This window comes from Ursus americanus, chromosome 3 (genome assembly GCF_024610735.1).
Source record: "Ursus americanus isolate L20-20 chromosome 3, mUrsAme1.1.p, whole genome shotgun sequence".
Lineage (NCBI taxonomy): Eukaryota > Metazoa > Chordata > Mammalia > Carnivora > Ursidae > Ursus > Ursus americanus.
Genome location: NC_142129.1, coordinates 14,318,800 through 14,568,234, shown reverse-complemented (window position 1 = coordinate 14,568,234; position 249,435 = coordinate 14,318,800). Strand labels below are relative to the sequence as shown.

Genomic DNA, 249,435 nt, shown 5'->3' with positions numbered 1-249,435 from the left:
TAGAATTCAAGAGCTGGAGGCTTAATTGACTGAGCCACCCAAGTGCCCCTGCCACCTATATATTCTTTTAAAGATTTTCTCTGAGAGACAGAGAGCAAGCACATGAACGGGGGAGGGCAAAGGGAGAGGGAGAAGCAAACTCCCCACTGAGCAGGGGGTGCGAGGAGGGGCTCGATCCCAAGACCCTGGGATCATGACCTGAGCTGAAGGCAGCTGCTTAACTGACTGAGCCACCTATATTTTTATTTACTAAATCTGGCAACCACACCCCAGGGACTTCTATTGGATTAGTTTTAGGAGAATTTGTTAAAAACCAGGCGCTTGTTATTCCTAGGGGAGAGGGAAGGAAGGAGGGTGTGGAGGAGGAATGCTAGGAAGGGATGGCCCCCGAAGACAAGTAATTGAGAGAAAAAGTCCAGTGGAAAGAAAGCACTATATGAAAATATGTTGTTTAATCCCTTCAAAAATCTGGACTATATATTGAATGTGGGGACATACCCATGCATGAAAGTCCATTTTAAAAAGGTGTGAAATGAGGGGCACCTGGGTGGCTCAGTCGTTAAGCATCTGCCTTCGGCTCAGGTCATGATCCCAGGGTCGTGGGATCGAGCCCTGCACTGGGCTCCCTGTGCAGCGGAAGCCTGCTTCTCCCTCTCCCACTCCCCCTGCTGGTGTTCCCTCTCTCGCTGTGTCTCTCTCTGTCCAATAAATAAATAAAATCTTTAAAAAAATTTTTAAGGGGCGCCTGGGTGGCACAGCGGTTAAGCGTCTGCCTTCGGCTCAGGGCGTGATCCTGGCGTTGTGGGATCAAGCCCCACATCAGGCTCCTCTGCTGTGAGCCTGCTTCTTCCTCTCCCACTCCCCCTGCTTGTGTTCCCTCTCTCGCTGGCTGTCTCTATCTCTGTCGAATAAATAAACAAAATCTTTAAAAAAAAAATTTTTTTTAAGAAGTGTGAACTGATATGCACCAAAGTGATAATAATAGTGGATTCTGCTGTAGATTGTTTGGGGGGTGGGCAGGGGAGACAGTCTAGGAGACTTTAATCTTATCCATAATGTTTCCACTCTCTAGAAAGAGAATGTATTTATATATATTCTTAGATAAAAATCAATTTTTAAAAAGATGGCGTATTGTAAGATTTTTTTAGACCTGATAGAGATTACTATAAAAATTAAAATAACTCACAAGTATATAAAGTATATAATATAAAGGAAAGGTCTCTACCCTCCCTTTGACCTCTCAGAGGTAGCCACGGTCCCTGCTGAGAGTGGTTGCTTGTCTATTTCCTGTGTGACCTGGAGCTAAGAGAGGAGCACCCTGACTTGCTTTCCTGCTTACATATCTTCTCCTGGGATATGAGTATCAAACAGTTTATAACATCAAGGATCTCTAACCTTCCAGATGTTTGGGCCCAGAGAGGGTCAGTGAGGAAAACACAATGGGCTTAACATTTAGACTTGCTCCCATGACCTTGTGGGGGATACCCCAAGGCCTGGCTCCCCTGGCCGCAGCCCACCGAACTGGGCTGGGCTCCTGACTCAGGGGTGCCCAAGGACATCTAAATTCCATCTTGAATTTGAACGTGGTTGGCACTGGCATCAACCAGGCCCAGAAGTGGAGCCAACACCGGCAGCAAGAGGCTGGAGCAGAGCCACAGTGGCTCGAAATGGGGCCCTGGCCAGTCCCTCCAACCTGCTTTTTGGATTCTGTCCCCTCTTGTGTGCAGTCACACTTTGATTTCACAGACACTGAGCAGGGTCCCTGGCCTGTGGTACACAGCTCTGGCACATTCTGGGGTGCTGGCACCGTGATGACCTCCTCCCCATTAATCTCTCCCTTTCTACTGGTACTTTCCCATCATCAGTAAACACGAGCAGGTTGTAAAAGCCTCCTTGGCATCTCCTCCTCCAGCTAACATTGATTTCTTCCTTGCACGACCAACCTACTCGAACACTCACTTTCTCCCTTCCGTCATATCCTAAGCTGTCCTTGTATCACTGCAGTGTTTCTCGCCCCGGCTAGTCTGCCAACATTTTCCCTGTCAAGGACAGCACACGTCACCAAATCCGGCAGATTTCTGCAGTGCTTGCTTTATCTCGAAGAAGCAACGCATCTCTGGCTCTCCTCACACTGCACTCGGCTGGTTTTCCATCTGCTCCCAAAGGCTTCTCACTCTCCACCAGGTCACTGACTCTTCGGCTGTCCCTCTAGCCCAGATCTTTCTCTGGACCTGGACCATAGCAGTTATGCTATGGGTTGAATTTTGTCTCTCCACCCTGCCCTGCCCCAAATTCATATGTTCAAGTCTTAATCCCCCAAGCCTCAGAAAGCGACCTTGTTTGGGATTAGGGCGGTGACTGATGAGGTCATCCCGGAGTAGGCTGGTTCCATAATCCAACATGACTGGTGTCCTTATAAAAAGGGGATATTTGGACACAAACACACATACAAGGAGAACACTGTGTGGACATGAAGGCGGAGATCAGGGGGATGTATCTACCAGCCAGGCAAGGCCAAAGATTGCTGGCAAACCACCAAAGATAGCAGACAGGCCCAGGGCAGATTCTCTTCCCACAGACCTCAGAGGGAATCATCCCCGCGGACACCTTGACCTTGGACTTCCTGTCTCCAGAGCTGGGAGATAATACATTTCTGTTGTTTAAGTGGCTCAGTGTGTGCTACCTTGTCACCGCAGGCGGCCACAGCAAACAAGTCACCTGTCCAAATGGCTTCCTGCCCTGGCAACAGCTCTCTGGATGGATGCAGGTGGTCTCTGTGCTGCCCCCCCCGCCCCCACCCTTCACTGTGGCTGACACAGCTGGGCCAATCAGATTCTCCCTCGCAGGGATTCTGGCACCTGATCTGAGACTTCCAGGGCGGGGAGGTACCCCAACTCCAACAGGGCAGCTCCCTGGAGAGAAGACCCACAAACCCCTCTTCGGGTCCCTGGCGTTTCCCTGGTTTCAGCCCTTCCTGAAGCTTGCTTGTCCATGTGTGTGGATTTCATGAGACCCCGCAGTATCTCTCCCCTACCTCCCTTTTTTTACCTCAAGTTAGGATATGATTTACCACTCTGACTGCAAGTGGCGGAAAACCCAAGTTCCACCACCGGCTGCCCTGGGCTCAGTGGAGCTCCCTTCAGGTCAGGGCCAGGCTCTGGAGCCACCTCCATTGTGCCTTCCATGGCAGAGCCACGGGGGCTCTGTGGTCAGAAGGCCACTGACAACTCGTGTGGTAGGAGCCCCTAAGGCAGGTGAATGCTCCAGCTGTTTCAAGGGGGTTCAGATCCTGGCTGCCCCCAGAGAAGAACCACTATCTACTTCCATCCTTCCATCCTTCTCACTTTAAAAATCCTTATTTTTTTTCTGCTTACAATAGCCATATACGCTTGCGACACAAAATTTAAATATTATAGAAATGCATGCTATAGAAAGTGATTTCATGCCCCAGACATCCCGTTATTAACATTTCAGTGTAGATTCTCGACTTTCTTCTGTGCCTATCTTACCTGTGTTGTTATTATGTGTTCCATATTTTATTTCTAAAACTTTACTGATATTAAATCCATACCCTACATCGTTTATTTAAGCAGTCTCCTGCTGGCAGACATTCGGACAGGCAGTCCTGTTTCCGCAAAATCGCTGCAAAAGCCGCAGTTATAATTCAGTGCCATCCTTGTGCCTTGCTTTTAAAAATCCAGCTGATGACATCTTCAGAATAGCTTCATCGAAATGGAACTGCTGAGCCAAAGCGTGGTCACAATTTCACATTTGATGGGCAGTGTCAAAATCCCCAAATTCTCCGGGAGAAGCTGAAGGAACCACAGATGAGGGGCTGTTCCCCACAGCACCCTGGCAATGGATGTTATCGATTTTCTTAGTCTTTACCAATCCGATGGGTGAAAATACACAATTTCGTCTTGCGTTTCTTTAGTTATGAATGAAGTTGAACACATCTCCATTTGTGAATTGTGTTACCAGGAAGTGTCTTTACCAGTCTCAAGGGCTGTGTAAAGTGCCACTGAGACTGCCTCTGGGGCGAGTTCCAGATCCTGTGTGGCTTCCAGGGAGTGGCTCAGCAGGCACCCTTGTCCCTACGTCCTGCCCCCACACCATGGAGTTCACTGGTCCAGGGAGAGTGATGGTATCAGACTGGTCTGAACAGACCCAGGAGTCAAAAGCATGAACAAGAGCATGGCTGGTTTCTCCTAGGGAGGAAGCAACCCCCCTCCCCGCCCCCCAGGCTCTAGGCTGATGTCCCCTCTGGCACCCTGAGCCCTTCTAGGGCTCCTGGACACACAGATGAGAGGAGGAGGGGTAGTTTCTGCATGGTCGGCTCCCTGGCATGGCCCATCCTCGCCTCACATTCCACCTGCTCAGAGGCTCTCCCACATCCCCCCTCCCCCCGGGGTCCCCTGTCCCTCACCTGGGGATTGTCTTCATAGCACTCCAGCCCTCTCTTTGGTTAACAAGTTCACCTACTGGTTTGGTTGTTTAATGTTTGTCTCTGGCCTTCATTGCTTCAAATCATTGCTGTGTTCCCAGAACAGTATCTGGCATGTTGGTCTCTGGGTCTTGGCTGAAGTCGCCCCCAGTGGCTTAGTGAATATTTATGCTGAATGGGCATTGTGTAGGGGGCTTGGCGTATCTTGCTCATTTATTCTTTTTCTCCCCCATTTGTGACACACTTTAAACATTAAGAAAAAATGGAAAGGATAAACAGTGAGCACTTGAACACTTTCCTCCTCACTTCAGCAGTCAGCATTTCACCAGGTTTGCTCTGTCTTTGTCTCCACGCAGACACACTTTTGGTTGCTGAGCCATCTCGGTGCGCTGCAGACCTCAGGAAACTTTGCCCTCAAATACTTCAGCACCCGTTTCCGAAGAACTCGTGTTGTCCTAAATAAGGCCAATACCATTCTCAAACCAGCAATGACTCCATACCAGACGGTACTAAAGAGGTCCTATTTGAATTTCCCCAACTTTTTTCAAACCAGCATGCACTCAAGTTTGTACGTGTCATTCAGCTGTTGCGTCTGTTTACTTTGTCATAACTGTGAGGAAGGCGCTAGAATTCCTATTGTAGGGGTGAGGAAACAGAGTCAGAGAGCTTGAGGAGCCTGCCCAGGATGCCATCACGCATCTCTAACTCCCACACTCATCTTTTCTCCCCCTTTCCTGCCTCTGGCTCCCCTAGTCCCTCCCTCTTCAGTCCCAGCCTCTAGCTGATCTGGTCCATGCAAGTCCTGAGCGGGGCTGAGGTCGAGGTGCTGACCCAGCTACTCAGCAGGCTAGGCCTAGCTTTCAAGTTCCTCCAGCCACACGCCCGCTCTGCACCCCTGGCCTTGTCTCTGTTGTTCTCTGAGACCTCAGCCAACAATTGGGAGTGACAGGCAGTCCTGCTCCTGACTCATTCGGCGGACGATCCACCTGCAGAAGCCTGGACAGAGGAGAGACTAACACGGCCCCAGTGCAGGACCAAGAGGTGGCTTCCAGTCAGGTACGGGGCCACAGCCGCCACAGGGATTGAGAAAACCTCCCACCTGGAGGCACGCAAGCTCACCCAAGGAGACTTCAAGAAGGCAGGCAAACATCTCCCTGAGTCATCAGCGGCTTGCCTTCTGCAAGTCGAAACAGAGATCTTCTCTTGCTGGGAGCCCCACGCCTCAAACTGTTCCTGTGGAGAGCAGTGCATGCATGCTGGATCACGCGCAACGTGTGTGTGTGTGTGTGTGTTGTGTGAACAGACAGCCCCAGCTTAGTGACATCTGCGGCAGAACTAGCTCTCCTGTGGATAGCTGATCTCTGTGCATTTGGGGCTCAGCACTTGAAACAACCTGGATGGGGGCAGGTGTAAGCACCAGGAGACCAGGAGACAGTGGACAGGGGAGGCAGGGGACAGGAGACTCAGAGAAGCACAACCATCACCTCACACCACAAGTGTGTAAGAGAGTCCATCAGGCTGAAGGGAGACCCCCATCACCGGAGTCTGAGAGCAGTAAATGCCCAGGAGCTCCTTGGTGAGGAGGCCCCCAAATTTGGCCTAGTGGGTCTCCAGCCTGCTGACTACAGACCTCCGGATTTTTTAGCCTCTATCACTGGGTGAGCTACTTCCTTATAAGATTATGTAATATATATCATTCCTTTTAATATATACAAGGGATTGACTCACCCAGTTAGAGAGGCTGAGAAATTCCAAGATATCTCTTATTGATTCTATTTCTCTGAAGAACCCCGACTACCACAACCTTAGTGTGTGAGGGACACAGGCTCCCCCTCCTGGCTGTCCTTCCCACACGCAGCACGCAGAGCCAATCTCCACACACACCTGTTGGTGCCCTCCCCAGTGGGAGGCCCCGCCACCTCCCTGCCCTTCGGGAGCAGGTCTCTGGCACTGTGGGAACACCGGTCCCCACCCAGCATCTTCCATCCTTGGGCTGTTCTTTGGATTCAATCCAGAGTCCTCCTCTATCCCAAATCTCCTGTGTTATGATTATTTTATAAGCCTAGGCTTTTAAAAATAAAACACTCAACTCTCCCTTGGGGCTAGGAACCCTATCATTTTCAGGACAAAAAGTCCAACTGTCCCGCGAAGAGGAAGAAGCAGAAAATCCCTCTTTTTTGGTAATGAGTCAGGAGGAGAGTAAGATGGCTCACTGGGAATCAGACTGTTCCTACCCACCGACTTTGTTCCCTTACCGGGCTCAGGAGCAGGCGTGACGAGGTGCTCCGCTCCAGGGGGTTCAATCCTCACGCACGTTAGAGTCTAGGTGAGTGGCTCCCCTGGGCTAAGCAGTTCACAGTCCGCGCTGTTGGTGCGCACCCCGGCCAAGGGCCCTCTGCGGGACCCTGTGCCCCGGGCCCCAGCGGGTGACTCACTGCAGAGAGGATGAGGGGCGTCTTTCTGCAGGACCCCGACTACCCACTCCAGGCTGGACTGTGCAGAGCTCAGTGAGGCCAAAGAACCTGACTTGATTAACCCCACCTGATTCTGGTTCCATCTGGATCTAAAAGGTGGGTCCTCCCAGGGAAGCCAGGCCGCTCCTTGTCAGGCTAAGGAGCAGCGCTGGAGCCAAAGGGCGGCTCTGGGCTGCTCGGGATGAAAGACCAGACACAAGGCCTCAGCAGCCCCATCGCCAACTGGGGGTCAGTCTCCCCTGACTGTCTTGGGCCCTGAAATTGGCTCGATCCGAACTGAACTGAGCTGGCTGCTCTGCCTGTTCAAGGCATGGGGTCACCTGTCTGAGGCGTGGGGCTGCCTCTCTGAAGCGTGGAGTTCCCTGCCCTCCTAGGCCTGGTCCTTCTCAATCCTGTTCTGCTTCTATGATGACTCCCTCTCACCTGCCTCTAACTGTCCCCCCAAACCCCTCTGCTCACCTCAGATAGGTGGGCCTGCTTCCTGAGACCTGTCTCAGCATTCAGAAGGGCCTTGAACACTTGAGGGCTTGTCCCTGTGAGAGAAAGGAGCGTCCTGCATGAACACTGTGACTTCCCAGGGACACTCTCTCCCCTCTCAAGGGAACAGCCCCAGAGTTCAGGGATTCTCCACAAGCTGCCCCCCCCTCGCCCGTCATGGCCACTCCTCCCTGCCAGTCCTGATGCCAGCACACCTCATGGCCAGATTGTCCCTCAGGCCTTAATCAAAACCATGCGTCCCTTTTCTCTACGGCCTCAGGAGTCGGACCCCACCTCTCACCCACAGACCCAGCCATGCCTCAGGGTCCCCAATGACCCAAGACTGGCAGGAGCAGAGAAGCCCACAGCTGGGACATTGCTTGACCATGGACGTTTGTGCCAACCTCTCCTGGACCTGTTGGGACGACGCTCAAGGTGTAGACTCTTCCCATCTGACCAGAGATGGCCCAGAAAGAGCCTGAAATCCTCTCACTGCCCCAAAAGTGGGAGTTTTTAGGACCTTCGGTGGCCCAGATTAACAACACAGGTAATGACTGTGGCATTTAATGGAGACCAGGAGCACCGGACAGGAAGACGCACTAATGCTAACACGGCTGCCTAAGGCCTGGCAGGGGAGGGGGTGTTGTTAGGCCGCCCTCTTGGTGCTATTGTGCAAATGCTTTCCAAGCAGCAAGAATATTTGGGCAGACGCTGTACAGTCCTGCATGGTGACAAGCACGATGGCCAGGCTGTCAAGTACAAGGAGAGGAAGGCCAGATAGAGGTGGTCAGAGCACACGGTAAGGTGGAGGTCTTTCCGGGGCCTGTACATATGCATCAAAATGACCCAAGCTTTCTAGAAGACATTAAAGAGAAAATGCAAGCAAGTCGAGAGAAAGAAGCTTCTCTCCCCAAAGTAAAAGCCAGATCCCTCGGTTAGTGAAGAAGTGACATCTGATGGGGAGGCTACTGATCTCTGGCTGTGAAGGAAATCAACTAAAGAAAACAGTTTAAACAGTTTGCTGAAATTTCCTATTTCTGTAAAAGTTGATACCCGGTTGTCCTTTTTGTAATCCAGACAGAACTTTATATAATATCTATATATATATAGATAATATCTATATAATATCTATATATATATAATAGGGTAGAGTGGTGGAGGAGGGTGAGACAAATGGGAGCATGACTGAGAGAGAGAGAGTGTGTATACTGCGTGAGTGTTCTGTCCTAATTATAAACATGTGAATCCTTTGGTCAAGTAAAAGTCATCTGCCACTCAAATCTAGCTGACACGAACAAAAACCCTCCACAGAGTCAAACTTCTGGGGGGAAGGGCCTTACATCCCTAACAATTTTGGGACCAAGTCCATGGGCTCCATCAAGGTCCCTGCTTCTCCATAAAGGAACAGACACTTCTACTAGTGGGGACCCATCAGAGGCCCCAAGACACAAGGGACCACATCATATGCTAATTCGTGGCCCTAAGAACCTAGCCCACACATTCCAAATTATAAGTCCATATAGATAACCTTGACAGGAAATCAAGGTCCAAACCAGGAGATGGACCATGGTCAAGTTTAAAGGTCTTGCTCTCCTTGCTAACAATTCTAAATTTCATGATGAACTTCAACACGTTAGAAGAAAACTGAATTTACTGTTTTACAGTAAAGATGTGCGAGGGGATGAGAGTTCCTTAGGCCAGTAGTTCTTCACTGGTTTGTAAATAGCTTCCTTTGAGAGTGCGACAAAGGCTGGGAATCTTCTCCCCTCTGCAGTAAAATACGCATATCTTGCCATTTTCAGTTTAGGGGGTCGCAGATTCCTAGGCCACCCACGAACAGCAACGCAAGGACGTCTGGTCTACGGGATGAAGCTCTCACCAGTCTTATTGAGCCCACCGCATCTGTGCCCACGAAGCGCCCACAGGCCATTGGTGGCGGGCTCTTCCCCACCTGCCTCATCAGAGCCCCAAACTGGGATTACGGGTGACTTTGTATGTGACAGATTTAAATAACTCAAATGCCATGCCTCAGCATGACAGCCCCTCTGGCCACAGTGCTGGAGAATCAAACACGGATGGGCAGCCAGAATTAGGACATTTCTGCAAGCAAAACCCATCCACTAAAACATTTAAGTTATCGTTAACCTTAAGGAGACCTTCACAACGATGATTAAGAAAACTTAACGATTTAGGGGCGCCTGGGTAGCGCAGTCGTTAAGCGTCTGCCTTCGGCTCAGGGCGTGATCCCGGCGTTATGGGATCGAGCCCCACATCGGGCTCCTCCGCCGGGAGCCTGCTTCTTCCTCTCCCACTCCCCCTGCTTGTGTTCCCTCTCTCGCTGGCTGTCTCTCTGTCACATAAATAAAAAAAAAATAAAATCTTAAAAAAAAAAAAAAGAAAAAGAAAACTTAACGATTTGAAAAGCCAAAGGCCCAACATGCTGCGAGGCCCATGACGGCTCAGGCAGGCCAGGTCCGCTAGGCCTCCTAGAGACGTACATTTCTCTGGCTACTGAGGCAGCCCATGGCCTATTCTGGTTACTGAAATCTCTCTCTCCCTCATGGTCTGGCCTGTCTGGCTTGGAGATTTTACTGTTTACCTGGGGATAAGAACACAATCCTGATACAAACCTGATGCAGAAAGAAAAGCTTTCTTGCAGCTTTTACGAGGTGAATGTCCCCTCCCTCCCACATCCCTTTTCCTGTCACCATGGCAGTGGGTAGAAGATGAGGGCTTTCCTGCCATCTTGTTCGGGGATCTTAATGGTATCAGTTGAATTGCATCCTCCCAAATTCATATGTTAAAATCCCAACCCCCAGCACCTCAGAATGTGACCTTCTTTGGAGATGTCATTAGTCAAGGTGAGGCTCTTAGGGGGCCCCTAATCCAGTATATCTGAGTAATTACGAAAAGGGGAGAACTGGACACGCATCCTGGGAGAATGCCATGTGAACATAAAGGCAGATGGGTGTAATATATCTTACAAGCCTAAACCCACCAGAGATCTCCAGCAAAGCCCTGGAAGCTGGGAGAGAGGCCAGGAGCAGGCTCTCCCTGAGAGCCCTCAGAAGGGGCCAGTCCTGGTGACTGGTTGATCTTGGACTTCTTGTCTCCAGACCTGTGAGACAGTGCATTTCTGCGGTCCAGGCCACCGAGGTGGTAGTACTTTCTTACAGCAGCCTGAGGAAATGCGTATGTTTCCCTGGTCCTCTGGTAGGCCAGGAGGAAACACCTCACCCATTTCCAGCATCAAAAAGTGCTTAACCACTCAGATTTTAGAGACCAGGTGGAAGAAACATAAACCCACCTTCGGGCCCTCCTTAATCTTTGTCCACTGGGACGATACTGACCTTTCAGTCTAGCAGTGTGTCTTTGCACCTAAAGGATTCTGGGAACAAGAGAAACGAGGGTAGGCTGTTCACAGCTTGGCTTAAGGAACCAGGCCAGAGTCAACAGAACAGTGCAAACACATGTTTTCTGGCTGAAAAACCTTATAATCAAACACCAGGCTTCGACACGAGCACTGACATTGCTCCCCAGCAGTGCCCCTGATGGAGACCACAAACACCAGAAAAGGTCGGACCCTCTGGCTAACACGCTGTGTACCTCCAAGGGAGTTTCTACTTGTGGGAGAAGCGAGGTGACTGTAGCCCACAGAAACCAAAGAATCCTGGGCTGGGGCTCCATACAGCAGCCTTTTCTCCAAAGGCAATCACCTAACTCCCCAAGGGCAGCAGCCTGCCCTTCTCTGTGCCTGAGAAGGAAAAGGGGGTCGCTGTGGGCAGACTCTTGGAGAGCAGGTGAATCTGAAGAAGGCTCCCCTCCTCTTGGCAGACACAGCCCTTGCCAGGCTTATGACTTTGTGATCAGGTAAGGGCTGAGTTCCAGATCCCAGTGCCCAGTGGCCACCCCTCCACTCCCACCAGGTGCCCTCGTGCAGTGAGCAACTTGCACGAACATACATGGCAGCTCTGATTGCTCTCTCTGTCCTCAGGGCTTCTATAAAGGCACTTATCTCATACAGGTGGGGGATTTGTCCTGTTGCTCAAGAATGGCAATGAAGGTCTAAAGCTGTGGATAAGAGGTGCTAAATACCCCATATTCTAATCCAAGGAACCCTAGCAGCCCAACCAAGCTTATGTACAGGGCTCAGTGAGTGGTGCCTATTGAGAACTTTCTTTCCCTCCCAATATAAGATCATGCAGGGAAGGAGGACGTCAGCCTTTGGGAGTATAACGCTTGTAGAGAGAAGCTACTCCCTTAAAGGGGGTGGGTGCTTTTGTGACAGCCTGCCAACCGGTCTTAAGGGTTACCTTCCTTCAAGCTTATGCACTCCTTGCTTGCTGACCTAAGTCCCTTGGTCTGTAGCAGAACTAACTTTCTTGGAGATTTGCAGACCACTGGCCTTGAGGGGTGAAGGGGCAGACTTTGCTAGAAGATCAGATCAGCTGTTCAGGATCATGCCGACAACAGGACTAAGCACCAGGACACCTACTTCTCCAGCATGCAGACCCTTCTCTCCCCTCCCCCTTTCCCTTCCCCTCTAAAACCCTCTGGCTTCGCCTGGACGGAGAAAATGGTCTTTGCGACGTGAGTCCACCCGCTTCCCAGTTGCCGGCTTACTGAACAAAGCAACCTTTCCTTTCCCACCATCACTTGTCTCGCGAGTACTGCTCTTCCAGCAGCAAGCAGCCCAACCTGAGTTCGGACCCGGTGCTGTGTCCGGTAACACTTTCCCTCCACGAAGCCAACCTGGCAGATGCAAGGAAACTCCTAGTAAAGTTTCGGGGGTGTCTGCAAATAGGCGCCTGGAGTCTGGTCCCCACATGGATGCGTGCTGCAGTGTGCTTGTTCCTGGGCTCTGTGCTGCAGCAGGTGGGGGGGGGGGGGCGGTAGGTGGCTCTCCCAGAGGCCGGTTCAGGAACCTAGGAGTTCCGTCCTCCCCTGCCCTGTCTTCTGGAGGTGGCGCTTCGGGAGGCCAGGCCTGTTCTGAGCTGGTGGAGCTCCCTCCGGTACCCTCTCTCCCTGAACGCCTTTCCCCGCTCCCGACAGAGTGGGCTTTCCTAAGCCAGCCCTCCTTGCAGACAGGTCTTCCGCCCAGTGGCGGCTCTCAGAGCTAGGCTCACGGGCGCCGCGCACACGAGGCCTCCCTCAGAGATGGCCCAGGCCCGCCTTCCTCTGCGGAGGGGGCCCCGGGCTGCGGGGTGCAGGCGAGCTAAGGGCCACCCATCAGCCTCCCCCCCACAGGGCCTGGGAGTTAGATCCAGTCCCCACCCCAAAGCGTTCCCGCACTAACCAGAACGTTCCAAACTTGTAACGGCGGCGGCTTTACGTCTGAACGCAGCAGTATATCCTGCTGTCACTAGATGGCGACCCTGCGTAAAGGTAACGCGGAACGTCGCTACTCGGCGGTGCCGCCAGGATACCTGAGGCGGAAAGGCAACGCCGGGCGCCTTCCCGGAGGCGGGGTCCGCGGCGGAACCGAGCAGGCGCCTGGCGCTAGGCGGCGGGGGAGGACGCCGGCGTGGTCGGGGACCCAGCGCTCGGAGGCGTGGCTCTGGAGCGCAGCCCCGCCCCCGCCCTACTATGTGCTCCGCCCTCTACCCCTGCGCGCGCTACCCCGGTGGGAGCCGGGTTTTAGGTGAAGCACTAAGTCCCGGCATGATGTGAGCCTGGAGAGGAGGAGAGAGCACGCCCCGGCCGAGCAGGGGCCCCTGAGGCACAGACCCCGGGCTCAAGGCCACCCCCCAGGTGGGAGCTGTGCGTGAACCACAAGATCCGACCTGCGGAACAGTCTCCTCGAAACACCAGAGTGGCTCCCCACTTTGATAGCTGTCTATCCCCACTGCCGCCTGTCTATCGCCCCCACGCACACTGTACCTTACACCCCAGGAGCAGATGCTCAATAAATACTTGGGCAGGGGCACCTGGGTGGCTCAGTCGGTTAAGCGTCTGCCTTCTGCTCAGGTCATGATCCCAGGGTCCTGCTCAGCGGCGAGCCTGCTTCTCTCTCTCCTTCTGCCCCCCACTTGTGCTTGCTCTCTCTAGTGCTCTGTCAAATAAATAAATAAAATCTTTAAAACAAAAATACTTGGGCAGCACATGAAGTTGCCTGTAATTCTCCAAACTGGCCCCCTCACCCTGGGTTTCTTCCTCAATCTCGCCCTGGGCAGGACCGCCCTAGAGTTTCCAGTTTTCTGGAAGGGTTCCTGCAATCCCATGCTCCTGCTCCAGAAACCAAGTTATGGGGCTCTTGTTTGTGGGACTTCTGGTCCTCCCAGGCCGGTCCCCTTCCACAGTGGCTACTCACTCTGCCCCGTGGTAGCTGAATTTAGGCTTCTGGTCAAGATGAGGGAAAACACCAAATAAGAACTACCAAAGTCGAAGTAGTTCCAGTGGTTGGGGGCAGAGTTCACAGGGGCTGCGTGGTCTTCCAGAGGGGAACTTCCCAAGAGCTTCTTGAATCTCCAAATGTTCAAAAATGACAATAGTTCTAGAGACATTAATGATGGTCACAACTGAGTGTCTGGGGTTGCTTGTGACATCTAGTCGATACACAGTGCACAGGACCGCCCCCCACGACAAAGAATCTTCCAGACCAAAAAGTCAACACTGTGGAAGCTGAGAAACCCTGGAATATGGGAATGTTTATTTGGTTTCTGTGTTGCTCCTTAAAAAAAGGAAAAAAAAAATCTCAGTCCAGAGTTGTTCCTGTGCTTGTTCTCATTCTATAAAACACCTTTTCCTTGTCTGCTGTTTTATTTCTTACCTCATGACCCTCTTCCAAACAGTCGTGCTACTTCTATCACTTCTGGAGCATTGCTGACTATTCAGCGATGTTGGGACAACAGCAAAACTGCAGTGAGAGCTGGCTAGCTGGCGCCGCCCGCTCACTAGGTTCAGTGAATGTTCTAGACCACTGTCTGAAAAACCACGCATGCCTGCTTATCGTGGACCTTGGTTACTCACAAGATGAAAACACTAAGACTTACTCAGACTCGCTAAGACTTACCCAGAGTCTTATTGTGATATATTGTATTAATTTTACTTAAGAAGAGGTTTAGACAGCAAATATTTCTGGGTGAATTTAAGAATGAGTGAGAAACTGACCTCCAGCTTACTGTCTGTCTAAACAGGCAGAGGAACAGTCCCGGCTGCTTGAGCACAGGTGCTGACATCCAAACGCCTCTAGGAGGCGCTGTTCTCTCTTCAGAACAGCACTTCCTTGTCTTGAGGGCTGAGGCTTCCTAGTTTCTCTCGCAAGTGTTCAGTTCATGACTGCTCCTGATGCTGACATCAAAACTTTTCTCACGTTCATGTCAGTGGGATCAGGGAGACACCGACTCAGGAATCCTGCTCTGATTTCCTGCCCTAATGAGGAAACTGATTGGGACATTTCTGACCAGGCCAGCCCAGCATCACAAAGCATACCCTTGGGCAAACTTTACAGGTTACTCTGAATTATTAATCTTGTCTTTTATTTTATAACTCTCTGATATGCAGACTGTTCACTTATACAGTATTCTTCACCTCAAAATCAAGTTGAACCATCTCAGAGAAGTTTTGACCCACTGTTTCCGCTTCTAGAAATTTCTTGCACAGAAACACTCTACAAGGGGACAGAATTAAATGTGCTAGAATGTTCATTGCAGTGTTGTTTGTACTGTTAAAAAGTTAGAAACAATTTCAATGTCCACCAATAGGCAAATAATGAAGTAATAATAATTCTGATACCTCCATACTAAGGAATTCTATGTTGGTGTTAAAAAGGAATGCAATAGAGCTATATGAAATGACAGAAGAAGCAAGTTGCCGAATGTATTAGCTCTAATTTGTAAAAAAAAAAAAAAAAATATATATATATATATATATGTATGTATGTATGTATTTTACATATATTAAGAAGTGCTTTGGAGCACATACTGTATGCCAAAGTCTAAAGAAAAGTTATTTTTAAAATGTATACGTTGTTGGGGCGCCTGGGTGGCACAGCGGTTAAGCGTCTCGTCCTGGCGTTATGGGATCGATCCCCGCATCAGGCTCCTCCGCTAGGAGCCTGCTTCTTCCTCTCCCACTCCCCCTGCTTGTGTTCCCTCTCTCACTGGCTGTCTCTATCTCTGTCGAATAAATAAATAAATAAAATCTTTAAAAAAAATGTATACGTTGTTTGCATGAAAACATCCTATGTGTTCATTTTGTAATAAAATAAGTGTTTATTTTTGTCCTTGTAGGAAAAAAAATTACATAATCAGATTTGTTTTTTTCCCCAAGCCTGTACAAGTTGAGTTTTCTGTCACTTGCTGGTTCCTATTACCCTCTAGGGAGAGGGCTAATGCATGAGGCAGTGGTTTTTGGCAGGATTATTAGTGAAGACATCATTCTCATCCCAAAGTCCATCTTTTGGCCAGGACCAGCTTTTCTTGACTGCAGATCCTGATTCTATCAGGAAATGCTAAACATAGTTGCGTTGTCACTCTCAGAGCTGGTACCCAGGGCACTCACACTTGTGGTGGATGAGGCCTGGCGGTCTCTCACTCAGGAACTTCTAAAGAGAAAGAGAGACCACCAAGAGGCTCAGCTTCCACCTGCTTGTGGGGACTTCATCAGAAAGCTCCGAGGGCCAGGATTGTGCACACTGTCGACCTCTGTATTCCCGGCACCCAACACAGCACCCAGCAGGTCGCTCAGGATCAATAATTGGTTTTTATTTTTTTTTCAACCCCGCTGAGCAGGGAGCCCGATGAAGGGCTCAATCCCAGGACCCCAGGATTATGATCTGAGCCAAAGGCAGACACTTAACTGACTGAGCCACCCAGGCACCTCAATGCTCAATAATTATTGAATGGATTTGTTTAAGGAGGAATTTTTGGTTCCTGTCAACTTGATTTTCATGTATCATGGGGGCAAGGGGTGTTTGTGAATATGGCTGGCAGTTCCTGGATGGCGAGTCAGGGTTTTCTCTTAGGTTCCCCATTTTGTAAAGTTGTGAGCAGGTGGACTCGCCACCCTAGTGGCTCAGAAATGATACCACGGAGTTGATCTGACCTGTCTTGGTGGTTTGCAGAATGTTTCTGCTTCATGTTAACTAGATATAAATAGCCATCACCCTATACTGGTAAGTGGTGTTAATGGCCAAAGCAAAATCAAACACTTCTGGGCCATCTTTGGGGCCAGGTTGCCAATAAAAGGGCCCCAGTGGGCTTGCAATTGCCCTGAGATCCCTTCAAAGACCCTTTGGACCCCAAATTCAGGCCCCTCTGTTTCCAAAAAGGGGTTCAGTCCCCCGACTTGAGCTCTCTGAGCCAAGCCCTCTGCATCCCTCTTTCTCTGAAGGTCTTTCCAGCCTCTGCCCCCGACCAAGGCACACGACAGTTTGCTCTGCTTTGCCCAGCTCCTGGTCTGTGGCCGCCAGGCCTTGCTAGCCCAGGCCAATTGCCTCTCAATCAAAATCTCAGCCAGGTGACAGATGACACGCACCCAGTGATCTTCCCTAGTACCTATGAGGCAAACATTCTAACATAGATGCTCTGAATGGGACTTAAAGGTGGGACCTGGTAGGTGGATGTTTAATGAAAACGTGCGGGTACTCAGCTAAACATTCAGAAGGATAGAAAACAAACAAACAAACAGAGTCTTCCTTCCACCGTCCACCACCTAGTGCCACTGTACAGAGATGAACACCCATTCACTGTTTCTTGTGTATTTTTGCAAAAATGTTTACACAAGCACACACACACACATTCTGGCGGACACAAATGAGTAAACACTATACACACTCTTCTGCACACTGCTTTCTTCTAACTTAATTTATCTTGGGAGATCATTCCAAATCAGCATATGCTGATTTACCTTATTCTTTTTAAACAGCTGCATACTACTCCAAATATATGGCATACAATTTTTTGTTTTTCTTGCCAGCGGGCTTTCCTCTCCCTTCCAGGAATATTAGCTTGCATTTCCTTTGGGGAATCATCTCTCCCTCCCTGTCAATGTTGCGATTTTGGGTCGGGATGACCCTGACCCCATCTCCAGGCTTGGCCGTATGGCCGGGACCTTACCGCAATGATTGAGTCGTGGTGGACACGTGACCCTGGCCGGGGCATCGGCAGTCATGGCCTGGACTTTATTCAAACTGTTAAGGAAAGAGAAGTCAGTAAGAGACAGAGATAGGACTGTGACTTAGGCAGTAGATGGCTTTGTGACTTTCACTGCATTAGAAGCCCCCTGAAAACCCAAGGAAATTGTGTTATCAGAGACACTGGCATGCAGCTCGTCAAGGCTGGTGTTGGCTAACCCCCACGGCCATCTCCAGGCCCATTGAGCCAATGAGAAGCAGGCTGTGCCTCGGCCCCTGGTGCAGAAAAGGTGATTTGGGGATTTACCAGCTACCGCCTTGCCCCTCCTTATCGGCACGGTCCATCTTTTAACTCTCATGGACTCTCTTCCTTCCCGAGGACAATCTTTGGAGCAGCTTAGGAAACCCCTGGCTTTGCCAAATTCTCTGCTGCCTCAAAGATTTATTCAGCAGGATCATCTTTCGATGTGCACAGTCCGGGGAACTAACCAAGCCCATGCTCAATTCCTGGGCCACAGTATAATTGGCAACATTTCTCACATTTGGCTCTGGGATTGGAAAATCTCTTGGCCAAAGTCTTTTGATGATCCCCACTATTTCTGCTTTGAACATTCTATTTGTGGGCTCTATTTGGGGTTGCAAATATGCACTGCATATTAGGGCAAGGCTGAGGATGAAAAAGATTCTAAGTCATCACCTGGCCTGACAAGGGGCTGATGGAAGGGGATGAATCACAGGCATCACTGGGTACCTGTTGGTAAAACAAACAAACAAACAAAATGGGGGGGGCACGACAGAGGAGTGGTCCTTTCCTTCTGGGAAGACTTGTTCCAGCAAGATGAGCCACAGGCCAGAGAGAAACACCTGACAGAAGGAAGGCTCTGCCCCAGCAGAGAAGCATTTCTTCAATAGAAAGCTGCCTGCCCCCTCTGGTCCCCTTGTCTTCCTGAACCCAAGGAGGAAGGGCCTTGAATACCCTGTGGCTGAAGCAGAGTAGTAGTGAATCGTACAGCAATACTCACATGGACTTGGCAATGAGAATTTGATTGTTGACAGCCAAGAATAGACTCTGTGAAGGAGACTATGTGAAAATACAACCATGGAATAAAATATGTTCTACTACCAGTACTTAGTTTTTCTTCTTTTTGTGTGGTTTTACAATTTTTCCGTTTATTCACTTATGTAAAGTGAAATGATTACAAATGATCTGTTCCTAGCCCTCTTTCTGCCAAGACCTAAGACCTCCCTGGTGTCCCACGGTCCTGTGCATCCTGGTTGCAGATCTTAGGGGATTCTGTGGACTTCTGGGCATACACCAGTATGGTGGGAAGGCAATCTGACTTCTCAAGCCCAATCCAAAGGAATAAGCCGAGAAACCACAACTTGTATATAGGTTAAGCTCTCATCCGTATGGAAATACAGGACCAGTTGAGGATGAGGAACTGTAGCTGAGGAAACCGGTGTGGGATTGGGATGAGAGAGGGAAAATTCAGGGGGAGAGCCTCAGGTGACTGTGGGTTGGCCAGGGAGGGAGTACAAGCCCAGGCGAAGGCCATTGAGGAAGCCCTGCCCTGGGACTGAGAAAACCCACCAGCCACACATCCGCACCGCGCAGCCTTCAGAGATGCCCTTGACTTCCAGTTTTCCGTCTAAACTGGGGATGTCGTCAGCTCCTGTCTATAAGAGTCCCTGGCGCTTAGTGGATGCTCACCAGTGTGAACTGAATCTGAAATGTTGCCCCACTTGTCCCCTCAGACCTTTGCTCTCTTCTTTCTCTCCTGGGTCAAGAATCTGGGCCAAGTGACAGCCCCACCCCTCTGCTCCGGCTCCAGGACGCCAGAGGAAAGCCCCTCATTTTCCTTAAGTCTCACTGCACCATCCCTGTAAACTTTATTCCCATTTTACAGAAGACAGGCGGGAGGCTGGGAGGGACAGCTGGGTTAGAGGACAGGTCTCCCGGCTCCAGGATCCGCGCTCCTCTCCCTGCAGCATCTGGCATCCTGCCGAGGGAGCGGGTGGCCGGCGGGGCCGTGGCTGTGGGGCTGTCCCTGCTCCTCGGCGCCTCCTCCCTCCCCGTCCCCGCCCCGCACCCCTCCCTCCCTCCCCGCGCCACCCCGCCACTCGCGCTACCGCGCGCCTCCACCCGCTCCTCGCGGTGCCCCGGCTCTGCGCGGAGGCTGCGGCTCGACCAGGGCAGGCGCGGCGCGCACAGCGGGCGGAGGCGACGGCGACCGGGCACAGGGGGTCCGGCGCGGGGAACCGGGCTCAGCCCCGGCCTGCGCGAGCCGCGGCACTCGTCCACCCGAGGTCGGCCTGGGGGGACCGCAGGGCGCGCGGAGCGCCGAGTGCGCGTCGGGCTGGGCCCCGCACCCGGGCGCAGGAGCGCGGGCGCGGCGCGGCGGAGCGCCGGGCATGGAGCCGGCCCGGGAGCCCCCAGCGCGGACCCGGCCGCCGCCGCCCCCCGCCGCCCGTCCCGCGCCAGCCCCCGCCGCGCCCAGGCCGCGCTCGCCTGCCGAGGCGGAGGGCCGCGGCCCCGAGGGGCTGCTGCGGCGATCGGGGTCGGGGTATGAGGGCAGCACCAGCTGGAAGGCGGCCTTGGAGGGTAAGCTCCGAGCGGCCCTCCATCCCCGGGCCCCGGGGACCCGGGGAGCCGGGAGGCGGGTCGGAGTCACCTTGGCCAGGCTCCCAGGGGGGAGGGCAGGAGCGCCGGGAGGATTGATTTCAGGGCACTCAGATGCCACATGGTGGTGTTGTTGTTGGTGGTGGGGGGATGTAGCTAGGGACCACAGATAGTTACAGCCTTGACCCACCTAGGCAGCTAACTCACTCTTTGACCTTGGGAGCAGGTTTCATGCTCTGAGCCCCAATCTCCTCCAGAAAGAAAGGGGATAGTTCCTGACCGGACCTCATCTGATGGGCATGTTGAGAGGGTGGCCGAAATCTGTAGTAGTGGAAATGTTTTGGGCAAAGCGACAAAAGCTGTAGAGCCCAGAGATGGTACCCCTGCCCCGTGGGAAGTTGGGGTGGGGCGCTGGAGGTGACGGGGACACACAGGCAGGGGAGATGTGGAGACTATGCCTCAGGCTCTTCCTTGCAAGGTCATGAGTGCCTCCTACCCCTTCCAGTCAGATGGGCTCAAGGAGTGACCCCTGGCTAGCCAAGGGGGCAGTAACCAAGTGGAAAATAGATTTCAAGTTCATGAGTTCTTCTGGAAAACTTTGTGGCCCCTGATGGTGTGTGGTGTTGGGAGATGCTAGAATTGGCAGGGGAGAGGGCTGACCCTCTGGGCTTCTGGGTACCCCTGACATCCCCAGTCCAAAGGTTGAGAATCTGGTCAGTATTAACTAGGGGAGCCCAGAGTCTGGGTCACCCAACCTGTAGGGACAGAGTATTAGAAAAGGAAGGCTTCCTGGAGTAGGTGACCTTTTAGGTGTGGAGAGAAGGCAGGGTGCACCGGGCTCAAGGAGTGCTGTGTTCAGGGGCCAGGTGGCCAGAACTAGTCTGTCCCTTGTGGCAAACTGAACTCTGGAGTACTGGAATGGGGGGGAGGGATGGGAAGAGATGAATCTGGAGGGCCCGGACTGTGAATGGCCACCGAGGCCTTGCCAAAGACTTTGGACTTTGTTCGGCAGGAGCTGTTGAGAGGTTTTAAGCATAGAGTGAGAGCGTGGATTTGCACTTGGAAGAGTGGCCAAGTCAGTGAGGAAGGTGGGGTGTGGTCAGGGGCGAGACCTAGCCAGCACTTGCCAGGGCAGGTGCCTTGCCGTGGAGGGAAATGTGGGGGCAGTAATGTCAGCGTTTGACCCAGAGGCTAGTGGGCCAGAGGTGTGGACTAACTCTTTGCTAACTCTGGAGGGAAGGGCAGTCTGACACCTGGATGGTGATTTGGGACAAAGGAAGCAAAGATATTGGATCATGGAGTCGAAGAGCCATCGTGGGCTGGGAAGAGTTGAGTCGAATAAAGGTGGACAAACCCCTCTCTCTGCTGGGCATTGTTGAATTTGCCTGTGATCCCCGCTTCCCTCCCGCCCAAGTTATTTCTCGAAGTTGCTCACTCCTTTTGCCTGTTTGTCTTCATTCATTCCTAAGCGTTCCTGCAGGGTCTGCCCTAACCTAACTCTAGCCCCCTGATGGTTAGGGTCACTTCAGGGGTGATGTGGTCTCTTTCAGTGCCTCTCTGGCTTGCTGGTTCCTATTTTACCTCCTGCCCCGACTTTGACCCATTCTGCTTCCTGCTCTCCACCGGGGCTGGGTGACCACCTGCAGTTAGGCTGAAGAAGGCAGGAAAATGGCCCAATGGGACACTGGCTCTTCCACCCCTGCAGAAGCTAGCTGATCTGTACTTCGTGCCTACTTGTAGCCCAGCCTTCCAGCCTTGTCTTGCCTGTCCTGGTGTGGCTCCTTACCAGGCCTGGGTCTGGGTCTCACGCCACCTCTGGTTCTCCCCAGGGTCTACCCAGAAGCAGCCCAGCCTTGATGCCTGTGGTCCTCAGAGGCTCAGCAGCTGAGGCCTATGGACTTTTCTTTTTTTTTTTTTTAAGTAGGTTCCACACCCAGTGCAGAGCCCAACATGGAGCTTGAACTCACCACCCCGAGATCAAGACCTGAGCTGAGATCAAGAGTTGGTCACTCAACTGACTAAGCCACCCAGGCACCCCTCCCCCACCTCCATGGATTTTTTTTTCTACAGTAGTTTTAGTGACTGGGGTCCGAGTTCAGGGTGTTCTCCTCCACCAGTGCTCTGAGGGTCTGCTGCGTGTTCCCTTGGCACCCCATCTCCTGTCCAAAGAGGGGAGCTTGGGGACCAGGACTGGTCTCTCCAGGGTGTCACCGTGTGGGCAGAAAACACAGGACAGGGGCTGAGGCAGCTTGGGGAGGTACAAAGAACGGGAAGTCTAGAGTCAGGTAGACTCAAGCCAGATCCTTACACCATGGGCTAGCAGGTTTTCAAACTCATTTGAGCCTCAGTTTCCTTATCTACTAAGCTAGATAATGATTTCTGCCTCTCAGGGCCACACAGTGGGGTAGGCTGTGCAGGCGACTCCTCTCTCCAGCTCTTTGGACTTGACATCCTGCGTCTGTGATGGGGAAGCTCAGTTGAAACCCTTGGACTGCTGGTCTACCTACCTTGAGTCGGCTCCCCACTCCAAGCTGAAGTCCATGTAATGAACCCAGTCGGCTGACACTGAGAAACGCCGGTGATGGGATGACGGGCTGGCAGGTCTGGGGACCAAGGGCTGTGCAGCCCTTGCTTAGCCAAGTACCTGTCTTGAGACAAGTGGGAGACTTTTGAATTTGGCCAAGCTAAACACTCAGGGGGGCCTGTGCTCCTTTATTACGATGCAGTGGACATTTCCGAAGCACCCGCTGTGTGCTGGACCCCGTGCTGGGGGCTTTCACGATACTGTCCCATTTATTCCTCACACATACCCTTCAGGGGCTGGTGAGTGTTATATCTATTCTACAGATGAGGAAACAGAGTTGGAGGGTCTAAGTGTCTTGCCCAAGGACACATGTTGGTTGCTAACGCATGTTTGCCACAAGGGCCATCTGCCCTGAGAGTTCTTGTGTCCTCCCGCTTGGACCCAGGATGTCAGGCTTCGTGAGGCTCATTGGACAGAACTGAATTGTGTTTGGGATATGTGTAGCTCTCCTGCTTGTGCTCCTCAGACAACGCTGTCACCTCCAGTTGGACATTTTTTTCCCTCCTCATGGGTTAAGTGAAATGGAGAACTTCTTAAATTTAAACTGGGATTAGAGCTCAGGACTTCATGACTTTCCTTAGATGAACAACTAGCTTTATAAATAGAAAGCCAAACAGAAGTTCTCCTGATCAAGCCTTCTCTCCCGGTGGCCATTAACTTTTCCTTCCACCACCCTCCCCCAGCCTCGGGGAGGGGTTGGAAAAGATGACCCGGCACTTTGGCCTGGGTTCTAGAAAGACTAGGGGTGACTGGAGATGGGGATATTTCTGGCATCGGGGGTGGGGATGGGGAAGGGTGGCCTGGGGGTATGGCAGGGGACAGAGTGATTCTGCATATCGCCAGGCTATAGATTTTTCAGAGCTCACCAATTCTGAATTTTTAATGTTGAAAGTTTCTTGATTAGGCACCAACCCACAACTTCCTGATCAAAACCACACACATGGATTAGCAAAGCCTTTTAAAATTCAAAAATTACCAAACTCTACATTTGATAGTTTCAAAGAGTCAAGACTAAGCTCACCGGACTGTGGCTCTGACAACTCCGAGAGGTCAGCCGTGAGTCTCTTCTGGGCTCTGGGTGTGAGGGTGAGGGGACATCTGTTTGGGTTGGGAGCCAGATTTTCAGCCATCCCTTCTAACATGAGGCTAAATCATATACATTTATAAACACAAGTAGCTGCATCGTCCAAGTCTATTTATTGTGGACCACTGCAGAGAGGGAACGATTGTTGAGTTAGACACTTATGGCTTGAATTGTATCTCCCCCTGCTCTCCCAAAGAGCTATGTTGAAGCATTGGAACCACCAGCACCTCAGAACGGGACCTTAGTTGCAAATATTGTCATTGCAGGTGGTTAGTTAAGAGAGGTGAGTACTGGAGTAGGTGGGCTCCTAATCCAATAGGACTGGTGTCCTTACAAGACAACAGTCACATAAAGACAGAGACACCCAGGGAGAAGGTCGTGTGATGAAGAAGGCAGAGGCTGGAATGAGGAGACTGCAAGCCAGGGATGAGGAAGGTCACCAGCAAACCCTTGGAAGCCAGGAAGAAGCAAGCAAGGACTCCCCTTGCTTTCAGAGGGACTGCGGCCCTGCTGGTGCCTTGACTGGGGACTTCTGGTCTCCAGTAGCGTGAGATAATAAATTTCCGGTGTTGTAAGCTGTCTGGTTTGTGGCGTTTGCTACCGCAACCCTAGGAAACGAATACAACGTTGTTTTGGATCGTCCAGCCCCACAGCCATCCTCTGTGAGGGCAGCAGTGAGCAACAAATCGGGACTCCCTAGAGTGTCCTTTTTCTGTCCACAGTGCTGCATCCAGGGCAGTTGTCCCCAGGAAAGAACGAAGAGGCTCCTTGGTTCTGGTGACGTTGGAGAAGCATGCACAGATTCCCTGCCCCCAGACAGCAGCTGTGTATCCGTGCGGCCTTTCCTACAAACTCAGCTGAGTTTAAGGCTGACTAAGGACACTGTCGTTCAGTGTAGGTCAATCCCTCTCAGGTTTTTTAGTAGCAGGCGGTGCTCTGTAACATGCAAGGCAATGGCTGAGCCCTACTGTAGGGAATCCAACGGTGAGTAAAGCACAGCCCTTTCCCTAAAGGAGCCTGTGGGCTTGCCACTGCCACCACCACCACGACCACCACCACCACGACCACCACCATCATCACCACCATCATCATCATCATCATGGCAATTGCAGACATTGAACCAGAACTTGCCATTCCAGACACTGTGCTAAGCCCTGAACATTGGCTTCTCATAAAACTTCTTAAGAGGCAGTTACTGCTATTCCTTCGTTTTAAAGATGAAGAAAATGAAGTAAAATAGAAGCGAAGTAACTTTGACATGAAAAGTTACTAAATCATCTAGAAGAGTGGCTGAGCTGGGATTTGAACCTAGCGAATTGGCTTAAGATGCGATACTCTTACCTTCAATGCACAAAGCGCTATGGTGCCGATGTGTATAGGCCTAGAGGGGTGCGTAGAGAAGGAGAGGAAGGATCCAGGCAGTGCACTTGCCACGGGTGCTCATCAGGCAGCTCAGGGGGGCCCTATGACAGGCTGCCATTGAGGACAACAGAGCAGACACAGAAAGAGCCCAGCCCGCGAGGACAGGCATGAGGCTCTGCTCTTACTATGCCTGCAGCCACCTGCCTTTGGACTCCCGCTGACTTGCCAGCACAGACCCTGCTCATGGGAAGGATTTCAAAATGATGGCTGCACTTGCAGGTAAAGATGGCAGACTGAACGTACACATTTTTCCTCTTTCCTTCCAGAAGCCCACTGATACGACAGTAAAGGGATTTTTAAAAAGCCACAAGGACAACAAGAACGGGAGAGAAGACAATAACAATAGAGTTGGGAGCTAGGGATCAACGATGAGAGGCAACTGCTTCCACTGGCCTGAGAAGGCTCAGAAAGCAGAGGAGCAACCTGAGTTACATGCAGGACCCCCAAAGTATGGAGATGGGGGGCACCAGTCATCACGGCAGTGAGTGAAGATAGAGCTGAAACAGGAGGGCTGGTTGAACATTTTAGAAAGGATTTAGTTGCCCAGATCCTCCTCCCAGCCCTGGCAGGAGCCAAAGGCTAAAAGGGCAGTACATTTGGGAGCAAGCAATTAAGAGGACATTTAGGTAATGAATGCATAGGATGGCCTCCCAGCCTCTCCTCCTGGTCAGGCATTCAGGAGGGAAACAGAAGAGCCTTCTCCAGGAACTCTGGCCCACCCAAGAGAAAAAACCCCAGGAGATTAGCACTGAGAGCCCCTCGAGGACCAGCCCAGCCTGGTCACTCTGCTGGGACCCCACAGTTGATAAGCCCCTCCCTGGTCTTGGAGCCTCCAGTGGACTCTTTCTTCTGGCCTTAATCAGGAACAAATAACCAGGGATCTCCAGACATCTGAGGAAACTCGATGACATGAAAACCAGAGACCAAAACAAATGAACAGAAAAAAAAGCAATTTGGAGGAAAAAGAGACTATATAGGGAGAAACAAGCTTTCTGCCCACCTCTCCTCTCCTCCTCCAAAAAACTATCAGTAATATCCTTGAAGAGATAATATATATTATATATATATTTATTTATTTTATATTTATTTATTTATTTATTTATTTATTTATTTAGGGGGTGGGGCAGAGAGAGTCCCAAGCAGACTCTGTGTCCAGCACAAGTGCAGAGCCCAAGGCGGGCTGTATCCTATCACACCAAGATCAGGACCCGAGGCAAAACCAAGAGTCAGATGCTCAACCGACTGCCACCTAGGAGCTCCAATATGGTATCATTAAAACAGGATGCTTTGAGAGGGGGTCTACTGAGAACAGTAGCAAACCACAACAAAACAAAAAACAACCCTGGAAATTAAAAATAATCGCAGCAATGGAAAATTCAGGAGAGAGTAGGAAGATAAAGCTGAGAAAAACCTTCCAGGAAATAGAGCAAAAAGACAAAAAGATAGCGGGTAAGGGAGAAAAAAGGAAAGAAACTCAGAGGACCAATTCGAGTGGTCCAACATCTGAAAAATATGACCTCCAGAAAGTGGACAGAGATAGTGGGTGAGAAGAAACCATTGATGATATAATTAAAGAAAATCTCCTGGAACCAAAGGACGTGAGCTTCCAGATTGAACGGGCCCATTGATTGCCTACTCTAGTGGATGAAAATGGACCCAAATGAAGGCATGGCATGCATGATGAAATTTTAGAAGACTGTGTGATAAAGAAAAGATCCTAAAAGCTTCTAGGGGGTGGGGAGGGAGGGCAGAAAGCAAATGATATTAAAAAGATTGGATGAGAATGGCTCTGGAGCCATTTTTCAAGAGCAACACTGGAGCTAGAAGACAATTAAGTAATGCCTTCAGCTTCTGAAGAATTCTTTCCAACCTGTAGTAGTCAGGCCTCTGGGTTCACAACTCCAGGGCCAACATTCACCGCAGGACACAGTGTGAAGGTTTGCTGCCGGGGCTGTGCAGTGCGGTGGTCCTGCTCTGCCCTTTCTCAGGCCGCTCCACCAAAACAAGGGAGTAAACCAAGGAAAAGGTGACGTAGGATAGAAGGTGCAGGAGAGGCTATACATGAGGGAGGCAGAGAGATCCTGAGGCTGCTGACAGAGGGAGATTCCAGGGCGGTGGTGACTTAGAGAGCAAAACCACATTACAGCAGCCTGGAAGGTTCTGGGGGATGCTGCTTCAGGAACATTGTTATGGACTGGATGGATATTCATGTCCCCCCAAGTGTCAATCAACAGGTGAATAGATAAACAACAACAACAAATATATATACACACACACACACACACGTATGTATATACATATAGTCATACAATGGAATATTATTCAGCCACAAAAAGGAATGACATTCTGACACATGGTACAACATGGATGAACCTTGAAAACATTAAGTGAAATAAGTCAGACACAAAAGGACAGGTATTGTATGATTCCACTTACATGAAATCTCTAGAATAGGCAAGTTCATAGAGACAGAAAGTAGATTAGAGGTTGCCAGGGGCTGGGGGAGGTGGGAACTGGGAGTGAATGCTTAATCAGTACCGAGTTTCTGTCTGGGTGGTGAGAAAGTTTTGCAAATAGACAGTGGGAATAGTTGTGCAACATCCTGATTGGAATTAATGCCACTAATTGTGCACTTAAAAATGGTTAAAATGGCAAGTTTAATGTTATGTCTATTTTATGATGGTAAGAAAAACATAAATAGAGTCTACGTCTAAGGTCTAAAAGGGTTCTTGCATTAAAAATAAAATAAACATTTTCGGTGATCACAAAAAATAAATAACAATTAAAAGGGGGAAGGCAGAGGCTCGGGGGGGAGGGGTTGTGAAGAGGGTGGAAGGTGCAGGGTGGGCAGGATTCCAGGGGTAGCAGCGGAGGAGAAGAGCTGTGGGGGCAAAGACCCAGCCCCGGGGGCTGTGAGGACGGGCTGGGTTATTTCAAGGAGTCCACGTGGCTGAAACCGGGAGCAGGTAGAGAAGCAGCAGGAGGTAAGAACTGGAAAGCTCTGGCTCCCAGAAGGCGGCCAGTGCAGAGCCCTGGAAGGGGGGTCGGTTTAGGCAGCGGGGTCATAGATTCACAGCTGGGCTCCAGAAGAGTGGTTCTGAGACTTAACTAGAGTCATTTAGGACTTGTTAAAACTCCGATGGCTGGGCCCAGGTCAGAGTTCCACGGTATCAGGCCCTGGGCCTTGGTGGTGGGGCTTGGTGGTGGGGTGGGTGGCCGGGTATTGAACCGCTTTCTTCTCTCCTCAGACACCACCACACGTCTCCTGCTGGGGGCCATCGCTGTCCTTCTGTTCGCCATCCTGGTGGTTATGAGCATCTTGGGTGAGCATGGGTGTCCGAGCAGTGTATACACACCTTGTCAAAATCATGTCTAATTTGGTAAAGAAAGGTTCCGGATATACCACGTATTCCGTAGGGCCCAAAGCATAGAAAACAGAGTGCTGTTTCTAGGTGAGAGTTTAGCCTAAAAGAATATATTCAGACAATGACTCTCCATATCCCCTTTACTAAGCCACGCGGGGGAGTGGCCTGGTGACTTCGAGATTGTTCTACACGAGCCAACTCGAGGTGAGTTAGATAGGCACTGCTTCTTGGAGGAGACAGTTTTGGGGACAAGGGCCTTTAAAGATCACATTCATTCATTTAACAAACATTTATGGAGCCCTGCTGTGTGTTAGGCCCCCTAAATGCTGAGGATTAAAAAAAAAAAAAGAAAGGATGAATATGACATCATCTCCCCTGCCCAGTGATGGAGGCATCACTGCGAGGGGGCTTCCCATGTGGGACCGAAAGGGAGAAAGGAATAAAAGGGAGGTAATCCTCTAAAGACAGGCAAAGCTCTATGACCAGGAGATTGGGCTGCTTTTAATGGATTCAAGTCAAAGTGTGTGGTGGGTTCCGAAGGGTTTGCGAACTGATTTCAGGGCCTGTCTCTAATCTTTGAGAAGCACCGTAAGACCAGAGGTGGGGAGCTTGAAAGGGGAGAGAAGTCCAATGATAGTATTAGCCCCCACCAAACCCTCCCCTTTGGGCATGCATGACAATCAGGGGATTTGTGAGTGTTTACAAAAGAATATGGTGATTGCTACTGCCAGCTTGGATTCATCTAGAATAATTACTACAAATTAAATTGGTTTCCTTTTGTCCTCGTGCTAGGTTGGGGAGGTCAGAGCAATGAGAAGACATAGCGTGTTGTGATTTTCGTAAAGCACAACAGAATCTCTTTGGAGGTCCTTGTGGAAAAGCAGTTGAAATGTGCCCACGCCATGGTCAATACTCCCGGTGGTCCTACTTCTCACTGAGCAGATAGGCCAGAGTGTCAGTGACTCACTTGGTGTCAGTGTGGCTGTATATCCCTCGCGGCTGGGGCACCACGAGCCTTTTCTTGGCTCTGTCCCCGTCTACATTTTAATCAATCGCTTGTATGAAAACAAACAAAAAGATGCTTATGGAATTTGTAGGTGATACAAGGATGTGCGCTCAGGATGACAGATGACAGGTGCTTAATATGACAGGTGGGGAAAAAATCAAGATTAAAATATATCTCTCAAAACTCAAGTGAGCCAATGCGAATGAGATACAGGTGGAAGAAATAAAAATAAGATCTTCAGTTGGATTTAAAAGGTGATTGCTACATGTTCTGGACACAGGGGAGACCTGGCTTGGAAACAGAGCACACGCAAACAGTTGAGGAGTATGTCTTGCATGCCCAGGAAAGCCCACGTATGCACATACCCACTGATTCTTTTCCTGGAAGCAGTCTGTAGACTGGAAAGCCCGTAGCCACTGGAAGGAGTATCGCAATCACTGCTGCAGGGGGTGGGGCCACATCTCGTGTGTTCCAGTCTGTTCTGGGGGCAGCATTCTGGTGCCAGTGTGGACACACCGCAGGCAGGACGGAGAAGGGTGTGGACAGCATCCTCTGCAAGGAACTGTGGAAGAGGTGGTGTCTATTTAAACCTGGATGAGGGGAGGCTGGCTGGCGTCCTTCTTCAAGTAGGTGGGAGAAGTAGGGCTGGGCTTCCTCTGGGTCACGCAGAGGCAGATCCGAAATCCACAGGGCTAGGTCCCAGGAAGGCAGGCTAGGACTGTTAGCTGAACTGTTAGCTAATGAGGGCATGGCCAAGGAGATCAGGCCCACCAAACCTGCTGATGGTTCCCACCCTGGCTGGAGAGCTGGACACGTGGCTTCCAGGTCCTTTCTAAATCTGTGTTTCTGGGCTTTCATGCCTCGGGGACTCTGGGAAGAGAGAGGAGCTCTTAACCCAGGGGCTAATCTGCTGTCACTTCTGCTGGTGGTCACGCCCCTGCCAGCCTCCCCAGTTTTCCTTCCCTGTTTATTGGGTCACCAACCTTTTCCCTGCCGGGCACTGTGAGAGGGGCTCATGTGGGGAGACAGCCACCTGAGGCATCACCGGAGGGCACCAAAGTCAGGCAGGTGGAGGGAGCGCTGGGTCGCTGAGTGGGATTCTTCAGGCCTGAGCTGGGGCCCAGCCTGTTGTCAGGTGCTGAGTCCTCTCTGTCTCCCCTGCAGCTTCCAAGGGCTGTATCAAGTGTGAGGCGCCCTGTCCGGAGGACTGGCTGCTCTACGGAAGGAAATGCTACTTCTTTTCTGAGGAGCCAAGGGACTGGAACACAGGCCGACAGTACTGCCGTACTCACGAGGCTGCGCTGGCGGTGATTCAGAGCCAGAAGGAGCTGGTGAGTGCCGGGCGGGGGGCGACCTGTGGGGAGAATCCCACTCCTGGGGTGTGGCATCCCCCCGTGACCTGGCATGTTTCCAGAGCATGTGCGGCCTGGGGTGGGCTGGTGGGCCCTGTGGGGTCTGAGCCCATTTCCGAGGGGCTCCTGTGTCCACTGCCGTGGTGAAGGCCAACAATTTCAATCCAAGGCTGGTTTGCTGAGCTCAACTCTGTATCACAGAGTGTGAGAACCACAAATTGTGAAAAAAGAACACATTGATACCTGCTCGTCCAAATCAGGACATGAGCTCTCGCTGAACACCCACAACAGCGTTCTCAGTAGAAAAGTGAAGGAAACACAATGAATGAGTCTGTTGTCCGTTTTGGATTTTGAGGGTAACAGTGGTGTGGCAATCCAAAATAGCAGGTAATCAAAAAATCACTTCTGTTTGTCTCTGATACACAGTAGAGTATCTCCCTGCTGCAGAGAGAGGCCCAGAAGTACGTGGGTAGGACAATCATACTGAACATTATGATTTGTCCCAGATCATCCATCGAGTGGGCAATCCCAGGCTTCCTGCAAATCAGGGATGCTGACTGATGGGCTGGACCACTGAGCTAGGAGGATAAACCTTGTTCTAGGCTTCCTGGTCCAGCAGGCACGCTCCCAACTGCTGGGAGGGAGGTCAGCATGAGTGCGGGGCACTCTGTGACCCCAGCTCCTTACGGGGGTGCGGGATGCTGTGAGGGACTCCCCCTTTCAGTGTCTATATATCCCAGGAGCCAGTCTTCTCAGCTGAGGTTAGTTTTGGGATGTATGAACAGTCAGGAAACTGCAGATGACTCGGGTTTCCCTCTTTCCTTGATACAGGAGTTTATGTTCAAGTTCACACGGAGGGAGCCCTGGATTGGCCTGCGCAGAGTCGGGGACGAATTCCACTGGGTTAACGGCGACCCGTTTGACCCAGACACGTAAGCTGAGGCTTCATTTTCTGGCCACTGAACTTAGGCCTAGCTCCCCGGACACAACCTCCGGAGGGAGAACCACTGGGTTCTGTGCTAGCTAGAGCTCCTAACATCCAGGTGCAGCAGCATGTGACTGAGATAATGACAATGTAGATGGCTTGACCCCTCTCTCCCTTAATGTCCAGCCTGGTTTGGTGGCTCTACTGTATGTAGTCATTAGAGCTTCCGGCCTCGGGGCCCAGGCTCTTTCCATCTTGTGGCTCCCTGCCCGAGAGCGACTCATCTGTGTGGCTCAGAGGAAGGGGAAGACATGCCCTGGATGTCCCTCTGCATTGGCCAGAACTTAGCCACACGACCACAGCTGCCTGCAGGGGAGGGTGGGGATGGGGCCTCCATTCTGGGCAGCCATGTGTTGCCTAAACATTATTTCTATGGAAGAAAGGGGCTCTGACCCTGGGTACCGTGAACACTCCCTTAGAGAAAATAGAGCCTGAGGGTGCTGGTGGTGTGTGCAATGGTGGGATTGCTTGTGTGGCCCAAGTGGGGTGGACGTGAGAGTGTGCTGCTGTGGCAGGTGTGCGATACCAGGGCCTGGTTTGTGGGGTGCTAGTGGCAGGGGTCATGGGTCGTGGGGGTGGGAGTGTCTGGCTGTGACAGTGGGGGTGGTGATAGTGAGTGTGTGTGGGGGTGCAGTCCAGGCTTAGGGGAGCACAGGGGAGGGCATACAGGGGAGTAAGAACCTCAGTTTCTAGTCCAGTCCCTAAGGCTCAAGGTTCAAATAGGCCCTGAGGACCCAGCTGGGGGCACAGCTACTCACCTGATGATGATGATGATGGAGGAGGGTCTCCAAGGCAGGAGAGGTGGGAGGCATCCAAGACCCCCAGCCCTCTGCCATGGCTGGAAGCTGGCAATCAGCCACCTTACCCTTAGGGGTGGGCTTAATTACGGCTTAGCCTCCAGGGGGTGAGCATCCTGTCGGCTCGTTCCCTCCTATGTCCTGGCTCCTGTGCCCTTCATTTTGCACCCCCTCTTTGTCCTCATTGTCCCTTCCTTTTTTTCTCTTTTTCCTGCCTTCATCCCAGATCTATCCTTAGGGCTGCTGAGAAGTCTTGCACTTTCTGTTCCTCTCTCTCCTCTTCTGGAAGCCTCCGGCTCCCAGAACCTGGGAGAGCCCTGGAGGCTGGGGATCACCAGCGTGCCGACCAACTGCCAACCAAAGGGCCATTAGGCCATGTTTCTCTGGCACTGAGGTGGTCCTGCCCAGCACTCCCTCGTGAGATCATTCTGGTGCCCTCTCTTATGAGACCCCAGCTCCAGCCTTGGCAGGGGACTCAGATCGGGGTGACCAAATGAGGTTAAGAAGAAATCTTGAAATTCAAAAGGAATGATTTTAGGTAGAAAGAACCCCTTCCCCCACATCTAGCGATGATATCAGTGAATTCGTGGGGAACTCAGCCTGGGCAGCAAACGCCGGGGTTCATCAGGTCCAGCCCCGTGAGGTAGTTTCATTCAGCTCTTCTCTGCTGGGCTCTTCCTGGGCTAGACGCTGAGTGCTGTAGGGGAGCCAAGATGAGAGAGGCCCAGAGCGCACTGTGCAGGTGCTGACCACCTAGGGGACTGGCGGGGACAGAGACACAGGCCTCCATGTCCCACGGTGCAGGCAGGCACAGGGAGGCTGGGCAGAGGGTGGTCCTGAACTGGATTCTGGCTCCTGGGACAAGTGAGCTGCCTCTGGAAGGAAGCGGAAGCAGGATGGGAAAGTGCAGGGTGTGTTCGGGAGATGTCTGTGGGCATCCTCAGGGTGGCTGGAGCCGTGTTGCACACAGTAGTAAGCACCTGTCTCTCTTGTCTTCTGGCCATAGATTCCCCATCTCAGGTCTGGGAGAGTGTGTCTTCGTGGAGCCCACCAGGCTGGTGTCAACGGAGTGTCTGATGACCCGGCCCTGGGTGTGCAGCAAGATGGCCTACACGTGAGGTGGGTCAGGCCAGAGGCGGCCCTCCAGCCAGGCCCCGAGACCGGCCTGCCCCAGGCTCCTCTCCAAGGCGAAGCAGTGAGGAGGGTGCCCTCTGCCCCCAGCCTCTGTTCCAGGTCCCACAGCCTTGGTTCCTGGTCTCATTGGCCCCAGGCAGGTCCTGTGGCTCAGCAGTCAAATCCCACATACTCAGTAGTGTAGGCATCCCCGAAACACACACACATGCACACACACACACACGTGCACATACACACGCATGCCCAGGCATGCACACAGTCCCTTCTCAAGTTCAGAGCCCACTCTTAGTCACCCCAAGTCCCGCCCTGGCCCCGCGCTGCAACATGTCTCCCCCATGCGGCCCTGGTGCTCGGAGGCAGGGTGGCCGCTGCCGCAGATGGCATTACTGTCAGCACAATCGTTTCTCTCCTGGCTGCTGGGGAGGCAGGAGGGCGGGCTTCCCCACACGGGGCCCCCTACGTCCACCCTCCCTGCCTTGCCCGGGGCTCTCAGGCAGGCCCCTGCTGTAGCTGTGGTGCTGTTGTGCAGGTCACTGGTGGAATAAAGAGATGACTGGCGTCCAGAGAAATTGGCTGCCATTTGTTCCAGGGTCATGGCTTGGGGGGGAGCAGAGGGACACATCTCTGGGTGCCTGTCTGTGGGGAGCCACCACCCAGGTGCCCTTGATTAGTGTGGCAGGTGGCAGCGTGTAGGAACTGAGGACAAAAACACATTCTGTGGCCTCAGGGCACCACTGAATTTGGCTGGGCTATCGAGTTATTCTTAGATATCTGAAGGGTGTGTTCCATTTGGTTCCTTCATTACTATTCAACTCGATATGACAAACGTTTATTCACATCACACCTACCACGTGCCAGACACCATGCCAGGCGTGGGGATCAACAGCTTTATCCCCCGAGGAGCTCACAGGGAGCAGAGGCAACAGCTTGGGAAGCACCAGAATGTTCTGGAACACAGCTGAGGGATGGTTTATTCTGCCTTAGGGGAGAAGGGGTGAAGTGAGCGGGAGGATTAGCCCTGCAGAAAAGATGATGTTCATGGTGGGTGGGATAAGAGTGTGTGGAGGTCCTAAGGCCTCTTGTTTTCCTCAGTTGGCCTGGGGAGGAGGTGGGGGTCTGGCAGTCCCCCTGGGCCTCTAAAGGCTCCAAGTGCCACCACCCCAACACACACACACTGCTGGAGCCCCAGAGCTCGCCGCCGTGGGGCCTGGGCCGCCACAGCCTCCTCTCAGTGCCCCGGGGTTGGCTGAGACGTGGGCAGCCTGCCTGCGAGCCTTGTGTAGGTGAATTTGGGTCCTGGCCCATTTTCAGAAAATAGCTCAGTGGGAAACCAGGTCCTGCTTTGCTCTGTTCAGTCCTTTTACTGTTGGTTTTCACACAAACCTGTCGGCTTGGTTTTGTTGAACTTTCTGCCTGCTTTCCAGATACCTCGTAAAATACGGGCATTTTTGTGACTTCCTATTTTGTCTTTAGTGGGAAGCCAGTGAGGAACCTGAGTGTAGGATAAAGAGGTGACAGCAATTCAGTGTGGTGGTGGTGCCCCGTGGGGATGGCAGGAAGCCCACCACCTTCCTTGCACCTGTGGAAGTGTGTCGGGGGACTGAGGGCTGAGGAAGTGGTCAGCCGCAGCGGCGGCTACTGTGGGGGAGGCATGGGGATAGTCTCCCTCCCACTGATTCTCAGTCATGCACAGGCCCATGGTCCTCATCAGGGTCTTCCCCTCAAAGATGGTGAGGCTCAAAAGCCTTGCAGGTAGTACCCACAGAAATGTCTGAGGCAGGAAATGCTGCCACAGGTGGTGAAACCGTACCTGGCAGGGTCCCAAGGCCCCGAGGAGTGGTCACGGATAGCCCGGGCTTCCGAGGTCTCCTCCTGTCCGGTGGGTTCAGGTGGGGAGAACCGGGCCATGAGGGGGCTGGGAAGGGGTAGTCGGACAAGACAGGGGACGATGAACCCGTGCCATTCGGATCTTACCTCTTCTTCAGTTATCCAAAGCCTGCCACCTGCGGCTTCCAAGTACACACCGGCAAATCAGCTCTCCTGACCTTGGCTTTGTCCTGGGAACACACCACAATTCGAAATCAGTTTAGTAGCTAAAGGAACCCTGACTCAGGGTCGCCAAGGTTTTCAGAGTTTTCCCATCTGGTGCCTACCGAGGAAGGAAACACAAGACAGAAACCAAACACTGGCACACCAAACTCCGGAAATGTAGGCCACCCTTCCCAAGATTAGACGGCGGCTAAGCTCCTCGGGCTCCCACAAGGGCTGAGGCCACCCCGTTTGTGGGGACGCAGTGCCCGGTGCTGTGCTCTTGGTGGCCACACGGGGCAGCACCGTGGGCAGGCACCCTGCTGGTTTCCGACACCCCCCTTCCCCCCACCCCTGCTGGAGCCGGCCTCTCCCGCCGCCTCAAGGGCCCCAGGGCCCACCCTTCCCCAGGCCCCACTCCTGAGCCCGTTTGCAAGAGTCTTCCTCGCCGAGGCTTCCCCCTGGCGTCGAGAGTGTGCTTACCTTGGAGCCTGGGCTGCTGCTCCCTGGGTGGATGTGAGCCCAAAGCCCAGTCCGTCCTCAGTGAACCCCTGCAACAGGCAGGGCCCCCGTAGAAGGCTGAGCGCATACAGCAGGCGCTCCTCAGACGGCCTCTGTGGAGATGGAAGACAGGGAGGACCACGTGAGCGTGAGGTGCTGTACGGCCAGGTCAGCTCATGTCTGCTTAGTCCGGCTCCTCCCGCCTGTGCTTACAGATGAGGAGAAGGCTCAGAGAGGTTAAGGGACCGGCTCCGCACCACACAGCTGCGGGGTGGTGGAGGCGGGATTCGAACCCACCCTCACCTCACTGGGCCCTTGGGAAGCCACTTGTGTGGCAGGCATGGCCCTTGCCTAGCCGGCTCTGAGGCCAGCTCTGGGGAGGGAGGGTTGGGGGGGGAATGTGGGGGGGGGCACCCTGGGAAAACAAGATGGATGCCCGCAGGCGATTCTTTTTCTGGACACTTCTATCTCCTTCATATGATTTTCATTTCAATTACCCACAGAGTGGGGGTAATGCAAATGACTTCTGTCCTTTTCCTCCTTCAAGGTCGGGCTGGAGCCTCCCTCAGACGCCTCCCTGGACAGCAGCAGCTCTCAGTGGCCACTCCCTTCCCCCAAACCTTCAGCATTTAAGACCGAGCCTCTCACATGGCCCGAGTCTCCTGGCCTTGTCGTCTGTGACTCCTCTCTTCACTCCATCTGACTGCGCCGTCATCTGATTATAAACCCCTGGACAGCAGGGATTGTGTTGTTGGCCTCTTCGCAGCACACATAGCACCAGCTCAAAAGATGGTTCCCGTGACAGTCGGGAACCGTGTGCCATGGGGGAGACAGCAGAGGCTGCTACGGTCAGACTTGTCTTTTAAGCTTTGGTGGCCATGGCGTGGTTTTAGAGGCGCAGCAAAGATAAATCTTTAATGTGCTTTGCTTCAATTACATGAGCTCACTAGCATTCCCTAAGCGTGCACATACTGGGTGGGCTAAGTGGGGGGTGGCCCAGAGCTACCGTGAGGCACTCCAGAATGTCCTTTGCAACATGCATAGAGCCTGCGATGGGGACATGGCTGTGAATGGAAACCAGGCATCGCTGAGTGGGCTTGGCTGCTGAAGGCTCCGGGGCTCACCAGGATAACTGTGCGAATGTCACTGTGTCGCTCTGTAAAAGATGACCTGGTTTTCAGAAAGTCCCACTGCCTGCTGAGTGCTTACACCAGGAGGGGGTGGAGGTGGGCGAGGTACCTGCCTCGTTTCTCTTCTTGGTCTGTAGTGTATGGGACTCAAACTGGGGGCGTCAGGAAAGCCTCCTGCCACCTTCATCAGAGATCCCCGCTGTCTGTCGGGGCAGCCTGGAGTGACACATACTGGGTCTGGCTCCGAAGACCTGCCTGAGACTAGTGTGGGGCTGGCTCCCCCGACCAGCGGTGCTGGGGCTCAGGCCGCTGTGCTAACCCTCTCCGACCCCAGGCTTCCCCTCTCTAAAGCAGAAATCGTGCCTGCCCTGCCTGCTTCACAGGGTTTTGAGAATTGTAGGGATTAGAATTTCAGGATTCAGAAATTACCTACCCTGTTCTCACGATCCATGAGGCCCAGAGAGGTTAAGTACCATGTCCGGGGTCACACAGCTGGCAGCAGAGCTAGAACTCAGGAACCTCCTGTTCCCTGCTTATATTCTTATTTTGCCACGTGTCCTGGTTTATTTGTTTACTTTTCACCATCCTTGCAGGAGTGTAAGCTCCTAGAGGGCAGGGGTCCACTCTCACGCTCCTTTGTTTCTCTAGCATCTGGTACATACAGTAGGTGCTCAATAAATATGTGTTGAGGGGCGCCTGGGTGGCACAGCGGTTAAGCGTCTGCCTTCGGTTCAGGGCGTGATCCCGGCGTTATGGGATCGAGCCCCACATCAGGCTCCTCCGCAATGAGCCTGCTTCTTCCTCTCCCACTCCCCCTGCTTGTGTTCCCTCTCTCGCTGGCTGTATCTCTGTCGAATAAATAAATAAAATCTTTAAAAAAAAAAATAAATAAATATGTGTTGAACTAAACTAACCTTGACTGCTAGTTCCGATGCTCTTTCCTCTACACCATGCTGTCTCTGATCCTGGGAACCTGTACTTCCAGCTCAGCCTCCCACAGAGTATGAAAACTTGCAGATGCGTTAGAGAAAACGATAAGCAAGGTGCTGAACCGCCTTGCAGTTCCCGTTAGGGTCCTGTAGTTTATAGCACAGAGTCCGTCTGAGCAAATACATACGCCGATAAGACAAGATTGGAATAAGGATAACAACTAACATGAACTAAGAGCTGATTAGGGCCAGGCGCTGTGCTAAGCATTTCATACATGAAGTGTCAGGCCCATGGTAAGTGCTTAAAAAAGGGTACTATTTGGGCACCTGGGTGGCTCGCTCAGTTAAGCCTTTGACTCCTGATCTCACCTCAGGTCTTGATCTCAGGGTCGTGAGTTCGGGTCCTGCACTGGGCTCCACACTGGGCATGGAGGCTACTTAAAAGAAAAAAAAGGTATTACTATCTTCTTTAACGATAATGTAAGTTGAGTAGAATATTAGAGTATGCTAGCTTCCGCAATAATGCCCGGATTTCAGAGGCTAACAAAGTAGTTTTTTTTCTGGCTCACACCATAGATTAAGGAGGTCAGTGATGGGGACCAGCTTTGCTCCATTCAGGGCCTTTGGATGTAGCAGTTCACGCAGGACATGTTTCAGAGGATGTGATAGATAGGACTTCCATGCAAGCCTTTTCACTTTCCTTCAGGGTGCATGGAAAGATCCTAGTTCCCAGTCCCTTTGAAGTTGGGCACCCAGTGACTTGCTTTAACCAAGAAAAAGTGATGCAAATCATTCCAGGTGGAAGCATTTTTTAAAAATTTATTTAAAATTCAATTAATTAACATACAATGTATTATTTTTGTCAGGGGTACAGGTCTGTGATTCATCAGTCTTATATAATACCCAGTGCTCATTATATCACATGCCCCCCTCAATGTCCATCACCCGGTTACCCCATCCCCTGCCCTTCCCCTACAGCAACCCTCAGTGTGTTTCCTAAGATTAAGAGTCTCTTATGGTTTATCTCCCTCTCTGGTCTCTTCGTCTTGTTCCATTTTTTCCTCTCTTCCCCTATGATCCTCTGCCTTGTTTCTTAAATTCCACATATCAGTGAGATCATATGATAATTGTCTTTCTCTGATTGATTTATTTCACTTAGCATAATACCCTCTAGTTCCATCCACATTGTTGCAAATGGCAAGATTTCATTTTTTGATGGCTGCATAAGATTCCTTTGTAGATATACACCACATCTTCTTTATCCATTCGTCTGTCAGTGGACATCTGGGCTCTTTCCATAGTTTAGCTATTGTGGACATTGCTATACGAACATTGGGGTGCAGGTGCCCCTTTGGATCACTGCATTTGTATCTTTGGGGTAAATACCCAGTAGTGCAGTTGCTAGGTCATAGGGTAGCTCTATTTGCAACTTTCTGAGGAAAGTTTTCCAGAGTGGCTGCACCAGCTTGCATTCCCATCCAGGTGGAAGCATGTAAGAACCAATGCACTCTTCTTCATATGTTCCCTCCCCTCCCCCACTGTGACTTGTTTATTTGGAGGTTTCATAAGGCTGAGACATCCTGGAATGCTAAGTCGCTATGTAGGGGACAGGTCTCCTGGGCAGTTGTCTGGACCTGCAGCAAACTGTGAGTGCGAAATCAAGACTCTGAGATTTGTACTGGTCCTAGCATATCCCCCCCTCGACTAGACAGGGGCCAGCTGGGAGGTGGCATGCACTCTGCCCACAGACCACTGGCCAGGACAGTCGTGGGAGGCTGAGGAGTGCAGTCGAGCTGTACGCGTGTCTGCACGGAGATTCTCGATTCTGCATGTTGGTGTCGTTGATCAATTTTGGACAATTCTTCACCTTTACCTCTCTAAATATTTCTCCTGCCTTGCCCTTCTCTTCTTCCCTCCTCCTAGGACTCCACTTAAGGCTATGTGATATTATCACATGGTTCTCTAATGCTTTATTTATTGTTTGTTTGTTTGTTTGTCAATTGCACAAGAAAAGCCAGCTGGGATTTTGACTGGGATTGCACTGGATCTGTAAATCAAAGTGAAGACCTATGCCATTTTAATAATTTGACTATTCCATTCAACAGCGTAGATCTTCCATTTTTTAAAAGTTTTTAAAAATGTCAGCAACTTGTTACAAGTTTTAAGAGTAGAATTTTTGCACATACATTTTTAAAACTTATCCTCAAGCTGCTTCAGGCGGCGGGCAAGATGGCAGATGTGCAGACTGAGCGTGCCTACGGAGAGCAACCAACCATCTTTCACAATAAGAAGAGGGTCCTGCTTGGAGAAACTGGCAAGGAGAAGCTCCGCAATACTACAAAAACATTGGTTTGGGCTTCCAGATGTCCAGAAGGCCATTGAGGGCACCTATATTGACAAGAGACGCCCCTTTACTGGTAATGTCTCCATCCGAGGGCGGATTCTGTTGGTGTGGTGACCAAGATGAAGACGCAGAGGACCATTGTCATCCGCCGAAACTACCTCCACTACCCCCAAAGGTACAACCTCTTTGAGAACATCCACAAGCACATATCCGTGCACCTGTCCCCCTGCTGCAGGGATGTCCAGATCGGTGACAATGTCACAGTGGGCGAGTGCCAGCCCTTGAGCAAGACTGTGCATTTCAACGTGCCCAAAGTCACAAAGGCTGCTGGCACCAAGAAGCAATTCCAGAAGTTCTGAGACTAGACATCTGCCCATACCGCCCCCTCCCCCCGCAAATAATTTCCCAATTAAAAAAAAACCAACCTATCCTCAAATATTTTTTTTTCAGGCTCCTACAATTTTTTAAAAAAACTTCATAGTCCAACTGTTTGTTGCTAGTATAAAGAAGTAGAATCAATTTTTGTGTATTGACCTTTTATCCTACAATCTTGCCAGATTGACTTGTTAGCTTGAGTAGATTTTTTTTGCCACCTGCTTAGGGTTTTTAACGGCATGATTATGGCATGTTTTATTAAAGCATAACATGGGCCATCACTTTTCCAGCTCCTGAAATCAATTTCCACATTTCTCTGTCCAGCTGTTAAGCCAATGCTCTGTACTCTCTTTTAGGTGTTTGTTACAATAGCACTTCACTTTCAGGAACCAATGTCCATATTAGTTGGGATAGCTTAGCTGCTAGAATAAGCAACCCTAAAATTTCAGAGTCTCGCATATAATAAAAATACTCTTAACGCTAGGGAACAAAATGAGGGTTGCTGGAGGGGAGGGGGGTGGGGGGATGGGTAACTGGGGGATGGGCATTAAGGAGGGCACGTGATGGAATGAGCACTGGGTGTTCCATGTAACTGACGAATCACTAAATTCTACCCCTGAAGTAATAATACACTGTATGTTAACTAACTTGAATTGAAATAGAACAAAAAAAAAATAACTCTATAAGACCATAAAAATATATAATAAAAATACTTATTTCTTGCTCTTTTGTGGTTTTGTCCCGTGTGGGTTTATTAGGAGGCCACCAAGTCATTCTGTCCTGGGCTGCTTCTGTCTGGTGGCCCGACCATGCTCCAGGCCCTCAGAGTCCTTCAGGATCTTCCACATCTGGCCAGAAATTGAGGGAAGAGAGGGTGGATATACGTGTGACCGTTTTTTAGGGCCCCGTTCTGGTCATATTTATCTGCCAAGCAAGCTAGGACATATAATCTAGCTGTGGGTCCAGCAAGAGGAGGACATGGCTTTGGGGAATATGCAGCCAGTCTTTACCACATGTAGTATTATCCCCATTTTACAGATACGAAAACTGAGGCTCGAGAGATGAAGGGATTTCCCAGCTTTTAGGGTCGTGAACAACAGTGCCTGGAACTGAGTCCAAGTATGGCGGACTCCCAAGCTCCCGAAACACTGTCAATACTGCCTTCTCTCCTACTGCCTCCCTCCCTGGCACCTGTGTTGGCTTTCTTTTCTTTTTTCATTTTTTAAAAAAATGTTATTTTTATTTTTTTATTCTTTCTCAAGTCTTTATTTAAACTCCAGTTAGTTAACTTACAGTGTAATACTAGTTTCAGCTGTAGAATTCGGTGACGCGTCCCTTCCAGGCACCACCCGGAGCTCCAGGCCTGTGCTATCTTAAGACGGTGATGTTTCCTTTCCCGCCCAGCACGGCTTCCTCCAAACATCCGTGTTTCCCTTCTGGTTCTGGCACAGTGGGTACTCTGTGCTCTCCCGAGCAGCCCAGTCCACAGGCTTAGTCTGCAATGGGTAAGGATCCTGAGAGCCACTGCAATAAAACGCAAGACATTGAAACAGAACATAAAAAGACACAAAAGCAGATGTCAAGTGGTTTCTTTCCAAGAGTTCCTATACTCCAGTGTTGTTTTAGACGCCCTGTCAAACCCAGGTGTCTCAGGAGAAAGGACTGCAGGGATCCTATACGTTGGCACGTGTAAAACGACAGTTAAAACCTGGACTTAGACGGTCTCACAATACAGGCTGTCCAGCTCCTCGCTGTTTCTTCCCTATGGAGTGGGGATTAGGGTTGTTGCTGGGCAGTGGGTTTTTTCCATCTTCAAGTGGTGCCAGACCACTTGAATAACGGAATTAGATCTTCTAAGGGAGATCTGCTGGAGGAAACAGATCTCCCAAGAGGAGCTTTGTGTGGCCCAAGTGGGACAGTGTGCGAGGTGTGGTGGGGGGGGGGGTCCCAAGGCGTCTGCTTTAAAGCTCAGTACGGGGGCGCCTGGGTGGCTCAGTCGGTTAAGCGTCTGCCTTCAGCTCAGGTCCCAGGGTCCTGGGATCGAGCCCAGCATCGGGGTCCTTGCTCAGTGGCAAGTCTGCTCCTCCCTCTCCCTCCGTGATCTCTCTCGCTCACAGTGTCTGTCTCAAATAAATAAAATCTTAAGAAAAAAAAAAAATAAAGCTCAGTACTGACAGAAAGGAGGGACTGAACAGGAAGCTCAGAGGTCATGAGGTCATGAGGTCACCATCCCATCAGTGTTACATTTATACTTTGAATTTAGTATATTCTCTGCTTTTCCACGTATTTAATATTTGCATAGGCTTAAATATTCTAGGGACTAGTTAGAAAATAGGTAAGTCAGACTCACAACATACATACACCTGGTTCTTGGACCAGGCTCCTGGGCGTGACCTCCATGGGCTGTGATCCCTGGTGGCGCATTTACAATTTAAAAACTACATATGCTGGAAGAGTTCTGAAGTTCTGTCCTAATCTTCTTCGTGGATTTTTATGTAATTTGAATCTTGGCTGAGTTGAACTGAACCAAGTTCACGTATTGGCAGCATTTAGGGTTTTGTTGGTATTATCTGAATTCTGGGAGACCCGGAATTCAAAGGAAAGGTAGGTTGAAGGGGCAAGAAAATGGGTTGAGTAATTTCCTGATTTAGCCAAGTATTTGACTGCTTGTGCCTGGCATTGTAATAGAAGCTCCAGAAAGAGAGAGGAAAGGCAGCCTTACCTGCAAGGGTTTTGTGGAGAGGGGACATCAGGAAAGAAATGCAGACAGTACAGCACAGTGAGAACTATGCACAAGGGGTTGGGAATGGGGACGAGGGACACCGACCTTGTCAGGAGGGTGAGGACAGGAGAGAGAGAGAGGGGCACAGGCTGCTTCTCACGGGGCATCGCGTGAGAAAAGCATGAAGGTCCAAAGCAGGGATGCTTGGCAGGAAAGAGCTCTCTCTGCACAGGAAGAAAGCCTGAAGATGGAGGCAGATGGGCTTGTGGGAGGGAGTGGGGGTTGAGGGGCTCTGCAGACCTGGATTTCTCTGGGTTACTCTGCCCAGGAGGGGGGCCCCAGTCAAGGGCACAGGGAGCGTGGGAGGTTTCTGATTAGCCAGAGGGAGCTGATGAGCACAGACGGCCAGCTGAGGTCCAACAGCTTTCCGGGGGTCTTCTCCAGCAGCTCGGGAGCTTGGGTGTAGGAGCAGAGACGTGGATGGTAGGACGGGTCCAGCAAGCAGGTGTGGCAGAAGCAAGGTGGCAGGAAGCTGAGGGTACAGGTGAGAAGGTGGGTGCAGTTTAGGCTGCTTGTGAGCTTGTGACACCAGGAGGCGCAGATAACGGGGCCGGGAGCCGGGTGGTCCTGAGGCCCCGGAATCCTGGCAATGGAAGGCAGGCTAAGAGCGCTGGGCGAGGACCCTGGCTCCCTGTGCGTTGCTGGTGGGAATGCAGAATGGTGCAGTCACTGGGATACGTTTGGTGGTTCCTCAAAAAGTTAGAAATTTCCAGATAATCCAGCAATTCCACTCCTAGGTATGTATCCAAAAGAACTGAAAGCAGGGATTCGTATTTCCGTACCAATGCCCACGGCAGCATTATTCACAAAATCCAAATACACACACACACACACAAAACCTCAACACAAAACAAGAGATGGATGGATAAACAAAATGTGGTACTTACATCTAATGGGATGTTATTCAGTCTTAAAAAGGAAGGAGATTCTGATACACGCTACAAAATCGATGACCTTTGAGAACACTGGTACGTGCAAGAAGCCAGGGTAAACAAGCAAAGGACAAATGCTGTAGGATCCCACTTCCACGAGGTACACAGAGACGGAAAATAGAAGGCTGGGTGTCAGGGCCTTGCGGGGGGTGGCGCGGAGGGGAACGGGAGTTATTGTACAGAGCTTCTGTTTGGGATGATGAAAGTTCTAGAAACAGCCGGTGGTGAGGACCGCCCAACAGACGAGGTGGGCCCTCCGTGTGAGGCTCTCTCTACAGCCATCCACAGTCATCTGGGCGGACCGTAGGTGCGGTGGGGGGTTATGAACGCGTTCAGGGGTATTAAACGATTTCTGAAGGGTGAGGTAACTCCCCGAGGGTGTTACTTGTAACAGTATCCTCTGTAGTCTTATAGAACTAGTCTGGTTCCAGAAGAAATAAGCATGCCAGGCCAAGTGTACAGTGATTCCAAACAGTTTAATGTAATTCCAAGACAAAGTGTGATTACATTTCTACACATATACAATATGCATATGTGAGTTTACAAATTTTAATTAATAACTCGTTTCACCTCAGAGACCGAAAAAATGATCAAAAAGAAACTGTGAGTAACAAGCTATAACATAGTTCACCACAACGGGACCCCCCTTTCTCACCCTACAGTTAGTAATATTACAATTAAAATAACTATATTCTTCTATAATTTTTTTCTGTTAAAATCATCTCATAAATTTACAATGCTATTATTAGTTTCCAAGACTAATATAAATTCACTCCATTTTTCTACAACGAAAATGATTATTAATTTAGAAGCACACGACATCATGATGAAAAACACAAGCATTTTAGTAGCAAGGACTTGATCAGTTAGGAATTATTTTTCTTGTAAAACATTCTAAAGCCAAGTAAAATATCCATTCTTATAACATACCTATAATATGAGACTAAGGAATAGGTTACATATAGGTCTACAACACATTGGTTTGCTTTTTAAAAAAAGTAGACATTTATAAATAAAAAAGAAAAGAGGGACAATTCACGTAGGAAAAAGAGGTACACGAGAAAATACTGTTGCACGCAATAATTTTCACAAAGATTAACATGGATTAACACTTTTCATTACAGAAACCGTACAGTGAAGGAACACAACAGACCGGGGCTTTCATAGGGCTATTGAGCTGAGATGACCTGGTGGAGGAAGATGTAGGCAAGGTGACCTTGGGGAGGGAGCCATGTTCCTTGGACTGGTGACCAATCATCACCGGGTCTCCTCTTCCCGGCTCTCATTCTGGGGAGTGAGTCTTTCTATCCAGTGTCCGGAATTCATGGGCAGTTGAAAGGTAAACATTTCTACAGATCTGTTCTCATTCCATCCTAATGGATCCCGCTTTTGGAAACGCGATATAGTATCAGAGGCTGCAGCTCAATACATGTGGTCAACGCAAAATGGGATGGAAAATTCCAGTCGTTCTGATTTGCTGCCCCCCTCACTCATCGCGCCCTGGAGGCTGGGGACCCAGAGAGCGCGGCGGCCCCCCTCAGGGCCACCTGCCTCCACTGTGGTGAGGTGGGTGACGAGAAACCGGCGCCGTGCCTCAGGCCCACACAGGGAAGGCGCAGCCTGGGGCCGGCCCGGGCTCGTCTACGCCGCCAACGCTGCCTGACTTCTGAAAGCTCCTCTTTCTCCTCATCCGTAAAGCTATACTTCTCCTATCAGAAATTTGGTTTGATATATATATACACTAACATATATATCAACATCTCTATCTATACAGTGATTCTACTAAACTAGAAAGTCTGCTGCCCCAAAGTAGGACTTCCTGGTCTACTTCATTTGGTTAAAAAATGCACACAGAAGATGAGGAGATGCTTTGGGGGCCAGTAATGATTGTGCCCTGGAAAAGCCACGGAAGACAGCTTTAAATGAGCAGTAACACAAATGTGGGAGGGAGCATGAAAGGGTGGGGGGAAACCCCGAGGCGGAGGCAGCGCCCACGGGGGGTGTCTGCTTGGAAGTGAGGAGCGGCGAGTGGGGTGGGGGACGCTTCATGTTCCATTCAGGAGTCACAGAAAGCTACAAAGGATGGGCATGGTCAAGTCACTTTCCACTTCCCAAGTTCTTCCTTATAACCTGAGCCGAAAACTATTAAAATAATAATAATAATAATAATAATTAATAATAATAATAATAATGAAAATACTAATGATAAATCCGTTGCCCCTTCCACCGAGCAGGTGAGTATCTAACAGGGAGGCAAGATCACTGCTCACAAGGCCAAGTGGGTCCTTCTTCCTGGCTCCTGAGAGCGTCCTGGGAGTCCTAGGCGCCTGCGTGTGGGGCTGTGGTGGCAGTGGGGTGGAGGCGGGGGTGGCCCCGAGACACTGACCTGGACAAGGAGTGGGGAGGACGCACCAGGAGAGACCTGTGTGGAGCGTTAAAAGGACACTAGAGGGAGCAAGTTTCAGATTCAGCGTTATTTACTTTTTTTTTTTTGAAGCTAATTTCTATGCTTCTAGTTTTTAAACATATGGTTAAGCCCCAAAGACAATGACATAAAACTAATTTGGTGAGTTTCAAACAAAGGAAAAGACCAAACAGAGGGAAAGCAGGAGTATTATTAGCAAAGGCGAGATAAAAAAAAAAAAATTTTACCCTAACATTTCTTACAAGAACCTGTCATGAGAACATACGGTCCACAGAGGTCACAGGGAACACGCGAATGCATTCAAAGGAACACACACTAACAGTTCCCTGGTCCCAGGTGTTCTGCAGTCTGCAAGGTCCTATCTGCTGATGGAATGCCTTTTACCACAGCGGGTCCTCTGCACTTGGGTTGTGGTACAAGAGAAAACAAGAAACAAACCAAAACTCTTAGGGAAACCAGCATGTTCTGGCCTGTTTCTAAAAGACAGTGGGGCCCACTCTCTGAAGTGTCACAGTGACCATCTCTACTTCAAGGGGTCTCAATGACCCACGCCCCTCCCCCAGCTGCCCCTAGGTTCCCCAGCCCTACCCCTGCTCAGCAGCACTTACAGTCTCTAGGGAGCAATCTAGTTTCCCCCTTCCCATCGACCTAGGCTTCAAATCTGAGTTTGACAGAGTAAAAAAGTAAACACATCCTTTTGCATTTATTTTGTTCTAAAGGAGAAAAGGGATTAGTGACAGCAGGTATATGGAAAGCCCAGCTGATGAATGCGGGCATAGGGACGTGTGACTCCCCCCCTGCAAAACACCAATCAGAATATTGCCAGGGGCCCAGAAACAGCAGCTGCACACCTTCAGGGCCGCCTGAATCCCAGTGTCTTCTACTGCCTGGTGACTGGAAGTCAGTGGATCGATAGAAATTAAACATTCAAATCAAGACAAAATCAACGAACCAGGTATCTGTTCTCTCTGCCTCTTCCACGATGTCAAAGAGAAGGCCTCTTTGGAGACAAATGTTGTTACAACATGGCATGAGGTCTTCACATCTGGCCCAGGCTATGGACTCACCCCTTCCCACTCAATCCAAAAATCCGTTCACATTCTCTCGCGTTCACATGGAAACCAGTAAGTAACGTGGAGGGAAACGCTCGTGTTGGGCTACACAACAGTATGGGTAGAAAACACCTGCCTTGGAGGGGCATGGCCTCCAACTAAAGAGGCGATCGTTGGGGTTTGAAGATGTCAGTTATAAACAGAAATTTTCTTTAAAAAGTACCAGTTTAAATGTAAACTATAAAACACTTTAACTATAAAACGTAGCCAGAAATATGCTTAAGTATCCACAGTCAGTTACTTAGTTTATGCATTTAAAATGTGGCTCTCTCGATATCTTAGAAGGCTAACAGCATTTTACAGTAGCTAAAAACATATATACTTAACATGTGCATTTGAATATCACATTTCATTACAACACACAAAGAATAATCTCTTCCTTGGTTTAATTTTTGTTGTAAAGATCAGCTATTTTCAGAATTCACTTAAGCAACAATGACCAGGGTGTGCATTAATCATTATTTTCAGCCCACACAGAGTTCATAGTCTTTTAAATCCCAAGATCAAGCTGGCTACATGATTTCAAAAAAGGCTAAAACCAGGATGAATGCCCACATTTGAGGTAATTATTGCCATTAGGTCACAGTTTGTGTAAGATAATGTATCTAAAACCTTCTTTAAAAAAATCTTTAGGTGTTCTGTCAGAATTCCAGAATACCTATTGAAACCAACCAGGATCTCAAATTCTGACTAGTTGGGTTTGCTTCCAATGGAGTCAAAGTTCTAGAAGGTTCTAGAACTTGTGTAAACTACCTAAGAATTTAGGCAAACAAGCCTGGAGCCAGTCAGTAAAGAAGTTTTTTTTTTTCCCCCCTTAAATAAAAAAGAAACAAAAAACCCACCCAAGACAACTGAGAAGATGTTTCATAACACATGATAATAGTTTTCTAAAAAATTAAAAATCTCACCCTAAAGCATTTCTAAATTCATGTCACCTTTCAACCAAATTAAAAATGCTTCTGTATTACTATTAATCTCATACTGCGGCAAGAGACTCTCCTTCCTTATACCCTAAAAATTGGCTGATTTTTCTGTTTACATAACCGTGCTTTCCATTTCTTTGAGAAAGTTATCTTCAAAGAAACCCTTATTTGGTTCCTCTAAGAGTCATCTTGTTTTTCTCTCCTTCTCCATTTTTTTTTTTTTTTTTTTACACAAAGAAAAAAGTTCCTGGACACCAGACCCACACACGGTATTTACAAATTTGGTGTGAATCCCGCATCTGGTTCTACCCAGAGCTGAAGAGTGGATCAATTATAGAGACCAGAGTTGTCATGATATTTATCAGTGCAGTAAAAAATAGCATTTTAAAAAAAATATATACCTTTAGTATTGCCTTTCTAGAATTAACTATAAGCAAGAAAAAATTTATTTTTTTTTAAAAGAAGAAAAGAACACTTTTTTCTTCACTCGTAAGTTTGTTGTAGCAGCACTACTAAAGCTAGTTGGTACACTGGAAAGGAATCTAAAATGAATTCTACTATGAGTCAAAAGAAACCCCCTAAGATTTTCTCTAAAAGTCCAACGAATTCTGCCCCTTCTGCTTGCATCCAATTCAGGGCTCCCTCTTCATTCAGACCTTCTGCTGGGTTGCACGCGCAGGGCAGGGATGGCAAGGGGTGACATTCCTTCAAGGCTTTTCTTTGCGCGCGCGTGTGCACGCGCGCACACACACACACTGACACACAGACACAGACACACACACACATCGGAGGTGGCCAAGGAGGCTGGTGGCTGTGAGCTCGGTCCTGGAGCTGGGCAGACCCAGGTTCAAGGCCCGGCTCCCTCACTAGCCGTGTGACCCTGGCATGTCACCAGCTCTCCAAGCCACATGCCTCATCTGGAAAGGGATGAAGGGGGCCCCTTTCATAGCGTTATTATGAAGACTAAAGGAAACAAGAGAACCAATAAGCAATTTTTAGCACAGTGTTTGGCACACAGTAAACAGAAGTCTCATTAGATGGTTTGTCAGAAAACAGGAAGCCACTCATTGCTGTTAATTAAAAAAGCAGAACGAAATGGTATCTCAGTGAAGTCCCGATTAACAAAAATTTCACTAGGAACTTGGGAGATTTTGGACCACCATTGTTCTTCCTTTGCTTCAACGCATGCTTTCTCAGAGCATCAGCTTCCTACGGTTCAATAGGGCAGCGATGAGGGCTCCAGGGGATAAGCTCACTGGGGGCTTGGCCTGGGGCCCTGCGCACTGAAAGCATTCAGCACGGGCCGGCTCCTACCTACTTCCTCGAGGGACGCTGCAAGCTTTAACAAATGGGAGACCGTGGACAGGCTGCTCGATAGTCGAGGGTAGGGGCCCGCAAAGACTTGTGGGGAACGAGGAAGATCTCTGAGAAGGGGTGCTCTGCAGGAGGGACCCTTCTCTGTAAATGCTCACTGCGTCTCAAAGGGCCAACTGGCTTGGAGCTGGCTTTCCTGAACTTCTGGAAGTTGCGAGAAAGATGTGAGAGACCTCTGCTAGCTTAGGCCACTCTAGTGCACAAGGGCGCCAAAAGCCTTTGGAAGGTTTCTTTTGTGTTTAATCTTCAATTCTCTAGTAGCCCGACTGAGATTTGACGGAGTCTAGTCTGTGGAGATTCGGAGTGACAGTCCTAAGGCATCAACGTGGAAAAGTACACTGACACGCCCAGTGCAGCTCCCGCGTGCATCTGACCCCCCAACGCAGCTGAACTTCCGGGCCCAGGGTCTGCTTCGGTCCATACCCGGCGTTATAGGATACAAGTTAAGCCCACGTACTCATGCGGTGCCTCCAGCTTCCCAACAGCAGCATTTACAGTTACTAATCTCCACTCCTCTTAAAAAAAATGGATACAGTTTGAAATAAATGCAATTAAAAAAAAAATACAAGTCAGGAGAGAGGACAGAGAGACAAGTGGAATCACATCACTGATGATGTCCTTATTGCCCGGAAAGGAAAGAGAGGAATGCCATTTTGTCCCCATGTGGAGGTGTCTTTGAGAAGGGTTCTTTGGCTAAAGAAAGGAACAGCTGCACCTTCCTTTCTAATTTGGTAAGGACAGCTCTGGCCTGCTCAATTTTGAGGCTTCCCCGTCTGAAATCTGTGAGACACATCAGGAAGAGAACAGCATGCAAAGTGCTTCCGGGGCTGGAATGTTTCCTGGCAAAATGGCTCAGGCTGGCGTCGTGAGATCCCAGGCCAGGCCTGCGGAAAGAGTCCTCGCCTCCCTGCTGAATTCCCTCTGCTACCCGAGGGCACCTCGTTATCTTCTTTCTGTGATCGGTCCTAGCAGCTCCTGGGCAGGCCAGAAGGGGCCCCATCCCCTACCCTGGCCCCAGCACCCGAGACGGCCTGGGATGAACACTGGGGCCAGCTCATGGACACACCTCATTTCACCAACCACAACCCGTCAGCAGTAGCTCCTTAAGCCTCCTCATCTCCTTCCTCCAGTTTCCAAGAAAGTCTGCTCCACTCACACACACACACTCACACAACCCAAATCCTCCACCACAAGCTTGTTCAAAAATGAGTGTTTGCACTTCCAGAGACCTGGTCAAGGGAAATCGGCCTCTTAGCAGCTGTGCTCATCTCCCCGGCCCGTCCTTACATCCAACAACCTGGTGTTTGGGCGGGTTGAGTCGTCCAGGGTGAAGACGGCAAGGCCAGCTGGCTCCCCCAGCCTGCAAGCCACTCACCGCCAGTAAGGCCAGAATGCAAATACAGTCGAGGAGACAACCGTCGGTTTGCCTCAACCCTTCCTTGCCCTCTGAACTCCATCAACCACGTGCATCACTTCACAGTATTAACTGGCATGAAGCCTCAGACTCTCCCACCCGTCGGCCTGCTCACCCCTTCCCTTGGAAACAGCCAGAACGTCATGAACGAGGCACTAAGTGCAGAGACATGGGTGCGCACGCCCAGATGGGTCAGCAAGAACCCACTGGGCAGAAGCACATTCCCCTAGACTTCCTGAGGCTACAAGTACATGGTTCTCCTTGACCTGTCCTTTTCAATCTTCCCCTCTTCAGCGTTGCTATGCTTCTTCATCTAGAGACAGTTGAAGAACAGATGATGCTCTAGGTCATTCGTGGTCTCAACAAGGACGAGGCCGGCATCCTTCTACTTGAGAGCTTGGTCCTAGGGATGGGCAGGCTTTGATTCGCCCGATTTGCCAGGGTGACTCAGAGCTGGAGGAAGGGACAGGAGATGTGGGCACGTGCTAAGGAGCGCACAAGAAGCCTGGCCTCTCACACGGGGTCTTCTGATCCTGCAGCTCTGTGCTGGGGACTGGAAGAGGAGGGCGGGTGGGGACGAAGGGAGGATGCACTCCTGTTTGCTGGGCACCACCAGGACTAGGCACAGCCTGGCATTGCCCTCGGTAAGCTTCAGCAAAACCAGCATTTCCACCCAAGGCCCGAATTTCTGGGTTTGGTGGGCAATGTGTGGGCACCTCAAGCCAATTTTAAAAAGCCAATCACACACAAGGCAGCGTGCACCAAGTCTTCGAGGCCGCGCTGTGCCCCTCTGTTGGCTAATGCTTTCAGAGGGGCCCTGCCCGCAATGTCAGAGGAGCTGCTTGACCTTGTCAGCGTTCCTCTGGCCTCTTACCGTCCCTCTACCTTTTTTTGGCTCCTAGTTCTATCCCTAGAATTGCGTGCTGAGAAGAGGTACTGGGGAGGAAGGGGGAAGAGACCAGAGAAGTGGGCAGTATGGTCAGTGAGTGGAAGGAGGGCAGGTGAGGCTGAAATTCCCCACGGGAAGGTACCACCTGCCTAGGACCCCTACGTCTGCTCATTCCAGCCAGTGGCTTCTAGGAGGGGACAACCGTCTCTGCACTGAAGGAGATAGGCCACACTCCTGGTGCAACGAAGGGAAAAGGAAGGACACGTGGGGCAGCTCTGGGCTGAAGGGCTTTCTTTTGCATGACAGGTCAGGATCAGATGTGAGGCAGGCCAAGAATCTAGTTAGCAGATTCCAGAAGCACGGAGAACACAGGGAATGTGGGAAAGAACCATAGCTAAGGGTTGGGCCCTGGAGACGCCACCTCGGAACTCCTCCCAGGCCACTGAGACTCTAGGAAAATAGGATGTTGATGGTGACCGTGTTGTCAAGAGTCCAATCTGGCCTGCACACAGAAAAGGCCTTGATTCTTCTTCAAACTTTTGTTCTGTGGTGGGTCTTTCTTGACAGCTCTTTGTGGACTAGAGATGACAGAAACAATTTTCCTAATTTCTGGGTCCTTCCTTTTTTTTTTGTTTTTTTTGTTTAACAAAACTGGACATCTGCATGTCCTTCCTGCCTACTCATACACTCACAGATATAATAAAATAAGTTTAAATATTAAAGAGAAAACACAAACATACTGGGAATAAATGTGCATTTAAAACCCCAGCTAAAATATCAACATGATGATAATGATAATCATTACAATGGTAATAACCAAAATAATTAGTACAATAATATCTTTATGAGCAGCATGGAACTTTCATTCCTGATCTGGAAGAAAACAAAGAAAATACCAGGTGAAAGAATAAGGGACTTCCAACTTAAGTAGACAAAAGCAATTTTCTTTAAAATGGAAGGCTATGTTGTCTTTTCCCATAGGAGATCACATCTAGGTGGGGCTGGGAGTCAGCTGTGTGAGGGAATCTGTATGCTGCCAGCAAGGCCAATGCGGTCTCGTTTGCAGCCAAGACTTCTGTCACTGGTCAGGAGATGTGATGGGGCTCTGCTGTCATTTGGCTGCTGCCAAGTCAGGAACAGGTGGATTTTCCAGGCTGGCACGGCTCTGAGAGGGCTCTGGCTCATGTGTCCTCCAAAGACTTTTCTCCCCCACTCTCTCTGGACTGGCCATTTTCCCATGGTCTTGGAGAGATGGCCCTTCCCCACGTCCCGGGAAAAGAGTATTGATCAATTGATCAGCCGGTGGGTCCACGAGGAGAGTGTCTTGCCCTGGGGCTAACGTCTCACAGGCTCACCGGCTGGGGACCTGTGGGCTGCCTGAGTGTGTACCTCCAGTGGGTCCCGGTGTCCTTCCTTCCAGCCTCAGGCCTGGACTAAGTTGGTTCCAGTTCGAGGACCTATGTCTTCCTAAGATGAGTAGAATTCATGGTTGGGGAGGGGGAATTTCCAGAGTTATTTCACATTTCACAGCTAACAGCTAAGGTAACGGCTTGGCTATGTCACTGAATTAGGCTGGATATCACTATAAAACCACTGTTCACAGTAGATGGTTACGGGAAACTGCAGGAGGCAGGGGGCATGGGGACAAACTGCCGAAACTGGGAGCCATCTCTTTGCACCTTAGAAACCTGGCTTTGGGATCAGTTAGGACTCAGCATCAAGAATCAAACAGTTAGGGCCACCCTTCTAAGCCCCATCTAAGACCAGATAGAGTCTCCCAACATTCGTGTACTCAAGAGTAATTTTATTATGAATGGAGATACCCCTACTCCACCCCACCCCCAGCCGTGTTCAAAGCCTGAGAAAACTTCCAGAATGTATCAATGGTGCAAAGAGGGCAAAGGGCAAATTTCTTTGGAAACTTAAGTGCCCACAGGAGTGTTCCAAAGTGCAATGCAAGACCCCCTGGCTACCCTCATAAATGTCCCTCCGACCTTCTGCCCATCAGACCCCTCTAAAACCAAAGAACAAAATCGAGTCTTGGGTAGGCCTGGTAATGTGAGGAAAGATGCAGCAGCAAACAAAAGATGGTTGTCTACAGAGGGAAGGATCTGGCAGAACTGTCAGAACAATACACAGCTGGTGGAACGAGAGAGACGGGCAGGGCTGTGCATGAGCGTGGGGTGCGTGTGAGGGCCTGGGGCTGGGTCCACCTCGTAGACAGCAGGAAGGCCGTGCCAGGCCCAGAGGCTGCAAGGGGCCTCCTCTCCTCTGTCCTTCCATATTAGGAAGGAGACAGCCGCCTGACAAGGCCAACATTCCCACAACACAGATGGGACCTCTGTTCCCACAAATGGTAAGACCGCACCCCCCCGAGCCCAGGCAGAACCGGAGGCAGAGTGCGGTAAGGGTGCAGGGTGGGGAGTCTCTCTTGCTCTTGGTCTCCAAAGTAAAAGTCAGATTTGTCCACCCACCCATCCATCTCCTACAGCTCTCTCAAGATCCCTGGGCTCCCTTCCCCGTCCCTGCCAGCTCCCTGATGCCCCTCTGCTAGCAGATAGCTCAAAAAAGACAACAGGTATTAAAATAAAATAAAATTAAATTAAAATTAAAAAAAAAACAAGGAAAGACCAGAGTAAATGTTACAACAGCACAAAAGAAGAGCTGAGATGATGTGACTCGCCTCAGTCAGCTTCTTGGAGTACCATGGAAGTAAACCCTCACACCGCGTCTGTGGGTCGGTAAGGCACTAGGAGGGACCGGTGTCAAATCAAGGATGCGAGAGCCGTGATGGCGGCGCCGAAGGACACACAGCGAGGGTGGCATCCGCGCTCACACTCGCACACACTCGTTCACGCTCGCACACCTGGACCACCATACTGGTTACATGCCTATGTTCTATCACTTTTTTTTTTTGTGCAATTACATTGAGGAATAGTCTATTGGTATCACTGGAGTTGAACACAAAGTAGAAAACAGGGGTGCTGACTGCTACATTCTACTAGGGTGTCGGCGACGACCGCTAGCCCTATGCTACGTGACTAGGGATTGATTCAAAGAGAAAATAAATCTTCAGGAAAAGAAAAAAAAAAACCTAAAGTTTGCAACACACATTATTAATGACGCTGGAGGAGTAACATTGCTTAGGGATTTATCCAGAGTGCTCAGGAAGAGAAACTGCGCCCTCTTGGGGGGCTTCCTTCAGCCTGGCCACCCCCCCCCCATCAGTCCTGACACGTGGCAGAACTGGGCTTGGCCAACCCCACACCACCCCCCAAAATCAGCCTCCCTCAGGCCACGGCCTGACCTTCTAGAGGGCTGCTGACCCTTTAGAGTTCTGGAAAAATCCCTAATTCTTATGTTCCATAATTAAAAATCTATTGGATTTCCATTTCAGGTGTCCCCGACAGCAAATTCTTAAATGTCACTTGCCGTCATATGAAAATAATCTTTGAGAAGTTCATAGATAAAGTTCTTCAAAAACTGGGGCCCCCCACTTCCAGAATCTTCTGTTGCTCTCTTCTTCTCCTTTCCAGTTTGGTGCAGAATGGGTTCGTGAGCTGTGTTTTTTTGTTACTGACGTTTTCTTTTTTTTCTTTTTCTTTTTTAAAATAAAAAGCATAGATTTCCCCCTCCTCAATCCCTTCTTTTTTAAAATGTTCTCTTCTCTGCCCTAAGTCCCCCCACCTCCTAGTTCAAGTTTCATTTGTGTCGGTCCCTGCCCCCTGCCCCCCCTGCCCTGTTGCATTGTTTGTGTGCCGCATCTTCAGTATAAAAAGCCCAGCTCCCACCTTGCCCCTCCTCCCTCCTCCCCTCTGGCCATCCTCCCTCCCCTCCCCTCCCCTTCCAGTGTTTATATGTAAGGGTACTGGTTGACCTTGGCGGGGCTCAGTGGGTATCCAGTGTAGACGGTGGAGGCTGGAGAGGCGCTGATGTAGGTCTGGTGGGCAAACTGGGCTGGATACTGACTCGGGTGGATGGTGGGCGAGGGCAGGACCCGGGGGCCCATGCTCACGGGGACCTGGTGGACGATGCTGGCCGGGTAGGCAGTGTGCTGCACGGTGTGACGTGCTGAGCCTTGGGAGGCCACCAGGTGGGCCACGGTGCCGGTGGAGCCCAAGGCCGCGGGCGCCGTGTAGGTGTAGAGGTGGGGCTGGGTGGGGAGGTGGGCTGCTGCGGCAGCGGCGGCCAGGTGGGGGTGCACAGTGCCATGGCTGGGGCTGTTGTGCGGGAAGGAGTACGGGGCCTGAGCCATCGTGGGAGTGATGTAGGCCTGCTGCCGGCGGTGGCTCCCGGCGCGCTCTGCGGTGATGTGCTGCTGAGCCTGGAGAAGGAGAAGCACCAGGAGAGGGCTGCATTGGGGGCCAGACACGTGGGAGGAGAGAAAGGAGAGGAACAGGACAGGAGGGGGAGGAGGGAGAAGTGGGAGGGAGGAGGGAGAGGAGGAGAAGAGAGAGAAGTGAGGAGGGGAAGGACAGTGAGGAGGGGAGGAGGGAGGAGGAAGAAGTGGGAGGGAGAAGGGAAGGGGAGGAGGGGGAAGTAGGGAGGGAGGAGGGAAAGAGAGAGAAGTGAGAAGGGGGTAAGAGAGGAAAGGGTGGAAGGTGGGGGGAGGACCGGGCAGTGGGGAGGCGGGGGAGGAGAGGAGGGAAGGAGGCCAGAAGCCGCAGGAGTGGGGGAAGATGCCCCCCTGGTAGGCTGGGAAAGCAACAGTAGCCTGGACTGAGAAAGGAAAGCTTTCCCAAGTCCCTGGAGTCCCTGGCTGGATGACACACAGTCAAACCAGCTTGAAAAGGTAACAGATAGGATGTCTCCTAAGGGCCTACAGCAGCTGTGAAGTGTCAGAGCAGCCCCCCTCTTTGAGTGACAACTGCTTTCTCCCTCACTGTGAAATCTTGTTCTCTGAAATCCTAGGCTCCTGCAAACTTCGCTGTTTGAAGTTATATTGGTACAAATGAAAGAGCCCTCTCTTCCAGAGAACCGGAGTCGTGACGACACAGAGACGCGGCCTCAGTTTACCAAGTGCACCGCTTCAGACAAGGGATTTTGGAACACAAGCTCCCCATTTATTTCACTTCCATGGCTTCTGAGGAAACAGGCCCCCAAGTCCACTTTGCATTTCAGACCTGACGCAGACCCTGTACCCACAGGCCGCTGTGCCAAGGAGACCCTGCTTCATTTAAAATTCCACCTCAACGCCACCCGCCTTCTCCAAATCCTCTCTTGCCCTCGGTCTGGGTTCCCTGTGTGTGGCCTGGCCTCCCTCATGGCAATGAACCAGTCAGCCCAACGATGTCAGCCTGCAGGTACTCCCTGGGCGTCCTGGTCTGACGGGGCCAGGACACTGTGTCACAGCCTCTGCCAGTCTGAAAGAGCAAGATGTGGGCCATCCTATTTTTAAGCTTTGGCACTGTGCCACTGAGTGCCTTGTGACATTAGACAACTGATTTTACTTGGAGCCAGCTCTTTGTGACCCAGGCAAACCAACGTCCCCGGGGTAACCCATGGCAGCAAGAAGTCGGAGGTCCCTCAGGACCCGTCCGGCCGCTAGGGGGCTGCGGCCCTGTGAGCTGGGCAAGGGCTGGCTGCGGCCCCCTGCTTGGAAGCTGAGGCCAGGAGGGGACTGCAGAGATTGGGGTACTTTGCAGGCCGGTGAGGCACGGTCAGGTGGCACTCACCTGGCTGAGATTGAGAGGCTGCTGCTGCTGGAAATGCGGTCCTGGCCGCTGCTGCCGGTAGGCGATGGCTCCGGACGAGCTCCCTGAAGAGTGACCGCTGGTGGAGGTCACGTTGCTGGAGGACTTGGACTTGTAGGACGAGTGCTGACTGGTGTTAACTGTGTGGGGAAGAGCCAGGGGTCACAGAGCGGTCACAGGTCCTCCACTGCCCAGAAGACCCTGCCCCTCTAGGCAATAAGGGTGGTCTTCCAAGAAGGGGCATGTTCCTAAGACCAGCCCATCAAAATCAGCCTCATCTCCCTGAGACCCAGGGAGAGTCTGCCCGGGCTCTGGACTCAACACCGCACTTTGGCCTGTCCCACCGGTTGGGAGAAAGTGCCAGCTTGCTGGACTTTAAGATTCTGGTCTGGGGACACTGAAAAGCACAAGGAGGGTCTAACGGAAGAAAGGAGGAGAGGTCTCTGGAGCTCTCTGTGCCTGTCCAGGGCTGCAGTGGGGGCTGTCTGCCGAGATTCAGAGACGCAGAGATAAGCAGGGTACAGATAATGGGGCCTGAGAAAAAGGACCACACATGTCCTGAGGAAAAAACAACCCACGATTGCCCGTAAAATGGTCAAGGCCGGGGTAGAGGGCGCTAAGTATGAATGAGGCACACATCGCAACGTGCAGGCCCTTGACGTAACTGGGTTGGATCAATTCTATTACAAATCCCAGGGTGATGAAATCAAAGTCAAAGAGGACACGGCTGGGGCCGGCAAGAGAGAACACTGATTAACTGCTCAGGGAGAGAAACATGAAGAGTGAAGGTCTGGGAAACCGGACATTTGGGAATGGGAGTCTGGGGTGCACACTGAAGGCCACGGGGAGCCTCCCTGCCCCACAGGCAGCAGCCCCCCTCCAGGAAAGGGAGAGCTGTCTCACTGGGGAGGGAGCCAGTGGGTCCTCACAGAGACCCCCAATCTGACCGTGCACTGCACTTGGGGGTCTTCCTATCCACTAAATTAGAACTCTATGGGGGGTGCCTGGGAATCTGTATTAGCAACAAGCACCCCAGGAGAGAAGCCCGCCAGGCCCTGGTGTAGGGAGCTGTGCAAAAGCCAAACCCAGTCAGAATCTCAAAGGTCCCCTGAAACCTGGAGGATGCAGGGATTTGGGGGACCCACTGCCAGGTAAGAGACGGAGAAATGCAAATGTGGGCTATCGGCAGAGCTTTGGGGTCTCCCCTTCACTCAGCCACAGTGCTACTGGGATGGAGCCAGAGTCCTTGCTGCTCGGTAGCAGGTCACAAACTGTGCCTGCTGTCTGGGCCCCAGCTGGGGATGCTGTCCCTCTGCTCCCATTGGGCATCAGCATCAGCTCTCTGGGCATTCTGTGGTCATTATATTTGAGGAGAAAGCCTGAGCTCAGGTACCAACAGCCTGAGTATGCAAGAGGTTAGGAGTTTTAGATGAAATGGTGTCACAGAGCCCAGCACATGCCTGCTACTGCCACTGTGGGGACAGGGCATGGGGACTGGGTCAGAGCACGGAGCCCCCAAAGAAGGGAGGGGGTCCTGCAGGGGACCAAGAGACGAAGAGAAGCACTTCCTCCTGCTGAGATGAATACAGTACCAAGGGCAGCCGAAGGCAAGAGCTGAAGATCAAGCTCCTGAGGTGTGGCTTGGAGCCACGAGGGACAGTCTCAGACCAGGCCCTGCCCGGCTACTCTCAAAGATCCGCCAGCCTGGCTACAGCCCTTGGCTCCCAGGGTACCCCCAGTGGTCCCGTCTGCAGTGGGAGGGTGCTTCAGAGTATGGGTGGGCTGGGAAGCCAGACTCCTGTGAGGTCCAGCTGCGTGGCCTTGGTCGAGTTAGTTAACCTCTCTATGCTTCCATTTTCACATCTGGGAAACTGGGAGGATAATGATAACGACATAGAGGGTCGTCCTGAGGTTTATACGAGTTAACATATGTGGAACGCTTCATTATCTGTCACATGTTACGCTCTTAAAAGCGTTAGCTGTGTTAGCTATTGGTAACACAGGTATTGAGCCCTGTCCCCTGGCTAAAGCTCATGCTCAAGGAACAGGTGTCCACTCCAAGCTGGGACAACCAAGTCCTGTCTCCTGGAAATGGGAAACTAGGAGCCTGGGAGTCGCTGGGTCAGGGTGAAGCAGTGTTCCAGGAGGCAGGCGTTGGGCCGCCAGTGGCCCAGGTCCCGGGAATTCTGGCTCCTGCCCAGCCTGGGATGTGGTTGTTGAACTTTTCCCTCAGCCTTCTTAATTCCTTCCAATAAATTCTGTGTCTTAAGGCAGTGTAGAGTTCATTCTGTTGCCTTCCAAAAGAATCTCAACTAACCCAGGAGACCTGAGAAGGTGATGTGAGAAATCCCCCAGGCTCCTTCCCGAGGAGGGGTGAGTTCTGTGAGAAACGGACTGTGGCCTGCTCGTCATTCATCCTGACCCGAGCCCAGTCAGGATGGGCTGGGAGCTCCAGCTGGGGTGGGGGTAGGGGGTGGCGCTAAACCTGGTCACACCTTGGCCTCTCTAGGCCAACTGAGCACCAGGACACCGAGGAAGCCTGCTTTTCTCATTTTTCTGAGCCTAGAATGATTTTGTAGCGGATGGTATATATCAGTGTTGAGAAACACCACAGGCTGGGGATGAGCAGGCACCAGAATGAAGTTCTTTCCCGCCTCTTACCTGTCACCAGAAAGACTGCAGCATGTCCTCAGAGGGGAAGATAAATCTCTCTTTATGGCGGAAAATTATACCACGGGGTTCCCCAGAGACAGCAGCACTTGGCTGCTTTAGAACCAGTAGTCTTACTGCAGAGAATGACTTTCCCCCCCTTCTCTTTTCGGGCAGAAATATCCCTCAGAGATGCTCAGCTGTTCAGATATCACGCAGTTCTTGCGGAAAGGCAGTGGGGTAAGCGCTCAGAACTGCCCCTGCCCACGCGCATCGGGCTGATGGTGGAAGTGGTTAATGTAACTTGAAAGTCGTGAAATGTGGGTTCCACAGAGCTGCCCTCTCTTGCCTTTGTGGTTTCCAGACACAACACTGCTGTTACGCTAGCAAAGCCGGCCCTCAGTCTCTCTGCCTGTCTTCACTAGGGTTGGACTAGTTGGTCTTAAAGTTTCAGTAGCTCTCCTCAAAACTGTGTCACCGTCCACGGAATGGCACTAGCACCAAAGGCTGACAAAACTCCAAGCTGGAAGATTTCTAACCTGTGGAAATCTGGCCACTCTCTCATGCTGATTTAAAAGGCCAAGAAAAATTTAGCACCAGCCACCCTTAAAAAAAGTAATTCCTAGATGACCTCAAGATCTATCTCGAGCCAATTCTTATAAACCATTATCCATATTTTAAAGAGGTAGTTACTGTTACAGAGTTCCTCCAAAGTGTCTCGGAACAGGGCATTCCTGATATAACAAAGCTCATGGTCTCATGCTGTGGGTCTCAATTCCTGATCTAAAATCCTTGGAGTCACATATTTTTGAAATTCAGAGTTTCAGATTTTAGAAAGGTTCGGTATATTAGGTTACCCCCAGCAGAGCCTTGGGCACCACCTTGTAATCAAAGCCAGGAAGGTTTCTGCTCCAAAACCCAGGGATATTTTCTAAGCAGCACAAATGACTATGATAAAGAGACTGTGAACAGCCCCTTGCTAATTCAGGTCGGGCTTCACCACCACCGAGTTTGGTGTAAACTTAAAAATTGGATTTCGGATGTTTTTTTTTTTTTTTTAACTTTTTATAAAAATTATTTGAGAGAATGTACACATGAGCACGAGTGAGCGGGGGGAGGGGCAGAGGGAGAAGCAGACTCTTCACTGAGCAGGGAGCCCCATGGGAGATCATGACCTGAGCCCAAGGCAGATGCTTAACGGACTGAGCCATCCAGGCGCCCCAGTTTTTGGAGTTTTTAAGATCGCAGATGAGGAAGGACTATCTCCTCTTTCTGCGCAACAAAAGGGCCGGGCTTCCTTAAGGGTTTAGGCAATAGTCTTGAGACCTTTACTGTTAATTAAGGAGAGCCCTTCACACCAAGCTATGTGCATCACAGGCTACAATCTTTTTTTTTTTAAGATTTTATTTTTTTAAGTCATCTCTACACCCAAAGTGGGGCTCGAACTCACAACACCGAGATCAAGAGTCGCATGCTTTTCTGACTGAGCCAGCCAGGCGGCCCCTTGCAGGCTGCAATTTAAGCCAGCACGTGTAGGGCTTCTTGAGGACTTGAGGGTATGTAGCAACAGAGACTTAAAGGGTCAATTTCCAGACCCCAAGTTTGCAAATGTTATCTTTTCCTGATCGGATTCACCAGCACTAGCATCCATTGGTTTCCTTTCCCACCTTCTCTCTCACATCCACGTGTCTCCCATTGCTTCTCACTCTCTGGGAAGTTAAAATGGTGCACCGCCTGAGGCATGAAAACTGACTGGCTCCTGAGGGACAGACAGTCCCTTGCTAGGCAAACCAGGCCATCTTCATCAAGAAACACTGAAGGCTGTCCAGTCTTATCTTATTCAGGCTTTGGAAACTCCCTACTCTACCCATCCATTCACGAAACAAAATTCAGAGGTGAGGAGGCTGTCACAGGGAAGCCAGTTCTGACAGAGGTGAATCGGCTTGGCCACCTGGCTGATGACAAGGAGTGGCTCCCTCATGAGGGGACAAGGCAGTGTCCCCATGTATTGGATGAGTTGCACCTGTAGCTCCGAGGTTTTGACACACATATTCAAAGTACTTCAACAGGGACACGACATATAACATGACAGAAATGATATCCTTTGCCAATATTTAAACTTAAAAATGTGTGATGGATATAGTTTTAAACAATTACTTAAGGGACGTATGAGCAGAAAAGTAAGAGGGCCGCTGCTCTAAGGAGTCCTGTCTCCTGGGTGAACAACTTTGTTTGCCTTACAGGTTCCTTTGGTTCTAGAGAGTGTTTCTTCCTGCCAAGGTTTCTACTAAAACCCTTGGCTGGGTAGAGAAAGAGGGTTCTGGAAAGAGGCCCTTGTGTCCCACACTATGTGGGCTGGCCTATGGCACTGGGCTGGAAAAGTCCCTAAAGACCCCAACCTGAATTCTGCTCTTCACCCTGAGGTCACTCTCAGTGGCAGAACCTGAACGGCCCATGCCTAGTGGGTCTTACATGTGGCGACCACCCCAGGAAGGTTCCAAGGTCTCCTGAGCAGATGACACAGACAGGGGTCCTACCTGATGAACAGCTCCCTGATTCTAAACAAAATCTTTTCTGGCAGTTTGTACCTCTTTCCTTCTAACTAGTCCTATCGTGAAGGTGCTGTGCTGTCTGCCTTGGATGGGCTGGTGACAGTTTGTGGCAGAAAAGGAGATAGCTTCTGGTTTACTCCCTAAATTCTTCCGCATGAACAAGGGAGTCACTGAAGAGATACTACCAGATCTGGCGGGTGCCCCTAAGTGTTTTTGGAAGGTTATGCTCTCAGTTTATTCTAGAGTCTAGTATTCAGGCCTTCACGGGATAGAAGGACTCCTTTTACTCAAGCAGTATGCGAGGGGACAAGCACACTCACTATGGCCCTTCCTCCCAACAGCGAGCTCTGACGGGACGCCGAGGTGAGCTGGCATCACCCTCACTTGCCAAGACCCAGAGAAGGTTGTCTCCACACAGGAAGCAGCTCTACTTGGTCAGGAACTCCCTAACTCAGGTGTCATCCCGGACCAGTGAATATGGAGCTGGGTGGCTTTTATTTCACATTTTTATCAACCTAGTTGGTGGGAGAGCCACTGTAAAGGCAGCGAGGTATTAATTGTAGAAATAAAAAGGTAAAACACTGCTTATACAATGTGACGTTAAGTGGAATCCTACCCTGGCTACTTGAGCGAAATCCTTGGGTAAGGAGCTACAATAACCCGGGGCTTATTAGCTCTCACTCAACACAACTGCTCGTAGCAGAACACAAGAAACTCAGTGTGCAGAGAGGTGTTCCCGGCCTGCCCCAGCCCCCAATTACCTGGCACTAGGCTATCACATTCCACCAACACTTCGCTGGCCTGGGTTTTCAGGGGTGGCACGATGATCGTTCGGGGGTTCCCAGTGCAGTGGTTCTCCAGGCTGCCCTTGGTGTCAAAGGTGTTGGTGTGGTGGCCAGCGCGGTGCTGCACGGAGTAGGGGCTGGTGTTGCTGGAGGAGTCGGAGTAGGGAGAGTCGTGGACCGTGACACAGCTGATGACGTTTTTTCTCTGCTTGGAGACAGTGCTGAAAACGGAAAGGGAGAAACCAGAACCGTGAGGAGGCTGTGAAGCGAGACACCAACCAGCATTCCAGAACTGGCTATGTGAGAAGCCCCCCTTGGTGCTCTGCGACAGGGGAGGGGAGCAGAGCAGGAGAGGGGGTAGGAATGTGATGTCTGCTCTCTGGACCCTAATGCAGAGACTAGGAACACAAGTGTCACCCGTCCAACCAGCAGTGGAGGGGACATGTGAAGACATGGGAGAAGGGGCTGGAGCTGGGCCCACAGACGCTTCTGGAAACGGGGAGAAGCTTCCAGGTGGCCCTGGGCTCTTCCCCGGCAGCAGAGCTCAGCAGAACTGCAGGGGAGGCCCCTGTAGCCCACAGCTGTGTGGCAGTACCCTCTGAGCCACCAGAAGGGGACATCTCAGCAAGCAGAGAAAGCCCTGCAAGACCCCGCAGCCTGAGGCCCTGGTCTGGGAGGGGAGCACCATCAGCTTAGGCTCAGGGCCTGCGGGATCGGTGAACTCAGGCAGGGGGGAGCGAAACATCCAAAAGGAAGCAGGATGCAGAGTGAGGGGTGGATGAAGAGCGAGGGTCTGAGGAGGCTGACCACACACAACACAGTTCAGACACGCTGGGAGAGAGAAACTGGGAGCCGGAGGGGATACCCTTGGCCATGTCTTTGCTGTCCCCTTCGCAGGGGGAGGCCTGGCCCCCCTGCAGCTTCCCCCCCAGCCAGGGCCAGGGAGAGGCAGCATTGTGTCTAGGGGAGGTCAGAAGGGCTCCTGAGGGGATGATGCCTATGAGAGAGTTGCTCAGCATCTCTGGGTTTCCCCCTGTATCTGAAACTTCATTCTATGTCGATAGGGAGGAACCAGTGCTGGATGGCTTGTGGCCAGCACATTTTCTTTCCTGACATATTTATGTTGGTGCGGCTCCTTTGGGAACCAATTCTGTCTGCCTCTAGGACAGGCTGGTGGGATGATGGATATGGAATTTGTTGCTTATTGTGAAGGTTTTAAAAATGGATTTACATTTATTTTTGTATATTGATCATCTATTTTTAAGACATATCGACTGCCTACGTAAGACGGTCAGTTTCCAACTAATTTGCTAAGAGAAGAAGCTGCTATTTATGGAGCACCTAATGGAACCACCACACCCCCCTCCCCCAGGTGTCTTGCCCAAGGTCACGCGGCCAGTCACAGGCCAGACTCTTTCCAAGATAGATCTCCGCCACTCTAAGGGCAGCAGAGAAGTGGGCAAGCTCGAGAGTCCCAGGCAGCCGGGCAGAAGGTTAAGTGGAAGGACCCACAAAAAGCTGGAGGGGTTGCGAGGTGAGCTCACACAAGGTCTGAGCCCCCCTGCTCCTCGAAGCGTGGCACTACTGACATCCGGGCTGAATAATTCTTCCAGTGGCCACACTTTTTGTCCTTCTTGCTTCAGGCTAGAAGGGTCCCCAGAACCACGTCCGTGGCTCAGAACATGGGCCCTGCCGCCGGAGGCCCCCCTTCAGCACCTGCCGATTGTGTGGCCTTGGGCAGCTAGCTACTCGACGTCTGACTGACTAACTCCTTATCGGTCAAACATGGATAACGACGGTACCTACATGTAGAGGCTGACTTTGAGAAGGGAGAACATACCCGGAAGCGCTTTGAATAGTGTGTGACATGTAGTAAGCATATCAAAGTTAGCTGCTCTTATCACCCTTTCTGGCTGTGTTACCTCATTTAACACGTGAAAACGGGTTTGCAAAAAGAGATGCGGGCAAAGTGGATTCTATCAAGGTACGGATTTGATGGAGAAGTTTCTAGTCTACGAATAAACCAGAAGATTGATATGAAAGAAGTGAAAACTCATTAGTTAGGCATTTTGGAGATCTGTGGTAGGTACTCAGGGAATTCCTGTACAAAGAGATATAATACATGCCTCTGCCCTCGAGGTGATTAAAATTGCAGAGGGGGCTGTATAAAAACATGACAAGTTAAACAGTAAAAGCTTTAAAATAATCGGTTAAAGAGAATAATGGATGTCACAAAGCCTTCTGTGATGAACTGTCAAATGAGTTGCACCGACAATTGTGAGGAACTCAAAGGAACGTGAGGAATGGATTGACTGCATATATTTACAGCTCTTCACATTAACTTTGATAAAACAGATACATTTTAATTAATAAAGACCTATGCTTCCCATTTGTAACAGCTGAAATGCAAAAAACCCATATGCTTGTTCCTCAGAAAGCTAAGCACAGAATTACCCTAGAACCCAGCAACGCCACTCCTAGGTACTCGTTCAAAGGAACGGACAGTGGGGACTCAAACAGACCCTCGCACACTAATGTTCGCAGCAGAATTGTGCACAAGAGCCCAAAGGTGGAATTAACCTAAGGCCCCCCGCTCCCCCCATGCATACACCATCACAAAATGGCCCCAGGACCAGGGGAAGAGGCCCCGGAGGCTGTGACTCTGTACAGCGTCCAGTTCCGGAGGGGGTGTGGGAGATGTGCTGCCCTGTCCTCCACTCTCCGCTTCGGTCACAGCAGGCCATCCCACCAGACGCAGACATGCTCTGCTGCAGGGGCGCGGTCTGCGGGGGGCGGACCTCATGTGAAGATCAGAGGCTGGCTTCCAAGTGTGTCCTGGGAGCTGGTGTTCTAGTCCTGGCTCCACTGTCCATTCACTGGTGTGACCCTGGACAGCGGCCTGGATATTAGTGTGACCCTGGACATCCCTCCACTTCTAACCCGCTTTGAAAGCTATTAGGGAAAGTGGCATGAAAGGATCCACTGTGTGGGTCCCCTGAAGATTTATCATTAAACACATTCAAAATGGGATTTGGTTTACTCCTAATTTAGAGAGGAAATAAATGGCTATAGTAGGTGTCCCTTACATGTAGACCCAGACCTGGCTAATTCCTGCTGACCACATCTTCCTCAGGTTCTGGGTGGTTTAGAAAATAAGCACATTAAACACATACACGCACATACAGCCAAGCTATAATAAAATTCAAATCTGGAAATGGGGGAAAAGCTTCCGCTCAGTATGAATAAGAATCTGAACATACGACGGGCCATTTCGTGAATGTGTGAGAGCTTCTGGTCACCAGAGGATGGCCTGCTGGCAAGAGTTTTGCAACAGCTGACAGCCCGGTGTGGATGACCTGGGAGAACTTAGGGCTATCTCCTGATGGAAACCGGAGGCTGAGGATTCGGCATGTCAGGGTCTTGATAGCTATCAAGGACCGTGGGATAAAACCTCTATAAACAGGTCATGGGTCCTTTGTTTTCAGAGCTCATTACATCTAATGAGCAAATGGGTAACAACATAGTCCAGGACCAATTTACCTATCTTTTTGGATTTGCTTGTGACAGGTTTGGAAAAGGTGAATTACTTTGATAGCTCTGTTTTTAATCTCTTCTACTGTTAAAAATCTCTGTGCTCTACCCGAATACACCATGCAGATTCGAGAACACATGGGAAGCTGTTAAATGAGTCACTTTAAAAATGAGCACACGTTTGACATTACCGCTACGGATTCCTTAGGCTCATATGTATTGATTCTACTGGGATTCATTCCACTACAGTGTCTAATTATTATTGATAGTTTATCAATCTCATTATGAATTGGGTAATGGAACTGAGAGAGGAGTAGAATGAGAAATATATCCTTAAGTGGCCTCGGCAGAACACCGCTTCTGAGTAAAGAACAAAGCTTCCAGAGTTCACAAATTGCTTTGTGTTGTCATGGCGATAGCTGATTTTCATCATTTTAAAATGATGGAAAAGAAATCAAGAGCTTGGAAGTACAGAAATCAGCCCTGATAGAGGAAACCCTGCTGGAGGAATGGACATAAGCCTGTGACTCCTGCCCTGTGAGGCCCTATCTGGAATGTGCTTTGATTTCTATTTGCCAATCTCGGTCAACCCCATCCTTCAAGACCCAGGTCAAAAACTCATCTCCACCAATAAACTTTGCATGACTTGCTTCACCGCTCTGATCCCACAGTCAATGCTGTGTATAAGAAACACGGCTCTTATCTTACTACAACACTGATTAACAGCCCTAGGCAACATTTACTTGATACACAACTACTGGTCAAAGTGCTTCACAGACACTGTCCCCCCGATCCTCACTGCGAGACTGGGTGGTAAAGAATATTACACTACTGACTGTAAGAATACTTAACAGGAGATCTACCCTCTTAACAAAATTCTAAGTATACGGTACCGTGTTGATGACTGTGGGTGTCGGTGTCGCCAAACTCATGCCTCTGGCGGGCGAAATCCCACTGCTTGATTCTATGAACTTGACTATTTTAGAAACCCCGTGTTAAGAGCTTTTTGCATGTTGCAGAATTTCCCTCTTTGAAGGCTGACTAGCATTCCCCTGCACACATGTGCTGTGTTTTCTTTACCCACCCGTCTGTCCACTCATCTGATGCATACGTAGGTTGTTTCCACATCTTGGCTATTGCAAATAATGCTGCGACAAACACGGGAGTGCAGATATCTCTTCGAGGTCCTGGTTTCACTCTTCTGGATAAATACTCAGAAGTGAGACTGCTGGATCAATGGTAGCTCTATTTTTAATTTTTTTGAGGAACCTCCGTACTGTTTCTCATAGTAGCCGCACCAGTTTGCATTCCATTCCCACCAACTCCCCATGTTCTCGTCCACACCTTGTCTTTTGTTCTTTTGGTAACAGCCGTTCTGACAGGTATAAGGTGATACTGTGGTTTTGATCTGTGTTTTCCTGATCATGAGTGATGCTGAGCATTTTTTCATAGAGCTGTTGGCCACTTACGAACCTTCTTTTAAGAAACATCTATTCAAGTCCTTCGCCTGCTTTGTAGTCAGATTTCTTCGCTACTGAGTTATCCCGAGCTTGCACTCCCTCAATCACTGTGCCGCACCATCCCTTTCAGCCTCCCCCTTCCCGCCCACACGCACCGAAAACGTGAACTAACGGTAACTCCTCCGTCTGGTTCTGGTGACAGTGGTCTTCTCTAAGAACGGGGCATGGGGCTGTGCACAGGGACGGCTGTCTCAGTTGATGGAGAAGAGAACTGCCGACCCCACCACCTTCATGGGGGATGTGTATGGCTCGCTGTCCTGTTCCCACGCCCCCCTCCACCCAATCAGAAATACACGGCTGAGTGCACTGAACCTCGTGAGGAGCGAGGCCAGAAGCCGATGCCTCCGGGCCCACGTGCTCCTTCCGATGTAGTACACAGCTCTCAAGTTAAAGCCATTAGTGAGAACAAAAAAATCTACATTTTAAATTTGGTGCATACACTCTATTCAAGTTATATTATCCACACATTGGTATCTGTGTGTATCTCTCTCTCTCACACACACGCACGTACATATCGCCAGGAAGACTGTTGTACATGACCGTCTTCTAGAGAAATCAGAAGGCATGGGAGGAGCCACGCCTCCCCCCCCTCCAAGCAGCTGTCGTTCTTCCTCCCCTTCCTTCCGCAATGCTGCTCTGCCCTGCGGTACCCCGCCCCCACTTCCCCCTGCGTCCCGGAGGCTGCGGATGTGTCAGCAATGGCTCTGTAATGGGCTGCAGTGTCAGGACAAGCTGCTGGGAATAGTCGGGTGCAGCGTCTCTTCTTCAAAATGCAGCCCCTTCACACTACTCAACCCGCAGGGGTGTCCTGAAGGAACAAAGGAGGATGTGAAGAGGATGCAGTGAAGTCAGCTCGCCAAACACCCTTCCATCTCCCGAGAGGAGTCAGATGCTTCAACTCTCCTTCAGCCCTGGGATACTTTGCAACTTAACACTGCAAACAAAGCCCCTTCAGGTGACACCATGTGTCACGTTCTTTTCTTCACTCAGGTTTACAAACCAGGAGAGGGAAGGAGTGATATGGTTGCAGGTGGCTATGGAGATGGGCTCCTCTTTGAGTTGACTTTGCCCACGGAATCACAGAGGAGCGTGTATGCTGCCCTGTTAGGCACATGTCCATTTTTCAGGCCCAAGTCTTTTGAGTAGCAGTTTATCAGTTTCCTGACTATGTCTTTTAAAGAGAGTAATTGCTCAAGATTTTCAACTTAGTATAAAGAAGAACACGCCGAGTCCAATATTTTTTACAAAACCACTTTAAGAGCGATCCCTATTCAAAATACCGAGTGAGGGACGCCTGGGTGGCTCAGTAGCTTAAGCGTCTGCCTTCGGCTCAGGTCATGATCCCAGGGTCCTGGGTTTGAGTCCTGCATTGGGCTCCTTGCTCAGCTGGGAGCCTGCTTCTCCCTCTCCCTCTGCCTACCACTCCCCCTGCTTGTGTTCTCTCTCTCCCTGTCAAATAAATAATAAATCAAATCCAAATAAATAAATAAATAAATAAAATAAAATCCCGAGTGATAGGAATGGATCAACTGTCTTAAAGTTTACATTTTGGTAACCCTGGCGGTGGTGCTCGGGGGCAGCCGCTCACACATGCAAAGTGAGGCTGACAGTAGCTGTGCCCTCAGGACCACAGGAAAATAAAACCTGTCTTCCAGAAATATCCAGATAATTAAATGAACGAATAAATGAGTGAATAAGGAGACTGACAAAACGGTTTCTACCTGAGCAGCTGACATGAGCCGCTTTGGTGACACACTTTAAAAATTACCGTCATGACCAGAGGTTGTGTGACATGGCCTCTGAAGGACAGTTTCAGCACAAGGCAAGGCTGGCAAAGGGTCTGAATAATAAGACACGCACCAGGAAACTTCGTCCGAGGAGATTTCAAGGGAGAGAAGATGGCTTATTCAGCACAGTCAGGTGCTCCTCTAATCAAAATCATCTATAAATATTTAAAATAGGACTGGTTCTACTACTTCATCCTGGGGAACCCAGAAAAATACCAGTTCGGTGTTTCTATCTTTAGAACAATTCCCCAGCCATGCCCACAGGGTCCCCTGCTCCAGCAGCAGCTCAGTGCGGAAAAGCAGGCTGCGGGGTTTTGTTGACCTCCTCACTTGAGAGCATCTTCTCGAAGACTCAGAAGAGCTCACCTCTGCCCTCTTGCTGTGAGAACTCCAGCACTCTGACCAACGTGTGGCACCCGGTCGGGGCTCGGGGAACAGACTGTGGACGTGACCGTGGGAGAGCATGGTGGTGGTCGGAGGAAGAGGCAGGACAGAATTTACCTTTGTCAAATTCATGACTGAAGAGAAATCAGTGATTGTTGCCAATAATCAAGACCGCCGTGTTTTCAACGGCACGGGATCCGACTCCTGATTCTGTTACTTAGAACCTTCATCAACTGGGGCGAGTCACTTACATTTCCTGGGTCTTGTGTTCCTCACTATCAAATGCAAGTAGAACTACTTGCCTTGTACAGCCCATTGAACGATGCGCGGGATAGTGCAAATAAGAACACTTAGTGAATGAAGGTTTGTCAGGATTCCCCTCCCCTTTCATCTGCTCACTCCCAGCCTTGCCCCCTCACGCTCTGGGGTCCTTCTCACAAAGTAGGAGCTGCTGCCCATCCTTCTGCTCCGGCAACTAACAGTGCCAAATATTACGGGTCAGGAATCATAATTTTGCCTTGGCATTCCTCTAAAAATTCTAGGCAATGTCGTCTGGTCCCAGGGATTTAGTGATACCCTCAATCGGGTCTCACATTGTGGGTCTGCCATGATGTATCTCCCGCTGGCTCTAAAAGCCACTGGTGGTGCAGGCGCTGCCATGGGATACCATGCTCCCTGTCCTGTGAGCGCCATCGGCCCCCTTGCTCTCTAGCTGCCGCGCTGACGCTGAGTCACGTTAGGGGAAGCAGTCAGCATTTCCGACAGTCAGGGTGCTAGTCCTCCAGTGAGTGGCAAATGGGAAACGAGGCTGGGAACACAGCAGACCAGAACCAAGATGCTCGCAGCGCGGGAGTAATTGGGTTTGGCAACAAGCAGGGAAGTCTTGACTATTCAAGAGGAAACACTGGCGGGTTAGAAAAGCTTCCAGCCGGATGGAGGCCAAGAGGCTCCCTGATGGGCTGCATGTGGGGGTACAACCTTGTTTTCCCAGGACGGGTGCTTTCCTGTGAGCTCCTCAGTATCTCCCGAAGCGAACCACCCTCACTGAAGGGGAGACCCTCAAATCCTCTTTCCATTCTGAAACCCCTGTCATCCCTGCCTCCCACCTGCCCTTGGATCAGCTGTCCATCTGGGCTCCGGATCCTACCGGCCTACCTCTGAGGACCCAGCTCCACCACCCACCTCGCTGGAATTCGCAATTTCACCCCCTCCTATTTATCTACACCCTTTGGACCTTTGCTCTTAGGAAGCCCCTCTTCCCGCTATTTCCTCAAGCTATTTTCCTTTTGAACACCCACAGGACTCTGCTGGTTTTTACCGGGCTGATACTCCGGTTTGTGTGTGATTTGTACGTGTCGTATCTTGCTTATTACCCCACAACCTCCTGAGGACAGAGACTGTCTACCTTATTTATGTAACACCTGCAGTTCCTAGCATAATATCTCACACTGGCGGGGCCGATAAATATTTACTGTGTTAAACTTTATGATAATTCTGATTTTTAAGAATGAGTAATCATATTTCCTCCCCGTTTTTCTCTCACTCCAAAAGGTAGTCACAATAACATGAACACATTATATGGTGGTTTCTCTATAAATAAAACAGCTACGGGTTTCCGTTTGACCCTACTCAGACTCAAATACGCTTTCCTCTCTTCTTGGACCTGGAAACATTTTTTTTAAGGCAACAGTCATTTGATCTCTCCAGAAAACATGATTATCTCTTTCTGTGAATTTCCTGTCACAACCGGACAGCTGGAACCCTTCACGATAACTCTCCGGCCTCAATCTGCAGCTTCGCCCGTCCAGTGCGGCGTCTCAGGCGGGCCCCTGCGTTTTTCATTTTACGAAGCTCCAGTCCTCAGCAGCCCACCCTCACTATGCCTGCCCATGGGCAGGTTCCCTGCCCTCCCCTACGTCCCAGCTGATTTACAACAAGGTCCTTACGTGCTTCCAAGAATTTCAGTCCAGTGTCTTTCTGGGGCTTTCGGGACCTCTGGGGAAGCTGTCTGTGCTTAGGCCTGGCACAGGGCTCGGCCCTGGCAGCTGTCTGATTGGTGGAGAGATCACTCTCTCATCCTCCGTTTTCCTCAGACACTCTATTCAGTTCTCTCCTGAGCACATATGTTGAGGCTCTGTGTCAATTCAAATCTCATACTTCAAAAATGATAGTCCAATCTGGTTGACTGTCAGATTTTTAAATTGCTTTTTCTTTTTCCCATTTGTAGCAAAGGGCTGTGTGGGGTTGCTCGGCCTGGTTTATGGCCCTTGCTACAAACATGGGGACAGGCTGCTCGGGGCTGGGAGAAGACTTTGTGATGGGACCACCTGAGCCCATGATATTCCTGGGCTGGGGGGCATGAGGCACTGGGGAGGACAGAGTATTGCCTCAACTTGGGGTTGTTATCAAAAAAGAAACCTGACGCCAGTCCCAGAAGGGCTCTATCACATTCTTTTCTGAGACACACTGAGCACCAGGCTGAGACACTAAACAGGGAAAGAGGACCCTGGAATGAGACATACACTAGCTCTCTCATGAAAAACAAAGCAAAGTACTGAGTTCATTCGAAAGATGGGAAGGGGATAGTCTCCGCAGGAATACCTATAGCGACAGTGTTTTAATTAGCCTACCTGTGCATTCGGTAATTATTTCAAGCGTGAGAATTTATTATTTCATCAAGAATATTTGTGATTACTAATTAGTGACACTGTATCCAATCAGGAATTAATAACTGCGGCCTCGTTGTGAATGTTAAGCTGCGCCTCAGGTACGTGTGCTGGCTGCCAGCGCTGGGCTCAGCAGTGGCAGGCCGCCTCCTCCCCTGACTCTTGGTCCTAATGGGAGAGGTCAGCAGGTTGGAGCTGGGGTTGTGAGGCTCTGGGAGCTATGAGGCCCCGGGGCCCCTGGGGCTGCAAAAGGCCAGGGGACAGACTGTTCTGGTGGGGCACGGCCCAGGGGCTCATCAGGCAGCCCAAGTACAAACCGCACTCTGTTGAAGTCTGGCTGGAAAATGCAGGAAAAGAGGCTTTGGCGCCAGGGTTAATAGTCTTGCAAATATAATAAATATTCCTTTCCCCTTCCCAGGAAGCATACACGGAATAAAATGAGTTCTTACTACTTTGGAATAAACAGTAATGCTCTCTGGGTGAAGAGCCAACTGGCAGTTTGAAAGATTGGGTTAATCAGACACAGAAATTTCTGATTAATTGGACAATTACTTCGAATTCTGAGAGAGCCAAGGCGATGCTAGAGAAATATCCTGACCAACTGGGAATAAATTCAACAGCCCAAGGCAGAGATTTTTAAGCTTACAGGAGTTGAAATACACTGGCATTGTGTATAATCGGTCTCAAGTCCCCGAGATGTATAGGGGCTGTAACTATTTTTCACGACCAAAGTGATTCAAAAATCTTTTGGCATCGAACAATTACGGAAAATCTGTGGGACATTTCCCTGAAATCACTTTAGGACTCTAGGCCATGGCAAAACCAAAATGTAGGGGCCAGGAGACAGAGACCATCATGTCCGGGGATGGAGAGGGGCCCAGATCCACGGAGCACTGTCCGTGTGAGCCAGCAGCACACAGTGCACCCCTGTCCTGCTCCTTCCTGGAAGTCTCCAGGCCTGGGCCTCACCTGGTGGGGGCATGCTTCTGTTCCTCCTCCTCGTCCGTGTCGCTGCTGATGGTGATGACGCTGACCGTGGGGCTGGGGGTGTCGGGAATGACAATCGTCTGCCGCTGCCGCTCCCTGGTGGTGCTGGAGGCCCCGTCGCCCCACCCGCATGTGACGGAAGAGCTGCAGGCCGGGCTGCTGTGCACCAGGGCGCAGCGCGGAGGCGTGTTCTCCTTGACACGCTTTGACCGCTGAGGGGAGCTGATGGCCTGCGAGGAGGACACCTCACAGGTGGAGACGTTTCTGTAACGACAAAGCCACACCTGTTCAGGGAGGCCCCGCAACTCCTCCCAAGGAGCCCAACATCTAGGGACACCAGCTTTGCCAAATCTCTGTTACAAACTGAGAGTTCAGGGCACTCAGATGTTTTCTGTAACTGCAAAAGTGGCTGTCTCTTGAGCTCTTTCTTTCAGTTACTTGCTACACAGATGGTGGCAGCGGCCTGGCCTTCTCTGGGCTTTGGTCGGGTGCCGTGTGCCTGTCCCAGGAGAAAGGGAGCAGCCAGGGGTTGCAGGAGCTTCTCGAAGCGGGCTCGTGCCCAAGGACTGACTGGGCTGGTCTGCGGGGGCAAGATGAGTGCCCAGGGTCTCAGGGTTGTCTGCCCCACCACAGCCCTCCCTCCCCAACACTGTCTTCAGGGTCAAGGCCTGACTTCCTAATCTCTGTCCTGTCATTCTCCAAATGTACATGGGTCTTGTTTTGAAGGGAGTTGAAAGAAATGTTATTTGCCACCTAAAGCTTTGGTTTCCTTGCTAATGGCTGTTTTGCAACTTACGAAACTAAAACACTCATGTCTTTGACACCTGTGCCTCATAGGAAGTTTACCACTCTGTCTGAACTGTAATGAGAAAAACTGGGCAAAATGCAAGAGGAAAAGGTGTACTTAAATAGAGACCTTTTAATCTTTATTTTGATCGACTCAAAATTCCTTATCAAATTAGCAAATACATGGGTGGCTCAGTAGTAGGTTAAGCATCTGCCTTCGGCTCAGGTCATGATCCCAGGGTCCTGGGATAGAGCCCCGTGTCGGGCACTCTGCTCAGCAGGAAGCCTGCTTCTCCCTCTCCCTCTGCCTGCAGCTCCCCCTGCTTGTGCTCTCACATAAATAAATAAAATCTTTAAAAAAATATTAGCAAATGCAGTTTCTGCTAACTTAAGGGAAAAATAGACCTTACCTTTTCCCCTCTCCCCCAACCTCTGCTGACCTTGGTCATACCCATACAGTGAGAGCCCAATGAAATTTTTAAGACACTTTTATGTCCTTGGAGATTCTAGTACTTCCTAGCTAAAAGGCAGGAAGATGAAAATAATTCTGTAGATTTATTTAATTTTCTATATAGCTGGTGTCAGACGTGTTTCTTGTTCCTTTCTGGGGGCTGCCAATAAGTTTTACTGAAAAGATTGTTCCACTGTTTGCACTTAGCATAAAACTATACATTTGTTATTGTTACTCTGTTGCCATTTTGAGATTATGTTTTCACTACTTCAGCAGTTAAAATATCTCCACTTGGCATTGTTAAAGAAATGCCACTGGCTGTACCACCCAACAAGGGAGAGCCTTCTGTTTTGCTTAAGGCATTGGTCTTAAAAATAGGCAAATACAACATCTGCAGTATAATTACATCGATCTTGAAATGTACTGGCAATGAACCTTCATGAAGCCCGCTGGGTGGTGAGTGGGCAACAGGGAGGGACTTGTCAACAAGCTGGGAGGCTAAGAGTTCTTACTGCCTCTACCTGACAAGGTGAGCCATGAGGATGCTAAGCTCAGCCCAGGGTCAGACTGGTCTTCTGTGTGACCACCCACATGGCGGGGCTCGACAGAGCAAAGGGTTGAGATGGTGGCCCCTGTTGCCAGCCAATCCAATAATGACAAGGCTGTGTTTTCACAGGGCTGCCGCACATCTGAGATGAATTTCCCTGAGTTGTCAGCAACACCCAAATAAGGAATCCTGAAGAAGAACGACAGCTCGAAGGAAGTCAGCTCCTGGGTTAATCTTCAAAGGAAAATGATAAAAAGGCAGGCCTAATTTCTGGCACCTGGTTAAATAAGTAGGAAACCAAAAGTCACTAGACATTTTACGTACCGGACTTCTTTCTCTTGATTCATCTATTCCAAATAAGCAATTAAGTGCCCTCAAGACAGTGACTCTGGAGAAAAATGTAGGAGCAGCTCTGCATCTACACGATCTCAATTTTTTTTTTAAATTTGGAGATCTGTCTTTTTAAAAGACAAGTTTATTGAGGTATAATTTACATACAGTAAAAGTCACCCTTTGGAAGTGTTTGATGAGTTGTGACAAGGGGACACATAGCCCCTACCAATCCAGACAGAGAACTTTTTCATCACCCTGAAAAGTTCCCTCATGCTCTGTCCCTGTCAATCCCCTCCTTTCCCACCCAGTGGTCCCTGGAAACTCCTGGTCTAGTTTTGCCTTTTCCAAAATGCCATGTAAATGGGATCACGAAGTATGTGGCCTTTTCTGCCTTGATTTTTAAGAGTTCACTGAGGTGAGACTGGATTGAAAAGGAACGGGAAAGATTATTCTGCTGGTAATGTCTAGGATTAACCAAAATCATTGCTTATATTTCAGGAAGCAGCTAAATGAGTTAGATTTCTGACCTTAGATTTCAAAGTAAGCACATTTCTCTACTGCTTTAAAAAAAAAACATTATTATGATTTCCAAAGTGCAACTTCAGAGGTGAGTCTAAGTGTTTTATACAGAAGTGAAAGGGCACGAATGGCTTCAGACCCAGGCACCGAACACTGGAAATCCAGGCCCTCCCCCGTGGGGTACGGGCAGAGCAGGGACGACGGTAAGGCAAGAGGCAGGTAAGAGCGAGTGAGGGCTTCCTTCAATCCCTAGCACTATCCAGTGGTCTGACACATTCAGCAAACATTCTGGGGCCACTCCCTGTCCCACGCCTGGGACTCAGAGCACATGCTGACATTCCCTAACGCTAAGAGGTTTCTCTACCTTCCAATCTTCTGAGGTTTCTCTCCTCAAGGGCAATTCTCACCACCTACCTCGCAGAGGACTGGTGCTGCTTACTCTTCCTGGAGGAGGTGGTGCTGGTTGGCTGCTGCCGCATCACGTGGGCTACGCCCACATTCAAGGGCTGGGCTGCTGGAAGGGTCACATGACCAGTCAATAGCGCAGGCTGCTGCATGATGGGATTGTAATGGCTGCCGTGAGCGTGGGTGTTCCTGAATGGGAGATGGGAAAACAAGGCTCTTTATTGGTTTTATAAATATGGATTTTCTTTTTTAAGATAAAACTTCCTCCCCAATTAAAAGCCACATTTAAAAAGTTGGTTCTCATGAGCTCATGGAGTTGCTGAAGAGATGAGCTCATCAGATAAGCCTCCCAGGTGCCTTTAAGTGCTGTTCTGAAGAAGCGGGCAGGAACATAGTTTGGTGGTGAGTGAGAAAGAGGACGTTGCAAATGGGAAGAATGGCAAGTTGCAAATTCAGCTTAAGTTCTGGGGAGAGGAGATTAATATTCCTTCTACCTTTTAACATCCCCAAACTGGTGACGCGTGCATTTTATTTTAGAATGTACAAGTGCCTTCAATGGGTTATTGCACTCTGTGAGGTAGGATATCGAAGTAATGCCATTTTATAAATGAGAAATTTGTAGCTTATGTTAAAAAAAACAACTTTGAAAATGGAGTTGTATGTTCCTACTGTTTGAAATGTTAACATTCTTTTGAATTCTCTTCATGGCTAGCACAAATCTCAGGCATGTAGCAGCTGGTCAATTAATTACATGCTTGCTGAATGAACAATTAGATTACCTGAAGGTTGACTAGACGTGTATAGAATTTGGTACTAAGTCAAAATTAGTAAGAGTCAGACACATGTTGCTAGAAGTACTACTGGCAGCCAATATCCTGGAAGTGGGTTATCTTTCAAGAGTTCTTATGATCTGGGTTGTATGGAGCTCAAAGGCTTGTTTTCCCACAGAAATATTAAAAGTGATGATTAATTCAGAGACTTGCCCGTAAAAGCCCATTTAGCACCTAATAAAATTAAAAGTTAAAGGAGAATTTATTTGAATTTTAAAAATATTATAAAATTCATCTTCACAACTTGGGGGAAAGGATGAATAGGAAAAAAAAAAAAGAAGTAGGTAGATACTTCTGTAGAGATTTTGATAGCGTCTGTTGGACATTCACACTTAGAAGCTGATGTTATGGCTTCCTGACTTTGTAGTTGCTGTTTCTTCTACAGAATGGCATTCTTTTTGATACAAGTCTAGCATCAGTACTTCTCTTTTGTTTATAAGCCATGATTATGGATGTTCTTTGGCCCACATATGACATGGAGAAGAGACTGGAAAGAGAGTGTTGGCTTTAAGTGTTTCCTATGGTAACCAGGTAAGAGCTGAGGAGGCAGGAGGCACAGGAAAGTCTGTATGAGCGAGTGAGTATGTGAATTTGGCTGAGATTAAGTGAGCTATAAACACAGAAAGACGCAGGAAAAAAGTAGTATAGCATATATGTGTGGTCTTTTAGGAGAAAAAGGGGTGAGAAAAAAACCAGTTGGTCAGACAGCTTTTCCAAGTCAGACAGCTTTTCCACTTGGTTGCTGTTCCTAATGAGCTGGAGAGGGAAGGCAGTCTCACAGGGCGTGAGCCATTGTGAATGGTGCAAAGGGAAGATAACAGGTTTATTTATTGCCTGTCATGTACCAGGTGCTAGTATAATACATGTTTAATACAGGTCAAGTGCTTTGTATTTTATCTTCATTTAAACCTCTCAGCAATTCTATGAGGTAGGCATTCTTATCCCCACTTTACTGAAGAAGAAACTGAGGCTCATAAGGTTTAGGTAACTTGCCCCAGGTCACGCAGAACCAGAACTGAACCCACTTCTTTGAAAGTGCTTCCAGTGAGTGGGGATGGACTTGGGTGCTGTTAGTGGGAAGTGAGTGGGGCTGCAGGAAAGAGCCTCCGTCCTCTCTTGTTTCTACTAGTCAGAAAATGAGATGGAGGAAGAGAGGAAGCTGGTTTGAGGCTTGCCTGGGGGCTTCTGTCTCCGCCCCTCTTGGTTGTACTGAGAGCTCTTTATTCACAATAGCCTTTGAGATCAGAAAAGGAACTTAAGGGAGGCTCCATGGTTAGTATGGAGACTGTCAGGAGTGGAGGGACACCCTGATGGTTGGGCTGAGAGAGCCTGGAGAGCCGTGGTAAGGGGGACACAACGTGGGGACTGTCATTTGGCTCTGCACTGGTGAAGGGGGCACTGTGGTAGGTGTTGGGATGGAGTGGGTGGAGAGTACAAGAGAAAGTTGGAAGTGGCCATAAAAACAAAGGAGCTAGGTGTTGGTGAGAAAGCCAGTGAGCAGGATGGGTGGGGTGCTGGAAACGGATACAGGGGGTACGTTGTGCTGGTGGCTGTTCGCTTTGGGCCCCTGGGGTCTGTGGAAAACGGACTTTGATCTAGCAGATAGGACTATTCACTGAAGAGACACATTCAGCAAACACGCCAGAGGTTACCATTCCAAATAAACCCCATTCTGTCAAGCTTTCCCCTGAGAGGTCAGATACAACTCCAGTGTGCCCATGTCTCCAAACACCCTGAGAACACTTTCTAGAATTGCTTAGGAGCCTCAGGGACTCCCTTCTGCTTTCTTTCATGGCTGACACATCTTTATTTTCTGGGAGTGGAATTTAATTCTGAGAAACAAACCAAAAATAATCCGGAGGCAAGTCCGTGAAGTGCACGGGGGATCAAATGATGTAACTGATTTTGGGGTCGAAAATGACAACTGACCATAAGGTCATGAAGCTGATTTTCTTCTGTCCTGGTACATTTATTTAAAAGTGAACTCTCATTACACTGCACTCATATTCCACATAATATTCTTTTTAATTTAAAAAGTTCTCTCTAAATCACGGAATTGACAGCACAGGCCAGCCCGGCAGCTCTCTGGGTGAGCAGCGGACACGCCTCCGGTCCCAGACGTGCCTGCTTTCCTGCTTACCTCCAGTCGGCCAGCTGCTGGGTGCCTGCCATGGTCTCGGGAATCACAGTCGCGTGCTGCACAGATGTGTGGGTGGCCACTCCGGTCAGCTGCTGCCATGCCGGGGGAAGCAGGATTTGCTGGGTCCCACTTGGCCAGGCCTGCTGTAGAGCAGAGGACGTGTGCCATCAACATGTTTGTTAATCACATAGTCTGTCTGCGTGAGTCAAGCCCTGATTCTGTGCCCGGGGCTGTGCTGGACCCTGTGATGGGTATGAAAGTGGAGACCTGGTCTTTGGCCTTGAAAACTAAGTTAAGGGGAGATCAAATGAACATCTATGGCCTACACAGAAGCTAGTAAGTACATGGGCAAAGAGTCGTATGCAAGGGATTTATTCATGTGGAAGAAATGATTTGTTTATAAATTTGCTCTAAGAACAGTGCTCAAAGTTTCCCAAAGTTCACTTACCGATTTGTTCTGGCATAGAGTGCAAGAGACTGAGATAGCTGCACTGGGCCACGCAAAGGTAACTTTCTGCGTGCAAGAGGTTTTCCATCCTTTATTTTGCCTTTTGTTTATGAATTAGAATCTAGACCTCCAACTTGTGCTATCTTCTGAATCTGAAGTAACATAATTCTGAGATGACCAGATATTTGCCCACATCCGAGAGCAAGGAAGCATGAAGTAAAATTCTTAGCTGGGACCTTAAGCTTCACTGAGAATTACCCTGGTCCATCAAAGCCAAAATGAGACGTAGTTAGAAGGTCACAGCTTGATTCTTCATAAATACTAAGCTTTTTCTAAGAACTCTAAAATGAACTTCGCTGATTCTTCCTTGAACAGAGTCACTGGGGAGGGGCAGCGTGTGTTGGCGTGGTGTTCTAAGCTTTCTTTATCTTTAGTCACTATTCTGCTTGCCTTTGGTTATTAAATGATTCTGACTGAACACAGTTGTCCAAAGTTGGACGCCGAAAGGAACGCTGCTAAGGTAAAATACTTCTTGGGCAGGAAGAATTTAAAGATCCAGTTACATGCTGTTCTTTCCACTGGGCTGGATATCACTAACATTGGGTAATTTCTTTAATATAGTGCTCCACAAACTGCATCCTAAAATGTGTGTTTTGGCTCATATGTACAAATAAGCACTTCTGGAAATGAATCACAAACTTGAGACAAAGCTTAATAAACAATGATGTGTATAAAATGATACAACCACAATTTAGATCTGAGTGGATGGTTCACCTGGTCCATCCTTTTCATAGTGCACATGAAGCCAGTGAGATCTCTCATACCTTTTTCACATTGCCTGTTTGCTTATTGATCTGTTTTGATACAGGCAAAAAGCACAGGGACCACAGTTTATACAGTAAGTGTTTAATAAATGTTCATAAAATGAAAGAAGCAATTCTACCAAGGCAATTAATTATAGTTAACTAGATTTCAAGTTGACTGAATTCAGACACAGCAGAAAAATAATCTAATTGATTAAAATAGTTACGAGTTCAAAAAGTTAAATGAGTAATAATTTTGTCGGCAGTTAAGATTTACACGGACTTTGAGACTCATTTCAGCTTTCCAGAAAAGCATGTGTTTTGTTACTTTTAAATAATAAATCTTGATATTAAGCCAAGGACATCATTTTTCTCCCCTACTTCCCTAAAGTGGATGTTAACATTTTACCTCAAAGAGATAGGGTAAAGGCTATTTTTGACCCCTTTCACTGAATGACATGTTCAACTCATGTGAGATGACACTTCACACTTGTATAATTACTTGTATACACTTCTATAACTTATAATTTATTACTACTTTATAATTTATAAGATTAGAGCTAATACTTTTTTTTTTTAAGATTCTATTTATTCATTTGAGAGAGAGAGTGAGAGAGTCAGAGAGAGAGAGAGGACACATGAGCAGAGGAGGGTCAGAGGGAGAGGGAGAAGCAGGCTCCTGGCTGAGCAGGGAGCATGACACGGGGCTTGATCTGAGGATCTTGGGATCATGACCTGAGCCAAAGGCAGACGCTTAACCGACTGAGCCACCCAGGCGCCCCTAGAGCTAATACTTCCTGATGCATACGCATGCCAAGCACAGAGCTAAGACCATAGATAGGTTTCTGACTTCATCTTTTTTTAAAAAGATTTTATTTATTTATTTATTTATTTGGGGGGGGGTGTGGGGGCACATGAACAGAGAGGGAAGCAGACTCTGTGCTGAGTGCAGAGCCCAACATGGGGCTCGATCCCATGACCCTGAGATCATGACCTGAGCCGAAATCAAGAGTTGGATGCTCAACTAATGGAAGCACCCAGGCGCCCCAAGTTTCTGACTTCATCTGAACACCAGTTCTGTGAGGTAGGGACTGTTATTTCTCCCCATTTCTCAGATAGATAAACTGAACTACAGAGAGCCTAAATAACCTGCCCAGAAATGTAGTAAATTAAACATTATTGCTCTCTTCCTCTAAACCCAACTGAAATGATCGTGGAGGAATAAAAAAATATAGAGACCCACAAGGACAAAGACAACAGAGGAGACAATAACAGTTAACAAAATCTTGGAAACTGGAAAATGGAAGGGCAATTACTGAGTTAGAAGACTGGGGAATCTAAGGTCAAGTCTGTGAGATTACTTTACCTTTCAGTTTGCAGACCCTGGTATGCAGGCTTATACCCTCCTGCCCACTCCCCGCCAAAGTAGGAGGCTGGAGGATTCTCTCTAGGTAAACTGACTGGTCCAAGAGAAAAAACTACAGATATATTGGAGGATCAAGGAATCTGCCAGTGAAAATGCTGGGCTCACCCCTTATCAGACTAGACAGAGGTCCACATTCAAAAGTCCTTTCCCTCCTGTAGCTTTCAAATTAGTTTTTTAGTGCTTTGGTCTTAGATATGAATGAACAGCCAAGGATAACCAGATATTAAAGGAAGCTTCTAACGTGAGTCTAAAACAGAAGAAGAAACTCAGAGGAAACAAAAACAGTATAGAAATCAGAAGTAAATTCTCAAAAACTTAAACTGTCCTCACAGAGTTAAAAAAAAAAAAAAAGAATTATACACACACACATACACACATGTATACATATATATGAAACAAGATCATATACAGGAATATACATCTATACGTCCATATCTATATTCAGAAAATAAGAAAGAATTCTTAGAAATGAGAACTACAACAGAACTTAATTCCATAGAAGGTTTTTTTTTAAGTTGAGAAAATCTCTGGGAAAGAAGCACAGATAGAAAAGAGAGAAAATGGGAAAAAAGATGAAAATCATGAATTTAATTCAGAAGCACCAACATCCAGTTAATAATAATTTCACAAAGAGGAAACAGAGAAAGTGCTGGCTTCGGCAGCACATATACTAAAATTGGAACAATACGGAGAAGACCAGCGTGGCCCCTGCACAAGGATGACATGCACATGCACGAAGCATTCCATATTGAAAGTAAGAAAAAGAAAATGGAGGGGAAGAACTTAAAGGAAAAATAAAAGAAAAACTTCTAGACTAAAAGGGCAAACACTGTCCAAGACTATGTATGAAAAAAGACACATGAGGAAGCATATACTCATGAAATTTCAGACCACCGAGCACAAGGAGAGTCTTAAGAGAGAGGAAACTAACCCAATGAAAAAAATGAAACCACCATTAACTCCAGGAAAAACAAGTTGCACAGGAAAGGAACAGAATCATAATATAGTATGAGGCTCAACTGAGAATAATATTATATAATACTGATGATAATAATTATGTAAATAATGCAAAGTGGTTGAATAAGAAACTTCCATGGGAGGAATGGGAGAAAGGAAGAGAGGAGGGAGGGAGAGAGGGAGAGAGGGAGAGCGCATGATTGGGCAGGTGCTGTGGGGATGCGGTGGGGTTGGGGGCTAAGTCTTCATCTTCCACAGTAACATGGAAATTCTAAAATGGAAATATCAGTAAAAAGTAGTTTAAGCATGTTATTTAGAAACTTGGAGTTAAATATCAAAACAACAGTTAAAAGTTATTTTGGGGGATTGGACATTGGGGATGGGATAGAGCAGAAGACTACTATTTTCTGGTAAGTCTGTAGACTCATTTAACTTTAAAAATTGGTACATGTATTATTTGGAAGAAAAATTCAATTAGAAAATAACTTCCCTAAATCCTATAGCTGGTAAGTTGTGGTACTGGCCTCTGACTTACAGGCAATCAAATGCCAGAGCCCATGCTCTCAGCCAGCATACTACCTCTATGGAGAGCACACACAGAACGACGGCTCTACTGAGGATCAGGGACTCGTGGTAAACGCATAAAAGTAGATGGAAAAGTCTTCCTTATTCATTAACAATTCAGGCACCAAGCAAGACAGAAGCAGAGGGCAAGACAGACTGGTTGCTGAAAATGCTACCAGAGGAGGATTTGAGTGAGAAGCATTGAAGTTTTGTATTTTGGACAGTTTAAGAAGTTCCAGCCAACTGTCCTTAGGGAAACATTTAAAGCGATTCAGGTGATATGACTTGACTGGCTAGAAGAAGGCCCCTTCTTCATGAAAGGCTGCAGCCCTTCACGAATCTCCACATCTTGGGGGGTGGGGGGTGGGAGGGAGCTCTGAATTTCTGTTCCAGCCTTGCTAGTCAAAGGGGGTTTTGGATCCTGCCATTTGAAAAGTGAGCTAAATTCAATACTGTCTCAATTGAGCACTGTGTTTCCCCCCTCTCTACCTTTACCCACTCATTCTCAGTTTCTGACGGTGGTCAAGGGGTGAGCTCTGGCTTGAGGCTTGGGAGGACAGAGGGGGACCCCCTTTGGGCAGCACCAACAAGGCTGTATGGGTGAGACAGTCTGTGAAGACCACTCCCAGATCACTGACTCAAGAGGGTGTGACTTCACTCCGGCCTCCCGTGCACACATCCTTGGGGCACGCTTGAAGGACGTGGGCACGTGCTGCTGGAAGGTGGGGAGGAAAAGGCAAAGCAAACAGAACGAACATGAGGAATGGATTCAAAGACTCTGTCTCTAAACTTTCACAAATACAATCCTTGGAAAGGTTTAAATATTTGTAAAGAGTGATACCCACTTTTTGGATATGTTTAAAGTAAAGATAACGTTTGGAATGCATCTGCCTGATGCCTAGAAATTTACCCAGAGAAAAATGAGGGCACTAGTTTAAATGCTTACTTATTGCTTTGTTATAGCCACCAAACTAGTTTTATAAATTAGCTTACTTTCATCCTTTGAAGGCACCAATTAAAAATATCTAGGACAGAGCTCCACCTTTATAGGCTAACATACTGGCATGGATTAAGTGACAAACAGAAAAAGAAAACAACCAATGGCCAGAAAGTCACATGGTGATACGGGATAGCGCAGGAATTTTTTTTAACCTAATATCTTTGCATGTCAAGACACAGTGGTCTGCCATATCCTTTTCTTCTTTTTTTAAAGATTTTATTTATTTATTTGAGAAAGACTATGAGCGAGAGAGAGAGCACAAACGGGGGGAGAAGCAGACTCCCAGCTCAGTGGTGAGCCTGATGAGGGGCTCAATCCTGGGACTCCAGGATCATGACCTGAGCCGAAGGTAGACGCTTAACTGACTGAGCCACCCAGGCGCCCCTACCATGTCCTTTTTAATGGCTACATGGTGTTCCATTTTATGCACACACATCAATTTATTTTACAAATCTCCAACTGATGAACATTCAAATTGCTTCTAGTCGTTCCCTGTTATAAACACTGTAGTGACTAAATTCTTTGTACACGTATTTTTTGTTCCCTCTCCCAATTACAGGTTTAGGTTAAATCCACTTGGAGATTTACAGCACTCTAGGGACTCTCTTTCAAGTAGGCAAAGGTAAAGCTCTTCCCTGCTATGATTAAAGGACAAATTCAGAAATGCTGAGCCTACTGTTTTTCCCCCAACTGAATAAAGAATGTCTAGGTTAGCTAATAAGAATGCTAATTATTGTTTCTTTCAGAAATGATTTCTTGCTTGCCAGGGTTAAGTGGGCAAACAAAAAAAAAATCTGTTAGTACGTGTGAGGTCTATAGGTTCTGGGTCACAGAGGAGGAGCGCTGGGAGGCTGGTCTGGATTTCTGCCCATCAGAGAAAGTATGAACAAGATAGTTGGCCCCTGGAGTGAGCTTGTAGTTCTTTCTCCTGATCTTTCTTGGCCTTTTCCAAACTCCCTCCTACCAAACTGTGCGAGCAAAAGGAAGCTATGAGGACCAGCGAGAGAGGTAGAAGTAGAAGGCCTACTTTACATACGGAAGGTTCTCTGTTTATAAACTTTCAGCAACACAACTTTGTGTGCCATCATAAGCTGGTGTCCGTGGTCACTGCAGTGTCATTTTGGACTTAAGAACAGAGACAAGGAATGATAAATATCCACCTTAAGTAAGCTGTTCCAGAACACAGAAGAGGGTAATAATATCCAACATATTGTTTGAGACTGGGATGACCTCGATGCCCAAATTAGACAAGGCTTCTATAAGAGAGAAATTATAGGCCATTTCTCACTTCTGAACACAGATGCAAAAACGCTAACCATGGTATTTACGAACAATCCAGTACTGAAAAGCATAAGTGCGTATCAAACACACGTGATCAAATAAAGCTCATCCCAGAAATACAAGGACAATTTAACATTAAAAACCTATTAATGTAACTCGTCACATTAGCAGATGAATGAACAAAAACCACAAGAGTATTTTAATCGATGCAGAAAGAACATGTGATATAACTCTATTAAAAAATTAGCAGGCTTGATAAAGTTTCTATCAAATACTAACAGCAAACAAAATAGGGCAAACAAACAGAAGAATTTCCTGTAAAGTCAGGTACCAGTTAAGGGTGTCCAGCGTCCACACTGTTGTTCAACTCTGTTTTGAGGTGCTGGCAGCATAGTGGCATACGGATCGTAAAGGAAGAAATAAAGCTAGTAAGAAGGTAGTCCCCATAAGAAATCCACGGGAATTCACAGAAACAACAAGAACTACTCCAAGTTTAGAAGGGCTGCTAGATAGGGACACCTGGGTGGCTCTGGTCATGATCTCAGGGTCCTGGGATCGAGCCCCGTGTCGGTTCCCTGGTCAGAGGGGAGTCTGCTTCTCCCTCTCCCTCTGCTCCTCCCCCTGCTCGTGTGCGCACATGCGTGTGTGTGCTCTCTCTCTCTCAAATAAATAAATAAAATATTAAAAAAAAAAAAAAAGGACTGCTAGATAAGAAACTCAGTAGACCAAAATCAGGGTTAGTCCCAGAAACCAAAACCAAATAATTGGAAAACAAAATTAATAAAATCATTAATACCAACAAAACCTGTAAAATATTTAGGAATTATTCCAACAAAAGAAACCTTTCATGAAAAGAATAAGAGATAAATATACAGTTATGCTGTGTTCGTGCATGAAATGACTGAATACAATAAGGATGTCAGCTTTTCCTCAGCTAAATACAAATTTAACTCAAGTCCAATAAATACACTTCAGGGCCTTTTGTTTTGAAATGACAATTGCTAATTGGCTGTGACTCTGAGCCAGTGATTGTTTTGTTTGTAAGAGTGACGGTTAAATTCATATGGAAAGTGAAGGATCCAGGCTAGACAAGGAAATTTTGAAGAACGACCTGGGAACGGGGCTGTCCCTACCAGACAGCAAGACATGTGTTAGCTGTAACAGTTAAAAGACAGCAGCACATTAGAAAGGCCAATGGAGTAGGGAGCCCAAAGAGACCTATGCAATTTCACTACATTAAAATTAAAACCAAAAACTTCTGTTCAACAGAAGATACCACAAAGAAAAGTGTCTGTAGGAACACTTTGAGAAAAGGCTGGGAACCTACCTTATTTATAAATTAATGTGCCTCTAACCTAACAACATTAGGTTAAGCTGTCCATGCCGCCCAGCAATGGAAATGATTCTGTAGAAGGGTTTGTGTCCTGGTTCTGTCACCTGATTGCTGTGGGACTCTGAGCCAGGGATTGTGCCTGCTTTCCCTATTTGTCACCTGGAGACAGATACCTTACTTATCGTGCTGTTGTGGGGATTAAATCAATTAACAACTATAAAGTGCCTGGCATAACGATGATGTATTTGTTTGAGCGCCATTAAAGACTAATGACGGTTATCATCGCGTCACTCTGTTACCTTAAATTTCCACAACATTTTGCACATTTTTCAAGCATTTTTGCCTCTGTTCTCATGCTACCTTCGGGGTACCCATGTGAACAGATAAGGAAGGTTCCAGCTCATAGCTTCTGTGATCCTGGTTTTTCAACTCCTTATGAAATAAGGAGATAATCTCCAAGGCTTCTTTTGGCTCTAAAAAATAATTTCTATTTTATAGGAAAGAAATTCAAGGCAAAGAAATGTTAACTGACTTGCCTTAGGTCACAAAGTTATTAGCAGAATTAGGATTAAAACTTATGTCTCCCATATTAATTTGCATTATAAAGCTACAGTAGTAATAATAATTTCCCCAGACTCGCCCTGTGTCTAAATTTCTTCGTGGAATTATAAGCAAGATACGTGGGAAGGTGATTCGCCTGGGGATCATTCAGAATATTACTGATCTATTCTAATGAGTCGAAGCACCTAACTCATTGCCAAGGAGGGAATTAGCGGAGATCTATCTCTTTTGTGAACAACATTAACACGGATAATGGCAATACCAGTAATAATAAAGAAAGAATTACCTGGGCGAGCAGACCTGGTTGGATCTGAAGAGGCTGCGCTCCCGGGGCTTGAGTGACGATGGGCACGGCATTCTCCATTCGCACGGAATAGCCAGCGTGCTTAGAGGGCGAGGCCTGCAACCCTATTCCAGACCCGGGCAAGGGAGAGAGGGGTGGTTGGGTGGTCAGAAACTGCTGGATGCGGAGAACCTTCCTGGCCAGCTGGTCAGGACTCATCTCCCCTTCACTCCAGTCCCTGCCGGCTATCACCTGGTCCTTTGCAAGTGTCCCCTTTAGTTTCTAACTTAAAATTGTAAAAGCCACAAAAAAACAACTTTGAATGTTTTCAGAGACTAGAAGGTCAAATTAAGGAGTCTGTAAGAGCCCAAAGTGGAACAGTTATGCTGACAAATGACAGCAGAAAACTGGCTTCTAACAGGAGAATACACCTGGGGTATTGGGGTGTTGGGAAGGGCGTCCGAATCCACTGGAATTACACTCTGAAACTGAGCAGCCCCACATGGGCTCACACCGTGGGGTGTGCAAAGCTCAAATACTTGAGCTTTCTGGATACACGGTAACCTCGCACACAGTCAACTCTGGCTTCTTGGAACTTTCAGGAGAAGAGTGTTGGGTGCATGGCTAAAGAATCATTTGGGGGACAGGCCTGGGAGGTACTTTTCGGGGCAGATTTCTATTTTTCATGAGAACGGAGACTGGGTTGGCCGGCAGAGTGGCAACTCTTTACAGATAACCCGCTGGGAGGAGATTTCATTGGAGGAAATGTAAGCTGACATCAGCCTCACAATAGGAGCCCAAACAACGTGCTCATTTACAGACAGCTGGCCAGGGACAAAAACACCAGCAGGTGGGGAGAAAAACAACTTGGTGCTGAGGCCCAAGTCCTATTGTTTCTAGGCTGGCCTGAGCAGGAGAGGGGCCCTCAAGTTCAGTGATGCCAGAAAGCCACGTGTACCAGTGCCCCAGAGGTCCTCCGGTAGGAGGCAGGTGAGCGGCAGCCTCTGCTCATCCTTACCTTGGAAGCCGGGCGGACACACGATGAGAGCTTGCTGGAAGGGGTCGGGCCGGGCGCAGATCTGGGCTGTCCCTGTCTGCAGGGGCACGCTCCGCTGGGCCACCGCGGCCATCGATGCCGCTGAGGGCTGGTAGAGTGCAGATTGGTAGTTTAGTATGGAGACCTCGGGATTGGCTAAGGGAAGAGTGGCGCTGGTGGAGGTGGGAGCCTAAAGGAGTGATGGGGATTAAACACAAATAAACAAAAATAAAAAATGAGGGAGGTGGTATGTTGGGAGCCACGAGTCTAAAGCAAATAAATGAACTCAAAAGAAGAATGAACGAATAAAAAAACCAAGAGCGAAAAAGCAAAAACAGAGGGGAGTGGAGACACAGCTGAAGTCTCAAGGAAGAGCAGGCCCCTGCAGCCACAACAGACAGAATCACCCTCGGGGCTTACACTCAGGCCAGTTCCTAACGTGTGGGGCCTGGACGACGGGCACACGGAAGCTTGCCTCACACAGGTCTAAAAACTGCAGAGTTAAAGATCCGGCCGGAAACTATTTATGCGCTGCCCTTCTACTCTGACAAATACACTTCACAACTACCTGGAAGGCCAGGTTTGAGTTTAGGACCCTTGGATTCCTTGGGTTCTGCACTGGAACATGGTGATGGGGCGGGGAATGGGGCGGGAAAGGAGGTGAGAGCTGACCTCTTGCCTTCCTTCTCTTCCTGCCCCAGCTCCGTCCCACAGCTTGGGGGCTTTGGGTGCACATATGTGGACCCACCGGCCCACATGTCCAAGCTCCGTTCACACTCCCCTTCTCTTGGGCCTGGTGGTGCAGTCCGTACTCGGGAGGATGAAGCCAGGAGGTGGCCTCTGCAGGCACAGGGGCCCAGGTACCCAGAGTTTGGCACAGAAGCACACACACACAGAGGAAGGCTTAGGTAGGCCTTGGAAGGGGGCCCTCCTGCTCAGGTCTAAGGGGAGTACTGTTTACAGATACCCTCAGACGGCTGCAGAGCACATGACTGCAAATTAACACGCCACAGAACCAGCCAGCCACGGGGTGGGACTCACTGAGCGTGGGGTTCCTAGTTTGAGTTTGGGGCATTCTTATGCTGGTGTTTAGCTATGAAGGCTGGAAGCCAGACAGGAGAGATGCCAGTGGGTCAGGAGAATTTAAATGGAGAAGAGTTAAATATAAACTCTGAAATTATGTCCTCTTCTCCTGTCCCTTTTGGAAAGAAACATCATTTGAGAATGAACTTCCGTGGGAAGCAAGGAAACTCAGTTCTGAATTGGGAATTCTCTGGCTTTGCCCCATCCTAGCCTTCTTCACACTGATCCTACAGCAAGATAGGGGGAGGAGGTCACCCGTGTCTTCGAATTCAACATTGTTTACAAGTTTTGCCACTAGAGGTTCCGTGGACTGGAGGATAAGGAGGCAAGAGCCACAAGGGTATCTTGGACACGTGCAGAAACAGAATTTTAAGAAGGGTACGTATACATGTCAAATTTGATAAAAAGAATAAAATCTCATTTTTCATGTTTTTTTTTTAATACTTGGAATTTATGTTGAATTTTTGTGCAAAGCAAATTAATTTGTTTGAAAGTAATCATTACATTAGGTAGCAGACATTTTTGGATTTTAAGATACATATTGTCACAATAAGTGGCTGCTTTGGGCCTCCAGGTAGTGTGACTGGGAATGCACGTGTGACGCGTGTGTGCGAGCGTCTGTGTTTTGTTACTGATGACATGCCTTGTGTTTCCTCTGTTCTCTCTGCGGCCCCACCTGTCCTGGAGGCTCCTCCCCATACACATTTCCCACTGTACCCTGGGCTTCCCTCCCTGGGGACCAATGTCCTCCAGGTTCCCACTCGGGTACTTGACTACTCCACTTCCTGTGGCTGCCTCCTTCAAATTGTCCCTGGGACCTGACTCTTCAGTCGCTACTTCTTTAGCTGAGGATCTCCCACACTTTCCTCCTTCCAATTCTTCTTAGGGGCTGAGGCTAGAACATTCTTTCCAAAAGACTACTTTGTGCATGTCACCACCTGTGCCCCCTAATCTCCGATGACTGTCTAATGAACACTGTATGTGCACTTTGGTCTGGCACTCCTTTCCCTTGGTTTGGCCAGCCTTCCCTGCCAAACTGATCTCCCTCTGCCCTCTGCGCTCACGGCACCAGCCAGAGTCTACTCACTGCTGGCGAGCATGCTGGCATGGCAGCGCAGGCCCTGCTGACTCCCACAAACCCTTTGGCCCACAGCATTCTCTCCAAGCCTCAGAGCTTCAAGGTCTCGCCTGGGTCCCCTGTGCTCCACACTGAAACCTTCCCTGACACCATCAATTTAAATGAACTTCTCTGTTATATTAACCTCTGGAGGCGCCTGGATGGCTCAACAGGTTAAGCGTCAGACTCTTGGATTTGGCTCAGGTCGTGATCTCGGGGTCGTGAGATGAAGCCCCGCGTTGGGCCCTATCCTCAGCATGGAGTCTGCTTGTCTCTCTCTCTATGCTCCTTCCTCAAATAAACAAAATCTTAAAAAAACAAAACAAAGCAAACCCCCTTCTGCCTGCTGATGTAATGGGGTTCTGGTGATGAAGGAAAACCACGGTGGCGTTTTGTCAAGGAGCTCCTACGTCTGCCTGTGGGCACCTTAGCCTGAGCATGGGCCAGCCACTGGGAGGCACCGTTTGTCTCTTTGGACTCCAGATCTTAGCACTGGCTCTCCCCCCTAAGGAGAGTCTTAAGAATACCAGTGGCCCCCAGGGGTGGCAGATTCTAGGTGGCCTCTCCTGGATACAGGCAGGGGGAGAGAGGGCAGGGAAGAAGAGCTCAGCCTCAGCAACTCAGTCTGCTGTAGGACCGACCTAGAGACCAGGGAGTTGGGGGAGGGGAGAGGGAAATGGCGGGGGGCACTGGTAGCTGATGTCAGTGCCCCTTCAGGGCCAGGAGGGGCCCTGTCAGAAGAGAGTGGTGGGCGTTATTTCAAGATTAGAACACAGACACTGCTTTCCTCTGGAGCGGTGTGCACACGCGCACGCACACGCACGCACACACACACACACACACACACACACAGGAGTGTTGTGACCACTGCAGATTTGATAGTAAGGCTGAAAAAGAGTCTAGGGGCAGTCAGTTCTTTGGGGGAAGTGGGAAGACTGGAATTTGGGAATAAGAAATAAAAGTCCCTTAGATATCAGAGGCCACCTGGACTAGGATTTGGAGATTACTCACTCTGTAAATACTTCCTGGGTATCATTCCTATTTTAAATAACACGTGAGGTGTGGGGTTCCGCTAATTTTTTGCAAAAAGTTGGAAATGTGTGAGAAGAAAACCTTACTTTCCTGGTCCCTTCTGGTTGTAGCTGCTGAGATTCTGGTCACAGACCGATGAACTGATTTTCCCTGTGACTTAGAGAAAGGACAGGTTTTATCTGTCCTGAGAGGAGATCATGTGGACCCAGCAGTGTGGGGCCAAGGGGGAGCGGTCTGCACTGCATGATCGCCAGCATCCCTTCCAGTGCTCGAATTCTTTACCAGGCAGATGTCAGACATAAAAGCATTAGAGCAGGAGGCTTTACGTTATTCCCGCATCAGGATGGGGGAAACACTAAGAGGTACCATCCTAGAGAAAGCATCCCGAGAGAGTCCTTTTTGGACCTTTCCATGGGACCAGCAGTCCATTCAGAGTACCTGGGTCTCTCAAAAGAAAGAAGCTTGAAAGCAAACACTGGCTTAGATAGTTAAATACGACAGCAGAGGAATTTTGTGTATGACATTGTCTCCTGTATATGATATTAGAAGAATCTGATCCCCTGACTAGGTTTGGGAGGAAAACACAATTCTTGATGCTCACTGTCAGCCTTGCCCGCCTTCCCCTTTGCTCCCCATTCACCTGGTTGTGGACAGTGTTCAGCTGGTTGTTGAAGGTCATGGTCAGGTTGGTGGATGTGCTGGGAGCCACATGCGTGATGAAAGGGGTTTTGCTCTGGTTCACCGTGTCATACATATTGACCCGACGCTTGCAAATCTCCATGTTCTGGAAACATGACTTGACGCTGTTCATGCAGAAGGCACAGGCATGAGGGAAAGAGAAGAAGGTAACGTGGGGTAAAGGGGAGAAAACGGACAGAAAGGGAGAGAAACGTTAATGGTAAGAAAAGACAATCGGGGAAACTTAACTTTAGGTCTACATTTCCTGGATTTCCCATGCCAAGTCTGCATTTGCAAGAGTCACCTTTATTCAGATGAATTGCCCCCACTGCCTTATGCCCCCTGTCCCCCACCCAGGAAGGGTAAAGTTTCACCATAGCACAAGAGACGTGACGGCTCTCACTGTATCTTCCTCATGTCCCTGATCTGCTGAACCAACCTCACTGCTCATTCTCCGCTTTCAGGGTGGTTTTTCTGACTCTGGAACATGAAACTGCAGCTTCTGACCCGCCTGGTCTTACTGAAGACAACTCTTTGCGCTTCTGGGGCACTGGCGCCATCTAGGGGACGGCCAGGGAACCAGCCAACCCAGTACCTCGTCCCTGTGGCCACTCTTTGTCCTCACTGGAATTGCACGTGTAACGGAAACAATACTACTATTAATAATTAATAATCGTGGTTAACATTGATTGAGAACTGTGGCAGGTGTCTGCAAGCACTCAGTCCTACAACCACCACAAGAGGGAGAGAGGACTGTTGCCCCTGCCTTACGAGTAAGGATGAAGTTTTAGAGAGGACAGACAGGTCACTGCCAAGGTGAAGAGCTAATTACTAGCAGTCTTCATGAGTGCATTATACATCCTCTTTAACCTCCCGATTCGTCCTTTTGCTTTTCTCATTCCTGCCCAGTTACATGAAATTAAAATTCTCTCCCTCTTTTCCTTCCTCCATTGCATCTGTGAATCAAAATAAAACCCTAGTTAGGAAAGTAAAGTATAAAAATGTTGCTGACACCAGCATGAAGGAAAAGGAAAGCCACAGTGGCCTCAACCACTGAGTTCCTGAAAATTGACCATAAAGCATCCTTCAGAGTTTATACATTGTCTCTCATTCACTTCTGTCTTCTCACTAAACTTACTTTTCCTCAAATACTAATCTTTAGGATAGTGAAACAGCATTTAAATTTCAATTTTAAATATTTATTTTAATTATAAATAATGTAATAACTGAATAGAAATAAAATATTAATTTTCTACTACTTTAAGATTACAAATGTATACTATGGGTATGCTAGATTTTGGGCCAGCTGGGTTTGTGGGCTGTCCCCAAACATCGTTTCCATGAAAGGATGCTCAGAGAATCCTTTCTTTCTGAGTTAATGACTACTTAGAACGGCCACACAATGCACACGAAATAAACACTTACTGACTGATGACCCTGGAGAGAAAGAAAAACCTATTCTATGGTAACTAAGAGCTAAAAATACTACTAATAATGCTGGTAATGCCAACATGCTTTGAGCATCTACTCAGTACCAGGCAAACTGCTAAGTGCTTTCACATGGAAGCTGAAAGAATAAAATGATGGGTTTTGTATTCTTTTTGGAACGTATCTAAAGCATTATTATGTGGTTTTGTGGCAATTCTACCCAAAGCTTTTAGATGATGAATTTTCTAACTGGAGTGGTCTGAGTTTTGAGTTTCACGGAGATAGGCAATCGCTTGCGCTTCAGGTTAATTCTGTGAGAATGGTTTTTAAGGATTTTGTGCACTAGCACCTGGTATGGAGAAATGGGTGGGGTCCCTTTCACCTGTTAATCTAGATGCTGGGGCAGCTCTGGCCCAGCCCCAGGGGTTGGGGGGGGTGTCTTCAGCAGTGTGGGCTGCAGTTTCTTCTCACCCTGTAGTTCTCACGGTCTTCCCAGCCAGTTCTAGGGAGCCTGAGGGGTTAGGCCTACTCTCAGGTAAGCTTAGGTGTGCTCAAAGACCTGTCTTTCCTTCTGGGGCCCATTTTCTGAATTCTGAATTGCCAGGGATCCTCTTGGACCGACACCAAATTCTGAACCTGAAGCTGATGCTCAAGGTCTCCAAGCTTGGTTTTCACCAAGAACAACGAAGCACTGTACTGCTGCTTCCTTCACAGGACCCAGAGACGGGCAGGGCCCTGAGGTCATTCAACCACGCCCCTGACTTTCTGTGTGTGACTGTCTCATGGACTGTGCAGATGGCTGACTGGAGCCTTAGAGAGCACTCCTCTCCATCTCCTGCCATGCTGCTTCACAATGGTATCACTTCGCCCCTGAATATAAAAAGACTGATCTCACGGGAGCCCGATCCAGGAAATCACCGAATGTGCCTTTCTTCTGTTGTACAGACTGACTCCTTGACTTTCTCCTACTACCCCAGAAACAGGACATTTTCCGGAATGAGAGTTTGCGAGGGAAGGGTCTGAGTTCCTTCTCTGTCCGGGAGATGGGTGGTTTCACAGAGAGCAAACATTGCTTGTTGCAATGGGATCTGACTTACTCAGCATCAACTGATAAGGACCGGCACTGAAATTAGAGGAGGTAATGAGGGTGCCACCCACTCATTTCTTGCAGCTCGGAGAGGGTCAAGTCCAGCCCTAAGACGCAGCAGGATAAGTCATGGCAGGGCCAGCCAGGATATGCAGATGTCTCTTATCCTCAGCCTCTTTGTGCATTCCTATGTCCTCCTAACCCAAACTAAACTCTCGCGCTCTCCTGAGCAAACTGTTTCTCCACGCAGACATCCAGGGATGGGACTATTTATTCTTTCACATCCCCAGTACCTAGAGCTTGAGAGGCTGAAGTGCTAGCCCTCATTACCCTCTGTTATGGGCTGAATGGTGCCCCCAATCCCTACGTTGTGAGTACTTCAGAATGGGACTGCATTTGATAGGATCTTTATTTTTTACTTTTTATTATTATTTTTTAAAATAATATTTATTTTGTTATATTAGTCACCATACAGTACATTGATGATAGGATCTTTAAAGAGGTAAAGTGAGGCCCTCAGGGTGAGCCCTCATCCAGTTCCCTATGAGGAGGAGGAAATCAGGACACAGATGTGTACAGAAGGACCACGTGAGGACAGAGGGAGGAGATGGCCATTGACGAACCAGGTGCAGTAGCCTTAATCAAAACCAATGGTTCCAAACACTTTGACCTTGGTGTTTGGTCTCGGTCTGCTAGAATTGTAAGAAAATAAACTTCTGCTGTTTAAGCCAGTCAGGCCCTCAGTGTGCTTTGTTACTACAGCCTCTGCAAACAAACACTCCTCTCGTCCTGCCACCGCCTCTCCTCGTTGGTCACTGAGGCCTGTGCCCCCTCAGTCCTCCACGGTGCCCCACGCCCTGCCTAACGGGGGAGGCTTAAGACGTCAGGTGCTCCGGCTTCTCGGCTACTTCTCATCCCGGGGGCCTGTTGTCAGAGCTAGCCACCCACTCCCGGCCAACCGCAACTGCCCCATGTCCCCACACTGCAAACCCGAGCATCGCATCTCCCAGCTGCACCCCTGCCCCTCTGGCTCTTCCGGCTGTTACTAAAATCACCAGTCTTGGAGGAGATCAGCCCACTCAGCCCCTCTGGCCCCTCCATCTTCGCTTCCTTTCCCTTTCACAGCTAGGCCTCCCACAGCCATCATTTTGGATTCCCACCGTCCTATATCTGTCAGTCTGTCTTTTCCTCTTAGCAGCCTGGCGAAGCTCCAACCCGGATGACCCCAACTCCCTATCTGTTCTCTCCAGGCCCTCACCTGGGGGTCTGGTTACCCTCTCCACTCTGCGTGGCCGACCTCCATGCTCCGCAGTTGCCCCACAGGGCTCTGGTGACTTTGCTCCGCCACCTCCCGCCCCAACTACCCAGGCTTTCCTGTGCTTCTTCAGCCACCAACTGCCTGGCTCTCAACAAAGGAAGACAGGAGCTGCCTGAAGAACATCCTGGACTTCCCTCATCCAGCCAGCGTGCCTGCTGACACCCATGCACCCCCCTTCTGGTGACAATGGCCTTGCGATCCTGGCCCCTCCCGGCATCTCAGGGAATGTCTGCATCCTTCTCTTTAATCCCTCGCTCACCACAGACACTTCCTGCCAGCATCTTGAACTGTTCCAGTCTCTTCATATCAGAAGAACCCCACTGGGCCCCTCTAGTTACTCCTACTTCTCCCTCCCCTCCCCTCAGTCCTGTAACCTGCTAAACCGGCTGCTCTTTCCCCGCAAACAGCCCTCGGGCCACCTACAACTGCACGTTACCAACCTTGACAGGCACTTGGTCTCCCAGCTCCTCTGACTTGATGGAGCAGAGCAGGCAGTGTTTGTTAAACGCAACTCTAACCAGCCACCCCTTACTTAGAAGTCCCTCCAGGACTTCCACTGCTCTTGGGATGAAGACCCAAATGTTTAAGACGGGGCCCCTGCCCGGCTCATCCCGAGGCCTCTTCTCCCTCTGGAACCCCTGCCCCCGTGCTGCCCATGCAGGGAGTTCCCACGCGGGCAGTGCCCTTCCTGCCCTTGCTGGCCTTGTCCCTGGTTCCTTGTTGCTTGTCCTTCGGCGGTCATTCCTCGGGGGCTGCCCTGCCCTGCCCCGACGGCAGCCTACTTTCCCTGATAACAGCCGGCTTTTTTGGGGATCACCTGTTTGGTGTCTTTCTCACCTACAGGCTAGAAGCCCCAGTGGGCGGGGTGCCCCGTCTGCTCTGCCCCACTTTGTACCCGCACATGGCACAGCACACAGCCCGCTGAACGGATGAATGACCGAATGACCGACCCGAATCCCGACTAGACTGAGGCCACTCCAGAATGGTTCTGGGAGTGAACTCTGGCACTGAAAGTGGCTTTGCTTCACAGATGCTGCCATTCTGAGCACTCCCTTTATGCACAGGTCCCAGGGGCCGGTTCTTCCTGCCTTGCGCTCTCCCGTGCGCCACCATTCCCTCCTTTCTGGTGTAAAGCAAAGTATGGCTGCGGGCCGCCCAATCTGGCTGCCACCTGTTTTCACAAATAACGTTTGACTGAAACGCAGCCTCACTCACTGGCTCCCGTATGGTCTACGGCTACTTTCAGCTCTAACGACAGAGCTGTGCGGTTGCGACAGACTACTATATGGCCGCAAAGCCTAAAATATTTACTGTCTGAGACTTTAAAGAAAACGTTTGCTGCTCCCTGGTAAAAAGCCTCGAGCAAGACACCTACTGTGTGCTGTGGGGAAAATCGAGCAGGTGTGTCATGGTGACAAAGGGGTGGTTCAGGGTTTCAATCGGAGTGATTCTCTTGTCGGCATCTATGGTCAGCATCTTCTTTAACAGGTCGATGAACTCCCGCCGGTCTGCCTTCTCCACCAACATGTCGCTCCCTTCCAAATCTGTTGTCATGTTCACCTGGAGGGAAATGGGGACAGGTTACCAAAACCCCACGGTGCCCCCCTTGCCCCCTGGTCGCCCTTATTCTCTGCCCGGAACTCCAGCCCCATCTCTCAGTCACCCTATCCCAGTCCCGCCGTGGGCTGTCACTGCGCAGAGGCTGTGGCTGCTCCCTCTTCAGGGAAGGCAGAGGGAGGCCAGGCGCGGGGAAGGGCACGGGCCGCTGCTGGTTCTCGAAAATACGCAGAAGTGACAGGATGTGCACTGCTCCAGCTTCCATCAGTTAAGTTGAAATGTAACTCACACGTCATTGAAAATAATCACAAGATGGAAAGACTTCTGGACACTGGTTGCATAACAATGTGGATGATACTACTGAATTAGATACTTCAAAATGGTTTAAAAAGGTCAGTTTTACACTATGCATATCTTACCACAATTGAAAAAACAGTAACTATAAGCAAGTTGCAAAAAATGAAATGCAAAAAGGGGTATTTATTTAACCTGCCGAGGCCGATGTGACCTCTTCCTCCGTCTGTAGTGTTTGTGTCCTCTGGCAGTGCCCTGAGTTAGGGCTGGAATTAATTTAGGCACCCTGTTCACGGGGCTTACCTCTGGCCAAGATGAGCAGGATATCTGAACACAGGATTTTTCCTCCAAGAGCAAGCCTAGGACAGCTTTTGAAAGACTTGTTTTGTGGTGCTATTATTTTCCAAGGCATGCTCTGGAAAGCAATTTCAGTTTTCTCAGGCAATCTAAGCTTCTAATCAACCGACAAGTATCCTTTACTCAGAATCATGATTTTTGGTTACACTCACCTTCAGTAAGAAGTGTGGTGAGTGTTTATTGGTCTACAGCTTTACTTCTCATTGCTTTTAAGAAAAACTCTCTTTGGGTTGTCCTGATTTTAGGCTAGTCTTTTCACTAAAAATAGGTAAAGTTCTAGAATTTTCTCTGGGCACAAAGGTGAGAGCTTGTGGTCCCTCCAGTGAGCTGAGAGAGACTGACTGAAGTGGGTTGAGTTGTGTGGCAGCAAAAGATGTGTTTAAGTCCTAATCCTCGGTACCTGTGATGTGACCTTATATGGAAACAGGGTCTTTGCAGATGTCAATCAAGTTGAAAGGAGGTCATACTGGAATAGGGAGAGTTCCAAACCAATGACTGGTGTCTTTATAAGAGAAAGAGAGGGAGGTATGGGTGCACAGACAAGAGGAAACCCAGAATAAAGGCAGCATGAAGAAGGATGAAGAGGTCAGGGTAATGCAGCTACACATCGGGGATTACAGAGGATTGCCAGGGGCCAGCAGACACGAGGACTGGGGCACGGGACATGCCTCAGTTTCTTTCTAGAGCCTTTAGAGGGGGCATGGCCCTGGTGGTACTTGAATGTCAAACTTCTAGCCTCTTGAACTGTTGAGAGAATAAATGTCTGCTGTCTTAAGCCACCCAGTTTGTAGTACCCTGTTACAGCAGCTTGAGGGAATTAATACACTGAATCATGGGCATGAGACTCAAATGTGCTAATGAGCTTGAATTCTTCTCATGAAAACATCACTAAGATTGGCCAGTAATTTTTTTTTCTTTTTTTACAAATGGGAACCAATAAACTGAAGCTATTTTTAAAAAGAGCTGGTAAGGTTTTGAAAATGTTCCGCTAACCCAATAATATTCTTACTAAGAGTGGCATATCACCGTTGAAGGTCAAGGTCAAGGTCAACCACTGCCGTTGAGTAATGTGAATTTCTACCCGCCATCTTACATTGCACAGAAGTCTTGCTGTGCATGGTTTGTAAAGGGCTAACATTGCATACTCACCCATGGGGCTTACCTGGGCCATGTCATCTAAACAGTTGAAAATGTACTTTCTTGCTTCTTTCGACTTAATCCCCGTCTCTGCTTCATGGTCATCTGGTGTCTGGTCAAAAGAGGCAAAAGCTGATTGATTGGTCATATCAAGTCTTTCCTCGTCACTGTGACTCCAACCCTGGAACTTCTGCTTCTCATGGAGGGTCTTTCTCCCCATCTTTCAAAGGACACTTTGATTCTTCTTAAAGTGACCTGCTCACTTAATTACTTTCTTCATCCTCCACACTAACTCATCTCTCCTTCCTTCCCACAAACACCCGTCGGGGCCTACTCTGAATCAGACCCAGAGGGTTCCAACAAGAATATGCCACATCCCTGAGAACCCTTCATTCTCCCCTGAGCTTAAGGGATAAGGTGAGATTCCACATGTGGAAAAGCAGAGGCCCTTTTGTACATGGTTTTATAAATTTAAATTTTATTTCTCGAACTCTCACCCAGAGGCTCTCACTGTTCTAAAGCAACTGAGCGCATTCAACATCCTTCGTAACCATCCTAGGTAGGACAGTGACCGACCCATGTTCTAGAGGGAGGAAGAAGAATGAAAAGCTTAAGGAGTCTGCCAAGGCTGCATGGCCAGGAGGCGGCAGCTGGCCCCAGAGTCTGCCTGGGGCTGGGCCACGCACATATGGTGCCTGCACCGGCCTTCGTCTAGGAAGCTGCTCTTTCCAATTACTAGGGGTTTCTGGACTTTTCCATGGATCGCAGGTAATTGATCCTCAAAATCTCACTCAGGGAGGCCACACCTGGAGCTGCTAGGCTCCAGGCTCTGACCCCCCGAACAGCTGCACACGGAGGGCTGAGGCTCCCCACTAAGACAGAAGCAAACCCTGCTGCTGGTTGGCCTCACTCTCCTCCACCCCGGAACTCTTTTTCACTGGACCTGACCTTGAGCTGCTCACTCTCACAGTTGCCAAATGACAGCCCTCTCATCAACAGCCTCAGACTGCTTGCTGAGCTCTCAAATCTTTCTTCTAGATCTGCAACTACTGGCCACACTTCATCATTAAATCGTATTAGAATTTGGCTGTGGTTTCTGTTAAAAAAAACAAAACCCAAAAAACCAAAAAACCAACAAACAAAAAAACCCCCACCTACTCTCTTGCAAAAAAAGAAACACCTAAAATGAACATAAAACATACTTAAAAGACTTGCATTATTTTCTCCTTCCCAGGAAAATACATTAATTTTAATTACGAGGCACAGATCAAAGTGAAAGCAAAATATGTTTCCGTTAAAGTAAAACCACCCAAGAGTTTACGGTGTGCAGTGGTGTGCTTTACCACCTGCCGGCTGCGACAAACAGACCCCTCCCTAGAGCCTTAGGATGCCATGCTGCGGAGGCTGTTCCCTCTGCCTGGAAGACCCTCTTCATCCCTTCGGGCCCAGCTCAAATGCTCCTCCCTGACCCTCTGCCACAGGCAGGATTCAAGGCTCCCTCCTCTTGGCCCCACACTCTGTTCCTACTAGGGACAGGGCACCTGTGACAGTGGGGGTGGGGTGGGGTGGGGGGGCTTGGGCTTGCCACATGCGTCCAGAGTCCCTTTGGACTGGGAGCTCCTTGAGGGTAGGGGGTGGTTCATTTCCATCTCCAGCACAAACCCAACAAGTCATCATGGTTTACTGGGATTATATCCCAGGAGTTTAGCCACCAAAACCTGGGATCTGAGCTTCGCAGGCAGCAGGCCAAACAAAGCAGTGCTTTTGAACTTCTGACTTCATCCATCCCATATATCAACAATGGTCGCCCCCTCTCCCGTGCTGCTGACTGAATCAAAGCGAAATCCAGGATCCATGTGCCGATGGCAAAAGCTCCCCACTAAGTGGACGGTGCCTTTCTTCTCTGAGTGTTGGGCACTGGGGAGGAGAGGAGGGGACGCTCTTCCTACCTTCAGCCTCCACAAAGGATACGGTGAGTCTGTGTCACGGTTGAAAAACCTCGTTGTCTTTGTCCCTGCACTTAATAAATATTCAGCTGGCAAACCCTGTGTTTGTGAAATATACCGAATCTGCAAGAAAAGATGAGAATGAGGTCAGGGCGTTTCCTGTCACCGTACATATGGTGTACTCATGGCTCTAGTGCCTTTGAGAAAAGTGACGATTTTCTAGAGAAAGAAAGAAGTAATAGAAGAAAAGGGGGCAAGAAAGAGGAATAAAGAAAGAAAAGCACTGCTACGGAAAGCAAGGTTTGGGAGACAAGGAAACACCCTAAACCCCATCCATGTATCACGTTACAAAGGAAGTGCCTCTTGTGAACGCCTGAGCTACCTGGACCCACCTGATCATACTCGGAAGCCCCTGGATAGAGCGGCCAGCCCAGGAACAGCTCCGCGATGACACAGCCCAGGGACCACATATCAATTGCCTCACAAAATGGTAAACCAAGGATGATCTCGGGGGCCCTGAAAAGGAAGAATGGGAGAAATCATTAGCAATTTGGAAGTGTGAGCAGCTATTTCTATATGAACTCTACATAAAATCCTATTTTTCAAACCCGGGGTACCATGCCTGCCCCCCTCTAAAGAACCTGTGGTTCTTGTACTGCGTGGCAGTGATCCCTCCATTCTTGGGCTTGGTGCTCCCCGTAAGCAGGGAGTATGGTCAGATGGCCGGCTGAGATGAAGGGCAGGTCTAGAACAGACCTACAGGGAGCCACATCCATTGACTTCATTACCATTATACTCCAACCAGATGAGCCGGTAACCACTTTAGAGAGACTCCGGAGTTATCTTTTGTAACCAAAAACTCAGGAAACCAATCTTTAGAGAATACCTGGTTTTTTTACAAAGGAATTCTTAAGTATAGGTGTTCTACTTTCAGTAATATAGTTAGTTGCCTCTACGCAGAATAAGGGGATTAAATCCAAAATCCATTAATGCCAATGATCCGTCTTCCTTAGGAGTCTGAACCACACTTTTGTAAGGAAACACTATTTTTTTTTTTTTTACTATCAGCTTCTAAAAAGTCAGGCTGCTAAAAAGTCCTCCAATATTATAATTATAGAACCCTGTTCATGAATCCGCAGTCTGGGTACCAGTCAGAACTCCATTATAAACCCGTTCCTGACTATAGGATTATGTCCCTTCACGTGATAGACAAGGTTACGTGCTGGAGCTTCCAAAGGAAACCACCTAAATTCAAAGGGAAATTTTCACACGTAGTTAGTGATGAAAACCAAGGAGACCACAGAGTGCATTTTCTTTCTAAGAATGTGTCATGATTAAGTAGGGGTACATTTTGGAGAAAACCAGGTTCAAAGTATGAGAGATGAACACAGCTTTAAAAAATGTGGATCAAGGCTCTCTGCTGATAATGAAATGCATCAGCCCAGCTTCTGTTTTCTCTGTAAATTTCCCACTTGATTAAGCAATGCCAGAAGACGCCACTCTCCTACTCTTTCAGGAGCCTGGAGTGGGAGCAGTGGGAGCTGGGGCGACGGCTCCGTCTGGGTTATCTTCACCCAGCTAGCACGGGAGGACAGAGCAAGAGTGTGGTCAAAACACCTCCACTTGTCTCGGTGCTTCGAGCTGAATTTTCCCCACTTAAAAAGCACCAACCCACCTTGCTCTTTTAAATTTGCTCTCATGGCTAATCTTTTGTCTCCAGATCATAGCATTGAAAAAAACCAACAAAAATCAACATGTTTTGTTACAAAGCCTTGATTTTTCAGAAGTAAAGAGGAGTTTCCTCACTTCCTCAGAGCTGGAGATTTAGCACCGCTGCCAGGTGCTTCTAGAGTGCCAGTCTTCGGTCTGGGCTCAAAACATTTTTTTGCCAGAGTTCAAGGCTCGGTGGGTCTTCCCAGGCTTGGTCAAGACAGGGTGGTCTTCCCAGGCTTGGTCAAGGCGGGGTGGGTCTTTCCAGGATTGGCCAGGGCGGGATGGGTCTTCCCAGGCTTGGTCAAGGAGGGGTGGTCTTCCCAGGATTGGCCAGGGCGGGATGGGTCTTCCCAGGCTTGGTCAGGGAGGGGTGGTCTTCCCAGGCTTGGTCAAGGAGGGGTGGTCTTCCCCGGCGTGGTCAAGGTGGGGTGGGTCTTCCCAGGTTTGGTCAAGATGGGGTGGGTCTTCCCAGGCTTGGTATGAAGGAGTTACTGTGTGTGTGTGTGTGGGGGGGGGGGTGCAGGCTGCCACTGATCCTACTTAATGGGTCTTCTCCATCCCCTCACTGCTGGCATCTTCAGCTGCCAGGGTTCTGTCGGCATGTCACCGTCTTGTGGGTCTTTGTGTCCTCCAATCCCGGTTGCTGACAGCTTATGTGAACGTGGAAGGATGCTCTTCCCTCTGGCACTGGTACACTGGGGAGGTCTGTGGTTGCTTTAGGATACATCCCTGCCAGACTGCCCTGTGTCATGGGGCCTTTAGTCCCATATCTGGCCGAGGTCACTGTGTCCAGGGTTGCCCCCGCACCCCAGAGCTTCCAGAGTCCCCTGGAAGTCACCTGCCAGTCATCTCAGCTACGATGGCAGACGGTGTAAATGGATCAGATGACTGCAGGTTGCCTCTAGCAATGCAATCTGTCTTATTCCATGTGTCAGAACCCGTCTTCCTCTCTGTCCTCTCTATTCTAGAGTGTTGGTGTGCCTCCTCTGACACGTAGACTCAGGCCTCTTCCACGGGGGACGAGCGCCTGTCCTGGTTCCTGTGAAGCTCCCCTCTGGCGGGCTGCTGCTGCGGGATCAAGCGTCTCCGCACCTCTGTCTCCCTACTCCTGTGACCTGGGCTTTTGCCCCTCATTGTCTGCAGGTCGGGGCTTGGGAACACACTGGGCTGCTCTCATGGCGGCATCTCTGGACTTGACCACGGGGCTGACCTTCCTAACAGATTAATCACCTGGTTCTCATGCCCCGAAGCAGGCCGTGTGGAACCTCTGGAAACCCATTTCCCAGGTTCTGTTCCCTGAGGACGTGCAAGGCCGAATCCCACACATAAGACTGCTGCAAAGGGCACTTCAGTGATGTTCTCTGGCAAGACACACCAGACGAGGGTTTTGTCAACTGATGTTACCTGAACAGGGTCTGTGAAGACCGCTCAGTCCCTTCTCTACTAGAAAAGAAAGCGGCAGCCATTCATGATACCAGGACATGTACAGTGGAACATGATTCTTGCTGGGACGGCGACGAACGAACACTCAAGTGTCAGGTTGTGGGACAAAAGAAATAGCAGGTACAGTCCTGTCCTCGAGATGCTGGGATGGCAACACTAGCCCACGTGACAAGGAAGGCTGAACACTACTGGTGTGCAACACCGGCACACAGACGCGAAAACAGAGCTAATTCAAGCGTACAAACACGCTCCGGATTCTTCCACTTCAAAAAATAAAATAGAACACAAGAACAAAGCAAACCAAACCCGAAACCAAACCCTTCCTCTATCCCTTCACGTCCCCGCAGCTGTCGCCCCATTCCTCCGCCCCTGACCCCCCAAATCTCCAGGGCAGTCTCCTGTAGCTCCTCTGTTTTGCCCCCCATCTTCTCACTCTTCTCCAGCTGGACTTCCATGCTTTGCTCCACTCAAGGGCATGGTCCAGACCAGCACGGCCCTGCTGTCATGTCACATCCACTGGTCAACTTCTCAGCTGTGTGACCCGAGAGGCGCACGTCTTTCCCACGGGTGACCGTCCCATCCCGTTTCCACCCTGAATCACGTGGTCAGGGTTTTCACGACATCACACGCTCCCGCATCTGTCCTGCCTCTCCGTTTCTTTTGCTGGCTTGTCCTCCTCTAGCTACCTGCTACGCGAGGGCGAAGCCCGAGGACCCCTCGTCTTCTCTCTTTGCACCCTTGTTCTAGGTAACGGTTATGGGCTGAATTGTGCCAAGTGCCAAAACAGACAGGTTGGAGCCCTAATTCCCAACATCTCAGAATGCGACACTATTTGGGGGTGGGGCTGCTGCAGACGTAGTTAGTGAAGATTATGTCACGCTGGAGTAGGGGGAGCCCTGAAGCCAACAGGACGAGTGTCCTTTTAAGAGGGATATTGGGACACAGACGCAGAGGGAAGATGGCCACGTGGGGATGGAGGTGATGGGGCCTGGGCCACCAGGAGCTGGAGGAGGCCTGGAAGGATCCTCCCCAGATGGCTTCAGAAGGAGTGTGTCCCTGCTGACACCTCGATTTTTGACTTCTAGCCTCCAGGCCCATGAGAGAGTAAACAGCTACTGTTCTAAGTCCTGCACGTTCTGTGGGGATTGTTTCCAGCACCCTAGGAAGCCGATGGCAGTCGTTTCCACTGCCGTAGGTCTAGACTCCACTCACACTTCCAAATGTCCATCTCCATGCTGGACCCTTCTCAGATCCAGATTTAGGTCCTGACGGCCCAGCACGTCCCTGGGAATGACTCACAGTCGCCTCAAACTTAGTCTGTTTACAAGGGAACTCTTCTTGGCCTCCCTTCCCCAACACGTCCCTCCCTCTGTTCCTCCCTCTGAACAGACTCACGGCCCCTCCTGCCCGCTGCTCATGCTGGAAACCCGGGATGCTCTCTGGTTCCCTTCTCTCCCTTCGTCCTCACCACCAATCCATCCATGTGGCCGCTGGCAAGGATCTCCGACTGGCCCCTAATTCTCCACGTCTGCTGCCACCGCGCTGGCCCTGGCCACCTGGAGCCCCCTCTCAGGTCATTCCTTTGGCCTTTCCTTCCTCCAGGTGGCTCTCTGCACAACTGCCGGAGCAGACGGGCCACCTCTCCCTTCGCTCTCAGGCCTGTAGAGGCCCCTGCTGCACTCGGATTGAAACCTAAATCCCTCCAAGGCCCATGGGACCTCGGCGATCAGAACCCTGCCCTGCTCTCCACTGTCCTTTCAATTTCAATTTCTAGAGGACCCCAGCTCTTTCTGGACCTAGAGCCTCCGTGCAACCTTGTGCTTCTGCCTCGAATGCTCCCTTCGCTGGAGCTCAGATGGCTGCCTCCTTCTCATCCTTCAAACCTCAGCTTAATTGTCACTGCCACAGACAGGCCTCCCTTGACACCAGTTAGTCTCCATCTCCAGTGCCATAAATGTCACTTTACAGCACTTCCCCAATAACCTGCTTACTGTGTCTCCCCCTGCTCCGTCCATGGGGCAGCACACTGCCTGGCATTTAGTAGCCACTCAATCAATAAGGATTTGGTGATTGAATAAACCTTTATTAAATATAAGGAAGTGCTAAAATATGTGATTCAGGCGGAAAGTTCTAAGGTAGCACAGACAAAGAGGAGAGCAGGAGGGGTAAATCTTCGTGAGGGAGCGGAAACTGGGCACGAACCCCGGGAGTGGGGGCCCGGAGGACACAGACCGGTACGCGGCTCACCAACCGATTCCAGCAAAAAGGCCAGCGAGAGTGGCAGGGTTTGCAGGGCCTCCAGGGTGCTGAGGGGGCTGACAAGGCCTCACGGTTTAGGTCTCCAGAGCCCATCCCTTCTTAACTCTCTTGAAGCCAGTGCCGCCCTCAGCTCCCAGGGAGACCAGCGACCTTGTGCGTCTTCAGTCTGGGCCTCCACCCTCCCTAACCCCCTACTGGCCTCTTGCCTTTGCTTTCAATCTTTTCCAATCGACCCCCAAACTCTCCCTCATTCCTTTTCCGGCATACACGATATCCTGATCACGTCTCTGCAACAGCCTGGCCCCTCCCCGCCTCCCTCCTCCTCAAACACAGGCCGCCCACCTTCTCCGTGCTGGCCATGCCAGGAGATGAATACACGAACACCGATAACCCGCTTGGTCCAGTAGACGTGAACTGAGCACCAACTGTTCTGAGCACATGCTCGCATACCTGCCCCCTGTGAAGCCTTCTGGGGGGCAGGGTCTGTGTCTCACGCGCTCCTTAAATGCCTGCTCAACACCTAGGCCGGCAGCCCTTAGGTGAGGAAGGTGCTTTTCTACCTGGCTCTCAGTGATCCTCAGGGGGACGAAGACCATTCTGCTGTGACCCTGCACCTGCCCTGTTCCCCGTGCTGCTGGTCCATCAGGCTCTGAGCCCCTGGAAGTTCAAAGGGAGGCCTAAAATCAGTTTCTTTTTGCTCAGGGCACCTGAGGCCTGTCTGGCGGTTGCTGAGGCTCATGGACTCCTGGACGAAGTGAAAACCATTCTCACCAACCATTAGTCTGAGCGAGACGTTGGCTCAAGCTCCACTCAAGCATTCGCTCACTCGAATGTCCAAACCGCCATTTCCTAAGTGTCCGCTGTGTGTTGTGCACTGTGCTGAAGATAGAAAAATAAATAAACCAGACCCCATGGCCCCTCCAGGAGTTCACCGTAGCTGCAGGCGAGAGCGTGCCAACAGCTAACGTACAATGTGCCAAGTGCGTGCCCAGTGCATGAAGGGGGAGTGACTGGGGGGTGGAGAGGCAAAGCAGGGAGGGCTTCCTGGGAGAAGTCTGAGCTGAGTCTCGGTAAGAGGACAAGCGGGGGTGGCCTCCGGGGCACAGGGCAGGGTGAGTGCGTGCCCCACCCCCGCCCTGTCCCCATGTCACCGCTGTGTCTGCAGCACTAGCACAATGCCTGGGCACGAGGTGCTCCCTACATATTTGCAGAAGGAATCTTTCTGTTTCAACCCCACACCCTTAGCGGGTACCAGTTTCCCCGGAAGCTGGCACCATCTCTTTGGCAACATGCCCTATGACAAGAGGCCCACTACTTGGCCTTTCTGTTTCAAAGTTTACATACTTAAGAACAAAAAGAAAACATTCTGGTTTCTTCCATGGGGGCTGTTTCTGTTCTCAGTTCCGTTCCACAGCAGGTAGGACTGCTGGCTTGGGAAACGGGCCTTTCCCATTGGGCTCCAAATCACCCAGGTTCTGTTAATGACTCATTCTTCATTTGCCACCCCACGGAATCATCTTACACAGTCTCCTCATTGCTATTTTGGGACATCAAAAATACTTTAAACATACGTGAAGTGCCAGACAAAATTTGCACCTAAGAAAGAGAGAGATTGTTCCTTTCCAACATTCCCGCAGCAAGACACAGAAAATTCTGTTTTTCTATAGAAAGAGAATAAACAACTGTCATTTTCGATACATCAATTATTGAAGCTTTGATATTTCGCTCCACTAGCTTTCCTAACAGCACACTGAGCGGACAGGGTATTCCCAGAGCACGTCCAGACCACGTGACCCTGCCAGGAGTGACCCCCCCCCCCCAACAGAGGTGTGGAGACCACACAAGCTGAGTGGGAACGACACATGCTCGTAGGCGGAATCTGGGGCTGGCAGGGTCTAGCTGTGTGCCTCAACTTCCTGATGCTGGTATGAGGCTGAAATTAAACAAGGCATTGTAGCACGCACCTAGCAGAGTGCCTGGCAGAGGGCAGGTAATCAAAACATATTAAATCACTTATCTGAAACGTGTCTGTGTCATAGTAGTCAAATGAAGAGCATCCCTTTTCCTCATATTTAAAGCCCACTTTCTTCCTTATAAGTGGAAACATTAGGAAAACTGCTTAAATATATTAAAGCGTACACATTAAGCACTTCTGTTTCATTTATTTCTATAAAAGGTACAAAAATGAATATAATCAACAGCCAAATACCTACCACCTAACTTCAGAAAGAGAACTGTCTAGCCACAAGCCCACGCTTCCCCCCTTGGCATGGGGAAACACTGTCCTAAGTCTGCATCCCCATTCACGGTGCAATCTCTTGCTCAAGTGGGCGACCAGAGTCGATGTCGCGATCATTTTCACTGCGTCTAGTAAAACAAGTGCAAGGTTCACGGCCACTCCCGACTTGGGCAATAAATCTGCAACACTAATCAGAGAGCCCAGGAAGAACTGTGCATTTCTGGAAAAATGTTACTCAATTTCTCTGAGTTTTTATTTCACCATCTATAAAATGTGATTATTAATCTCTCTTTTTTTCCTCTCGTGTCTCTACAGCAGTGTATGAAGATAAATGATGGTCGGCAGAATTATAAAGCAGTTTGAACTCCTTGGAAGCAAGACACTCTATTAGTCCATGGTATTTTATAATCACTGATATTATAAGGTGTACTTGAATTGAACTGCAGTGAAAAAGCCCGTTCCCACAAATATATGTAGATTGAAAGTAACCTCAGTATGGCTGGGGCAGAAGCAATCAAAATGTAAAATTGTATTTCAGATGGGTTGTTCAATCTTACGTTTCCACTGCAAATATAAGGGGACTCGGAAATGCTGACATGAGCTCTGAGCCACTATTTGTGCTGGTGACCCGGGGTGGGAGATAAGGGGTCACATCAAAGAAACACAGGACCCGAGAAACAGCAGAAATTGGAGGACTGGAAGGAGGCTATTTTAGAGAAATTGAACTGCAAAGCTCGAGGGCTCTGCTCAGAAGACAGCCGCAGGGTGAGTGCGGGGGAGCACATCAGGGCGGCCAGATGGAGAGAGAATCCACCCTCTGGTCAGCAGTGGGCTGCTAGGAAAATGGCGAGCAGCACCCTTAACAGATGACCTCGTACCATGTCTGGGGGACCCAGGAAGGTCCAGTGGAGATCTAACTAGCGATCTAACTGGTGAATCCAAAGCCAACCTGGGCTTTGATTTTGAGAAAGATATAGCTTCCTTGGTGAGCAGGACATGTGAGAGAAAAATAGCTTTGTCTTTGACTGGGGTGCTGGGTAGATGAGAAGGACAAAGGGACCGAGGGATGGAGGTTCAGGGACGAGCCACAGGGTGAGGCTGACCAGGAGCCCACTTGTTGCATTGGCCTGCACTCAGCCAGTGATGGCCCCACCAAACACTGTGGACTGTAAGAGTTCTAGACACACTCCACAGAAGGAGGTTCGCCCTGTAATAAGCTCAGGATGGCACTGTGGATGGAGGCCTGCCGCAGGGAGCAAGGCTCTGACTCTCAAAGGAGAGACAGGAAAGACGCCCCACTCATGCCTGTGGGCGGTTCCAGCTCAATGATACGCATGCAGCAAAATCACTGCACGGATGTTCTAGAAGTTCTACCTCGGGCAACACTGCTGGTGTCCGTAACACTGTGTGCTGATGAGGAGCATTTCAAGACCCTCACAGTGATTCTGTTCTAACTGAATGTCTCCAGCTATCATCAAGAGAAATGCTCAAGACATTAGAACAATTCATCACGTCCATATGGAAGGTTGACTATAACAACCACGGTTTGGCCTAGATCTTGTCATCATTCTCATGCGACATTTGGACAGTCTCCCAGAGGAAGCTGGCTTCTTTGATTCAACTGACCATTTCCAGTGTAATGTTAGAACCAGACTGAGAGTTTTGATCTGTATGGGCAATGAACATCTTGCCTCGGAATGAGACTTTCCTGAAGGGCACTAAGTACATATATAGTTGACCCTTGAAAAACATGGGGTTGGGGACCCAGCTCCCACTCCACCAAGCTGTTGAAAATCCACATGTAACTCGGCTCCCCCAAACCTTAGACTACTAATAGCCTATTGTTTTATAGTGAAGCCTTCCTGATAACATAACTAGTCGATTAACACATATTTGTAGGTTATATGTATATACTGTATTCTTACAATAAAGTAAGCAAAAGAAAGGAAAATGTTATTAAGGAAATTATAAGGAAGAGAAAATATATTTACAGTATTGTATTTATAAAAAAAAAAAAAAAAAACCACCCAAACCAAACAAAACCTGTGTGTAAATGGACCACTGCTTTACGTCTGCAAAGTGCAGCACCAAAACCTAACTTTCGTCCCTACATACTCAAAGAAAAGGTTGGATCTGGAACTTAATCCCCAAAGCTTCTAATGATGGTGGTATAAATTTGAAACCAGTTCTCAGATGTCTGGAGTATATTCTGACAGTAGCCTCGAAATTCCTTCTAAATCTCAATGAGAAATGTCCCTAGGAAGAAATCAGCGTGGACCCCACAATGGCTCATTTCAAAAATGCTCACACCGCCCTGTAATTCTTTACCCTGCTGACATACGCTGTGTCTACTTTGCAAGTACGTCCCAGTCTGGTCTCTAGTGCCTTGACCATGAAGCCAAGGGCTGCTGGACAAAGACTGGTCTTGCCTCCCACCCCCCACACACCTAGAAGATCATCGGGTTTTATGCTCTCACTTCTTGCCTAAGTATGTGCTCAATAAATGTCTACAAGCACCCATCAGCCAGGGAAAGAGAACCGCAGGTTTCTGCACGTGTCTACACAGACCGATTCTTTCCACTCATATGCTGCTTGCAGGTTCTTTTTTCAAGTCTTTTTTATCTTTATTATTTTTTATTGTATAAGACACATACAAAGAAGTGCACAAAGTAAAAACATATAGCTCAACGACTTATCAGAAAGCACCCACCAGGGTCCCTACCAACCAGTGAAGACACAGAGCGTGGTCAGCGTCGCAAAGCCCCTGAGCGTTCCCTCCCACGTGCTATCCCCTTTCCACCCTGTGGTGGCACCGTGTGGCCCGTCCACCAGTGGGCAGCGTGGACCCCAGGACTCAGGATGCAGGCTCCCCAAACAGGCAGGCTAGAGGGAGGGCTCAGCACAAAGACCCGGAGCTGGGAAGAGGACAGAGCTGGCTGAGAGAGAAAGGAGACAAAGCCTTAGACAGGCTTTCCAGCTCCTTTTGTTGATTGTTTCTCTTCTGCTTTGTTGCTAGTCTGTTGACTAAAACTGAGGGCTGAACTGTGCACTTAGAGCTTCCCCGGGGAGCCTGCCCGTCCTCCAGTCCTGCTGCCACCTGCTGCCACCTCTCAGCTTCTGGAAGCTGCTCCTCTCTTCTCTGCACTGCGAGGGAATTTGGAATTTCAATTCCTGGGGATCAGTTGTAAATGCAGCACCCTCACGTGATCAGAGAGGTGATATGTACCACCAGTGGAGTGAAAACGAGATGTCAGGCCAGGGGGTAAAGGGCTGGCCTCTTTCACACTAATCAATCAACTCAAGGCTCACCCTCTACCCCAGATAAAAGCATACGAAGAAGGTAATATCACTTACTGATGTGCAACTTTACTGATTTAAATGTCAGTTAACATTTGGTTAATATTTAGTTTCAGTGGGTTCATAGTGAGCCCTCCACGATGTTTACTGGATGAATGAATGAACCCACACAGGGCTGAAGAATCATGATGCCTTCCCGCTAGGGGTCCCCGGGCCTGCACTGGAGAGGCCCAGGGGTTCACAGCTCTTAGCGAGTGAACTGTGACAGAGACAAGACTCCTCCTTAGCCTAGTTCCTTTCCTTTCAGCACCATCCGATCAGGCGGCGCGTGGAGCTAAATCACGAGCCATTCTCTACAGCTAACGGCCGAGAATAAGAACGGGGACTGAAGATGGAAACCTGCTCCTTCTTTGAAAGGGAGATGCACTGTCACTGACTGGAGGTGCACCAATTGAGAGAGCGGAGGCCGCAGACCTGAGATATGAAAGAGAATCCCCTAAGTAAAGATGCCGAACGCATACCGGAGGGTCAGTCTCCACTGTGGCAACAGGGATACTCCCCCACCCTCAGAAGAGGCCTCCTTCCCCGTGTGGCGTTTTGGGGAAAGAATGACCGAGAAAGAGGGGCTGAGGCCTGCTAACACACCACCTGAGCCACTTTGCAGATAGGGCCAGGAGCCGTCCTGGCCAATGGAGCAGGTTCCGACCCAGGAGGTACAGGACGAGCCCCGTCTCCCAGCGCGCGGGCGTGAGTGGGGCCAGCGGAGCCTGGTGGAGGAGGCCGGCCTTGCTCCCAGGGGGAGTGCATACCATGCTGGCCTTGCCGGGAGACCAAACCCACAGAAGAGGGCAGAGGGCGCAGCCTTCACCGAATTCTGTGGCAGGAAACACCACACGGTGGACTTGACCACAGCCTGTTAGGGCCTGCCACGGTCGGAACACGGAGGGAGTGCCCAAGGCGGCTGGTTGGTTGTTCCAGCAGGAGTTTTGCCAAACAAAATGGTCATAAATTTTAGGTCTCCGGCCAAGGGTAGCTTATTTAGGGAAACCCTTCCAACACTCAACTTTTCCTAAAGGAGCTGAAACAAAACAAAACAAAGCAAAGCCCAAGTTTGCTTTCTTGTTTGTTTGGGTCATGGAGGAAAACTCCGCTGGCTCTTCGCAGCTCACACTAGGGGGTGCTGAAGTACAGCAGACACAGGCTCGGGAAGGCCTCTGCACCTTCAACCCCGTGGGACGGAGGGGTGGGCATCCCTCTGGGGAGGGGTGCTGGGCCGCTCGGTCAGAAATGCACAGCCAAGTGTGGGGCAGAGCACAGAAGATGTTTCTGTCAGGGACAGGGGAGTCAGTGTCCCCCCAGATAAAGAGACCACCGCCCTATCTGCCCATTAACTGTTTTTTTTCAGCCAAACAATGGGGCCTCTTTGTAATCCCAGAGCCAGGCCTCTCCTGCATGCCTGTGACATGGAGCACCCTTCAGCCAAAGAGATCAGGGCGTTCATTTTGCTCTCTTGAGCACCGAACACTACTCTAGCCAAATGAGCTAACCAGCGCACGCAATCAGGAAGATGCCACACATCGGTGGAGCTCAAGGCACAAAGCGAAGAGAGGAAGAAGGGAGGGAGGGGTCCAGGCTCATCGGAGTGGTCAGGGTGGGGCCCCCAGACACCCCCTGGTGCTCCCGGTTTGCCCCTTTGGAAAGCACCTCTTCTGGCTTCCGTCTGAAGCCATCCGGGCTCTCAACTGGAATCCCGCCTCTTCCAGAAGCCTTCCCTGCCTGAGGCGCCCTCCCGTTCCGTGTTCCCACAGCACACCCACTGGCCGTTTGGCTCTTCCACTCATGCCTGCCATGATACTCATGACTGTTTCAAATCAGCTTCTCAATGAGACTGGAAGCATCTCCAAGTGGCAGACTGTGTTCTTTATCTCTGCACATCTCACAGCACCCGGCTGAGTCCTGGGTCCTCCACAGACATGGGCTGTCACGCTCTACAGTCAGGAGCTACGACAGGTTACGGCTTCATTCTTCTTCCCCTACTTCCAAGCACTAGGCAAGAACAAAGTATGCTCAATACATGATGTTTGTGGAACTGGACTGATTATCTGAGGAAGAAATAAAAACAGGGACTGCTTACTATTTGCTGGTTCATTTTAAGGTAAGAAGAGAAGGGGTAGGGAGCAGGCAGCTCTTCTGAGTTCTTCTCTGATAATGGGGATTTCCATGGGGAAATCTGAACAGAAACCGATAAAGCTCTATGTATTTTTAATGGGAGAAGCCTGGCATAGGAAGTTTGTATCTTTAAAATATATATATAAGCGGAGGAGTGGTGGGCGAGGAAGGAGAAACTATCTATCTGGAGATAAAGAAAGAAATAACCAGAGAAAATGGGAAGAAAGGAGGCAGCTACGGAGAGTTTTTAAATACTCAACTAAAAAAACCCACGAGCAATTAAGTGGCTGTTGGAAAGAATGGCAGTGATGACTGGTGTGAAGAGCTCAGTTTCTTTTCTGCCACAGAATAAAAGTTCTGAAATATCACTTGCAGTCACTGCTTGCCTGCTTGTCACGCTCGCCTCTGTGCAGTGGCAGCTCCGTAAGTAGGTCTAGGTGTGGATGCATTTAGGCCTGCCCTGGATTCCCCCACGAGATCAGAAGTTCCTTGAGGAGAAAGAGCCTATATTTGCTTCCTTATGCGGGTGGTGTCTCTGCACACAGCAGGGGTTCAATCAGCATTAACCAACTAAACGGAGCTAACCAAATTCTGTCCCCACTTTGAAAGGCTCTAACACAGAACTGTCTAGTTTCTTTTCATCTGGCCTCAAAAGGATTGGTTTTTCAAGAAACAAAACAACCCCAAATACCCCCAAACATTCAACTCAAGATTCAACTGCAAGGCTAAGTGAAACTCTTCTGCTGCCTTTTTAAGGATGCCTATTTGTGTGAGAATCAAACAGAAATCTTCCTTCTTTCTCTCTTCTAGGGTTCCCTGACTTCACAGAGGCTGATAGACTTCAGCTGATCCTAGAGCCCAAAGTTGTGGGACATGATCAGGGAGTCACAGTTCAGATCAGGAAATCGACAGCGGCAGAGGGAAGGGAGGAGGGAGCAACGCTGAGTACTTCAGGTTGCATAGAGGAAAGGAACGGTGCAGGGCACACGCTCCCCAGCCTTGGTATTCCTTTCCTCTTAGGAGTGCATCGATAGCTTAAATGTGAATGAGCATCATTCCTCCACACACGTTCACATCTGGTTGAAATGACTGTTCTGCAAATGTGAGCTTGCGGTCCATCCCTGGCTCTGTCATTTTCCTACCAAACGTCCCACACGTTTCTTGCCGGTCCGCCTGCACCATTACCAAGGACGACTCTCCGGAGCGCCCTGCTTGGCCGGGGTGGGGTGGGGGGCAGAGGGAGAGAAAGGATGCTGCAGGGCGATTTTCTTTTCCTATACAGACTGTGTTCAATACGGACAAATATTTGGGTAACCTCTGTGTTTACCATTAATACTGGGACAAAGTAATTAGCGCCTAGATTCTTCTTTGGGAAGCAGCAAAGCATGGGGGGGGGGGGGCGGGGAAGCAAAACCCCAAACGGAAGAACAGAAATGCTAAAAGCTGGCATCTGAAGGTATTATTCAAAAAACAATATGGGAAAAGGCAGAACTGTATTTCCTCTGTTCTTCTAAGGGGAAGTTCAGAAAAAGGTCAGAAAGAGAACAATGCCCGCCATCTATCACAGCAGCCTCTAACCTAGAAAGGTTACTTACAACACTGCAGCCTCATTTCTCAATTCTGTAATTACTACCCCTCTTCCACAGATCGCACACCACCTCGGCCTTATGAATTATACATTTCATTTCCATTTACCAACGCCCCGACTCGGAGACCACCGCCAAGCGCAGTGGGTGGGGCTTGGGGGGCGGTGACGGCAGACCCCTCCCCAGGTGCACACGTGAATACTGCACAGCCCCTCAGCCCCGGTGCACGCTCCTGGACTCTGCTTGTGTTGACCTTCAATTCCCAGCCTAAGGTTTTGTTTATTGAACAAATAAGCACTAGCTACAGTGGGGATTTTCCTAGGGGAAATCACGTCAGGGCACCTTTCCTTCTTCCCCTTAACGTTTTTATTCAGGTGAAATCTGGTTAAAAATGAATATTAAGGATGGTTCTTGAAGAAGGCAAAGGTAACGTGCAGCCTGAGTGTGTGTGTGTGTGTGTGTGTAAGCCCCAGCAGCGCCCACTCAGTCCTGCTGTTTGAGTTGGGGTGGGAGGCTGGAAAGGAGGTACCAGAAATAGATCCCCCGACAGGAACTGGATGGAGTAACCCCTCTCCCTGTCTGTAGCTGCTGATTAACCGGCGCCCCCTCCTACTAATTCAGAGGGCCCTGGGGAATATCGGGGGGCTATTTGTCTTCACAAGTGCTATTAATACATCAAAGGGGTTCTACTCTTTATTCAGGACGCGACTTCTTGGGGATTTTCCTTTCAAATCCTTAAAAAACATTAGGTTCCGTAGAAAAATGTCATCTCAGGCAACTGAGAGACTGTCAGAACAAGGACTACCCTGTGGAGCAGACAGAGGTAAGCAATAATTGAAAGGGTTTCCTTGAAAAGCAGCTGGTTACCTGAATCTATCACTCTAAGAGGTGATACAGGTAGGTTTTAAAAATTATTTTAAAAAATGATTTGACACATTTAGGGAAGACAGTTCTAAGATGGGCGATAAAAGTTGGATATTTGGGGCACCTGGGTGGCTCAGCCGGTTAAGCGTCTGCCTTCGGCTCAGGGCATGATCTCAGGGTCCTGGGATCAAGCCCCACATTGGGCTCCCTGCTCAGTGGGGAGCCTGCTTCTCCCTCTCCCTCTGCCCCCACCCCCGCTCATGCTCTCTCACATGTGTGCATGCATGCTCTCTCTCTCAAATAAATAAAATCTTAAAAAAAATAGGATATTTAATTTCTGAAGCTGATCTCAAAAACACAATAGTAAACGGGATGACTGTTACATAATTGTTATTCCCTTAACGTTTTTTGAAAAACTACTCTCAGTGTTGGATTATTTCACTTGTTTAAAAAGGGATTTATTGAGGGTCTATGACAGCCAGCCTCCAAGATGGCACCCAGCGATGCTCACCTCCTGGTATTTTCAACATCCTCGTGTGGGCCCCCCTCCAACACTGAATAGGATTTTGCAGAAATGATGACGCGTGACTTGGGAGATGAGGTCATAAAGGACGTGGCGGCTGCCCACGCTCTGCTCTCTCTCGGATCACTGGCTCAGGGAGAAGCCAGTGCCATATTGTGAGGACACTCACTCAAGCAGTCCCATGCAGATGCCCACATGGCAAGGAACAGGGCCTCCTGCCAGCCACCAGCACCGCCTGCGAGCCACAAGCGTGAGCCGCCGTGGCCGGTTCTCTACCCCGTCAAGGTCTCAGACTAGTGCAGCCCGGGTGGGGGCTGGGCGGCCGCCTCATAGGGGAACCTGAGCAGAACTGTCCCACCACGCTGCCACCACATTCCTGGCCCAGAGAAACTGTGAGGGAATACACGTTACTGTTGTGCGAAGCCACTGAGTTCTGAGGTCATTTGCTGCACAGCCATAGGTGACGCCCCTCCAAGAGAGGACAGAGCACAGAAAGGAAGGTGGGGGCTCGTTCTCTCCTCAAGCCTTAGCTGAGTACCTGCCCGGCACCGAACTTTGTCATAAACACTCCATTTGGTGGTCCCTTCCCTGCAGTGGCAGAGGCTCTGGATGGGAATGAATTAAACGCCCCCCCCCCCCCCTTAAAATGGTTGGAGGCATAACGAAAGTGGTAAGTGGTAGGAGAGGGGGATCTTCAAGGGTCCAGAGGCAGCAAGGCCTGAAGGGATGGGACAAAGGTAGCAAACCACCCTCCCCCAGAAAGCATCCCCCACACAGCCAGAAACGGTTTGGCCCGCAAAGGATTTAACATTTTTTTGAATTACTTACTAACATTTAGAAATCAGGTGACATTTCCTAAAAGCCTGGATTCCCAGCTTCTCCTGAAAATCCAAAGCCCTGGCAAATCTGGGCTACACATTTGTGCTTGGCAATAATCCACCCAGGCTGACTAGCGCCGCCCCCTGCTACAGCCTCACCAGCTCACTGACTGGCCCTACAGGCCCTTGGGTTTGGAGAGACCCTTAAGGGAGAGACAGAGGCAGGAAGACAAGAAGCAAAATTACTGTTTTAGCCGTATACTGGGGACTTTTGAGGGGTATAAAACAGGTTTTCTCTTATTAAACTACCCCAGAAGCAAGGGACACCTTAGAACTTCAAAGGAATATGAAACAATTATCCCGCTTTACATTAAGCAGCATGAACTTTAATAGGAGAGAGCCCACATTAAGTTTATGCAATGTTTGTTTATGAAGCTCTTCATTATATAAGCCCTCAGCTCAGAGGAAGTGCAGTGCCGGAGTCTCACTTTGCTGATCTGGCTTTCTACTCTAACAATAATTTACAATAACAGAAGAAAGGAAGGCTCTGGCGCCGTAACTCAGTGACTATCTGCCGGGTTCTCCCCTCCTACGAGACACAATAATATACCCTTTTTGGCCTTGTCCCAACTCTCCATTGGAAACAGGATTATAATCAGTTTTCAAAGTGGCTTACTCAGGAATTAACCAGCCGACCACTGGATAACGGATTCGTGAACAATTCTATACAGTCCTCTGCAAATTTTCAGAAGAGGAATATAATGTTAACAGTGTCGTGCTCTATATTAATATCCACCCTAAGTAGCCAAGTGCTGGATGGGAGGAGGGGGACCTTCTCCTTGCTGAAAATGCTGCTCCAGGTGGTTTTATATGAGAGAGCAGGGGCACGACACTCTGCCTGCTTCCCTCACCCCTACCCCAGCTCAGGGAACGTTACTGAGTGATTATGTAATAAACTCAATCACCAGTGTTTACCGAGCTCCTAGGGTGTTCAGGACTCTGCTAGAGGTGCTACAGGCCGTGGTTTCTGTTCCCAAGGAGCTTAGTATCTGGTGTACATGTATAAGAAGAGGAATGCAGACAGAAGTAATACAGAACAGATGCCAGCTAAGGTTGCCAGCAATTGCTGTCTTTCTGCCGACAAATATTTATTGAGCATCTACTATGTGCTGGTCACTCAGTATTTGGTAATTAACAAAAAAGACAGTTTCTGCCCTCATAGAGCTTAAACTCTTTTTTTTTTTTTTAAGGGTGGGAAGGAGAGAGAGAAAGGAAGGGGGGGTGGAGAGGGAGGAGGGAAGGGGTAGAGGGAGAGGGAATCCTAAAAAGGCTCCACGCCCAGCACGGAGCTCCACTCGGAGCTCCACCTCACAACCCTGAGATCATGATCTGAGCCGAAATCTAAAGTCGGACAGATGCTCAACCGACTGAGCCACCCAGGTGCCCCTGGAGCTTAAGCTCTCATGGCGGACTCCACTCCAGGCTGGGAAGGATAGGGGAGAATTCCAGGAGGCAGGACTTCATAAGACCACCAGGGTTAGGCAGACTTTTGAGAGTCCAGAGGAGGGCCAGGCCTGCAGGCTGGAGGACGTGTAAGAAAAGGTTCAGAGGCAGAACACAAGGAATGTTCAAGAGAACCAGGAAAGGACACGAGGGGCTAGGCCTGGATGAGTTAGGGGCAGGGGACACCAGGGCAGAAAATACAACTGCTGCACTTCCCATGCCCCGGCCCAGAGGTAAGACAATAACCTATTCTTTTGACTCTTTCACTCAAAGTGCAGACACAAGGGCATTTGTCTCTCAATGTGAGTAACTGGAAAATGCAGTGCTAAGAACTATGAAGTGCTGTGACGTGGACAGCGGGTTTAGAGATTTTATGGAACCAGTCACACCCCTCCATCGCCCCACACAGACCTAGGGAAGGAGGCCCCCAATGGAGATGGGCCACTGCGAGCTGACAGGCAAGCAAAGGACATAAGCTTCTGGCGCTTCAAGAAGCATAGACTGGGACCCCTGACCTGCTGTGACAGGGAGCTCCCAGTGTTACGTAGCATCTGCAAAGCCTGCCTACCTTTATGAAGTTTTATCCTTCCCAAAGGCGGGGGGTGGGGGGGAACAAACCACGCCCCCCAGTCCCCAAGACCACGTCTTTATTAATGCAGAGACAGTTTTTTATTTTTTTAAAGATTTTATTTATTTATTTGACATAGAAAGAGACAGCCAGCGAGAGAGGGAACACAAGCAGGAGGCGTGGGAGAGGAAGAAGCAGGCTCCCAGCAGATGAGCCCGATGTGGGGCTTGATCCCAGAATGCCAGGATCACGCCCTGAGCCAAAGGCAGACGCTTAACGACTGCGCCACCCAGGCGCCCCAGAGACAGTTTTATCTAAGTGCAGCTTGGTGTGCTAAATGACAAAAAAGCAGAACGGGGTCCCGATGGTGCAGAGACCCGATGGGCCCACATTCACGCAGGTTTAACGGCGCAGGCCCCACGTGCTGCCGCACAAATCAGGCGCTCCACGTTCAACATTACAATGCATCTTTGGAACGGCCTATGACATTGAGGAAAGACAGGGGTCCTTGCCGCGCCTCTGTTGTAGACTGAGGCTTCACTGAGCCCGTCGCCTGGGTGCATGGGGCCTCCCCTGTGAAAGCAACCAGCGCTGTCTCCGTGGAGGAGGGCAGGGATCAGCGGCACAGCCAAAGCCCGCACACAAAGGACCACTACGACCCCGATCCTTACGAGGCTAGCAAAATTCTGGCTTTTAAAAAAAGCTTGCTCCTCCTGATATTCCTGGTAATATCAACTCTCAAACCACTCCCAGGATCACCCACCCAATATTTATTTTGGGGAACAGTTTAAATCCAGGAAAAAAAGCTATTAATAAGTTAAACAAAAGCTGTTGAAGGGAATTCCTGTGAGTGGGTGGCTGAATAGGGTGATTTCTGAAGTCCTTGCCAACACCATGATTCTAGGATTCTAGCAACGCTTTCCTCCTGGTCACATGCAATCACGTATTCACAGGCAACAAAGAGCAATGGGAAAGAATTATCTGCATCAGGGCTGTTAGGACCAGGGAGGAACTCACTTGGATAAAAACGTGCCTGTAGGAATGAGGGTCCTAAGCCTGGAGCCGAGACGCCCAGGAGCAAGTTACTGAATTCCAAGTGCCCACAAGGTGCACAGTTAATGGTATTAACCACACGTCGTCAGTCAGGGGACCACTGTTATGAGAGAGGCAAACCAGGGAAATCGTGGAGGGAAGTACTGAGTAGGGAAACAAATCAAGAGCAAACAAAGCAATTCATGATAAATAAGCAAATCTCAGCCTCCCCCTTGGAACAATTAAGGAGTAAGTTATAGTGCAAAGGAGGTTCCCAGGGACTTCAAGGGGAGACCCCGAGTGAGAACCTTCTGCCAGCCGGGGAGGCAGCTGCCCACAGTCCTGGGCACTGAAGACACAGGGTGGAGGTCTTACTCCACACTGCAAGGGCGTCCGGCTCACTTTCTTCTTTTCTCCTTCTCCTCTTCGTTCCTTCCTTTTTAAATGGCGCTGCCTGTCCCACCTTCCCTTCCTTAAGGCTCTCTCCTTCTCTCCCCACTGACAGACTGCTTGCACGGACAGTCTACACGACCCTCCTTCAGTTCCAAAGCAACTTACAAACCCAATCTAAACGTACCTTAGACTCGAGGGGCGCCTGGGTGGCTCAGGTGGTTAAGAGTCTGCCTTCAGCTCAGGTCATGATCTCAGGGTCCTGGAATCAAGCCACACAGTGGGCTCTGCTCAATGGGGAGCCTGCTTCTCCTCTCCCTGTGGCCCTCCCACCCTACTTGTGCTCTCTCTCTGGCTCTCTCTCTTTCTCAAATAAATAAAATCTTAAAAAAAATCAAACCCTAATGCACCTTAGACTTGCATTTCAGAAACATAACTATTAACTGATTACGATTTTAAAGAAGCACTCCCCTGACAGGTCCCTGCGGAAACAACAGAGCTGAGAAGGCTGGTGCAGAGAGTCGGTTGTCTAACATCTGGACAAGAAGGCCCACTTGAAGGAAAAGTCGAAGGAGAGAAGAGGAGCTGCTCCATGCACCACACCTGTCCCCACTCCATGCAGCTCCCCCGGCCTCCTCCTCGGTTCCCATCCTTTGCTTCCTCTCCCTTTGATGACAGATCCTGATGCTCTCCAACTACTGTCAAAATCCCCTTTAAGATGTGTTTTCCTGGACCTCAGAGGATTTCTCCCACCACCCTCCTAGTCCCTGTGCTGGCTCCAGCTCCTCTGTCTTGTCTTGCTTCCTTACTCTGGACCCTCGTCCCCTCCGTGGGACCCGTTCACCACCAGGCACCAGCAGTCAGCCAGCCGCATCCCTGGTCCCACCCTCTTCTTGGGCTCTTCATCTGTCCGTAATCTCAAAGATGGATGTCTCTCAATTTGGATGCCTCAGAGTGACCTATCACCTTCCCTCCTCCAAAACGGGGTTCCTTTCTAAACCACCCCATTCATCGCGACAGAACCGCTATTCCTTCGTCTCCTAAGCGAGGCCTTCAGGAGTTTTCCCTTACCTCTCAAGTTTCTGCTGTCTTCTGGGGATGTACCTCAAGGCCACTCTCCCCCTCCTTATTCTCGGTGCCGCAATTCCCATGGCCTCACCCCAATAACTGGCGTGGCCTTGCGGCTCCTTTCTCTGCCTCTGATCTTCCCCCGTTCCAAGCCTGTCTACAGACTGCTGCCAGACTGTTTTCCTGAAACTACTTGCATCATACCACTCCCTTCCTCAAGAACCAATTTGCTTATTGTGTGAAACCCAAATTCTAATGGTTTCCCAGGCCCCACAGCAGCCATTCCCATCTCTTATCCTACCCGGTGTCTATGTACAATTCCTAACTTTCTCTTCCTTTAGGCCGGGAGCTCCACTTCTTACTCCATACTTTCACGTGTTCTCTCTCCTGTTCAAACCCGAAACCTCCTCAGGGTTCAGTTCGACTTCTGTGTCTACCAGCAGTCCTTCCAGGCTCGGCCGGGCTTCTGCCCTGACAAGGAGCCCCACCTCATCCGCCACCTAGTCACACCAGCCCACAGTCTTCTGTGGAGCAGCGTTCGCCTTGGCATCACAGGTCATGATCGTGCTGTGAGAGTGGTTCGAGAGGACTCAAATGTCCCTTGCGACCTTGTCTATTCGATTTTTCACTTCACTGGTCCAAATCCTCAGGCCTCACCTATGCTGAGCTTCAGGTCTCACCTTCGGTGTCTTCCTCTCCCACATAGACGGGACCTGCACCTTCTGCCTTCGACCAGATGATCCCTGGCCACGACCGCCTGGTTGCCATGCCAGACCGTCACGCCTCCTGGCCTCTGTCTGGTTATGCACGCCTATCCCTGCTCAAGATTCACTTTCAATTGTTCCCCCAGGAACTTTCTGAAGGCACTCCAGAACTCTCTTCTTTCCCTTCACTCACCTTCCACTAAACATAATTGTTTGTAGACACAGCAATTTGGTCTCTCCAATGAAGCTAGAAGCTTCCTGATGCAAAACTATGGCATCTTCTTTTCTTGGACATCCACGTCCCTGAACACAGTGTGATTCTCTAATAATAGGTGCTCACCCAAACACAACTGGTTATTTTCTCTCTCACCATATGACTGGCCACCATTCTTCTAGGTGCCCTCTGAGAGTTCTGGATCAGGGATCAGGGATGAGGAGACCTGGGTTCTATACAAGACTTTGCCACCTACCTACTTTGCATTTCTGGTTGAGTCACTTAACTGTTATAGACCTATGTTAACTCAGCTGAAGATGGGGAGAATAATTCCTACCTGATCACCTGATATACTGGGGTCAAGATCGACTGCGTGTCAATATGTAAGGAAGACTTCATTATAAGCTTAATTCACTCACTCAATCATTCCATGTATGCTACAGAATGACCAGGCTATTAAGTGATAATGAGCCAAGAGTTTTCGATTTCACTGAATTATTTTCATGGAATGATATCCAAGAGAAATGGGAAAGCAAAACCAAATTTTCTTCATAGAAGCGAAGTTAATGCCAACTCTACTGGAAGTTTTGACAGGGGAGAGCCTTCGGAAGCACAAATTTGGTTTATTAATAATTATAAATAAGAGGATTTAATCCCATGTAGAGAGAGGAGACAGAGTTCTGATGGTGGAGCAAAGCCAGCAGGTGCTTCAAAGGTGGGATAAGATCTTGTTTTGTATGTGCCTATCCTGAGTGTCCCCCATCCCAGCTGCTACCTGTAATCTTCTTCAGGCGGAACCCCAGTAGGTTGCTAACATGTTTGCTGATTACATTGGAAGGCCAGTCTCAGGTCATGGTGCTGCCAGTTCTTCTCAAGGGGGGTTCTTCATCTGAACCACAAAACACAGAAAATTATCCAAGTAACTATCCCCGCCTTAGTCAGCACCAGGAGTCTGGGAGAGATGAGGATTCATTACACACAATGGACACCTTAGGGCAGGAGGACTTAATTCTCCCCTGGAAGCCTGGCTAGGGAAGGCTAGATGCTGACTGGTGGACATATTTCTCACTCAGGCCAGCAGCATGTGGCTGACCAAAAACAACAGGGCCCCTGTTTCTTTGTGGCCAGCGAGGGCAAAGGGGCCGGGAGGGACGCTCTTTACTGAAGAGCACTACCTCACTGAGCTCAGTTGCTTTTCTATGGCCCTGCTGTCCACGATTCCCTCCCTGCCCTACTTCTCTCCTGGAACTATCTCTTTTCCTAACCTTTTCCGTGCCGCACATCACAATTAAGCCATTCAAACTAAACTCTCTGCTCTATAAGCATGCTCAGGTGCACGGCTCCTGCAGCTGGATTTTAACGGCATTCAATTCCTTCTGTACTCTTTCAAGTCCAGAGCGGTCTTTCTCAAGTCCATCCTTTTGCTAGACTCTCCAGGCCCGGAGCCCAGGGGTCAGTACTCTGGTGGGTAAACCCAACTGCAGTCCGGGGCTGTGGCTGCAGCTTTTTTAGTCTGGAGTGGGATTCTTCCCCGGGTTCCTAGCCATCCAGGTCAGGCCTCTGGTGAACATGACCGTCATATCAACTCATGTCATGCTATAGCTTCTGCCGTGCGAATGCTGTTCCCCTTGACTCCCTGTCCTTGGCGTGTATCACAGATCGTCCTTCCTAGGGTGTGGGTCCAGCCTGTGAATTCCCGCTCGGCTACAGCAGCATTCTCTCTTCTCTGCCCTTTCTTCCTGCCGTGTCCTCATTCCCTTATTCGGCCTGCCCTGACCCCTCTTCATGCCCCATCACCGTACAGGAGGATGGCTCTTTTACCTGGTCTGGTTGTAGGTACGGCTTTACAATACTTGACCGCACGTTAACGCCAACACATACGATTCTACTCCCCTATTCATAATTTGAACACTGAGATGCAGAGTTGCTTGCTTCTTAGTTCTAAAATCACCTTTGGATGGGTAATTTTGGCAAGAGAAATGCTTATCAAATACAAACAGCTTCACTGGCTGCGAATATGAACTTTACTGGAAAGGCCTCTCGCAGTTACAGAAGCTCATATCTGGTCCTCGCCTAACCATTCCTGGGTGCTATTGTCTGTCTCCTGGGAAACCAAAAAGGGGAGGGAGTGGAGAGAAGGCATCATGGGGGAAAACAGAAAAGCCTCTGGGGTTTCAAATGGTACATGGTAGACATATCAGAAAAGTAAGAACAATTTTTTTTTTTTTTACTTAGAGCTTCAGAAAAAGCTCAAATAGAATTTGCATGACCACAGATGAATTTGCCTATCATGTCTATCACAGGACATTTGCTTTTCCTTTCTGTATCATGATTCAGACTTTCTTCAAATCCTTTCCTTAAGAAGAAATGAGAAATAAACAACAGAATTAAACTCACTCTTTGGTCTCTGCCATACGGCAGGGGGACAGGGGCTGCTCTGAGGTCGACCCACACAGCTCGATCATCTGGCCAGTTACTGCCATATGGCTTGCAGGGCTTTGTTATATCCACGAGTTGGACCTTGCACCTGTAATCAAGTGTTCTTGACAGCCCAGGTGCTTCCAAATCCTGTTTCAACAGTTGAATTCATTTGTGATTCACAGTCCTTTTGGCTAGTGGCTAAGAACGGAGTAGGAACTGCCTCTTCATAGTGCTAGCCAGTCTAGATACATAACAAGGAAAGAATTATTCCAAGAAATGGAAGATATTTGAGTTTCCCTGGTAGATCTGGTGACAGAGAAACTCACAGGCCCCAGATCTCGGCAGGAGATAGGAAATGGCTTGCGAACCAACAAGGGGAGCTTCGTACAATGAAGAGAAACAGAATCTGGAAAGTCCAAAGGACATAAACAGGAACGTTCCCTTCCCTGTTCTACTCTTTCACATTCTAGAGGATCACGGCTTCTAACAGACACTCTTTATTCTGGACAATATCGGTGGGGTGGGGTGCTGGTACACTGATGCTGGGAGAGGATGGGGGGGTGGGGCAGATCCGGAACACTTGTGGATTTCTGTGCTATAAATGCTGCCCCCATGGCCGATTTCAAGCTGCCAACAGTTTCACTACTAGCTTGCAACATTCCTGATTATTTAACAGTCAGCTCCTGCAAGCTGGTACAAGCCAGCTCTGGCACACGGCTGCATGATACACGCTAGAAACCATGGGAGTACAACCTTAGACCCAACACTAAAACTCTCTTCTCCAGAATCCCTGACAACTACTCATCAAACCTCTGTTGAATCCTCCATTGCTGAGCTGCTTGCTGAGTCTGAATCTGCCCACTCGAGAATTCCCTGTGTGCCCACTGATGAGTGCAGGATAAATCTCCCTGTCGGTGGGGGGTGGGGTCTTCAACATGGCAACCCTCTACATAGTGGAAGCCAGTTGTCATGAACCTTGAGGTGCTTCCCCTCCATGTTAAACATCCCCAGATTCTTTACCTACCACCCTTCACATCGAAAGTAAAACTGCTCCCTCCCACGATAAAATGAACATGATCAAAATACGATAAAACAAGACTATTACCTCCCTTGTTCTCAATACTGTTTTTCTTACTCTGTCCTAAGACTGCAATAACCCTTGTGACAGCCACCTGATACGACCGCTCACCCGCATTACTGTCTCCCCAGCAGCCTTTCCCATCCCAAGGTCTTTTAATATGTTCCACCATTAATTCAGGTTTCTCCCATTAATTGATTTTTTTAAAGCATGCTAAGACTAAATGATTCTTACTGAATGTTATACGGTTAACTTGGCTCATGCTTCTGTCTTATTGAGATCTTTTTCAATTTTGATTTTATCATTCAGGAACTTAGATGTTCTTCCAAAGTTTGTGTTACCCACAAACTTGATAAACAAGCCTTTTATGTCTTCATTCAGTTGCCTCACATAGACAGAATCCTGAGGAATGCTTTAAGAGACTTTCCTCTGACTGGAACAAATCTTTAATCCATACTCTTTGAGTGAGGTCCTCCTGCCAGTTAAAAGCCACCCAACTCTAGCCCTGTCCAGTCTCTATTTGTCCATTTTGCTCATGGAATTTCAAAAGCTTATCGAATGCTGAGCTGAAATTCAGAATGTACTTTCAGCAGAAAAGAACTACATAAAGGTAAGGATTTTTCTTTTGTCTGCCCCTCCCCCTGCAGATCTATCCCTCCAAGAATGCTGTGTAGAAAATAAATGGGTTTCATTTTGCATGCTTTTGTCTCAGAGAAGTCACATGGGCATCTTGTGATCGTTCCATAGTTTCTTACAACCACTGCCAAATAATCCCTATTAGAATCTTCCTGGGAATCAGTGACAAGCTTACCACTCGGGTGCCTGCCCAGGTTCCTACAAGTCTTTCTCCAGCTCGCTCTCCTGTATGCGGTCCTAAGCCTGCTTCTGTCAGGGTCCTCGGTCATCTGGCCTCACCACACCCCTTTGGCTCTCTCTGGCAGCCTCCTTTCTGACCACTACTGGCAACACGACTTCCTGCTCACACCCGCCTCGGTCCATAAACTCTCTCCCTGCTTTCCACCTTGCTAATTCCTACCCTATCTTCAAGATACCCTGCAAGCCCCTCCCTCCATGAAGCATTTTCCCCTCCAATCTGGTCCCTAGTGATCTTTGACTTCTTTCTACAGTATTCATTTAAGTGCTTCCAGTCACATATGCACAGAATAATGGCCTTTGCAACCTCTAGCACTGGACTGGGGATCACCCGCTGAGCTCCCTCTCTCCCTCTCTCTTTCTTTATACCCACAGAGGCGGCAGCGAGGTGCAGCTGGCCAGCCACAGGGCCTGGGTCTGAAAGACAGCTCTGCCGCTCAGGAGCGGGACGACATCATGGGCTCCTCAGCTGCCTGAGGTTCGGATGCGGGGACTATAATCAAAGCTCTTTAGAAACTGAGAAGAGCCGCACGGCTCTGGGCTACCGGTGTTATTACCCGTATGCCTTCGCTGAACAACACGAACCACAAGGTGACTGAGGAGTGAAGAGGCGGTTTTAAGGCACGGTTGATCCTAACGCTATTTATATGCATTAGGGACCAAATAAACAAACTTTAAATAATAGCTTCTGGTAAAACCAGGTTCATGAGACACTGGATACAACCCCATGTACAAACACTATGCAGAAGTTAAATTCAAGTAGACTCTGGGGTAAAATTTAACTCTGAGCGATTAGTACTTTCCACGTGTCCAACCTTTGAAGCCTAGAGACAAAGTAATTGATAAAGAAGCAACTAGCCCAGAAACCTCCTCAAATTTTCCTCTGGGTCCTCGCAAGCCCACTCAAGCCCAGTGTCCTTTGTTGCACGAGTGCTCAGGACTGCTTTTCGTGGTCGCCGCTCTAGCAGAGGTCGCAGGCAGGGCGGCGCGGGGGCCTCCGGGCGGCCTTGCTCTCCGAGGAGCCGCTCTCCTCACATTTGGTCACTGGCTTCGGGGCTCGGGCTGCCCCTCCTTCATGGCCAACCACTCAGACTTGCCCTGAACTGAGAAAGGCCCTCACCTTAATCATCTTCCCTCTTTTTCTCCGTCATCGGCTTTGCCTGACCTCTTTTCTCAATGGCCCCACTAAGCCTTTCCCCCCAAACTCTCTCCCCCTCCCCCCAGTGTGGGTTCTGTCCTCCCTGCTGTGTCACAGCCTCCCCTTGGGAGGACACTGGGTGTCGCCTCTGCTCCAATCTGCTCCGCAGTGAAGTGAGCCCGAGGCCACTCTCTGGCCCCACAGTTCTCTTGCTGTCCCTTCCCGCTTGCCGCCATTAACTTAATCCTCCCCTTGACTTTCAACTTTTTCCTTCTGCATATTCATTCATCCAAAGCACAGAAGACGGACAAATCTAATCTCTGGCCCCAACTGCTTCCAAATTCTAAACCTGAATCCTCCGCATGGACATCCTCCTGATACTGGATATTTTACAACATACTGAGACTGGAAGCTCAGAATCCCTCCTTGAAAGTCACTACAGGTACCTGTCCCCAGCGTGTCACCCATACCACCCTAACGACAGTTTCCAGAGGCTTAAAATTCCTTTTGGCTCTACCCTAGTTACCCTTCTTCCTGCTTATCCCACATTCAATACTTTACGCAACTGAGCGGATTCCTTTTCTGCAAAAGATGTGACATTGCTGTGTCTTCCCATTCTCCCAGCAGGTGCCCTAGCTAGCCAGGCCCCGACCCAGTTCCCCTGACTGGGCTCCTGTTTTTAGCCTTCTGGCCACATTAATCCATCAGCCCACTGCTTCGTCACAATTTTTATTCCGTTACCCACTTATCAAAAGTCACAACTGCTCTTTATTCTCGTCACATTACCAAGCTCATCTGCTTTAAATTAGCACCTGGTACTTAACTTTCTCTGACATGCGTGCGCACTCTGCCTGGGACACCCAGTGCCATCTGCTCAGCTAATCTGACTGCTGCTCATTTGTGCAAGATCACCAGGCCCTCGGTTCAGCGAATGCTTGTGATGTGACCTGTTCTTCTCGAGCTTTGAGAACGTTCTCTAGTTGTTCTGTTTTCAACTAGACTGTAAGCTCTTTAGACTCACCAAGCAGATCTACTTTCTCAAACACTGAGATGCCCAGATGGTGCCTTCAGTAGAGCAATTACTCCACAGTGTGCGCTGATGGGCAGTGACTGTTAGCAGCCAGAAGCCAGTCTCCGAAAGGGCTGGAAACAACATGCCCTCCAAAACACATCAAGAACGGAATTGAGATGACATGGTAAGCGTGTTTCTGGAGACCGCAGTATTTCAAAATAATTTATTGGTACACATGAAGAGCATGTGTTTGGAGTTCCCTCCTTTAATTTAGAAGGTCAAGAAGAGCACTCATTAAATCAGTTTTAAAAGGGGGTACAAATGCCAAGCTGTTCTTTAACCTGCGACCGAGTGACCGTGGGTTCAGGCGTTCTGAGACCGGAGGAGAAGGGGGCTGTCCCCACGGCTACACGGAGAACTGGAGGCCCACAGAACCATAAGGCACCCTCTGGCACCTTCTTAAAAGTCAGAGGTCAGGAAGCCAAATGTCAGTTTATGCCCTGGCAAATACCATCTTCTTTCTGAAGGGTTTAAACTGGACAGACAGGACACTACAGCACGTATTCTCCCAGTGTGTAAATGACTCTCTGGGAGCTGGGAACGACTGTTAGAAAATGCCGTTCCTTGTTCTTTCAGGACACCGGGAGTGGCTGCAGTTACTTGTCAAAACGGCACCCTCACGCCAGGAGGCACCTTACTTTTGCTGATGTGACATGCAAGTGTTGGCTGATCCCGTCAGTTCTGCCTTGCAGTGAGCGCGCTCTATGACGGAAACATGTTAAGAAATGTATTAAGCAACTTCGTAACAATATTAAAAAAGTTAAATCGGGGTGCCTGGGTGGCTCAGTCGGTTAAGCGTCCGACTTCTGATCTCAGCTCAGGCCATGATCCCAGACCCATGAGTTCGAGCCCTGCACTGGGTGTGGAGCCTACTTAAAACAAAAACAAAACACTAAATAAAAAAAAAAATCTGTATTCCTACTCTAACACCATAGTGTTTCATTTAAAATTTTATATACATGGGGCGCCTGGGTAGCGCAGTCGTTAAGCGGCTGCCTTCGGCTCAGGGCGTGATCCTGGCGTTGTGGGATCGAGCCCCACATCAGGCTCCTCCGCTATGAGCCTGCTTCTTCCTCTCCCACTCCCCCTCCTTGTGTTCCCTCTCTCGCTGGCTGTCTCTCTGTCACATAAATAAATAAAATCTTTAAAAAAATAAATAAATAAAATTTTATATACAGTTGTAATCACAGTGCACATACGATTTTGTGTTCTTTTGTCACTTGATGGTTTATAATTACTCTCGTATTCTTCTGGTCTTTATACCTTTAATCCAGAGTCCACCGACTATTAATATTCCATTTTTTTCAAACTTTGATTCTTCATTGCTCATTTGCTGAGTTTGGTTGTCTCTAATACTCAGTTTTTAGAAACAACAGTTGGATAATCATATGTACACATACAGCTTTTAAGAAATTAACTACTTGTAATTTTAAGGAATGAGGCTATCAGGTGAAAGGATATTAAAAATATTTATGGCTGCTGGTATGATTTGCTAAATTGACCTTTAGCAGGACTGCATAAGTATACAGTTTTAAATTCAATTTTATAATTTTTGATCTAGCTCTGTGCTGAGTCACTGCTGCAGGATCCTAAAATAGTGACTGCCATTTCAGAAATGGCACTGACTTGTTGGCTTTTATTATAAGAAAACAACAGCAAAGAATGAGCTCTTTAAAAAAACTGCCAGAGTCCCAGGAAAACATCTGTACATTTGTATAATATACAAAACATAATTTCCTTTGCACATCAGAACAATCTGGTTTCGTCTGTAGTAAGCAGTGAACATATTCTATATTACTTTGGGTTATCTTTTAGGTAGGAGGGAAGGCCACCTGTATTTGCATATGATACACATCAATTAATCAATAATATCTTAAGGAACAATAGTCTGATAACCTCAGTATTAACCAAATAAGTCTGATTAATATTAAATGTTGTGGGAGACAGACATGAGTTACTTTTGCAGCTGGGTGTCTGGTAAGACCTCTCTCATTTAAAGCTCCCCTAAATGTGCTTTATCACATTTATTTTTTTCTAGACTGACTAGAAGAAATTAACAAATGAAATCAATTCTGTTAGAGCATAATGCTGTTAAGTTTGTGATTAAAAGTTACAAAGGTTATTCAGATTTTCTGGGATGGTCTGATTAATGTTAAAATTGCACATTAGATTTGAATAGTAGCTGTTCTATTTAGTTGAGACAAAGTCCAGCTCTGAATCCCAGCGGTTAAAAATGGTGAAGTAAAAAAGAGCTGATGTGTCTTTTTTTTCTCTCAAAATGTAACTATTTACATTGATTGGCTTTTGTCTATATGCCTTTCAAATGTCAAGATATTTTGAAAATAATCAAATAACCATAGAAGGATTCAAGTGGCAGGATCAATTTAACCCGTGCTTTCTTATATAAGGTAGTGAATTTACAGAAAGCCCAATTCAATTTTCTTATCAAAAGCAACAAAACCAAGGACATGGCCTTAAAATCCTTTCCTTTGGGTTAATCCCTTTAGCTAACAACTACGTTAAAAAAATTGAGGGCTTCTCATCCTGGGTAGGGAGTGACCTTTTCAGAAGAATCACAGTGCCCTCCTCCCACCCAGGAGGCCCAACCTGTCCCCCAGGCCAGCGGGTCACTGTGCACTCAACCTGATTTTAAGGCCTTTAAAAGGATGAGCCATGAGCAGGAGCTCGATCTCTCACTTGGGGGAGCTGGTGATGTGGCAGGGGAGATAAAACCCAAGAAGGGAGATAGCTATACTCACATAATTCGATATGGGGTGAACAATAAGCCCATTTTTTTTCTTTTGTAGACTGAGAGAGAAAGATCTTACAATTGCCTCCTTAAAAATCAGCCTTTCAAGACTCAGCTGTGAATGAGAGAATAAGACTGTGACAGGTTCTCCCAAAATTATCTGTTGAGTATGGTTCTTATAAGGATGACATTTGGCAAATGGGGAGATGACCGGCTACACACACACACACACACACACACACACACACACACACACTGGGAAATTCCTCGGTCTCACCGGAACGTTGCCACACACACAAAGAAGGTACTAAAGCCTAGAATAACCAAATAGATTTTATCTCATGAAGACTTCAATAGTGCTAAACTACACCAATTATGATGGGGGAAAAGGACTACAAACATTGTAAATGTGTTCGTACGGCTTTTAGAGGAAATGGATTAAGGAGAAAGAGCTATTGATGGCAGTCATATGGCGATGAGGTCAACACTGCAGCCAGGCACAGGCATGCCCCCGGTTGGATTTTAAACTGGGATAATTAAGCTTTATTTACTTCATGTAATGCCCATTATTTTAACCTTCTATTTATGGAAATGCCAAGACACGGCAAAAACACAGCACAATTAATAGGTTAAATTTATTTTCACTGGATTTACTAAAATAAAAAATTTGGTTTAAATTACTCCCAAATTGCTTTCAGACATTTGGCAAGTGAGAACTGATACGATAAAAGCTAAACATTTTCAACTTGTTATTGGTTTGAGAGGCTGGCCAGAGAAGGTTCAGAAATCATACAAGGAAGCCGTTCTTCCACAAGCGGATGCAGGGCTGGTGGAGGGGTTTAGAGTCAAACGGTCTCCACAGGTCTGCACCCCAATTAAGATTCTGGATGCTCCTGCCCGCTCTTTATGTGGCAAGAGCAACATCATGTAATTACTGATCATGCCAGCTGACGGCAGCAAAGGAAGAGGGGGGAGCTGCACCTCTGCTTCCCTGATGGCCACATGGATTTCTTTTTTCCCCTCCCCCCTTCACATGGATTTCTTGCAGTCAGGTTTAAATCTCTCCTAGTTTTGATTACAACTTGAAAAAAATAACATTTTCAAAACCCACAATTTGAAACAATGAACCCAAAGAATAATTTGCCACAGAAAGAACATTAAGATATTTTTATAATACCTTAAAAACAAAGTATTACATCTGGAATTCAGCAGAGTGAAACTGGCACATCAAACAATAATAAAAGATTATACAAGTAAAAGGTAGAATAATTAAAAGAAATAGTAATTATACCATAGACAGGTTTATAGAAAACAACACTGGTGAACTTTGTATTTATAGACTTACTTGAAAAGAACTGCTAACGTGACATTTTCTCTAATATTGTGATTGCTCTGCACCTATCCTGACGCCAGTCTCTATAAACACTGCTGAATGCAGATCAGAAAATTAAAGCCGATTAAGAACTATTTATATGATTTGTGTGCCAAAGTGGATTAGAGTCTCTGATAGTACTTTCAGTCGGGAGTAAAGTTTTAATGAACGCTACAGTTCAGAGGGGCAAAGATTTTTTTTTTTTAAAGATTTTAGTCATTTTTTTTTGAGTGAAAGAGAAAGACAGCATGAGTAGGGGGAGGAGCAGAGGGAGAGGGAGAAGCAGGCTCCCTGCTGAGCCGGGTGTCCCATGCAGCACTGGATCCCAGGACTCCAGGATCATGACCTGAGCCGAAGGCAGCCGTTTAACGCACTGAGCCACCCAGGCGCCCCAGGGGCAAAGAATTTTCAATTATTTCTACTTGTTCCCTATTTATGGTTCTTGTTTAAAATTACATATTCAAATTTTTTTTAAATTTTATTTTGCTATTATTCTGCTCAGTTAGCCAGCATAAAATACCTCGTGAGTTTTTATTGTAGTGTTCACGATTCATTAGTTGCGTGTAACACCCAGTGCTCATCCCAAATACACATTCAAATTTTAACATTATAATAGACTGTTCTGGATTTTTATAAAGAGATTTTTATTGACTCATTTTAGTTTTAGGTCTACATTCATTCATTCTTTCATTCATTCAATATTTATGCAGTGGCCACAGTGTATGCTGGCATTGTTCTAGAAGCTGGACAGAACACAGTAAATAAATGAGTAATAAAATAGACTCATCCCCACCAGAGATTCTTGCCCTCATGGAATTGACGTTCTTCCTCAGAACCGTGAAATGTTAACAGAACTGATCAGCCTGACTTAGTGATTTGAAAATGAAATGTTACATTTATTTAAGTTAGCAAAAAAATGACAAAACATCTTTGACATGGAGGTCCAGTCAAGTTTGTAAGAACAACCGAGAAAGTTCTAAATATGTCATATCAACTAACTGTTAACTGCTGTAAAAAGGTCAGTTCAAGCCCCAATTTCACAACACGGAGACTTCAAAAACAATAATTAAAAGTAACATTTTTATTAATCTTGGGAATTAATTAAGATCATTAGGCCAGAATCACAGTTTATTTGATCATTGTGGGCTGTCTTTTATATGCCTACCTCATTTTTAACTCCTGTTACTATTTATAAAGAATTTACACTTTTACTCTTCTCAGTCATGGCATGATTTAATATTTTTACAACCTACTCAGTATCCTCCTTGCAAAAAATAATGCAAGTGGGAACAAAGCCCATAAGGCAGAATTTACCACCTGCAACAATTAAGACAAATATTTTAATAGCAATAAATCTGTCTAGAACAGAAAGTCCCAGTGGTTAGAACAGTGGTGATTACAAAAGCAGTGGTTAGAACATTTTTTATGAAGAAGAAAAAAAAGGGGGTGGGGAGGGGAGATGGCCACTAAACAGCCCCCACCCCACCCCCCGGCTCTGGGGCCCGCGGAGAGGTGAAGGGCAGGCAGAGGGTGAACTAAAGGACTGCCGGGGGAAACAAACAGAAGGAGCGTGTTGGCTAGGAACAAATGAAGACAGTAGTGCGGGCGTCTGACCTTGACAGTGATGTACCCTCGTTCTCATTCATACTCGGTCAGGTCTCTCCCTCCCTCACAGACAGAAGTCAGCCAGTCGGCCGGCAGTGCTCCCCAGCCCGGCCAGATCCCCCTCTGCGCAGCGGCCCTGACATCTTCTGCTTCTTGTTCTAAGACTAAACCAGGACGATGAGGGCTGGCTGGGGAGCCCCTGGGGACCGAGGTCGGTCAGGCCATCTGCACGAGGGCTCCGGGGGCTGAGGCCCTCACTGCTGCTGCTGCTGGGAGGGAGGGAGATGTGGGCTGGGCGGACCCAGGGAGGGGCTGGCCACTTGAATTCTCGTCTTTGTTTCAGGTGGGTCTTCTCTGTCCTCCTACTACAGTGACAGTAGGGAATCTGAGCGAGTCTGTTTAAAAATTGTTTATTGCCAGCAAACTGGCCCAGGGTAAAGCCCGTTCATATGCGGTGTTTAGAAGCTTGCTGATTTCTGGTTTGGAGACCTGAAGTATCAGTGGAGTAGAGAAGCAGAGATACACACAGCCAACAATCGCAATGATGCCAACGGCCAGAAAGAATGTTCCCCTCCACTGTCTCATCTGACCCTCAGAGCTGAGATGAGGTCCGCTCATCAGCTCAGTGAGGTCAGATTTCACACCATGTAAAATGGGGGCAGAATTTTTTTTTTTAAAGATTTTATTTATTTATTCGACAGAGATAGAGACAGCCAGCGAGAGAGGGAACACAAGCAGGGGGAGTGGGAGAGGAAGAAGCAGGCTCATAGTGGAGGAGCCTGACCTGGGGCTCCATCCCGTAACGCCGGGATCACGCCCTGAGCCGAAGGCAGACGCTTAACCACTGTGCCACCCAGGCGCCCCGGGGGCAGAATTTTTGTTTTTAATCTGTTAATCCCTTTCCATTATCCCATACATAAAGTAATAAGAAAAATTAAATGCTAAACTGCATGGTATTGATTTAGGCAAAATGATGACTTAAAGAAGGGACAGATCCATAAGGGCAAGACAGCCCAAACCCATCCACAGGGTGAGCTGTGGCCTGAGTCTGAACACGCAAGGTTTTAGGGAGAAAGTGCTAGAGACACGGCCTTCCTTTGCCGAGGGAGCAGGAACCAAAGCACAGAGATGGGGATTAGGCCAGCTGTGTGGAGAGGAGCAAAACTGACTCCAGGCAGAATGATCTAGTCTAGCCCCAAGTACCAAACCTGGCATGGGCTGAATCCTGGCTCCTTTCCACAGAAGGAAGAAAAATGAACACAGTGATCATATTGATCAATTAGTCTCCTGTTTCCAACGTCAATTCCCAGAGTGAATTAGTTACTTCGTTAAGTACGAGATTCTCCCTTGATTTAGGTCATTATGAATATTACTAAGTAAAACCCAATTTGTATTTCCAAAACTTTTGCATTTCATACCCTTGACAGGGCTTAGGGAAAGCCCTATCCCAATGGGAAGGAGGTGCTAGGTGTGAACTTAAGGCCCCAGACCTGCCGTCACCTTCCCTCCGTCCACCAGGCTCCTCCCTCTAGGAGCCGTCTCACTGAACTGTCCCTAAAGTCCAGATGCTTTAGCATTCTGTCTCTATCAATCTTAAAACAAAAACTGCAATAAATGCTCTCGTCTTGACTGTATTTATGCTGTGTCTAATTTTAGTTTTATTGTACCAAAATGACTGATGGGGGTTTAACTGCTTTTATCTGATGGACGTTGGTGCATGAGACAGACAGATGCTTGCTCTTACAATTACTGGACTGATGGATTCTGACTAATTTATGGAATGAGATAAGGTTCATTTCCTCCAACAACACATCCTGTTCAATGACTGTATCATCAACAAACATTTAGAAAGGTCTAGTTATGTCCAAAATATTAGCTAAGCACTGAGAGAGGTGTGGACAAAGCCTCTGGCCTCAGGGTATGGACAGGTTGTGAGACAGGACATACACATACATAACAAACACTAAAAGTGAGAGCCTGAGCAGTAAGGTGGGGTTGACTTGAGTTTTCTGGAAGGACCTTTGGGGTAGGACCCCAAACTAGTGACACGAACTGGGAAAAGGGCGAAGGTTTCTAGTCCAGGGGACAAAGTTTGGCAAGTCCACTTTCAGATAAGACTCCAAACCATGTGCTCTCTTCAGCGATGCCCAAACAGATGGCTACCGTAATATTCTCCTAACTGGTTTTTCTGCACCCAGTTCCTTCCCCAAAGCTCCACCCCACTGAATCACTCCCATGTTAACTTTCCTAAACCACACCCCTGACCAGGTCAGTCCCCTGATCAAAACAGCCAAGTACACGCTGACACTTTACAATATGGTCCTCAGTTAACGGCACCCATCTCTGTTTATTCCTCTGGAGCAGAGGTCAGCCAACTCTTTCTGTAAAGGGACAGATAACAAATATTTACAGCTTGGTAGACTATGTATGGCAACTATAGTTCACCCTTGAACAGCACGGGCTAGAACTGCACTGGTCCACTTATACATGGATTTTTAACTTTATTTACTTATTTATTTAAATATTTTATTTATGAGAAAGAGGGGGGGGAACAGAGGGAGAAGAAGAAGCAGACTCCCCACTCAGCAGGGAGCCTGACTCAGGGCTCAATCTCAGGACCCTGAGATGATGACCTGAGCCGAAACCAACAATCCATCCGCTTAACTGACTGAGCCATCCAGGTGCCCCACATGGATTTTTTACAGTACAGTACTGCAAATGTATTTTCTCTTCCTTATGATTTTCTTAACAACATCTTCTTTTCTCTAGTTGACTTTAGTGTAAGAATACAGTATATAATACATATTAGATATACACAATATGTTAATCGACTATTTATTGGTAAGGCCTCCAGTCAACAGTGGGCTATTAGTAGTTAAGTTTTTGGGGAGTCAAAAGTTATATACAGATTTTCAACCATGCATACGGTTGGTGTCCCTAACGCCTGCATTATTCAAAGGTCAACTGTATTCATTTCTGCCGACATAGCACAGAAGTAGCCACAGACACCTGGCGAACAGCGGACGAGGCTGGCCTGCCGCCACAGTCCAGTGACCCGTCTGTAGGAATCCCAAGGTTCAACCATGCTGACCTCTAGGCTGTTTCACTCCAGGCTTTCCAGACTAAAGACTGGTCTCCTTACCAGGGCCCCTCACACTCACTGGCTGTCAAGGTCAACATCCTACACTGTCTTCTTTCACCTCGCAGGCCCCTGCCTCATCACACCTTTCTGGCCGCGCCCATCGGCTCCTTCATCAGGCATCTGTCGGCTGCCCCCTGTGCGCCAAACCCTTGCTAAACCCTTGCTAGGTGCTGTGTATACACAGTGAATGGCAGGCTCCTGCATGTGAGCGTGATAATCTGGTGGAGGCAAGGACAGAAGTCAGGTGAAGCTGTCCTTCCTCTGACCTGCCATACCACCTTTTCTCTTCAATGAGACACCACACGCCTGTGTTTACGCCCCACCTCGCACAGTTCCGAGCACACGGTAGGTACTCAAAAAGCACCTACTGAAGTGAATTAAAGTAAGTTGAAACTGACAGTGCCTTATGTCCCCCCGACACAGGGGTGCACATTTTAGAACCTCAATGTTTCTCAGTGTATGAAAGATCGTGTCAAGGTGAGAGGACAGACTTCTAAAGGACAGGCGTGTAAAAGAAACGGGAAACAGGAGCTGGGGGCTGACCTACTTTTCTTTTTTTACAAATATCTTCAACAACTACAACAACAACTCTGTGACCATCCTTCTTGCCAGGTGAAGTGACTTTTTATTCAGCGGACCAGCAATTACGAAGATTACACTAAGGAGATGGGGCTACTCCGAGTGGATTAGAAAGGAGCAAATGGGGCCCAGGAATCGTCTTAGCCACACCATATGCTTGCAGGTACCGATCTTTAAATTAAACCACCTATCGAACCACCTTCACAGGGCACTGCTAGTTATAAATGTGCTCTACCTGCCAGGGAGAAAATTCCAGGAGAGCTTACAAAACCTCGCTAGAAGCATTAGCAAATCCTAGCCGTTTCATTATTTGTCATTCGGCGAATGTTAATATTTCTTTTTGTGTTCCTACTGAAGCTTGAAATTAACATGGCTTTTTGTTTATTTCTTCACTTCTGCATCCTTGTCAGCTTATCTCAGGAATCCAATTCGTTAGGCGGCTGCCGCAGAGCCAAATAAAAAGGCCTGAAAACCTCATGCACTGACTAGTAAAAGGCTCTGCGTGAAAATACATTTGTTTTTTTAACCTCCCAGAAGTAGAACACTTACCTTAAAATAAATATTTAACACCTAGGACGCCTTTATCAAGAATCATTTTGACATGGACACTAGGCTTTCTCATCCCCAAAGGCAGAAACTGTGCAGAGCAAAGGTTCCTGCAGATGATGACAAAGAAGAGTGTGGACGGGGTCTGAGAAGGTGGGAAAGCAAGGGTGTACCTGGAATTTTCTAAGGGTGAACCCATCTCGGAAGAATGCCCCTCCACCTCCCCAAAGACTCTTGAAGCAGAATTCGGCGGAGGTCTAACATTTTCAAACCACTATGGGAAGAAGGTCCACTCTGCCCCAGGGCTGTCTGTGGGATTCCAGCTGGCTCCCCACTCCCTCTTTCTGAGGACCCGCCTCCAGAAGGCTCCCTCCCCACAGCGAATCCTGATTTATACCCCAGCTTAGCTGTTGCCCACACAGCGCAGCAGGTGGCAGGTGTGGGGCCTTGGAAAAAAGGGCCCTCCTGGGGCGTGGCACTTTGAAGAAGTAGCCACAGACTCTGACACCAGGTACCTAATGTGGAATTTATGTTGCTGACTTGAAATGCTGCCCCACAAGGCGCCTTGGTGTTGAGGGGAAGCTGTTTTACAAGGGTGTTTATGGGGCAAGAGATGTTTTTTAAAGTAGAGACCATGACAGACATGGGTTATCTTGAATGTCCCCAGGAACAGAATCATCAGGGACTATCTCCAAAAACCGGCTTGAAGAAACGCCTCGAATGTGGCAAATCATTTTTAACTTCATGTTAAGATCAGCCAAGAGTCTTTGGAAGACAGAATCCTTTTTGCGTCTGTGGGCATGTGTAGGCTTAAATGTGCTTCCTGAACGTCCCTACCAGGACAAGAGGGCACAGCCCTTCTGTTTTGGAACATAGCCACCTGACAAAGCTCAGAGGGCAGTCTGACGGTGGCTCAGGGGATCCTCTGAAGCCTGCTTCCACAGGCTGTGTCTCCGGTCCGTCACGGGGCCTGGGGCCCCAATCAGACCCCAGGGCCACTGCCTTACACAGCACCCCCCTCCCCAACAGTGTGCCTGCCCGTGAATTTCCCGTGCAGAATATCATGATGCTATATTCATCCTTCCTCTTGGCTGATGTTGACTCACTAGATGATAAAGCCACTCTTCAATCTCTATTTTGGGTAGACTTTGCACTTTGGGGGAGCTGGTAACACACCTTTCCTAATATAAACGTACAGGCGAGGCCATTAAATGCAGCTCTCTGACGGAGCCTAGAAGTTTCAATTGGGTCAATGTCTTACCCACCACATCACATAACCAATTTGAAAAGGAAATTTGCAAAGTTCGCTCTGGCTTTAGCTTTTAAGCCTTCTCTTCCCGGGCTTGTTTTTGTACTAGAAGCATGCTGCCATCCCAAATGAGGACTGGGGACAGGCTGGAGGTGAATGGGGGACAAGGGAGGGAGCCATCCTGCTTTTCAGTTGTCTTTATTAAAAGCTGATCTCGAAACTTTATGGTGAATTTTCAGAACACCAGGCATCTCTATAAATAAACAGAAGCATATATCCACTTCCCCAGCCAAAAGATTTCTGGATTACCTACAGTTTCACACACCCGGTGCTCCACCGTCCTAGGACTGGAAGGCCTGAAGTTCTCTGAGTGGAAATCTCCCTGTATCTCTTTGTCCGGTGACCTGGGGCCCAGTGGCTTGGCCTGAGTGGGCTCTGCTCTTCCTAGCCCAAGAACCACAGCGGCATTCTTCAGGTCTGGTTCCTTCCCTTAATTTGCTGCCTGTGTCAGTGGCACACTTTTGGGACAGGTCCTGGGCCATGCTGGGGCTCGGCTCCGAGTCAGGAACTGATCCGGCTATGCCCCAGCTTCTACCCTTTATGTGTTGCAGACTGAAGGCCACACTGCTTCCGCCCTAGAAGGAAAATGCCCTCACTGCCAATAAGCTTTAACACTCCAGACCCTTCTAATTCAGTCCAACTTGCCTCTCTGGGCTCATCCAACACCACATGTTTGTTCTTCCATTCATTCATTCATTCATTCACTCATTCAAGAGCATCCCCTGAGGGACCTTCTGTGAGTCAAACACTGTACTCGGCACCAGAGACTCTAAGTGGGGGTCGGGCTGGTCAGACCTATAAACACGTACGCGCAGTGAAGTGTCAGAATGAAGGCTTGGGGCACCCAAGAGGGAGATGTTGATTCTACCTCCTGCAGGGCCCAGCGTGCGTGCTGCCGCCCATGGGAAGTCTTCCCTGGTCACCCTCGGCTGTGTCACTGCCCCGCCCCCTCCTCTGGGCCCTTCTGGGGGGCAGGACAGTAACGAATACGCTCCATGATGGCCCCCATAAGAACAAAGAGTCCTTGAGATCAGGAACAATGTTTTTGCTCAGCTCCGTGCTCTCTGTTGCAAATGGCATGGTGGCTTGTACAGAGCAAGTGCTCTGTGCGGGTTAATTATTGATTTCAATACACCTAATGGTAAATCTTAGAATCAGAGTCAATAGCAAATGTGCTGAACACAGAACACTGAATGTTACTGAAGAATTTCAGTTTTAATTTTAACAAAGGGTATGAGTAGTAAGTTACCCCCATTCTCTATTCACTCCCCGATCCATGTGTCAAGTCTATCGCCAGGCACCCCTCACCAGCACCTGGAGGAAATACTAGTCCCCTGGACCCTTAAACTCGCAAACCTCAAGCAATAAGGGGGGGGGGTCTAATAATTAGACCCTCCTGCCCTAAACTAAACAAAATTCTGGCTAAAACCGCTCACCTTTGTGCTCAATAATGTTCTGAGGCAGTTTTGGGGCCTGTGGATGGGTGAGTGGGTGGGAAAATAATGTAGATATGAGATGAAACAAAGTTCCCCACAGAAAGGGCAAAGATCTCTGGGGAGAACCAGGCCTAGCGTCCTTCCTGGCCAAGCCCTGGAAAGCTGAGTTTGGGCACACCCAGGGTAAGTCTGCCCTTGTTCCTGAGCACCCCCGACCTGCTGTAAGGTGCTGCCAAGGTCAGCAAACATAGATGGCCTCTGAGGCCTGGAAGGAGAAGTCCAGTGGGCCACCAAGTGTGCAGGTATGCATGCACGTACACACACCCACACCCACACCCACACCCACACACATGCGCTCTGCCTCTCACTGCCCCAGAAGCCTGGCCAGATCCAGCCTGGTGAGGTCTTGCTCCTTCTTGACCAGGTGAGTCTGGCGCTAATGACTCTTTCACGCTCAAGATGCCCCCCCTCCCCCTTGCATCCTCTTGGCTCCGCAGGCTTCTCAAGCTTCTCCACACCCATCCTTCCCAGCTCCTGTCCTTATGGCAACCGCTAACTGGGAATGACTGTCAAGCACATGATAACTTGACCTCTGAATGTCAGCAGCAGCCGAGGGGCAACCAGACACTGGAAGACACAGAGAGGTCTGAAAGAACTGGCTTTGTACTCTCACCTCTAAAGTCTGGCTCAGATGTTAAGGGCCAGGAGGCGGAAGCTGATGGCTCCTGTCTGGTTCTCTCCCAAGGGCTTTCCTGGGGGGTCTGATCCCAGTTACAGGTAAATATCTCAGAGGGCTGGGCCCTTATTTATTTTCAACCGTGGCCTACAATTTTAGCATCAAATGCTTCCCTGCCAAACGTGGTATGGGATAATATTTGTGTATCAATCATATGTCTCTGGTGACTACTATTTTTAACATCAGAGATGAATTCCCATGTAAAATTACTTTCCCTCTTACCACCTCCCACTCAACCAACACCCAGACAGCAAACTTAAAAATACTAACATTCATTACAAGGAGAATTCTGCCTATGTATATGTATTTAACGTTACCAGTACAGAACCTGGAAAAAAAAAGGGAGTGAAAAGGACCATTAACTCATAAGACTTTGGGGGTACTTTCAGGAGCTTATGTATACTAAAATATATCACAATTTTATTTCCAGTTTAATTACGAGCTCATGTCTTATGGTATCACTGACAACTCAAACCCTAATATTCCCAAGGCATGTGAAGAGAAATTCTCCAAATGAAAACGTTCCTAATTGCCAGTTGGCGATCCAGAACAATACCTAAAGGTTAATCTTGTTACAGCTTGGAGGTGCCTGTTGAGCACTCTGAATCCTGCAGTCTCCTCCCCAAGAGCTGTCAGGGAGGCCTGCTCTGCTATGGGGGGGACTCTTACCAAACCAGACACATGCAATCAGACAAAAGTAGTTTGCATTTTGTTGGTGTTAATGGGACCGCCTAATTCAATGACCACAATAAAGTTCAAGGGCAAAAGAGAACCCTGAAGTTCTCAGCATTAAGATTTAGCTAGTTTAAGTGCATCATATTGAAGTTACTTATGTTATATATTCTCCTATGAGAAAGAATCGGCTTGCTATCCAACTTGGAATGAAAATAAATATTTCCTGTGAAATAGCCCAGAATTATTTTCACACAACATCATTTATACATATTAGCTAAACTGGTAAAGGCACCTAGTACTCTGCCTGCTACGGGGGAGCTGCTCCAAAGGGTTTCTCACCTAATGAGTCCAGATGGGATTCCTCCCCCGTACAGACCTGCCCACCTCTGCCTGTCACCAGCTTCCCGCTGGCCCGAGGGTAATATTTGACCTCACATTTAATCGTGTGGCTCAGAACTTCAAAATTACAGCTTGGATGTTGCCAGACAAGAGTCAGGACTAATTGGGGTCTAGAGATTTCTAACTCTGAAATTAGAAAAAAAGGAGGAGTAGGACAGAGTCCAGAGAAATGAGTTAGTAACCCTGGGAGACAGAACGGCCCTGACAGGGACAGAGACCGAGATGGCAGAGGAGCACATGGAGGCCCAATGCCAGGTACCCAAGGAACAGGGAACAGCACAAACGACAGATTTTAAAGGGATGGCAGGCAAGTGCTTGGGAAGGAGCTGTGCCCAGAGCACTCCAGAGCACCGCAGAACACCTGTTGGCCGGCATGAAGGAACAGGGACCACATAAGCCCACGGTCCACTTGCTAGAAAACACCTGCCTGTGTTTCGTGTCATAAGCACTAGACACGGAGTCAGGGGAGCTGGTCCTGCTCACTGGGTAGGGGAGGGGCACCTAGCAGGCTCCCTACCAGTCAGGCGTCTGAACCTGGCCAGTCTGCCTCACAGGCCTACAAATGGCATCTCCTCAGCACCTGGCCATGGGCCTGGACCTCGTATGTGTTCGGCATAAGGGTGTCAAACAGGATTCGCCCTGAAGGAGGTGGGATTAGGTCATTGCCAAACTTGCTTTTGGTGCCCTAATGCTGGGAATCTGTGGGAAAGGTCTGCCTGAGACAAAAAGAAAACTCCCCTCCTTGTTATCCCAGCCTGGTATTGGCTATATACGGGGTTAGCGGCAGAGCCTGGCTTACATGTCCCTATAGTTCCAGAGTTTCTATTATGCAAACATCTGGCACCGTCGCTGATAAACCCAGCACCCAGTAACATGGCAGTGCTGGTAATTTAGCACTCAGATGAGCCCTTTGCCATTAGAATTGATAAACTTCAGCGTTCATGTCTGTGGAGGGAGCTCCAAAGAACTCACGTTCTCTTTTTATACAATAAGCCTACAACAGGAGATCTACGATGTCACTGAGGCTGATTCTTTTGAGGTTTTGAGGGTTTTTTCTCCCTACTAGTATTATGTTGTCTGGAATCATTTAAACTCTGACCTGGCACTACTGTATGGAACACGATTTATGCGTGACGAACTGGACTAAAAGGGAAGCCCAGTGGTGGGACAGCTGGCTGGGGCAGGGGACTGGCTGGCTTGACTCCTTCCTGGCTCTCTGTCCAGTGGCCAGGCAGCTTCTCAGTTTCCATATGTGTAAGTGGGGATGAAACGGAGCTGTTGTGATGATTAAACGAAATAGTATACATGACTGTACTCAGTAAGGCATCAAATTACGTATTAAAATCAAATAATGAATTAAGAACTGTGTTTTATGAAACGAGTCCAGAGAGTCTTTAGAAATATACAACGAGGTACACTCGTTTCTCCTTTCAGGGAAGGTATTGAATCTATCATGAGCAGACTGCATAAAAAGGGAAATTAAAAAAAAAATTCCTATATTCAAAAATAAAACTTATGAAAAGTGAAAGGATTTTAATGCACCAACAGGCATATCTACATACAAACAGTTGCTGTTTTTTAAATTTTAATTATTTATTTTTAAAAGAGTTTATTTATTAGAGAGAGAGAGAGCAAGCGAGCGAGCACCGGTGTGCACAGGCAGATGGGCAAAGCTGACTCCCCACTGAGTGTGGAGCCTGACACAGGGCTCGATCTCATGATCCTGAGATCATGACCTGAGCCGAAACCAAGAGTTAGACGCTTTAGCTGACTGAGCCACCCAGGCGTCCCTGTTGTTTTTTTTAGTTTCAATAAGCCAGTGCTCAGAGAAATGACCAATCTGGTAAAATTTCTAATTATAAAGTACCTGAAACAGCACTCTCCTTTTAGTAGAGATATACAAATTTAGTAACGGTCGGAGCTCATTTATTTGGCATCAACAACCGTAAGAATATAATCCAGAACCTGGAAGTAAACTCCAAAAGGCCTTTGAGCACCACAAACAGACATCCTAAAGTCCAGGCACAAAGCTCGCTCGCACTGGCCGTGGGGACGCCTCCTCCAAGAGCCTGCTTCACGCAAACACTGCTCTCCAAGGGGAGAGTCACGAAGCGGGCTCTGTGCCCCCTGCACGGTATAGCCACGTCCTAGACACACACAGCAATCCCATTAAGGTGTGCAGGGCAGGTGCTCTCCCTGTGGTGGGGACTCCAGTCCTGGACATTAACAGGAACTGCATCCTCATCTCTAAAATTGGGGGTGGGGGGCAGTCCAAACCACATGAGAGTAATTGCACTTTTATTATCTTCCAACAGAAAATATAAAATGCCAAAAAATCTATGGCACCCACATAATGTTTTTCAATATATTAATCAAAATAGCATCTATATGCATCAGAAAAGAAAGCTGTGTGCATATGTACTAAACACAACTCAGCCTACACAAATTATGTGGATGGAGCACACAGAAATTCTCCTCGTGTGTGACAAATGCCTAGGCAGGGAGGCGGGGACCAGGGGTTCACACTTTTAACATTCCAGGAGTTAATGACTCGCTCAGGGTCACACGTCCAGCCCAAAGCTAGAACCAGATCCTCCGGCTGGTGTGCACTATTTTTTCACGACCTCTAACAAGTTTGGTGACTTGACTCTGCAGTCCTGAGCAGGCTGGAACATCACGTTGAGATGGGGGACAGGGCTGGCACCCTGACAGCAGTGGGCACAGACGGCTGAACCCTGACATCACCAGAGACCAACTGCTCTGGGGAAATATGACAGATCTGGAGGCAGAAAGACCCAGCTCTATCCCTTCGTGGTTATGGGATCGTGGGCAATTTCCTTAACCTCTCTGAGTCTGCCTCCCCATTGATAAAACAGGCAAAATATTTAGCTGCAAGAGTCGTGCAGAATAGAGATGATGTGTGTGTGTGTGTATGTATACACACACACACACACATATATATAGTTCCTGGCACATAATAGGCACTTAATACATGGCAGCTCTATTTATTATTTTAAGAATTCAACGAACAGAGATAACAAGAGCCTTTTCACTTTGGAGCAAAGAGAATTAAACGTCTGAATAGAATGCGTAAGTGCATTTCTATAGATGGGCACATTTTAGCATACCTGTAATGATAACCCTGAGGGACGAAGAAAGTGGGAGAGAGAACACCCCTTGGTAGGAGCGTGTTTTTGGGAATCAGACACGTCTGGTTCAAATCCCAGCAGCTACTTACTACTAGCCTTCTGCCACTTGGCAATTGGTTTCTTGAGATCTGATTTTTTCATCTACTAAGTAGGGATGATAATGGCTGTCACGAGGATTAAATGTAGGCCCGTGGCCGTTAGCAGGTGGATCGCTAAATGCCAGTGCTGTTCACCCTTCGTCCTCTACTCTCTATCAGAAGGCAGTGGGTGCTACGGTGTCTTCTGGTTAGATTTCTGTCCAGAAAAATGGTGTTGAAATGGATAAGTTGAAGTATGGTGTTTAAATGGATAAGTTCGGTGCTGAAATGGGTACGTTTCAATCACTCGCACAATGTATACACATAGGATATTCTTTATTCTCCAATACTGTGATTCATGTGACTATTTCTAAAAATAGCTGCATTTATCAGAGTATTAAAATAGAGTATTCAGCATGCAGTTGACACTCAATAAATAGTGCTGCAAATGGAAGACACGAAAAGGGTTATAAATCTAATTCTAAAATCGAGAAAATTCTACGCGCACGAAGGGTATGGTCTTTCCATGGAGTAATTAATTCTAAACTAAGACAAAGTCTGAAATTGAAAAAGCAGGAACATACTCCCCCTCCCCCCCAGCATTCAATAAGTAATCAAGAACAGTTAAATCTAAATATTCTCCATTATTCAGCACTTTGGGTTTCTTCGGTCTTCTGACCTGGCTGAAGTAGACTCTTTAATGTCAAGTTAACAGGAATGATCCGATCTTCCTGACTCAAAAAACTATGTTTGGTTAGACCTGTCCCCTCTAGCTCTCCCAGTCATGCTGCACGCTCCCAGAGACATGTGCGTTCACATGCTGCACAAGACACAAGGTTATGTGGCTGCGGTTCTGTCACCTGGCCCAGTGAGGAATATCCCCATCTCCACCGCAAAGCTGATGGCGCCTGACAGCGACACATCCCAGTCACACTCAGCTCAGAGCTCCAGAGTGTCCTCTCACAGGGCGGGACCAAAAGGATCACTGAGGGATGGCTCTTGCCCTCGTACAGGACCACCTCCAGTCTCTGGAGCCACACGGAAACTCCGTTCTGGTCTATCTGGATCTCAAAGGGCCACCTGCCCGGGTTCAGTGGTCTGGACAAGCCTACCGTTACCTGCGGGCACAATCGTTCCTGTATGCCCAGTGGCGTCCATGGTCACACAAGAACAGAGACTGACTGTAAGGTGTGAGACAGGAGGTCGTGTCCGCTTTGGTTTGGTGGAAAGATGTCAGATGAGCAGGGGAAGGGGGAGGATGAGGGCTGTGGGGCTGGGGGTGGGGTGGGGAGGAGGGCAACGCTCCCATGACAGCCCTGGGGGAAGGTGACGGAATCACGTATGGGGAGGGGCACTGCTGCAGCCACATGAGAAATTCCCTGCAAAACTGAATGATTTTTTTATCTGCCTCAGATGACAGTTACAGTATAAAAATTCACAGGTTCATCCCATTTTATATGGCCTGCCACGTTGACCGGCATTTCTCCTAGCTAGCTGCTCCTCGACACACCAGCCTCTGACTGCGAGGTTCGCCATTTTGTCAAGAAAACAAAATGCCTGTCTATAGCTCAGCGCTTGGACTTCACTCACAAACACCATCTCCATGAAAACCTAATAAAAAAGCAATAAAAGTGAAATATAGTTTATTAATATTCATACTGTCTCCCACTGCCAGCAGTCACACGTGTTCGATCATTAAGGAGGAGGCTGCTCGCAGCCTGGTTTCCAGCGCACAGCAGTCCCCGTCATCAAAGTGGCCATCACAGTGGGCAGCGCCAACGCGGACGGGAAGGCCTACATATAACCACACGACCACTGACAGGTCCGGGGCCACCTTTCATCCCCCGCTAGGTGGGTGGTCTTTGGGGATTCTCCACACCACCTCCTGGGGCCACCTAGCCATGCAATGGGGCTGATAATGCCAACCCAATTACCTGACATCCGTGCAACAAGGGAGAAAAACGTCTGTATCCGTGGCACAGAAATGGCTATATTTGAGCTGGAGGACATTGAAAAGTTTTCCAAGAGGCCAGAGGAAAGCGAAGACCCAGAATACACTGCAGCTGTTTGATACAACCAGCACAAATTTCCAGGAAGAGAAAGAACACACGCTCAAGGGAAAAACTTAGGGAAGGGAGATTTACAAATAGTCACAAAATACACCCTGCAAAAGATGTTTTGGACAAATTACCCAAAATTATGGGGAAGTTTGACTGGGGAATAAAATGGCTACAGACACAGAGTTTAATGAAATCTTGGCCCCCTTAATACAGCTTTGCTGTGATCCCCATGATTTCTCGTTCTCGTGGAGGGCAAGGGTCTCCTTGTGCTCACCACGGTGCACCTCCCCGCGTATCGCGGGCGTCTGAGAAATGCTTCCTGGATGAAGGGGAAAGACAAGGAATGACAAATCAAGATTTGGAGCAGATTTGGGAGAACTGGCCAGAAGGGGACAGCGTATTGCACAGCAAGCGACGCCAAGGCAAGGAGAGGGTCCCTGGAAAGCCACTGATAATGTCAAGTTTGTTGACCTTTGGTTTTCTTGATAGCAGTGGGGAAAGAAGACAGCATGTAAACACACATGTGGTGATACACCAATTTCCTTCTCATCTAAAGGCCCATGAGAATAAAATATCACTCTCCATGTGGAATCCAGGGGTGGGGGAGGGGGGAATGCAAGAGTCTTTATTGATTAGGGAAGACAGCTGATGGAAGACCAAACAAAACCCGGGTACTCTGCACTTCCCCCACAGGGCAGTGCAGAGAAAGTGCGCGACACCAGGGGGCACCAGGAGGAGGTCCCACACAAGACTGAAGGGAGCCCCCGAGCTCTGTGGACTCAACACCCCACCGTCGACAAGCCGTCACAGCCTTCTCCTCTTCAGAGAGGCTACGCTTTCCTGCGGCTTCCACGGGCCCTGCATGTGCGCGTTTCACCTCGTCCTCACATTCACAAGCCATCGTGAGCATCCCCAGGGCAGGGCCCGCAGAGCCGAGGCACAGGACGGTTTAGTAACCTGCCCACGAACACAGAGTCAGGAAGCGGCAGAACTGGGGCTTTATTTCAGGGTTGCCAACTCTAAAATCAGTCCTACTGTATACTTGAGGAATACTAAAATATCATCAACAAAGGTCTTTTTCTCCCAGGCAAGGATCAGACCCCTTTATAAGACACAGAGAGAGAGAGAGAGAGAGAGAGAGAGAGAATGAGAGTGAAAGCGAGCGGGGAGAGAGAGAGAAAGAAAGAGAGAAACACAGAGAGAGGGAGAGAGAGAGAAAGAGGGGAAAAGAGAGAGAGAGGAACAGAGGGAAACAGAGGGGGGAGAGAAGGAGAAAGAAAGAGTGAGAGAGAGAGAGAGAAAGAAAGAGAGAGAGAAACACAGAGAGAGGGAGAGAGAGAGAAAGAGGGGAAAAGAGAGAGAGAGGAACAGAGGGAGACAGGGGGGAGAGAAGGAGAAAGAAAGAGTGAGAGAGAGAGAGAAATAGAGGGAGAGAGAGGGAGAGAGGGAGAAGAAGGGAGAGAGACGCATGCACGCACACGCGCGCGCGCGCGCGCGCGCGCACACACACACACACACACACACACACAGACTCTGGGAACTCCCGGCTCACTGTGCAGATGGCGCCTGGCCTTCAGGTAATATCACGTTTACGGGGGCAACAACAAACTTCACTTTCACATGCCAGGGTGCCTGGGAGGGCCCCAAAGACAGCTAGGATGAAGCCGTTTCTTTTCTTCCCAAGTCAATGAAAAAAAAGAAAACCCCTAATTTAGTGTTTCAACCTAGCACCAGAAAAATATAAATCATCCTCAAAATTCTGCTTTTGTAGGGGTTTTTAGATCCATTCCTATAACTACTACACAAATACAGCTCTCAAAACTACTCTTATTCTAGCTGGCATTTTTAACAATTCTAGGGCCCATGTACAAATAAACTCAGAAGGGCCTAACTCTCCGTTCGCAGTGAAAGCTCATCCCATCCCAAATTCTCAGCTTGCAAAAGTTCTTTCTTCTTTTTAAATGTTTAATTTATTGAAGTGAAATCCACAGAACGTAAAATGAACCATTTCAGGGGCGCCTGGGTGGCAGAGCGGTTAAGCGTCTGCCTTCGGCTCAGGGCGTGATCCCAGCGATCTGGGATCGAGCCCCACATCAGGCTCTTCCGCTAGGAGCCTGCTTCTTCCTCTCCCACTCCCCCTGCTTGTGTTCCCTCTCTCACTGGCTGTCTCTATCTCTGTCAAATAAATAAATAAAATCTTAAAAAAGAAAATGAACCATTTCAAGGCAAACCATTTGGTGGCATCTAGTAACCTCACAACACTATGCAACAGTCATCTCTATCTAGTTCCGGAACATTCCCACGGCTCAGAAATAAAACCACATTCCCACTAGCAGTGCCTCCCCCTCCCACCCCCTGGCCCCTGGCAACCACCAGTCTGCATTCTGTCTGGATAAATTCATCAACTCCAAGCATGTCATAGAAAGGGACTCAAACAACACGTGTCGTGTGTCTGGCTCCTTTAGCCCGTTTGAGAGGGTCATCTCCACGTAGCATGTATCAGTATGGCTGAGCCTGGAACAACACAGGCTTGAACTGCGTGGCTTCCCTTATGTGTGGATTTTTTCCATAAAGTATAGCACCATAAATGTATTTTCTCTTCCTTATGATTTGCTTAATAACATTTTCTTTGCCCTAGTTTATTATAAGAATATAGTATATAATACATACAACATGTAAATTATGCATTGGCTGTTCATGTTATCGGTAAGGCTTCGGTCAACAGCCGGCTTTTTTTTTTTTTTTTTAGAGGAAGAGGGAGAGAGAGAATCCCAAGCAGACTGCACACCCAGTGTGAAGCCCAACCCAGGGGTCGATCTTACAACACTGAGCCGAAATCAAGAGTAGGATGCTCACCTGGCCGAGCCACCCAGGTACCCCAACAGTAGGCTTTTAGTAGTTAAGTTTTTTGGGAGCTGAAAGTTATATGTGGATTTCTGACTGCAGGGGGTGGTCAGTGCCCCTAACCACACACTGTTCAAAGGGTCAATTGCACTCTACTCCTTTTTACGGCTGAATGATACTCCGTTGTATAGATGGACCACAATATGTTCATACACTCGCCCACTGCTGGACATTTGGGCTGTTGCACCTTTTGGCTGTTGAATAATACTTCTACGAACATAATGTACAAGTTATCTGAGTCCCTGCTTTCAACTCTCTCAGGTGCACACCTCGAAGTGGGACCGCGGGGATCACACACCTCGAAGTGGGACCGCGGGGATCACACACCTCGAAGTGGGACCGCGGGGATCACACACCTCGAAGTGGGACCGCGGGGATCACACACCTCGAAGTGGGACCGCGGGGATCGTACACCAGCAACGTATGAAGGTTCCTGAAAAAGCTCTTTTAAACATACCTAAATTATTAAAAAAAAAAATTCGAAATGATTTTCATTAATGCTGACCTTTGCAGCTCATGAAAGGCTTAGGGGATTTATAGAACAGCTTTCCTTTAACAGGCCTTGTGGAGTCTCTAATCCTCAACTCCCCCGATCAAGTATGGAGAATATGTTAATCACCAGAAGGGAAACCCAGGGCATTCACAGTCTAGCTGGCTCCCCAAGACGAACACCCAGGACAAATTATAAAACAAATGTAGGTCCAAAAGCTCCCTCAAATGCAAGAAGCAAGGCATAAAACACAGATGTTTAAATGCAAAGAGAATTTACAACAGACAAGGGAGAGATGCATGGGGAGCAGAGTGGCCCGGGAAAGACGAATAGGGAAATGAAACGTGAGGAGGTCCTTTAAGAACAGTTATAATAAATAAGAAAAACAATAACTGCGTGGAGCACTTAGCGCCACAGCCCGCCTCAATCAGCTCCAACGGCCTGCCTCACGGACAGGGGCGCCCAGCTCTGTTAATGCGGGGTAGCTGGGCGGTGAGCGCCCTGTTCGGGAGACAGCAAAGAGCCGGGGTCCCCCACCTCACTCGCCAGCACTGGCACTATCTCATTTCCCAAGGGCGGCGGGGAGCATATCTCCTGCGGAAGAGCTCCCCTCCTACCTGCTAGGAAAGGCAGTGTTGGCATGTTTCCTTAGAAATGTTCAATTTCTGCGGCAAAACAAACCTGGCAATTTGCATGCTGTGCAGGCAAAATTGAAAGTATTTAAGTGTGGTGAGTCTTGCTTGCTAGATGGAAAGAGGGACAACATGAATATGTACAAAGCCCCTCCTGCCTCCTCTTTGGTACCTGGAGAACACACCACACTTGAGCTGCATGGGCCCTCCTTCCAGGGCGAGAAGTGAGAGTGCAAGGAGGACTTTCACCGGAGAGCAGGTGGGCGTGAGGGCGGGCAGGGCAGGGGCCGGGGGTGGTGTGCGGGTCCCTCCGCGGGCAGACGCCTACAGCGCCAGAACTTCAGCATCGCAGCTAGCCGCATCCACCCCATCCTCATTCTCAGGCTCAGCTCCTGGGGCGAAGGCTGGCGCGTGCCTGAGCCCACCGCGGGCTGATGCGCGGATGGTGGCACCCCCTCCAGACACGCATGTGCATGTGCGTGGTGGCTGTGTGCCCGTGCCGTCTGGCCTCTGACCTGCACATGTTCACGTCACGGTGGGTGCGGACACTGCCCTGTCCGGAGTGTCAAGGACATCATGTTTCACCACCACCAGGACAGGGACGGGAGTAACAAACAAAACCCAAACAGCACGTAAATGTACAGTGTCTGTGCAGAAGCAAGCATTCTGCTCGGGACCCCCAACGTGACAGGGAAAGGAATCGTGGCTCCTCAGCACTCTCTAGAGGACAGGATGCCTGTCTGTACGAGGGTGCAGAGGGCAGGAGGACAGACAGGAGACAGCTCACCTCAAACATACTCCTGAGCCTCCCCCCTCCCCCCAGAGCCGCTGGACACTGTCCTGCTGCATTCCTCGGGGTTCTACGATGCAAGCCTGGAGGTCCTCAGCACCCCTGGCTTTCTGCAGTGGGGCAGGAATCATCATACGGGCTGCACGGTGGCTTGGTCACCAATACATGGGTGGCCCCAGGCGAGGCACTGACCACACAGTGATGCTAGGCTGTCTGAGCTATCTTCAGAGTTACTATGATAATGGTCACACAAAGCCACGCTCCTGGAACACTCAGAAAACATGAATGACCATCATAACCAAAAGCCTGGGCAAATACAAATTGTTACTTGCCCCTCAGAGAGAAGAGTCTGACCCACTCGGCACTTGGGCTAATTTCTTTGGTGCCTTTCATTCCTGAGGCTTTCTTCCAAATGTGTGTGCTCGTATGAGATGTTCTTTCCGAGGAAGCCACGGCAGCCTCCCCAAAGCCAAGGGCAGTGTCCCCTCGGTGTCCATGGGGTCTTGCACATAGTACACATTCAATACCGTGTGCCGAACGGAGCTTATAAAGTAAAGCAATGAGATGAAAATGTGCGCCTTTCCATACAAACCATGACACAGAATATAGACATGAGAAGTTGGGAAAAAACTTTAAATGGCACATTTCTCAGAGAAATCTATCTTCAAGCTCACAGTTTCTGTCGGTGCCAGCAGAAAACTTGCTTGGATCTGTATGGCCCCCAACTGAGAGTCGCACACAAATACGTTTCTTACCGGGGGCGGGGGTGGGGGGAGGCCTGACATAGGACAGGAAAGCAATCGACTGGCGACATTCAGAAAGCGGACCTCTCGCCTGTGTTCCCCACCCCCCGCCCCCGTCTAAGTATGTGATGTCTGGAGACTTCCCATCGCTGCTGGTATGTCCACCTGGCTTAGCTTAGGAGAACCCCGGGAACACAGGTAGAGGGCACGGAAGGAAAAGGAAGAGCCAGGAAAGTGAGAATTAATAACCCACCTGCGCAAGCCCCGGAGGAGCTGGGCAGGGCTTCGACACAGCACCACACACTGCAGAGACTTTTACGGTTCTCAAGGCCTTCATGGAACATCTCGGGATCCAGAAGCTAAGGAAATGGCTAAGACATTCGTCCTGAGTCACACAGTTGGTGGGATGCTGGGACCCAGGTGCCTGTCCCCATGTCACCTCCCTAGCTTGAACCAGTGCTGGCTAGTGGTTTCAGCTCACCGTGAAACCAGCTAATAACATCAGCCCTCCTTCTTCCACAGTGTCGAAGAGCCAGACCCCGGCCCCAGGAAGTGTACAGTTTCCTTGAAAATCAAATGGATAGATGACTAACAAGACGGATCACACTAAATCCAAAATTTTTGAGGAGGGAGAGATCACTTCTGGTCATGGCATATCTGGCCCTTGAGTTTCACAAGGGGAGTGGGGCAGGGGGGTCCGGGGGTCCGGGTGGGATGGAGGGCAGGGGAGTTATCCAAAGCAAAGACGGCAGTGTGGGCTCCTGGCGGGCACTGAGGTTACAAGGGTTGAGACGAGGGCTGGGGCCCTTGGAATAGGCCTTTGAATTCCAGGTTAGGATCTGGAATATGGGAGCCAGAGCAGGGAACAGAGGAAGGGCACAGAATTAAGGAAGGAGATTTGGGGAGTATCTTCTGAGAAAGAAAAGGGAATACTTAAGAGCAAGGAAGGACATCTCAATGCTCCCAGGAACTAATGCAGAGACAGCAGCCTGAGCAGCACAACAGCGACCAGGCAAACAGAGCTGGTGAGGTCGTGAACTCAAATCTGCAAACTGACGGACCTCTCACTGCCAGGACAGCCAGACCAGAAGACCTGTGTCTTAAACTGGCTGCTCTGGCTGCAGAGGACACAGTGACATGACGTTCACTTGCTGGTGACCCGCTTGCTTCTTCCAAAGGAGGAAGTGAAAAGCTCCTGTCAGTGGGGAGGGAGAAGAAGGAACGTGGCTCTGTGCCCAGCATGTGGCCTTGGGCCATGGCCCAGTTATTGGGGTACATGACCCAGGTCCTGCTGCCAGAACTGGCCTCGTCATGCCTGGGATGACTGCTGGGGACAGGGGCCCCTCTCCAAGGTCCGTCACTCAGACGCAGACGAGATAGCCCACTCCATCCAAGATGACATATGGGCACCCGCTCTCTGTGGGGGACAAAAGAACTTTCCTGCAAAACAAGCTACTTCTCTGTAATATGCATGAAAATCTCCTCACCTGGGAAGCGTGCCATCGGGAAAAGCTGGTTTGGGGAAAATGGCTTGTTTCACACACGGGTGTGCTGGCCATGGCCACAATAATGGGACAGCCCAGGACAGGACCCTGCAGGCACAATAAAGCTGGGCAACCAAACTCCACAAAGACTTATCTTCTTGGACTTTGAGACTTCAGAGGGAACAGTGTGTCACTCCTCTGTTCCTAGCGGTCACTGTCCTTAAGTTTTAGAGGACACGTCCATGACCTATACACGAAGCAGCACGTAGAATAAAGAGCGTGATAGAGGGGCTTCCGTCACCAGCAGCTGTCTATTCCCCAGAGTCGTTTCCATGGGTTCCCCCATCCGGCCATTTCCAGAAATGACTGTTACCCTGCTGGCCATCCTGTCACAGGATGAACGAATTTATCTCTTTTGCCCCAACGCAGCACGACACAACAAAAACAGGAAGGAAAACCAGGCAAGATAAGGTTGAAGGGTTTAATATTATCAACAATTTCCTTAGAGGTCTTCAAGGGTAAACAGATTTAAAATTTTTATTTCAAAATTTTTTATTTAATTTTTTGGTGTAAGTTCTCTGAGTTTTAGCCCACGTATGGATTTGCAGCCCATCGCCACAACCAGGACGCACGGCTCTCCCATCGCCCTAACACCGCCCTGCTGCTGTTCAGGGCGAACATTCCACGTTCACGAGTGAGAGCATCGGGGCTCAGGGCCAGGTCTATTTATATTCTGGGGGGCCACACTTAGTGCATTTTTATTTGCCAACAGAAGTTCCAACTGACAAAAAGAAGAGCTAGAACTCCTTCACTGGAGGTCAGTGGATGACAGAGAGGCAACACCAACAGCTTGTCCCTTGTGTTGTGGCCAAAACACTTCGATTTTATAGTCCACGTTTACATAAATAAGGTTGTGAGACTAATGAGTACACGTCCCCAGTCACACCAAACAGGACCAGAGGGGGCTCCAAATATGGGGGAATCCCATGGACCAGCCCACCTGCTGCCACTGAGCATGCACCCCCAACACACCCACACACCAATAGTCACACATCCAACACACGAACACACACTCACACGTACAACACACACAACACATACTCATACAGGCCAACACACACCCACACCAACACACACTCACACTCAATACTCACAACACACACCCACACCAACATACTCACATTTCCAATATCCACACATACCCACACTAACACACACCAATACTCACATACAATACACACACAAACCCACACCAACACACACTCACATATCTAACACACATATAATACACACTTACACATACCAACACCAACACCAGTACTCACAAATACCAAACATATTCAACACACACCAACATACACTCACATACCCAACACCCACACCAAAACACACTCACACGCCCAAGACATGCACACCCATACCAACACACGCTCACACAACACGCACACACACGCCTTCAGGGGGTCTCTGAACAGTCTCTCACATCATCCAGTCTTGGCTCCTGACCTTTCTGACATGGGCAGAGATGGGGAATGGATGCAGAAATCACGGCATGTGTTAGAAGCAATCTAACTTTGTGGGGCCTCCAGTGCGCCGTCCCCCAGTCTCTGGGGCTTGTGTCCAGCCTGATGGGTGCAGGACCTCGCAGCCATCCTCGGGTTCACCAGAGCAGCAGGAGGGCAGCAGCCCATGCTCTCCAGTCAGGAACAGCACCGCCCGCCTTTCTTGCCACACCAACGCAGTTCTGTCACCTCTCCCTCCCAACTCAAGAGGGAGAGTTGTCACTCCTCTCCTCAAATGCTGACCCCCTCACTGTGGAGCTGGACACTGTCCCTTCCTGACGCCGGAGGAAACCCACCAAACACGCTCCCAGCACACAGACCCTCGCACCAACCGACGGTAAAAGCACAGTGCTGGGCCTCCACGTCCACAGAGATGAAAAAGAAACCGTCCATGATCCCCAGAAGCTTGGGAATACTGGGGATGTCAACAGCTAACGACACACAGACCAAATTAAATAAATGCTAAACCAGGGGACGTAACTGCGAAGGGAGCTCAAGGGAAAAAGCACGATGGTCAGGACAGAGGCGCCCCGGGCCAGGCAAGGTACACACAGGCAAGTCGACGCATGCCGCTCCCTCAACGAGTCCCTGTAACAGCTTCTGCAACTGCTGCGATTTTTTCCTTGTACGAGCACAGGTCAAGGAGCCTCAGAGAGGTGTGGGAACTTGCCTAAAGTCACACAGCTCTAAGGTAGCAGGGCTGGAATTCAGAGCCAGGTCTGTTGTCACATACAGTAACGATGAGAAGAATAATGACAATGACAGCAGCAGGAGTGGTAAAAGCATGAGCAGCTCACATTTACTGAGAGCTTTGCACGTGCCGAGCACATGGGGAGCAGCGGACCAGCCGCCCCTCTCTCCGCAGGAAATCTTTGTTCACTCAGCCCATGGGTCTGAAGACAAAGTTAAGGGAGTCCTGTCTAGCAGGTGTGTAAAGGCCCCCAGACAGACAGGCAGATAAGAGGTTAGAGGCCCAGAGGACGGCACCGTCTCACACCCTCAAGGCTCTCCAGTCAGATCGTGCTGTGCTAGGCCCCTGCTCCGTGCTGGGAGAGTCACTTCTAATTTTCTGTGAAGGTATAATGGGACATGACAGATGTTGGCTGATTTCAGGGAACTAATCTGTTAAAAGCCGAGTCAGCTGTCTTCAGGTTTTAAATTGAAATCTCACAGGTGGGAAGGCAAGATGGGAGTGAATGTTTCTGGTGAGATGTGGATGCTCTCAAAGGGCTGCTACTGGGCTCCTGTTATGATCTGGGTTAGGAGATGCCAGACGCCGCGGGCCCCTTAGGTGACCAGTGAAAGGCCGCAAGAAACTGCACACGTGAGGGCATCTGCCGTGTGGCAGTGTGAGCTAGGCCACCAATGCCATTCATTCATTCACTCGGCCGGTTAGCCACTCACTCATTCAACAGAGGGGCCACAGGGAAATGTGCGGCACACCTACTGAGCGTGCGCGGAGAACACAGGAAGAACAGCAGTCCCCGCCACTTCCCGCTACTGCTTCTCTAACAAGCTCCTACTTCAGGCCCCCGGCCCGGCCCCTGCCCAGGTATTCTCTCCCGGAGCCCAGCCCATCACCCTCCTGCAGCTGGCACCTAGCCAACTACAAAAGGTGCAGGCAAGATTCACGAATTTAAGTTTGGTGGGTTTTTTTGTAATTAATTTTAGCTTTTAAGTCAGATCTTCAACTTCCAAGCAACCCAAGTTTAGAGTTCAGCTCTGAATTCTTAGCCTATATAGTCCTTAAATTCGCCTAAAAAGGCATTTCCCTTTTATTCTCTTTCCATTTAAAAAGACACTGCATGTAAGCGGCGGGGAAGACACAGGTGTCTGGGCAGAGCACTGCAGCACACACCTTGGGGCCCCTCCCTCCGATTTCAAGCCCAGTCATGGCGGACCTCTCTGCGCACCATGTCACCTTGCTTTTCTGCTTCAGCCTCCTCTCAGTCTGCCCCAGCCCACCCGGTCCTCACATCAGTTTGGCCCAAACAAAGGCTCAGGACCCTCAACCTTGGGGGGACCAGAGCCCCAGCCTTCTACCCTTCTGAGGCCCAATCCCAAAGGTCTTCAGTGGAGCCCCTGAAGGTAGAATGGGGCAGCCATAATTTTGGTATCACTTCCCCATTCCCTTGCTCCCGTTTCCTGAGATTTCCCAAAAGGACTCTCTGCACCCAAGCCCTGTCTTGGGCTCGGCTCTGGGAACACCCAACCTAAGACCTTCATTTCCACCTCTACCTGGGAATGAGGGCCACAGCCCAATACCCAAGACCAAGGGCCCTGACCCTCCATCAGGTTTTAAGCCGACAGAGCCGAGGGAGAAAGGAGACTCCAGGCTTGTATAGCACACTCTCCATTCTCGGTTTAATGAGAGATGTCTACACTGGGCGGATGAGGCCAGCGGAGCCTGGCATACCCAAGCAATGGCTCCCCAAGGACAGCTCATTCCACTACGGACTTAGGGGCAGAACTGCATAGTTGAAGGCACTCCTCCTACTCATTTCTTGAAACCTCAGCACAAAGCACAGTGTCTGGCACATCTTCGGAATTCAAAAAATTACTTGTTCAATGCATAAATTGGAATGATAGCTCCAGACCCAGCTGTGGCTGCAGGGAGAGCCCGGTCGCCACCCGGCAGTAAGCGCTACATCTACCGGAAATCACGCAGAGTGACATATGTTGTCATCTCTGCTGCTCATCTGCTTTCTCCCCTCAACCCAACCAGCCCACCTCCTCCTGACCACCCGCTTCCCAGTTCACCGACACGCACACCCTCTCCTATCTCACCAACTATTTTTGGATCTTCCCTGTCACCACCACTGGGGCATAAGGGGTCTGACCACAAGCAAGGCACCAACTGGGCCCCACAGAGGGGCTGTGAGCCACTCAGGTGAATGATCCACAGCTCAAAGCCAGGCTGTCGCCTGCTGTCCTGCTTCTCCCGTCTCAATGGGGCGTGTGGTACCCCCGCGGAGGGGTGGGGAGGTGACAGATTCTGGAAGCCCCGCCATCTAGAGCAACAGTTCTCAAAGGATAAAACCATGATGATGATGATGAAGAGGGCGGGAGGAAACTTCTGGAGGTGATGGATCTGTTTATGGCACAGATTGTGGTGATGGTTTCACACCCATCCAGCTGTACACATTACATACGGACAGCTTTCTGCAGGCCTGTCATACCTCAATAAAGTCGTTCCAACAGCAGAATTAGCTGTAGAGTTTGTTTAAATGTATGTCGCCGGGCCCCACTGCCGGAGAGCCTGCTCATTAGATTTGTTCTGCAACACAGGAATCTCCGTCTTTGAGAGGCGCCTGCGCGATTCTGCGGCAGGAGGATCCTTGGATTACACTGTGGAAACAACTGGTTTATACCCTGAGCCTCAACGTGGTTCCAGTCCCACTGTCCTAAGGTTTCGGGACATGTAGTTGGTATCCCTGCCGCACCACAGAAAACTGGGCCAAGTTCCAGGGCATTAGCACGGCTTCTGTCCCGGGGTCCTCAACCTCTGGGGTTGCTCGGGTTTGTTCATGTGGTCTGTGAAGGTGTGCGTGTGTGTCCTTGCGTGTACATGCCTGTCTGCGGCATGTGTCTGCGTGTCTCCTTGACGTGGTAGCGTCCCTGCTAGGGCTGTGTTGGCTTCTGTCACCAAGGCAGAAGTCTGCAGAAGTCTGGGTCTGCATATGCCATGCACGGGCTTATGCTGTGGTACTGACTTTGTGTGTGTGAGTAGTTGCATGTGTATGTGTGTGTGTGTGTGTGTGTGTGTGTGTGTGTAAGAGGAAAGGGGGCCCTTGGGCAGATACACTCTAGTACACACAAAGCTTCCCATTTTAGCTTCCCACTAAAGAAAATTTTAATTTCAAATTTTTTTTACCATAGAGTTTAAGGTCCTGGAGCCAAGTAAAGGGAAACTGGAGATAACCTAACAGCCAGAGAACTTACTGGTTACTTCTCCTCAGGAAAGCTGCAATCCTAAAAGCTTTCACATATTTATAACTGTCTCCTTGGGTGCATGAGGTTGTCAATGCGTTGAATATTTCACTTAATATCCTCAAGGTGTAACTAGAGCCTTCTGTTGTATCTATCTGCTAGTAATATAAGTAAGTTAAACAGCTAACACCTGCCACGCGATTCCTTTCAGGGATCTTCTCAGTCAAACCTCACTTCTAGTCAGGTACCTTTATACTGGATTACCTGCACAAGTTATGCCATTTTTGTAACTACTTATGTTTATGGCTTTAGGAAGCTGTGCCCCTTCCTGAAGTGACACAGATTGTGGCATTTTGGGATGTGCCAGGCCCCCTGCCCCCTACTGATGGGGAGGAGATCAGGTTAGGCTCCCAGTTTGGGCTAAGGAGGCCAAGCTCAACCTACAGGAGAAAAAACGGTTCCGTGACCACAGGCCGAACCACTAACTCTGAGCAACCATATGACCAAACACAGGCCCTGGTCATAACAGGGTCCAGATGCAGGAGTGACAATGGCTCACACTGACGTTCTCCCAATGACTCAGTGGACACGGTTCGCGGGGGACACACAGGGCCTGGACTGGGGCGAAGGCTCCTGACTCTCCTTCCAGAGCCCATCACTCAGTAGCAGGGGTGGGATCTGACACCAGGTTCCAAAGAGACCAGAGCTTCAAAATTGTGCCTCAGAGAAAGCACAGTCAATAAACACAGAAAACTATCCCCTCTAGGCCAATGACGCAGTCACAGTACATGGAAAGTTAAAAGCACTGAAAGTGTTCACATTTCTATTGCTGGGGTGGGCATTATAATCCAGGGCCTCTTCCCTTTATTCTTGAACAACTTCCACGGTCTCCTAGTCTCTGGGTTGCCCCCAATTTTTTTTTTTTTTTGCCATTCCAATTGATTAACTTCATTAACATCCTTAACTTCATTAAATTACTCTGTTGTTAAATCCAGGTCCTGACATGACATCTACATTAATATTCTCCCCATCAGACCTCACTCCCCTAAACCCTTACTTTCCAACCCAAGCATTCAACTCCTTCCAGATGTCACCATCTTCCCTTATTTGTGCCAATCCTGGTGGCTCCCAGTCTCCCTCACCCCCATCTGTCATTTCCTGTACGACCCACCTCAAGATTCCTTCAATACGGCTCGTGCTCTGTAAATCTTCCCTCTTAACCCATCTGGCAAAATCTTTGATTGACTCTGAATTTCTCTAACTTTTTTCCCCCCTCCAGGCTCAATGAATATCTACAGAGTGATCAAACATTTGCACTATCAAAACACCAGAATTCTATTCTAGGCGATTTGCGGGTGTCCTTCGATTACCTCAGAGAGACCATAAACTCCTCAAGATTAGAGATCGTCCTTTACCTCCTTCCCTTTCGTAGATCTACCACAGGACACGCAGTAGGCACCCAGTGAATGCCTGATGAATTGAACCGCGTTAAAATAGATCTCCACCCTACCTCAAACAACCACGTAACCAACATGAAGATAATCTCTGCAACCAAAAGAATCAGACAAAAAAAGGTCAGATTATTCTGAAGAAGGAAACTACTGGACATTTTTTATGTCCTAAATTTTTATACCCATTTTTTTTTTTTAAGTTTTAGTAATGGTCTTACGTGTTCCAGATTAAGTCTAGACAGAGTATTTTGAATAGCCCAGAGCAGAAACAACAACAACAAAAATCTACACATTTTAATCACTGAATATCCTTTGCCTGAATGGCACGTCTTTTTGTTTGTTTTTCCGGAGAGCAGAGCTTAATATTTGGTCTTGTTTTTAGTTCCCTGGTCACACCAATGGTGGAAATACCCCCACATCAATTTACTGCTTGCTCTCCCTCCACCGAAACAAAAACAAAAACAAAAACAAACCCCCCCCCCATAAAAACTGGCATCAGTGTAGAATCACATAGTGAAATGGCAGGGACTTCCAAGGTGAGGTAACGGGAGTAAAGAGCATTACCTAGGGCTCCATTTCTTGGGGTGTGAGCACGTGAAAGGTGACGCCATTAAGGAAATCTCTTTCACCCCAGCAGCGTTTTTCAGAGTGGGCTCCAGACCACCTGCACAAGCTCCGTGCAGTTCCTTGCAGTGAAGTCTGTGTGTGTGTGTGTGTGTGTGTGTGTGTGTGTGCGTGCACGCGTGTGTGTGCGCTCATGGGCGCACATGCATGCACACACGGTGGAGACTTTGTCGGGGGGTGCTCCTCTGGAAATTCTGATTTGGTGGGTCGGGGACAGGACCTCGGTGGAAATGCGTTCTTAACAAGCTTTCCTGGTGATTCTTTTGCACAATACAGTTTGAGAAACCGTGTGATTTGGCACTTAACTATGGAACAGACCTTCAAGTTGGAAGGTCAAGTAGGAAGGGGACACTCATGCATCCGATGTTAAAACCTAAAAAAGGAGCCTTTGTTTTCCTGAAAAACATACTGTCAGGCCTGCCTCTACAGTAATATGCCCCCAACCTCGGCCAACCAAATCCTGGAGTTCTCTCCCTGTGACAGCACCCATTTTTCCGTGTACCTCGGGCCAAGGACAGGAACATCTCTCTATGTCATATTGTTTCCATGTCACTTGTCAGGGGAGAGTAAGGTAAGGTATTTCATACTGTCCCATTTAAAATAAGGAGGGACATGTAAGTGTCCTCCCCTTTGAAAGTGAGAGGTCCCAGGGGATAACGCACCCAGCACAGACATGGGGGGACCCAGGGGTACCAGGCCCTATGGGAGGACAGATCCACAGTGTGTTGACTTTCCTACCCCAGGCAGCTCAAACACAGACACGTTCTCTCAAGATGTAGCTGAAAATGTCTTCCTTTTCAGATCAACAATGGACAACTGTAGAGATTTTTCCTGCCCCCAACCCCCGTAAGAGGCAAAGCAATTGGGAAAATCAACTTGACAATCATGGCCCAGAGTTGGCTGTCCCTCACAGAGAGCTAGGACTAACGCAGACAGACCCAAAGACTGCCCTCAAGCATCTGCATTGCTCGCTACAGTAGCAAACTACTCTGGGGTTCAGATGACGCCTGGGGAGGGCACGAACGTGGTAAACGTGGTGACCAATGACAGGATGAAGCATCACCAGAGGCAGAAAAGCTGGGCTGGCTTCCATGTGGACTGTGCCCTTGAACCCGGAGCCGGACACGCAGGCCCACCATAAGGACCCAAAGGATACTTGTCCTTTTGGCCAAGGTGACCACGAGGAGGAAGAGGTTTGCCTGCCCAGAATTTTAGGCAATAGGCACCTAAGGGTTAAAGAAGGAGGGTAATATACCCAGAGGGAGGACCTTTGAGGGAAATGGGAGTGCAGGGGCCAGAGGTGGAAGACGGGGAGAGGAGAGCTAAGGAGAGCCCCACGACTATCTGCAAACAAGCCTTCCACACCCACCAGACTCCCTGAGCTGGGTCCCAGGCACCAGGGGCAGAGACCTTCTGGTGGGAGGCGGGTGGGAAGTGTCATGTGGGCACAAGAAGGCAAGAAGACGTTGAGTACATAAAGAATCCCGAAACCAACTTACTTGATCCATCAAGTTCTGCTCTCAATACGCATTGCTTTTCGAACAGTTTTTAAAAGTCTCTTTACAAGTCGCCACGCTCAATTTCTAGTGAAGGTGAATAAAACAGGTAACTGAGTATTAAAAGCCCAAGCACCAGCTCTTCCTCAGCCAGGCTGGTGACCTGTGAAGGTGACCCGCGACGATGCCACCCAGAGCTACCTTTTAAAGAAGGGCACTTCCTAAAGAGAACATGTGCTTGCTGTCTCACCCCTGCACATCCTCTTCCTTCAACCCTTCCCTTGGGGTTCAGGCAGGACCCTCTCCTGCAAGCAACAAGCCCAGGCCCCCCTCCTCCGCGGCCACAGCACTGGGCTCCCGGCTTCCCTCTCCATGTGGCTCCAGAGCAGAGGGATCGAGAGCAGACTGCAAGTGAGTGAGCAGTAGAGCCTTCCCTCCTGGAGCTGGCACGGAGGTAGGAGGCAGGGAGGCAGAGGCCTGCAGAAGCTCCTCCTTCGTCGGGGAGATGCCGCAGCTGCTGGAAGAAGTGGGAAAGGAAGGCCGGAGAAGTACGGGAGTAGAGTCTAGAAGAGCTGCTGCAGCTCAGGAGATGGGGGGATGGGGGGCAGCGGCAGAGACAAAGCAAGGCCCCATCGGATGAGGTCCGGGCAGGGGTGTGACCTGGGGCTCAGACCTCCCAGGGATGGGGGTGTGAGGTTATCTCCTGAGCCCCGCAGGCTGAGGATGGGTAAACAGGGGAAGGTCAGCCTCGGGGCCGGGTGCGCGGCTCTAGCACCTTTTGCAGCCTTTCTCTGTGGCCTGGAAGGAAGTGTGGAGAAAGCACAACCCCCGATCGGACTGTCAGGGCACAAGGGCTCAGGCACATGAGTCTTGGGACTCTGCTTTTATGGCCTACATGACGACCTCTTAAATGTGTGTCAGTCCTATCTTCTCATCGGAGTTTTAGGATGTTTCTTGCCAACTTCCATGTTCACTCAAATGCAGCCCAACACTGTCTCCCCAGAACAGACTCCCATTTCCCATTTCTCTCCACTCCTCACGCACTGACCACGAGCTGGACAGTGAGGGAAGCACTCAGGCCATGTCACCGCGGTCCACTCCCCCAGCAACCCCAAGGCTGGTGACCAGACTTCCCCAGCTCATGGGTAAGGAAGTGAAGGCACAAAGAAACAAGGCAACAAGCCCACATCACACAGCTTAGCAAGTGCGGGGATCCAGGTCAACCTTGGGTTTCTTGGACTCTGAAGCCAGTGCTCTCTCTCATCTGGGTCCCACCAGAGCTGCCGTTAAAAAACACCCATGCAGGACCCCACCCCCGGAGGGGCTGATTCAGTTCGTGAGGATTAGGATCCAAGCTGGGTTATTTTTTAACCCTACCGCTGACCCACCCCCACCCCCACCCCCACAGGTGACTGTAACGCGGAGCTGGGGCTGGGAGCCAGTCTGCTAGAGACTCCAGGACGATAAGGGCCTTGCCAGCGCTGTCGTGCTGTACCCGGTGCCCAGCACTGTGCCTGGCACATGCTAGTAGTGCAGTCAATCCTCGTTGACCGAGGGAAGGAATGTGAGCCTTGCACTCCCTACCCAGGCTGCCACAAGCCTCCTCCATCCTGACCAAACCCGGAGCTCTCCGCCACAGGCATGGGCTGACTGGCCCCTGGGCCACACCCTCCCTCCCGCCCTCCCTCTTCCCCACGGACATAAAAGTCATCTTCCAGCTTCGCTTGCGTCCTGCTACCCCCTGTTCACCACCCTGCTATGTTCCAATGCCTCAGTGCTTGCTCCATGTTGAAGGAAACAGTTGTAACCCCTTAGTCTGGTATTTAAGACCCATTCCCCAACCCACCCTTTCAATCACATCTGCCGTCACCTACGGATTCCCTGTTGTGGCCTCATGGGCTCCCGTGGGTGTCCTCCTTGTCTCCCATGCCAGTCTTGCACGTTCTTGTGGCAGTGACTTCAAAAATGCGTGCCCCTCTTGCCCACCCTCCCCACATCCAGATCCTCCCCATCCGCCAGGACCAAACTGCCCTGCCATGCCCTTCACCCCGGCCTCCAGGAATCCCTCTAGAATCTGAACACCTATGCCGAGAAGCTTACTTGGCTCCATTCTTACATGGCTTCTAACCATCATTTCCACGTGCATGTCCTAATTTTCAGACCAAACTATGGTCACTTGAGTGCAACAACTGGTAGCGCATAATTTTACCCCCCCCACCACCATTGACCACGGCCGCACTCTCTCTCTGTGAACGCCAGGGGGCACTCGGCATCTCCTGCGCCTGGGCAAGCGGTCTTACCTGTAGTATCTGGACTGCAAGTAGGTGGAACACACAGCCTTGGACACGTGACTGGCCGAACCGAAGTCGATGACCTTTACTCTGTATGGTTGTCTGGAAGGGTCTACCAGCATGATGTTTTCTGGTTTGAGGTCGGCATGGATGAGACCTAGGCTTTTCAGTTTCATCAGAGCTGTGGCGACCTGCTGGAGGACGGGGCGAATGTATTTGAGGGGCAGGGGGCTAAACTTGTTCTGCTTCAGAAAGTCATAGAGGTTCTGCTCCAACATCTCAAACACCAAGCACGTGTGGTTCTTGTGCTGGAAGCACTCGTAGGCGCGGACAAAGTTGTAGTCGTCGGCGCTCTCCGTGCTCAGGCGGGCCAGGATGCTCACCTCGATCTGACCCTGCCGGGCATACGACGGGTGGTTCTTCAGGATTTTGATGGCCACGATTTCATTGGTGCCCCGCTTCCAGCACTTGACCACTTGCCCAAACGTCCCTCGGCCCAGGAACTCTAAGACTTCGTAAGTGTTGGTCATGGAGCACAGCACCTCATGCTGGACCAGCTGGTAATCCCCTTCGCTGTTGGAGCCGCTGTTTTTGGAGGTGGCAGTCGATGTGGTGGCAGTGGCTACAGTGGCCCCACTTGCATTATTCTGAATCATGGGTGGGTGCTCTTCGATGATCTGCACGCTGCTTGTGTTCTCAATCTCCTCACTCTTACGCTTGAGTCCGCATTTTTGGTAGGTATCAAGAAGGCTCACAGTGCTTCGACGCATTAGGTTATGTGGTCCGCCGAGGACTTGCCCAGTGACAGAAGTGCTACTTGCTGATGTTACAACTATGTGCCCGGTGCTTCCTGGGAAGATGATGGTCTGCTCGTAAGGTAGGCTTGGGTTTGGGATCGGCAAGGAGGTGCTGACGGTTGTGGTGGCTGGCTGAGAAGGTGGTATGTTCTTGCTCTGGCTATACACTTTGCTGTGGGAGCCGTACCCAGTCATGTCCCAGGTGGAACTCGGCTCTACTTTCAGTTTCTTCACACTACAGAAGGCACTTGATTGAAGGGTGTGAGGGGAGAAGACTTGCACATGTGAGGCCATACCTACGAGACAAAGGAACGAATTACGTTAAATGAATGAATTCAGCAGCTCCGTCTCAGTTCTGAGCAGGGGCGTGGGTCCTGTCGAAAGCTTTCCTCCCACTTCAGAGCCAAGGTGGGGGAAGTGAATCTATTCCCCCCGGAAGCACATTCTGGCCACTCGGTTTGTGGGGCCAAGGGGTTCCAGTGTTCCGCCTGCCGCCATCAGGAAGGTGGAAGAACTGTGGGGTCAGTCAGGAATACAATCAAGACGCAGATACAGAAGTAGAATACCAGAACTTCGTTCATTACTGATTTTTTTATAAATATTGTTTGTAAGTAATAGAAACAGATTCTTCCTCAATTCTCACGGGCTGCAATCCTACTAAAACTGAGGACTGTATCAGGTGCCCCATTTAACTGTTACATACTAAGTCCCACATGGTCTAGTGCTCCTTGTCACAGATCCCAGGTTAGCTTGCTTGAAGAAACATCTTCCCACACAGGTCCAATCATGGAGCCACTCATGAACCGCTAGCTTCTGGATGAACCAAAATTACCCCCTGGGATCTTAGTCATCTTAAACGAATTCTGCAGGGCTGAGATCAGTAGTCAGTCTGATATTTTCATTTAGATGGCCTAAATAAAACATTTTATCATTTATTTCATGTGTTTTATATCATTAAAACATTTATTTATTTTAGGGGAGGAGTAGGTAGCACCATTCATGGGCTCCACTCACTAACTATTCTTGCTAAGTTCATCTATCAATGTGTTTATCTAGAAAGTACTATTACTTCATACCAACATCTCAGCCACAATTGAGATAACCGCAGAAACTATAAGACTGTAACCCTGGAATAGCTGTACAATTTACAATTACGGTGATTCTAGAAACAAACAAAAATTCATAGAAATCTATCAAGAAAAAATAAGACAATGAGAAAGGCAAGTTCTTAAAGGTGAAAGCAAAAACAAACACGGCTCCTCATCTAACTGCAGCTGAACATCTCTCATAGAAGTGCAAGGACAGCAGGGTTTCCAGCAAACTCCACTGGTGTCTAGCGTCCTTGTGTTCATGGCTGACTCCTTTGCCTTACCTAGAGTGGTCATTTAATATTTTTCCTCCCACCCCTGTCCCCTGTCACCCTGGCCACCTTCCTACTCTGTCCAGGAGCCCAACATCAGCAGCCTTGCTTTCTTCCTTTATTCTCTTCACTTCAGAACATTCCTGAATCTATGTCCACCACCCCCGTCCTTTCTTCCTTCTCTCCGGTCTCAGAGGAAGCTGTGTCTCTTCTTTCCAACACCAAAATTTCCTCCCATTCTCACGATTCCTCCTCTCTGGTTCCCTCCATTGTCGTCTCCTTCTCTTATAGCTTTCAATTTCTGCCTGTTAATTAAGATCCAAGTCCTTACTAGCTACTTAATAAAGATTTGCTGAGCGAATCAATGACTTAATCTTTTTCTTCTGCCTTCATGAGTGTGCAAACATGCACACTCCCAACTTAAAAGCCAAGAGGAGTAACCCATACTCTTCCCTTTCAATTTTTTCCTTCTTCTCACCTGTAATCAGTGGTTTATGATCCCTTTTCTTCAAGGCTCACTCCTTAATTCACACTGCCCACGCCCGCACACCCACACACTATAGCTCTGTGTTCTTAAAGGTAAACGACTTCCTAATTGCCTAACCCAAGGGCCTTTGTCAGTCCCTATTCCCCCTGACCTCCCTGCAACATCTGATACGCTGACCACAACTTCCTTCTTGATGCTCTTATCTGTGCTTATAAGAATCTGTAATCTCCTCCTCTAGTGTTTGATTGCACACTGTGTGCCTCGGTGGTTCCTTTTCCTCTTCCTCCTTTAAAATGTTGGCATTTCCAGCATTTTGACTCTGTTCTCTCTGGAAGACATTCATTCATTCATTCGTTCATGACAGTTTGAGCTGCCATGTCTATGCTGGCAACTCCTGCCTTCATGACAGGCCAGGCTCTCCCTCTTACCTTCCATGAATATATTTCTGCCTCCTGCTACATCAAAGACTATCTTCCAAAGCTGAACTCCCTTATCTTCTCCTAAAAATTTAACCATCTCACACCCCTTTCTAACATCCCCCTTTCTGTTCATAGACTATTCTTCTAGTCACTTGGTTCCAAAAATGTGGATTTACCTTTGATGATTCTTCTTTTATCCATGGACAAGAAGGTGCTAAGTCTCAATAATTTCTCCTTCTTTCAAAATGTCTTTTGGATCCATCTCTTTATTTCTGTTCTTGCTGCCACTTCCATAGTTAAAGCATTTATTGCTTTCTAGTAGGACTAGACCAAACACAGACATCTGGTCTACCTGAGCAATCTTTTTTCCTCTAATTTGTCCATATTCAGCTGCCAGATTAACTTCCTAGACTATTTCTAAGCATATCACTCCCCTGTCCAAAAACATTCTCTTTCTTTCTTTCTTTCTTTTTTTTTTTTTTTTTAAGATTTACTTATTTTAGAGTGAGAGATAGAGATAGAGATGGACAGAGTGAGTGCATGTGGTAGGGGCAGAGAGAGTCTTAAGCAGACTCTGAAGCAAGTAGGGGCCAGACGTGGGGCTCAATCTCACAACCCTGAGATCACGGCCTGAGCCAAAACCAAGAGTTTAACACTCAATGAACTACGCCACCCAGACGCCCTGTCCAAAAACTTTCAATGACTCCTTAAATGTCTATATGATAAAGTGGAGGACTCTTTTACTTAACACTATCATATTCAACTTCAATTACCTTGTTGGCTTCATCTCCGGCTAGTAACTGTCTTCAACCCCCAACTTGAATTAAGCTATTTTACTCACTGTTTCTAGAATGTCTCTTATACGCCCTACCTCCACACTCTTATACCATTCCCTCACCTGGCATGCCTTCAACATTTCTCTCAATTTATTCAAAGACTAGACAATTCAAATCCCTCCTCTTCCCAGACCTCTCCAACCCACAGTGATCGTTCCCATATCTCTTGCCCTACAGTACGTACCATATGTACTATCCATTTGGCCACAAACTGCACTTTTGACTTGCAAAAATCTCTTTTGTCTTGTTGAACTGAATTACTTATCTTCTGTGCTATTTTACTTCTTACACATTTAGGTCATGTTTCCATAACCAGGCTATATTCTGGGTCCAAGAGCTACAGCTTACACCTCACATTTGTGTTTTTCCCAGTATTAAGCCAAGTTTATCACCCATGGTAGGCACTCGGTTGATGGAATAAAGTACTCTAACTGGCCAGGCCTCCCAGAGAGCTTAGTTCTCTGGCTATAGAACAATGATCAGTCACAGGTACCTATGGAACCCGGCCTCCCTCTAGAGAGTAAAGAAAAACCTGCCACTATTTTCCCACCCAAACCAAGACTTTTTTAAAAACCAAGGCAGTGGCTAGGCAGCTCCTGTCCTGGTGTCAGCGTTCATGTTCTGTCTGTACTTCAGCCCAGACATGCTCTGACTTCCCAAAAGCAGCCTTGGCCTGACACCCAACACACGCTCTGAACCCCACCTTCACCCTGATCCCGTAGATCTGACAGAGGCTTCCTTTCTTGTTTGGATTCTGAACTCCAATATCTACCTATGCAAAATGATACCTCCATATACATCCTTCTGCCTGATGAGACTATTTGGCTTGCTTATTCAGAATCTACACTACCTGTTCTTTCCTATTGCTCTTTTTGTTCAAGTCAACCTCCCCCTAATTCTGCAATAACACTGAAAATGTTTTTTCCTATAGTTATCAGTATTAAATATTCATATTGTTTTAGATGCTGTATACAATACAGAAATAACCAATCCCTTGACTTTTAGTAACTTAACCACTGGAGGCCAAACAAATAAGCATTTCCTTTGTCCTCTGCTACCTAGTTTTTGCTCCTCATTCCTCAATCCTCAAGTACTTGGGGAGGGAAGGGCTGGGTGGCAGTAGAGGAAATATGCTGATGTTACATAAAGGAGAAGTGGTTCTTTTTTCTATTTTCACTGTTTCAAAAACATTTTGGTAGAAAGGCCAGGGTGTAGAAGTGGAATTTTACAGATGGAAAGAGGATGGCTTATGACTTATTTGTTATTGGGATGACAGCCAAGGGTCATAAAATTGTGGAAATCATCACTGGCTACCTCTGGTGATGGATGTCCAGGATCAGAGAGGAGATGTGCATGGCTAGCAATGCCCTTCACCACGCCTGCTGCCTCAGACTCAAACACTATTCCTCAGGGTTATCATGCTTCTCCAGATTTTAAAATCTTGAGCACCTAGTATGTACATACAAGGCTCTGGACTAGATGTTTTATGGACAGGGTGAGCACATGCCAGACTCTGCTGGGACAGTCCAGAGTTACCCTTTCCAATTCATTCTCACAAGGGTCCTACTTTGAAAGCTAGCAAGTCAAATGATGGGTTTAGGCTCCCAGAGTGGAAAAATCAGACCCTGATTCTAGAAGTTCAAATCAAGGTAATTCTACGTGCCTCTTTGTCTCTGTCTAAATGGTTTAATGAGAAATTCAGTTTTCTAGGGTTAAGAGTCATTTTTTCCACCTAAAAATAAGAATAGCTAAAAATCTTCATGATTCTCTTGAAGTCTTAACTCATAAGATTTTTTTTTTTAAATGTCATTTATTAAAGGACTGGCTCATTTAGTCCTCTCCCCCCCCCAACTTATTTGCTTGGTTTCCTCATAATTTTATATTTCACAACTAGATGAACTGAAAAGTTGCTTCACATCTGAGTACATTTCCTTTCCATTTCACCACCCCAAAATTATCTACTGGAAGATCAGACTCTGGTGAAACCATGGAGATGAGTGAGGGTTCAACTATGATTTAAAAAGAAATTACATTGAACTCAATTTCACTGAATTCTACCAAAGCTTGAAAGAAGGAATTATAAGTAAAATAATGGCACCACTTTCAGCAGTGGATAAAGTTTACCTGTGGTTTGGCAGATGTGAAATAGATTACCATGCAGAATCCAGTTAACATTATTAAAGAGAACACAATTGTGAGCACCTTAGTGTAAGAAGTACAAATTTCCCCCTGCTCCCCCAAATCCTTTGATACATGCTTCTGCTGAATAATCAGTATTTGACAGAAACAATCAGGAACTCGAAGGATTAAGTCCCATACCCAACGGGATGCCATACCTGTCTTATAAACCCCATTATTTAATACAATTTGTAGAATATGTCAAAAGGAATGTCAAAAATACATGAATGTTACAAATATGCACCTGAATGGACATTTTTAAACATCTAGAAAGGGTTAACCTGAAAAACTCTTGATTACCCTGTATAACATGATAATTCAATGCCTCAGGGGTTGAAAAGTACTAGAAAAAAAAAGTCTTCATGGACATACAAAACTATATTCATAAAATTTTAATGATAGTCATCCTGCTTATCAAGTTTATATTTCACAAGTAGTGCAAAGATAATTTCAGATTAGCCAATTTTAAATGATACATTTCCAAAATAGTGTATACTCAACGTCTCTGGGGCTTTGATACTGTTTTCAATCAAAGTCTGTTTATCCACTAGTTGTGTAATGTTAAATGTATAGTGTATTCCATCAGAGCACAGTTTAGGATCAACCAAAGCCCTATAGAATTCTTTCATCAATAATGACAATAACAATACTACTGATTTCATTAAGGATCCTCTATATAAAAAAGCCTGGGGTTGGGCGCAAAAGGAAACACAAAGACATCCAACACGTCGGCACTGCCCTAAAGGAGCTTAAAATCCCATGGGGGTTGCCAAATTCATTGCAAATTATAAAGAACAACTGGCAATTCTAAGCAACATAAGTAACTTGCCAAAGTAAACATGACAGGAGCTTGGAGGAGCTAAGACTTCAGCTGAGGTTAGAAAAATGGGGTATCTTTTGAAAGGCAGGAGGACACTGGTCCAGAGCCTGCTAACCGGTGTAAGCAAACTGAGGGGAGCAGCTAGCCCTACGGCCTACGCCCTCAGAAGTCTAGGCTTTGCTTAGAGACAACAATGTAGGAGTATTTATATAGCAGCAACTCAACAGCAAATGCGAAACTGATCAACAACCCTGTGCACCAAGAGCCTACTTATCCAGAATTGTCATCTTCTGATAACTTCGATCTTCTAGAAGTTAAGTTCTGAATACTCCATAAAGCTGGCAGGAATCCCCACCACTACTGCCACTCACTTCAAACCTTCAGCCTTCACCCGGCTATCGTTGACTTTGCTCTCTGGGCCAGACTCCAGGGGCTTACACCCCACAACTGCAGGGTGAAGTACATCTTCCCTGTTTTACAGATAAGTAAATGGAAGTTTGGGAGATGATCTTGTTGGCCCAAGGTCACTTTGCTACTAGGAGCAGGGATGGGACTTGAACTGAGGTCTGCCTGACTCTCAGATCCATGCTATTAACCGTTCTTCTTTATTTTGTAGGTTCTCAGACTAGAAGCACTAAACAAGGAGACAGGTACAAAAACAGGCAAGGAGAGATAGAAGCGGACATGTGAGAAGCGACAGATGTAAAGTACGGGGTACGCCACCTGCTAAGATGACGGGCACCCACGACGATGATCCTAAGTCATCTACCGTTTCTGTATCATCTGCTTCCAACGACATCTGAGAAATATGACCATTCAAAATTGTTCAAATGGGGGCGCCTGGGTGGCTCAGTCGTTAAGCGTCTGCTTTCGGCTCAGGGCGTGATGGGATCGAGCCTCGCACTGGGCTCCTCCGCTGGGAGCCTGCTTCTTCCTCTCACACTCCCCGTGCTTGTCTTCCCTCTCTCGCTTGCTGTCCGTCAAATAAATAAATAAAATCTTTAAAAAAATTGCTCAAATAAATTAAATGTCCCTCATTAAAGAGGTAAACTTCACTTATCCGATGTAGAGTGGCACAGTGGACGGAGCTTTAGTCTGGAGTAAGATGATCTGGGCTGTCACAGCAGTCCAGAGAGGGGGAGGCAGTGAGGTTCTGGACTAAGGAACTGCCGGAGAAAATAGAAAGGAAGGAGCAGAAACATAGGACTTTGCAGAGAAGAAAAGGCAAGACAACACTAACAGGTGGGCTGTAAGGGCAAAGGAGAGAGGAATCCAGTAAGTCTGGGAGACTCAAAGGAGTGGGGTTTCATGATGGTAACAGGAAAGATGGGAAGCAGAACCAAAGCTATCTCAGTGGGGGGGGGGGGGGTGGGATAACAGAATAGGTTGTCCACAAGTTGAATTACGAGCACTGAGAAGGTATCCAAGTTGAAATATTCAGAGTTGGACTAATCATCCTGAAACTCTGAGGCAAGGAACTGCTTAACTTACTAAAGTTAAGATGTCAGGGGCCGCTGGTCATTGACAATCAGCATCTAGTCCCCACTTGCCAAGTTGAATCTTGAATGAGGATAAACCATTTTGAAAAGAGAATGGATTTCAATAGGGTACGCTAACCTTGCACAGGATTAATCAGAGGGGGAAGAGGGAAGGGTAACCCTGAATCAGCTCATGCATATGCCAAAGACAAAGGGACGTAGCCAAAAATATTGCTAAACAAAGATCAGCAGGATGAAGTGACAAATATACCAAAAGGGGAAAAGACTGAAATCAAAAGTTCACATCCCAAAGAGACTAAGAAAGGAATGGAGTTGCCAATTTTGAGAGGACAGTCCAGCTGGAAGAGCTCTATTTTGGATAGATTTCTTTGTAGGCATTTATAAGAACATAGAGGAAATGTTCTCTATGCACTGAAAAACAAAACAAAACAACAAAAAAACACAAACAACCCACGACAGGAGAATGGATGAGAGGTCGTGGCTAGAGATGTTGACCTAAGGGCTGCCATCAACACCTAGATGGAGGGGCGCCTGGGTGGCATAGCGGTTAAGCGTCTGCCTTCGTCTCAGGGCGTGATCCTGGTGATCTGGGATCGAGCCCCACATCAGGCTCTTCTGCTATGAGCCTGCTTCTTCCTCTCCCACTCCCCCTGCTTGTGTTCTCTCTCTCGCTGGCTGTCTCTATCTCTGTCGAGTAAATAAATAAAATCTTTAAAAACAAAACAAAACAAAAAAACAAAACACCTAGATGGAAATGGAATCCATGTGGGTAAAGCTGTTTCCCAGGAGAAATGGTGTGGAAAGTAGAGCAGATGGCAAATAAAGAAATCCTTGGGGGCACAGACGTGGTCAAATAGTATGAGGAGGAAACTATGAGTCATAGGGAAAAGTCAAGGATAAAATGATGATAAACACAATTAATGGATTGATCCTGGAGAATGAAAACAGAGAAAGAGCTACTGGGCCTGGCTGGAGATAAGCCAATAGCCCTCTTTTTCCACAGGGTCGAGAGGAGAGAAAGAAGGGGTGCTCTGCTGGGAAGAGAACCAAATGTACCATGTTATCTCCTTTTCCAAGAAATGTGATTCTCCTCAGGACTTTCAAAATCTACCTACCTACTGGCTTGTTCTGTGTCGAAACCAGCTCCTCTCATGTTCAGACTTATTTCTTTCTGAAAGTTGCTAACCTCACCTATAACAGCTTTGAGCCTCTCTCAAATTCACCTTTCCGTGACTCTGCCATATTGCCTGAACTAAGCCATAAACCATTATGGAGAAACCAGCCTTTCACTGCAGTGGTTAAGGGCATGTGGTCCACCAATGGATTATACGGAGGCCATGTTACCAGTTGTTATCAGGCAATCTGAAAATCACCAATCCAATATAATTCTGGTTTAGAATGATACCATTAAGTCATACATGATTTTTTTTAAATTTTATTTAAAGTCAACTTAGTTAACATATATGTATTATTAATTCCAGGGGTAGAATTTAGTGACTCATCAGTTGCACACAACACCCAGTGCTCATTACATCAAGCCCTCCTTAATGCCCATCATCCAGTTACCTCATCCCCCACCCACCTCCCCTCCGGCAACACTCAGTTTGTCCCCTAGAGTTAAGAGTTTCTTATGGTTTGCTTCCCTCTCTGTTTTTATCTTATTTTATTTTTCCTTCCCCACTGAAGTTCATCTGTTTTGTTTCTTAAATTTCACATATGAGTGAAATCATACGGTATTTGTCTTTCTCTGAGTGACTTATTTCACTTAGCATAATACCCTCTAGTCCATCCACATCACTGAAGATGGCAGGATTTCATTCTTTTTGATGGCTGAGTAATATTCCATTGTATATGTCTATATACACACTCCACATCTTCTTTATCCATTCATCTGTCGATGGACATCTGGGCTCTTTCCATAGTTTGGCTATTGTGGACACTGCTGCTATAAACATTGGGATGCAGGTGCCCCTGAGTCACTATTTTTGTATCCTTTGGATAGATACCTAGTATTGCAATTGCTGGGTTGAAGGGAAGACACACATGCTTTTCAGTTTCTTTCTCCAGGAAACCAGTGAAATAAAACAAAATAACTCAAAAACTCCTTTTTAAAACCATAGTTGCATTAAGACTTCTAATTATTAAAAAAACAAAACAAAACACTAAACTTCTACACCAGGAGTATTAGTTTCCTAGGGCTGCTAGAACACAAGACCACAGACTGGGTGGCTTAAGCAACAGAAATGCAGGATCAAGGCTGAAAGTCAAGATCAAGGTGTTGGCAGGTTTGGTTCCTTCTGAGGACTTGTTCCCAGGATCCATTCCAAGGCTCTCCATGGTCTGTAGGAGACTGTCTTCTCCCTTGTGCCTTCACTCCCTCTTCTCTCTATGCATGTCTGTGTCCAAATTTCCTCCTTTCTATAAGGACACCAATCACGTTGTATTAGAATCCACTCTTGGGGGTGCCTGGGTAGCACAGTCGTTAGGCGTCTGCCTTCGGCTCAGGGCGTGTCCTGGCATTCTGGGATCAAGTCCCACATCGGGCTCCTCTGCTGGGAGCCTGCTTCTTCCTCTCCCACTCCCCCTGCTGTGTTCCCTCTCTCGCTGGCTATCTCTATCAAATAAATAAATAAATAAATCTTAAAAAAAAAAAAAAAAAGAATCCACCCTAACAACCTTACTCTAACTTGATTACTTCTGTAAAGATTCTACCTCCAAATCAGGTCACATTCTGAAGTAATGGGGGTTAGGGAAAAAGTGAATTTGGGGGGGGGGGCACAATTCAACCCATAACGACAGGTTCAAGGAAACAAAAAGCATTTCACAACAGTATAATTTTCTCAGGATACAGAGTCAGAATATTCCAAAAGAACTCTCCTTGTTCTTCCCTCCTTGGAAAGAAGACATTTCTTTTGTGATTTCCCTATATTTTGCCTCAGAGGACCTACAAGGGCATTTCAATTAGTCAAATATTACATATGGAAACAAAGCAAAAGAAAAGTGGTTATTTTAAATTAAATTCGCCCCAGTGTAAGTTACAGTGTTTCTGGAAAAGGCCATACAGGGGATGTACTTGTAATGTATATTGAGGAATAATTGTAGTTGACTTTGTCAACTTTGGTATAAAGGAGAGTTAGCAGTGACACATTAATAACACCAAAGTGGGAAAAGAGTCAGCTAAGTTTATAGTGCTAACTCTGGGTGGATCAAACATTTCTGAAGTAGGCCATGAAATCATTTGTGGGCTGGGCATGGGATGGAAGTTTCCTTTTCCACTTCCTCCTTGGGTCAGTCTCGTCTCACATGCACTAATTCCCTTCTGCTATCCATACTGTCCTTTTATTTTTCTTTAAGATTTTATTTGTTTATTTATGAGAGAGAGAGAGTGCATGTGGGGGAGGAGCAGAGGGAGAAGAAAAGCAGATTCCCCAGAGCATGGAGCCCAATGTGGGGCTCGATCCCATGACCCCGAGGTCATGACCTGAGCTGAAGTCACGAGTTGGGCGCCCCACACTGTCCTTTTTAGTGCAGAGCCTGTAGAGGCTGTTACATTTCCCAACTTTGCATTTTCCTTCCAACTGAGGATCTCAAGAAAACAACCCTTCTTCTTTTTTTTTTTTTTTTTTAAAGATTTTATTTATTTATTTGACAGAGAGAGAGAGACAGCCAGGGAGAGAGGGAACACAAGCAGGGGGAGTGGGAGAGGGAGAAGCAGGCTCCCAGCAGAGGAGCCTGATGTGGGGCTCGATCCCAGAACGCTAGGATCACGCCCTGAGCTGAAGGCAGACGCTTAACGACTGAGCCACTCAGGCGCCCCAAGAAAATAACCCTTCTAAACAAACGTGGCGGGATGGAAAGGGTAAATATCCACAAAGTGTAAAAACACAACCAGCTACACTTCTGGTTTCAACACAGACGAACTCCATTCAAATACACATTTTCCAAAGATCTAGAAGGATGCTCCTTTTGTTCCCGAAACATTCTAAATGAGACAGTTAAACTTGCAATGGTATTAATTTCCAGGTGTTTATGTCACAAATCTTTGCAAAAGCCTGAATCTTTCAGCCACTCCCTCTCATCAGCATCCCCCTCCCCTTACCACTGTTCCAAAATCACGACTGACCGCCTCAAGAAACGAGGAAGCCAGAACTAGCACAGGTCCTGGGGAGCCTGGCACATGTCTGGTAATGCTATGTGAGCCTCAGACTCAATTTTTCTTTTTTTAAAAAGATTTATTTGAGAGAGAGAGCATGGGCGGGGGTGGGCAGAAGGAGAGAGACAAGCAGACTCCCCTCTCTGCGTGGAGACGGAGGGCTCGATCCTGGGACCCTGAGATCATGACCTGAGCCAAAGGCAGACAGACGCTTAACCAAATGAGCCACCCAGCCGCCCCATCAATTTTTCTATCTTTTAGAAATGTCTCATGAAGTCTAATTCAAGACTAAAAATCTGGTAGGCTTTTTACTCTTTCATGCAAAAAAGAATTAGTTCTTCTTAAATGTTTGGTATCATATTGTAAAGTAAAAGCAAGTGTCTTACTTACTTAGCCCTTACTCATTCCATGCTCAGCCCACAACTGATTTGTCTTTTTGAGCTTACCTAGGCTCACCTTCAGAAATGCACAGCACACTCAGAGATCACGACTGGAAACTGACTATGCTCCCTCCCATTTGGTGTTCTAATACTGTGCCACTGCCAATTCTCTTTTAGACCAAAAAAGTATGTAAGTTCCATTACTCTATGTAATTCTATTACCATGCGTCCCCTCAAAAGATATGCTGGAGTTCTAACCCCCAATACCTGCAAATGTGTCCTTCTTTAGAAATAGGATGTGATTAAGGTAAGATGAGGCCATGAAGGTGACTCCTAATCCAGTATGACTGGTGTCCTTAAAAGAAGAGGAGGAAAGACACAGACACACAGAGAATTCCACACAGTGACAAAGGCAGAGATCAGCAAGAGGCGGCCGCAAGCCGAGGCATGCTGAGGGCCTCCAGGAGCCACCCGAGGCTAGCAAGAGGCAAGGAAGGCTCTGTCCAGAGTCTCAGTGGGTGCCAGGACCTGGTGACACCTTGATTTCAGACTTTCGGCCTCCAGAACTATGAGAGAATAAACTGAGGTTGTTTTAAGCCAGTCTGGGGTACTTTAATATGACAGTGGCACTAGGAAACTAATACACTCTGTAATACAATTCAGGATGTATTACAATGAAAAAATGTGTGTGTGTGTGCAATTTGTGATAAAGTGTCTATAACAATTGCAAGGTCTCGCTGGCGGAATGCCCTTAGCGTCCGTCTTTGATGCCTCCTGGTTGAAAAGCACTAGAAGCATCATCAGCCTTATTCCTTTGTCTTAGTTACCGATCCCACCAGGGTACAAAACACCTCCTCTTTGTACGCAAATGTGTGTGTTCACCGTGACCCACGTTTTGACTTCGAAACAACAGAATGTGGACCGAAAGCCTGCGAAAGTTCGGTCTGTGCTCAGTGGCCGTGCACCAGCGGTGAGGGCGTCCGGGCCCGTATGTCCTCAGACCTGCCCTGTTTCAGCCTCAATGCCTTGCTGCCACACAAAGAAACCAGGACAAAGGCCCGCCATCCGCAGTCTGCTCCCGCTGCAGCACCTGTGGGCTGCCTCTGGGTTCATGTTTATGTATTTCCGTGAGTCTCCCTCTCGTGGGCTGTTATCTCCCCGCAAAGAGAACTTTGTGAAAGAAGTCACGCAGACAGTGGCGCCGATGCAGCCAAGCGAACGCAGGCCTCTCCCCCGGGGTTCTCTTCAAACCCAGGATCCCGCCCGCCCTCCTCGGAGGCACAGGGGTGAACCCCTCTGCCTTGACTTCAATGTTCACAACAGTAAGTCTACCTCGCGGCTCCTTTGTTCCCTGCTGTCTCTTCACTCCTCTCCGTTGCTTTAACTGACACCTGACAAAACTCAATTAGAGATCGTTTTGGGAAAGGGAGAGGAAGCGCCGCTCCCACGGTGGAAAGAGAAGGAAGGTGGGAAGACACCAAGGAAGAAAAGTCAGAGAAATGGGTGGAAAGCAGGCAGGCGACACGGGGAGAAAGGCAGGGGAGGAGGAAAAGGAGAAATAAAAGATGGGAGGAAGGTGAGAAAGGGCCTGGCAAGTGCCAAGTGCACCGGGAGCACACCCCGAATAATAAAGCAGCGCAGCGATGTGCTCTGGACGCAAGAAACACCATAAAGAGGCGACATGTCTTCTTCACACCATTCAAACAGGTATTTGTGTGTGGACGCGTGGGTGTGAAAGCTGGGAGAGGAGCCCCTTGGCAGGGCAGCCAGGGGCCGATTCTAAGCTGTACAGATTAAAGCGGGCTCTTTGGTCTGCTGCAAGGGCATTTCCATGCTATGAGTCACTGTCATCAAACCAGTCCTGGTGTGGTCACTAGCCAACACCGCACAGCGCTGGGCCACCGGCACACGGCACTGAGGGGAGGAGCTCACTCTGACCCCCCCAGTTCTTGCAGAGGGGAGCCTTCCCCCGGCAGCATGGCCAACCTGCAGGAGAGCTGGCCGGCGTCCTGCCTCCTAACGCAAGAAGGCACCTGCTGGCGGGGGCTTACTAGGGGTCTCTGTTCCAAGAGCTCATTCCAGATTGTCTCTGGTTCCCAGCAGCCACAGCGGATGCAGGCTCTGCCCCTTGCTGGCTGTGCGGTCTCAGCACACTAGACAGCCTCTATTTGCCTCAGTGTTTTCATCTGTAAAATGGAGATAGTAGTAGCTTCTCAGGGGGTCCTGGTGAGGACTAAAGGAGTGAATACATACAAAGTGCCTAGAACAATGCTTGGCGGGACGTAAGCCCTAACGAAGCACTCAGGGGAAGGGAAGGACCGCGAGGACAGCCAGGTCGGCTGGCTCCCCAAGGCCTAACATACAACACAACCGACACACTGGCTCTCTGTGGGGAAAACTGGCGCTCCCAGTACTCAGCACAGTGCCTGCCACATACAACGGGTCCGGTATGCTATTTTCTGACAGACAAAGGAAACAGAAAAACAGTGAACTGGGACTCATCTGTTACTTGTCTCAAATGCTATTCTGGGAGGAAAGGCAGGTTTACAAGGTTAACAAGAAAGCAACTTCCAATGACTCTGATAGAGGATGCCCGGGAAACTTCAAGAGCTTGAGAAGGTTCAGACAGAGAGCCTGTATTTTACCCACTTTACCTAAAAAACACAGGCATTCTTTTCCTTGGAACGTTTTCTACAAAAGTTCTACCCTGGAGCGCCAGGTCATGATCTCGGGGTCCTGGGATGGAGCCCTGCATCGGGCTCCCTGCTCAGCGGGGACCCTGCTTCTCCCTCTCCCTCTGTCCCTCCCCCCGCTCGTGCACACTCTCTCAAATAAATTTTAAAAATCTTTTAAAAAAAAAGTTCTACCCCTGGTCATAACCAGGATCCAGTTCCTTTTCTTTTTTTAATTTATTGAGGTATAACTGACACGCGGTATTGTATCAGTCTGGTGCACAACATGGCGACTGAACATCTGTATACACTGTAACAAGATCACCAAAGAATCTAGTTACCATCTGTCACCTTACAGAGTTAACACAGTTTTACTGACCATCTTCCCCACGCCTACATTATATCCTTGTGGCTTGTTTGTTTTATAACTGGAAGTTTGTGGCTCTTAATCCCCTTCCCCGATCCCCCCATCCCCCTCCCCTCTGGCAACTGCCAATCTGTTCTCTGTATCTGTGAGTCTGGGTTTTGTTTTGGTTGGTTAGTTGTTGCTTTTTGGATTCCAAATATAAATGAATTCATGTGGTATTTGTCTTTCTCCGTTTGACTTATTTCACTTAGTATAATGCCCTCAAGGTACATTCATGTTGTAACAAATGACAGGATTCTTTTTTATGGCTAAGTAGTATTCCAGTGTGTGTGTGTGTGTGTGTGTGTGTGTGTGTGTGTGTGTGTGACATCTTCTTTGCCCATTCATCACCTGGACTCTTGGGTTGTTTCCATATCTTGGCTCTTGTAAATAATGCTGCAATGAACACAGGGGTGCATATATTCTTTCAAATTAGTGGTTTTGTTTTCTTTGGATAGATACCCAGTAGCAGAACTGCTGGATCATATGGTGGCTGTATTTTTCATTTTTTGAGGACCCTCCATACTGTTTCCATGGTGGCTGCACCTAAATTTACATTCTCCCAACAGGGCATGAGAGTTCCCACTTCTCCACGTCCTCTGCCAGCACCTGTTGTCTTTTTGATGCTAGCCATATAGACAGGTGTGAGGTGACGGGACCCAGTTTCTAAGTACAACATATTCACTGCAGATTTGTATCTATTACATAAACTACAATCTTTTTTGATGGAGCACTTGGTTAAAAAACTGAACACTTCTAAGACATGTGATATTTATTTTTAATAAATTATATATGCTCTCTCTTACTACCATAGTATGCTTACTAAAAACACAAAAACAGAAAAATTTAAAAGGATGAGATAAAATATATTTCCCATGTTTTCTTCTGTATCCCCATAAATTGTCCTGGGCCCTTCACTACGAAAACCCCTGCTATGACTCAGATATCCCAAGCCAAGTAACTTAAGAGTTAGCCTTGGCCATATGCTTAACTTTGGCCAATAAAAAGTCAGCGTGAAGTGTCGCTTCTGCGCAGAGGCTGTGCAGAGCCAGTGTGCGATCTGCCTATTGGATCCGCCCGCCAGCGACGATCCAGGGGCGGAGGCGCCGTCGTCCGTGAACTGAACGAGGATGACGAGGAGCAGAGACCCTGGCGAAGTCCCTACCAGGTGCACCTGCAGCATGGTAGTGAAACACACCTTTGTGGTTTGAAGTCCCTGAGATGTGGGGGTTGTTTGCTGCCACAGTATAACTTAGCCCATCCCAACTAGCACTGGCATCTTCCATAATGCTGCTATCCCAAATGAGTCTGAATTAATGAGGTCGAGTGTAATTATATTTGGATGCTCATCGGGCTCACCCATCCAAAGCAGAGCACGCATTTTTAGAGACAACTTAAAAAATTCTAAGTGGTTCAGTCCCTACCTTCCACATTTAGGCATCGTTTCTGTGCCCTGTGGAAAAGCTCTGCGGAACAGAGCCATTAGTGACTTCAGGTGCGCACACGCTAACCCCCACGCAATCATGTTTCCAAACAAGGGGAAGGCACAGGATCCTCCATCACACATGCCTTATGTGGTTTGGAAACTTGGAGACAGATGACATCCTAGTGCCTGAAATGGGAAGCTGCTCTTCGAACAGACCACAGGAGTTTGGCATGGCTGCATTCAGGCCTATGTGCCCTACTGGGAACACCAGCTTATGCACTCTGCTGCTGTCTTCCTGGGAAAAACAGACTTTCACGCCCTGCCCCCCCATTGCATGATGTAATGCTTATGTTCTTGGTAAAGAATACTCAAGTTCTGACATCATAATAACCATGGGTATTACTCATGATAAGCTCACAAGCCTGGCGAGGCACATTCTGTACCCTCTTTATCTCTGAAGTCAGCAATGGGCTTAAAAATAGCTTTGCTCCCACACCCAGGGTACCACTGATTCATTAATGGATGGACAGACACTATTCTGGACTCCTTACTTATATGGGGTTTTAGATTGAGACTCCCAGAATTGGTGCACAGCCTCAGTCCCCACGTGAGTAGAGGGGCTATGCTAGACTAACTTACGAACAGAGCTCTGCAGATCCCAAAAGAAGGAATGCTCAGGAATTACAAAACCCGGATTTAAGATGCTGTCATACTGGTGACTCAAACATAATCGTCCTAAAATGTAATTAAGGAGAATATCTATAAACTTGGGAACTGTAACATGAACATACCAAAATAAAGAGGGATGATGTTACAATGATAAGTGGCAGTCATCTTAGTGAAATCTATAAATAAGTCTGAGATTTTTCATTGTTAAGGGAGAGAGAGGGGGTATTTGATTTCAGATGCCTGATTCAGGTTCTTTGGAGAGAAATATCCCTAGAGAGCGTTTTCATAATTTATAGTTACCTGTAAAATCACATAATACCTTTTGCTCAAATTCTATGTTCAATAAGCAACGTGATGTCTCACTGGGATTCCAGAAAGGCCTCTCTGACCAAGGAGGAAATGCCTAAGCACGCCTAGCCTCTCTCTGTAATGATCCAGATTAATCAACCAGTCTTCTATAGGATTAGTTACTACGAGTCAGTCCTTCAGAACCTCATAATCCTCGATGAATTAATGAAGTCAAACTTCCAGATCTGCCAGGCTGGGGATTCGAGAGGCCACGGTGAGCATCCAGAAATGTCTGCTGAGAGCCTACTATGTTCAAGTACCACCCCAAGGGCTGTGAGAACAAATAACTGACTATGTGGGGCCGTCGTGACTGTCACTGCAGGGTTTGGAGGGAGGACGGGGCACAGGGCAGAGCAGCCCAAGAGGAAGCAGGGGTGAGCTGAAGCGCAGACCAGCGCATCAGAAGACACGTATCGCAGCTAGGGAATAAGACTAAACCCATTTTTACTTAAGATTTATAAGCCATCTACTTCCCCCAGGACCAGGAATAGTTTGCAGATACAATATAAAAATAAGATAACCTCAGATCCAACAGGAACAGCCCTATCTGAAGGGAACACCAGGAAGAATTAGGATGTCTGCACGTAGCTGAGGGCTCCCGTAGGGAGTGGCACACGCATTTGGAAAGACAAGCTGCAGCGAGATGTGGTTTCAGCTTTATCCTGCAGCAGCGAGTAGTCGAGGAGTCGTGAGAGGTGTTTGCAAGGGAGGAGAGGACCACTCAGGCCGCTGAATGGAACACGGCCTTGCGTGGCCAGTACCGAGAGGCTCCCAGCCCGCCCGGAGGAGCATCTGTGAGGGGGTAAGATCCTGAATGAAAGGAGGGGTTGGTGGGCATGTAAGCCGAGGACACAGACAAGAGACTGAAGGAGCAATCTAAAGCCTGGTGACTGGCGGGGAAGAAGGGAGAGGGCAGGAGAGGGATCCGGCATGCTGCAAGGCCGTGGTGACAGGTGACAGAACTAGGGGCCCTTGCTGCCTTGGAGTAGTGGAAGAAGGCACACCCTGGGGTTCATGGCCAGGCCTGGGGGCTCTCTGAAGCCCCAGGATGCTCACAGGGGTCCGGCTGTGGCAATGACCCTTCCAGCCTCCCAGATTCCCCATGAGTGCATCTCCAAGGCCAGAGCTGAAGTCAAATGAAATCTGCTCCTAGACTGTGTCTATGAGTTACTGTTCTGTAACGATGCTCTGCCACCGCAGCTAGGAGGACACGAGCAGGTAACATAAAACCTTAATCCCTAGGCCGGGGGTCCAGGAGTGACAGGGACCTACAGCCCTCGAGTGAAAACCCTCAGCAACGCTTCTAGAAGCACACAGGTCAATCAAAACCATCTGGCCAATGAGGGTAGCTGTTGTTACACGTTAGATATTAACGGAGAACATCCAAATTTCTGTGTTCCTTCTGATGGCAGGTGCAGTGAGAGCTCTCGGTCTTTCACTAGCATCAAATACATACACTCCATCTACTCCCCCCGCCCCCACGGGAGCCAAGCGGACCCAGTGCTCAAAGTCCCTGTACATCAGTTCTCAAAAGGTGGTGAAGGACGAAACTCCACCGCTATCCTGCACCACACGGCTCTCAACTGCTCGCCTTGTGGTCCTGACCCTGCCAGCCAAGCCCTTTTCATTCCTTTTTAGTTAAGCAGAAAATGAACCATCAGCTCCATTTCCACTCTCTCTGCATGAATCCTTTTCCCTTTTCTTTCTTGGCTCAAACTATATGGCTCATATAGGGTTCCCACCGCGTTCTTCAGTGACTCTTACCTTGCTAAGTATTCTTTTCTTCCAAGAAATGCTGAACCCAAATAAAAGGTAGGAGAGAGTATGAGAATACGTTCTAAGGGGCAAATACAAGAAAAGCAAAAGAATAAACCTGTTGATTTCTCGTTGCCCAGCTCTGACTCCCACAAAATGCTAGAAATCACTGGGAGGGGGGGATGTGGGGACCTCTAGGGAAGTGAAGTCAGCAGCCTGGGAACCTGTTTCCATGCTTACTCATGCCATAAAATCCCATTAAGTCACCAGGAATCTCTGGGAGAATAAGCTCTAATACCAGTTAGTTCAAAAGTAGAAACTACTCTGCAATTTGCTCTTTCGCCCCACTCTTCACCCAATGCATGGATGAAAATCATCAAGAGGGGCGCCTGGGTGGCACAGCGGTTAAGCGTCTGCCTTCGGCTCAGGGCGTGATCCCAGCGTTATGGGATCGAGCCCCACATCAGGCTCTTCTGCTATGAGCCTGCTTCTTCCTCTCCCACTCCCCCTGCTTGTGTTCCCTCTCTCGCTGGCTGTCTCTATCTCTGTCGAATAAATAAATAAAAATCTTTAAAAAAAAAAAAAAGAAAGAAAATCATCAAGAGTCCGCCTCTCCCCAGGCCTGGAGGAAAGTGAGGCGCTGATGGCCAGGGTCAGGGCGGGCAGCACTGAGGAACGTGTGAGGGGCAGCGCCGGGCCCACAGATCTGAGTTGGGGACAGGAAGCCCCTCTATGGCCCCCTTGGTCCCGGGCCCCACGAAGTGACTCAGAGCTATGGGATCACGACTCAGCCACAAAACAGAAAACAAACGAGGAACAAGATGAGCCTCTTTTTAGATACAGGCTAAAATTTGGGAAAAGTTATCAGAACAAAGAAAAATAGCACGTTTGCCGGCAGGCCGGTTTCCTTTTACTCACCGGAAACCTTTCCTGCTGATCTAAGAGAGAGCCCCCACCTGCTCCGAGACTGAATGTCGGTGCAGGAGGAGAGGGAAACGGCATGGTGAGTTAACCGGTGACAAAGACACCGAAAGAATTCCGAGCAGGGGAGATGCAAGCTGGCCCCAGCACATGAGTCAAGTCTGTGGAAAGAAGGGCCATAGCGAAGGACCACCTGCATCAAAGCTCGGCAGCCTTCAGCTCAGACGCCTCCCCTGGGCACAAACCACGCAGATTTGGGCCACAGACAAGATTGAAGACCTCATTCCAAAAGGAATGAGAACATTACTGGGTCAACTGACAGAACTGGGATAGAAACTGCTGGATAAACTACTGCATCAGTGTCACGGTCTCCAACGTCGGTGACTGCGCTGTGCCAGGGAGGAGAGCACCCTACTCTCAGGAAACCCGCAGGACGTGCGTGGGGTAAAGCGGCAGCACCCACCAGAGCTCTGTGTGATCCTGGAAGGGCTCTCTAACCTCTGCCGACCAGCACAAGAGCCACTAGCCACGGGGAGCTACTGAGCGGCTGCAAATGTGGCCGGTGTGGCTGAGGAACTGACTTTTGCCATTTTATTTCATTCTAATTTAAACAGCCACATGTGGCTTGTAGCTCGTGTATTCGATGGTACAGAAATAAAGGGCCATGACACCTCTAACTCGCCCTCAAATCATTCCCTGGAAGTGCATCTATATGAAAATAAAGATGTGTATGCATACACACGCACGTGACAACAGAGAGAGAGAGAGAGCAAGTGCACGTCATTGCACGCATGCAAATGGGGTAAAGTGATAACTGCTGGATCTGGGTAAAAGGTATGGGGCTATTCTTTGTAAATTCTTTTTGTTTTTGCAAATTTTCAGTAAGTTTACAATTATTTCCAAACAAAATATATATTCTTTAATGTATGACAGTGAACACTTATTCATTAATCAATGAAATCTAACAGGGTCCAACTGGAACTCATTTGCAGGGAGGGGTTTGGGGCTAGGAAATTCAAGGCATCCTGAAATTTCGAGCCAACATAATAGATCCCACAGAAAACTCAATGTGTCCCCAGAGCCTTGCTCGCCCAAACCCATCACTTGGTGCTTCTTTCCAGCGGCAGGATCAGTGCTGCTCCTCTCCTGCTGTGGGCCTTCCCACCTCTTTCCACGTGACCCTTGGCCTATATAGGTTCACAAAGGACGTGACTGCAATGGCAAGTTCAGGGCAGTTTTAACGTAAGAGCTTTATCAACACATAACTCACGTACCATAAAAGTCACCCTATGAAAATGCACAGCTCAGTGGCTCTAAGTACATTCAGTTGTACGGCCACCAACGCTACCTAACTCCAAAATGTTCTCATCCCGGACCCCCACCCATCACAGCCGCTCCCCACTCTCCCCCCTCAGCCCCTGGCAACCTCTCATCTGTTCTCCGTCTCTGTGGATGGCCTCTTCTGGACATTTCATACAAACAATACCATACAACAAGTGGCCTTTTGTGTCTGCTTTCTCTCACTTAATTGTTTCAAGGTTCATCTGTGTAATAGCGTGTGTCAGCACTGTATTCCTCTTTACTGCCAAATAATATTCCCCCGAATGGACAGAGCACATTAGTTTATCCATCCATCAGCGGAAGGCCATTTGGGCCATGTCTCCTTCCCGGCTGCTGTGAACTCGTGTACCAGAATCCATGGGGACAAATGTCTGCAGCTCTCCTGGGCGTAACCTGCTGGGATGGAACTGCTGGGTCGTGTGTTAAACTCCATGTTTAACCTTCTGGGTAGCTGCCACCCCGGGTTCTAAAGTGGCCTCCTGATGTCCCCAAGAGCTGTGCCCCACGGCAGCCCCTGTGGAAGCCCGCAGAAGGCAGTTCTACAGAAAGGGCCGTGCTCCTGTCAGCTGAGAACTACCAGTCTGCATGCAAAGCAGGAATCAGGGTTTGCTGGACTCGAGGTACAGAAATGAGGGAAGCGGTGACTCGCTCGCTGCCCGCCACGTGCTTGGCCTTGCCTCGTCCTGGAGCACGAGCCAGCACCTGGCGTGGCCCACGCGGGCTGGCACATCGTGCGTGGCTGCCCATGAAGAGGCTCTCTGTGCGCTGTGCAGCCGCAGCGGGAGGCGAGCTGGCATTCTCTGGCTGTCCCCTCGCCGTGGCCAAGCCGTTGGTGCTCCTGGTCGAAGCCTCGGGTGGAGTGATTTACTGCCCCGCAGACTGTGCTCCTAGAAACGCCTGCCGAGAAACTGGCAGGGAGGGAGCCTGGAGCAGGGGCGAGGGCCACGAGAAATCCAGAAGGCAGCTGGACGAGGGAGGAAGACGTCCAAGAGGCCGGCCCTCCAGGGCCTATCGCCTGTTAGCCCTGGGACATTCCAGAATGAGGGCAAAGCAGGGCGCCCCGAGACGGGAGCCTGGGAAGGCAGCCAGGCCCACCGCCGATGCGACTGGTGAGTCCCCATCAGGCATGTGGCCCCTCCCAAGCTGGTGGTGAACAGACTCCCGAGCTTCACCTTAGGGCGCTGAACTGAATCCCTAGGCAGAGGTACCAATTCCCAAGCGACCTAAGCCACTTTTGAGGCTGGGAAGATGGGCTGGGGAGGCAGGGATGATCTTTAGAGAGGAGGCAAAGAGAGACGTCCTGTAGTGGCTGGCTCTCCACTCTGCTCCCATGAGAACTGGGGGAGCTCCTGGGGGCCCTGCTGCCATTCGGAGCCCTGTGCTCTGCACCATTCTGTCCCCTTGCCGTGGTCCACCCGTCCATCACCTTTCCCGCTTCGGGACCAATTTTGTTGCCAAACCTTTTAAAATAAATTATATTCCAAAGGCAAATTGCTGCCTATTTCATAAAGAGACTCGACCATGATTTTGTGTCGTCGGGATGGAGAAAGGGAAGGCAGCTGGCCTGAGATGCTGAATATGTCCTACCTTGGCCACAGCCTGTCCCTGGGAGACCCCATTGATCTATACATTCTAGCCCAGCTCTGTCATTTCACCCTCAATTCCATGAATATTTAGCGGTTCACTATAGCTCTGAATGTGCCTGGGTAATTACTCTTAACTCTTGCTCATTCATTCTTTCTGCTATCATTCAATAAATATCAGCTATGATCTGTATTCACTTCTTGGTGTCTAATATGCTCAGCCTTTCAAAAATCCTAGATAACGGGGCCCAGCAGTGCCTGGGCTCATAAGAACGGGGATAGAAACACAGACTTATCTTTATGTATACTATCTCAACTAATCCTCACAACTGCCACATGAGGTCATTACTGTTATCCTCACTTCACAGAAGAAGCAAGACACCCGGAGAGACACACAGGCTCAGACGCCCACGGTCACATACTAGTCAAACAGCAGAACCGGGGTTCCCACGCGCGGCAGCCAGCGTTACTCTGAAGCCTGCATTTTTTTCCTTGGTAGTATAAATAACATTTTCAATGCCACACACCCTCATTCCAACGTGACAGGATTATTATTTGTAAAAAGAACAATGGATCAGGAGTTAGAAAACCTGTCTGGCTCGTGTTGTTGACTTTGAGCGAGTCACTTCGTATTTCTGGACACAGGTTTCCTTGTCTGTGAAGGATGCAATGTTTCCCGAAGCATGCTCAGTGTCCTGTGAGCTGTTAATACTTATTATGGAAAAAAAAGAAAAAAATGAGATTCAAACAGCTGAAGAAATGCTGAGTCCAACCCAACTGAGGTTCTTTACTGCAGGACTCCTCGGAGCCTTTAATCCGCTGGTGAACACTCTCTGCATCTCCAAGAGGGGGTCACACCACACACTATGTGACCCAAATGCCTTTACCAAAGGAAAACTTTTTTTTTTTCCTCCACACAAAGTATTTTTGGTCAAGAAAGGAGACTGGAAAATATTCAACTGGATAATCCCCAAAGGAACCTCCCAGTTCTAACAGTGAATAATTATCTGATTCATCTCATCCTTCCAACTAGATGGCAGACGTTCTGAGGGCAGGGTGTAAGGTTCTGTGAAATCAGCAGGAGGGCAGCCCAGTGGAGGCAGGTCCGACGGTCAGAGGAGCAGAAGGAGCCGGGAGATAGCCCCCTGGGGACAGTAGTTCCTATAAAAGACTAGCATACCAAGAAGTACCGCCCATCCCTTTCTTACTTTTAAAGTAAGTAAGCAACATCCAAAGGCAACTGGGCTGCCTTTGTGCCCCCAAAGCAAATTTTCTGGGCATTAAAGAGATTTCAAACCTGTCTTGACGGACTTAGGAGGAATCAATATTGTCTGTCCATGACCCTTCAAAGCCACATCTAAGTCTTTAGGCCAAATCTGTGGGTTGGCCGTTTTGTAAATTGGTGGAGACGGCTGGGGGTGGGGGTGGGGGGTCCAGGCCTCCACTGCCTGCAGACACCTTTTCTCCTGGTGCGCAGGAAGAAAGGGTCCTAACTCTAGAGACCCTGGTGGGCCTTGAAGGATGGTTATACATGCCAGGCTGGAGGGATGGAGAAGGAAGATGATGGGTGCAAAGGTGAAGGGGCAGCAAAGTATGGAACATGTCTCAGGACACTGAGTACAGCTCTCAGAATAGAGAATAATTTTCAAGTCTTCAAAGGTTTCCCATAAAACTCCCTTCTTTTTAAAGTAGACCCATGATTTTCCTTGGGACGTTTTTATATATGACTTAAAATTGCCAGATCACTCCTGGAAAATATGCTACTCATCTTGGCGGTCGCACTGTGGGAAGAAGGTAATGTTCTCAGATCAATCTCCATGTGGTCCTCAGCCCCAACTTCCAGATGTCCACAGCATAGAATGGGGGATACCCTGGTGCAGTAGCAGCAAGAAACCAAAAAAAAAAAAAAAAAAAAAGCAAACTACACACACAAAAACCAAAAAAACACTGCACAATTACCCCCCTCCATCCTCCAACTAGAAAGCCCAAGACTTAGAAATAGCCACTGCCCCCATAGATTCATCCAGAGCTCATTTCCAGACCCCAGCTATCCCCTGCTGTTCCAGGTTCCTGATTTTGGCTCCAGGATCAGAATGGCTCATCAGAATGGCTCTGTGCTAAGAAGAGGTCAAGACATAATGGTAGGGTTTAGGACTCCGGATACGGGGGAGTCAACATATGAGCAATTAGTTCTAGATGTCACCTCATAGGCTAGACTTCTGTGAGAAACCTAGAGAGAGGAAGTGACAGTGACTGCATGCCTATTTAAACCGCATGCCAGGCACAGTATCCAGAATATATTCAGAACTCTTAGAACTCAACAATAAAAAGACAAATAACCCATTTTTTAAAAAATGGGCAAAGAATTTGAATAGACCTTTCTCCAAAAGACACATACCAAGAAGCACATGAAAAATGCTCATCATTAGCCATTAGAAAAATGCAAATCAAAACTACAATGATACCAAGAGAACTGAAAACATTATGTCCACACAGAAACTTGTATACAGATGTTCACAGCATTATTCACAATAGCCAGAAGGTGGAAACAACCCAAATGTCCATCAAGTGACTAATGGATGAACAAAATGCGGTACATCCATACGGTGGAGTATCACTTGGCAATAAAAAGGAAAGAAGTTCTGATAACATGAAAGTGGGAAAATATTATGCCAAGCAAAAGAAACCAGATGTAAAATACCACATATTATATGATTCCATTTATATGAAATGTCCAGGAACAGACAAATCCATAGAGACAGAATGTAGTTAGTGGTTGCCAGGGACTAGGTGAGGGGAGGGAAGGACGGGGAGGGGCTGCTAATGGGTGTGGACTTTCTTTGTGGGGTGAGGAGAATGTTCTGGAATTAGATAGCAATGATCAATGCACAACTTTGAGAATATACTAAAACCAATGAGTTCAGGGTACAAATCAAGGCATTTCAAAAGGGGTAACCTTATGGTATGATATATGAATAATATCTCAATAAAACTGTCTAAACAGGGCACAAATACAGATACTTGACACATACTATGACCCGATGACCCTGAAATGGGTATTATCATCCCCTTTTCACCAGCGAGGAAACTCGAGGATCGGCGAGGAACGACTAGTCGCCAAGAGTCGCTCAGCCAGCCATGTGACAAAGGGGGTTTAAGCTGGAGTCACTGACTCCAAAGGCCACGTTCTGCCCACCTCTCCACGCTGCTTCTCGCCAACGTGATAAGCTAACTAGCAACTGCAGAACGGTTCCTATGGAAAAAATAGCACTCCCTGGACAAAGAATCACTGACCGACATAAAGTGCTAGTGTGGGAAGTCGTGCTAAAGGGCACCTCGCCAAATCCCTTCAATTTACAGATGAATAAGCAGAGCTTCAAGGCAGTCAAGTGACCTGTCCAACCAAGGCGGCAAGGCTGGTGGGAACATTCACCCCTCTCGTTTTACAGAAGACAAGCTGTTGTATTGTTCACTGCGATTAGTTAGGAATCAAAAGGTAGATGGAGTTCACCCAGTTGGGGCAGGCAGGTCAACAGGTATTCAGCAACCTTCAAACATGCCAGTCTCACATCCAGATCCCAGCAAGAAGATCACTCAGGCCGGTTATAGCTCACATTATCCTGCAGTTACCCTGAAATTTCTCTCCCAACCCCAGGAGTGCTCTGAAAAGTCCCACCAGGGTGCGACTGTTCCAAGGATCCCTCAGAGCTTTTGAACTACTTAGCAGGAACGGGGAGTTCTGGATTTAGCATTCAAGTGTGAGGATAAAGGCTCGGGGGACTTGAGCAACGTTCCCCCCGCCAATACGAAGTGACTCTATGGGGAACCACTTGCCAAGGGAAGGAGAGGAGAGCTGGAGCCAAATGGACTCCCACTGTATTATGGGGCCCTGAGTGCTCCCAAACTGGGGTTTTTTTAATGCCTCCTACATGTCTCCACGTGGATGTCCTGTCTCGTACTTAAAATGTCCCAAATCAAGGTCATTACCCTATTGTCACCCCACAAACCTACCCCTCCCTTGTTCCCCTTTCTCCTACAACTATACTATCCTCACATTCCCCCAGTGGCCCAGCTGAAGTACCCGACTCGCCTTTCCCTTCCTTCCCCTCTTCCCACTCTAACTCCTCGTCCGCTCCAGGGCTGGAGTCCGCCTCCCATGCCTGCTCATGGCAAGCACCGTCCTAGACTCCATATGTTTCCCCCGCACTGAGGTCGATCCCGCCCACCAACTAGTCAAGTCCTTCACAGCAAGTAGCAGCCAGGACTATTTAAACACAGAAAAACAAGAGATGGATGACCTCAAATGAATAGGTCATGGAGAGGTTATTAAGTAAAAGAGCCAGGAAGAGCAGAGCAGATGGGGCCGTGAGCCGCTCCTCGCACAGATTCTGCCAGAACCGAGAGGCACACCGACGCTACTGACTGCATCTGCAAATTATTAATGATGTCCGTGTAGTCCCTCTGAACTCTCCATCTGCTGATGGCCACTACAGTCCAATAAGTACATTCAAATGGAAAAACCTGTGACCTGTGACTTGCTCCGGTCGTACCAAGTCTGACACCCACTGTTCCCTAGCCGTGCCTGGCACACCACTGCCTGAAGAAGCCCTGGGCTCCCTGGCTGCCCATCCAAATCAAGGCCATCCTTCAAAAACCAGATCAAATAAGGCATCGCTGGTCACTTGGGACCCTCAGGGTTTTCTCTTGCTGGTGCTCACCACAGTCACCCTGCATCACTTGGTATCTTTTGTTGCTTGTTTCAGCCTGGCTGCAAGGAGTTTGTCAGTTCTTGGAGAGGAGAGAGCTGGTGCTCTAGTGGGCTAATCCACTGCGTTACACCATTAGCCTTCATCACTTACTGCTGTCCCCCAGGTCCTGGGCAAGTGGCACCAGCTACCAAACGTGCTGAACGCTGACAAGCAGTTTTTTCTCAGCTTCTTCTCAAACGAAGCCCCTGCCCTCCAAGACCCAGAAATTCCAGCTGAACACCTACCTGCTCGCCGTTCAGCCAAGCATACCGCCCCTTCCTTCCACCACACCCCTTACACTGCCCCAAGTCCAGTCCACCAGAGTGAAGTGGGGCGCGGGGAGAGGCAGGCACCGTTCCGCCACGCAGTGTCTCTGCGTGACACCCATCATTTGTCTCAGGGGTTCGAAAAACGTAAGACTGATGAACCCTTTACTTCTGTGTGAAATCAAAATGATAACTATGTAGAGTTGGAAAAAGAAGCGATTTTTAAATTATACTGGGCACTGAGCCAAAGCCAGCGGTGACACAATGACAAGTCATTTGTCCAGGGCTGGCCAAAAACATTCATGGGGGTGCGCTCTTTTTCACCTAATAATGCTTGGGTTGGGGTTCTGTTTTTTGGTCCTGAAATATCCCCCGTGCACGCTCTCCAAAACAGCATCCTCTGGCCGCACATCCCGTGCGGGGGCTGCCGGTGCAGCGGGGTTCGGGCAAGGGGGCCCCAGTACCTTTCACCAGGCATCTGCATCCAACCAATCTAACACCCAAGACTCCAAGGGAGACCCTCCTGCCTTCAGAGAAGGTAATCTCATCTGGACATCCCTGCAGTCCTCACACTGGGACTACCGGTCCCTTGGGGTGCATGAGGGGCCACACACACAGCCTGAAAATAAACTCAGTCCACCTGGACCACAGACCCAGCTTCCCCAAGCCCTGCTCACATTCGTTAATCTGCCCCACCTCTCTACTGAGGACTAATACTGTACTTGGGCTCTGAGAAGCAACATCAAACACAGCCCTGTATTAAGCATCTTCTCGGTAAAGCATCTAGAAGATTCTGCTGTGTTCTTCACTTTCACTCACACCAGGGCCCTGTTAGCTGAGGACAAGACCACAGGTGAGGGCGATCAGTTCTCCCAACCTTCCCATGAGCCTCGCTGAAAATCCAGGCACCACTGTTTCCTTCTCGGGGTCCTATCCCAATGCTCTGGTTCTGTTCTAGAGCCACGCTGTCCGATACTGTGGCCACCAGCCACAGCGGCAATTCACATTAAAATTAAATAGAATTTAAAACTTAGTTCCTCAGCCACACCAGCCATGTTTCCAAGTGTTTAACAGCCACAGGTGGCAAGAGGCTACCATTTTCGTGAGTGTGGATCTCAAACATTATAATCAGTGCAGAACATTCTATCGGACAAAACTATTCTAGATGGCAACGTTGACACTTTTAAGCAGTCAATTTTCTAAAAAGCTGTCACCTCGTAGTCTTGAAGAAAATAGATTTCCAAACCCAATGGGCAAACTTCTTCACCTAAAACACCTAGTGAGGTCAAAGGTCACCTCAGAGCAAGGCCCTTCCTAGAATAAGCACTCCCATTCTTCAGACATTGGTCTGCTTGTCTGTACTGCTCGTCTTCTTCCTACTTCCTGACTCTCCGCCTTCCATCCGACTCCACACTCCGACGGAAACTGTAACCAAGGCGTATGAGTGACTCCCGTTTCTCTCCGGGGTTGGGAAGTCACCACCTCTCCACGGGCCAGCCCAGTTTGCGTTTGCCAGGGCTGTTGTGACCCCGAACCAGAGACCGGCTCGATTAACCAACACTGGTCTAGCTGTCTCTCCCAGCTCTGGGGGCTAGAAGTTCAAGACCAAGGCTTGGGCAGGGTTGGTTCCTTCTGAGGCTGTGGAGGAGGATCTCTCCTAGCTTCTGGTGGTTTCCGGCGATCTTCGGTGTGCCCTGGATTGTAGAAGCATCGCCCCAACCTCTGCCTTCATGCTCTCGTGCAGTTCTCCATGTGTGTGTGCGTGTGTGTGTGTGTCTGGGTCCAAATTTCCCCTTTTTTATAAGGACACCAGTCATATAGGATTAGTTCATTCCAGTATGAAGTCATCTTTAATTACATCTGCAATGACCCTATATCCAATAAGCTCACATTCTGCGGGACTGGGAGGTTAGGACTGCAAATATAAATTTGGGCAGGGTGGGGGGTGAGGGGGACACAATTCAACCCATAACAGGCCCTTAAAGCCTCCAAGAAAAGCACTCCTCCTGGCACACCATCTGTTTTCCATTATTCTATTAATATGAAAAGATCCATAAGAAGTTACCAGCTACTCAGCTTTGTGGGAGCAGGTGGTGACCCCAGGCAGGAGCTTATACCACGTAAGGCTATTTCCATGATACATAAAGTCAGCTCAAGCCCACTAGACTAGATTTAACAAGGTCCAAAAACAAAGACAAAAACACAGACTTTGGCAGACACGCAAGAGGAAAACTATGACAACTGTCACGGTCACAAAATATAATGCTGGTAACCTCTGCCATGTTCCTCTGGCCACACTACCTCACTGCACAGGTTATGTTCTCCAGGGGGCGTGGCCAACACAGATGGGGAGATTTCCCCTGAGCCAGACTCCTTAACAGAGTGCTTAGTCGTCACAGTCGTCACACAAACCACCGCCTGAGCTCGTCAGATGTGAGCATAAAGAACAGAAAGTCATTCACCAGCACAGCGTGCCCAGAAATGTGCTTCAGTTCACAGCTCAAACATCTCAGCGTGGGATATGAGAGCTATTCATAAATTCCGGTAGCAAGGAACAGAGAAAGACCAACAGGTTCCAGGGCTAGAAAACCTGGTTTGAATCCTAGCTTTGACACTTCCTAGATGAAAAATCTTGGACCAGGCAGTTAACTAACATCCTTAAGCCTCCGTTTGCCCGTCTGTACGATGGAGAGCATGAGATCCACCTCACGTGATGTAAGGAAAGACCTAATGATGGCCACCATTCTAATAACTAACCTTTACTGAGTGTTGGTGATGTATTCAGGACCCCACCCAACAAGACTGTGAGGTAAAGCACCACCTGCCCCAATTTTTTCAGTGAAGGAACTTGGGCTTAGAGCCTGGAGCTGGGTCCCTGTGATTGCAAAGCCACAGTCCTAACCATTTTATGATATGCCTGGTACACAGTAGGAGCTCTATAAAGGCTCATTCTCTCTGCTTCCCATCCCTACCCCTTCCGCTGTGTATCATGCAGTGTGAAACAATGCAGGCCGTACTGCTACTGACCACTGCAATCTGCCCGGGGACAGAAGACCCTCAGAAATCACTGGAACACCTCCCACCTCTGCAGGACATAGTTATCACCTCGTGGGACACTTCCCCAACCCTCTTCCATAACCTTTCCACCACACAACATTCCTGGCAGTTGGTGGTGTGGCTTACTACTCTCCCCTCCTCCCCACTGCCCTGCCTCAGTCTTACCTGCTCATTCCCACCCTCTGTTTATGTACTTGAGACAGTAATATGCAACGGAATGGTCTGGCTTTTGACTTCCCCATTCTTTTTAACCACCAGCCTGTATACAGAGGACACTGTCCCTGGGGAAATGGTGGCTTCTTGGTTATGGACTCATGGTTTTAACACTTAGGCTTTGTCCCTGGGAGTGGTTAAATATAGATATTAGCACAGTTTTCCACCCAATTATCCTATTTACAAAAATAGAACTCTCCTCTGTGAGTGTTTCAAATAGAGTCCTTAAATTTCTACAGAAGATGTCAACCTTACCAGGTCGATTCCTAAAGCCTCAATCAGTGAGCAAGAACACAGCACGGTCGGCAATGGGATATATCCCTGAACTGTCTCTCCATATATACATACCTGTATGTAGAGAGAGTATTGTGTGAGTGTATATAGATATACACGTATATCTATTCATATACACACACACCAGACAGAGGAGCAAAGCTTATGAAGGCTGTCTGACGGATACGGAGGCCAGCAGTGCGGCTCGTGGTCTGGGTTCTAGCACTGCATCGAACCGCACGCACTGAAGGCTAGAATTCCTTTGGCCGAGTTGCATTCTGATGTTCTGCCTTGAGCTTCCAATCAGGACAAATGTGAGAAAGAGCTGTGAGAACCCAGCTGTTCATCAGCTATGGGAATGTTACACCCTGTTCATGATGCCACTCGGTTCTTCTAGATAAAAAAGTCCACCGCAAAATTTAGCTTAAAAATGGGGCATCTATAGGGCAGCTGGGTAGCTGCGACCCTTGATTTCAGCTCAGGTCATGATCTCAGGGTTGTGGGACTGAGCCCCATGTCAGGCTCCACACTGGATATGGAGCCTGCTTAGGATTCTCTCTCTCAAAAACAAGGGGGGGTGTGCACCTGGCTGACTCAGTTGGTAGAGCATGCGACTCTTGATCTCATGGTCATGAGTTTGAGCCCCACGTTGCGGGGAAAGTTAATAAACAAACACTCTTTGCTTCTCTTAATGACTCAGTATGTCTTCCGTCTCCGGCAGCAAGAATTACTGAACTGACCACATTTCCCCCTTCTCTTTGACCCTATGAGGCTCAGGGACGATAGGAGGCTCAGCTAGAGCAAAGTAGGTGATCTCACTGAGTATCTGTGATATTTTTCTTCCTGGTTTTGAACTTTTATATTGTATTTTTCCTGTTCCTGTTCTTAAATTCTTTTTGTAGTGTACTGGTTATTATAGTATATGTGTTTATACTATAAAACAAAGCATAATTTGTAGAATAAGGTGAGGTATACTTAGTTGAACAGAACTCAATGAAAATAATGACCATAGTAAATAGAGCCAAATTTAGAGAATGCCCATAGTTAAAAAATATGACACAACCGGAAAAAAAGGAAAATAATTAATATGTTGAAGCAGACACCGTAAGTTGCCTTCCTAACAGCCATTTCCGCTCTCTCCTTTGGCGGAACCCTGATTTGGTTCAAATGTCACTCCCAACGCCGCCACCACCTTCAATCATCTTCAATTCACCTTCCTTCTAGCGGCTCAGGAGCCCACGTTGATTAGTCTAAGCTAAGCCCTTCCTGGGCCTGGGAGGCTGGGCTGTTACCAGTTCTACCCAAGAGGAGGAGGAAGAGACAGCCTGGGGCCTTTAGGGAAGGATCCTTGTTTGACGAATGGTTTATTTGGATGGATGGATGGATGGATGGATGGATGGATGGATGGATGGATGGACGGACGGACAAACATGGATTTCTGCAGGTCCAACCACACACCAATTTTTACCATCATTAAGTGCTAGGCGCTCAACCGCACACTTTGGGAGGTACAAGGTAAATGAGAAATGACACGCATGAGGGAGATGCCATAAGAACTACAACATTCCTTGAAATACTCCTCCAAGTGCAGCTCTCCAGGCGCTGCCCTGAGCCACAGGAAGGCTAGAAGGTTAATCTCGGACAAATGAGAAACTCTCCGTAAGTACCAAATGTTCCACCAGTATACAGGCACAGCTCTTGCTCTTCCTCAAAAGAAGAAAGGAGGAGGGAGGGAGGGAGAGAGGGAGGGATCCCAGGGAAGCTTGCTAGTCCATTTCAAAGTACACTCGCATTTTCTCTGGACTGGGGAATGGTGCTTCTACATTGAAATGCAACTGTGCTCGGGTCACCAACAATCTGCTTTTTCTCTTAGAGACACCAGGCACACGTGGGCACACCCACACGCTTGGAAACTATTTTAAATGTTCTCCGGCCCACCCACTCAGCCGCCCCCTCCCACACACAGACGCATCTTCTCCTGGTGGAGCCGGGACTGAAATCCAAGTGCTGTTACGCCTCTCCTTCTTCGCCGCCCCCCTGCTGCCATGGCCCCCAGATGTCAGCGGTTTCCCGCCTGGTCCTGGCTCCTCTTGCAGTCTTGAGGACACCCACGGAGGTGTCCCAGAGACACCTGAAATGTAGTGCATCACCCAGCTCTTCTCCACTCTCCGAATTACCTTGCACACGGCCAAATAAAAGAACGTTCTCTCATATTCGAGTCACCCCCAACAGCCCGACTCTGCATGGCCTCCCCTGGTGCGTGAGGTCTGTCTTCGGCCTTCTCATGACTTGAGGCGTCTGCATGTGATTTCCTGCTTTCACACTCACCTCTATCCCTTCTGCACCAAAACACATCCGTCTCCCCTCTGAGCTGCCCGAAACCCAGCATCTCCCTGAGAGCGCCCAGGGCTAACTTCTGCACGCCCGGAACCGGCCACGCCCGTTCTGCTGCCGCCTGAGGGGCCTTCCTCCGCCAGACCCTCTGGCCCCGCCGCAACGGCCTGCCTGCCAACACGAGTCCGCTGCCACCATGGGGCCTGCATCTCTGCACGTCAGAGTTCATCCCACATGGGGCCGGGAGCACCGAAGAGGCAGACGAGAGTGCAGGACTGTCCTCGCTACTGGGAGATCAGTGCGTCCCACTAGCGTGTGTTCCCCAAGAGGGCGTCTCTACCGCCGCTCAGGAGAGCCCAGGTGGGCAGCTGTCCCCCAGCCCTTCTGTCGGCCTTTAAAGTGACCCGGAGGTCTGGCTATGGTTTCCGCTTTCAGCTGAACCCTCCGGCACAGGGCTTCATGCACAGTGGGCCTTGAAGGCCGCTGCAGGTCTGACTTCTGAGAGGGAAGGGGCTGGAAACCGTGGCTGGCTCGTGGGACAGAGGGGAGCGACAGTCACAGGTGTGCCCTGAGAGAAGCCTCTGGGTTAAGCCGGGTGGCACGGGATAAAAACCCAGGTTCCAAAGGAGCTCAATCGCAGGGGCTGGCTTGTCAGCTGGACTGGAAATCAGAGAGGACGAGCGACCACGGGAGACTCCGTGCCTCTGGGACTGATGTCGGAGCCCAGCCCCCGCTCTGCAGATGCAGAACACAGCGACACTCACCTGAGACTGGGGGTGCACGAGGAGAAGGGGGAAGATGAGTGGAGAAAGATACCACATGTCACGAGTGAAAAGCAAATTCTGACTTGGGACCATGCAGAGAGAGGGGTATCTCTCGGCTCAGCGTGCACGTGTTCCAGCAAGAGACAAAAAGCCGTGTGCATACAGTAGCAAGCCTGCTTTAAAAAACATTTTTTTTTAGGTTGAGCACAATAGGGAAAGTGCAAAGGTAAAACATATCTGTGACTGGTTTTGGGGTTTTTTTTTTTTTAGATTTTATTTTTAAGTCACCTCTACACCCAACGTGGGGCTCGAACTCACAACCCCGAGCTTAAGAGTCGCATGTTCTATGGACTGAGTCAGTCAGGCACACCTATGACTCCTCACACTTCTGAAAATGACCACTGTGAGCACTGAAGGACGGGCTGCTTGTGCACAGGTGCACATGAATACACACTAACACACGCACACAGCCCACCACGGGCCCCAGCCATCCACCCCGATCCAGCACGGTGCAAGCAGTTAAAAAGGTGGACCTGTTCCTTTAATGATGCCGATCATGAGGGGGGGGAAGGCGCCAGTTGAGAAGGCATTTAAAGCAGATTGCCCCATTTAGGGAGATAGGATTCTTGGAAATGAAGACTGGCACTCTTCCTAGACTAAAGGTTGCGCTGAGTAACCAAGGAGCAGAAGGGCAGCAGCCCTGAGCCTGTTGGGCTACAATCTGACTTCAAAGACGGGAGCCAGACGCACAAACAGGGAGAGGGGACGTGCCCGGGCGGCGGGCTGCAACCTGCGACCTGCTCCAGGGGAGGGTCGAGGCCTGTCATCTGAGTCCAGTTCTCCCGGGGAGGCGCCCTTTGCAAGTGGGGGAACGCTGCAAAACAGGCCTCAGCTGAAGGGCTGGGGAGACGAGATAGGGCCCATTAGGCCCTTGTCTATTAATTCCAGAACCATTTCAACAATAGTTCTTTTATCTAAGTCTCCCACAATAGAAGGAGCACACGGGCTAGATGCTCAATAAATGCTGTCACCTGGCTTTAGGTCAAAGAAACGCCTGACTGAGGCTTCATTTTGCGTTGCTAGAAAATAGAACCGTGTGTATCAAGACCTTTCCATGGAGGTGTGAGGAACAGAGCTGGAACCACATCCTTCAGACACGTTCTATCCTATCAGGACGACTACCTTCACTCTCGGAAAAAATTTTAAAGGTCATCTAGTCCAATCGTCCATTTCATACTGGACCCTACTCTCCAGCAGGCCCAGCAAAAGATGCTCATCTTGAATTCCTCCCAAGGCATCGCTCTTCTCCAGAACTGTCCATTTGTGGGGAGATTTCAGCATTATCATGTTCTTCTCTACCGTCTGATTAAATCTACTCCCGTGGCTTTCAAATCATTGGCTCAAGTTGGATCCCCAGCTCCCTTATTTTTTCCTTCATCCATCTGCCCTTCAGACATTGCTTCTGTCTCATACAGCTCAATTCTCAGTTCCTTTTAGACAAGTTTCCTTACAGCAAATGCATGTGCTTTTGACCCATGTCCTACCTTCCCCATCTCTCAGGCCCAGACACTTCAGGGAAATCAATCTGTCTCAGTCAATGAACGAAGAAATGAATCAGTAAATTAATCAATCTTTCTCTCCCTCTTACCCCCAACCCAAACATGCCCAATAATGTAAGGGTAACAATTATGTTCAAAGTCACGTATTTTGAACAAAATAGTGGCGATATAAAAATCCAGGATTGTCAGCCTCTAAATAAATCTTTGGACAGTGTCCCAAAGTCTCCTGCAAACATACACACTCTCTCTGTCATCTATTTTTATGATTAAAATATCTTTCTTCATACACTGACATTAAGGAAAAATAATCATTTCTTAATCAAGATTATTTTTCTGACATTTAATTATTTCCCTTTTCCTATAAAAAATAGGTATTTCGGCTATGTTCTCTTTTTTAAAAAATTTAGTACAGACATTAGGTTCACAGCAAAAATGAGCAGAAGGTACAGAGCTTTCCCATATACCCCTTTCTCTCACAAACACATCATGCTATGCTGTTAAATATTCTTTTTTTCCTAAAGATTTTTATTTATCTGAGAGAAAGAGAGAGAATGCAGAGAGGGAGAGAAAGAATCTCCAGCAGACTGCATGCTGAGCGAGGAGCCCAAGGGAGAGCTTGACCCCAAGACCCTAAGATCATAACCTGAGACTAAACCAGGGGTTCAGATGATCAATGGACTAAGCCACCCAGGCATCACTATGCTGTTAAATATTCTTTAAGGCCAGCTCGAGACCTTAATCTTAATTGATACTACTTTCTTCTATTGTTAAATGTGATCTGTGTCTATGCAGCCACGTTACAAAGGAAATTCTGGAACACAGCCCTTGGTAAACTTGGGACTTCTCAAATATATGTGAGCTGATCGATCTCATTCAAAACGCCCTGTTCCCAGGCCCAGAACACCTTTATCTAAGTCCTCATCTTATTTTTTATATGTTGCCAGGTAGTCTCCAGTAACAACAGAATCTACAGCTTAAAATCATCCTCCTGAAAAGATAACAAGTCTCCCAGACATATGTACCAGCAACTCTCAGTCACTCATTCTAATACAAGAAAAATTAATGCTGATCATCACAAACCATATATCATACAAAATTGTCTTTACTGGGCTGTTGGATTAACACATGATTTTCTCGGGGGGGGGGGGACACCCTCTAATTATGTCTTGCCCAGAGTAAAATAAAAATTAACTTATATGTGCTAAATCACATTTTAACTTTAAAAACTAGAGGAGGCCCAGAAATATGATAATATGATAATCATTCATTAAACAAGACTTTACTGATTAGCAAATATTTGCCAGGCATTATGGTAGGCACTGGGGATTTAGAATTGAAAGCCCACTCCCTGCCCTCATGACATCTCTCTGGGGGCGGGGTGGGGGGAGTGGCAAAAGGAAATGAAATACATAAAGAAACCAGCAAATAAGAGCCACAATGAGATACCACTTCACACCCACAAGGAGGGCTATGATAAAAAAAGACAGACACACCTGAAACAGCATGGATGAACCTTGAAAACATTATGCTAAAAAACAAAAAACAAAAAAACACGTGTCACATGATGCCATTTATATGAAATTCCAGAAGAGAAAGTAGATTTGTGGCTTCCAGGGAATGAGGGGAGGGTGGGACAAGGGAATGACTACTAATGGGTGCAGGACTTCCTTCTGGGGTGTGAAACTGTTGTAAAATTGGATAGTGGTGAGGACTGCACAATTCTGTGAATGTCCTAAAAGCTACTGAACTTTACACTTTAAATGAGTGATTTATGTGAATTGTATCTCAATAAAGCTGCTTAAAAAAATATGCATGGAAATCAAGAATCCTCATAGATGCAAACGACCAGTTGGAAGACAATGACTTTGTTTATAAGAATAAATTTGAGATCTCTACATAAGCTCTACACAAATAATTTTAGACGTTAGCAAAGTACAAACAAAAAGAATACATGGAAAGAAAACATGATCTTAGATGAGAAGATTCCACCTTGTAATCTGTAAATTTAATGTGATCCCAACAGAAATGCCAACAGGTTTTTCTGAAATCAAGACATGTGGATTCTCAAATTCATATGGAAAAACAAACAAGGAGGATGAGGAAAACTCTGAAAAGGAAGAGCAATGGGGAAGAACTTCCATAACTTTCAGATATTAAATAAAAAGACAGCATACACCTCAATAATGGACAACAGACGGACCAGTGAAAAAGTATAGTCTAGAAACAGACCCCATGCTGTAAAAATTTAATACGCAATAAAGTAGACATTACAATACTGTGGGGTATAAGCTTTTCAATAAATGGTGTTGGGACAACTGAGGATTGAAAAAAACAAAGTTGGCTCCAAACCTCAGAACCTACCCGAGTATAAACACCACATGAACCAAGATGTAAGTGGAAAAGATGAAATGACAAAAGTGCCAGAAGGAACTTAAAAACCTGAAATAGGAAATGTCTTTCTAATTCTGACTCAAAACACAAAAGCTGCAAACAAAGAGATAACTTCGATTACACAAAATTAAACAGACTTTCGAAGGGCAAAGTCACCACCATAAGGAATCAAAACACACACGGCCAACTGGGAAAAAATATTTGCAACTCATATCACAGGCAATATATAAAGAGCTCTTAGAAATAAAAAGGACCAACAACACAGTAGGAAAATGTATAAAATTCAAAATACAGTTCACACAAAAATATATATGACATTTAAACGAATGAAAAGATGCTCAACCTCACTTATAAAAGAAATATAAATTAAAACTACATCAAAATATCATTTTTCACCTATCAGCAAAAATCCAAGGGTTTGACAACAGATTCTGTAGGTAGAACTCTAGGGAAGTAGGTGTGTTCTTCTATTGCTTGTGGAAGTGAAATGTAGTAGAAATTCTAACAGGAGGAATTTGTCAATATCTTTTTAAAAAATTACAGATGTCCTCACTCACCATACAATCCCACTTATAGGACTATATGCCACAGATACACCTGCATGAGTATGAAATGACATGTATATACGGTTATCCTTTACAGATGGTTTGTAAATAGCAGAGGAGTGGACACAATCCAAGATTATGTTAATGTTCCATAAACGATAGTAGGTCAACAAAATGGAGTACTTTGTGACCCTAAAAAAGACTGAAGATAACCTCTATGTACTAATATGGAAAGTGCTAGAATACATTATTAAGAGAAAGAAGTTAAAGATGTAGAACAACATGTAAGGTATGTTACCTTTTGTGTAAACAAAGGAGAATAAGAGCACATATATAACACACACATAATCTGAATCTGCAAAATGAAAGACTCAAAGGGTTACTTAACAAGACACTAACAAAAATGGTTATCTATGAGGGAACAAAGCAAAAGCTCATTGTGCGTATCTTTCTATATGCAGTTGTGCCGCCTCCCCCCATCCATGATTTCACTTTTCCTAGTTCTAGTTATCCAAGGTCAACTGCAGTTGAGAAGCAGATAATCTTCCTTCTGACCTATGGTCAGAAGGTCAACAACAGCCTAAAGCTACGTAGCAGTGCCGACGTCACTCACCTCACTTCATCACATCACGCAGGTATATTATCATCTCACATCATCACAAGAAGGGTGAGTACCGTACAACAAGATATTTTGGGAAAGAGAGACCACACTCATGTAACTTGTTACAGTACATTGTTATAATTGTTCTATTTTACTCTTGGTAACTGTTGTTACTCTTTTACTGTGCCTAATTTATAAATTAAACTTCATGATAGGTATGTATCATAAAATATAGCACATAGACGGTTCAGCACATATTCATGGTTTCAGGCATCTACTAGGGGCCTGGGAACATATCACCCACAGATAAGGGGAGACTACTGTAGTTTAAATGTAATTATTTTAACTTTCAAACATAAAGAAATGTAGAGAAAATAACTTAACAAATCCCTAAATACCTTTCATCTAGATTTAATACCGACATAGTTTTGAACTTTCAGTCATGTAAATGCACTCCCTATCCCCAAAAAGCTAAATTTAAAAATTTCTTAAATTGAAAAGAAATGGAAAGAAATGAACTTAACATATGTCAAACTGGTGACACAATCACCCTGAAGAAGAAATTATTTTTAGGTACTTTAGAACACAGTTTTTAATTAGACATTCTTAGTTGGACACATTCTCAAGACGACAAAAATTTCAAAGATGTGTTAAACTTTCCTTTGTAGCTTTCAGTATTTGTAATAATATAGATATTGGTATTTCAAAACTTTATTCTTATAAGTTAAACAAGAAATACAGATTTTCTGTAGAACATAAGGACTTACAATGATAAAATTGAGGAAACTGAGTCAAAGCACAGGGAAATGTCAATCGAAACTCTAACTTTTTTTTTTTAAAGATTTTTATTTATTTATTTGACAGAGATAGACAGCTAGCGAGAGAGAGAACACAAGCAGGGGAAATGGGAGAGGAAGAAGCAGGCTCATAGCCGAGGAGCCTGATGTGGGGCTCGATCCCATAACGCTGGGATCACGCCCTGAGCCAAAGGCAGTTGCTTAACCGCTGTGCCACCCAGGCGCCCCAAAACTCTAACTTTTTAACAGTATGTATTTTTTAGTTCTATCCACTGAAATTCCCTAGAAACAAGTCACCTCTATAGCAATAACCACCCCCAATGCACCGACTGTGGTCTCTAATACCATTGTCTGAGGCCAATGAAAAGTCCAAGATGAGCCTTGGGGCATCTTGTGCCATTTAGTAAGAAAGCTTTTTGGGTTTATGGAGGTCCTGTCAAAACATCACAGCAGCTAGCTAGAAGGGGTCTCCCTGCCTGAAGATGCAACAAAAAGATTAACAATTAAAACACACCAAATCAATAAAAGCCCATGCTTGTACAATGATAAAGACAGAAAAAAATTCATTCCTCACTATTTGAAAAAGCTATTACCCAATCCCTTTCTTTGAAAATTAATGATTAAGGAGAGAGGATTAGCAAAGATCCTGCCTTTTCCATTGGAACTATTATTCCAGGGTAACCAGATAGCCCCCAAAGGTGAGAGAAAGTTCTACTTTACACAAGAAATGAAAGAATTACAAAAATATCATTTCACAAAATCTAATGAATGTATGATGATGGGCAATACTTACTTGGTGCAACGATTTGGTAAATAGTCTATATACCAAAGTTACACCACACACATCACTTTTGGTGTCAAAAGGAGAAACAGAACCGGAGAGTAGAGGGTTCAGGGCTACCACAACCTAAGCTGGGCGGGGGGGGCGGGGGGGTCAATCTAAGCTTCACTAATAGGAGGTCTATGGAAGGTAAATGAAGTGCACAGAATCACCTCCAGGGTATCCTAGCATAAAATGGTGAACTTGAACCCATGAAACCTTTAGATACAGCAAATGAAGGGGATGGAGAAGCAAGCTCAGCACTGCCCTAAAGAAGCAAGCCCACAGGGGCGTCTGGGTGGCGCAGTCGGTTAAGCATCCGACTCTTGGTTTTCTTGGTTTCGCTCAAGTCATGATCTCAGGGTCGTAAGATCAAGTCCCAGGTCGGGCTCCACGCTCAGCACAGAGTCTGCACGAGATTCTCTCCCCCTCCCACTCATGCTCTCTCTCTTTCTCTCAAATAAATAAGTTAAAAAAAAAAAAAAAAAGCAGCAGCAGCAGCAAACCCACAGATTGAAAAGGTAAGAGCCTCTACAGGTAATTGCCCATTGCTTCAGTGACAGACGGCGCCAGACTGAGAGACGAAAAGGAAGTTACGACCAGACATAGTGCACGGTCCCCAATTAGATACTCGTTTCAACAAACCAGCTTCGAAGGACATTTGGGAGCCAATTCAGGAAATCTGAATATGGACAAGGAATTAAATGAAATGAACTTTACTGAAAGACAAGGCTGGAAACTATTCATTGAAAAAAAAGATTATAAAACAGTAATTTTTTTAAAAGATTTTATTTATTTATTCAACAGAGATAGAGACAGCCAGCGAGAGAGGGAACACAAGCAGGGGGAGTGGGAGAGGAAGAAGCAGGCTCATAGCGGAGGAGCCTGATGTGGGGCTCGATCCCATAACGCCGGGATCACGCCCTGAGCCGAAGGCAGACGCTTAACCACTGTGCCACCCAGGCGCCCCATAAAACAGTAATTAATATATCTAACTTGGACTTTCTAAAAAAGTATTTGTACATATATATATGTGTACATATGTACATATATATGTACACACATATATATATATATGCACAGAAAAGACCTGCAAGGTATAACTGGTAATCTTAGCATGCACACGCGTGCACGCACGTGTTGTGTGTTTTCTTGCCTTTATTTCCTCACTTAGTATGATGTAGAAGTAGTATTTCTATAATAATACATTTGAAGAAAAGAAATTAAATAGGCTTTAAATCTCACCGTGCTAATCTACAAAAGGCTATCTAAGAAACGATGTATTATCTTTCCAAAATATGCTGTCTACCCATCTCTAGCATGTAGGATTCTTGGAATGACTTGGGAACAATCTTTAATGTGGAATTTTATTGCTAAAATGATTCTGACAAATCAAAGACTTTCTCCCCAGACTAATACTGTAGTCAGTCTTTAAAAGAGGTGCCAAATGCCTCCTCGAGCACACTTGACCCCCACTTCCCCGTGAGAAGACATTACTGGCAGAGTTCAAAAACTCTCCAGGAGCAAAGGGAGCCTAGCAGGACTTAACATAGCACTCAAGTCCCAGGGAGAAAACACGGGACTGGATATACCTGTTGGCAGAATGCATCCTTGGACAATAAAGACACATTCACACCCATTTACAAATCCACTTCTCAGGATGACTTTTCTCTTCAACCATCACTCTCAATTTTAAAAGATATACAGTACTCTCTAAAAGGGTGACTTTTTCAGGTCTCTGTTGTAGCTTCATACAAAAAACTGTACAAACAAGACTGGGCTGCACGATCAGTCATTGATTCAGTAAATCTTAGGAAGTGCATGCAACGTGTGTGAAGGCACCTCGAGCAGAAAACGGACACTCCACAGCCGTGTTCTTTCCCTCACGGAGCCTGCAGTCTAACGGGGGGAGGCAGGTGGAAGCCAAACCCGAATAAATGGCTACCTGAACACTCTAAGTGCTGTGAAGGAAAAGAACAGGGTGCCTTGAGATCAGAAGAGGGCCGCAGCTAATTCGCACAGGAGGAAGTGACAATTGAGTGAGCTGCAGTGAGTCAGGCAAGAGGTAGAAGAGGATCCAGGCAGGGAGACTGGCAGCAACCGTGCCGAAGCAGTAAACAGCTGGGACAGTCAGAGACCTGGAGAGTCCTGGACAGGGCGAAGAGGGGGAGCCTGGCATAAAATAAGACTGGACAACTCAGCAAGAGACCGTGCTGGAGCCATGATATGCAAGATTTGGGGTTTATCTGAGTGTGATGAAAGCAGTGGGACACTTGGAGTGGGAGAGGGATCAGATCTAAGGTGTGCTTAAGATCACCATGGACATTGGCTGGAGGCTCAAGAACAGACACGGGGGATGAGCAGGTCGGGACCTGTCCAGAGAGGACACTGTGCTGGGTTAGACTAGGCTAGCAGCGTCCGAACTACTACCTTAGGGCCGCTCCAGCCAAAGCCTGTTTCTGTAAATAAAGTTTTACTGGAGCCCAGTCCCAGCCGCCCATCCATGTGCTGTCTACAGCTGCTCTCACAAGTGCAGAGCTGAGCAGCGATCACAGAGACCGGCTGGCCTGCAAAGCCTAAAATTCGGCTGGCCCTTGAACAACGCAGGTTTGAACCATCCAAGTTCACTAACATGCGAGGTTTTTTTTTTTTTTTTTAACAACAGAGTCCTGAAAAATGTATTTTTTCTTCCTTATGATTTTCTTAATAACATTTTCTCTTCTCTAGCTTAATCTATTATAAGAATACAGCATATAATACACATACAAAATATATGTCAATCAACTGTTTATGTTATCAGTAAGGCTTCCTGTCAATAGTAGGTTATTAATACAGTTTTGGAGGAGTTGAAAGTTATACGTGGATTTTCGACTGTGCGTTTTGACGCCCCAAACCCATGTCGTTCAAGGGTCAACTGAACCTACTATGTGGCCCTTTCCAGAATGAGTTTGCTGACCACTGGGCCAGGGGATGGCAGTATAGAAAGAAGTGGACAGGTTCACCATATACAAGTGGGCCTTCATTATTCATGGATTCCCTATTTGCGAATTTACCAACTCACTAGAATTTATTTGTAATCCCATGATCGGTACTCAGAGGGTGCTTTCACAGTCATTCCCAGACGTGCCTGATGCATGTGTTCCCAGCAGATGAGGTCACATGAGGCCATGCTCTGCCTTCTGGGTTCTGTTCTTGTACTATATGCAAGTATACTTCCCACTGTCTCTTTAGTACCATGTTTTTCACATTTTTGTGTGTGTGGTTTTTGTTGGGGGATTTAAAATGACCCCCAAGCATAGTGCTGAAGGACTGCCTAGCGTTTTTCAATGTAAAAAGGCTGTGATGTGCCTTACAGAGAAAATACTTGTGCTGGTAAGCTTCACTCAAGCACGAGCTAACAGTGCCACAGCCTGTGCGTTCCACATTAATGAATTAACAATATATATTAAAGAAGGTGTCCTCAAACAGAAGCACCCTTAGACAAGGTTATGTATTGATCAGCTGACGAAAATATGACCAGAGTCTTGCAGGAAGCTAACCTAGGAGCACTGGTTCAGTATTTGCTAATTCAGTATTTGTGGCAGCTTTATAGAACGTAACTCTGGTGAGAAACAAGAATGGCTATATTTGGGAGGCAAAAATCAATACCACTTGGTGATGGATTAAATGTGAAGAAAAATGAAGTCAAGAATGACTCCCAGGTACTGGCTGGAAGATGATGCCATTTATGGAAATGAAGAGTTCTGGAAAAGGCACATATTTCAAAGGCCTGACCCAACGTTTTTTCTTTGTACGTGTTAAAGGTGGTACCTGTGGGACATCCAAAGAGCGATGGCAAACAGACTGTTGGCTCTACGGCCGGAACTCAAAATAGAAATCTAGGCAGAGACAGAAGTTTGGGAGTTCCTGATACACAGATGGTATGGAAAGCCCTTGGGAATGAGGAGAGAGGGCCCAGTCCCCAGAGTAATGAGGAACTCTTCCTTCCTGAAGGACTGGGTGGGTGAACGTAGTAAGGCTTTTAGGTGGCTCAATTTGTTTAGTATAAAAATACTTTGGGGAGGAACATAGTGGCACATATCTAGAACCCGATAAATGTTCATACCCCTTGACTTGCTAATTCTACTTTGGAGAATCTATCCTACATTGCGGACACACCTTAATGTTACGCTGAACAACGCTGAGGAACATCTCATGATGGTAAAACATTTGGGGAATGTTACACTGACAAAAACTATTGATGTTTTCCTCTATAATTTCTTCTACAGATTCTAAGCTTAGAAATTTCAACTCCTCCAGAGGTTTAATAAATATCCACTTCTATTTCTTTTAAGCTTTAAAAAAAAAAAAAAAAACCCAAAACGGATTATTTCCCCTTAACTACTCAAATGCACACTGCTTCGGGGCAGGGGTTTCGGTCTGTTCTGTTCACTGCAGGACACCCAGCACCCAGAACAGTACCTGGCGTGTTGAATGTGCTTAACAGATTTTTGTTGAATTTAACATTTTAATCACGTAGAATTTATGTTGGTATAATGATGTGAGGTGAGAATATCCGTTGAGATTTTTCAAATTGCTATCATATGGTCCCACTCCCATTTGTTAAATCAGGTTTCCCTTCGCCCACTGCTTCGTGGCACCTCCTTCATCATCTATTAAATGCTCACAGACAACAGGGCCTTAAATCTGGCTCACGTATTCCGCCCCACGGATGGGTCTGTCAAGTTTTGTGCCAAATTTGATGCTTTATGGCTTGTTTTCACACATGGTAGAGCTAGCCCCTTGGCTCCTCTCCTCTTTCAGGCCTGACTGTTCTATGCCCACCACCTCATCTTTCAAGAAGACCCACAGAAGTCAGTTTCTCAAATTTTAAGACATTTATGTACATTTTGGATTGAAACAAAGAACATCTACATTTGAAGAAAAAACAAAGAAGAGCCTATTTCCCAGTGTTACTCCCTCATCGAGGAAGGGGTTGGGGGGACCTTCCCCCTTGGGGCTGGAAGTCAGGGGCGCCAGATCTGGATCCAGACTGCCTGGGGTCAGTGTCAGCTCTGCCACTCTCAACCCGTGGAAGCTTCCTGGGCTTCTGTATAGCACGAAGGTAGCATGAACCTACCCTACGGCACTGCTTCAAGGATTCAATGGATTAACACATGTGAAACCTTACAACAGAACCAGCAGCAGCTAGGGCTTGACAGGCATTAGCTGTTGTTTTCATCTTTTCATAACATTTTTTTTCCCCTTAGCGGTCTTAGTAAGATTGTTCTCAGATGTTTTATCCGTTTTGCTGCTCAAAGGGGGTTCATGCCTTGGCTGCCCGTTACTATATCCATCCTGTACGCCAGCCACCAGACTAAATGCTAGATCATCTCGTCAACATGATCCTGTTCGATGAAGAGGAGGAAAATGGGACAGCAGAGCCTTGGGGACGTGTGTGTGACAGACATTAACGCTCTAGAACCGTCCGTCCCCTTCTCCACAGATCCTAATCGCGTATCTCTTTGTTGTATGGCGCATGGACCACTCCAACTCACCTGTGAGGACAAGAGAAGAGCATGCTCTGATATCAGGTGGGCTGCAAGCCCTGCCTCTACCAGTCACTGCTTAAGAGACCTGAGACACATTACTTAACATCTCTAAGCCTCAATGTCCTCTTGTGCAAACAGAGATCACAGAGCTCTTTATGTTAGTTAATGGAGACATATTATTATTTCGAGAATGATACCTGCCCAGTCTACTCTGGGACCCCAGGGCCAAACCAGATGAGCTACAGACTGGCTGACTCTGGTAGCTCAGGCCCTGGAGAAGATGGGGCCTCATCTCTCCTGAGCCAGAGGCAGGAAGGCCAGGGGCTGGATCTGCACATTGTCCTATGGCTTCAGGAAGTTTCGGCCACAGAAGGGCAGGAGAACTGAAAATAATGCTAATGTCAGGTCTCCCACTCTCACTCCTTTAAGGAAGCTGTTATCAAAACAACTACCATCTTATTTTAAACAGGTACTGATTTTTCCTTCTGAATGCATTCATTCTAAAACAGGGGTTCTCAATTAGAAATGCAAATTCTCGAGCCCCACCCCAGACTTACTGAAACAGAAACTGTAAGGGCGGGGCCCCGATGAGTTTTAACAAGCCCTCCAGGTGAAGGATGATGCCAAAGTCGCAGAACCACCTCTCCCAACAGGGCCTGGCGCAAATGGCCCCAAACGAGGGTGTTAGACCCTCACACCTGCAAGTATGTGGAGGTGAATACACAGCCAAGATACACAAAGCCAAAGAACAAATAGGTAGGCTAAGGAGCCTGGCCGTGGGCAGACGAGTGGGAAGTAATAAGTAGAAGCAGAGAGGTAAGATGACATCAAGGAAGGAGAGGAGTAGGAGAGGCTGTGCACCTCAAGGGCTCAAACAGACGAAACAGAAAAGCCGCAGGATTTACTAGGCTCTCAGTCAAGTTTCACTGTGGGAGGGACATACTGGTTATTGAGCTACCTTAGCAAGCAACAGGAAATGGGTCAGTTTCATCAACTCTGCTTTATGGAGCAAGCAGAGTATAAGATCAAGGTTGAGGAGGGAAAGAAAGGAAAGCTAAATATCCAGTGAAGCAATCACCAGCCATGACTTGTATAAACAGGAAACATTTCAAGTTGCCTTGTTGCCCCAGATTTTACAGCATGAAGTCCCCTTATCAGCACTGCCCTCAGAACGGCGGAGGGGCAGGGCTCCAGCCCTGGACCCCGTCCTTTCAAGGTCCCAGTCCCGTCTCCCCCTAGGGGAGGGATGTCCCCCCAGGTCAAGAGGTGCGCCCCCTCACGGGCTGGGCACCATGCTCTTCTGACATGCTCTAGGTCCCTGGGACCCAGCCTTCCCTAGGGCCCCTGGATGCAAGTTTTGGTCATGTCAGTGAGGAAAAAAATGACTCTAAACTACCTGGAAGATCAGAATTAAAAAAAAAAAAAAAGCTGCTTAATGGTTGGAAGGGACTCTGAAGTTCTCTGAAACTCATCACGGTTCTACTGGTTTCTGTGATTTTTCTATTTTTGTTAATAAGTAGCTCATGCTGACAGCTGCGAACTTTCTCAGAGAATCATGAGGAACAACTTCTAAGAGAAGACTCTAGCGCTGGAACTGACAGCAGGTGACCTTGCCTTCCTTGGGAAAGGGGGAAACACTCCCTCCAGATGAGCTCAGGAAGGCGCCGTGGCTGCATGGGGACCCAGGAGAATCCCCTCTCAGCAGCTCCCTTACAGGTAGGTCTGGGGGAAAAGGTTAGTGGCTCTGACAGCCTCTTGGAACCACGACCCCTGGACGTCCAGCTGGAAGCGCAGCCCAAGGAGGGCCCCGCTCAGTGCTCTGAGCCTTCTACGCACACTGCCCTGGGGGATGAGAACCCCAGCTCTGCCTCCTCCCTTCTCTCTCAGGGACTTCAGGGCAGCCTCTTCACTGCTCTAGGCCTCAGTTTCCCCTGTGTCAAAGGTTGATACTAGTGTGTGAAGATCCCACCGGGTTTACGCTGCGCCCGGTAAGATCCCAAGATACCCTGATCTCAATGTTGAATGTGAGAGAGCCTATAAAAAGAAGAGATTCTTTAGAAAAACAGGGTAAATATCATGATATTGCCAACCTGCAAGCTTTCCTGACGGCCATAAGGCGTGGGGAGGAGCGAAAAGGAACAAATACGTATTGAACGCTGGGGTCAGGCCTACTGAGAAGGGCTCTATGCATGTTCTCCTATGTGACCCCAACCAGAGCCCCCGTTCCACCTCCACGGTGCTCACACCTCCCACGGCAGCACACGGCCTCCCAGCATGGCTCACCCTGTGGCTGCCTCATTCCACTATTATATCCAGGCCAGGAAAAATTACCTTGTTCAAGTATCATTTTGATTACATTGGTCCCCTTCTCTACACCATAAAATGTCTCTTGAATTAGAACCCCTTTTAAACCTTTCAACGACTGATCCCAAACACTTACCGTTCTCGTCTGCTGGTCTATTTTGTGCTTACCACTCCAGCCAAGCAAAAATTACTTTGCAAATGAATCCCATTATGCACTCTGCTTATTCACCTTGTTAAGCCAGCACAAGAGTTTTGACTGTTTCTGTTGTCTCTTCGTATGGGAGTACCTCACTTATCCGACATCCTTGGAAATAAGCTGATCCACAAAACTGATCTACACAAATTAATTCCCCATCTTCCAGAAATTTAACCCTTCAGGCAGCCTTAAATCCTTTTCTGAAGTCATGGTATAATTAAATGAGAGTTTCTTTAGCTATTTTCTAAAACGAAACATTTCTGTAATATATTAGAGAACCTCCCAGTCTCAGTTAACAGAACATAATGAATATCGATTAATCTTTCCCTGATGGTGCAGGTCATACTTAATGCATAACAGTAAGCATACTGTGCTGGAGCTGCAAGTTTAAGTGGTTCGAGGGTAAAGCTGAACGCATGTGCAAGCGTGCTCTCTCTCTCTGCCTGTAACGAGCTCCCCTGAAATTTACTTTCCTGCAAGAAGCTGCTATCAGCCTGGATTCTGGTGAGGAGGGGCAGTCACACAGAACTCAGGAGGGTGTAACGCACTGCCTTTCTGCATAATTTCAAAAATTTACATGCTGCTTTTTGTCAGAGCTCTATAAATTCTTCACGGGGCGGGGGGGGGGGCGGAGAGAGGGAGAGAGAGAGAGAGAGAATATATTTCCACAACCAGCAATAAACCAGTTTTCCAAATCTCCTTACCACAGGACTTTTAACAGGACTGCAGGCACACATACCATTAAAATTTGTTTTTTAATGCCTTATGAAACCCAAAGTTCTACACAGAACTGGCATGATGGATCACTTTGCTTATGATAAGCTCTTGGAAAAATCATTTTATATTGTGAATAGCAACTCCACAGGTTGAATCAATGAGGTGATACTGATATGAGGAAAAGGGTAAAAACACAGAAGCAAACCTTACTGCATCAGGAGGCAATCTGTAAGTGCATGACCCGAAAGTGCTTTTCCACCCAAAGTTACGGCAGCTTCTGCAGTGATCTCTCCCTGAGGATGGGCAGCAGAACCTGAAGGAAAATGCCCTTGTCCACTCACACGTTAGACTGCGCTTTCTTTGATGGTAAAGGTTTTAGAAAGTCTACAGCATTAGCACATGCAAGAGTCAATCAATCTTAATTCCGCTCAAACACAGTGGCATTTAATTAATCAGAACCTACAACAGCAAAAGAAGTTAGGCAAGAATTGCTAAAACAGACCACTTTCAAAACACTACAAATCTCTTCAATGCCATGTGTAGAAATAAGTGGCTGTAAAAACCACAAAATTATTTTGCTGTTTTCAAGGTTTGCTTTTTTTTTTTTTTTTTACTAGCAACTATTTCACTGGCTTACTTTCTAATGGTAAAGTCACTCATCAGAAAGCCACAGGTTGAATGGCCTTATCCATCAGTATCTTTTGCCTTTTCCGTTGGCTTTAGACCAAAGACAGGGAGGAATACTGGCTCTTAAGGCTGACTTGTAGCCACTCTCATGAACACTTAGCTTACACCTCACAGAGAACCTGGAAAAACAGGTATGGCTTTAGCTGACTCAGAATCTGCAAAGAATTTGACAAACTGTCCTTTCTAAAGCTGGATGAACTGATATTACATGGAATCATCAAGATTCTTGTGTGCTCTTTTCTTCTTTCATGAGCTGTTCAACTTTATACACTTGAGTCCTCTGCGTTCTGTCAGATCTGTAGGAGATAAATAAGGTTCTAAAGAGCTGGAAGTAGAGGGGTGAATTCAAAGTGATCAAGCACATTCGGAGGCAAGCAGAAGGTGGCACTGTTGGGGTGAAGGAGGGCTAGACATGAGCAGAGGGCAGATAAGACTCAGGACAGAGGTGAGAGCAAGCTAACTATCAGTTACCAACCCAGGGCTGGTGTAATGTAAGTTATTACTTAGATATATTAAAGGAAGAGTCAATTCAACAAATATTTATGAAGTACCCACTAGGTTTAACGAACTGCCCAGCTACAAAGATGAATCAGACTCGGTTCTTGCCCTCCAGGGGTTCACAATGATGCAAGAACCCTGAAGTCATTTTTCTTGTGTACACTGTACTAATGAGACCATTATTAAAGAACTGTATTCGGTTTCGACCACCACCGTTGTTTTTTGGTTTTTTTTTTAATGTGGAGAAACCAGAGACAGTTCAGAGGAGAGAGAGGACGCAGAACAGGCTCTGAGAGGAAAGAGCTGTAGAGACCCGGTTATTATCTTCAAATATATGAAAGGTTTTAGAGAAAGGAACTGAGTAAAAGAAAACAGGTTTGAAAGCTGGCAGGTGAGATTTCAGGCGGGCCCAGGAATTTCTTGGCAATCGGGTTAACAAAATCCTGGAATTAGTTACTGAGGGGGTTCCTAGTGTGACCTTTTCCTGGAAAAAAATTGTTTTGATGAACTGACAATTTCAAATCACGGACATCACCTTCCTGAAGGCAGGAGAATGAACTACATTTCCCGCAAGGTCCTCTGCTGCCCTGGGTTCCACGCCCCAGAGAGGCAGAGCTGGGTTTTCTTCTACAACTCCCTGAGAGATCTGCTGAGTGACCCCCAATCTCTATTCTCACTAATAAGCACTACAAAACCACCTGGAATACAAGATCGCAGCCAGGCAGCAAAGCCAGGAATTAATTCTCCAACAGCCACGGATGATGCAGGGGTCTGTTCACAACAGAACACAGAACCCTAAATACCAAAAAACAAAGTCACCCAGTGGCGTGTGCAAATTAGAAACATATTTGCATTTACAAGGATACAAAATGTAAGTAATGAAGGAGGAAGAGATGGTAATTAGAGAGGGTGATTTCTAAGGAAATTTGTAACAGGAATTTCCAACATTCCGAAATATTTGTTTGATCCAAATTCTAAAAAATATATCTTTCAAGAGAAAATAGGGAAATGGGGTCTTCCCTTTACACGTGAAGAAACACTAGCATGTTAAGAATTAAAAACTGGCACACATGCACGCACAGGTGCGCGCACACACACACACACACACACACACATTCCATACTGAGTCAGGCCATGGTCCGGGGAGCCCATGTGTACTTCTGACTTTCACTTCCCATACCCCTTGAACTCCTCGAAGACAGGGACCCTACCTAAATGCTTTTAAGTGAATTCATTAAAGATGTGCCCTGTCTGTAGAGCGGGGGTGACAGCACCCACCTCGGGGGCCTGTTAGGACAGTGAGCTCATGGGAGTGGAGGGTGCCACACAGACTAAACGGAGCCTAAGTCACGCTTAGTGCCGTGAACTGCAGGCATCTCAGTTTCTTTTAGAGGAAAATAAAGACCTCCCTATACTCCAGCTTTTCCGTTTTCTTCTTCTTCTTTTTTTTCCCCCCAATAGAGTATTGCCATATGAAATGGAACTATTATGAGTTTGGGCCTTTCAAGTTCACACTCTATTGGTGGTTACATAAAGTCGGGCTGGCATTATTCTGAATCCCGTCTTTGATAGCAACCTGAAGTGCTTGAATCGTCATCATAAGACTACCAGAAAGCAGGAGCAAATTACATGTTCAGAGAACAATAAAAAATGGTTACATATCATACCCTCTTGACCACTACTTTGTTTCATATAAACCTCAAAGGTGGTTCCCCAAGATTAGTCTCTATGGGAGGAAGGAAGAGAAATGAAGAAACACTAAAAAAAAAAAAAATTAAATACAAAGACTAGAAGCAGCTGTAACTTGCATAAGGCACCGAAATTTTTTCTTATAAGAACACTTATGTTGAATGCACGATGAGCCAGACCCTAGCCTGGGACTGGGCGGCTGCCGCCCCTCTGAGGAGGTCCTTGGAGCCACCTCTGGCTGCTCCCTTTCCGGGCCAGCCTGGGGGAGGCCCGGATCCTGGTCAGGGGCGAAGGTTATCTTTCATACTTCGGGATACTTTCACAGTGGCACAGCTGCAGCTCCTGAAACTCTGCTCTAACGGTTTGTTTCCTCATTTTTAAAGTGGCAAAGAGTGTGAGAAATTCTCTACCTGAAACCAGCAGAAACTCAGTGGGAATAGAAATCTAGAAAGGTCACAGAGGGGGGTCAAAAAGGCTCTTTCTTCTGTGGCCATAGGGGGTTTATTGTGGCTGGTGCCCAAACTAGAAGAGGAATAGCAGGAGATTAATAATTGAAATGTTGCTATTATTGGTTTTCTAAACTATTTGTGGGCTATTCTTTCCCTGGAGTCATCATGCCTGTAAGCAGCCCCCCAAAATAGAGGGATTTAACACATACTAACACAATGCCTACTACAGCCAGGCACTTCACAGGTACTCACTTCTAATGGAGTCCTCACACAATAAACACAGCAAAGCTCCGAGAAGTTAAGTTAACACGCCCAAAGTCATACAGCTAGACTGAAACCCAGGTCTCTCTGGAGTACTGGACCACACCGTCCGGAATTGAAGGTAAAATTAATGAGCCTTGATTCACTACTCAAAAGTGGTCAGAATGAAAATATTTATACTTACTCATTTTAAAAATATAAAACACAAACACAGGAAAAGATATTTTAGAACATGTGTCATCAAATTCTTTTAATGGAAGATGATTCAGAATCCATTTCTTGGTAGGCATTTTGGTAGGTGTCTTCAGACCCATCTGATGAGAGATTTCGGTATGAGAGTTTTGGGAAGTCTGACTGTGTAAGCCTATACTAATTGACATGACACATCTCAGGTACAGTGGAACATGATTAACTTGGGATTTAGGGTCCTCTAATTCAGAACCCATGGCAATCTAGACCTATGTGGCTGGCCTTTGCACTACATATTGAAAAAAGCCTTGTTAAGCAAGTTGATGGAGTAAACACAATTGCAAGGCAAATGTTTAACTTTCTAAAGAAAATAAACCTTTTTAAAGAAGTCTAACTTAATCAGTACCAAGTTACTGAAAATGAATGTACTATTTATAAACCTAACCTTAAAAGCAAGTAGCAGAAGACTGGTAACACTTTGCTACCCATGAATCTGTATTATCAAACATACCCTGTTTCAAAGACCGCATTTCTCTCTAAACAGCTGGCAGTTCAGAATGCCCCACTGTTGCATTCAGGCCTTCACCCAGTACCCCAACTTGGGGCAACTGCACCCCATTTAAAGGAATGGGCGCACTCCTGAATTCCAGCTGAAATGCCTCACCTGTCATTATACTGCTCCTGAGAAGAACCCCATGTTCCATTTTTTTAGTAGCTTGAAAATGATTAGAAATCCTCTCGGCGAATTCCCCAGGAAAAGCCCTGCTCCTTCAGGATACACACAGGGAGCCCATGCATTCTGACTGGGATATGGTAAAAAATCAGGCTCACTGACTCCAGCGGATATCGCCAAGGAGGGAAAAAAGAGGTCACCGGAGTCTTAGAAGCACTCATCACACTAAGTGAATGTAGGCTCCAGCAGCACAATCCTTTATAGAGGTCACCTGTCTGTTTTAGAGCATGACCAACAGTCTCCTTCAAAATGACCCAGGCCTCAGCTTGCGCCCAGTGAGCCTGGACTGGGTGAGGAGGGGACAGGAGGAAGCCTGGGGAAATGAGGATGGAGGCACAGAAACTCCAGCCGAGTCGAAGGGTACAAAGTGTAGGAACAGTTAAGACAGCACACAGGTAAGACTGAGTGAAACCCAGGGTGTTAAGAGGTGACCAGGTAGGTCATCTGGAACGGGGAATGAAGCCTGCAAATAAAAACAAGTGAGCTCCTGAGACCTTTGAGATCCACGATTATGCTTAAACCTTAACACCTTACCCAGCCACAATTCTTTATCTGGTGAAATGCACCGAAAGAACACTGTAGTCAGAACGGGAGTGCCAAGTCTTAGCCTCGGGGGTATGGCCTACATTCCCTATGGATTTAGAATGAAAGGATAGGGAGAGGACCAGCACAGTTTCGGAGACAGGCTTCTTACGAAGCTGACAAAATACATCCCAAGCCCACGTACCCAGCCCCTTGTAAAAGGGAAAGCAGCCGTTTACTATAGTTCTGAATTCAAAGCCAAGTTCCCTCCTTAATGCACACCCGGAGTGTCCAGCAGAGGGAGTCTCAAGGAGGTACTTAATAAAGAGAAAATTGTTTCATTTTAACACTCCATAGACAGTGGGAGCATTGACTGTAGCCCCCTCCCATAGACACGGACGAACAATGAATGCGCGACATGGGCTCTCCTGGCATGTTCACAGAGCCACCGGCTCGTTCTATTCTGCATGGTGGAGTGATCAGAAATTTCGTTTTGTTTTGTCGAATGGTTAAATGGACCTTGTGTTCTTCAGAATCAAAGAGGAAAGCCCCTGGAATAACATCTCTCTGTTGCCTTCTAAACAGCCCCTTTGTTTCTAAGAGAGTCTGAAAAAAAATATTTACAGTCCATAGGTTATTTACAGCCTCATTATCCAGGGCCTGACTGGTAACTTTATTCCATCCAGAAACCAAATTCATTTGGAGCCCTGGAACTAATAACAGATTTTCTTTTCAGATAAGTTTTTTTTTTTTTTTAAATCTGCCTCTTGTAACAGAGATAAAACTATTAATGCGTTCCCTGTCTCACTCGCCAGCACTGTTCTCGGGATTTATAGAAGGATTAAAACCTCCGCTCCCCGCCCCTCCTCTCTGCTCCACACAAACCCTTTCCCCTCTCATTTGCTATTTCATCCACAGAATATCTGAACAAAACCGAAAGAAAGCCAGATGGACCAACGCTAAAAGTATGTAAAGGCTGCTATTTCAATGATTTCATAAGAAAAACATTTTCACGATGAAATGACTGAAAAAAATCGGGCACCCTTCGGTTTAAAATTCCTTCTACTACAAGCACACAAAAACACACCGAAGTGTAAAAACTTAGTTGATTCTGGTTTGATTTCTGGCTGGAAGCTGACAAGAACTGACTGAAGAGAGGGAGGGCAAGGGGAAGTGGAGTGCTTTTGCCCTCCGTTCTTTTCTTTCTTCCTAAAGACAGTCAAATCAGAAAAATGACCCCACGCCAGGTGAAGGTGCACCACGCACGTTTACCCAGACCGACCCAGGAAAACGTCTCGGCCGCCCCCCCCCCCCCGCGACTTGAAAACCTAAACTACATTTTCCCTTACACACGCTAATGCGGGGAGCTTTTAGCCAATTTCATTGTTCTGCCTGGGTCTGAAATGGACTTTTCCTCTGTACCCCCTTCTCATCACCTAGCCCCATACATTCCGATTCGACAACCCCCCCCCCCAAATCAGAGGCTAGCGGAGAATAAAGGAGTGTGGGGAGGGAGTGGAGAGCAGTGGAAAGGGGAGCCGCGGGGACAGAGTGGAAAGATCACCCTAAAGGTAATTTTCTTGGGGGGTGGGGGGGGAGGAAAGCTAAACCGCATCACCTTATTTATTCCAAATAAATGAAAAGCACAGTCATGGGTCTGTCTTTTCCCAGGCGCCCCCTCCCAATTTCTTTTCTTCGGGCAGTAGCCCACCCTCGCACCCCCCCCACCCCCCCGCCTCTTTCTCCACCCTGGAAATAAGATCCTGTTAAATTCCGGATCCCGGCCATTCCGTGGGCAGGGGAGGGGGAGGCGGGGAGGGGTCGGGAGCCGGTTAAAGCCCCGGGGGTGGGGCGCCGGAGGCCGGGCGCCCGGGGGGCTGCGGGCCGGGGGCTGCCCGGCGAGGGGCCGCGGGCAGAACAAAGCTGCGGGGGCCGCGGCGGCCGGGCGGCGCTGGGCAAGCGGGGTCGGCGGGCCGGGCGCCCCTTACCTTCGTACACGGGGGCCATCGGGGCCGGGGTGTCCGCGATTCATGGCAACGGAGAAGGGAACGCGGCGCGCGAGCTCGGCCCCCCCAGCCTCAGTCGGAATCTGCCATCTTGAGCTTGTGTCTCCGCTCTCGGCGCAGCCGGGGCCGCCAGCGCCCGCATCACCGCCTCACTTGGCCGGCGCCGGGGGAGGGGGCCGGGCGCCGCCGCCGCCGCCGCCGCGTCCGGGCCCTGCGCGGGGCTCCGGGCGGCCGGGCGGGCGGGCGCAGCGGCCGAGGCCGAGGGGCCGGGCGGCCGCGGCCCCCGAGCGGGTCCGCGGTGGGGCGGGAGCCGGGGCGGGCAGCGCGCGGCCAGTGCCCGGCCGGAGCTCAGCTCAGCATGGCTGTGTGTGGGGGCTTCGGCAAAAGTTGCACGGGAGGCGGAGGAGGGGCGGGCGGAGCCGGGAGGAGGGGCGGGGGGCGGGGGACGGGGGCGGCGGGCCGAGCGCGAGCGAGCGAGCGAGCCGCGGAGCGCGGAGTCCGCGCGCAATCGAGCGCCGATGGCACGGATGCGAGGCGGGGAAGGCCGAGCCGAGGGCAGGAGCGGCGGGCCGGGGCGGGCGCGGGCGGGGCTGGGGGGCGCGGGCGGTGGTCGGGGCCGCCGCGAGGCTCGCGGGCAAGGTGCGCGCGGTGCAGTTGCGACCGGCCGAAGACAGCCAGTCCGCAGAGGGGGCAGCGAGAAGTTTGTGTGCGCGCGCGAGCTGGGCGAGAGGGGAGGGGAGGGGCGGGCAGGGGGCGCCGCCGGCGGGGAGTCCGCGCCTCGCCCTGAGCTAGGTGTGGAATGAATGAAGGGAGGAGTGGGCGCTCGCCGGCCTCGGGGGAGGATGAGTGAGGGGAGGAGCTTTTGAAATCCCCTTGAGGTCGGAGGTGCAGAGCCATTCCGCGCACGCCTCAGACAGGCAGCCCCCGCTGGCGGCTGAATCCCTGCGGGAATCTGGTTTGCACGCCACGCTCACGTCCGCAGAGTCCTGCGGGGGCCTGGCTCCGCCGCCTGGACGGTGGTTCCCAGGCCTCGGCTCTGCTCCTCGCGCTCCGATCAGGGCTTCAACTAAACATCCTCTAAACTCTCCCCCGCCCAGGAGTCTCTCCAGGTTCACTTCAGCTGCCTCCTGGATTCTTTGATAGGATGCCCTGCCGTCGCCTCCAACTAAGAAGACTCGAGTCCACGCTTAGGCAGTGTTTTTGAAGCTGTGGGTCGCGACCCATTAACTGATCATAAAATCAGTTCAGTGGATGGCGACCACCTTAAAAAAATGCAGTGCAATGGCATAGACAATATTAGGATCCATTGTCCTTAGTGAGGGTAACTATGGTTTCAGAATCCTTTTGTTTCAGTTACATATACTGGGCAACTGTACAGACCATGATGTAAATTCTATTTCCTACTGTGGGCCACGGGTTAAAAAAAAGTTTAAAATCTATACTTCGGGGGCTGGACAGTAACGATCACTGTGTAACTTTCTTAAAAACAAAGTCATGATTTTCTCACTACTTCGTATCCTTCCCAGCCTCCATACCCCCTGACGCTCCCCCCCACCAACCCCTGAAAAAAGGCAAGCCCTTTCACACACTTAGGTTGGTGGCCCATTAGTTCCCCCTTCCTCTCAGGGTGACCTTTGACTCTGCCATTTTCTTCACCCCTATATCCATATGCTACACTTCCTACTGCTTCTCTGAGCCTAATGTTATTCACATTTGCAGAATCCTGGACTACCATTGCTAGAAAGAGCCTCAGACACCATCTGGGTTAGGCCTCCCTTTTAGAACTGCAAAACTGAGGCCCATAAAGGGAAGTGTATTGCCTAGTATTGCGCACTATTGAATCTTAAGGTAACATCTTTTGGCGCCTTTAGTGTTCTTTGCTTCACACCATTTATTCACCCCTTCCTTTCTATCCTGCCTGCTGTCCTTAATTGGTCTCGGACCAGTTCACCCTAAGCACTGTCACCTCCATGACACACAGTTCTTACCGGGCTGTGCTCCTGCTAACATCCTTCCAGGAGTCAGCCTCGGCTGAGGTACCTAGCTCCTTGGCTCTTAAGCAAGGCAGGCAGGCCCTGACTTACCATTCTAAGTACGGGAGTTCAGCAAGTCACTGCCTCTCCAGCGAGACTGGTTTACTCCTGGTCTTCCGCCAGCCTTGCCCATCTGTGCCTTTGCCCAAGCTGCTACTTTCCCACCAAGGGTGCCTTCTCTATCTATTCTCTCTAACCAGATTTTTCTACCTGTGCCCGACTTGGTTCTTCCACAAAACAGCCAGAGGCAACATGAGATTAAGACAGACCTGGGTTCAAAACGCACTTCTCCCACTTCCATAGCTGTGTGAACTTAGTCAAATTGCTTCACCTCTCTGAGCATCAGTTTCTGCATCTGCATTACAACGAGTTAGTAGTGATAACAGTGTTCTTCCCTTGTACTTGTGTCTATCATGACCATTACTTTACAGGTATTCTCTCTCTTCCCCTCTCCAGTGCTACCTAATAGAATTTGCTGCAGTGATGGAAATGTAACCATTTGTGGCTGTTGAGCACATGAATGCAATTAATGTGACTGAGGAACTGAATTTTTCATTGCCACGTGTGGCTGGTGGCTACCATATTGGATGGTGCATCTCTAAACTACATGTTCAACAAGGGCAAAAGCCACGTTGATCTTGCTTGGCATTATACCCCCGACAAGGAGTACATTGCCTGGCATAGGGTCGGTACCGCACGAGCATCTGTGGAGTGATGATAGCTGCCACTTAGTGTGTGCTCATTTGCACCAAGCACAACGCTAAGAACTTGGTATAAGTTATTTTGTATAGTGCTCCCCACAGCCCCTGACATGGGATTGGACTGGAGACAGAGCTTGTATAGAGTGCAGACAGCAGAGGTTCAATAAAAGGTGGTTGTTATTAATATGAAAAACTCTATGTGACCAATGTAACTGATTTTTTTTTCTTTAGAGAGAGGAAGGTGGGGAGGAGCAGAGGGAGAGGGAGAGGGAGAGAGAGAATCCCAAGCAGGCTCCATGCCCAGCACAGAACCTCACGCAGGGCTTGATCTCACAACCCTGAGGTTATGACCTAAGCCAAAATCAAGAGTCTGATGCTTAACCGACTGAGTCACCCAGGCGCCCCAATCAAACCGATTTTTATCTCTTCTAGGCTTCCAGAACAGTTCCTGTCACACATGCTCTGCTGTCACATGGCATACCCCACCCTAGATGGCTGACTCTCCTTTTCTGTGGAGGTGGCCTGTCCCTACAACTGGATTGGCAGCATCTTGGGGCAAGGTCCATGGCATACTTGTCTGGATGTCCCTCAGCTCAGTGCTTGTGCCGATTCGTATTTAGTAGTTGCCTCTCACTTCGTCCCAGTTGCTGTCAAGCCATGAATGATTCTAGGCTGTAGTATTCTCTGGAATATCCCCTTTGTCCTCCCAAAATTCATATGTTGAAGTCCTAACCCCAGTTCCTCAGAATGTGACTGTATTTAGAGATAGTGTCTTGAAAGAGATAATGTACTTAAAATGAGGTCATTCGAGTGGGTCTTAATCCAATATGACTGGTGTCCTTATGGGAGGAGGAGATTAAGACACAGACATGCAGAGGGAAGACCATGTGAGACACAGGGAGAAGGGGGCCATCAGCAAGCCAAGGGCAGAGGCCTTAGAAGAAACCAAACCTACTGACACTTTGATCTCAGACATCTATCCTCCAGAATTGCAAGAAAATAAATTTTGGTTGTTAAAGCCACACAGTCTGTGGTACTTTGGTATGGTAGCCCTAGGAAACTGAGATATCCCCATAGAAGGTGAATTAAAATGAAGAAAGATCACTTGTGTCACCTGAAAACATCTTAAGGGTGGTCTCCTTCCCACATGCCCACCTTGGGCATGGAGAGTGAGTCCCATGAAAGGAGAACAAGATGGAGCCAAACAGGTAAGATGGCCGCCTTCTCTTCAGACCACTAGGACTAAACTCTACCTGTATGATGCTCAATGGCAGCAAAAAACATTCAGTTGAGCTAGCATACATGGCATCATGTAGGTGGGGAAATGTTATTTAAACAAATTTAGATTTTTTTTCCTCATGAATTGGCAGAATGATACACCTGTTTGTCTCCCTTCCCTCCTATGAATACAGTCATGTGGGAGCAGGATAAAAACCTAACAGTGAACTGTCCCTGAAGGAGAGTGCAAGAGCAGGAAGGGGACAGAATCTGAGATACAGCCCCAAGGAGCACCAGTATTTGAAGTAAGGGAAGAGGAAAAAGAACTCCCAGTGGAGGAGAGGACAGGGAAGGAGGAGGACAACCTCGACATTGTAGGGCAAAGACCACCGCAAAGGGAGGTGTGGTCAGCAGTGCTCCATGCCAATGAGAGAGCACATGAGACACACGCGGACAGGCATCCACTGGATTTAGCAACAAGGTTACATTTGTGACGCAGGTGAGAGTACTTACGGGGAAAATGTAGGGTTCTTAAATTCAGCCTGGAAAGAATGTGCAGTGTTTTGATAGGTGGAGAAGAGAGGGTGAGGAGGGTTACCCAGGCTCCAGAAGAGGGCACTAGAGAGTATGCCAGGTAGAGACTGTGCAACCAAAGTCACAGGGTGAGACAGTGAGCTGGCTGCAGGGGTTAGCGCGTCTGGCTAGGTTAGTATGCACCGTATTACATTTATTTAATAAACAGATTAACACTTAGTGTTCTAAGAAGTTTACAAATATTCACCCATTTAATAAATCCTTTTTTATTTCTTTTTGCACTACATGGAACTCTACGCTACCATAAGACCATGTAACTTTGGTGTCTTTTGAGAAATACAGCAAGCAAACACAAGAGAACTGGAGAGGACTTAGTAGCCATCAATGTCAGTTACCTCTTCTCAGTGTGTCTTTCTACGGTATGAGTCATATCCTTCTCAGGGGTGACCAAACATGGGGGGAGTTTTGACCTGGTTTCAAGTTCGTTTTGCTTGTAGGGCAAATGACAAACGTCTTTTCTTATTTATGCCTACAGTTGTGAAAATGCGCAACATCTCGGTATCTTGAAGACCACAAGACGTCGATATTTGTCTTTGGGGTGTATATCTTCAGGTGTTCGTGTCTTATTATCACTCTCTGGGTGTTTGTAGTGTGATATCTGTGCAGGTTGTGTCTTATCTGGACTTGGTATGCAATGCTCTCGTTTCCCTGCCTGGTCCTTCTTTCTGTGTTGGAGCCTTGTGGTCTTGTCTTTGGAAGATATGCCTGGGGAAAGGTGGTTCACTTTCTCAGGATCTGTCTTCTGACAACCTACTTATCTTTTGGTCTCTGGCTCTATGTATGTCTGTTCTTCTCTCTCTTGACAATGTATCTGCCTCATTTTCTTTTTCTGTGCATCTTCCTAACCCACACACAATTTCTTCTTTCTCTCCTTCCCTCTCTTTTATGATTCATGTCTTAACAAGTCATAATATCAACCTACATTTGTTTTAGGTATTCTAAAGAAATTACTTCATATTTCTGTTTTAAACCTTTGATTGCCTTAAATGGTACATTTTGTAATAGACTGGGGTTTAATAACTGCAGGATTGCCCAAACAAAGGCTTCAGTGGCAGGGCAGGATGCAAACAGAGGATGTGAAAGAGTAGACATTGCATTCAAATTAGGAACAATAGAAGCTACAGCATTAAGGGCAAAGGGTAGAGCAAGACCTGGCAGGGTGAAGGGAAGCTGTGGAAATGGCAGTCTTGGAGAAATCCCACTGGCAAAATCAGGGGACTTACAGAAACATCATTCATTTTCTGCTTCTGCTCCTAGAAGAAAAAATCATCAGACATCTGATCGGGGATACAGGAAAGGCAAAGAGAGGCCAGAACGGCATTCGACAGAAAGGAGTTATGGCCAAAGGAATAAATGCCATCAGCCTATGAATGTGAAAGAAACACAGAAGATGGGGTGATTCTGTTGGAGGTGTCGGGAATAGCCAATTAGGATAGATTTGTACCTGAGAAGCAGTTCAGAGAAGCAATCCAGCCCTGCAGAGAAATTTCTGTGATGAGGGGAGGTGGGTAATAGCTCGGTTTGCCTGACATCAAGTCCAGGCTGAACGCGGAAAAACTACGCAGAAAGAGCATGGGGAGAAGCCTCCAGCTTGAGTGGATACAGCAAAGAGGACAGACACAGCAGAGCTCTTTCAAAGGCCTGAGGATCCTGTTAAACCAAGTTAAGCCTAACTCACTGATTAATCAGTGGACCCATGCGTTTCTGGGCTGTGTCAACTTTGTATGGTAGCGTCCCCTCTCACTGGCATGAAAGAGCTTGCCCCTATGTGGCAGGGGGGGATGGCCCCCAGTGGCAGAGGGCTGTTAGGACGGCCTGTCCTCTGAGCCTGCCAGTGACCTCTCCCATGCCAAATCCAGGGCCCTTTCTCAGCCTCTCCCCTGCTTGATATCTAAACAAACATTAGTTAGCCACTGTCAATCCCTTCATCCTTCTCGAACCAATCCCCTCCCTTGACTTCTCATAACAGTGCACTTTTTAAATTTCCTTTCAACTTCCCTGGCCATTCCTTCTCTCTTTCTTTTTTTCACCAAGAAATTCAATTCATCAAATGGTCAGTGCCAGACTGCTTACTATGTGTTAGATTCTAGAGCAGGAGCTGGGGGTATAAAAGGGAATGAGCCACAGCCCCTGCTGTCAAGGAGCTCAAGTTCAAAACCATCAGCGAGAGTGTAATACGTTATAGTGAGTGTGGCAGTAAAAGGATGCACATGGTCAAAAGCTAGCACGGAGGGACGAATGGCAACGAGTGTGTTTACAGGGTGTGGGGAGATGGCCTGTCTGTGCCCAAGAGCGGGAATCCTGGCAGGGAGAAAGTGTGCAGAAAGCCATGTGTGTCCAGGATCTGTCAGAAGTCAGAATGTTGCTAACACCAAGAACAAGGCCCAGGCAGTGATCAGGAATGTGGCTGGAAGTAAAGGCAGAGTCTCGTGTTGCCAAAACAAGGAATTTGTACTTTATTCTATATGCACCAGGTGTGGGGAGAAAACGAGTTCAGCTTTGAACCTGTTGAGTTTAAGGTTCCTATGAGATATTCAGATAGGGATGCTCATTTGTCAAGTGAGTGTAGGAGGCTGGAGCTCAGCCAAGAGTTTTTAATAAGAGATAGAAATGTTTTCAAGTCATCAGTATATCATGCGTAGCTAATTCACAGGAGTGAGGAGATCACACAGGAGGAGCTTACTTGGGGTCAGTTCTCAAAGTGTGGTCCTTGGGTCACCTGCATCAAAACCCCAAAGGGACTTTCCAAAGATGCAGCTTCCTCAGGCAGAACCCCAGGCCTGCTGACTCAGGAGTCTCTGGTGGGGGTGCCTGGAAATCTGCATTTAAAATTTACTCTCTAAGGGATACAGTTATAACAGAGGCATTCAACAGCTGCCAATACAGAACACCCACTGGTGTGAGAAGCTAAGAAGCAAAAGGCTGAAACTTGGAAGGGAGAGACCCAATCATTTAGGGGCTGTGTGGTTTCCTTTAGGGTTAAAGGTGCCAATCCAGAATCCTGACGTCTTGGAGATGAGCCACTGACTTCCAGGCTTTTCATTAAATGACAGAAGCGAGGTCTTTATTTAGCCACCTTTAGTTGGGCATCCTGTTACTTGCCGCTAACAGCATCTTAATTAATATAAAGAATTTAATTTTGTGATTCCCAGATAGTGTTTCATCATAGTCCATGTGTAAATCTTTTAAAAATATTTCAACAGCCTCAAAGTGTAATTTTTAAAAAACAAAAGCTCGTTGGCATACAACTCTGAGGATTTTCATTGTATGTGTGGAGGAATTTGAATTTTTAAAGAATTTCTCTTGAAATATGGCAGTATCTTCAGCTCGCTTTCCATTTGCCCTAGGTGATACACTGAATCAACATTCAGAAACTGCTGATTTCCTTATCTTTTCTGTAGGAGACGTACACTGCCTGACTGATTTGAGCCAGTTTGTCTGGTTGAGTTGGATATTTAAATAGAAGGCAGAACAACAAAGATTTTATATATATATATATATATATATATATATATATATATATATATATATGTATATATATGTGTGTGTGTGTATGTATATATATGGATTTCCTTGTGCACTTCTGACATTATTTTGTTGATTCCAACCTTCTGAATGTTAAATCCTGTGTTCAGTAACCACCGAGAGGGGAAGGTGGTGAGCAGCAGGGAAGGGCCAGAGTTCTTACATCAGGGAATAGGCTGGCATCACTGGGTGCCTGAGGCTGAGCTTAGGGCAAAGCCAGGGCCGGCTGAGCATGGCTGAGGTTCAACAGGGCATTAGGTATGCGATTGACCCTGCCAACCCTATTTAGTATTGCAGCCTATCCCCCCACCCCCACTGTCCTCCACTGCACCTTGTTTCCCCTTACCTGGTAGTCTTACTTAACGTTTTTTGCGTTGTGAATCCTTTGGCTGTCTAGTGGAGCCTAGGGACCCCTTCTCATAACACTGTTTTTAAATGCTTTAAAAAAATACATAAAGTTACCAAAGAAACTAATGGCACTGAGATACAGTTACTAAATATATGTTTCTTTATTGATACATTAAATAATGAGATGTACCTGCAGGTCCAATAGCTACAAAGTAGTGATGAGTATAAACAATAATTCAAGGTGCCTGTAACAACTGTCCATAATGTAAAAATACCTGTAACTTCCACTGGTAACAAACTCACAGCTACTCCAATCCCTCAGGTGGCTGGCTGCCTACAGTCAGATTCGAAGGTTTAAGGTTAATGAGAATAAAGAAGTCATTTTTTTCCTACCCAAGTTCACAGACCCCTGAACTCAATCCACGAACCCCATATGGCTATGGGTCTCTAGGACAGAACCCCTGTCCTTATCCTGTTCTGCTATTGCTGCATAGTATTTTCATCTTCCAACATCATATATTATTTACTTATCTTTCAAGTTCATTTTTTAGTTGTCTGATTCTCCCTATTAAAATGCAATTTCCACAAATTCAGGAGTCTTTGTCTATTTTGTTCACCGATCCATCCTGAGTGTCTAAACAGTTCCCAGCATTTACTGGAAACTTCATCGAATATTAGTCAATAAATAAGACCAGAATGCACCAGCATCTGAGTCAGGGCAAGGTGGCAAAGAGTTCTCTTGTCTTCTCTCTCATTTCTCTTTCTCCTCTCTTCCTTCTCTGTTTTTCATCCTCTTTCACCTGTATAATCTCTCCCTCCTTTCCTTTTTTCTTTAATTTTATTTATTTATTTATTTATTTATTTATTTATTTATTTATTTATTTATTTATTTCACAGAGAGACAGCCAGCCAGATAGGGAACACAAGCAGGGGGAGTAGGAGAGGAAGAAGCAGGCTCCCAGCGGAGGAGCCTGATGTGGGGCTCGATCCCATAACGCCAGAATCACGCCCTGAGCAGAAGGCAGGCGCTTAACGTCTGCGCTACCCAGGCGCCCCTCCTTTTTTTCTTATTATTTTCTGTTTCTCATTCAAGAATTCATTCGACAAAGGGATGCCTGGGTGGCTCAGTTGGTTAAGCATCCGACTCTTGATTTGGTCTCAGATCATGATCTCAGGGTAATGAGATTGAGCCCCCGCATCAGGCTCCGTGCTCAGCCCTGAGTCTGCTTGAGAGTCTCTTTCTGCATCTTCCTGTGCCCCTCCTCTGCTCTCTCTAAATAAATAAGTAAATAAATAAATAAAATCTTAAAAAAAAGAAAAAAAATTAATTTGACAGGATTTATTGAGAATACAATTGTGACAAGAGAGACCCAGACCTGGGGCTCCTAGAGCTCATCACCCACTAGGTAATGGCTAAGAGCATGGCCTTTGGAGTTAGCCAGCCCAAGTTCAATGTCTGCCTCTACATCATACTTGCTGTCTGACCACAGACAAATCTCTTAACCTCTTGGTGACTTAGTTCTTTTACACCATTTGGTCACCCATCAGTTAATCATTAGAGGGCTTACTGTGTGCCTGGCATTGTGCTAGGCACTTGCAGTCTAATGGGGAGAGAAACCAGGAAACACACAATGGTAGGACAAGTGCTCTGATGGACAAAGGACAAATGCTATAACCCTTGATATCTTGAACCCTATGAAATTTGGCCATAGTGCACTGCCATAGTCAAGGACAGTTCATGAGCTCCACCTAATTTCAAATGAATTCCATTTTTTTTTACATTTCTGAAACAACACTAAATGGAATTCAAGTTCACAGTGCATGACAAGCATTATGAAATCTTCCTTTATTCTAGCCCAGACTTCATTTCCTTCTCCCAGGATCTCATTGTGCAGATTGACTTAAATTCTTACCTTCCCTTTGGAGTGGAAGGAAGGGGGTAGGGCAGAAATATCAGGGCTGAAGCTTTCGGGATTCTCTTTAGTGGACAGCAGAGAAGAGAGGGCTGTGCAGGCCCCCTTGGCGCTAATGTTGCCCAGACACAGGAACACGCAGGATGGTGGACATCCTGAAGGAAGTAGAGTGTAAGCCACACCCTGAAGGAGGAGGAGGGAAGGGGAGAGTTCCTGGAAGCAAGGAGGTCTGGAAAACAAGAGATTTCAACCCTTAACTAGGGGAAATTCAGTCTGCTTGGAGCATAAAGGAGGAACGGGAGGCTGGCAAGAGGACAAGTGATGGGGAAGGTGGACTGGAGAGGTCAGAGGGTAAGGGGGCCAAGTGACACAAGGCCTTATAGACCTCATCAAAGAGTGGGGATATTTTGAGAGATAATGGGAAGTGAGGGAGTGACAAGATCCAATAGAGGTTTTAGAAGCCCCTATTGGCTCCAGAGTGGGAATACATTGGAGGGCCACAAGACTGGGGGACAGGGAGGCCTGGGCGTGGGGACAGCAACAATTAGGAGAATGACTGTCTTCAAGACACATTCCAGGGGCGCCTGGGTGGCACAGCGGTTAAGCGTCTGCCTTTGGCTCAGGGCGTGATCCCAGCGTTATGGGATCGAGCCCCACATCAGGCTCCTTCGCTATGAGCCTGCTCCTTCCTCTCCCACTCCCCCTGCTTGTGTTCCCTCTCTCGCTGGCTGTCTCTATCTCTGTCGAATAAATAAATAAAATCTTAAAAAAAAAAAAGACACATTCCAGAGTTGGAATCTGCAGGACTTAGTGACTCATAAGAGGGGGGAGAGCGAAGTGTTAGGAGTTAAACTGTGCCCACCCCCCAAAAGAGAGACATGTTGAAATCCTAACCCCCATTACCTCAAAGTGACTTGCTTTGGAAACAGGGCCATTGTAGATGTCATTCATTAAATTAAGATGAAAGTGCACCAGGGGTGCCTGGGTGGCTCAGTCTGTTAAGTATCTGGCTCAGGTCATGATCTCAGTGTCCTGGATTGAGTCTCATGTTGGGCTCCATGCTCAGTGGGGTGTCTACTTGTCTCCCTCTCCCTCTGCCCCTCCCCCTGCTCTCTTTCTCTCTTTCTCTCTCAAATAAATATATAAATCTCTCTTAAAAAAAAAAAAAGACGAAGGTGTCCTGGAGTGGGGTGGGCCCTTAATCCAATCTAAGTGGCATCTTTGTAAAGAAGACAGCACGTGAAGACAGAGAATTGGAGAGTTGTGCCTACAAGCCAAGGAAGGCCAGAGAGGGCCAGAGAACCTGCAGGAGCTAGGAAGAGGCAAGGAAGCATTTGGGGGAGCGCGGCTCTGCAGGCACCTTGATTTCAGACTTCTCGCCTTTGAAACAGTGAGACAGTAATGCTCCGGTGTGTAAGGCATTCAGTTTGTGGTACTGTTACTACGGCTCAAGAACTCGCCAGTACGCTGAACATCTAGGCTACTCGGAACTTAGTATTATAAACGTGACAGAGCAAGAAGAGTTGGGGATGAATAAACAATATGAACGAAAAATTAAAAGGAAAACCAGAAAATGCTTTAAATCGATTCAGAAATGCCCAAAGACCCACGGCCACTGCTGGAATTCGGCGTCCTAACCCCCACGGTGGGTAGGGGGTTTAGATGAGGTGATGCTTGTAACATCGATTCACACACATAAAGTAGTCCAGGTATGTTTAAACTTTGTCTTCATTTTAATTAAATAAAAACCCAAGGCCATGTGTTGGGAGTTGTCCACCTGCATAGTTCCCACCCATGGGCCTGGCGACGTGATTTGTGGAGCCCAGCACAAAGTGAAAATGTGGGCCACTTCTTCAGAAATTAAGAGTTTCAAGACAGTGACAGCCGAAGATCAAGCAAGCACACGGTCCTGGTCCTGCGCCCTTGAGTCCATGAAGCCGCCCTGCCCTTGGGCGGGGAGCCAGACTGGCGCGATCTCAGAATGCTAACCTCCACCCAGGGCACCATAGGACTGGACGTGTGGAGGGAGGAGAAGAGGCAGGGAGGAAAGGCCTAGGGCTGGGAATGAAGAAATGATCATGGGGCACTCCACCATCAGGGGACAGATGTTGGGCAACAGGGGATACAAAGTATGTCTACAGTTAGATGGGCCTGGATAGGGGAGGGTCTTTGGTACCAAGCAGAGGTATTTGACTCTATTTCTATAAGCAGTGGAGAAGCACAGAATATTTCTGGGCAGGAGTCCAAGATGGTGGAAAGTGAGAAATAGGAAGGAAGAAAGGACTGGAACACAAAAGCTATAAGGTTTTAAGCCTGGGTAAGGACCCACCTTATAAATTGTTATCGAAAGAAGAACCCTTCTCTCCACTTCTGTCTGTGTGACCCTCACCTATTTGCTGAATGAGAGCCCTAGGAGTGACGGTGAATCATTCCTACCCAGCGTAGCACCCACTGGTCACACATATTCGCCTCTTTGTCTGCTTTATCGTAATTTGAGAAATGACAGAAAATGCCTACACTTTTTAGTAAGTTTAATCTCTTTGTTAGTAAAATGTGTCACCCAGTGGCTAGGATTTGATGGTCTTTTTTACTATGGTCTCAAATCACTGTATGCTGTAAGCATTATTTTTTTCTAGATTGTGTTTAGGTCTTTTCATGTACTTCTAGGTCAATTTTTCCATCAACCCACACTGAGCCCTAACTGCTGCTTTGTAACCTGAGCAATACGGTTAGGGAGACCCGCGGATGATATGCCAAAGTCACCTGTTTATACCTTCCATTATTTCCTCCTCACCATAAAGCATGCACAGCTCTCCACACTAATTTCCCTTTATCCCACATACCTGTGGCCCAGCGGCAATCCTTCTATCCCACACTGCCGCGTCAAGATCTCAGGCTCACTTAAGTTTCTCTTAGCTATAAAGTCAGTGTAGCTTTAGCTTAAAATGCCAGCAGGAACCATGAGGAGCCTTCGGGCTTCATGTCTGAATGAAACATTCCAACTTTCACTACTACTCACTCTTACGACTACTACTCGCAGTATTGGATTGGCTTTGGGAAACCAGAGCAGTCCAGGTCCTGCTAATTTCCTTTAATCCCCCTTTCGTTCACTGCCCCAGCTGTTTCCTATTCATCATTTAGCCTACCTTTAAAGCAAGAAAAACTGAAATAATTGTTTACAAACTTTCCACTCCTGTCAAGACAGCAAAACCTGTGTAGTGCGAGTCATTAGGCAAGCACGGTTGGCAAAAAAAGGTGGTCTCCAGAGGATAAGTGATTCCTTAAACTCTTGGAGAAAAGAAATCAAACTAACTTAAGTTACATGGCAGTCAGGAAGAATTGTAATGTCAGAGCTCTTTCTCCCCTTGCTCCTATGTATTCATTATCATGGATAAGGTAGGTGGGTTAGGACTCCATACTACATTCGTATGAATTAGTGGATATTAAGAAAATGTGTAATAATAACTATAGTATCGATTGATACCTGTTCTGGATTTTATATCTGGTTATTCATTAAAAAAAAACCCACAACCCAGAAACACTAATGTAGTTAATTAAGTAGCACAGTTAAGTGGCACAAACTGCTGGAACAGACACACACAGTGGCCTAACACAGTGGAAATTGCTTTCTTGCTCTTAAGGGCCGTCCAGAGTGGGTGCTCAGCAGGCAGCCTTCCACGTGGTGATTCAGGGACCCCATGCTTCCTCCACCTGCGTGGGGGACCACGGAGTCCTTCACTTCCAGGTGGCAGACAGGCAGAGAGAATGGAGGGGCCCTCTTGGGAGATTTTTATGGGCCAGGCAGGGAGTGGTGTCCTGTCTTCTGTCCACAGTCCAAGGGCATAAGTCAGTCACGTGGCTACAACTAACCACAAAGGGAGGTTGGGGAATGGATCTACCCGGGCGTCCAAGAGGAAGAGAACGTTTTGGTGAATGCCACACCGTCCCCGCCCCTGTGGCATAAAGCTAAACTGTCAGGGGTCCAATTTCTGCACTGGGTCACATTCAAACAGAGGTTCAACCTCAAGAAATAATTAAAACGAGAAATTCCAATGTGAACCCTACCTGCCTCATCCAACAAAGGTTCAAAGAAGAATTATATTCTTAATGCACAAATTTTGTAAGTCTTCTTCTCTCGTCTGCCTCTTTCCATGTGCGTATCCTACATACATGGCAATTCAACCTGCCCAAATCCTCGCCTCCCTACTCCGAGCTCCCAAATTGCTTTGCTACTTAGATCATTCAGACTTTTTCCTCCCTTTCACCCTAATTGTGCCTCATTTAACCCTCTGGGCTTCAATTTCCCCATCTGTGAAATGAGAAACTTGAACCGGATGACCTTCGTGTATTGAACACTCGCCGAATGTTTATTAAGTGCCCATTGGGCTAGGCCAGCTCAAATATTCTCCCATGCTATGAAAAGGGCAAAATGCTTAAATCAGGGGACTTCTCCCACTGTGGCTGAAGTTTTGTAAGAATCCACATCCCATGTGTTTAACAGCCCCTTCCTGTGATTAGGTGATACAGGTTTCTGATAAGAATAAGGTCCTTATCTTTCTGTCATTAGGAAATAGTCAACATAATTCATTGTAACTTGTGTAAAACAGCTTATAGAACTGGAATTACCATTTCTTTTGAAAAGGCACTGACCCACTTTGACAGGAGTGTTTCAAACGTGATTGTTTGTATAGTGGCTAAAGGCTAGAATTGTCTGGAAATAAGACACCAGGTACATCCACCCATCAGATTGAATATGATGTAGTTACTAAAAGTAATGAGTTTAAGTTCTATCCATTGACCTAGGGGGAGTGACCATGATGCATCAAATGAGAAGAGTGAAGTTTCAGAGTCGAGCATATTGCATAACCCCATATTTATCAAAGAAATTTAAAAATCCCTAACGATGCTGTGTATCTTTGGCCCAAGTGAAAGGTGCACCCCCATTCTCTCCATATCTATGACTACTGGGCTGGGAATGGAGACTATGGCAGAAATGTGAGAGGATTAACTTCTCCTTTACACATCCATGAAGTTTCTTTTCTTTAATTTCTTGGAATGATCACATACTTTGCAATTAAAAGAATTTTAAGTATGATTTTAAGATAGTGACAAAGGATATTTTATAATGACATTTGTAAATGGATGGTAATCCTCATGAAATGTGGGGAAGAGAATTGAAGAAGAATGTGCCCGTGTGTCTCCACACTGGAGTATTCTCTTCCCTGGGAAGATCTTTTCCAAAGCAGGGCAGGGCTTGTGTGTACATCAGGCTGCACTATTCCCCATAGACGTATACCCCAAGATTCTGATTCCATGCTTAGCAAGCTCTCTCCTCGTTATAAATGTAATTTATCAGTTCCATGTGTATCAGAAGGTAAGGGCCCTGAGCCCAAATATTTGGACCCTGGAAGGCTATCCCTCTCTCTAAATTAATACACTGGTGCTGTGGAGGGAGTCAAACCATAAAGCCAGTCTGTGGTTTGGTTAGAGTGCATCAACTCACTGGATCCTGATAACTCTTGGGTAACTGATAAAATGGAGTTACCAAAACCACATGGCTGAGACACGGACCCCTGACTCTGCAGGACTCCACAGAGATACAATCCCTCTGAGGCTGAAAGACCCATCTGGCCTCACCTGTGATCTTTTTGTGGCTTGTTTCTGACCTGCGTTATCACTCACTCTTTCGTCTACTCTCTCTGCAGTTCCCAGAGGTTGAAGACCTTATCTTTTAAGTCAAATTTACCTGAGAAGTTGGCCCAGCGTCTGCCTACAGCCCACTGACAATAAAACAAACAAATCCACGAAACAGTGATGGAGACATGGGTGGTTATTCTTCAGGAATTCCATGAAGCTAAAGTGGGTGATTGGCTGGCAGTCCCTGTCAGCCACCAGGGATGTGGGGGCTCATGGGTTTAGATGATTGCAGGAGCCTGAGTTAGCTCCTAGCCAAGGTTTTAGCTACTAAGTTGGCTCTGCTGTGGAGGTTAAATGAGGGAGAAAGAAGGGGTTGCTTTCACTCTTTTCCATGAGATCGTCTTAGAAAACGCATTTTTTTAAGTTGTAAACATCACTGAGTATCGTTTGAGGCTCAGAGAAGAGAATGCCAATAGGAAACAAGTCCAGATGGTAAAGGAAAGAAGAGCAAATACGAGTACTTTATGCGATGTTCTCTGACCTATACCGTGTGAGTTGTTTGTCTGCAACCCGCCTAATTCATGGCGGAGCAGGTAAGACGTTCAAATCAGATGCCCAGTTTCTAGATACGTAACTGAATGGTTACCTACTATGTGAATGGCACAAATTAAAGCTTACGAGGAAGAAAAACAGCATAAAACATCCCAGCAGGAATTCTATTATTAGTCATTAGTACATTTAGAAAGTATTTATTGAACATCTACTATGAGCGTCAGACACCATTAGCATCCATCAATGAGCAGCTCTATCTCACAGCCTTGTAGTAAAAGACAAAAGAGAGACCAGAAGAAATGAACAAACAAAGGAAAGCTTGAATTTTGAGCCAGACCTTTAGGGATGGATTTGGTTGAGAAAGGCAGAGAAGAAAAGGACACAAACTTCACACGAGAAGAGACAGCATGATCATGGGAACATTTACAAAGTGCCTTACAGTTTGCTCAGCATTTTCTCGTCCACGCTACAGAGGCGAAAACGAGCAAAGCTTTTCCAAGCCCACTGCTGAGATGAACCTCACAGAGCAGAGGTTGATCATGCCTCCTTTCCCCTCTGCCCTTTCCTCTCTTTCTTGATCAGGGTTCATGGTTTCATATTGACTTGCAAATCCAAAGCCCTTTTAGAGGGCGATTGGTCCACACAGAATGGGCGAAGGGGGTGGGGGTTGCGGGGGGCAGTGTTGTTTCTGTAATTCACGGCTGTATGTGCACCTGCGTGCCCCCTCACACTTGGCATGGGATACTTTCTATTGGGGGTGAACAAGACATTGAGTAGTTTATAATCCCCAATTAAATATCTCCTTGACTTTGAGAAACTTCCCTTTCTTAGCCTGCCTTACTCCTCATCCCTGGCTTCACCAAACCACATCCTACCACCGCCCTTCAGTTTTTAGATCAAGCCCTACCACCTTCATGAGCTCTTTACCAGCTATGAATGCAACCGATAATTATTTGCACCCTTCCTCATTTTTGCAGGGGTTTGTGATGTTGGAAGGAGGTGTAATACATCCCTTTGAGGAGGTGATGAATATCTTGGGCCCTGAGCACATACACACACAAAATATATGTCTGATTTCAAGAGATTTATATTCCCCTGGAAACATTGCTTTTCTAGATCCTATTTGGTGGGTGCTAACTATGTACTTTAATGCATTAAAATATACTTCTATATTATTTTGCCTAACATATGTCTTATCTTCATAATTAGACTAACCTTGAAAATAAAGCTATTTTAGATGTTTTTGGTATCCCTCACAGAACTAGGTAGAATGTAAATGGGGGTATTTAATTTTAAAAAAATGAATAAACATACTGTGGAACACCCGTACAATGGAATATCACTCAGTGATAAAAATAAATGAGCTATCAAGGCACAAGAAGACATGAAGGAACATTAAATGCATATTAATAAATGAAAGAAGCTGGTATGAAAAGGCTGTGTGCTGTACAATTACAACTATGTGATGTTCTGGAATAGGCAAGACTGTGGAGACATTAAAAAGATCAATGGTTTCCAGGGATGCAAGGGCAGGGAGGGGTGGCTAGGTAGAGCAGAGGGGATTTTTAGGGCAGGGGAACTATTCTGTCTGATGCTGTGATGGTGGATACATGTCATTATACCTTTGTCAAAACCCATAGAATGTACAACACAAAGTGCGAACCCTGGTGTGAACTATGGGTCTGGTTAATAATAATGTATCAGTACTGGTTCATCAATTATAACCAATGCACCACGTTAATGTAAGACGTTAATAATAGTGGAAGCTGCCCGGGGGGGCAGGGGTGTATGGGAACTCTCTGCGTTTTCTGCTCATTTTTCTGTGAACTTAAAACTACTCTAAAAAAAAAAAAGTCTATTAATTAAAAAAAAAGAATTTTAGATTTCTGACTGCAGCCTGTAATGACTATTGGGATAAAGACTATTCATCTCCCTTAAAGTAATGCATGTATTTTAGCTTTCCAAAAGATGTATCTATTGGTGTGAAACCTGCTACTTGACATCATGTCGACACAATATGCAGGATTTTTAAATGAACTAACTGAACGAGTAAGATATGTTCTCATGATACAGACTCAGTCCAATCCTAATGTCAATGGAAGCCTCAACATTGAACACACGAATTTCAACATGAAAAAAAAATCCATTAAAGTGTAATAAGCGAGTCTTAGACATAAACGGAAAGAAAGCCTATAAAGACATTGTTGTCATTTAAAATAGTTCTCTCTTCTTATTCTATCTTTATATTCTTAACAGACACTTTGAGGAAAAGCCCTATCTACCTGGAACACAACGAATATTTGGAGCCCTGGAAAATCAGTTCAGCGAGTCATGGGGCCAAATTCAAATGGAGCCAAACTCAATTTTGAAGGAACATAATGGGGAGTGACTGACCCAGGTGCCTCCCCCCGCCCACCAAAATTGATGATTCTGAGGGCAGGCCAGGATTTTGCCCATAGGTCTAGCCATTTGCCCCCCAAATACCCTTACATAACATCTTCTTGTCTGGTTATTAAAAAGGCTGAAATGATGGCAGGAGCCATTCCGAAGTCCTAGTATGCTGTCAAATAAGTTAGGTTAGACATGTAGTGATGCAGCCCGTTGGGTAGGAAAGTGCTTCATTATGAGCTGAGGAAAAGGAAGGCTTACCCCGCCATCTTGCCCTACCTCCAGCAAGCCCCTGAACTCTCCCTAACTCTTCACCTTCCTGTTTGCTCTTTGGCTTTGGGAGGAAAGGAGAGAAAGAGAGAATATTAAAGGTCAGCAAAGGAAGATTCACAGGTGGCAAGTGGGCTACTCTGAAGCCCCGAGTCCATTCCCAGTGGAGGACAATACAGCCCTCGAGCCTCCTAAAAAGGGCCACGCTGCCCTCGCAATGACTCCTTTGACCTCAATCACTGACGCGGCTACACATCAATTTGTTTGATGCCATTTATTACCTTCTTCAATAATTATAAAAATAATGTCTTCCAGATAAAACAAAGAGGCTGCTGGCTTAAACTCTTCTCCTCAGCACGCTCACGATATGCATTCAAAGTGCATAGCCCGGGGGTCGTCATTGTGTACACACAATAAATCTTAGTTTATCTGGAATCCAGGCAGTCATGAAGCTTGGATGACAAGATTTTTTTTTTTTTTAACAGACAGAAGTCAGGGAGGGCAGTCATTGCTCAGACAATGAGACTCAAGCAAGTGCTGTTCTGAATCTATGAGCTCTGTGGGGGAGAAGATGGATGAAACAGG

The 249,435-nt window shown here is 48.1% G+C and overlaps 2 protein-coding genes, 1 non-coding gene and 1 pseudogene across 9 annotated transcripts; 3 read left to right on the top strand and 1 right to left on the bottom strand.

Moving 5' to 3' along the window:
* Nucleotides 1–19,867: 19,867 nt before the first annotated feature.
* Nucleotides 19,868–38,377, top strand: CLEC2L (C-type lectin domain family 2 member L). Of its 2 annotated transcripts, XM_045792534.2 has the most exons (6): nt 19,868–20,072; nt 28,429–28,503; nt 30,716–30,882; nt 31,735–31,835; nt 33,692–33,804; nt 36,896–38,377. In XM_045792534.2, exons 1-5 carry the CDS (start codon nt 19,883–19,885, stop codon nt 33,801–33,803), a joined length of 645 nt encoding a protein of 214 aa, XP_045648490.1. In that variant the 5' UTR covers nt 19,868–19,882; the 3' UTR covers nt 33,804; nt 36,896–38,377. The 2 variants fall into 2 exon arrangements, with proteins under 2 accessions (XP_045648490.1, XP_045648489.1); XM_045792533.2 differs by lacking the exon at nt 36,896–38,377 and having other exon boundaries at nt 33,692–35,677.
* A 2,259-nt stretch (nt 38,378–40,636) lies between these two features.
* Nucleotides 40,637–41,120, top strand: LOC123789550 (small ribosomal subunit protein uS17 pseudogene; annotated as a pseudogene).
* Nucleotides 41,121–41,839: 719 nt separating this feature from the next.
* Nucleotides 41,840–229,881, bottom strand: HIPK2 (homeodomain interacting protein kinase 2). 6 transcript variants are annotated; one of them, XR_015723805.1, is made up of 16 exons: nt 229,654–229,880; nt 171,481–172,564; nt 104,661–104,784; nt 104,272–104,391; nt 102,348–102,434; nt 100,353–100,537; nt 95,107–95,269; nt 91,217–91,424; nt 90,202–90,323; nt 81,543–81,685; nt 78,582–78,761; nt 75,514–75,795; nt 64,633–64,877; nt 58,653–58,810; nt 42,420–42,650; nt 41,840–41,974 (listed from the first exon to the last, which is right to left on the bottom strand). XR_015723805.1 is itself a non-coding variant. In XM_087860791.1 (15 exons), exons 1-15 carry the CDS (start codon nt 229,670–229,672, stop codon nt 56,673–56,675), a joined length of 3,777 nt encoding a protein of 1,258 aa, XP_087716917.1. In that variant the 5' UTR covers nt 229,673–229,881; the 3' UTR covers nt 45,298–56,672. The 6 variants fall into 6 exon arrangements, 5 of the variants coding, with proteins under 5 accessions (XP_087716917.1, XP_087716918.1, XP_045648486.1 ...); XM_087860791.1 differs by lacking the exons at nt 41,840–41,974; nt 42,420–42,650 and adding an exon at nt 45,298–57,329 and having other exon boundaries at nt 229,654–229,881; XM_087860792.1 differs by lacking the exons at nt 41,840–41,974; nt 42,420–42,650 and adding an exon at nt 45,298–57,329 and having other exon boundaries at nt 91,217–91,343; nt 229,654–229,881.
* Nucleotides 84,866–84,972, top strand: LOC123789719 (U6 spliceosomal RNA). The gene has a single exon (XR_006778884.1). It is a non-coding gene; the product is annotated as a U6 spliceosomal RNA (small nuclear RNA).
* Nucleotides 229,882–249,435: the final 19,554 nt, after the last annotated feature.

Bases quoted from the DNA above. Each gene is read 5' to 3' on its own strand.
- HIPK2 (XM_087860791.1), bottom strand. The intron at 95,270-100,352 runs GTAGGTGTCTTG...CTGCATGAACAG, and splicing joins GATTTTCCCCACAGCACACA to CGTCAAGTCATGTTTCCAGA. The intron at 78,762-81,542 runs GTAAGCAGGAAA...TCTCCCATTCAG, and splicing joins CAGCAGCTGGCCGACTGGAG to GAACACCCACGCTCACGGCA.
- CLEC2L (XM_045792534.2), top strand. From the start codon at position 19,883: ATGGAGCCGGCCCGGGAGCCCCCAGCGCGGACCCGGCCGCCGCCGCCC. The intron at 28,504-30,715 runs GTGAGCATGGGT...TCTCCCCTGCAG, and splicing joins GGTGGTTATGAGCATCTTGG to CTTCCAAGGGCTGTATCAAG. The intron at 31,836-33,691 runs GTAAGCTGAGGC...TTCTGGCCATAG, and splicing joins GACCCGTTTGACCCAGACAC to ATTCCCCATCTCAGGTCTGG.